The following is a 230,802-nucleotide window of genomic DNA, read 5'->3' as shown; positions in this document are numbered from 1 at the left end:
AATGACCAACTAAACTTACATACAACTATTGGAAGTCTATATTTTGGAATCCATTAAAACTTACATCCAAAATACCTTAAAGACATTCTGTCAGACAAGAATACTAGCTATCCTCATATGGGTTCATATTTACTCCTAGTTAAAGAATAAAAAATTCTAAATTCTTATGGGGAATACATTGCAACAAAAGTCATAAACTGACTATGGCTCTACAAAACTCCGTAGAAAATTCCAATAAAATAAAACAAAATATAAATAATTTAACGGTGTCATTCACGTAAAGTGTCTGCATATTAAAAGACAAAATATCTCGCAAAAATAACGACGACGACATCGATTTTTGAACGTTTCAAGAGACCGATTGATTTATGCCACCGGCATGTTACAAGAGGAGTAGAAAAACCCACATTGATGTCAACGGTTGAATAAACATGGTCACCATACGACGACGACTGACTACTCACTCATTCGCTAAGTCAGTCGTTCGATTGTCGCCCTGTGACATACCGGGTATAGTTTAACTCTCCAAACCCCGGTGGGGTGGACATGATAAATTCATTCATTCATTGACTGTTGTGTGTATTTTTTTACGTTGCTCTGCATGGCGCACATGTGTCCCCACCGCCACACATATTTTTCTGTGTCCAGCATTGATATTTCAATGATCTATAGGTGCACACACAAAGTGGATTCTTATAATATACGAGAGAAAGAAATATTGAGGATTGGTAGGTTGGTGGTTACACATGTCCATAAAATGTGCAATGGGAATTTCATTTGGTATAACATATGAGCCATTGCGAATACAATTGAGCCTGGGAGCTAGCGGTGCCTTTGTGCCAAATTTAGTAGCAAATTTGCCATTTTTTTTTTGAAGCGATAAAACTTTTTAGTTGTGCCATACTTTTTACATTGTTGTGCCACGTTTTAATTAATTCCTTTGTTAGTGTAGTATTTTTTGACCCCGGATCCGGATAAACTGCGAATTTCAACGAAACCATAAAGTATTATCGAACCTCTGAGCAGGTCCCCAATTTAAATTTAAATTCCTCACAAAAATCCCCAATACATTTTTGACAATTTTTTTTAGAAAAAAATAAGAAAGCAAAAGGCGCTGTAGAAAATCAGTAATAATAATGTAGAAAATCAGTAATAATAAGATCAAGGTTTCGAACCACAACACCCAGAGACTGGTGATCGTCTTCCAAATGCTGGAGATATGAAAGTGGGAGTCCTTGTATTTATGAATGAAAAAAAATGTTGAGAAAATTTTCTATATAGAAAAAAATTGACAAAATGTTCTACACACAAAAAAATTTTTTCTGATTCAATCACGAAATTAATTGATCCAATTAATTTTTAATTGAAATGTCTTCAATCACAGAAATGATAGTATCAATTAAAAAATTAATTGAAAGTCAATTAAAAAGTTAATTGATCCAATTAAAAAATTAATTGATACTATTATTTTTGTGATTGATTTTTGTTTCAATTAAAAAAATTGTTGAATCAATTAAATTTTTAATTGAATATTTTTTAAAACTCAATTAAAATTTTAATTGGAAAAATTTTCGTGAAATTTTTTTGTGTGTATATAGAAATACAATTTTGACAAAATTGTCTATATAGAAATAAAATTTTGACAAAACTTTCTATACAGAAATACAATTTTGACAAAATTTTCTATAAAGAAATAACATTTTGACAAAATTTTCTATATAGAAATACAATTTTGACAAAATGTTCTATATAGAAATACAATTTTGACAAAAATTTCTATAGAATACAATTTTAACAAAAAATTTCTATAGAAAAACAAATTTTCTACAGCAATAAAATTTTGACAAGATTTTCTATAGAAACAAAATTTTGACAAAATTTTCTATAGAAATAAAATTTTCACAAAATTTTCTATAGAAAAAAAAATGTAACAAAATTTTCTATTGAAATAAAATTTTGACAAAATTTTCTATTGAAATAAAAATTTTGACAAACTTTTCTATACAAATACAAATTTTGACAAAATTTTCTATAGAAATAAAACTTTGACAAAATTTTCTATAGAAATAAAATTTTGGCAAAACTTGCTATAGAAATAACATTTTGACAAAATTTTCTATAGAAATAAAATTTTGACAAAATTTTCTATAGAAATAAAATTTTGACAAAATTTTCTATAGAAATAAAATTTTGACAACATTTTCTATAGAAATAAAATTTTGACAACATTTTCTATAGAAATAAAATTTTGACAACATTTTCTATAAAGGGTGGTTAAATTGTAAGGGCCGATGTTGAATGTGAACCACACCTAAACGCCAAGTTTTTTTCCGAATTTTATTTGACATTTCTCTATTTCAGACTTACTCAATTTGAACCATGGAGAGATACACTATCCAACAACGTGTTAAAGTTATCCAGACTTATTATGATGTGGATGATCAATTTTCGAAGAAAATCATCTTCAGTGATGAGACACATTTTCACTTCAGTGGATTCGTCAATAAACGGAATTGCCGCATTTGGGCGAATGAGAATCCAAGAGTGATTGTCGAAAAACCAATGCACCCACAAAGAGTGACTGTTTGGTGCGGTTTATGGGCTGGCGGCATCATCGGGCCGTATTTTTTCCAAAATGAGCCCGGTCAGGCAGTTACTGTGAATGGTGTTCGCTATCGTGAGATGATAACGAACTTTTTATGGTCCCAATTGGAAGATATGGATGTGGACGATATGTGGTTTCAGCAGGACAGTGCCACTTGCCACAGAGCTAACGAAACAATGGCTCTTTTGCGCAACAAATTCAATGGCCGTGTTATCTCACGTAATGGCGATGTCAATTGGCCGCCAAGATCATGCGATTTGACACCGTTGGACTTTATTCATTGGGGTTATTTGAAAGAAAAGGTGTACGTCGATAAGCCAGCAAGAGCTAAAGGATGAGATAATTCGGCACATTAACGGCATAGAACCTCCATTATGCCTCAGCGTCATCGAAAATCCGATGATGGTGTACCACCGAGGTCGCGGCGCCCATTTGGCCGATATTTGGTTCCATACATAATTGAGTAATACCAATATATCATAATAAAATAAAATTACAATAATTTCCTAAATAGTTTGTGTTTTATTCAAAATCAACATCGGCCCTTGGAATTTTAACCACCCTTTAGAAATAAAATTTTGACAAAATTTTCTATAGAAATAAAATTTTGACAAAATTTTCTATAGAAATAAAATTTTGACAAAATCTTCTATAGAAATAAAATTTTGACAGAATTTTCTATAGAAATAAAATTTTTGCAAATTTTTCTATAGAAATAAAATTTTGGCAAAATTTCCTTTAGAATTAAAATTTTGGCAAAATTTCTTTTAGAAATAAAATTTTGTTAGATTTATCTGATTTCTCGAAAAAATCCCCAAATTTATGGAAAATCCCCAACTCAAAAATGTCGTCCCCATTCACGAAAAATATCCCCAATTTGTATATTTTTGAGTATTTTTCCCTGGTAATAACTTAGTGTCTTCACATTCCAAATAATAGCTTAGTGTCTTCATTCCCTTCCAAAATCCACTTTATCTAGATTTCAACTGTCATTTGCCCTATAACCAAGGGATTTCAAATCCACTTTTAATATATTTCGAACCTAATAATGTGTATGAGGTATAAAATAAAGGTGAATACCTTAGAAAAGATCCTGGGTGAAACGATTTCTAATATTTTCTGTATTTGAGATCGGCAATATGAACGGGATGTCGACGTGGTGGAATGGTGGGCATGTTCACCTTGAACACAAAAGGTCATGAGTTCAATCTCAGTTCGGACCAAACACCAAAAAGGTTTTCATCGGTGGATTATCCTTTTTCTCTAATCCTGGTATAATGCGAACCTGGATTGTTTTAGCATCAGAGGTTGGAATAGATTGAGTTCTAACTTTAAATGAACAGGTAAGCACCCTTTACCCCATTCTGCCTACGATTCTGAGGTCATTTCATTGTTTCCTTCTCTTTAAACTCTTTCTTTATCCCTGGTAATCGTAACATGGATCCAGTGTTATGCACAGGAGATTAAGCAATATCTGACTGTGGACTTCACACGTCGATCGTGCTTCCAAAAAGGCGAAGATTATTCCATCGGCATGAAAGGTGATGTTTCCTTTCTCTGAATAGATCAATACGGCCCCAATTACCAAAGAAAAGTGTCCTTTCACACATCGGACGGTCGCCTCTCCATTATAAAATTGGTAGAATTAAATTGTTAACCTATCCATTATTTAAAGAATCCTTAACAAGCAATCATCAACGTAAAATGCCCTCAAAAGAGTACTATTTCGAATTATTGATCCGATTAGATACTGAAATGAAAAAAATACTTATAGCCTTAATATAATTAATATCCAGGTTTGACTTCTTTAGTGCCCTGAAGGCTTAGTTTTCATCCGTTCTCCCAGAAATTTATTCCGCATTCATCACTATATTAGGTTAGGTATATTGGTAGCCCGTTATTTGAAGCTCACTTAGATTATTCAGTCAATTGCCATATCACAATGGTGAGCTACTCTCTTATCACTGAGTGCTACCCAATTTCATGTTAAGCTCAATGACGATGGACTTCCTTTCAATAGCCGAGACCGAATAGCATTTCTTATTACGGTGAAACTACACGAAAATACAAACAATGTAGAACAAATTATTCGATTTTATAATTTTGTTTTTAAATTGTACCTTTCGACTGGACGGGGAATCGAACTGCGGACAAGTTTGTAAACCATCGCGTTTTCCACTGGGCTACGTAGCTGTATTTGCCATCAACAGATAATTATTAAGTTAATTAGCCATCAACGCACAAGCAAGCCCATACAGTCAAGCAGTTATATTTATAGGGCATAGTTTTGGGCGCCCACGAGCCGATGCAAAGAAACTTTATTTAGCAGAAACATACCTTTATGTGGCCAATTTCTTAAAAATACAAATTTTGGAAACGGAAATAATGTAATTTTACATGTATCCCAAAAATGTTCGCAAGATTTCCAAAAGATGTCCGACATTACATACTACTATATTAAATTGTTACTATGATACTACAAAATGTGTCTTATTAAAGATTTAAAATCAGGAAAAAACAGTTCTTGGTATACATGGACTGTGATTTTGGAACAAAAGTTATTTTTTCTTTATTGAAAAAATAATTTTTTTTTAACAAAAACAAGGTTTTTGGTGATGATAAAAGTTTGAAATTTTCAAAGAAATACAAAAACCAAATAATAACATTTTCGATACTCGTTTTCCAAACTTTGTTTGCTTTGCAGGTACTCAGAGAGGCTTCAATAGAATAAGATTCAGATGAATAGAATACGATTCGGACGAGTAGACTGCCATCACCTTTATCAAGTGTAGATAGTGCGACATTTTTTCGACTTCAATATCTTTAAGACATTCTCAGCACCGAATCCAACCAACATCAATTCTTATCATATCCTAACCCCAGCAAAATTCCTTTCAATATTCACCACAGAATATCCCCGACAATAATCATTGACAATAACAGCTCCCAATAAATGTTACCTGTTAAATTCTATGCGTAATATCCCATATTTACATATGTCCATGTACTAACTTCCACGTATTGTTCTTTGGCTCTTGGAACACAACCTGGTGGTTATTGCACAAGTATAAATAACATAATGGCCAATTGTGTTCAATCGTTTGCCGCCTTGCTGCACTCTCTGGTTGTGAACTCACAGTAAATTGTGTCATATCCAACAACTTCTTAAATTTCATTTAACACCATCATCTACCAGGTATCGGCACCAGGTCTAGCACAAATCGTAGAACTACTTCCCACCCTGGTTGTTTCCCCCTGCAATGGACACTTTCGTGATTAATAAACATTAAAACTGTTGTAATTTCAATTAATTTCCATTCCAAATCCCAGAGCACTTCAAAAGATTATGCTGCGCATCCTACCAATGATCATGGGGAGACAACGAGTTGTTTAGCGATGGGTAGATGAATCGCACTATGGCATCCATTGTGGTATCGGTCTTCGCAGCTGCGCCCATCTGCATCTGTGTGAAATCTAACACGCACTAATCATTATAATGTTACGATTACGATTGCCAATGGCCAACAGCGAACATGAACGTCTATGGTGGAGTTATTCGCATTGGCACTCGTTCTCTAGCAGTGCCATGGCTGAGCTCTGGACATGTACATGAACATGAACATTCAGCACCTGGCACCCTGCTGCTCTTTAAAGATCAATAAACAATGTTTATGCGAAGTGTAAAAGACATCCTGCAGATGATGATGATTCTTTTGCTGAATTGAATACGAGGGCTGAGTTGGAAAATAAATTGTTAATGAGATTTTGCCAGACAAGTTCGGACTGCCTCGAATTCCGTTATGATTGCGTGAACTGTATGGAACTATATCAATTTTAAAATTTAATAAAGACTGCAATTTCAACACTTCGTAATTTAAAGCGCTGTTCAGAAACAAGACTGGCACCACAAAACGGAGTTATCTGAATATACGACGGCGACAAAGGCATTATCGTTCTTTTTTATACTTCAATATAAGAACCTTCAGTTGGGAGCATTGAACCAATTGAAGTTCGTACGGGTAGTGACAGCTTCAACTCACATTAGTATAGAGCGAGAGGACGAGTGTGTTATTGGAGGTTTAAGCCATCAGCAAATTAGATGTTTCGCAAGAAGAATAATTGAGGATGGCGATGACCAAATCTATGGAAATGCATTTGTGATGGTTCTATCCTATCCTTATCCTATCCCTATCCTATTCCTATCCTATCCCTATCTCTATCCTATCCCATCCCTATCTTATCCCTATCCTATCCCTATCCTATCCCTATCCTATCCCTATCCTATCCCTATCCTATCCCTATCCTATCCCTATCCTATCCCTATCCTATCCCTATCCTATCCCTATCCTATCCCTATCCTATCCCTATCCTATCCCTATCCTATCCCTATCCTATCCCTATCCTATCCCTATCCTATCCCTATCCTATCCCTATCCTATCCCTATCCTATCCCTATCCTATCCCTATCCTATCCCTATCCTATCCCTATCCTATCCCTATCCTATCCCTATCCTATCCCTATCCCTATCCCTATCCCTATCCTATCCCTATCCTATCCCTATCCTATCCCTATCCTATCCCTATCCTATCCCTATCCTATCCCTATCCTATCCCTATCCTATCCTATCCCTATCCTATCCCTATCATATCCCTATCCTATTCCTATCCTATCCTATCCCTATCATATCCCTATCATATCCCTATCCTATCCCTATCCTATCCTATCCCTATCCTATCCCTATCCTATCCCTATCCTATCCCTATCCTATCCCTATCCTATCCCTATCCTATCCCTATCCTATCCCTATCCTATCCCTATCCTACCCCTATCCTATCCCTATCCTATCCCTATCCTATCCCTATCCTATCCCTATCCTATCCCTATCCTATCCCTATCCTATCCTATCCCTATCCTATCATATCCCTATCCTATCCCTATCCTATCCCTATCCTATCCCTATCCTATCCCTATCCTATCCCTATCCTATCCCTATCCTATCCCTATCCTATCCCTATCCTATCCCTATCCTATCCCTATCCTATCCCTATCCTATCCCTATCCTATCCCTATCCTATCCCTATCCTATCCCTATCCGATCCCAATCCTATCCCTATCCTATCCCAATCCTATCCCTATCCTATCCTATCCCTATCCTATCCTATCCCTATCCTATCCCTATCCTATCCCTATCCTATCCCTATCCTATCCCTATCCTATCCCTATCCTATCCCTATCCTATCCCTATCCTATCCCTATCCTATCCCTATGAAATTTGCTAATGAAATCAATTAATTTTTTAATCAAGTATTTTTTATGCCCAGTTAAATCTGTGATAAAACTTTCGTGTTTGATGACGTTTCAGTTAAAAAATTAATAGGATCAATTAAATTCGCGATTGAATCCGAAATAAATTTTTGTGTCTATACTAATCATAATTTGTACCATTGTATACATCTCTGTATTGTTGCTTGTGACGAACACTAACGTCTAGTTCCAGAAGCCCAAATTTTTAATATTCCTTTTCTATGTTTTCTATATAGAACTAATAGTCATTACTTTGTACCTTCCATATTCTATTCTCACCTACACATTTCTAGACTATCCCTTTCAAACGTAACCTCGTAAATCGATACGATTAGTATTTGCCAAGATTATTAGTCCAATTCCCCTGTCCATTGGTCCATCTTTATTTTGCGGACGGACAAGTGCAAATAATTTCACTATAGTTTAGTGTAAATGCTGTCGTCGATTGTCCATTGTAAGACTATATGGTTAAAGGAGGCAGAAAAATCAATTAAAATTACAATAATCTTTCTGCTCCTTGTTTTTCGAAACACGACCTGATTTTTATCACCTACAACGTTCAAGTGAACTCACCTAAATCACAATATACATATCGGGATTTCAAAAACATAAACTACGAAAAATTGGAGAATGAGATTTTCAAGATTGAATGGGATCATATATATACTTTGGCCTCAGTAGATGATCAAGCATTTTTCCTAGAGAATAATATTGAGAAACTATATGAAAGTACTGTGAAGCTAAAAAACCAAAACTATTAAAAACTGCAGAAAACACAATTCAAGGGAACGTGGATGTAAATGAAATTAACAGTAATTTTGTCAATATACCCATGATACAATCCATCCCAAGCCATTACAATTTCCTTTATGACCAGAATATGGATTCTTTTAATAAACTTGAATTTATCCAAATTACAGAGTTGGACTTTCTCGCAACCTGTTCCAAGATAACATCAAACTCTGTTGGGTATGACAACATGCATCCAAGGTTCTTAAAAATTATTTTACCTGTTGTATTACCTTTCATTGTTTATTTCTTTAATTGCATCATTAAAAACAGTAGTTACCCCAATAGCTGGAAACATTCAAAAATAATTCCTATACCAAAACCCAATGGAGAACTACGACCTATAGCAATTCTATCTTTCTTATCAAAGGTTTTCGAAAAATTACTGCATCGCCAGATAAGTTCTTTTATAAATAAACACAAATTACTGACATCAGGACAATCTGGATTTCGAGCTCAACGTAGCTGTACTACAGCGCTATTAAATGTCAGCGAAGATATTCGTTCTGAGATTGAAAATAATAAAATTAATATTCTGGTTTTACTAGATCATTCAAAGGCGTTCGATACTGTAGATCATGACATTTTGATAACAAAACTTAAGTACATGTTTCGCTTCTCGAAATCGGCAATTAAACTAGTCCAATCTTATTTGTCCAACAGATATCAATCAGCTTTTGTAATGAATACCCGATCAGATCCACTTTTAGTTACTCGGGGTGTACCTCAAGGGTCCATACTGGGACCCCTTCTATTCACCTTGTATGCAAATGATTTGCCAAATCAATTACAATTTTGCAAAATACATCTGTATGCCGATGATGCTCAAATGTACTTAGCAGGCGATATAAACAAGTTACAGGAAACTGTTAGAAACATAAATTTGGATTTGCAAAGAGTCCATAAATGGGCATGCGCAAATGGCTTAAGCTTAAATCCATCGAAGTCAAAGTGCATTTTAATAAAGAAAAAATCACTGAAAATCAGTTTGAATGTTGACATAATTCTAAACAACGAAAGAATCGAAATTGTTGAAAATGCCAAAAACCTCGGTATATGTTTCAATTCGTCACTTACATGGTCCACTCATATTGGAAATATAATTGGATCAGCTTACAACAAACTGCGCGTTCTTTGGAATACACAATATTATACACCACAAAAAACTCGAACCTTGATTGTGAAGTCTTATATAATGCCTACCATACTGTATGGATGCGAGCTTTTTTCAAACACTGACGCAAACAGCAAGCAAAAACTCAATCTTCTATTTAATAACATAACAAGGTATGTCTATGGCTTGAGGAAATATGATCACATATCTACTTTCAAAACTAAAATATATGGTGTATCCTTTGAAACTCTTTTAAAAAGTAAAGCCTTGTGTTGTTTGCACAAGATTATACATCACAATGAACCAGATTACCTATACGAAAGATTGATTTTCTGTAGGTCAAACAGAGGGAAGAAGCTGGTACCTTTTCGACACCAAAGTTTAACATCAGAGTGGCAGTTCTTTATTCACGCTGTGCGTCTCTGGAATGCCCTACCATCAACACTACAAACCATCAGCAACACCTATCAATTCAAAACAAAAATATATAACTACTTTTTAAATACTTAGAATTTTACTGTTACGTTTAATTTGTTTGTAATTATATAAATTGTATTAGTTTTACATATTATATACCTAATTTTGCTGAACCATATAACTTAATCAATATATATTCCTATGCTATAATTATAAGATTTATATCTTGTTGTATAGGAAATTCGCATAAATAAAATAAATAAAAATAAATAAATAAAATATGAGTTAATCATTAATTTAGGGCGAACGGCGAAAGGGGAATTTGACAATCATCCCATATTTGTCATTAAGCATTTTCTTGTTATCACTATTTGTTTTTTTTCTATTTCCTAAATTTTACATATGTATGCTTTGTCTTCCTATGGGTAGAAGAAAGTTAATTTCATATGATTCGATATCCATTTAGTGCTAGCCAATTGACATATTAGTCATAGTTTACATTTTACTCATATAGGGAATCAACAACTGGAATTGATTTCATTTTTTTTTTTGAAATGACTAAAACTGAGTGCCTAACAGATAGCAGCGGACATATTAGAGTAACCAGTAGTTATGTGGCGCTAGAATGGCTGTGTATGGTAGTATGACTCATAGCGAGTGACCCACCAAATGGTAGTTCACCGACCATATACAAAGGAAGGGGCAAATAGGGCAAACTGAAGGCAGTTAATCAATCCCTGATTTTGTTTTGGTAAAGACACATAGTTTTTGTTTGGTATTGATTTTGTTGACCATATTAAAAGCTTATATGCTTTTGTGGGTAAGGGTCTACTAAGTGGATTCTGCTATGGCGATATGAATGGACCATGTTTAGTTTTTATTGTATATTAACATAGTAACAGAAACATCCATTTGTAAAATAATCATCAAAGAGACAAATTTGTATTTTGAACTGGCTGGATGATGTATTACACTCAAAAAAATTATCTTTAATTTTTGTAATGGAAATTATTATTAAAATTCCTAAATATAAAGTAATAATAATTGACTTTAATAATTGTTTGTGTACTTTTGTTAAATGAACTGAAAAAGGGAAAAACTATAGATAAATGAAGCCTAAAGATTTACTAAACTCGTATTTTCCACAAAATAGTTCAAAATTTATTATTTGTATATTTTACCACAAATGCTCCCCCATCTTGACCTTCGTATGGCATTAAGGACACTTTTGCAATTTTAACTCCAATTTTTTTCCATCAAACTACGAAATTTTCTTTAATAGGTTAAAATAATTAATTTTTTCTAATAAATTTTCTTGGTGGGTTCACTGTTCAGGGAAATGCAGAAATGATGACCTCAAACCTGTTTCAAGAGAAAAATGCTATTTTTGGACCGGGAACTTGTAACATGTTTGTCGAGAATAGTTTTATTATTATTAGTAAACCTTTATGACACTGGAAAGATGGTTATGGGCTAATGAAACCTCCAAAAAGTTTCCAAATGGAAACAATTGTAACAGATATGGATCAAGAATGCACCCAGAAAAAAGTGAACCCATCATGATAGAAAATGTAAATGTATATTAGAAAATTTTAACTAAAATATTTTAGTAATTGCTCATAATTTTTGTCAAATTGAAGAAAATTTATTAAAAATAATATTTTTCTGTTGTTTAATAAACAGACAATTATCGTTATAGCCGCTATAGACAATTATCGGCGCAGGCGAGGCGATGTAAAGAAACTTTACTTGACAGAAACATACCTTTAGTTGGTCACAGTGCACATTGGGTCAAATGACCAAAATCTCACGCATAAAATCAATTTTTGAACTTGTGAAAATTAAACATTTGGTGCTACAAAAAAGATGACAACACATTACCAAACATAAATCCAAAATGGTAAAACAATATGGCAACCCGTTTGGCCGTTTCAGACCGACGAAGTGGCAACTCTTTGTTATTGTTTTTTTTTTCTTGAATTCATAGTTTAGCAAGGTGCTTTAGAGATTTTGCTGAAAAAAAAAGTTTTTAAAGTTATAAACTAAATTTGAAATGTAAAACTTAAGCCAAGGTATGTACTTTTAGTAAAATTTAACAGCGATTGTAAATATTGTTTGGTTATTTAAGAAAAATGTGTGACAAAAAGAATATTTTTTCTTTGCTTAATTTAATATATGTCCATGTTGTCTGGAGTAGATTTGGTAGAGTTCTTTACTGCGTTAGAAAGGTTGAGATGTTGTCTTTCTTGCAAACATCAATTTGTCTGCTTATAGCAGCTAATGAAGGTACCCCATTATAATTATGGTGTTACAATCGAAACGCAGAAATTATTAAATATTGGATAGAAAACAACTCCCAGTGCTGTAATAATAATGCAAAAGCATTACAAAGAGAGAAATCTACCATGACAACTTGCAGAAAAAAGTAAAATACTTGTGCAGGGAAATAGAATGAAGTAGCATTACTTTGTTTAGTTGAAACGTCTGGACAAAATAATGCTAACGAGTGAGAAATTTGGGTAAATCTACAATATCTACCATATCAACAATAATAGGTACATAAAATAAAATGTCGTCCTGGGTGTCTTACTGTAACTGAGTCGTCGACATAGGCTCCGTTACAAAATTTGCTAAATCATAAGCTAATATTTAAATATAGACTTATATATAGCAGAGTGTCAAGGTGACACGTACAGAAGTAATATGATTACTTCAAACGTGTTTCAAGAACAAAATGTTATTTGTGGACTGGGAACGCAAAAATGTTTTTTTTTTTTTTCTACAAACACATACAGGGTTGGCAAAATCTGGACATTTTTTAACGAATGTGTTCCCATTTCTACATAGCGTTGTTGAAAGTGGGCGTGGCAGTAGGCGGATCGGTCTAAAATTTTTATCATACTTTATTCTCATCCCCAGTGGTACATGTAAAAAATTTCAGAGCTCTAGGCGCTTGCTTTGGATTGAAATACGCCCTTCACTTGAATGTGGGCGTGGCAGTCTAAAATTTAGGTTATACTTTATTCGCATCCTCAGTGGTAAATGTACAAAATTTCAGAGCTCTAGGCGCTTCCGTTTATTTAACCCTCTAATGCCCAATCCCGCCTTAGGCGGGCTTCGTAAAATCAGTAAGCTTTTAGTAAAACACACCGTAAGACAACAAAAATGGGTAAAATAAAAAGAAACCCTGTCATTTATCCCACTGTGCAGTGGAGCCATGGTTAGCATGCCTGCCTTACATACAAAGGGTTTAGTTGGTTGGCATGCCTGCCTCGAATATAAAATGGTGTGGGTTCAGTCCCTGCTTCGACCGAACACCATAAAGTTTTTTGTTTACATATGTTATATTTCGATATATATTCCAAAAACGTTCGAAAGGATGTTCCGAAAAGATGTTCGACATTACATAGTACTCTGTCAGTAGAGCAATGCGCTAATGCGACTGTTAGCGTGTATGGAGCAGGCAATCTAGGTTCGAGTCACGGTTGCGGATTTTTTACTTTTTGTTTTATAAATTCGTAACCATTACGAACTCTGGTTGTTTTTTTGACAATGCATGGTGTCATTATACCCACCACCATAGAACGGTGAAGGGGGTATAATAAGTTTGTCATTTCGTTTGTAACACATCGAAATATCGATTTCCGACTATATAAAGTATATTCTTGATCAGGGAGAAATTCTAAGACGATATAAGCATCTCCGTCTGTCTGTTGTAATGAAGCTGCGGCCTTCAATAATGGCGCTATCGTCCTGAAATTTGGCACAGATTCGTCTTTTGTTTGCAAGTAGGTTAAGTTCGAAGATGGGCTATATCGGTCCAAGTTTTGATATAGTCCCCATATAAACCGACCTCCCGATTTGGGGTCTTGGGCTTATAAAAACTGTAGATTTTATCCAATTTGCCTGAAATTGGAAATCTAGAGGTATTTTAGGACCATCAAAAAGTGTACCGAAAATGGTGACTATCGGTCCATGTTTTGGTATAGCCCCCATATGGACCGATTCCCGATTTTGCTTCTTGGGCGTCTAGAAAGTGTAGTTTTTATCCGATTTGCCTAAAATTGGAAATCTAGAGGTGTTCTAGAATCATAAAGAGGAGTGCCGGAAATGGGGTGTATCGCTACATGTTTTGATATAGCCCCCATATAGACCGATCTCCGGATTTTACTTCTTGGGCTTCTAGAACCCGTAGTTTTAATCCAATTTATTTGAAATTTGAAATCTAGAGGTACTCTAGGACCATAAAGACGTGTGTCGAAAATGATGAGTACCGGTCCATGTTGTGATATAGCGACCATATAAACCGATCTCCCGATTTTACTTTACCCAATTTGCCTCAAATCGGAAATCCAGAGGTATTCTAGGTAAATAAAGAGATGTGCCGAAAATGGTGAGTATCGGTCCATGTTTTCATATATCCCCCATATAGACCGATCTCCCGATTTTAATTCTTGGGCTTATAGAATCCGTAGTTTTTATTCAATTTAACTGAAATTTGGAATCTAGAGGTATTCTAGGTAAATAAAGAGATGTGCCGAAAATGGTGAGTACCGATCCATGTTTTGATATAGCCCCCATATAGACCGCTCTCCCGATTTTACTTCTTGGGCTTCTAGAATCCGTAGTTTTTATCTAATTTGCCTGAAATTGGAAATCTAGAGGTATTTTAGGATTTTACTTCTTGGGCTTCTAGAGTCCGTAGTTTTTACCCAATTTGCCTGAAATTGGAAATCTAGATGTATTCTAGGAAAATAAAGAGATGTGCCGAAAATTGTGATAATCGGACCATGTTTCGATATAGTCAGTTTTTCGCACCTGATATCTTAAGTCTTATTACAATGTGGCTCCATGATCCCTACCATTCGGTCCTATGATTGATAACTAAATATTTCTTAGAATAAGGTGACTTACAGCATGTTTTCTTAAACCTTAATTTGTTGCAAATTCTTAAGAAAATAGGTAATTGAAACCATTTTTGCTCAAACAATCAGGTTAATATACTTAAGGGAGCTTAGTAATCTAACAGAAAGTTATTGCTTTTTGCAGCTTTTCTGTTTGTTCTTAAAAAAAAATTAAAAACAAAAACCCCAAGCTGAGGTGCTGGCATATAAAAACAGTAGCCTTTTTTAACAGTTTTGTTAAACATGCAACATTTATCCTCGGTCAGACATAATGTGAAGACATTTGGATGGAAATATAGGAAGACAGACGTACAGACAGAAGGCAAAGTACCCAGTTAAACTAACAAACATATGAACCATGGAAACTATATGTGGATGATTTTGCAAGAGTTTTGTTTTATTTTAGTTTTTGTGTTGTTGTTGTTTTTAGGATATGGTATTGTATTGTGTTTATTTTATTTCATTTCATTCAGTGACAACTAACAATTGTACAAAACAAAGAAAATTTTCAGAAAAAAAAGAGAAGGAGGTTTGCTTTTTTCGGAACATACACGGGAGCAATAGGAACAGTGGTAGCTACCGAAGAACCCACAAGTCAAGAAAAAAAAAAAAAAAACAACAACAAACGGAAGAGGTGTCTCATTTTATGAGATCAACCAAAGAAATCCTAACAATGCAAACGAAATCTCAATACCATGCAAAGATGCTGCCGCATCAACACTAGTCTAAGTCACCTCAAGTAAAAATACCAACACCACCGTCACAACCATCTTCATAAACACCCAGCACAGCAGACACCACCAGCGACACCATACAATGACACAATGGAGAGATGGTGATGAGAAAAGTAACAATATCGTCCTAGCTAGTATTTTGGGGGACAACATGAACACCTAAATGTTGCTGGTGTGTTAAATGTTGGGCCCAGACAGTTGCCGCCTGGTAGACTTCTTCTCCAGCTTCCAGCCACTGTTACTTGCATTGCTAATTGTGAAAGAGGAAATTAATGTGCTGTTGTAAATAACAAATTATTGCACACTTATTTTGTTTGTTTCCACACAAAACAGAAAATGTTGAACAAGTTTCTCGTTTCCCGAATCAACGGAGCGGGGGTCTTTTTGCTTGGCCTACCATCTCTCACCCAGAACTCACAGATTTCTATACTCTGCTATGGCACGTTGGATGATGAGGTTCCTGTGTGTTACATTCTAAGAATCCTTTTTTATTTTAATTTTTCGTTTTTATTTTCCAATCCACTCATTGCCTCCTCTCACCTTCATGTCTATGTTTAACGGGTGGGGGTGGAGGTTGATCATCGTCGTAGACAACGAGACAATCAGTTTTAATACTGACGCCGTCTCGTCGCCTTGGGATTTGTTACTTTTGGGCATTGTATTCTTTACTATGGTGTTGTTGTTATTATTGCTGTTGTTTTTATTGTTGTGCCTCTGGAGGTGGTTGGTGGCTGGGTGCCGATGGCATTGTCTCCCTCCACCCATTTGAAATGAATCTAAAACTTCCAACCATTCTCAGCTCTATTGTTGTTACTTCAAAGCCTGCCTGCAAAAAAAAAAAAAAAAAAAAAAACGAGAGCAAAAAAATGGAACTCCTAAAACAACAATAAAGAAAATCCCATAATAGTCCCTTTGCTTGGTTTATGTGAAAATCCATAGAAATTAAAATCTAAACTAAATAATGGTAATATTGGATGGGAGAAAAGTTTGCTAAATTTACACATACTCCTTACATTTGGAATAAATTCAATTTGATGAAAAACATACAAGAACCTTAAATCATATGGATGAGAGATGCATAACAAAATTGATTGATTTTTATGTTTCCAAGAATAAAAGTTCAAAATATTCCAAGAATTATATTTTGCAAAATTAAAATGTTTTTGTGTCTTAAGTCTTTCGTTTATCCCTGATTTGCATACCCTACGTCACACTGTGGAACAGAGTATTATAAGATAGTGCATATGTTTGCAACACCCAGGAGGAGATTAGATGGACAAATCGTGTCTATGGCAATAATGCTTAGGGCCGGCCCCTGAGTCGATCCGTCCGCCCATCCGTCTGTGAACACATTTTGATCAATGTCTAGGTCGAAGTTTTAGTCCAATCGACTTTGGCACAAGTATGTGTTTTGAGTCAGAATAGAACCTTATTAATTTGGGAAGAATTCCGTTAAGATTTAGATATAGCTCCCATATATATTTTTCGCCCGATATGTACTTATGGGACTCCAGAAGCCAGAGTTTTTCCTTGATGCCTTTTTAAATTGGGCACTTTAACCTAACCTATAGTTCCCATATAAACCGACCTCCCGATTTTGGGTCTTGGATTTATAGGAACCGTAGCCTGGAATTGGAAATCTAGAGGTATATTACCATAAAGAGGTGTGCCGAAAATGGTGAGTATCGGTCCATGTTTTGGTATAGCCCCCATATAGACCGATCTCCCGATTTTACTTCTTGGGCTTATAGAAACCGTAGTTTTCATTCAATTTGCCTGAAATTTGACATTTTAGAGGTACTTTAGGACCATAAAGAGGTGTGTTAAAAATGGTGAGTATTGGTCCATGTTTTGGTATAGCTCCCATATAGACCGATCTCCCGATTTTGGGCTTATTTAAGTATAGCCCCCATAAGACCGATTACCTGGTTTAACTCCTTGGGTTTCTGGAAACCGTAGTTTTTATCTGATTTGCCTGAAATTGTAAATATACTAGAATTTAGACCCAAAAAACGTGTATCGGATTTAGTTTTTATCGGAACATTTGGTAATGCCTTCATATAGACCGGTTTCACTTCTTGATGGTATAGAAGGCGCACTGATCATAAAAATAGCTTGAAACTGAATGTAAAATTTCCATATTTTACTTATCGTAATCATTTAAATAATTGGGGTAAAAATCTACATATTTTAGATTTCATATCAAGGCGTTATTTCATAATTTTCTTGCACACTTACACGAGATGCTTATGGATCCTCTAAAACTCAAACAAATGGTTTTTATAAATCCAGAATCTGATATAGTCTTTGTAGGTAAAATCTTTAAATGTATCTACTGGTTGAACTGCTCTGCTCGGGAGAATATCTGTCATCAAACCCCACTGAAATTTGAAAGGAAACTATTATATTTGATTAATGACGATTTCGATAGGGAAAAAAGGTGCAACATTCTCGAAATTGATTGCCAAATATGAAGGACACTGCCATAGATTTTGGATCCTGTATCCCTCACAATATTATGAATTAATAATAACTTTGGAATGACACTATCATTTGAGTGAAAATGTATTGAGGGAAAAAGTATTGTAACACCAGGGCAACATATTTTTTGCGAACGGCGGAACTTACTGCTGTATATACTTGTTTTAAATTTCGATAGATTATAATATCCATTAGAGGATTTTAAAACTGAATTTTTAGGATATAAGGAATAATTTCTGTGAAAAGATTTGTGGATTCTTTAAAATGGATCCACCTCAGGACCAGTACAGGCTAGTCTTTGAAGTGTACACTAAAAAAAAGTTTACTTGGATCTCCAAAGATTTTGACCTTCCCTTTAAAATTTTGGTATTGATTTCGAGCCAAAGATGCGAAATCTTTAAAATAAAGACATTTTTTAGTAACCTGATTTTAAATCTAGGATCAATAAAATTAAAAATAAGATACAGATCTCATTTATCAAATTGCCATTCTCTTTTCGCGGTTCATTAATAAAGGTACTCACGTAAAAACAAATGCCAGTTTAAAAATCAAAATTATAACGGATACTTGAAAGTAAAAACTGATATTGTCAAAAAAAAAAAAACTTTAAACCACCCAGCAAAAAATTGGAAGTTCTTCCAAAGCCACAACTTTAAAACCACTTCCAGAAGATGCACTCCCAATGATGTTCTTTATTTTAACTACACAGGAAGTTATTTTAATTCAATTTTTTATAACTTTGTTTTTCATACTTTTAATGGGTAATTCTAATTTGTTTGTTTCAAATAGGTTAAAGACAGAGTAAGAATTCATAAAATGGTACAAATCATTTAAATTTTGTCGAAAAAAATGCTAAATCCAATCTGAAAAAATTGTGAATTTTTGAAAATATTTGAGATCAAACGTTTCCGACAAGTGTTAGAATACATTAAAAATTATAAAACATTATAAAAATTATTTATTTGACAAAATATCACAGAATTTTTTAATTTACATCCAAATCATTGAATTCGGATCACACCTAAAGAAGTGATGCAAATTCAGTGCAATGGCTGTTGAAATGGAGGACAAGCCCTATGACAAGCCCATGTTAAACTCATCGCTTCTGCGTCAATTTTGCATCACTTCCGGATCCAAAAATAACATTTTCATTCCTTTTTTGGCGACGCTTTTTTTGCTGGGAAAAGATGCCAGATCCTCAAAATAAGTCTTAGCTTATATTAGAAGCGTTTTTATCTTAAATCGAAAGATTATCTATATCAGTTAATTTAAGGACGATTTCTTTAAATCGAAAATGTGTTTCTTTACTTTAAGGAAAATTTGCCTTGTTCAAAAACAATGGACTTTAATGAAAAATTTTTGTCCTAAATTTAATGAAAAAAATTTTTGAAGCAAAGATTATAAACTTTATTTTAATTAAAATTTCATTGTTTTAAAGAAATTTGTCCTTAATATTTTGTAAATTGTGCATCTTAAACTTTAGTTAGCGTAATCTTTTATACCATGTAAATATTTTTTTCAGTGTACGTATCAATTCGAGTTCTGGTAAAAAAATTATGGAACGGACCATGGGTTTGGGATTTTAAAGCAAAGATTTTATTACTATACACTCAAAAAAAAAGTTTACTTGGATCCAAAGATTTTGACTTTCCTTTAAGGATTTTGATATTGATTCCGAACCAAAGATGCGGGTTCTTTAAAACAAGGACTTTTTTTGCGACCTATCTGGCTTTAAATCTAGGATCTATAAAATTAAAATTAGGATACAGATCTTATATATCGAATTTTCATTCTATTTTTCCGGTATATTAATAAAGCTATTCCTTCGATAAACTGTCAGTGAATTATTATGAATATAGGCGTAAGACTTTCAATCAGTACCATTGAGAAAAAATAGCGTAGTTTTGGAAAAAATTAGTAATGCTTCACGCAGTCTATTTTGCCCATAGGTCATATGTGTGTGTGTCTTAAGTCTTTTGTTTTTGAACCGACCAAATTTTAACATTTTTGTTTTATTTATTTTATTTTATTTAAATAACTAATTTTACAACCAATCCGGTCTATATGGACGGTTACAGTTATATTCATTGTAGAAAAAAACTACAATAAATTTGCCTTAAAATAAAAGTAATTAAAATTACCAGAAGAAACCGCATAAATTGACATATAACAGGTTGGCTGATAAGTCCCCGGTCTAACAAAGAAAAACACATTTTTTTGTCAAAATTCGTTTTTATTATTCAACATATTTCCCTTCGAGAGCGATACAACGATTATAACGAGCTTCCAATTTTTTGATACCATTTTGTTAGTACTACTTCGGTTTTGCCTCAAAATAGGGCTCAGTTTCGCGATCAACTCTTCATTGCAGCCAAATTTTTCCCTGCGAGCATCCTTTTGAAGTCTGAGAACAAGAAAAAGTCGGAGGGGCCAGATCTGGAGAATACGGTAGGTGGGGAAGCAATTCGAAGCCAAATTCATGATTTTTTGCCATCGTTCTCAATGTGGCACGGTGCGTTGTCTTGGTGGAACAACACTTTTTTCTTCTTCATATGGGGGCCGTTTCCGCGATTTCGACCTTCAAACGCTCCAATAACGCCATATGTTATAATAGTCACTGTTGATGGTTTTTTCCCTTCTCACGATAATCGATAAAAATTATTCCATGCGCATCCCAAAAAAACAGAGGCCATTACTTTGCCAGCGGACTTTTGAGTCTTTCCACGCTTCGGAGACGGTTCACCGGTCGCTGTCCACTCAGCCGACTTTCGATTGGACTCAGGAGTGTAGTGATGGAGCCATGTTTCATCCATTGTCACATATCGACGGAAAAACTCGGGTGTATTACGAGTTAACAGCTGCAAACACCGCTCAGAATCATCAACACGTTGTTGTTTTTGGTCAAATGTGAGCTCGCGCGGCACCCATTTTGCACAGAGCTTCCGCATATCCAAATATTGATGAATGATATGACCAACACGTTCCTTTGATATCTTTATGGCCTCTGCTATCTCGATAAACTTCATTTTACGGTCATTCAAAATCATTTTGTGGATTTTTGTGATGTTTTCGTCGGTAACCACCTCTTTCGGGCATCCACTGCGTTCACCGTCCTCCGTGCTCATTTCACCACGCTTGAATTTTGCATACCAATCAATTATTGTTGATTTCCCTGAGGCAGAGTCCGGAAACTCATTTTCAAGCCAAGTTTTTGCTTCCACCGTATTTTTTCCCTTCAGAAAACAGTATTTTATCAAAACACGAAATTCCTTTTTTTCCATTTTTTTCACAATAACAAAAGTTGCTTCACAAAAGACTCTCTATCTCACAAACTAATTGACTTACAGACGTCAAATTTTGACACGAATCATTTGAAGGTTGGTACTATATAAAAATAATATGAATTTAATACTAGCAACGCCATCTATGTGTCAGACCGGGGACTTATCAGCCAACCTGTTATGTAGAACTTAACACTAATTAATTAGCCTAGATTAAATGAAAGAAATCGAAACTAGCAAATACATTTTTCTTAAATTCTCCATGAGGAAGAAGTTCTATAAAAATATATATCAACTGAAAATTAGGACATGATGCCTATCTTCTTTGTGTTTGTGTCTCAAGTCCTTCGATCATTATAAAACTGAATTCTTACGAGTAGGATATAATGATTACATTTTCAGAATTTATTTATAACTATTTATCTTATAAAAGTTATAAAACAAATTTTCACATTAAGATTGTAAGAAATTTATCTATTTATGTTATAATGATTAATGTTATTGCATTTTATTTGAAAATAAATCATTCCATTTAACTAAGTTCGAGTGATAGAGAATCAAATTTCAGCCATTTGTTTATTGCAAGTTTTATATAATTTATTGTTTGTTCCATTGTAATGGATCACATTATTCAAAATAGAAAATGTAAATATACATTTGGTATTTTAATTAATTCATAATAATGGCTAATCATTAATTGAGGCATGATTAATACGGCGGCGAAGTGATTCAAATTCTCCAATAGTATGGCAAAAAACAACAAATATCATTGGCCGATGATAGCAAGCCATTATAATACTTGAAGATCATACACACTCATCTTTCTTTAAATTGCTCACACATACACTAATACAAAATTAAAGTTAATTATTAATAGGCAATATTTACTACATCATTAAAAAATAAAAAAATTATCAAGCTAATGGTCAAACGAATGATCTCACATCACCGGTTTGTTTCTCTTGATTTCTTTCCAAGTTATCTATACAATAACAACACACTACGAGTAATAATAAAATAACAATTAATTTGTAATAGTTCGCATGCGTTCATCTAAAGCAACAAAAATTCGTCAATGTATTTGTACTCTCATCGACATCAGTTATTGGCATAAAGAGTTCATTACGTCTACAGCCTAAAAAAATGATTCAAAACACACCTATTTATTGCTATAGAGGTAATTATGTACACCGGTACGTACGTTTCTATGTAAACATATATTGATGAAATCTTTGACTGTGATTGGTTACTTTTTGTATATCGATACGCTTGCGTGCACCTTTATTTACTGTGAGTGAGAGCAAAGCAGCGCTCTTTAGGTTGGAGGCAGAGTTGAGTAGATGTTGTATTGTATACTCTCGAAGAGTGATTTTATATTGTAATGGTATGTGTGGGGTACACATTGATCTAATGTTACCATATTAACGATTTTAGTATTATGTTATAAAATTTGGTAATATAAAAAATGTAATAAGAATTGAAATGAGTATAAACGGTCGAATGTTTAATAAATAAACTGAGTCTTAAAAACCCTTAGCTGGGGTCCCGTCCAAAAAAATTCCATGGAGACACCATTTCGCAAAGAATTTCATTAACTTTTGGGACTATGAGGACGACTCTTGATGTGGGAGTAAAATGAAGGAAAATGTATTAATTAAGACTATGCTTTTTACGTACCATCATCACTATATACATAAACTTCAGCTATAGAATAGAGTTGGGTAGTTCCGGAGCGAATTAGTTCTCTGGAACTATTGCGTGGCTGGAACTAAATGAACTGGATCCGATACCCATTGGCGGAGCTAGGAAATTTAAAACGAAAAAATTGGGGTGATAAGTAAAATTATATGTACTTAATTTTTACAAATGATGTGTGAATAATTTAGGGAGAAATTTTCCAAAAATTGTACGTATGTTAGATGAGCAAAGGCATGATATGCAAATAGCATTGTTATTTATACACTCCACAAAATGTGAAGCCATCTCGAAGATTTTTTTATTGTTGTAGAATTAGAATTCTTGATGTTGTAGATTTGGCAAACTATTCCTCTTCCACTACAAGGTAATTTACAAATTTTAATTTGAGAAAATTTAGAAGACAAAAAAAAATAAATAAAATTTTGACAAAATTTTCTATAGAAATAAAATTTTGACAAAATTTTCTATAGAAATAAAGTTTTGACAAAAATTTCTATAGAAATAAAATTTTCTATAGAAATAAAATTTTGACAAAATTTTCTATAGAAATAAAATTTTGACAAAATTTTCTATAGAAATAAAATTTTAACAAAATTTTCTATAGAAATGAAAGTCTGAGAAATTTTTCTATAGAAATAAAGGTATAAGAAAATTTTCAGTACAAATAAAAGTCTGAGAAAATTTTCTATAGAAATAAAATTTTGACAAAATTTTCTATAGAAATAAAACTTTGACAAAATCTCTCTATCTCTATAGAAATAAAATTTTGACAAAATATTCTATGGAATTAAAATTTTGACAAAATTTTGTATAGAAATAAAATTTGACAAAATTTTCTATAGAAATAAAATTTTTAAAAAATTTTCTGTAGAAATTAAATTTTGACAAAATTTCCTATAGAAATTAAATTTTGACAAAATTCTCTGTAGAAATAAAATTTTGACAAAATATTCTATGGAATTAAAATGTTGACAAAATTTTCTATAGAAATACAATTTTGACAAAATTTTCTATAGAAATAAAATTTTGACAAAATTTTCTGTAGAAACAAAACTTTGACAAAATTTTCTATAGAAATAAAATTTTGACAAATTTTCTATAGAAATAAAATTTTGACAAAATGCTATAGAAATAAAATTTTGACAAAATTTTCTATAGAAATAAAATTTTGACAAAATGCTATAGAAATAAAATTTTGACAACATTTTCTATAGAAATAAAATTTTGACACAATTTTCTACAGAAATAAAACTTTGACAAAATTTTCTGTAGAAATAAAATTTTGACAAAATATTCTATGGAATTGAAATGTTGACAAAATTTTATACTGAAATAAAGATTTGATTATAGAAATAAAATTTGACAAATTTTTCTATAGAAATAAAATTTTGACAAAATTGTCTATAGAAATAAAATTTTGACAAAATTTGCTATAGAAATAAAATTTTGACAAAATTTTATATTGAAATAAAGATTTGATTATAGAAATAAAATTTGACAAACTTATCTATAGAAATAAAATTTTGACAAAATTTTCTATAGAAATAAAATTTTGACAAAATTGTCTATAGAATTAAAATTTTGACAAAATTTTCTATAGTAATAAAATGTTGACAAAATTTTCTATAGAAATAAAATGTTGACAAAATAAAAAATAGAAATAAAATTTTGATAAAATTTTCTATAGAAATACAATTTTATTTGTTGTTTTGATCTCAACTTAATAACCATTGCGTTGACTAAACCACAAGAGTAGCTTAACGAACAGAGGAAAGGAATGTTTGTCAAATTTATTTGGGCAAAGCCCTATAGACTGCAAGATGGTTGGATGGACGCACGTTTCGAAACATTTCTCTTTTCCTTTGCGAATTTCAAATCATCGATTTCAGTGCAGTTGGCTGAGTTTATTTTGAGCGTGCTACCTCTTACTTCATTCGTTTTGTTTTATTATTGTTGGTTTGTACTTCAATCATATTTGTTGTTTTGATCTCAGCTTAAAAAGCATCGCGTTGACTAAACTACAATAGTAGCTTAACCAACAGAGGAAAATAATGACAAAATGTTCTATAGAAATAAAATTTTGAATCACATGAATCGTGAACAAAATCTGAAGAAACTCTCGTGAATGGGAGTGAAACGAATGTGTCGTGCGTGAGCATCAAAATCGGTTCGTGAATGTGGGTGAATAAAATTTTTGAAAAATCACGCTCACGAAATAAATCAAGATTTACTCATATGTTAACAGAAATTAATTTAGCTGTCTATATTCTATTCATGAATTTTTTACCTTTGCTGATTCCCGGTTGGAAAATGTCGTGAGTCTCGTGAATTCGACTCAGCAATCGAGCAAATTGGATCCCGAAATTTCAATTACATCCACTAAGTATTATTTGTATGAATTAATAATAGTTAGGTTAGGTTAGGTATAGTGACAGCCCGATATTTCAGGCTCATTTAGATTATTCAGTTCATTGTGATACTACGGTGGTGAACTTCTGTCTTATCACTGAGTGCTGCCCGATTCTATGTTTAGACCAATGACCCCTTTTTTATACTCGAGTCCGCGGTGAAACCCTTTAGAGAAGCTTTGAAACACTCAGAAATGTCACCAGCGTTACTGAGAGGGGATAACCCAACGCTGAAAAAATTTTTTAGTGTTTGACCGAAACTGGGATTGAACCCATGACCCTTTGTATGTAAGGCGGGCATACTAACCATGCCAGCTACTCTTCATTCAAATCCATTGTGGGGGCTATATTACCCAGCAAAAAATACTTTGCAGTAAGAGTTTAGTTGCGCTGTTTGGTATACAATAAAGTAGGCAGTACATCCACACTGCATGAATCGGTGGCAATAACGAAAATGAGTAATTAAACTAGTTTATGATCATTCGTTTACGTTATTGCAACCAATTCATGCAGTATAGATGCATGAAAGGTAGTGCTGTTTTCTTTCACGCCAACAATGCTATACTCAAGATTATATATCACTTCTGAGCAATATTTCTATTAAAATGAGCAATTATGTTATATCAGCGCTATGTAGAAGCTGCTCTAAATCGGGACATCGGCCACAAAAGCAGCGCTGATTCGGTTGTTTTGTAAGCAGTTGATACTGCCTCTCTCCCTTACAATCCTACTGAAATAGTGCTCCATTTTTTGCTGGGAAGCTTCAGTTCGAACGAACTCAGATCCTTTTTTCCAATGTTTTTAGATAAAGTTTTTATTTCTCCAAATGTTCTACAAATACCACTAATTATTTTAATCTGGCATCATAGCTTTTTCTCTTTTAACTTAAAACTAAAAGGGGCGTAGTTAACTCTCGCCACTTGATTAAAACAAGTTTTATGCTCTTCACTTGTAAGACTCCCCTAACATATGGTGGGCTTATACATGACATAGTCATGCAATTGTATTAGTAGTATAGTCCTAAAGGGGGGATTCATCATCAATACTAACATCTCAGCATTCAATTGCTTCGGTGTATGAGTGTTGTTGGCCTAGTCGTTGAAAATTTGAACTTGGGGCCTCTTCTCACCGTCATGGATTGTTTGTTGGCCACAACAGCATTTAGTTTCCATTTGAAACGCTCTTAGATCATACTCTCTACACTCGTCGTGCGAGTTCTTGATCGCTTTTACTGAATAACTCCGTTGAACGATGCATTCTACTGCCAGTTTATAGCCATAGAGATTGTTTTTCTTTTTGGCCGGACTTTTCGTTTCTTCGGTTGCCGTCGGTGTTAGTTATCGTTGTCGTCGTTTCAAATTGCCTTCGTTGTACTTGCCGGTATTTTGGCCCTCGCGAGAGTGTGTAAAGGTGTGTTTGCTTTGCAGTGGCAAGGGTCTGTTTTTCTTGGGCTTAGAACAACACAAGGGTTCTGGCTTCTTGTTTGAATTCTTTAGTTGTGTCTCAGACGCCAACCGAAGAAAATGCCCCAAAACAAGTGTATGGCTCTGATGCGTGAGTGAGTGAATGTAAGATTCGTGATGTGATGCGATAAAAAAGAATACTCTTGTTAATCGTTTTGTTCATGGTCGACAGATTGAACGAGTTTGCAAAAAAATTAGATTAAAAGCTAAAGATAAAGGATCAATTGAATTATGTGATGTTTACTATATTGAAATTTAGTGGAAATGTACTTAATTGAAAGTGTTTGCTAAAAAAAAAATAATTATTTTGTAATCATTAAAAAAAAATAAATAAAGATAAAACCTTTCCGTGAAAATAAATATAATAAAAAAGAAAGAATAATTGGAATAAAAATGGATATCAGTGTGAAATGAAATTTTAATTAACACATAATAAAGGCAATGAAATATTGATGCATTTGTTCTTGGTGAAAAGTGAAATGGATTAGATAAAACTTTATTGGATATTTTAACCTGCTCAATACTACAGGGAAAAGAACTTTGTAAGTCAAAAATACGGAATTTTTTTTAAAAAAGTATCATTTAAGACTAAAATTTGGAAAATAATTTAAAGTTGGCTGGCCTTTAGCAGAGGAGATTGATTATATGAAATTTTCTAAAAACTTTAATGCTGCATAAGCATTTTTTGAAGAAATAATGTAATGATATTTTTTATTTCGAAATATCATTACAAGTTTAAATTATGGCACAGTTAAAAGTATAGTCGTGATGATATGGTTGACACATGGTTTAATATCATAAACCGGAAATTACCAAAACTTTTCTAGTTTTTGTGAGGGACATAAACATTGAATAAAGTCTATATTATGTCCTATATAGACCAATATCGAATTAAATTTTCAGTTCTGAAGCAGCAGGGTCTTCCATGAATGTCACTATTACTCTGAAGATTTGTTTTTATGCGAAAATAAAAGAAAAATGGAAAGTTCTTGTCTTTGGTGGCAGCGAAACATAAGACTTAAGACACAAACGTGAGTAGGGAGATCTAACTAAGACTTGGAAAACTTCTGTAAAAGAGCATTATTTAAAATGGACCTATGTGAAGCAATATTGGTTTCAATTTTATTTTATAAATGAACAAGATGTCACCTGAATAACACTTTCTGTTCTGGATTTCGATTTTGTTATGAAAATATTTTTGGCAATAATTGGAGTTGTGGATATGATTTTGTGTGGTGATAGTGAAACAAAAGATTTAAGATACAAACGTATCTTATTTCCATACGTTTGTGTCTTAAATCTTCAGTCCAAACAGCTGGTAATCTTCTCCGCGAATTTTCATCAAACATATACCAATCAACAACATCGAATATTTCAGCCTTAAAAGAAGGTGACATAAGTGCTTTATTTAAATTTGCCACTATGGACCAATATAGATTTCAATGTTGCTTTTTATAAAACAGTATTCCATGAGTTTGTCTTTATGAAATTGTTTTTACATCCTGGAAAAGAATAAACGTTTATCACAAAAAGTATATACTTTTCTTCCAAATACACTTCCTTACAGCGAAAAGCAAATGAGAAACGAACTTTGTTTGTTTCGTTTCGTTTCGTTTGCGAGGAAAGAAATATTTTTTTGCGTGTAGTTAATCGGAGGATAGACCACTAGTTAGTAAAAGTTTTGAATGTGTGATGAGCTGTTTTATCGACACGATCAATAATAACAGGATTCCTGGCTCAATGTGTGTCGTATACCTCAGAAAGTCACTGTACCTAACCTAACCTATGGATTACAGAAACGATATTTTCTACATTAGAAAATCGATTTCTATTTTTCTTATTGAATATTATTTTCTTTTATATTTATTGCATGTATGTTTTTTGAGGTTGTGAAACAAAAGACTTAAGACACAAACATTAATGAGGAAGTATGGTGCTATGATTGGTTATGCCAAAAATTGAGATGCATATATACCAGGGATGGAAAATACAATTTTTAAGAAAGTACAAAAAAGGTATTTTTTTGGGCGAAAAAGTACTTTTTACTAAATTTCAACACTGGAAGATTATTGTCAAGAGCTCCTTTAGACTAAATTTTTAAGAAAATAAAATTTTAACAAAATGTTCTATAGAAATAAAATGTTGACAAAATTTTCTATAGAAATAAAATTTTGAAAAAAAATCTATAAAAATAAAATTTTGACAAAATTTTCTATATAAATAAGATTTTGACAAAATATTCTATAGAAATAAAATTTTGCAAAAAAATTTTTATAGAAATAAAATTTTGCAATTTTTTTTTTCCAAAAATTTCCTATAGAAATAAAATATTTACAAAATTTCCAATTGAAATAAAATTTTGCAAAAATTTCTTTTAGAAAAAAAAGTTTGCAAAAATTTTATATAGAAATAAAATATTGACAAAATTTTCTACCGAAATAAAAAATCGATAATATAGATTCGCATGCTTTTTTTCGACTAAAACATTCTTGAAATTCAATGAAATCGTATTTTTGACTATGGCTTTTAAAAAATCGAGAATTTCTTCCCGGATGAACTTGTCTGTTTTGCCATATTTGTAAAAGACTATTAGCAAATTAGGTTGATAAAGACTTTCTCACAATATTAAAATATTTTGTCAAAGCTATTGTACCATAAATCTGATATCGACTCAAAAATGTCTACACAAAAAGTACTAAATCATTCGCGGGGGTACTACGGTACTGACCGGGGTGAAAAAGTATTGAAAAAAGTACTATAGTACTGCATTTTCCATCCCTGATATATACTATTTACCATGGATTTGTTCGAATTGCAAACATTTTATGCTCAAATTGCAAAAAGAAAAAATAATTTTTCGACCTATGGTTTTTCAATTCGTTTTTTAATATTTTTTGGAGGTAGGGAAACAAAAAACTTAAGACACAAACACTAATGAGTAGCATGGCGCTAAGATTGGTTATGCCTAAACTTACGATATTTAGACTCTTCACCATGGATTTATATAAATAACAGGTTGGCTGATAAGTCCCCGGTCTGACACATAGATGGCGTCGCTAGTATTAAATGCATAACATATTATTTTTATATAGTACCAACCTTCAAATGATTCGTGTCAAAATTGACGTCTGTAAGTCAATTAGTTTGTGAGATAGAGCGTCTTTTGTGAAGCAACTTTTGTTAACATAAGATGTCCATATTGAAGAAATTGAAATTCTTGTGCCTATCTGTTTGGATATTTAAAAGAATTTCAAAAATTTTAAAATTCCTGCGGAGAGTGTAATAAGAATTAAAAAGTCGATTCTCTGCGTCACACTGTAGAACAGGGTATTGTAAGTTAGTGCTTATATTTTCAACACCCAGAAAGAGATGAGATAGACATTGGCAGTAATGCTCAGGGGAGGTCCTTGAGACGATCTAGCTATGTTCGTCTGTCTGTGAACACATTTTTGTGTTCATATTATAACAAGTAAACTTTAATAATTGTCTCACAAGCAATCAAATGGTTCAGACTAGGTTGGGAATTGTAGATCCATCACCTCGCAAAAAAATTACAATGCATTATACTATACACGTCCACTGCTCCATTTAATAAGGTACACACAAAAAATTAACCGCAAATAAATATTAACAACTTTATTTGTATGTAAAAACTGCTGAAATATGCTGAAAACTGAAAACAAACAGTTTCAGCAAATTGGTTTGTTGAGAATATAGTTGACAGTTATACATATGAAAACAAAAATAACAAGACTGGTGACGCACACATCGCTGAGAATATGTACGAAAGCTAAAAAACTATGCGAAGAATACCGTTAGAACAAAATGAGTATGAGCACGTGATTTATAGCCAGCAAAAAAATCACTCATGAGAGAATACATAAAAGCATGGAAATTGGAAAAAAGTTCCCAGATTTGCTTACAATTTTCAGGAAAGATTGGGGTTGGCAACTAGACGAAGATCCGCCACCATATATTTTCGATATTTTGTCGAGGAGAGAGACTTCCCACTTACCTGACTTATTTTGGGAGCCCCCGTGGTGCAATGGTTAGCATGCCCGCCTTGCATACACAAGGTCGTGGTTTCGATTCCTGCTTCGACCGAACACCAACAAGTTTTTCAGCGGTGGATTATCCCACCTCATTAATGCTGGTGACATTTCTGAGGATTTCAAAGGTTCTCTAAGTGGTTTCACTGCAATGTGGAACGCTATAAAAAGGAGGTCCCTTGTCATTGAGCTTAACATGGAATCGGGCAGCACTCAGTGATAAGAGAGAAGTTCACCAATGTGGTATCACAATGGACTGAATAGTCTATGTTAAGTGAGCCTGATACATCGGGCTGCCACCTAACCTAACCTACCTGACTTTTTTAGGTACAGTGAAAAAACACTCTGGGACCCCCTCTTACCCGACATTTTGAATCTTGGAGAATATTGCCTTGATTTTCTTGAATTATCAGGGAAGTTTAAGGTTGTCTCTGAACGACAAACGCCAATTTTTGGTTTTGTCGATATTTGATCGGGGAAGGGGTTGTCCCTTTTATAAACCAATAGAGCAAAATCTAAACTATCCGATTTATTTGAAATTTACAGGGAGTATTTTTTTCTGTATATATTTTCTCTGGGCTTTCAAGGTCAGTTTTGAATGCGTTTAAAACAAATATTGAATAATTCCATTATTTTCATCTAAAGTTTCGTTGGGATTATTTCCTGCCTCATCAGGGATGATTTTTTCATTTATTGGATCTGGCAACAATATTATATGGAAATACATTAGATCTTAGCATACATTCTATCGTTTTAACATTTTTGTTGAAGACACCAATAAATTTGTTAAGATCATAAATAAACGTTCAACAAACCATATATAAATATTTTCCTTCAAATACCAATTTTGTTGTTGAACGTTGCGTTTAACCCTCAAAAAATATTTTGTAATGTTTGGTGCCGAGCAAATTACTTGCAAATTAGGTTGTTGAGAACACAAATTATCTGTTGCCTTTAGATGGCAAGGACTGCCAACAACTTATTTGTAATAATGGTTATTAAATTTACGAATTAATTTGTTGCAGGGAAATTAACAAATTTTGTAGATTTCTAAAAAAAAGCTATTGGTTCTCAAAGTTATTTTTATCTGTGTATGCTATTAGAACTTTTCAAATAAAAATTCAAATAAAAATATATATTGTTATTCCAAATTTATTAATGGCGCTACTACTAATTTTTAATTGCCTTGAAGAGGCTTGGTAATTCCGGACTTTTCGAACTGTGTTAATCACTAGTAGGGGTTTTTCCTGGGAAATTTTCTTTACAATATTTTATATATATTAGAGGGTTTTATATGGCAAATGACAGTTGAAATCTAGTTAAAGTGGATTTTTGGAAGTGTAATGTGAATGAATATCCCAGCAAAAAAGCGTCGCCAAAAAAGTAATGAAAATGTTCTTTTTGGATCCGGAAGTGGTGCAAAATTGACGCAGAAGCGATGAATTTAACATGGGCTTGTCATAGGACGGAAGTCCTCCCTTTCAACAGCCGTTTCACTGAATTTGCATCACTTCTTTTGGTGTGATCCGAATTCAATGTTTTGGATGTAAATAAAAAAATTCTGTGATATTTTGTCAAATAAATAATTTTTATAATTTTTAATGGATTCTAACGCTTGTCGGAAACGTTTGATCTCAAATATTTTCAAAAATTCACAATTTTTTCAGATTGGATTTAGCATTTTTTTCGACAAAATTTAAATGATTTGTACCATTTTATGAATTCTTACTCTATTTTTAACCTATTTTAAACAAAAAAAGTTAAAATTACCCATTAAAAATATGAAAAACCTAAGTTGTAAAAAACTGAATTAAAAGAACTTCCTGCACGGTTGAAAAAGACTGTTTTTCATATGTTTGGCTATAAACATTATATGTTTGGAACACAAATTTTTAAACACAATATGTTTGAGTGCAAGCATATAATGTTCATAAACTAGCATAACATGTTTGGGACATATATGTTAATATGTTAGAACATATTATGTTTGGGACATAAAATGTTTGTAAATATAATATGCTTGGATGCAAACATATATTAATTTAGAAATAGCCTATAAACATATATGTGTTTAGTAGCTTGGAGCGCTATTTAACAGGGAGCGATATTGAATTAAGTTGGTGGTTGTTGCTTGTTATTACAAAATTAACATTTTATTTTTCCTTGGGCAATTGATCAGCTACTTCTTTGATCCTTACAAACTGTGTGGTCCGCTGTTCGAATCCCCGTCCGACAAAAGGTAAAATTAAAATAAAAAAAATCATAAAATTGAATAGTTTCTTCTACAATGTTTGTATTACAGAAAAAGGTGCTAAGAACTAAAAAATCTCGTGGAAGTGAGAAAGATGTAGGGGAATATACAATTGGGCAAAAACAAAATTTTGAGCATTCAGGTCGAAAACCTATGTTGTTAGCACCTATATTACCTGTTTATTTTCATAATTCATTATGATTGTAAATATATAAATAAATAAATAAAATTTTGAGCACAATATTGTTTGGGAGAATTTTTTTTAAGCATATAATATTTTTGGGTGCAAAATGCTTCCAAACATATTATATGTTCACATAATAACATATTGTTTTTTGGAAGACAACATTATTGAATTTGGATGCAAAAATACAAAATGTTTGGAACTTAGACTACCCAAACATATATTGTTTAGATCAATATGCTTTCAAACATATTATATATTGGAAGAGATCAAACATATAAATGTTTGGGCAATACCCAAAAATATATATGCTTGAAGCAAAATATGTTTGGGAGTATATGTTACAGAAGCGATTTTTTGTGAGCGTGTGGGTTGTTAAAATAAAGAACATCATTGGGAGTGCATCTTCTGGAAGTGTTTCTAAAGTTGTGCCTTTGGAAGAACTTCCAAATTTTTTTGCTGGAATGGTACCAAGTAGTAGTAGTTGCCTTGTGGGACATACATAGTCGTGGGTTCTAGCCCAGATTCTAAAAAAAAGATTGCACATAAAAAGAAGATTGCACTTTCTAATTTATCATTGTCATATTTCTGTAAACTAACATTCCGATAGACTGGTAGACTGAGTAAACCTTTATAAACAACGGGATATTTTACCTTATATTTCTCACGTTTGAAATTGCATAATTTCAAAATTTCATAATTATTGCAAGGATTTTTATGAAATATGAAAATTCCAACCTTTATTGAGATAGTTACTTTAATTTCAAATTTATACCTCGTACACATTAGGCTCGAAATCTATTAAAAGTGGATTTTAAATCCCTTATTTATAAGGCAAATGACGGTTGAAATCTAGTTAAAGTAAATATTTTGGAAGTGTAATGTGAATGAGGTATTACATGCTAATGTTTCCCTTTTGAGAATTTTGTCCGAACATGTGCATGGTGAAATCGAAATAAGTATCTTTCATTTTCACCCAGCTTTTTAACGTTACAATAAATCCCACAATATTAATAGAGTTCTTCCGAAACTATACCGACTATACAGACTGTCTTTTAACCATTGTAATATTTTTTTATTACCAAATATTTCGTATTTTAGTATGATTTATGGCTGATGTAAGAGACCAACATAATATATATTGTGAGTTGTCCAGACAGCGCCTTATAACCTTAGCTTTAGGCGATTTCAAATTTATTCAAATGTCTAGACGTATGCCACACCAAAGCAGGTTTCCCTTTGACCGGGATCCCGGGAAATTCGAAAAAATTCCCGCTTTCCCGGGAATGGAAAAAGTCCGGGAAAAAGAAAACCCTACTCACTAGCTTAATACTCGTTTACCGAAATGCCTTAGTCATGTAGACTGTTACTTTTTATCCCAACCTCGTAATTGCATAAAATTCAATTCAAAATCTAATTGAAGCAAAGAGTAAATTTTGTGTTTTATAAGCAAAGTGATAGATATTTCCAGTAAAAGTAAACAAAGGGAAACTAAGCCAAGGCAGAAGATCAATTACGAGATCATATATAGCCGATCAGAAAAAAATGATTGATGACTTATCATTCTTATAAAGCAATTTTATTCTATAACCATTTATATGTTAAAAAAAAAACAACGCAAAGTAACAAAAGTATTTTTGATAGAAAGAAAAAAAAAATAGATATTATGCACAGACAATAAAAAATCAAAAGAAATAATCCAAAACTGTTAACTGTTCTTTTGGTAAACCCCTTTAAAAATCTTTAATAATGGAAGTACAAAGGCTATTCCCCCTTTTCTAATAAAGACCAATTATTAAAATATTTTTTTTATACATAATTGTGGTTTTCTAAGAATGCACAATCAATATGAATAATCGGAAAGAATATAAATAATTCAAAATTGTTAACAGATTCTTATGAGATTCTCAACAATGGAAGGTGATAACTAGGGGAATAGGGTCTGATAAAGACCTATTATAAAAACAAAGTATTTCGTATTACATCTTGAATATATTGTCATATGAACACAAATGAGGACTAATTATACACCTACTCCAAATATGTAAAGACGATTTTGTTAATTTTGAAGAATTCTTCGATATTGGTAAAGCCAAGTTGGCTGTAGTCCAACAAAATTTTCTTTCATGAAAAAATACCCATTTTGAACACCTTACAAAACGCCATCAATTAAAAGTTGGTCAACTTTTGGTCAAATAAAAAATCTTTATATCAGAGAAATGCGTCTATTATATGGTACGCGAAAATACCATCCGTAATTTAAGGACTTGTTCAGTGTATTGTTATCGTGAATCGAAGACACGTAACTCTACGCAAATTCAACCTGGCAATACAGGCAGGGCTGCCAATAAAATTTCAAGAAAAATCTTTACTTTTTTTTTTATAAAAATCGTCATAATCGGCACTTGCATTTTAAAAATTGTCAAAAAATCGGCAATATAAATAATATTATAATTATACATATTTTTTGGGTAAACACAAAACATATACAAAACAGAAAGTTAATGTACACAACTATGCATTTCAATAAAAAAAATATATAAAGAAATCAGTTTTGTATACAAATAACATTACCATAAAAATTATTTTCTGGTTAAATACAAATATTTCGTAATTTTTGTATAAAAACTCTATTTTTCTAAAATATTGTTTTATTAATTATGTTTTATTATTTATTAAAAATGTTTTATTTAAAAATTAATAATTTTGAAACTAAAGAAAAAGTCTCGTGTTTTCCAAAACAGGTTATTTTTTATGGTGTTTCCGATAGATATGTCTATATGTGGTTATTTTTTATACTGTACTAGAATTTTATCATAACTAGTAAAAGTTTCTATTGCACATTCTGAGTAAATCATTATCAATTTTGCTATTAAAACAACTTGTGTTATTTCATTTTAGGTTATTTTTTGAACAGAATATTCCATTCAATGAATTATTCTCCAGCTATCCTCAAATTTTAGTTTTTTGCTTAAAAATGTATACGTATGCTGTTTTTTTTGTTTCCGAATTTTTTCCCAAAAATTTTCAAATTTATTTTAATATATTAAAAAAATTTCTTCAAAATGTTAAAACTTTAACTCCCTAAACTATGTCTAAAGAACGTAGTTAATATCGTTAAAATCGGAAAAAATCGGAATTGTCCATTTTGTGAGTAAAAAATCGTCAAAATGCCGATAAAATTGGCAGCCCTGAATACAGATTTGAACAGAGATTTGCACTCATGAGATGCTCTGGGTAGATTATGCAAATGTTGCATTCAGTACTAAATGAAATCTGGCTTATTAATGTTCTTATTGTGGTTATAATGAACTTAAAATCCCGGTTTCTGGGACTTCTGGTCTAAAATTGGACGGGGTCGACTGCATTATACCCTGCGCTCTTCTGTATTTAGATTACAATTTTTGATACCATCTGAAGCCCTTCAAATTTATTGGAAGCTATATATAAAGGTTCATATGTCTATATACATGAATACCAGAGGAAAGATATATATGGTAGCTATATCTAAATCTGAACCAATTTCTTCCAAAATTAATAGAGTTCTATACTAACCCAAACACACTTGCGCCAAATTTAAAAAAAAGTGTGTTCACGCACAGACGATAAGCTCAGATGCCGGCCCTGAATATTACTGCCAAAACTCCATGTGTCTATCTGGTCTCCTTTTGGGTGTTTTTTCGTCGATGGGACAATTTTCTCCTGGAACATAGTCGCCGAGTGAAATACACTTCTTCGTCTGTTTCTTGTCTCAAGTTGGTACCAGGTGAAACTTCCTCGAATTACTTTTTAGCACTGCTGAACCATGACAGAATTTGAGAAAATTGTCTCATGTGTTAGCTCGTTTCCATTACCCATCAGACGATGAGATTGTACTTCGAAACAAAATCAATGTTAGGTGCTTAAAAAGCTCTTGGCCCAAGCTCTTCCAATGGGTTAAATCTCAGTTATGAATGAAAAGCAAAAACATTTTCAGAGGTGGTTCATTCCCTGTCAGTAATTCTGGTGGCATTAATAGAGTTCTATACACGGACGAAAAAGAGTGTTTTTCATATGTTTGGGTGTAATGTTTTGAACTCAAATTTTTTAACACAATATTTTTAAGAGCAAGCATATAATGTTCATAAAGTAGCATAACATGTTTGGGACATATATGTTAATATGTTAGAACATATTATGTTTGGCACATAAAATGTTTGTAAATATAATATGCTTAGATGCAAACATATATTAATTTGGAAATAGCCTATAAACATATATGTGTTTCGAAAGAGAGACCTAGGGAGTATGCTGCAAGTAAAATAATGGAAGTAATCAATTGGCGCCTTAAAAAAATATCCACACAAAGAAAATTTCATTAACATTTTTTACTACCAGTGTATGCCCTAAGGTGAAACATTATATGTTTGAACCATACAAACAATATTTTGTTTGGATTAATCCTGAAAATATATATGCTTGAAGCAAAATGTGTTTGGGGTATATGTTACAGAAGCGATTTTTTGAGGGTGTACTGACACAAACACATATACTTGCGCCAAATTTAAAAAAGTGTGTTCACGCACAGACGATAGACTCAGGTGCCGGTCCTGAATATTACTGTCAAAACACCATGTGTTTATATGGTCTCAATTTAGGTGTCTTTTTCCGCCGATGTGATATTCACCGGGTGATATACGCTACATCGAATGTTCCTTTTTTTCAAGTGGGTACCAGGTGAAACTTCCTCGAATTACGCTTTAGCACTGCTGTACCATGACAGAATTGGAGAAAATGGTCTCATGTACGCGCTCCTTATCTGGAGGATGCAAATGCGAGACCCATTACGCATCAGACGATGAGGCTGAACATCGAAACTAAATTAATGTCAGGTGCTTGAAAAGGTTGATGACCCAAGCTCTTCCAAAGGGTTCAATCCCAGTTATGAAAGAAAACCAAAAGCAATTTCAGAGGTGGTTCATCCCCTGCCAGTAATTTTGGTGGCATTTCTGAATTTTTCTCTGTAATGTGAAATGTCCTTCCGACTCCGCTATAAAAAGGACCCTTGCTATTGAATATTTTAACATAGAATTTGAATTGGACAACACTCATTGATCTGAGAGAAGTTCACAATCACAATGGACCTTCAAAGCCACTTTACATTGATCACCCTTGTGGAACAAAGTTAACAAAATCACGTTCTGTTATGCCGACAGATTCCTCATGGTCTAAATGTCATGCAGGATATGACTCACGGGCTGCTATGGAATGATTTTTGTCTCAGCTGTCTAGCGCACGTCCAAGTGGAAGTCTACACAACCAGATCGTGGATTTTTGTTACTTTGTGGTAGGCCATTACGGGTTACCTGGACCAAACTTATCAAAAATCGAAGTGCTACACAGAAAAAAATAGCACCAAAATATTTCCAACTAAATTTTGATCGACATTGAAAATTTTTTCAATTGATAAATTAATTGATACAATTAAATTTTTAATCAAGATAGAAACGTTAAGTTAGTTAAGCCATTAATTGAAATTTTTAAAAGTTTTAATTAAAAATTAATTGATACAACTAACTTTTTATTCAAACCTGAAAGACTATGTCAATTAGAACAAAGTGATGGAAAAATCAGTTAAGAAAGTAATTGATTGTTTTTAATGAAAAAAATTAATTGTGTTTTGCAATCAATATGAATTGAATTTTTAATGAATCAATTAAAACATTAATTGAAATTTGCTAATGTAATCAATTACTTTTTTAATCAATTTTTTTTAATGACCAATTAAAACTTTGATTGATACTATCATTTTCTTGATTGAAAACATTTCAATTAAAAAATTAACTAAATCAATTAATTTCGTGATAGAATCTGAAGTTTTTGTTGTGTAGCAAGTATCAAACGGGCCGGCACTTGTTACACCAAATTCTGATGGTATCCATAGAGAGAGAGAGAGAGAGAGAAAAGAGTTACCATATACAGCATCCAAAAGCTCTTTGATTTTGCAAAGCGGTTTACTTCGCAAAGACACCGCAGAGGATTTTGGATCAATCGATATAAGAATTGTGGGCTGTAGAATCAATATTTCTGGTAAGCACCAAAAATGTACTTTCCAAACCATAATAAATAGAAAGACGGAAAGATAACAGGATGGTTCCTTTTTCTTAGCGCTATTTGCTATTTACATATAAAATCCATCACGGATTTTTGGTCCATCCGTCATAAAACAATTTTATATTAATTTCTTCTAGTGTGGTGTAGAGTGATACAAAATGTTTATTTCAATTCAACGAAAGTTTTATGTCCGTCCTAAGTAATAAAAGACTTAAAATATTTGAATATAATTATGATGCATTCATTAATTGTACTTAAAATGCAAGATCTATCTCCGTGGCTCTTCAATTTGCCCTCACACAGATATAATAAGGCCATGGGATGAGTAGAGGCCAAAAAACTACAATTTGACAATGAGTTGACTTTAAATGATGAATTTTGGGTGGCTGCAATTCAATCTATAGCAAACCTCTTCACATCATAGGCACTTGTCCCCATGGATATGATACATTTGTCCGTCTTTCTGTCTGATTGTTTGACAGGCAGCCACATTTGAAACAATTGGCGCCAATTATTGATCCAGTAGGAAAATGTATTCATTCAATGGACCAACATTTTCAAGAAGTTTTTTTCTCTTTATTTTGGCCGTTGAATGTTGAAACGGCCAACTTACTGGGCCACACAAAAGCCCATGGTTATTCCCATATATTGGTCTGTCTTTTGGCCTTTTTGGTGTTGTTGTCAGTCTGAATTTATCAAGATTTGTGATTGCAAGTTCTATGGAAATATTTCGAATTGGATGTCTGCATCAGAGTAGCGTAAGCAATGAGATGATATCGATTTTATGATGTGTTTCATTTTCAGTAGTAGTATTCGTCATATGAAAAAAAGAAGAGTGTATTAGCAATTTTTGCGGGAAGTTGTCCTATAATTGTCACCAGAACCATTTTATAGGAATTTTGTTATAATAGCAAATATTTGCAGGCAGTTTTACATTTTTCCTTGGGCACAAATTTTGTATTCTTAGAAAATGTAAACAAAATTTAATCGACTATGTGATACATTTTAGATATAAGTCGACTCAGAGGACCATCCCTGAATGTGAGTCAAAATTTTTTTTTTAGATTTTCCAGTATTACACGGTTGCCAAACGAGCCAAAAATAATCTAAAATTTGGAGAAATTTGGAGAAATTCTACCAAAAAAAAAAAAAAAAAACCAAACAAAAAAATTTTCAATATTCTTCGTCTTTTATTCCTATTGAAATTTTTGTCAAAATTTTATTTCTATAACAAATTTTCTATAGAAAATTTTGTAAAAATTTTATTTCTATAGAAAATTTTGTCGAAATTTTATTTCTATAGAAAATTTTGTCAAAATTTTATTTCTATAGAAAATTTTGTCAAAATTTTATTTCTATAGAAAACTTTGTCAAAATTTTTTATTTCTATAGAAAACTTTGTCAAAATTTTTTATTTCTATAGAAAAGTTTGTCAAAATTTTATTTTTATAGAAATTTTTGTCAAAATGTTATTACTATAGAAAATTTTGTTAAAATTTTATTTCTATAGAATTTTTTTTAAATTTTATTTCTGTAGAATTTTTTTTAAATTTTATTTCTATAGAAAATTTTTGCAAAATTTTATTTCTATAGAAAAATTTCTCAAAATTTTATTTCTATAGGAATTTTTTCAAAATTTTATTTCTATAGCAAATGTTTGCAAAATTTTATTTCTATAGTGAATTTTTGCAAAATTTTATTTCTATAGGAAATTTTGTAAAAATTTTATTTCAATAGAAAATTTTGTTAAAATATTATTTCTATAGGAATTTTTTCAAAATTTTATTTCTATAGAAAATTTTTGCAAAATTTTATTTCTATAGAAAATTTCTCAAAATTTTATTTCTATAGAAAAATTTCTCAAAATTTTATTTCTATAGGAATTTTTTCAAAATTTTATTTCTATAGAACATTTTAGCAAAATTTTATTTCTATAGAAAATTTTTGCAAAATTTTATTTCTATAGAAAATGTTTGCAAAATTTTATTTCTATATAAAATTTTTGCAAAATTTTATTTCTATAGAAAAATTTCTCAAAATTTTATTTCTATAGGATTTTTTTCAAAATTTTATTTCTATAGAAAATTTTTGCAAAATTTTATTTTTATAGAAATTTTTGTCAATATTTAATTTCTATAGAAAATTTTGTAAAAATTTTATTTTTATATAAAATTTTGTTAAAATTTTATTTCTATAGAATTTTTTTAAAATTTTATTTCTATAGAAAATTTTTGCAAAATTTTACTTCTATAGAAAAATTTCTCAAAATTTTATTTCTTAGAAAATTTTCTCCAAAATTTATTTCTATAGAAAATTTTCTCCAAATTTTATTTCTATAGAGGAGGGGAATATTTTGCAAAATCTACCAAAACATCAAGAATTCTACCAATCTATAAAAAATCTACAATTTTGGTAGAATTCTACCAACTGTAGCAACCGTGGTCACAAACCCCAACAAGGTTCAATATTAAATTATTCGTTTATTATCTTGAGGAGATTTCAGACATATTTAAAAAGCTTGAACATTTTTAATATTGATATTTTTAAACATTTACTCAAGAATAAAGTTTAAATTGGAAAAGCTCAATTTTATTTCAACTTAAATTTTTTTTTAAATATAAGGACTTTTAATGTCTGTGGAGAATGTTTATTGCAGCATTAAATCTTGAACTTAATAATCGTGAACTTAATAATCTGGATAGGAAAAATTTAACACATTAATTATTATTTTTTCTTAATTTTTTTTAAGGTAAATGAAAGTCATTGAAATTCCAAAAAGTCCAAGAACTCACCGATGCACAAAATAAGTTAGACTGGATAAAGTCAATTAGCTGCTTCGCTTGCAGGAAAGTGACCCGTTACCGAATTGAATTTTCTGGGATGAGAAGCCATTCCAAATTTAGCAGTTCATGAACAAATGGTTAGGTTTACTTGTCAAAGAAGTCAGCAGAAAATTTACATCTTGTCATGGGCCGCAATAATGGCCGATGGTCACTCTGCGCTTCTATTGATCGACCATGGGATCGAAATAAATGCTCAATAATGTCCTATAAACAGTATTGGAGCCCTGGGCAGATAAACATTTCTGCCGCAGACCATGGACAGTTTCCTCCTCTTGCAAGTCTGTGGGTCCCTACTGGATCCAGGGGCTGACATGTAGGCGTTGAAAGTTGGTCACCTCGGGGGTATGAAATTTTGTTTTAGTTGTCAAATCCGAAATTATGAGCCGATTTCGATTTTTGCTGAATAGAACGTATAAAACCCCCTAAAAAAGTTCGTGCGAAGACTTGGATCTTTTATAGTTTTCGAGAAATAGCCCCAAAATACTTTGAACCTAGTAGGTCTGTTTTTAGGCGGATCCTTATTTTCTATCCTTAAATTGTATACCTATGTGCTTTTGATTAAAAGTTTTAGACTCCACAATTTTGAATTTGAAAAATTTTGGCCAATTCTTTCGGAAAAGGCACCTACGTTCATTCTGTAGTAACATTTTTATTCTAGACTTCTCCCAATTTTTTTCTTGTTTCTTATAAAGGGTGATTTGTTAAGAGCTTGATAACTTTTTTTTAAAAAAAAACGCATAAAATTTGCAAAATCTCATCGGTTCTTTATTTGAAACGTTAGATTGGTCCATGACATTTACTTTTTGAAGATAATTTCATTTAAATGTTGACCGCGGCTGCGTCTTAGGTGGTCCATTCGGAAAGTCCAATTTTGTGCAACTTTTTCGAGCATTTCCCACAAAAAATAGTCTAAAGGCGTCAAATCGCATGATCTTGGTGGCCAACTTACCGGTCCATTTCTTGAGATGAATTGTTCTCCGAAGTTTTCCCTCTAAATGGCCATAGAATCGCGAGCTGTGTGGCATGTAGCGCCATCTTGTTGAAACCACATGTCAACCAAGTTCAGTTCTTCCATTTTTGGCAACAAAAAGTTTGTTAGCATCGAACGATAGCGATCGCCATTCACCGTAACGTTGCGTCCAACAGCATCTTTGAAAAAATACGGTCCAATGATTCCACCAGCGTACAAACCACACCAAACAGTGCATTTTTCGGGATGCATGGGCAGTTCTTGAACGGCTTCTGGTTGCTCTTCACTCCAAATGCGGCAATTTTGCTTATTTACGTAGCCATTCAACCAGAAATGAGCCTCATCGCTGAACAAAATTTGTCGATAAAAAAGCGGATTTTCTGCCAACTTTTCTAGGGCCCATTCACTGAAAATTCGACGTTGTGGCAGATCGTTCGGCTTCAGTTCTTGCACGAGCTGTATTTTATACGGTTTTACACCAAGATCTTTGCGTCTTCCATGTGGTCGAATAACACAAACCCAATTGCTGCGAACGGCGACGAATCGACATTTCACGGTCTTCAGCAACACTCTCAGAAACAGACGCAATATTCTCTTATGTACGCACTGTACGCATTCGTGTGGTTGGTTTAATGTCCAATAAAGTAAACTGAGTGCGAAACTTGGTCACAATCGCATTAATTGTTTGCTCACTTGGTCGATTATGTAGACCATAAATCGGACGTAAAGCGCGAAACACATTTCGAACCGAACACTGATTTTGGTAATAAAATTCAATGATTTGCAAGCGTTGCTCGTTAGTAAGTCTATTAATGATGAAATGTCAAAGCATACTGAGCATCTTTCTCTTTGACACCATGTCTGAAATCCCACGTGATCTGTCAAATACTAATGCATGAAAATCCTAACCTCAAAAGAATCACCCTTTAGAACACCAAATAGAGATAAGTATTTTGCTTTTATCGAGTTATTTTCATCACAAAAACGGAAATGTTTGAAAAATAACCAAATTCTCCGGATCTGAATCCGTTTGACTTTTGCGCCTGTGACATTTTGGAGATTAATGTTCGCACGAAAAAATACCAAAGTGTCGATCATCTCAAGACTGCGCTCCGCCGAAAAGAGGTCTAAACACCGTTGAGCCACTTTCGTGCAGCATGTGATGTGGAGTCATCAAAAATGAGGTTGAAGGTCGATTTTTCCGGGTCGAACTATAGTACAAACCCGGTGGAGGTGTTATTTGAAACACCTCCGATTTTCTTAGAAAATTTAATTTTGAAAGGAAAGTCAAATTTTATTATCATTAAATTCGGCGAAAAAAAATTTTCGATATTTTATTAAGAGATCGACAAGATTTTTTTAAATTCATTTGTATGTTGCACCTGGAATCATTTTCATTGTCGTTTATTAAAATACCCAGGTGTAAATGCTTACATTTAACATAGCATTAAATTTGCAATTTTAAACATACAAAACCCAAAAGAAGACTTAAAAACACCGGTTCTACCGATTAACCGAAATAGGGATCTTTCGTTTCACCGGCTTTAATCATTCTACTGTAATGGCTTTGACGGCCTCTCGAAGGCCATAATTTCGAACAAATCTAAATTGATTCGAAAATTTCATTTTTTCGATATTTTTTGGGTTTCAAAAATACAAATAAAAAGAAGTAAATATGGCCGCAAGTTCGGCCAGGCCCAATCTTATGTATCCTCCGCCATGGATAGCGTACAAAGTTCTACTAAAGACGATATAACTGGAGTAATGTTAGGTTAGGTTAGATTAGGTTAGGTGGCAGCCCGATGTATCAGGCTCACTTAGACTATTCAGACCATTGTGATACCACATTGGTGAACTTCTCTCTTATCAATGAGTGCTGCCCGATTCCATGTTAAGCTCAATGACAAGGGACCTCCTTTTTATAGCCGAGTCCGAACGGCGTTCCACATTGCAGTGAAACCACTTAGAGAAGCTTTAAAACCCTCAGAAATGTCACCAGCATTACTGAGGTGGGATAATCCACCGCTGAAAAACTTTTTTGGTGTTCGTTCGAAGCAGGAATGGAACTCACGATCTTGTGTATGCAAGGCGGGCATGCTAACCATTGCACCACGGTGGCTCCCACTGGAGTAATGTTAGAATATTTAGTTCTTGATCGTTTATATAACAGGTTGGCTGATAAGTCCCGGTCTGACACATAGATGGCGTCGCTAGTATTAAATGCACATTATTATACCCACCACCATAGAATGGTGATGGGGTATAATAAGTTTGTCATTCCGTTTGTAACGCATCGAAATATCGATTTCCGACTATATAAAGTATATATATTCTTTATCAGGGAGAAATTCTAAGACGATATAAGCATGTCCGTCTGTCTGTCTGGCTGTCTGTTGTAATCACGCTACAGCATTCAATAATGGAGCTATCGTCCTGAAATTTGGCACAGAATCGTCTTTTGTCTGCGCGCAGGTCAAGTTCGAAGATGGGCTATATCGGGCCATGTTTTGGTATAGCCCCCATATAAACCGACCTCCCGATTTGGGGTCTTTCGCTTATAGAAACCGTAGTTTTCATCCAATTTGCGCGAAATTGAAAATCTAGAGATATTTTGGGACCTTGAAGAGGTGTGCCAAAAATGGTGAGTGTCGGTCCATGTATTGGTATAGCCCCCATATAAACCGACCTCCCGATTTGGCGTCTTTCGCTTATAGAAACCGTAGTTTTCATCCAATTTGCGCGAAATTGAAAATCTAGAGGTATTTTGGGACCTTGAAGAGGTGTGCCAAAAATGGTGAGTGTCGGTCCATGGTTTGGTATAGCCCCCATATAAACCGACCTCCCGATTTGGGGTCTTTCGCTTATAGAAACCGTAGTTTTCATCCAATTTGCGCGAAATTGAAAATCTAGAGGTATTTTGGGACCTTGAAGAGGTGTGCCAAAAATGGTGAGTGTCGGTCCATGGTTTGGTATAGCCCCCATATAAACCGACCTCCCGATTTGGGGTCTTTCGCTTATAGAAACCGTAGTTTTCATCCAATTTGCGCGAAATTGAAAATCTAGAGATATTTTGGGACCTTGAAGAGGTGTGCCAAAAATGGTGAGTGTCGGTCCATGTTTTGGTATAGCCCCCATATAAACCGACCTCCCGATTTGGGGTCTTTCGCTTATAGAAACCGTAGTTTTCATCCAATTTGCGCGAAATTGAAAATCTAGAGGTATTTTGGAACCTTGAAGAGGTGTGCCAAAAATGGTGAGTGTCAGTGCATGTTTTGGTATAGCCCCCATATAGACCGATCTCCCGACTTTACTTCTTGGGCTTATAGAATCCGTAGTTTTTATCCAATTTGCCTCAATTTCAAATTCTAGAGGTATTTTAGAACCATAAAGAGGTGTGCCAAAAATGGTGAGTAGCGGTCCATGTTTTGGTATAGTCCCCATATAAACCGATCTTCCGATTTTTCTTTTTGGGCTTATAGAATTCGTAGTTTTTATCCAATTTGCCTGAAATTTAGAACTGAAATCTTTAAATTTATCATCGGGAAGTGTCCTCAAGTCCTCAAGCCCTCCTGAAATTTCAAAGGAAACCCTAATAATTGGTTCATGGTGGTGGGTATTTAAGATTCGGCCCGGCCGAACTTACTGCTGTATATACTTGTTTTTATATAGTACCAACCTTCAAATGATTCGTGTCAAAATTTGACGTCTGTAAGTCAATTAGTTTGTGAGATAGAACGTCTTTTGTGAAGCAACTATTGTTATTGTGGAAAAGAAGAAATGGAAAAGAAGGAATTTCGTGTTTTGATAAAATACTGTTTTCTGAAGGGAAAAAATACGGTGGAAGCAAAAACTTGGCTGATTCTGAGCGGTGTTTGCAGCTGTTAACTCGGAATACAACCGAGTTTTTCCGTCGATATGTGACAATGGATGAAACATGGCTCCATCACTACACTCCTGAGTCCAATCGACAGTCAGCGGAGTGGACAGCGACCGGTGAACCGTCTCCTAAGAGTGGAAAGACTCAAAAGTCCGCTGACAAAGTAATGGCCTCTGTTTTTTGGGATGCGCATGGAATAATTTTTATCGATTATTTTGAGAAGGGAAAAACCATCAACAGTGACTATTATATGGCGTTATTGCAGTGTTTGAAGGTCGAAATCGCGGCAAAACGGCCCCCTAAGAACAAGCAAAAAGTTTTGTTCCACCAAGACAACGCACCGTGCCACACGTCATTGAGAACGATGGCAAAAATTCATGAATTGGGCTTCGAATTGCTTCCCCACCCACCGTATTCTCCAGATCAGCCCCCAGCGACTTTTTCTTGTTCTCAGACCTCAAAAGGATGCTCGCAGGGGAAAAATTTGGCTGCAATGAAGAGGTGAATGCCGAAACTGAGGCCTATTTTGAGGCAAAATCGAAGGAGTACTACCAAAATGGTATCAAAAAATTGGAAGGTCGTTGTAATCGTTGTATCGCTCTTGAAGGGAACTATGTTGAAAAATAAAAACGAATTTTGAGGTCAAATCTGGGGATCGGTTTATATGGGGGCTACATATAATTATGGACCGATGTGGACCAATTTTTGCATGGTTGTTAGAGACCATATACTAACACCATGTACCAAATCTCAGCCGGATCGGATGAAATTTGCTTCTCTTAGAGGCTCCGCAAGCTAAATCTGGGGATCGGTTTATATGGGGGCTATATATAATTATGGACCGATGTGGACCAATTTTTGCATGGTCGTTAGAGACCATGTACCAACACCATGTACAAAATTTCAGCCGGATCGGATGAAATTCGCTTCTCTTAGAGGATCGGCAAGCCAAATTTGGGGGTCCGTTTATATGGGGGCTATACGTAAAAGTGGACCGATATGGCCCATTTGCAATACCATCCGACCTACATCAATAACAACTACTTGTGCCAAGTTTCAAGTCGATAGCTTGTTTCGTTCGGAAGTTAGCGTGATTTCAACAGACGGACGGACGGACGGACATGCTCAGATCGACTCAGAATTTCACCACGACCCAGAATATATATACTTTATGGGGTCTTAGAGTAATATTTCGATGTGTTACAAACGGAATGACAAAGTTAATATACCCCCATCCTATGGTGGAGGGTATAAAAAATAAGACACTTTTTCAGATATAAATATAATATCGGGAAACAGGGACAACGTAACTAAATTATTCCACGGAGAGAAAAAAAATTAAATAGTTTTTTATCTAAAGTAGTAGAACAACGAAAACATGGTGAACCTCATTAGAAATCCATTGGGCGAACATTTTGTTGAGTAAAACGGATATTTAATGGAAAGTACTTTTTCACTTAAAAAAATACTTTTTTTTGTACTTTTTTAAAAATTGGTTTTTTCGTCCCTGCATTGAATCCTCTCCAGGATGTTCAATAGGAATGAAGTTAAGGTTATTAAACAGAAATATGTTTGACCCTGGTGAGAAGATTCTCCCGCTTTAGCAATGAAAACAGTTATTTCTTCCCTATGTGAGCCACGGGCACAAGTTATCACTGTCAGTTACTGCTTGCATTCCTGCCAGAGTAACTCCTGCAGCTTATTTCGTGTATTGATATAATTTAACTGGATGCAGAGGTCGGTTGAACTTGAACTATGGTATTGTCAACAAATGGTTAAATGGCTGATTTCCATGAGTATATGTCACCTCGAAGTTTGCCTAACTTGTATTTTTAGCTTTGCCGAATTACATAATAAAAATCTATTGCCATTATTCCATTTGACAAAAACAAATCAAAGCAAAATCCAAACAGATCCCCATAAAATTCATAATCCATATAATTTTGCGTAAAATTATGCACATCAGATTTGCAAATTATCAATGGCTTGTCAAGCCATTTTATTTGCTATGGTTGTAATAGCGTTGACCATTTTATAAATTTTTGTTGGCCGTTTATTGGCCATAGCAAATAGGTGGGATAAATAAATGGCCAGCACGCTTATTTGGCATTTCATTTGAGAATTGAAGCAAAGAGCTAGAGACAAGATGATCAATACATTTCTATCAAATTCATACTCAACAACAATGGATTCATACAAAAAAAAAAAAAAAAAACAAAAAAAACGAAAGAAAGAGGAGAATATAGACATGGCGAGATGGATGGCTAAAGAAATGGAGATCAACTATTTGTTGTGTGGCATCAATCAATATGAGAATACAATAGAAAAGAAACAAAAATCCCTATCAGGTGGGAAGACTAGCCACTGAGTGCTCCCCCACAATGATCAAAAACAATAGAAATAAAGTTCAGATGAGTGCTGAACATCCAAAACGAAATCAAAAACAAAATCCAACATTCGTTTCGCTTTGGCTTGGATATGTTATCATGTTGGATATGCTTCAATTTATGAACACTTTTATGCTCGAGTGTAAGCCACTTATCGATACTTGTAATCTTTATTTGATCTCAATTGAACAATGATGAATAGACAGAATAATAATAATTCCAATTGGAATACGAAAGCAAATACCCAAGGAAACAATTGAAAATAGTACAAAAAAAGTTAACAAAGTAATAACAAAGCAAAAGAGTTGATAACAATGCTTAGACAACTACAATGTAATCTTGGCTTACTCTGTTTTGTTTTTTTGTTTTTTTTTTTTTTTTCTAACATTAAGGCTTCTTCTGGTCATGAGTATTCATTTTGTATCATTTTCGCTCAAAATTTTCTTGGGGGGAATTTTATGTTTTTTTGGGTTTCACAGTTAATTTTTCAATTGTTTCAGGTTGTTCTTCACAATTCTTTTGTTTTGGGGGAGTTGCTAAATTAGAATTTTTATATAGCATTGTTACATCATCATATGTTTTTGAGACAAATTTTCTAAATTGATCAAATATAAGTAAATCTTTATGAAATTGAGAGAGAACGAATCTTAGACTTCCTCTATCATGTTGGGTTCACATTCTTGTGAAGATTAAATTTAAAATTCTTGTAAATTTTTTCCGTCTTTTCGCCGGCTCATGTTTTTAATGCGACCTATTCATTAATCGGCCGTAACGAAAATTGGAACAAATAATTTTCTGGTTCCAAGGTGGATCGACTACGACATTCCCAGCGAAAAAATCATGGTCATGCCTCAAAAATGAGGGAAAAGCCAAATTTCAACTGAAAACCCAAAATCTTAGACAAACGAAATTCCCCTTTATTCCAAACTACTTTTTTTATGAGAAAATAAACATCAATTTGTGACATATGATTCAACTATTGTCCCTAATCGTTTTTATTTGCTGTTAATAAAAATTTTTTAGTGTCAAAAAAAAAAACATCGTTTGTCTAAAATTTCGTTCCTTAGAAAAGAAAACTCTTCTTTCAGTGTAAACGAGTGAAACGATCATAGGGCGATTGAATTCAATTGTTGCGTTTGAGCCGAGCATCCATCCAACGTCCACAATATTTGGAAAGGCACGACAAAGTGATTTTGCAACGCGGTAACGCTCAAATGGGAAGTGTTACCCCACCCACCGTATAGCACAGGCATTGCTCCCTCTGAGTTCCTATCGATGACGCATGACCTCGGTGATCAGCATTTACCTTCTTATGAGAAAGCAAAAAAATTGGGTTGATTCGCGGATTGAATTAAAAGACAAGTCTTATCGTCGTGGTATCCATATACTGAAAAAATTTTTACGTGATATTAAAGAAGCGCAATTTACAAAATATTAAGAACACATTTCTTTAAAATAATGACATTTTAATTAAAATAAAGTTTATAATCTTTGCTTCGAAATTTTTTTTACTAAATTTAGGACACAACCCAGCAAAAAGAATTGGAAGTTGTTCCACAGACATTTCTTTTAAAGCCCATCCCAGAATCCCCCATAGTGTATTTTCAACTTCCGATGCAGTCCTTTTGCACAAGTCCACAAACATTTCTTCTAAAGCGCATCTTGGGATCCCCCAATGATTTTTTTCTACTTCCGATGCAGTCCTTGTGAACAAGTATTAGAAAGAACGCAATCAGGCTTTTTTTAAATGCAAATTTTGAACAATTAAATTTGACAAAAAAAAAATAGAAAATTATAAAAAAGCAAAAAAATAATAATAATAAAAAAAATATTTCATCCCCGCTGGGATTTGAACCTGTGCCGTTTGACTTGTTCGCTTCCATGGAAGTTCTTTTGAGAAGGTTTTGCAAATTACGAGAATTTTTTTTGTTTTTTTGATTTTTAATGGAAAAAATATATTTATACGAAAATATATGCCGAAAAAAAAACGATGCATAACATAAAAAAAATAATTTTTTAGACAAATAGTTGATAAAAAAATTGCCGCTGGTGAGATTTGAACCTGCGTTTCTTATTTTTTTCGTTCATACTAATAAAGAACATCTCGAGAAGCAATTAGAATGTTATTCCTTGGTGTCGTATTACGATCATATCACAAACATTTGAATTGTCCTTTCGACGCTTCATGTTCATTGGCGTTTGTGGCTGAGTGTGCTAAGGTGTTCTGTTATGGTGCCATCAAACCCAGGTTCAACCCCTGGCCGTAGCGAAAAAGTTTTTCAAATTGTAAAAAATTAGATAATAGGAAAATAATTGTATAATAAAAAATATGGTTGAAAAAAAAATGAAATTGGTTGAAAATTTTTTTTTTCGCTTTTTAAATTTCTTCATTCAAATTAACTTCCAGGGCACAACTTCTAAAGCACAGGATCCAAAAAGGGAGTACTTCCGTCCTATGGACGCCATGCAAAATTCATTGGAGATGATCAAAGTTTGCACTACTTCCGGATCACAGATTGGGCATACAAACTACTTTTTTCGAAGCTCTTTTTTTGCTGGGAAGTTTTGGAAAATTGCGTCTCTCTTATGTCTTTGAACTAAGGAGAATTTTTCTTAGAGTAAAAAAACACATTTTTGATGTAAAGAAATCGTCCTTAAATTGACTGAAATATATAAGGAATATAAAATAATAGAAAACAAGTAAGGAAAGTCTAAAGTCGGACGGGGCCGACTATATTATACCCAGCACCACTTTGCAGATCTAAATTTGCAATACCATATCACATCCGTCAAATGTGTTGGGGGCGATATATAAAGGTTTGTCCCAAATACATACATTTAAATATCACTCGATCTGGACAGAATTTGATAGACTTCTACAAAATCTATACACTCAAAATTTAAGTCGGCTAATGCACTAGGGTGGAACACAATGTTAGTAGAAAAAAATATGGGAAACATTTAAATCTGAAACAATTTTAAGGAAACTTCGCAAAAATTTATTTATGATTTATCGCTCGATATATATGTATTAGAAGTTTAGGAAAATTAGAGTCATTTTTACAACTTTTCGACTAAGCAGTGGCGATTTTACAAGGAAAATGTTGGTATTTTGACCATTTTTATCGAAATCAGAAAAACATATATATGGGAGCTATATCTAAATCTGAACCGATTTCAACCAAATTTGGTACACATAGCTACAATGCCTATTCTATTCCCTGTGCAAAATTTCAACTAAATCGGAGTTAAAAATTGGCCTCTGTGGTCTTATGAGTGTAAATCGGGCGAAAGCTATATATGGGAGATATATCTAAATCTGAACCGATTTCAACCAAATTTGGCACGCATAGCTACAATGCTAATTCTACTCCCTGTGCAAAATTTCAATTAAATCGGAACAAAAAATCGGCCTCTGAGGGTAAATCGGGCGAAAGCTATATATAGGAGCTATTTCTAAATCTGAACTGATATCAACCAAATTTGGCACGCATAGCTACAATGCTAATTCTACTCCCTGTGCAAAATTTCAATTAAATCGGAGTAAAAGATTGGCCACTGTGGTCATATGAGTGTAAATCGGGCGAACGATATATATGGGAGCTATATCTAAATCCGAACCGATTTCAATAAAATTTGGCACACTTGACTACACTACTAATTGTACTCCTAGTGCAAAATTTCAACCAAATTGTGTTAAAACTCTGGCTTCTGGGACCGTATTAGTCCATATCGGGCGAAAGATATATATGGGAGCTATATCTAAATCTGAATTGATTTCAATAAAATTTGGCACACTTGACTATAGTACTAATTGTTCTTCTTGTGCAAAATTTTTAGCAAATTAGGGTAAAACTCTGGATTCTGGGGCCATATAAGTCCATATCGGGCGAAATATATATGGGAGCTATATCTAAATCTGAACCGATTTCTTCCAAAATCAATAGGGTTCTATTCTGAGCCAAAACACATACTTGTGTCAAATTTGAAGTCGATTGGACTAAAACTGCGACCTAGACTTTGATTACAAAAATGTGTTCACGGACAGACGACTCAGGATCCCACCCTGAGCATTTTTGCCAAAGACAACATGTGTCTATCTCGTCTTCTTCTGGGTGTTGCAAACATATGCACTAACTCAAAATAATACCCTGTCCCACAGTGTGGCGCAGGGTATAATTATGTTCTTTACCTACTGGGTTTTAATGCGGTTTTTAATAAATCCATTATTCAAGAATTAGGGGAAAAATTCAAAAGAAAAGTTACATTTATTGCATGATCTTTTTAATATATATTATGTAAAAGTACATATTTTGCAATGTCGAAAAATATGTATATTTCATTTATAATATTAAAAATTTCATTAATATTATGTATACGATCGTAGTCAATGAAAACCGGTATTTTGTAATTTATGAAGTTTTTTCATACAATTTATGAATTCCGTGTTTGGAAAATTTTTGTGAACACTATTCATAAAATAAATGTATTAGTTTTTTGTGTGTAATTTGGATTTATAAATTGGCATTTTTTTGTATGTGAATAGCTTTCATAATTCGAGTATACCGCGAAAAAAAGAATAAAAAATCAATAAATCAGATCTGTATCCAAATTTTAATTTTATCGGTCCTAGATTTTTAGCCAGAAAGTTTGCAAAATAATGTCTTTATTTTAAAGAAGCCGCATAGAAGGTCAAAATCTATATGGTATGTGGCTAGAAAGATTGGAAAACTAGCGGCTAGCGATTGATAGTACTTTGATTGATCAGTTACAATTTCTTCAGAATAAATTCTCAAATATTTGAAAAGTTACCGTATTTTTAACCCTTTCACTACCGAAATAAACCTAATGTTAAAAGCTTTAATTTTTCTTCTTTACTTGTACTAACAGCATGTAGAACAAAAATTGTCATTTTGAAAACCTACCTCAATTACTTCAAGAGATATATGAGCTTGTTCTGAAACCTTGATTCTTGAATTGTGACCAAATGGCCTTACAAAAATAAGCGCTATTTGGCCTATAATATCCTTCAAAGTGTGAGAAAAAATACAAAAAAGAACCCGAAAAAGTATCAGCTATAGTTTTTGTATGAATGTCTATTTACTAGAAACATACAGTAGACAAATTTTCTCAAATGAGGGCGAAAATAAATTTTTATAAAGAAGTTTATAAAAATTTATTTTCGACCTCACCAATATGGAAAATATTTGTAGCTTATTTGGATTAAAGCCTCTACTTTAAAATAACATCGAGAAATAAATCGAAACTAAGTGGGAAAATAGAATTTGGTGTCTTTTTCGAATGTCCTTCTAAGTGGACATCGGTAGTGAAAGGGTTAATTTGCTCTCCCAGTAGTAAAATATCATAAAATAAAATGAACGAAAATCGTCTTTAAAAGAACAAAATACGTTCATTTTTTATAATCAAAGAAATTTTTCATAAAAGTGATGAAATATTACGATTTCTTAACGAAATTTTTCTTCATAATTGTTATGAAATATTATCGTAGGTTTTATGAAATATGTTCGTCCGTTTTATGAAAAATATTCATTATTGTCAGTTTCGTACGTTTTAGAAAAATTTTTGTACTTTTTATAAAAATTTTAGCAATTTTTTTCCAATCAATTACATAATGTATTCCACATATGTCCCAGGGAATTAATGGGTAAAATTGCTTGCATGCTTGGGATTCATATCTTTCTGGCATTTTTGAAGAATGTTATCTGTTCAAAATGCCCTAATGCAGTAGATGCACGCAGAGAAGGAATATGATCATGAGCAACTTAAAAGATTCATCCCAACGAATTAGATGAAGCTCCGTCAAGGACCAGTGTTTATCGATGGTATGGTGAATTAAACCGAAGTTAATCCTCGTAAAAGGGTTTCCTTTAACCTTTAAATTTTACGAGAGAAGTTTGTTTGCTACCTCATTACTATCACAATGAAATTGGTCCCTAGAGGTCAGCAATATGAGGTTAGCTTATTTAAATTGTTTTAATTTCGATGTGTGATCTTTTTTTATTGATTGAAAATCGTCAAAAAACTATTCATATTGGTTATTATTATATGATATTTTGTCCTATATGTAATCTATATTTATTTGTTTTGATATTTTATATAATTAATATAGAAAATTCTTTATATAATTATTTTATAATTTTTTAATTTTCTTTTATTTTTAGATATTGGAATTGCATTTCTCGAACACATTAAAATTTCATTATTACTATAGTACAAAATTGAAAAAACAAAATCCAATAACAATAATTACTGTAATTGAATTTACCCCCACTTGCCTCCCTTGACACTTTATGTGTGTGAATGAATTTCCATCGTCTATTTCATCCTATAACGAATTTATGATGATGTATCCCGATAAATGTTTGGAAAAGACGAGCCTGCATAATCCAACGCCACACCTAGCAGCAGTGCCCCTAAATGAGATGCATCATCACCATGCGGCAGTGCAATTAGTTCAAACCGATGCCACCAACAATCATCATTTACAAATTCATCCACATCATGCACTGCATGCAGCCGCCGCTGCTGCTGCTGCTTCTGCGGTAATAATGCAAAACAACACGATATTGGCAACATGTTGCCATTAAAGGGATTTGTAAGATGATGATCAGTGATGCCATATTGTTAGTTAAAATAGTTTATGTGTAAAATATATCGATTAAATAGCTTAGAAGAAATGGGGGATTGTGGTTGTTGGGGACTTGGAAAAAGAAGAAGATTTTTTTCTATAAACCAATAAACCCTAAGATAAAAATTGTCGAAAAAATATATAATTTTTTTAATGCTAATGTGTTGGAAAAATTTAGACAACTTGTAGACTGGTAGACTGGTAGATAACGCATAATTTTCACAAATTACACATGTGAAATCTGGAGATTGGTTTATATGGGGCGTATATCAAATTATGGTCCAATATTAACCAGTTTTGATTTTGTGGATGATTTTGTCCAAACTCTCGTGATTAGAAAACCAGAAGATTTGATTTAAAAATGAAATCTGGCCCATTTACAATAATAACTTCATGCATAATTTCAATAAACGGATGGACGGTAAATCGGTTCAAAATGTTGTAACGGTCTGTGACCCAGCAAAAACTCTCATTACCCGGTAATCTTGTAGGTAAGCCTATTTAAAATTAATAACCACTTATTAATTGGCATCGCTTCGGATTACATTTACATACGCATGTCCTAGGAGGGAAGTACTTCTTCCCAGGCATACTTTCGGCCATAAAATAAGTAGTGCATTTAAAGCATATAATGACCCTAATATGTAATAACTTATTCGTAGATACACCAAAACTTGCAAAATAGCCACTTATTGTCTCAGCAACCAAATCTCGAAAATATTGATTTCTATCGCCGATTACAATGGATCAAAATATGGCGAGTGGTGCTGTAATAGGAGAACTACTTGAATAGAAACGAATATTGGAAAAATTAAAAAAAATTCTAATAAATAATCTAAATAAGATTACACTCAAATTAATTTCACACTTAAAATAGAAATAAATGTAGGTTGTTTAAGGTAGTTGCATTCGTGAATTACGATACAATATATCCAATAGCCAATTCACATAAGGTTCGAAATCTACTAAAAGTGGATTTTAAGTCTCTTTTTTATAAGGCAAATGGCATTTGAAATTTAGTTTAAACGCATTTTGGAAGTGTAATGTGAATGAGGTATAAGAAAGCATTTATTTAAAACATAACATGATAATGTCATTAAACACAATTATTATGAAATATTTGTGATAAAAAATTCCTAACGGAAAAATTTTCAGAATTACCGTTACATTACATATTCTTTTTGATTTTTTATGTAAGTGCTCGATTATGTGTAGTTAATAAACTGCCTAAAAATTTGAGAATAACAATTCGAAAATTACCGAGAAGTATTTATTTTTGTCATTACAAGTTAGTCATTATAACTCGCCGCAATGTAATGCAACGTGTAATGACAGCTTTACTCCTGGTAATGTCAATTGTAATGAGATGTGGTTACCTAGTGTTTGCTGGGGATATACACGTTACGGGGTCTTTAATACCTTTCCACTACATCAATACCTTAGCAACAGAGTGATTATAGGTTGGGAACTATTAAGGATTGTTTGTAATGGGAATCGGAAAGTCGATTATTCGACTTTAAATTAAAATTGGGAAGTAAATATAAACTTTTAAACTTTTTAATTTTTCTAAAAATTTGACATAGTCGATTTTCGTTTTTGGAAAAGTAGAGTTTTGCGATTATTGTAACAAGAGTTACATCCACGGTTGCCACAGTTGGTAGAATTCTACCAAAAATGATAGATTTTTTACTGTTTGGTAGATTGGTAGAATTCTTGATGTTTTTGTTAAATTTTGCTATGTGGAAAAAAAATTTTGAAAAAATTTTTTATAGAAATACGATGTTGACAAAATTTTCTATAAAAATAAACTTTTGACCATTTTTTTGTAGAAATAAAATTTTGACAAAATTTTCCAAAGAAATAAAATTTTGAGAAAATTTTCTATAGAAATAAAATTTTGAGAAACTTTTCTATAGAAATACAATTTTGAGAAAATTTTCTATAGAAATAAATTTTTCACAAGATTTTCTATAGAAATACAATTTTGACAAGATTTTCTATAGAAATAAAATTTTGAGAAAAATTTTCCAAACAAATAAAATTTTGAGAATATTTTCTTTAGAAATAAAATTTTGAGAAATTTTTCTATAGAAATAACATTTTGAGAAAATGTTCTATAGATATAAAATTTTGAGAACATTTTCTATAGAAATAACATTTTGAGAATATTTTCTTTAGAAATAAAATTTTGACAAAATTTTGTATAGAAATAAAATCTTGAGAAAATTTTTTATAGAAATAAAATTGTGAGAAAATTTTTCAAAGGAATAAAATTTTGAGAAAATTTTCCATAGAAATAAAATTTTGAGAAAATTTTCGATAGAAATAAAATTGTGAGAAAAATTTCTACAGAAATAACATTTTGAGAAAATTTTCCAAAGAAATAACATTTTCACAAGATTTTCTATAGAAAAAAAATTTTGACAAGATTCTATAGAATATAGAAATAAAATGTTGAGAAAATTTTCTATAGAAATAAAATTTTGACAAAATTTTATAAAGAAATAAAATTTTGTCAAAATTTTCTTTAGAAATAAAATTTTGAGAAAATTTTCTATAGAAATAAAATTGTGAGAAAATTTTTCAAAGAAATAAAATTTTGAGAAAATTTTCCATAGAAATAAAATTTTGAGAAAATTTTCTATAGAAATAAAATTTTGAGAAAATTTTCTATAGAAATAAAATTTTCACAAGATTTTCTATAGAAAAAAAATTTTGACAAGATTTTCTATAGAAATAAAATTTTGAGAAAAATTGTCTATAGTAATAAAATTTTGAGAAAATTTTCCAAAGAAATAAAATTTTGAGAATATTTTCTTTAGAAATAAAATTTTGACAAAATTGTCTATAGAAATAAAATTTTGAGAAAATTTTCTATAGAAATAAAATTGTGAGAAAATTTTCTATAGAAATAAAATTTTGACAAAATTTTCTATAGAAATAAAATTTGGCAAAATTTTCTATAGAAATAAAATTTTGAGAAAATTTTCGATAGAAATAAAATTGTGAGAAAAATTTCTACAGAAATAACATTTTGAGAAAATTTTCCAAAGAAATATAATTTTGAGAAAATTTTCCAGAAATAAAATCGTGAGAAAACTTTCTATAGAAATAAAATTTTGAGAAAATTTTCTATAGAAATAAAATTTTGAAAACATTTTCTATAGAAATAAAAATTTGAGGAAATTTTCTATAGAAATAAAAGAAAATTGAGAAAAGTTTCCAAAGAAATAAAATTTAGAGAAAATTTTCTATAGAAATAAAATTTGGAGAAAATTTTCTATCCAAAAAAATTTTGAGAAAATTTTCCATAGAAATAAAATTTTGAGAAAATTTTCCATAGAAATAAAAATTTGAGAAAATTTTCCATAGAAATAAAATTTTGAGAAAATTTTCAATAGAAATGAAATTTTGAGAAAATTTTCCATAGAAATACAATGTTGATAAAATTTTCTATAGAATAAAAAATTGACAAAATTTTCTATAGAAATAAAATTTTGACAAAATTTTCTATAGTAATAAAATTTTGAGAAAATTTTCCACAGAAAAACAATTTGAGAAAATTTTCCAGAAATAAAATTGTGAGAAAATTTTCTATACAAATAAAATTTTGAGAAAATTTTCCAAAGAAATAAAATTTTCAGAATATTTTCTTTAAAAATAAAATTTTGAGAAAATTTTCCATAGAAATACAATTTTGAGAAAATTTTCTATAGAAATAAAATTTTGAGAACATTTTCTATAGAAATAAAAATTTGGGAAAATTTTCTATAGAAATAAAATTTTGAGAAAAATTTTCTATGGTAATAAAATTTTGAGAAAATTTTCCAAAGAAATAAAATTTTGAGAAAATTTTCTATAGAAATAAAATTTTGAGAAAATCTATATCTGTCCAAAAAGCTCGAAAAATAATTGTATAATTAGATATAATGCATTTGGACGTCAATTGCCTGTTTCGGTATCAGGCTAACATGTAATATAATAAGCAACGATGAGCCCGTCGTAAAACTAGGAAAAACACGACTAATGTACGCGTTAGAATTGTTGTGGTATCCTGGAAACCAGTTTCTGTTAATTGTCATATGTTGTAGTTGACTGTAGAAACAATAAGCATTGTTCGACTGTTCACCACTTAGGTGAATTCTAACAAATTAGCTTTCTAAAAATAAATTTCGTGTTGTTGCATTACTATGTAACAAAACGAAATAAAAATAAGATTAAGGGACTTGTAAGTTATATGAAAAGATGATGTACAGTGGGAGAAAAGATGATTCAATTTGTAAGAGGAAATTTCCCAAATGTTTTCTTAATAAGGAGTTAGCATAAAGGGCCCAAAATTGAGTTATCTCTCCCAGCCAGATCTATACTAAAGGCTGTGGAAAGGTTCATTCGCCCGAACCGAAACATGTACAGTCCAGGCGTGTATAGATTGGTATCTGGCGTTTTCTTTTCAATGGCTCTATTAACCATGTTCCTTAATCTATATCTGTCCATAAAGCTCGAAAAATAATTGTATAATTAGATATAATGCATTTGGACGTCAATTGCCTGTTTCGGTATCAGGCTAACATGTAATATAATAAGCAACGATGAGCCCGTCGTAAAACTAGGAAAAACACGACTAATGTACGCGTTAGAATTGTTGTTGTATCCTGGAAACCAGTTTCTGTTAATTGTCATATGTTGTAGTTGACTGTAGAAACAATAAGCATTGTTCGACTGTTCACCACTTAGGTGAATTCTAACAAATTAGCTTTCTAAAAATAAATTTCGTGTTGTTGCATTACTATGTAACAAAACGAAATAAAAATAAGATTAAGGGACTTGTAAGTTATATGAAAAGATGATGTACAGTGGGAGAAAAGATGATTCAATTTGTAAGAGGAAATTTCCCAAATGTTTTCTCCATAAGGAGTTAGCATAAAGGGCCCAAAATTGAGTTATCTCTCCCAGCCAGATCTATACTAAAGGCTGTGGAAAGGTTCATTCGCCCGAACCGAAACATGTACAGTCCAGGCGTGTATAGATTGGTATCTGGCGTTTTCTTTTCAATGGCTCTATTAACCATGTTCCTTAATCTATATCTGTCCATAAAGCTCGAAAAATAATTGTATAATTAGAAAATTTTCTATACAAATAAATTTTGAGAAAATTTTCTATAGAAATAAAATTTTGAGAAAATTTTCCATAGAAATAAAAATTTGAGAAAATTTTCCACAGAAAAACAATTTAAAAAATTTTCCAGAAATAAAATTGTGAGAAAATTTTCTATACAAATAAAATTTTGAGAAAATTTTCCATAAACAAAATTTTTGAGAAAATTTTCTATGGAAATAAAATTTTGACAAAATTTTCCATAGAAATAAAATTTTGAGAAAATTTTCTATAGAAATAAAATTTTGAGAAAATTTTCTATAGAAATAAAATTTTCCAAAGAAAAAAAATTTTTTGAGAAAATTTTCCAGAAATAAAATTTTAAGAAAATTTTCCATAGAAATAAAATTTTGAGAAAATTTTCCATAGAAATAAAAGTTTGAGAAAAATTTCTATGGAAATAAAATTTTGACAAAATTTTCTAAAGAAATAAAATTTTGAGAATATTTTCTTTAGAAATAAAATTTTGGGAACATTTTCCATAGAAATAAAATTTTGAGAAAATTTTCTGTAGAAATGAAATTTTGAGAAAATTTTCCATAGAAATAAAATTTTGAGAAAATTTCTATAGAAATAAAATTTTGATAAATTTTCTATAGAAATAAAATTTTGAGAAAATTTTCTATAGAAAATTTTCATAGCTCTGTCCTCTGATAGATTTATGAAAATATGGCATTGCTGAACGGGCAACATGTTGCAAATGATATATGTTACGTCATATATCGATTCGAAACATGTATTTTCAAATTTCATTTTGTGCTATTCGTTACAGCAACAGCAACATCAGCATCAACATCATCATCAACAGCAACACCATCAACAACAGCAGCAGCATCCACACCAGCCACCACAACAATTTCAACAACAAATCCAGCAGCAACATCAACAACAACAGCAGTCACAACAGTCACAGTCTCATGGACAACAGCAACAGCAGCAACAACATTCGGCCATGTTCACAAGGTAAGCCAGATTGACAATATTGTTGGAGAAAATGTTTAGCTTGTGGTGGTTGCGGGTTGTTTTAGGTTTCGTGGGAATATTTTGAGATATTTGAGATTCTTTAAAAGAGATTTTTGTTGGAATGAAAATTAGAATGAATAAGAACTGGGTGTGTTTCTGGCAAGTCCCTCACATTTATCAGATTGGGCTTTTAGAGCAAATAATTTTAGGCATTGAATAAAATTTGGATCTATATTGAATTTTTCGAACCTGAATGGAAGAGAAAAAAATGACCCCATTTGGGAAAGAAAAAGTACGCTTTCATCATGTTAATTAACTGACTCATATCTCCCGCCTCGTCCTCGTCAGACCATATATCCTTACATGGCCAAGTGCCAAGACCAACATAAAGAAATTAAAGTTCTGTGATGGCACAGTGAAATCCGTCCGTCTATTGCGATGCAGCCTTAAGATATTGTACGGAAAACAGAAAATACTTCGCAGAGTCCAGAAGGAGTATTTCATCATGCCGATTTGTCTGAACTTTACAATCTTCTCTCATTGTGGCCCCCGAATATATGCACTAAATTCTGTGATAAATTTCATTTATTTGTGATTGAAATTTGTAGCCTTTAAGGTCATATGTATGGGAGTTGAATTTTTTCTTACATGTTTTATCCATTACAGCATCAACATCATTTCAGTTGTGGGTGTAGAAAAGTGTGCTGTTGAAAAGCATAGCCGGTTATGGGAGAAGGTCAAAAATATATAACAACAAATTTGAAAACCATTTATGAAACTAAACAAAATGGTGTCTTTGATTAACTTGAGTAATTAAAAGTAAATTTTTATTGCATTGTCTAAAATGTTGAAGGCTTTTTTTTTATATATGAATGATATTCATATTGCAAATTTTATTATTGTTTTTAGCAAAAAAAAAAAAAAACCAACAGAATTTGCAAACTTTAACCTTCAATTGCAATTGAATGAATTAAAAACCATGTTTGTTGCTTAAGTCTTTTGTTTTGCACACTCTCGTATTCAACAACATTTTTCAAATGAAAAAGAAACACATACATATACAAATAAAAACAATACTACAATAACAAGCTAAGTAATGTAAAACAACATTTTCTCTTAACAGTTTTCCAAAATGCTTAAAAGTAGCTGATTTTTTTGGGGGGGGGGATTTTCTTATTGGTCGTAGTTTTAACTTCTCAAAAGTTTTTCTTCAAAACCTGGTTATTTACTCACTAAGCACCTTATATCTATTTAGTTTCGATTGTTGGTTGGTTTATTTTAAACGCTGAGGATTCAATGTGGAAAATGTGTTGAATTTACTGACAATATTTGCACCAAACTGCAAGGCTCACTTGAAGAAATATCTGATAGTGTTTCTGGACGGTTGTTATGTTCTTGGTGTTTTTTTTTTGTCTTTTTTGTAGCTCAAATAACTTTTTTTGTTTCGTCTCAAGCTCTGGCTTGCTGGTTAAGGCTGTTTGTGTGGCTTGTGTGGAGGGATTTTTACTAATGCTTATCAAGATTTGAGCTAAGTTGAAAGCTGAAGAGAGATAGAGAGCAAACAAAAAAAAATCAAGGAAAACAGCACAGCCTAAGCACAACGGCAAGAGAAAAAAACCCACTTCAAAATAAACTTTTCAATGCAATGCAATGAAAAAAAAGTGCAAACGCCACAATAATGGGTTCAATTTGCAGAAATACAGAGGCCATGTTTCCATCATGTGTTTGTGTTGGAGTTTTCAACCTAACCGCCAGCTCTTTGGAACTTGGCATCTTAGTCGTTGCTGCGTTGGCAAGCGGAATTCTGCGAAAAGGTCTCGTTTAAATAAGAAAAATGGGTTTTAACGTAGATCAAGGTTCGAACTAATTACAAGTTCTTCAATTATTTAATTTTGTCCATGGAGTCGTAAGCAACTACGAATGTCAAGGTTTACCTTGAAGCATCCTCAAAAGAAAAATAAAACGAAAAAATCTCTAAAATATTCGTTTTTGAAAAATTCCCCCCAAATCAATTTGCCATTTAAATTATCCAAATCCAATTAATTGAATTTTAATTTCAAACCAAAATTTGGCAAAGTGCCATTTACTTTGGCAGCATTTATTTATGATATGGTCTAAAGTTTGCAACTAAACACTTTTGATATGAATCTAACGCCTGCTGCCGTTGTGAATACAAATAACCAAAAACAAAAGACTTAAGCGACAAACATGATTAAGAGACCATTCATTTTTCAGCAAATTTATTTTATTTAAGAGTGCCATTAAGCGTGCAAATCTGATATGGTATAAGTCATACCAATGCTTTTGATTTATTTTATCTTGAATAAACGCATATTAATTTTATTCATATGCAAAACTATCGTCGAGATTTTAGATTAAACAAATTAAGATATTTTCTTATTTGATTATTTAATATTTCAAGAAAAATTGCATTGCCAATTTCAAGATAAAATCAATTTATAATAAAATGTTACTATTTTGAAATTTGTTTTCTATAGCCAATGAATAAATACTAATGAAAATACAACTCACTTAAATAAAATACAAAGTGAGCTTAAATCAGTTGGAGCTTGCCATGCTAAACTTTCTGATTTCTGATATAAAATTTTAATTCTTAAAATCCTCTTTACTAATCGCCGGTACGAATTTTATCTCAACATGGGTAGAATTCTTGAGATGTGTTGTTTCGTTGCTCCCTCTGTTATATTTAAATGCTTAAACCAATTTTAATTGCTTCGACGATAATAAATGCTTATTTTCACACCTCTCACAATATATGTGCTAGAAGTTGAAGAAAAAAAAACACGACTCACAAAACAACAAAGTAGCTTAAACCAATATAAGCTAGACTACAGAAAGCATACAATGTGCAAAAAAAAACATTAGGATGGGTGAAATGTATGACAACATTGGTTTATTGTATTCCATAGATTCCAATCTATAACGGTCAAGAAGTTTTAAGCTCTTCCCGATTGCTTTAACCCATATATTTTGTGAATGTGTCCTTAAAAACATGATCCATAACTGTTGTCTATCATTTGGTTTATTTGTCAATGTGAAAGTTCTAGCGATCAGTTTCTATGGGGCAATACAAAACGTATAAAGAATAAGTCTTCAACACGCTGCAGAATACAAATCTGGGATCAGTCTATATATTAAAGCTATTATTATATATTTGACTACATGTATAATCATAGCTTTCATATATAGACCGATCCCAGATTTGAATTCTGAATATGGCTCAATTGATTGCCAAATCGTAAAATATAATTTTTTTGTATCATGTTTCAAGCGGTTCCAAAAATAACTTGAACTAAGCAGACGAACGGCAGATCGTCAGATTCCCTTGTAAATGTATTGAACTTTATAACCCACTCTATTGTTCATAGATAAAACATCATAGTATGCATATACAAAGTCTGCGTATTATGATTATTTTAAAACAGCAACTAAAAAACCTAGAGTGAAGGCAACGCATTACCTTCAACACTTCTGAATTCGTTGGTGTTGTTTTTACTTTAGCCTTTATATTTCCGGGAGATTTATTTTTTTTAGAAGCCACCACCAGCAAAGACTTGTACTCTTTTTTTCGGAAAACTACTATACAAAAATATTGTAAGAGGAGATCTTTTCTTCTTCCTCGGCAATTGTAACACAGTGGGTTCACAACGAAGTGAAATTATACTGCGTTTCGAATAAGTATTCTAAGTTAAACTTTGAAGACGTATGCTATAGATTTGGGCAATAAAAAGTAGGAAGCTTAGGCGGCATCCAATGATAAAAGTGAAGTTCCTCATTCCCACATGGGAAATATATATGTATGTAACGATCAATTGAAAGATCCTTGGTCGGTTCATAGCAAAATTCGATTTTTGTTTATTCAAAATAATGCCATAAGGTGTGACTGATATGTATACCAAGTGCAGGTTTCTATCATTTCTAAACATCTCGTCTGATAGTTGACAGATTTATTCCAGTGACAGTTCACTTTATTGTTTACAATAGCTTTTTGATCTATTAATTTCAGAAATAAAATTATTCGTCATGGAATTCAAGAGTGATAGTTTGATTGCTTTATTTTTTGCCTTAAAATACGACTCCTACGATTTGCTTTAAAATACGACTCCAGTCCGATCCGGCTGAAATTTGGTACGTGGTGTTAGTATATGGTCTAACAACCATGCAAAAATTGATCCACATCGGTCCATAATTATATATAGCCGCCATATAAACCGATCCCCATATTTGGCTTGCGGAGCCTCATGGATGAGCAAAATTCATCCGATTCGGTTGAAATTTGGTACGTGGTATTAGTATATGGTCTCTAACAACCATGCAAAAATTGGTCCATACCGGTCTTAATTATATATAACCCGCATTTAAACCCATCCTCAGATTTGACCTCCGGAGCACTTGGAGGAGCAAAATTCATCCGATCCGGTTGAAATGTGGTACGTGGTGAAATTTAGTACATTGCGCTAGTATATGGCCGTTAACAAACATGTCAAAATTGGTCTATATCGGTCTATAGTTATATATAGCCGATCCCCAAAAATAATCTACTAAAATTTAATTTCTATAGAAAATTTTGTCAAAATTTTATTATTATATTACATTTTGGCAAAATTTTATTACTATACAAAATTTTGTCAAGATTTTATTTCAATAGAAAATTTTGTCAAAATTTTATTTCTATAGAAAATTTTGCCAAACTGAATTATAAACGTATTTAATCGGCCTATCTTTTGCTTATGGACTAGGTGAGCCACCGTGGTATAATGGTTAGCATGCCCGCCTTGCATACATAAGGTCATGGGTTCGATTCCTGCTTCGACCGAACACCAAAGCGTTTTTTAGCGGTGGATTATCCCACCTCAGTAATGCTGGTGACATTTCTGAGGGTTTCAAAGCTTCTCTAAGTGGTTTCACTCGGCTATAAAAAGGAGGTCCCTTGTCATCGAGCTTAACATGGAATCGGGCAGCACTTAGTGATAAGAGAGAAGTTCACCAATGTGGTATTACAATGGACTGAATAGTCTAAGTGAGCCTGATACATCGGGCTGCCACCTAACTTAACCTAACCTACCCCGTATGGACTAACTTACAATTGAGAAAACAACGGTGTTAAGACGTTGCCATCGGCAAGTATTACAGCAACCCAAGTAATTCGATTGTGGATGACAGTCTTTAGTACAAGTTTCTATGCAATCCATGCAGAGTTGTCGATCCCTTTGGCCAAAAATAAAAAATTAAAGTCAGAAATTTTCAAAAAGTGTAGCATCACTGTTTCTTATGCAAACAAGGTTTTACAATGTGTATTTGTTTTTGTTTTATTCCATCTGTACTCTTTAAGAACGGCTTCAAAAGAGAGAGCAAGTAAGCAGTTGGTTTTTGAAGAGTGAAAAAGTATAAAATTAAGTTCACTTTTAAATAAATAAAACAAAAGAAAGAAAAATTATATCGAAATAAATCGAAATGAATATTGAACTAAATGGTATTAACTATATTTTAAAATAAAAAAAATGTATAAAACTTGTTTTAAATTTGTTATAAAATCAATTTTTGTCAGTCTCATTGTTTCGTGTTCGTTCGTTCTTATATGTAAATTTTATGTAGAGTTTTAGTTGTGTTCCCCTCTGAAGTCTCCAATGGGATTTGTTGTGGTTTATTAGTTAATATTTCAAGATTGCAAAATGATAAAAATCAGCTGCTTTCTTTATATACCAACACAAGAACCTATAACCATAATTTTCTTCACACCTATTTGTGGTCCTAAAATACCTCTGTATTTAAAGTTTAAGGCAAATCGGATAGAAAATATGTTACTAGAAGCCCAAGAAGTAAAATCGGGATATCGGTCTATATGGGGACTATATAAATACATGGACCGATACACGCACAGAATAAACATGTTTGGACATGGTTGCCGCATCCATTTAATGCTTATTTAGAGTATGTAATGGTCGCGAAAACCATGTATTTTGTCTTTGTAAAAATAATTTTCGAGCGGAGAAAAATATATGTTGGCAATAAGCATTTAAATGGTTCTCAAATGCCGCAAACATGTTCTATTATTTAAATGATAGAATTTGAGACCATTATATAGTCAGGAAAATCATGTACCTGACCATTCAATTTTTTTACTTTTTTGCAGAGAAAAAAGTATTTTTATAGTTTACGTATAGACATGTCTACAACCATTACATGGCCATAAAGACCATGTACATTGTTTTCGTGACCATTTAATTTTTTTGCAGCGACAAGAATTTTATAAAAACATTGAGCAGGTACCCACGATTTTCATTTTGCGCGTCAGTCGTGTGTTGATTGTTTCTTGGAATGGACGGAGAATACGGATTTACTGTGTTTTGTGTTAATTTATTTATTCAAAAGTGGCACGTGGTTTTATGTGAACACAAAAAAGGAAAGTGTAATTGAAAAAATGTACCTGTTTTTTGTTCTGCATTTTGCTATATGGTATCATTTATTTTTATTTGCAGTTACATGATGTCTGCGTTTGTACATTTGATGCGCACGATGTAAATATGGAATAATTACTTATTGTTGAAATTGAAATAAAATAGAGTGTGTAAAAATATATGATGCTTGCTTGAACGGCATTATAAATACAAATAAACAATGAATTAGTTTATAAATAAATAAAAACAAACAAATAAAGTTAATTTTGTGTTTTCTTTTTTCAAGTGGCGTCCTTTTTTCGACTATGAAAAAAGTTTTTTCATAAAGATCAAAACATTTTAGGTTGTGACCATGTTCTTTTAACTAAGAAAAAAACATTTTTAATGAATACAATAACATTTTAAATCGTTACCATTGTCTTTTCATTCAAACAAAATTCTTTTTATCAATATAATAACATTTTAGATGAGGACAATTACATTTTTCTTAGAACCATGTTCACTGAGCCAACATGGTTGCAGGTTAAAATGTTACATGGTCGCCGCAAAAATAGCTCCTATCATATTATTTGGCTCTTCGAATATGATTGTGACAATCATGTTTCTTCTCTGCGTGTAGAAGCCCAAGAAGTAAAATCGGGAGATCGGTCTATATGGGGGGCTATACCAAAACGTCATCAATCAATCCTTGACATAATTATAAAGCCGTGATCGAAGTTTCACGATGGTACCTATACTGGAAATATTTTTTGCCGCTAACTCTATATAGCATCGACCACTGTGCCATGGTGCAGGGTACATAAGATTCGGCCTGGCCGAACTTACGGCCGTATATACTTGTTAAACTTCCATTTGTTGGTACGTGTATAGCTTTATTAATATACCCCGAAAAGAGAATGAAAAATCGATAAATTATATCTGTATCCTAAAGCCAGATAGGTCTCTAAAAATGTCTTTATGTTAAAGAATCTTTAGCTCGGAATCAATACCAAAATCCTTAAGGGAACGTCAAAATCTTTGGATCCAAGTAAACTTTTTTTTGAGTGTAGGACATTTTTCCAACACTTGGTTTTAAAGACTTTTTTACTTGAAACAAAACATAACTTCCATTTTAAAAGACTCTGATAGTACATGAAGACAAAAGCAGAAAAAAAACGAATAAATTAAACGTAGTTTCCTAGAAGCGAGTACGCAAAACTTAATATAAAATAGAATTGTGTCTTACATTTGGAACCGGGCATACTTTTTTAGTACAGATTTGATCGAAATCCACGACGCAGTGGTAGAAAACTTTCTCGTAAGCTTGGTTGCACGCCAGTTACCGAATTTGGTTTTCTTCGATGAGAAGTCATTGTAAATGGAGCATTTGTGAACAAGCAAAATGGGCGGGTTTAATTGCCAAAGATGTCAGAAGATGAAAACAGCATGCACCCTTCGACTTTTTACAAAATGTAGTTATTAACTGAAGCTTAGCTTAAATACTAATTAATATTTCTGAAAAAATAATAAAAATTTTAATTAATTCAGTTTTATATATTAATTGAATTTTGATTTTTAATTCGGTCAATTAAAAAAATAACTGATTTAGGTGTAATAAAATTAAAATTTTAATAAATTGAATTTGAACTAATAAAAATTAAACAAATACATTTTGCATCAAATTTTGTTATTTTAAATTCGATTTTTCCAAATAAAATTGGTGTATTGACACTATTAATCAATATCTGTGACATGCATTGATTAAACTATTTAATGTTTTTATACCCTCCATCATAGGATGGGGGTATATTAACTTTGTCATTCCGTTTGTAACACATCGAAATATTGCTCTAAGACCCCATAAAGTATATATATTCTGGGTCGTGGTGAAATTCTGAGTCGATCTAAGCATGTCCGTCCGTCCGTCCGTCCGTCCGTCTGTTGAAATCTAACTTCCGAACGAAATTTGCTCCTCCAAGAGGCTCCGGAGGTCAAGTCTGGAGAACGTTTTATATGGGGGCTATATAGAATTATGGACCGATATGAACCAATTCTGGCACGGTTGTTAAAGATCATATAATAACACCATGTTCCAAATATCAACCGGATCGGATGAATTTAGCTCCTCCAAGAGGCTCCGGAGGACAAATCTGCGGATTGATTTATATGGGGGCTATATATAATTGTAGACCGATATGGACCAATTTTGGCATGGTTGTTAGAGACAATATACTAACATCACGTACCAAATTTCAGTCGGATCGGATGGCTTTTGCTCCTCTAAGAGGCTCCAGAGTTAAAATCTGGGGATCGGTTTATATGGGGGCTATATATAATTATGGGCCGATGTGGACCAATTTTTGCATGGTCATTAGATACCAACACCACGTACCAAATTTCAGCCGGATCGGATGAAATTTGGTTCTCTTAGAGGCTCCGCAAGCCAAATCGGGGGATCGGTTTATATGGGGGCTATATGTAATTATGGATCGATATGGACCAATTTTTGCATGATTGTTAGGGACCATATACTAACACCATGTACCAAATTTCAGCCAGATCGTTTATATGGGGGCTATACGTAAAAGTGGACCGATATGGCCCATTTGCAATACCATCCGACCTACATCAATAACAACTACTTGTGACAAGTTTCAAGTCGTTAGCTTGTTTCGTTCGGAAGTTAGCGTGATTTCAACAGACGGACGGACGGACGGACATGCTCAGATCGACTCAGAATTTCACCACGACCCAGATATGGGGTACTTTATGGGGTCTTAGAGCAATATTTCGATGTGTTACAGACGGAATGACAAAGTTAATATACCTCCATCCTATGGTGGAGGGTATAAAAATCGCCCACTGTTTTAGCGTTCTATAGATAGTGTGGGACTTTTGTGAAATTTGGTGTAAAATTTGCTAACATAGCAACGTCATCAACAACATCATCCTACTCCTCATCATTATCCTCATTGGTCCAACAACTGGCCCATTATCCAAATCAATATCAGAGGAAAAGAAGAAAACATACAACAGTTTTAGCCTGGAAATAGAATTTTGAATGTTTCACCGGGTAGGCTAACTATCCAGTCAGCCTTCAAAATTGCTATTTTGCTCTCTTTGCTTTTTGGTTAAGTCTTCCTTAATTTTAGAAACAAAATGCTTCAAAGAATTGCTTTGCATTGGGTAAAGAGTAGTGTTTGTTTTTTTTTTTCATTGATTCTTTTAGATTTTAGTTTGTGTTGCTTTTGCATTTGCGGCAGTTTGGCGAAACTTAACTTATTGGATTGCATTAAAAGCACTAATTAATTGGAACAAAATAAAATGGCTTAAAACGTTTTATTTTCGCAGCATCGCCAATGACCACGCAGCCGTTTTTGGCTGACCATTGCAGGCGATACCAATGGTGACGATGACGACGCTTTGTCTTAGTCCATTTCATCCTCTTCACAGGAGATTAAAAAGTTTAGATAAATTTTAACTTACAAGCTGCTGCTGCTGTTCCCCAAAGGTCATTTAATGAAGCAAAAACCACAGAGGAGCAAAGCAGTCTTTTTTTAGGGCCACAAAAAGAAAACCGTAAAAGAATCAGCTTTCGAAAAGAATACCAAGGGAAAATTGAATTAGATTCTTGTCATTTTATCCCACACGCCCTAAGATGTTGCTTGCTCCCCTACCACACACACACACACACAGAAGTTGTGGCCATAATCACACAAAGAAAAGATTGCTCTGGCAGAAATATAATTCAAGATTTTTCCATATCCAAATGATATATATGGTAAGATTTTTGAAGCGTATGATCAAAAGACGGTGGGAATTCGTCTCAGTTGGATTTCGCTTTATAATATTGTATAACATGGGGCAACATGGGAAAAGGATATAATAGGTCTGATTTTCATGGAAGGCGACAACCATAACCATAACCTATCGCTGCCAGGATCCATATTAAATATGCCGATTGACTTCACCTTCTGAGATGATGGGAACATCCGTCCGTTGAACTGCGGTAATTTTTTGGAATGAGAACAAAATCTGCTGAATATGGGAAAATCGGACCAACTTTATATATAGGTTAATTAACACGAATCGGTTTCAGGACCAATATTAAATATTGCCGATTGACTCAGAATCACATCTTGAGATGACGTACATGCCCGTCTGTCAGACGTCGACATTTTCTTACATTTGATAATGAAGTAGATTTTTGATACGGAAACAAATGCTGCTGAATTTGGAAAAAGCAGACAAAATTAATATATAGCATAGAAAACACGAAGTGTAACCAATTCAAATGAATCACATAAATGAGTGAAATTCAATTCAATCTTGCTCGATATGAACACCATTGATTTCGAGGGTTGGATTTTATGGATTAGAGAACAAAAACAAATATTAGTCACCCAAAATCGCTTTATTGTTGACCTCTCATTTTATATTTTTTTACTACGGGAACAGTAAGAAGTCAAAAAATATAATTCGTTGATACGATGTGAGAGAGCTCGCATTGTTGTGGTGAAGAATGATTCGTCCTCGGCGATTGGTTTTCCAAATTTTTTGAAAGACAACTGGCAAACAAATGGTTGTGTACCACACAGAATTGACTGTTCTGTTCTAGTAGTACGATTGTTCAGTTTTTCCGAATACGGACGATCATTTGCTTAGACGTTCTTCGTGCGCGTGCAACTTTTGTTGGATTTGGCTCATTTTCGAACACCCATACACTCCACTGCTATTTACTTTCGACCTCACATGTTTAAATCCACACAGAAAAAAATCCATAATTAAACTAACGTTAAATTTAACTTATTTTTATTGCAAAAAAAAAAATTTTTTGTAGTTAAACTCTACTATTTTTTTTTTCGAAATTTTCCATAGTTTACTGAAATTTTACTTTCTGTAAGTATGTCTCAATAATTTTATGAACTAAACGTGGCCATAAAGTTCAATGACCTTATACATAAGTTCAATATGAACTGAAGCAAAAGAACATTTTCGTATGATTCCTAAAAAAATAATGTTAAAAAATTAATTGAAATTTGCTAATGAAATCAATTAATTTTTAATCAAGAATTTTTTCTATGCCCAATTAAAACTGTGATTGATACTATCATTTTCGTGATTGAAGACATTTCAATTAAAAATTAATTGGATCAATTAATTTCGTAATTGAATCAGAATTTTTGTTTGTGTGGTCAGGATTTGGCGCCAAAGATTTTATTCCTTACTTTCAGTTCATTTTTATACCCACCACCATAGAATGGTGACGAGGGTGTAATAAGTTTGTCATGCCGTTTGTAACACATCGAAATAACGATTTCCGACTATATAAAGTATATATATTCTTGATCAGGGAGAATTTCTAAGACGATATAAGCATGTCCGTCTGTCTGTCTGTTGTAATGGCGCTATCGTCCTGAAATTTGGCACAGATTTGTGTTTTGTTTGCAAGCAGTTCAAGTTCGAAAATGGCCTATATCGGTCCAAGTTTTGATATAGTCCCCATATAAACCGACCTACCGATTTGGGATCTGGGCTTTGAAAACCCGCAGTTTGTTCCAATTTGCCTGAAATTGGAAATCTTGAGGTGTTTAAGGATCATCAAAGAGTGTGCCGAAAATTGTGCCTTTCGGTCCATGTTTCGGTATAGCCCCTATATAGACCGATTTCCGGATTTTGCTTCTAGGGCGTCCAAAAACTGTATTTTTTATCCAATTTGCCAGAAATTAGAAATCTAGAGGTATTTTAGGACCATAAAGAGGTATGCCAATAATGGTGAGTATCGGTCCAAGTTTTGGTATAGCCTCCTTATAGACTGATATCCCGATGTGGGGTCTTGGGCTTATAGAAACCGTAGTTTTTATCCAATTTGCCTGAAATTGGAAATCTAGAGGCATTTTAGGACCATAAAGAGGTGTGCCGAAAATGGCGAGTATCGGGCCATGCTTTGGTATAGCCCCCATATAGCCGATTGTACTTCTTGAGCTTATAGAAACCGTAGTTTTTATCCAATTTGCCTGAAATTGGATATCTAGAGGTATTCTAGGATCATAAAGAGGTGTGTCGAAAATTCTGAGTAGCGGTCCATGTTTTGATATAGGCCCCATATAGACCGATCTCCCGATTTTACTTCTTAGGCTTCTAGAATCCAGTTTTTACCCAATTTGCTTGACATTAGATATCTAGAGGTATTCTAGGACCATAAAAAGGTGTGCCGAATATATTGTGTATCGGTACAGTTTTCGATATAGCCCCCTTATAAACCAGCCCTCCGATTTGGGGTCTAGATTCTAGAACTACAATTAGATGTGCTGAATATTGTGTGTATCCCTCCATGTTTTTGGCATAACCCGCATTAGACCGATCTCCCGATTTAACTCCTAGGGTTTCTACAAATTGTAGTTTTTATCCGATTTGCCACAAATTGAAAATATATTGGTATTTTAAACCCACAAAAAAAGTGTATATGATTTACTTTTTATCGGTCCGTTTGGTAAGGCCTCCATATAGACCGATTTCACTTCTTGAGGGTATAGAAGGTGCAGATATCATGAAAATTGCTTGAAACTGAATGTAAAATTTCCAGATTTTACTTCTTTTATCATTTAAATAATGGGGGTGAAAATCTACAGATTTTAGATTTCAAATCGAGGCGTTATTTCATAATTTTTTTGCACACTTACAAGAGATGTTTGTGATTCCTCTAAAACTCAAACAAAAAATGGTTCTTATAAATGCACAATCTGATCTAGTCTTCATAGGTAAAATTTTTATATTTATCTTCGGGAAGCGTTCTGGTTGAACTGATCTGCTTGAGAAAATATCTGTCATCAAACCACCCTGAAATTTTCAAAGGAAACTATTATATTTGATTCATGGTGCTGGGTATTTAAGATTCGGCCCGGCCGAACTTACTGCTGTATATACTTGTTTCTTCTATGAGAGGGTTTAATTTCATGGACAGCAGTTTAAAAGTACAACATTGCACTATATTTTCTTGGTTTTAAAAATGCTTTGTGCAAATCTGAAAATGTGGAGTACAATTTAGTTTAATTTTCGAGTTAGTTAATTCTTCCTATAAAATAGATTACTTTTTTTTCGGCGTGAGATGACGGACAAGTCCGTCCGCTGGAGGTCGAAATTGTATCGCTTTTGTTGAATTTGGGTAAATCAGACAAAAATAATATACGGGACAATTGTTACAAAATGTAACCAATTCATAAGAATAAAGGTTTGCATGAATCTCTTTCTTATTATTCAAATGACACAAATTTTTTAATATAATCAAAATTTCAGAATACTTTCTCTATATGACTACCTTTTACTATTGCTTTGAATCGGTCAAAAACTAGCCAGAAGCTGTAGGAATGTGATCTGCAATGTCCTGCAATGGCTTTCTTCAACGCATCCATTTTCCTCCTCCATCCCATCTAAAATGGCCCTTTATAGAAAAGTCCATAGGATTAGAATCTGTCAAATTATACCGCTGCCGTGTGGACAAAATTAAAGTGCGGATTTTGATTTTTAGACATTTTTTTTGGTGTCCAAAATTATTCTAAAGTCTTTATAAAATCAATCTCTTTCTCACCCATAATTTTATTAAAATCTATTTTCATAGAAAACGTGAGCATCACTCTATCCCCCGATTTGGGATGGTGTCATAATTCACTAATCACATAATACCCAATTTCCCAGAAAAGCTAGATGGCGCTTAACTCAGCATAACCAATCCAAAGCCAAATAAATCCTTTTATCAACTCTTCTTAGAGGTATTAACATTATGTTCATATCAAGCAAAGAACAAAATTATGGATGAATGATTTTTAAATGTTTTCTGCTTTCAATTACCAAGAGGCATTGGCTTTTCAAAAGAGATACATCGTAGATTAAACTTGTCACCAGGTTGGCTCTGTCTGTCCGTCCTCGTCATTCCATTGTTCACTGTCTTTCATTCAATACGTTTCGGTGTAAGACAAGTGATAAGTAGCAGACATTTTACCATTACAAAGCAATAGCAACAGCAGTCATAGCAATAAAACAAGGAGTTGCGCATGTGCATGCACACAATGTCATAATACAAATCAAAACCAACGTATATCAACTAGCCAAGATTTGTTTTTTTTTCGTTTCGTTGTGTTCTTTCTAAATTGTTGACGCACCTAAATTATTGAATACAAAATTTGTTGTACGTCTTGTCATTGTCAAGAAGCCAACAACACCCCCCTTCTAGGCTAACACATTGGGTGTGTCGATGTGTGAGTGAACACATATAATATGGTACATCTATTTCATCGGATGAATTGAAAAAAAAACACTATCTGGTGGATGCCAGTCTATCCATTTGTGGAACTGTCATAGTCCACTCCCTTCCCCATGGCTGATGACATAAAATCTTGAGATTTTCCTTGGTTGGCTTTTTGTTGTTCTTTTCGTTCGTCTGTCCTTCTGTTTGTCTGTCTTTCGGCATTTATTGCCGACAAATGATAAGTTGTGACAGTAGCAATTTGTCAACTATGAAGATGATAATGATGATCATAGGGTACTTGTTAAAAACTCACACTTGAATAATTCTATGGAATATTTCAGAGGTTAGAGGGAGTGATCTATTTTAAACAAAAAGTGTGAATATGCTAAAATCTGGCAACTGTATGATACCCTAATAAACATTACACGCAAAAAAGTTTTTTTTTTTCGAATCCAAAGCACGGTTGCCACTCGAGCCAAAAAAATCTACCAAAATTTGGAGAAATTTTTACCAAACAACTATCAAACAAAAAACCTTATTTTGCAAAATTTTATATCTACAGAAAATGTTGTCAAAAATTTATTTCTATAGAAAATTTTGTCAAAATTTTATTTCTATAGAAAATTTTGTGAAAAATTTTTTCTATAGAAAATTTTGTCAAAATTTTATTTCTATAGAAAATTTTGTCAAAATTTTATTTCTTAGAAAATGTTGTCAACATTTTATTTTTATAGAAAATTTTATTTCTATAGAAAATTTTGTCAAAATTTTATTTCTATAGAAAATTTTGTGAAAATTTTATTTCTATAAAAAATTTTGTGAAAATTGTATTTCTATAGAAAATTGTCAAAATTTTATTTCTATATAAAATTTTGTCAAAATTTTATTTCTATAGAAAATTTTGTCAAAATTTTATTTCTATAGAAAATTTTCTCAAAATTTTATTTCTATAGAAAATTTTGTCAAAATATAGAAAATTTTGTGAAAATTTTTTTCTGTAGAAAATTTTCTGAAAATTTGTTTCTATAGAAAATTTTGTTAACATTTTTTCTCTATAGAAAATGTCAAAATTTTATTTCTGTAGAAAATTTTGTCAAAATTTTATTTCTATAGAAAATTTTGTCAAAATTGAATTTCTATAGAAAATTTTGTCAAAATTTTAATTCTGTAGAAAATTTTGTCCAAATTTTATTTCTATAGAAAATGTCAAAATGTTATATCTGTAGACAATTTTGTCAAAATTGTATTTCTATAGAAAATTTTGTCAAAATTTTATTTCTATAGAAAATTTTGTGAACATTTTTTTCTATAGAAAATGTCAACATTTTATTTCTTTAGAAAATTTTGTCATAATTGTATTTCTATAGAAAATTTTGTCAACATTGTATTTCTATAGAAAATTTTGTCAAAATTTTATTTCTATAGAAAATTTTTTCCAAATGTTAATTTTTATAGAAAAGTTTATCAAAATTTTGTGAACATTTTTTTCTATAGAAAATGTCAAAATTTTATTTCTGTAGAAAATTTCGTCATAATTGTATTTCTATAGAAAATTTTGTCAAAATTTTAGTTCTGTAGAAAATTTTGTCATAATTGTATTTCTATAGAAAATTGTGTCCAAATTTTAATTTTTATAGAAAAGTTAGTCAAAATTTTATTTCTATAGAAAATTTTGTCCAAATTTTAATTTTTATAGAAAAGTTTGTAAAAATTTTATTTCTGTAGAAAATTTTGTCATAATTGTATTTCTATAGAAAATTTTGTCAAAATTGTATTTCTATAAAAAATATTGTCAATATTTTATTTCTGTTGAAAAATTTGTCAAAGTTTTCATTTTTGTACAAAAGTTTGTCCAAATTTTCTTTCTATAGAAAATTTTGTTCAAATTCTAATTTTTATAGAAAATTTTGTCAACATTTTATTTCTATAGAAAATTTTCTCAAAATTTTATTTCTATAGAAAATTTTGTCAAAATTATATTTCTTTAGAAAATTGTCAAAATTTTATTTCTATATAAAATTTTGTCAAAATTTTATTTCTATAGAAAATTTTGTCAAACATTTATTTCTATAGAAAATTTTCTCAAAATTTTATTTCTATAGAAAATTTTGTCAAAATATAGAAAATTTTGTGAAAATTTTTTTCTGTAGAAAATTTTCTGAAAATTTTTTTCTATAGAAAATTTTGTTAACATTTTTTCTCTATAGAAAATGTCAAAATTTTATTTCTGTAGAAAATTTTGTCAAAATTTTATTTCTATAGAAAATTTTGTCAAAATTGAATTTCTATAGAAAATTTTGTCAAAATTTTAATTCTGTAGAAAATTTTGTCCAAATTTTATTTCTATAGAAAATGTCAAAATGTTATATCTGTAGACAATTTTGTCAAAATTGTATTTCTATAGAAAATTTTGTCAAAATTTTATTTCTATAGAAAATTTTGTGAACATTTTTTTCTATAGAAAATGTCAACATTTTATTTCTTTAGAAAATTTTGTCATAATTGTATTTCTATAGAAAATTTTGTCAACATTGTATTTCTATAGAAAATTTTGTCAAAATTTTATTTCTATAGAAAATTTTTTCCAAATGTTAATTTTTATAGAAAAGTTTATCAAAATTTTGTGAACATTTTTTTCTATAGAAAATGTCAAAATTTTATTTCTGTAGAAAATTTCGTCATAATTGTATTTCTATAGAAAATTTTGTCAAAATTTTATTTCTGTAGAAAATTTTGTCATAATTGTATTTCTATAGAAAATTTTGTCCAAATTTTAATTTTTATAGAAAAGTTTGTCAAAATTTTATTTCTATAGAAAATTTTGTCCAAATTTTAATTTTTATAGAAAAGTTTGTAAAAATTTTATTTCTGTAGAAAATTTTGTCATAATTGTATTTCTATAGAAAATTTTGTCAAAATTGTATTTCTATAAAAAATATTGTCAATATTTTATTTCTGTTGAAAAATTTGTCAAAGTTTTCATTTTTGTACAAAAGTTTGTCCAAATTTTCTTTCTATAGAAAATTTTGTTCAAATTCTAATTTTTATAGAAAATTTTGTCAAAATTTTATTTCTATAGAAAATAAAATTGGGAAGTACCTCTTCATTGGAGAGGAATATTTTGCAAAATCTACCCAACATTAACATGTATATACAGCCCTAAGATCCAGGCCGAATCTTATGTACCCTCCACCATGGTAGAAAGTTCTACTGAAGACGTCCTTATACAATCGAATAACGTGGGTTGTCTTAAGCCATATGGAGGCATATTAATTACCTACATAAAACAATGAAGTTCTTGATCGATTTATATTCGAGGAGACTATAAATAATTATGAAACTATATGAACTAATTTTCGTGCGGTTATTAAAGGGCTAAATTTAAACCGGATCGGATGAAATTTCCCCCCTACAGGAAGCGCTGGAAATCAAATCTGGGGATCGGTTTATATAAGGACTATATATAATTATACACGACTTGGACTAATTTTTGCATGGTTGTTATTATATTAACACCACATATCCAATTTAAAACGGATCGTATGAAATTTGCACCTCCAAACCTGGGGATCGGTTTACATGGGGGCTGTATATAATTATTGGCGGATATGGAGAAATTATTGCATGGTTTTTAGAGACCATATATGAACATCAGATACCAAAATTTCAACCAGATCGGATGAAATTTGCTCCTACAAGAGCCAAAACTAATCTACCAAAATTTGGAGAAAATTTAATCAAAAAACTACCAAACAAAAAATCTGATTTTGCAAAACTGTATTTTCTATAGAAAATGTTGTCCAAATTTTATTTCTATAGAAAATGTTGTCAACTTTTTTTCTATAGAAAATGTTGTCAACATTTTATTTCTATAGAAAAATTTTGTCAACATTTTATTGCGTGATTTCAACAGACGGACGGACGGTCAGCGCTAGATCGACTCAGAATTTCACCAGGACCCAGAATATGTCTGTGGTCTGAGACTAAAATTTTAATGTGTTACAAACGGAATGACAAAATTACCATTAAAGGTAAATTAATAAAGGTATTCATGTACAAACAAATTCCAGTTTCAAAATCCAAATTATGCCAAATTACTTCAAAGTAAAAACTGTTTTCTTAATGCTAAAAAAAAAAACTTTAAACCAAAGATGCAAATCCTTAAAATAAGTCTTAGCCTATATTTGAAGCATTTTTATCTTCAATTTAAAAATTCAATATGACAGTTGAGTTAAAGACGATTTCTATAAATTAAAAATGTTTTCTTTATTTTAAGGAACATTTGCCTTACTTCAAAGATCTACAACTTCTACAGAGGGACGCAAAATTTCAAGATTTGTATCTTAAATTTAATAAAAAAATTGAAGCAAGGATTATAAACTTTCTTGTAATTCAAATGTCATTATTTAAAAGAATTTTGTCCTTGGCACTGCGTAAATTTCGAGTCCTAAAATTTAAGTTGCATAATCTTCCATATTAGGTCAATATTTTTTTCAGTGTAGGGAGCGCCAATTTTGGCATGGTTCTTAGTGACAATATATGAACACCACATACAAAATTTAAACCAGATTGGATGAAATTTGACATCGAGGAAGGTTTATAAGGGGGCGATATATTATTATAGACCGATATGAACCAATTTTTGCATGGTTGTTAGAGACCATATACTAACACCACGTACCAAATTTCAACCGGATCGGATGAATTTTGCTTCTCCAATAGGCTCAGGAAGTCAAATCTGGGGATCGGACAAGGTTAAGTTAGGTGGCAACCCGATGTATCAGGCTCACTTAGACACCAATGTGATACCACATTGGTGAACTTCTCTCGGACTATATGGGGACTCTATATAATTATGGACCGATATGGATAACTGTTTGCATGTTTATCCATATAGGCTCTGGAGGTCAAATCTGAGGATCGGTTTATATGGGGGCTATATATAATTATGGACCGATATGTCTTTTTTAATTAAGAAAAATTTCACTTTTTCTTTATAATCGGAACAAAATTAAATTCCGGTTTTGTTTTGATTTTTCTTAGTTTTATTATTAACAACATTTAATAGCCATGAAAATATTTGTATGTTACATTTCCACTTGATTTGTTATTTTATCCAATGATATGGAGATATTTTGATATTTTGAAAATATTTTAAATGCCAATGAACAGAAGATAAAGATGTTAACTTTTAATGGAAGAAGTTAATTAATTTATAATTAGCAGTGACATTTTAACACATCTACCCAAATTGAATACGCCGAAGTATAGGAGACGACTATGATAAACTAAAAAAAAAAAACTAATCCAAACATAAAAGCGCATTGGTATGAAGTAGGAGCATCATTCATAGATGATCCTACTTCATTTAAGTTTGTTTTTTATTTTATTATATTTTTGTAAATAAACTTTAGCATATTTGTTTTTTTTCTTTGTTTTGTAAGCAATATAACTGTAAGCGCTCTAAATATTTAATAATACTAATTAAATGGAGAAAATGTAACACATACAGAGTGAAGATGCCCATATCCATGTGTAAAATATACCAGATCAACCTGAACCTATAACAAATCCATAGACAGTGCACATCAGACGAGACCCAGAGTTTGCTTTGTAGATCGAAGTGTCGTATGGCCAGCAGGTCTCGAGTGTAGATCAACCGTTGCCATTAAACAAATAGAAATTTCAAAGTGCGAATGCACTGTGAATTCTGGCAATTAACACCCTAAAACAGTGTTAGTTATTTACACTGGGATATTGTAGATGGACTCTCGCTCTGAATGTTCGTTTGAGCATAGAAGGGAACATTTACCACGAAAGATATTCACTCTGAAATTAATCACTGCTTTCTTTCCGGGTACTTTTTTTATTTAGAATTATATAGATGTACACATATCTATATGAGGATGCTGATGTTGGTGGTGTTATAGTATGAAACCATGTGCAGCATAAAGAGCCAACAGAAGGGTTGCTAATTTCATTAACACCATAGTGTTTTATTTGTATGGAGAAAATATGGAAGACTCGAATGCAGACATTAGGACGGCTAACAAGTTGGAGCGGTTTTATTATACCCACAGTATTAGACATCCACACATCGAAACATCGATTCCCGACCCTATAACAACGATATTCTCGACCAAGGAGAAATTCTAAGACGATATAATAATGTCCGTTTTTCTGTCCGATGTAATCACTCTACAACCTTGAATCGTTTTTTTTTTTTGGAAGCTGGTTAAGTTCGAAAATAGGACCAGTTTTTATATAATCCGCATATATTTTATTAAATCAGAGAGTCGGATTGTATATAATCCCACTCTCTGATTTAATTTTTTTTTTGGAATCTAGACCAGAGAAAGAAGCCGATCCATTTTTGAAAATACAATACTTATACATAATTTTGTTAATAAATATTTTTGATTATTTTGCTGCTAAATTTGAGTCGAGATGAGTCGACATATTCGGCGGCGGCGTGGACTAGAAAAAAAGGTAGACGGCGAATAAAATCAGCGGCTCGAATCGGCGTCCTCATTCTCTGATCTAGACCCGCCAAATTTAATATACATATATACTTATTATACCCTCCACCATCGGATGGGGGTATATTAACTTTTACATTCCGTTTGTAACACATCGAAATATTGCTCTAAGACCCCATAAAGTATATAATATTCTGGGTCGTGGTGAAATTCTGAGTCGATCTGAGCATGTCCGTCCGTCCGTCTGTTGAAATCACGCTAACTTCCGAACGAAACAAGTTATTGACTTGAAACTTGGCACAAGTAGTTGTTATTGATGTAGGTCGGATGGTATTGCAAATGGGCCATATCGGTCCACTTTTACGTATAGCCCCCATATTAACGGTCCCTCAAATTTGGCTTGCGGATCCCCTAAGAGAAGCAAATTTGGTCCACATCGGTCCATAATTATATATAGCCCCCCATATAAACCGATCCCCCGATTTGGCTTGCGGAGCCTCTAAGAGAGACAAATTTCATCCGATTCGGCTGAAATTTGGTACATGGTGTTAGTATATGATCTCTAACAACCATGCAAATATTGGTCCATATCGGTCCATAATTATATATAGCCCCCATATAAACCGATCCCCAGATTTGGCTTGCGGAGCCACTAAGAGAAGCAAATTTCATCCGATTCGGCTGAAACTTGGTACATGTTGTTAGTATATGGTCTCTAACAACCATGCAAAAATTGGTCCACATCGGTCCATAATTACATATAGCCCCCATATAAACCGATCCCCCGATTTGGCTTGCGGATCCTCTGAGAGAAACAATTTTCATCCGATCCGGCTGAAATTTAGTACATGGTGTAAGTATATGGTCTCTAACAACTATGCAAAAATTGGTCCACATCGGTCCATAATTATATATAGCCCCCATATAAACCGATCCCCCGATTTGGCTTGCGGATCCTCTGAGAGAAACAATTTTCATCCGATCCGGCTGAAATTTAGTACATGGTGTAAGTATATGGTCTCTAACAACTATGCAAAAATTGGTCCACATCGGTCCATAATTATATATAGCCCCCATATAAACCGATCCCCCGATTTGGCTTGCGGAGCCTTTAAGAGAAGCAGATTTCATCCGATCCGGCTGAAATGTGGTACATGGTGTTAGTATATCGTCTTTAATGACCATGCAAAAATTGGTCCACATCGGGCCATAATTATATATAGCCCCCATATAAACCGATCACCAGATTTGATCTCCGGAGCCCATTGGAAGAGCAAAATTCATCCAATTCGGTTGAAATTTGGTACGTGGTGTTAGTATATCGTCTTTGATGACCATGCAAAAATTGGTCCACATCGGTCCATAATTATATATAGCCCCCATATAAACCGATCACCAGATATGACCTCCGGAGCCCCTTGGAAGAGCAAAATTCATCCAATTCGGTTGAAATTTGCAGGAATTGGTTCATATCAGTCCATAATTATATATAGCCCCCATATAAACCGATCCACAGTTTTGACCTCCGTTGCCTTTTGGAAAAGCAAAATTCATCCGATCTGGTTGACATTTGGTACGTGGTGGTAGTATATGATATTTAACAACCATGCCAAAAGTGGTCCATATCAGTCCATAATCATATATAGCCCCCATATAAACCGATCCCAAGATTTGGTTTTGGAGCCTCTTGGAGGAGCAAATTTCATCCGAGTGAGTTGAAATTTGGTACATTGTGCTAGTATATGACCGTTAACAACCATGCCTAACTAGGTACATATCGGTCTATAGTTATATATAGCCCTCAGATAAATCGATCCCCAATCACACAAAAATTGGTCCATATCAAATTCATAATTGTATATGGTTAGGTTAGGTGGCAGCCCGATGTATCAGGCTCACTTAGACTATTCAGTCCATTTTGATACCACATTGGTGAACTTCTCTCTTATGACTGAGTGCTGCCCGATTCCATGTTAAGCTCTATGACAATAAATGTATATAGCCCCCATATTTCAATTCTGGCTCTCTACGCACCGCGCAAAAGTCCATATCGATTCGTACTTATTTGTAGACGTATACGTATACACGTATACATACCTTATTTGTCTAATATATACCACGTATGGACTAACTCACAATTTAAGAAAACAATGTTAAGAAGTTTTAAGATACCACAACCCAAGTAATTCGATTGTGGATGACAGTCTTTCGTAGAAGTTTCTATGGAGGGTACATAAGAGGCCTGGCCGAATTTACGGCCGTATATACTTGTTTTTATTTTAGAAAACTAATCTGAAAGAGCTAACGTGTTATAGATTTTACTTCATAATGTTTAATTTAAATTATAAAATTAATTGTGATTTTAAATTAATTTTAGTTTTAATTTTATTTACATAAAAAATCCCGTCTTATGTATCTAATTAGTAAATACAGTATCTTAAATATGTGAGGCGGTCTATTATTGATCCACAATTATGTTCCTAACTGCAATTCCATTGTAAATACATATTGACTCTGGACTAATTTCCTTATGTCTTCCTGGTCATCATTGCCCTTGGTGTCTGGCATAGGCCCTCAGTTATACTCTGCTGCTGAAGTTCATCGATTTCAACGAGTACTTTGCCTTCCTTACGATTCTGGTCTAGTTTTGTTGTTGTTCAAATAAACAAAACAAACCAAAGTCGAGAAATAAGAAGAGAGTCAATATTGTTTGGTGTGAATTATAAAAGTAAACAAATTTGATTTCATTTAATAATTTAGTCTATTTTTTTTTTGTAATTTTATTGTTTGTTCTCTAGGGTACAATGTGGTCGTTGGCATATTTAGAATATGTTAGGCAGACAGCCAGCAAGTTTGTATTTGAACTAGAGTGCCCCAGAAATTGAAAAACATATATTAATTAGTTTAGAGTTTTGTTATTATTGTTGTTGGTATTTTGATGGTATATCTTTAGCACGATTGTGTTAGTTTTTCTGGTTGTTGGTTGTTGCGATAAACAAAGAGTGGTCAGATACTTCCGTTATTATGTAGAGTTGGTGTATGGTGTTCGTGTCTTAAGTCTTTAGTTTTTCATTGTAAGGGTTATAACCGGTGCTAGTATGGAATACATTTTTGCAACACGAATGGTAATTTATACTAAACTTTTCAAAATTAATACATGATTAAACTTAGTGATGTTCCTTGTTTTATTCATCCATTTGTTTGTCCGTTGTCTGGCTATCTAATAAGCTTTCCAATAAGAGGTTTTATTTTAGTATTCAAGGAAAAATGAATTATTTTAGGATTATGCCATTCATACAATGAAAAAAAATATTTACGTGATATTAAAGATTATGCAATTTACAAACTATTAAGGACAAATTTCTTTAAAATAATGACATTTCAATAAAAACCAAGTTTATAATCTTTACTTAAAAAAAATTTTTTTCATTAAATTTAGCACATGAATTTTGTAAATTTGCGTCCATCCGTTAAAGTAGCATGTCTTTGAACTAAGGAAAATTTTCCCTAAAATAAAAAAAATACATTTTTGATTTAAAGAAATCGTTCTTAAATTAACTGAAATATTGAATTTTTAGATTTAAGATTAAAAAGCTTCAAATATAGGCTAAGACTTATTTTGGGGATTTAGCATCTTTGGTTTAAAGTATTTTGTGATTTGATTTTTAAACTGGCATTTGTTTGTACGTGAATAGCTTTATTAATATACCGTGAACAGAAAATGAAAATTCGATAAATGAGATCTGAATCCTAATTTTAATTTTATTGATCCTAGATTTAAGGCCAGGTAGGTCGCTAAAAATGTCTTTATTTAAAATAAAAAAATGTCTTTATTTTTGGCTCTGAATCAATATCAAAATCCTTAAGAGAAGGTTAAAATCCTTGGGTCCAAGTAAACTTTTTTTGAGTGTAGTATTAAGCAATATTAGTAATATATTAGCCTCAACAAGGCTTATGGGACCATATCAATTTCATTGAAATTTGCACAACCGGAAGTGGCTGCCCTATGTTCTACGAGAAATCAATCAAAAATTACTCTTAGGATTTTCGAGCCCCTGATGCGATAATTTTGCTTTTTGATGCAACGAGAGAGGTGACAATTGGCGTCGTCAGTTAAGATGATTTTTCGATGAAATGGATTTTCACCATTTTTGTAGTGAATTTTGTTGAAGATTATCATCACTCTCTGACAACGGGTTTTATAAGTTAGAGCTTAATTTTTTTTTAGTTTTTATTTTCCATTTGTATGAGCAATTCAAATCCGTTAAAAGGCCTATTTAGCGAATTAAAATAAACTACTTTTTGCAACATCCAGACGTAGTATTGCAAAAGCCATATTGTATTTTTGGCAAATATGTTCAGGACCACTTCCGGATTTGATTTAGTATGTACGTCTGTAGACATATTTTTGTGATCAGCGGCTAGGTATCTGTGCTAGTCAAAAAGACATGAAATTTGGTTTGGTTAATTGGTTGGTACCCCAATTGTTTTTGGGGTAAATCGGTTGAAATTTAGATATAGCTCCCATATAAAGGGTGATACGGTCAAAATTTGGTCAAGGGAAATCGCGTGTAAATCGGTGAAATCGTTTATTTAAAAAATCAAATTAAATTTCTTTTTCAAGTTCAATTAGTATAAAATTCAGGGAAAATATTCAGTTAGGCTTTCGCTTTTCCAAATCCGAATTGCCGGGCCTCACACTTGACACCTGCCATCAGATTTTGTACAGCCACCTTGTCCACCTTCTTCGCCGCAGAAAGCCAGTTTGCCTTGAACTGCTGCTCGTCCTTAGCAGTTTTTTGGTCTTCTTTAGGTTCCGCTTGACAATAGCCCAGTATTTCTCAATTGGTCGGATTTCTGGCGTGTTGGGAGGGTTCTTGTCCTTGGGAACCACCTGCAAGTTTTTGGCGGCGTACCACTCCATGGCCTTTTTACCGTAATGGCAAGATGCAAAATCCGGCCAGAACAGTACGGAACAACCGTGTTTCTTCAGGAAAGGCAGCAGACGTTTATTCAAACACTCTTTCACGTAAATTTCTTGGTTGACAGTCCCGGAAGCTATGAAAATGCTGCTTTTCAAGCCACAGGTACAGATGGCTTGCCAAACCAGATATTTCTTTGCGAACTTTGACAGTTTTATGTGCTTGAAAATATCTGCTACCTTTCCCCTTCCTTTTGCCGTATAAAACTCCTGTCCCGGAAGCTGCTTGTAGTCGGCTTTGACGTAGGTTTCGTCGTCCATTACCACGCAGTCAAACTTCGTCAGCATCGTCGTGTACAGCCTCCGGGATCGCGCTTTGGCCGTCGTATTTTGTTTATCATCGCGTTGGAGTCACTTCTTGTAAGTCGATAGTCCGGCTCGTTTTTTGGCTCGATGCACGGTTGTAGACGATACACCCAGCTTATTTGCGGCATCTCGGAGAGAGAGGTTAGGGTTTCGCTTGAAACTACCGGCAACTCTCTTTGTCGTCTCAGCGACTTCCGGTTTTCGATTTCCCCCCGATCCAGACTTCCTGGCTGTCGACAAACGTTCCCCAAACACTTTAATTACATTTGTAACGGTTGATTTGGCAACTTTTAGCGATTTTGCCAGCTTTGCGTGCGAGTAGCTCGGATTTTCGCGATGCGCGAGCAAAATTTTGATACGCTGCTCTTCTTGCTTGGACAGCATTTTGACAACTGAAGAGTGAATTCCAAAATCAAAATAGGAGCAACATTCTACACACACACACACACCTTCAGGTTTTTTAAATGCAAAATTGAAAGAAATACGTCAAGTTTATATTGACCAAATTTTGACCGTATCACCCTTTATATTTTTCGATCGATATGTACGTACTGAAATATCACTTCGGTGTGTGTGTGTGTGTGTGTGTAGGATGTTGCTCAAAATAGGAGCAACATTCTACACACACACACACCTTCAAAATGAGGGGTGTTCAGGTTTTTTAAATGCAAAATTGAAAGAAATACGTCAAGTTTATATTGACCAAATTTTGACCGTATCACCCTTTATATTTTTCGATCGATATGTACGTACTGAAATATCACTCCGATTTAGCTAAAATTTAGCAAAATGAGCAGAATTTATATTGTCGTAAAGTGCAACAAATTTGGTTCAAATCGGTTGAAATTTATATATAGGACTCATATACAACTTTCGCCCGATGCAAAATTTTCGTACCGATTTACTTGAAAGCTTTTTATATATGTTAAAAATATCGATTTTCATATTTTAGGAAAAGCCTAATATGTAATACAATAAAGTAAAGCCTATACTCGTATTTTTTTATTTCTTTTTTAATTTGATTGTTCAAATTTACTACCATTGGTACGAGTTATAGCCTTCAAAGATGAAAAAAAAACATCACACACTGCTCGAAAGTGGTTCTGCGGTATTATGGTCAATTTCCGGCGAAGAACCTTGAGATGATCGGTATTTTTTAGTGTCAACCTTACTCTGCAAAATGCCCCAGGCGCAAAAGTCCCACGGATTGAGATCCGGAAATTTTTATAACCTTCACCACTACAGGGTATAATAAGTTTGTGCATTTGTATGTAACGCCGAGAAGGAATAGTCATAGACCCATCTTTTAGTATACCGATCGGCTTAGAATTAAATTCTGAGTCGATTTAGCAATGTCCGTCTGTTGATGTATTTTTGTGTGCAAAGTCCAGCTAGCAGTTTAAGTTCCATCGTCCTCAAATTTGGCATAGGGTCGTTTTTTGGAACAAAGACAATTGCTATTGATTTTGGAAAAAATCGGTTCAGATTTAGATATAGCTGTCATATATATTTATGCCCGATCTGGTCATAATTGGCGTGTTTATCAACTGATGTTCTTCAAATTCCGTATATCCGAATATTTTATGAGTCTCGAAAAACTTGCAAAATATCTGCCAAATCGGTTCAGATTTAGATATAGCTCCCATATATATCTTCCGTTCGATTTAGATATAGCTCCCATATATATCTTTCGTCCGATTTGCACTTATATGGCCTCAAAAGCCAGAGTTTTGCCATGACTTGCTTCAAATTTTGTACGAGAGGTACATTTAACGGTGTCGTTATGAGTGTCAAATTTGGGTACAATTGACATTCTACTAATGCTTGGCAAATTTGATTGATATCGTTTCAGATTTAGATATAGCTCCCATTTATATCTTTCGTCCGATTTGGGCTTATATGGCCTCAAAAGCCAGAAATTTGCCCTGACTTGCTTCAAATTTTGCACATGGAGTACGTTTAATAGTATCGGTAAGTGTGCCAAATTTGGTTGAAATCGGTTCAGATTTAGATATATCTCCCATATATATCTTTCGCCCGATTTACACTCATAAGACCACGGGGGCCAAAGTTATACTCCCATTTACGTGAAATTTTGCAGAGATTGCAGAATTATTATTCTAACTATGCATGTCAAATTTAGTCAAAATCGGTTCAGATTATATATAGCTCCCATGGGATTTTCCTCCAATTGACTGGATAGTTTCCACAGAGAATATATATAATATGATATTTAATTGTGTCAAGTTTGATCTAATTTGGTTCAGATTTAGATAAAGCCTTTCAGACTTTACACAAAATTCTGTGATGATTTCCCCATATCTTACACACTGTAATGCTAGAATTTCCAAAGAACGGTTGAGTTTTAAATAAATATATCGCAACCCACACTTGACCACATATCGTGGCGAGATCTAACCAATATCCTTGTAAAATCGCCACTGATGAGTAGCAAAAATTGTAAATATTACTAAAATTGTCCTATATCTCGAATACATACACCCAAAAAAAAGTGAACCCACCGTGGAAGAAAATGTAGGTTTATTTTAGAAAATTTTAACTAACATAGTTTTCTAATTGCAACATGTTACAAATAAGTTAATACTATTTTTTCAAATTAAAGAAAAATTATTATAAATAATTAATTTTTGTAGATATACAAAAAATTGTGTCCATTAAAAGTATTTGTACCTGGAAATGCAAACCTTTATATAGCTCCCAGCAAATTTGAAGTAGTTGAGATGGTAACACAAATGTTTGTCTACTTGTTCAAAACTCAATTAAGTCTTTAATTGGAAAAATTTTCGTGAAATGTTTTTGCTGAAATGTGCTCCGATTTGGTATCGATATAAGTTCTGCTTGTCAAATGTTCCTTAAGCTTCAAAAGTAACAGCTAGCGAAATACCATGTGAAATAACACCTCTTATTGGAACAAAACTATATAGAAATGATAATGATATTAATACTTCTTTATGTCCTTTTAACAACAACGTCATACTCTTCACCATTCCCATCACAATCCCATCTTTGGCAGTGTTGACAACGATTGTCTTCGTCATCATTATCTTTGCTATGGTCATGGCATATTGGCATAGCATGGCATGACAACCAACACACGCGTCTGCAATTTATCAAGTAAACATACATAAAATCCAACTAATTGGTTGAAGTCGCACATTTTCTCTTTTAAGAAGGCAATGAGAAGCCAACCACATGTGAGCATAAAATAGGCTATTGCTCTGTTTTTTTCGTGTATGAAAAAAAATCACTAACATTTACAGTGAAGAGAAGCAATAACTAACCATAGCCTCATATGGTAACAACGAATATCAGCAAAATCACAAATGGACAAATACAGAGATATAAACACATACATATGTATCGTTTAATGTTGCTATATATGTCCACAGTTAAGGAGCCAGCCACTTGTGTTAAGAAAACAAAACTGAACCTACTCGTCACCATATGGGGCCATTGGCATTAACATTTTTTTTTGATCTTATGCTTAAAAAAAGGAGAAACTGAGAAACAGTGAATAAGCTTATGTCCGCCTATTTGTCTGTCTTTTGTATTTCTATATACAGACATACTACATACATATATATAGTAATGTGTGACAAGGAGTGAACAAAACATTCGTTAAGTGTCACACGCATCATTGATTTTTACGCGTATCTGTCCAATAAACATTAATACTCGTAAAACACACACACACATATAAGGTGAGCACACATACAAAACAATATTAAAAAACAACAACAACAAATTTTAACTCGAATAAATGTGTGCGTTTATGGTTTGTTTTTGCTTCGTTATGATAGTGATGCGAAACGTACCAATGAAATTTTGATATAAATGATGGATGAATATTTTAATGGGCTTTTTTATTTGCCATCGAAATGGAGAGCATCTGGAAGCAAAACTGATTTACATATGATTTGTGGTTTTATATTTTGCAGTTGTTGTTGTTGTTGGAACTTTTTTTTATGATTCGCTTAAATTGAGTTGATATCAAGTGGTTTTGTGAGTTAATTTTTTGATTCACTGTTGCTATGTTTGTGTCTTAAGTTTTTTTTTTTCGTTTTTATTATTGTTGTACATAGATGAGTTTGTTTCTTAAGCCTTTTGAATACTAAGATAATATTATTTTACAAAACAAGTTTCTTTTGTTTCTCTTGGTTAGTGATATTTAAACAAAAATTATTAATTATCTTTATTAAAATTATTTGAAATGCTTTGAAGAAATTATAATAATTTTTAAATCGTAAATAAATATAAATGGCGATATTTTGTTTTATTTAGAGGTACAAATTTAATGCGCTGATTAGTAACTTTGATGACTTATCTTTATTACAATAAAATGCTCACTGTTTGAAAATTATTTGGAACTTCTTCGATGGACTTAAATCTACTGGTCCATCGAAATTATGGTATGCTCAAATCACGGCAATTAGTCAAAGGGATATACCTTCCTTAAAAAAAAAATTCCTTTATAAATAGTGATCATTGTTAGGTAACATAACATACACAGAAGAAAATATCACCAAAATGTTTCCAATTACAAAGTTAATTGAAGTTGAAAACTTTTTCAATTAAAAAATTAATTGATACTATTAACCTTTTAACCAAACTGAAAACATTGAGTCAATTAAGTCAATGATTGAAATTTTTTAAATTTTCAATTAAAAAATTTATTGGTACAGTCAACTTTTTAATCAAACTCGGAAGAGTATGACTGTTAAAAAATTATGGAATTTTGTTTTCTTAATTAAATTTTTTTTGAAACTATGAATTTTTGAATCAAACTCAAAAGGATTAAAAATAGTAATAGCAAGTGATTGAAATATAGTATATCTATTAAAAAGTGTGTCTTTTTTAACTAAAAATTAAAAAATTTTGCAATCAACATCAATTAAAAATTTAATTGAATCAATTAAAAAATTAATTTAAATCTGATAATGAAGTCAATTAATTTTTAATCAGGTATTTTTTGGATGCCCAATTAAAACTGTGATTGATACTATCGTTTTCGTGATTGAAGATATTTCAATTAAACAATTAATTGGGTCAATTAATTTTGTGATTGAATCAGAAATTTTGTTTTTGTGTGTACGTTTGCATGTTAATTTTTTCAATATATTTTTTATCATTTTTATACCCACCACCATAAAATGGTGACGGGGTATAATAAGTTTGTCATTCCGTTTGTAACACATCGAAATATCGATTTCCGACTATATAAAGTATATATATTCTTGATCAGGGAGAAATTCTAAGACGATATAAACATGTCCGTCTGTCCGTCTGTCTGTCTGTCTGTTGTAATCACGCTACAGCCTTCAATAACGGCGCTATCGTCCCGAAATTTTGACTGCACGCAGGCCAAGTTCGAAGATGGACTATATCGGTCCAGGTTTTGACATAGCTCCCATATAAACCGATCGCCCGATTTGGGGTCTTGGGCTTATAAAAACCATAGTTTTTATTTAATTAGCCTTAAATTGGAAATCTAGAGGTATTATGGGACCATAAAGAGATGTGCCGAAAATGGTGATTATCGGAATATGGTTTGATATAGCCCCCATATAGACCGATCTCCCGATTTTGCTTCTTGGGCGTCTAGAAACTGTATTTTCTATCCGATTTGCCTGAAATTGAAAATCTAAAGGTATTTTAGGACCATAAAAAGGTATGTCGAAAATGGTCCGTATCGGTCTATGTTTTGGTATAGCCGCCATATAGACCGATCTCCCGGTTTTTATTCTTGGGCTTCTATAAACAGTATTTAATACCCGATTTGCCTGAAATTGAAAATCTAGAGGTATTTTAAGATCACAAATAGGTGTGCCGAAATTGAGGTGTATCGGTCCATTTTTTGGTATAGCCCCTATATAGACCGATCTCCCGATTTTACTTCTTTGGCGTCTAGAGACTATATTTTCTAGACGATGTGCTTGAATTGAAAATCTAGAGGTGTGTCGCAAATGATGCCTATCGGTCCATGTTTTGATATAGCCCCCATCTATACCGATCTCCCAATTTTACTTCTTGGGATTCTAGAATCCGTAGTTTTTACCCAATTCGCCTGAAATTGAAAATCTAGTAGTATTCTAGGACCATAAAGAGATGTGCCGAAAATGGTGATTATCGGAAGGTATTTGACATACATTTACGACGTATTTTACCATACGTCAAAAACGTCATAAACCTTCGTAAAATACTTAGTTTTTGACAATATACGAATTTCTATTGAATACTTTTTTTAGAACCGTTTATTTCGTACTTTTTTTTTAATTTTTGTATTTATGAATGACTTTTCATTATAAAAAAGAAAATGCTAACCTTCGTAAAATACTTACTTTTTGGCAAAAATATATTTTTTTGTACAGTACGTTTATTAGAACCATTTATGTCTTACTTGATTTGAGAATGATTATTAATAAAATTAAATATGCGTGGTTGGTATTTTGCATGCCCACATGTTGTACCTAAATCCGATTTGTGCACAACAATGAAAACGAGTTGCATTCAAATGTTTATGCCAGCGAATCGTGCAAATTTCGTTTGAATAAAAATTTTAAAATATTATTATAAAAAATCTAAAATACTTCAATATGACGTTTTCATGGCTTAGGATACTAAAAATAGTTTTTGAAATCAAATCTAAGGGTCCTGTAGGAGTTTTTGACATTTACTACGTTTTTTACCTTTTATACAGGTATATGACGTTTTCGACGTTTACAACTTTTTGACAGTAGAAAACACAAAAAATTGCTACTTGGACCATCTCTGTTTGATATAGACCGATCTCCCGATTTTTCTTCTTGGGCTTCTAAATCCTTAGTTTTTATCCAATTTGCCTGAAATTGGAAATCTAGATGTATTCTAGGACCATAAAGAGGTGTGCCGAATATATTGTGTATGGGTACAGTTTTAGATATAGCTCCCTTATAAACCGGCCCTCCGATTCGGGGTCTAGATTCTAGAACTACAATTAGATGTGCTGAATACTGTGTGTATCGCTCCATGTTTTCGGCATAGCCCCATTAGACCGATTTCCCGATATAACTCCTAGAGTTTCTAGAAATTGTAGTTTTTAACCGATTTGCCTCAAATTGCGGGCATTTTAAACCCACAAAAAAGTGTATATGATTTAGTTTTTATCGGTCCATTTGGTAAGGTCTCCATATGACCGATTTCAAAGTGCACTGATTATGAAAATAGCTTGAAATTGAATGTAAAATTTCCAGATTTTACTTCTCGTAATCATTTAAATAATTGGGGTAAAAATCTACAGATTTTAGATTTCATATCAAGGCGTTATTTCATCATTTTCTTGCACACTTACATGAGATGTTTATGATTCCTCTAAAACTCAAACAAAAAATGGTTCTTATAAATCTAGAATATGACCTAGTCTTCATAGGTAAAATCCTTGCATTTATATTCGCCAAGCGTACTGGTTTAACTGATCTGATTGGGAGAATATCTGTCAGCAAACACCCTGAAATTTTCAAAGGAAACTATTTGATTCATGGTGGTGGGTCCCGAACTTACTACGGTATATACTTGTTTAATTTAATTTTTGACCTAGATGATTGCGCAGATCGTTAGGAAAACTCTTAACCCTATGTTAGATGAGACTGTCCCAAAACTTTGTAAGAATTTTCTCTATTACAAAATATTTCGTCTAAATTTGGATTATTTATTCACATCTAAACGTTTTTGGTTGGTATTTTGGATTTTATAGGTGGTTCAAATGAAATATATGGTTAATCTTCATTATAGTGACTTAGATCCTAGGTCTTAGGCTTTTTTTAATTTGTTCAAGTGTCTAAAATTTATATCATATTTTTCTTTGAGCGGGATCCCGGGAAATTTGAAAAAAATCCCCATTTCCCGGGAATGAAAAAAGTCGGAGAAAAATAAAACCTTAACTTTTACACAAATGAAGTTACACAAAATAATTCATAATTTTGTGTGTTCATTCATCCAATTTAGTCGGCGTGTAGGAATAGAGATTATGGACCTTGTGGTTTATGATTTTTCTCTAAGCTTGTGAAGTCACATCACGTTTCATTTATCTTTACCCTTTATGGTCCAGGAACGCATAACATTTGATGAAATAAATTCCATAATTATCTACCAACACCGATGAAATTTAGCTACTGTTTTTCTTGCCCTCTCCCTTACGTTTAGGGGTTTAACTCTCCTAAGACCTAACACATGTGGAACGTCATTTCATCGAAAAGTCTTATAACTAAACTTCCACAATTTCATTCTTAATTATACGTCCTAAATTCGTCAAAATTTCATGATCATCCGAATATGAACTACCTTCAATTATAAAGTGGAAAGACCAAACTGTTTGTTGCTCACTCTCGAGGGTGGTTCGATAGTCTGAATGGTGGATAAGCATTTCATAATTTATTTACTATCTTGTGGTTCATTCTCGTTAAATTGTTATTTTATTATTAAAATTTCCGTCAGATCGACTATGTACTTTTATTGCGTGTGGAATCCGAAGTGTTAGAAAAATGGCAAAAAGCCATATCGGTTGGAGATTCGGTTGTTTCTTTTCGAAATCGTATTGTAAAATCAAGGAGCAATTTTTAAGGTGACTATTTTTTCCTCGGTTGCTACTATCAAGAATAGCTTGAAGTGCTTATATCATCAAAAACTGAATTCAAACAACGAAGGTTTATTTCACAAGCCCCGAAATAACATAGTTTTTAAAAATATCCAGTTAATAAATCACTACTTTTCCAAAATATTTGTTCTCTTCTTGTAGGATAAGTGCTTAGCAGACCATCTTTATGAAAGCATGGTAAACAGAATGACAAAATTAATTTGTGGCCATATTAATATAAGAGAGGCTACACAAATATGGAGCTTAGTTCTCAAGCTATAATTTCCATAAAATGTTTCCAAAGTAGCAGTAAATAAAAAACTAACTTAAATCCCAAAATTAGCCACTATGGCATGAGTAATGCAAAAATTTTAGCGCCTATGGCGTTTTATTTACAAACGCAAACCTGATCTGATGGGATGAAGAAGATTGATACTAGCTGCTGCAACAAATAAGCTAAACATAAAGTAGCAAACTATCGATTCTTGCACCCAAGCAAGCTGCAATCATACATAAGACCTACACTTTTCTCTGGGAAGATCTTTTGGTCTCCCTCAAAGAAATGTTCCCAATACTGCATAATGAGTTTTATGTTCACTTTTCCCACGCTACAAATTCTTAAGACTCCACCACCACCACCACCGCCATCACACACATTCGACTAAATTGGATTGATGAACAAGTTCTTGAGCAAATGATGATTTTGCTTTCATTTGCAAAGGAGCCAAGTACTTTTTGGCTGGGGGAAAATTACTAGAAGATTATGTGTTTGGTGATTGTTGAACTATGTAGACAGTCAGTAGTTGTTGGTTGGCAACCAACATTCCATTGAAATCTATGCAAGATTTGGGATTAAAGATAATGTTAAAAAAAATATAGATCATATTGAAAAGGTTTTGTGCGGATTTTGTAACTCACACATACAAAACCTAAACATGTATGGTGCCACAAAACTTCATTGATTACGTTTTACTACTTCTGTGCCATAAGATAGTAATTCGAAGAATTCCCAATAATTCCCAAGAAACCCTCTAACGAATACTATGTGGTTAGGGTCATCCACCACATGAGCACTCTTCACTGACCACAATATAAATTCATTTCAAAAATAATTGAATTAGTCGTAAGTTTCATAACAGTCCTCTTCTTAAATACATGGTGGAGAATAGCAAGAAACAAGCACTAAAGTTAAAGCTAATCGTCTGTTATTTTGAGGAAATAATATTATCGATGAGCTCAGGAGTGGGCAATGTTGTTGATGTTAAGTGTTTTTTTTTTATTCTAAGGCAGTGATATTTTTTGTATACACATTAAATGAACGATATTCCTACTGTCCCTATCTACTATTGAAGGCAAATTACCTTATTCATCCATTAACTCCATTTATTTTGTTTTCTGTGGTAAAATATTTACGGCAAGTGTAATCGAAATTAAACGAGCAATGTGTCGTGTGTTAATAAAATATTAAATAAAATTTTGAAAAAAAAAAAAATTTATTGAAATAAAAATTTGGTAGATTAGTTTTGGCATGACTGTTAGCGGCCATATACTAGCGCAATGTACCAAATTTCAACCGAATCGGATGAATTTAGCTAAAAAAAAAAAATCTATAGAAATAAAATTTTGGTAAATTAGTTTTGGCGATATGGACCAATTTTTGCGTGGTTGGCGATCGGCTATTTATAACTATAGACCGATATGGACCAATTTTTGTATGACTGTTAGCGGCCATATACTAGCGCAATGTACCAAATTTCAACCGAATCGGATAAATTTTGCTCCTCCAAGAGGTTCCGGAGGTCAAATCTGGGTATAGATTTATATGGGGGCTATATATAATTATAGACCGATATGGACCAATTTTTGCATGGTTGTTAGGGACCATATACTAACACCACGTACAAATTTCAACCGGATCGGATGAATTTTGTTCCTCCAAGAGGCTTCGGAGTTCAAATCTGGGGATCGGTTTATATGGGGGCTATATAAAATTATGGACCGGTATAGACCAATTTTTGCATGGTTGTTAGAGACCATATACTAACACTACGTACCGAATTTCAACCGGATCGGAAGAAATTTGCTCCTCTAAGAGGCTCCGAAGGTCAAATCTGGGGATCGGTTTATATGGGGGCTATATATAATTATGAACCGATATGGACCAATTTTTGCATGGTTGTTAGAGATCATATACTAACACTACGTACCAAATTTCAACCGGATCGGATGAATTTTGCTCCTCCAAGAGGCACCGAAAGCCAAATCTAGGGGTCGGCTTATATGGGGGCGGGCTATACGTAAAAGTGGTCCGATATGGCCCATTTGCTATACAATCCGACCTACATCAATACCAACTACTTGTGCCAAGTTTCAAGTCGATAGCTTGTTTCGTTCGGAAGTTAGCGTGATTTCAACATACGGACGAACGGAGATGCTTAGATCGACTCAGGATTTCACCACGACCCAGAATATATATACTTTATGGGGTCTTAGAGCATTATTTCGATGTGTTACAAACGAAATGACGAAGTTAATATACCCCCCATCCTATGGTGGAGGGTATAAAAATAATTAAAATAAAATAAAAGAATTAAACTAAATTAAATTTGCATAAATTAAGTTAAATGTAATGAAGTTAAAGTAAATTAAACTTTGCCTAGTTAAAATACCTTAATTAAAGTAAAACTTGAATTCAAACACAAGTTGGCCTCAGCACTCAAGTTTGTCTCTTAAGTCTTTTGTTTTGTATAACTCAAAATCCTTTTCGTTTGAGTGCCTTATGTTGCCCACATTTTAGATTGTGCAATATTTGCCATTATAACTTGCGCGTAACACTGGTAGCCAGGCTAACAGCAGACCACATCTCCTTCATCATCTTATGACCATCCATAGCCTTCAATACATTCACAACTCCAAACATATTTCCTTGTGAATTTTGTTGAAAAATATGTTCAATGTTTTTTTTTGGGACTTTTTATGCCACATCGAGATGTATCACTCATCCATAGTGGATGCTGATGAGACGAGGACGACGATGACGATGATGCTGGTTATAGAAGGCGCGATATGCAAAAGGTGCCCCTGAACTATAGTGGTAGACTGCTGCTGCTTTTACACGAACTATACTACGTCAATTGTATGTGTGGTTGTTGTTGTTGTTATTGTGGCGAAAATGTCGATGTTATGGGCACAGTTGGTAACAATAACAAAAAGTTAGTATTTAGAAGATCAACAGTCTTAAGGATTGATATGGCGAACGAGGGAAGGAAGAGGGGAAAAAGTCCATGCTGGTATTGTCGTTGTTGTTTTAGTTGCATGGCCTTAAAAATGCATAAAGGAACTCTCACACTTTTTCCACCAAACACCATCGCTACTGGTGGCTAAATCCAAGCAATGTTGTAGTTGTTGCTGGTTTTTGTTTTTTTTTTTCAGCAATAACCATGGTGGTCAATTATCCTGACTTTAGCCTTAGCTACCGGTATTGAATATTAACCAAGTTGTTGGTGGTTTGGTATTTTGTGTATGCCAAGGTTTATGGATTTATGAGAGAAAAAGGCGAAACAGCTTGGTTATACGTAAAATACTTGATAGGTAGTGGGGTGTTTGGATTCCTCTCATTTAGCCTTAAACAAAAATCAAAGTAGCCAACAAAGGAGAGAAAAAAACAAAAGCAATAATAAAGCATAGGCTATGGAAAGCGGTAGGACCGACGGACAGGCAGGGAATGAAGCCTAACGCTTATGCGTGATATTGATCGGCGCTTCTCAACACACACACACACACACACTAATCTGTAATGCTCCTCACCATTTCTGAACTTAGCCTGTAATTCTTGACTCTTATGTCCAGGCTTAGTTTTTGTGCCTACCTTATTTGTGGTCCACAACACATTCTTAATAACGGATTGTTGGAATCTTACGCTGTGGTTTTTTACATAGTTATTTCATCATATTTTTGATTCCTTCGAATTTTTTGTGGGATTTTTTTTGTGAGTGAGTGAGTTTTTCCGCTACTGGGCAATATTTGTGAATATCTTAACTTGATATAGCATATTTTGTATGTAGAAGTTTAATGCTTAAGGCTACTACTATCAGATTCTTATTCTGAGTCAGATGCTGGTTGGGAGACTGCTAACATCTTGGAAGCTGTAATCTATTCTCTCCGCTTTGTACCCCATGATTGGTTTAATTTGCGTGCGAAAAGTTTTTTTTTTTTGTTATAAATATTCGGAGATTAAGTTTTTCTCGAGATTTTTTTTTCCATTTCCCATGACCACATTCTTTAGGTTTGCCGAAGATGATATTAATGTTTTTTTTTTCACTCATCTTTGTATAAATAGGCTAATAAATTGAATTAATAAAAACTCTAAGCTGTCTTTTGAAAAGATTCATTATTAGTAAAAAAAAAAATATATGTGACCAATTATTTGATTATCTTTCGTGGGAAGCAAAGTGTATTCTCAATAATTGATTAATAAGTGGGATTAGCTTTTATACGGTGCTTCATTATGTGGTATGGTATATTACCAGAAAACATTTTCAATATAATTTTTATTTCTTAACCCATTGGCGTTCAAGACTGTAAAATGTACACGCAAAAAGTAAAATCTTTGGAAAATTGGTATTGCAAACGTCATTCGTTTCTTACACTTTTTTGAGGCAGAATTATAAAATTTTGAGATGTTCGAAATTAATTAAAATAAAATAATAAAATGTCTACTTTTTATAGAATATCAATATTCACAGAAAAAACTCTACTCTCTTTTGAACTTGATACACTTGGGATATTGATGTTACACTTTTCCAGACCAAATACCTTTTTTCGCTCCTTCCATTAATGTTTGTTCCCATTGGGTTAGTTTTTTTTTTTTTTAAATTTGGAAAGAGAAAAAGTCATAAGGAACCAAATCATGAGATTACACCCAGTGAATAAATATGATCACCTCAAACATGTTTCAAGAGCAAAATGTTATTTTTGCATAGTGACTATGCAACATGTTCGCTACAATCATGTTATTTTCTCGGAAATTATGTATCTGTTTTCGTGAAATCATGTTATATTTGGCAAGAAAACAAAAGTTTTGCGATAAACATGTTACATGGTCACCATCCACAAATAACATTTTGCTCTTGAAACAGGATTGAGGTGATAATATTCCTCCTCTGGGTGTACGGTGAATGGATCCCTGTGATTCTTTTACATTTCTCCAGGTGGTCAATGTGACTCACACCTTGTTAAAGCCTGGAAATGGTGTTCATCAGTTTTCCGGTTGATGGGACAGACTTCGTTTTTTTCAGAGTATGTGCTGCAGATGCAGTTTACTGTTAAAACAGTTTTCCATATCGAAAATTTCGAGCCAGATATAACCCATGCTATCGTTTAAAATGCCTACAGTCTGAACTAAATTGAAATCAGAGTTTTTCTGTGAAAGACTAATCCTTCGTGGTATCCGTTTTCGTAGCCTTGGACGTGACTCATCCATAAACCAAAAATTTTGAAATTTTTTACATCAATTTCTAGATGTAAGATATCGAAGAAGAAAATCCGCTGTATGCAACATCAAATGGCTATTTGATTTCGCTTTGCAAGCACCTTAAAAAATAAGAATCGAATCACCAACCGATATTGCCGTGTTGCCTTTTTTATCTTCACCAGTGATGGGGATATACTCGTAATAAGTCTGTCATTCCGTTTGTAACAGATCAAAATATCGATTTCCGACTATACAAAGTATATATGTATGCTTGATAAGGGAAAAATTCTAAGACAATATAACTATGTCCGTATGTCTGTCTGTTGTAATCACGCTACAGCATTTAATAATTTTGCACAAACTTATCTTTTGTCTACAGACAGGCCATGTTCTAAGATGGGCTATATCATTCCAGGTTTTGATATAGCTCGCATATAAACCGAAATACCGATTATAGGTCTTCAACATCTAGACTAGAGGGGTGCGCGTGAATGAAATTTCACTCACGAACATTCACGAAAAAAAATATTTATTCACGCACGCACGCTCACGCACGATACGTGTAGTAACCAATCCCGCTCACGCACATTAACGGAATGAAATCCATTACTCACGCACGAACTACTTTCAAAGACTCACGTTCACGCACGATTCACGAGACTCACGACATTTTTCAAACGGTAAAGGTAACAAAATCAGCAAAGGTAACAAAATTCAAAAATAGAATATAACAGGTTGACTGATAAGTCCCCGGTCTAACAAGGAAAAACACATTTTTTTTGTCAAAATTCGTTTTTATTATTCAACATAGTTCCCTTCAAGAGCGATACAACGATTATAACGACCTTCAAATTTTTTGATTCCTTCGATTTTGCCTCAAAATAGGCCTCAATTTCGGCGATCACCTCTTCATTGCAGCCAAATTTTTCTCTGCGAGCATCCTTTTGAGGTCTGAGAACAAGAAAAAGTCGCTGGGGGCCAGATCTTGTGAATACGGTGGGTGGGGAAGCACGGTGCGTTGTCTTGGTGGAACAACACTTTTTTCTTCTTCATATGGGGCCGTTTTGCCGCGATTTCGACCTTCAAACGCTCCAATAACGCCATATAATAGTCACTGTTGATGGTTTTTCCCTTCTCAAGATAATCGATAAAAATTATTCCATGCGCATCCTAAAAAACAGAGGCCATTACTTTGCCAGCAGACTTTTGAGTCTTTCCACGCTTCGGAGACGGTTCACCGGTCGTTGTCCACTCAGCCGGTTGTCGATTGGACTCAGGAGTGTAGTGATGGAGCCATGTTTCATCCATTGTCACATATCGACGGAAAAACTCGGGTGTATTACGAGTTAACAGCTGCAAACACCACTAGAATCATCAACACATTGTTGTTTTTGGTCAAATGTGAGCTCGCACGGCACCCATTTTGCACAGAGCTTCCGCATATCCAAATATTGATGAATGATATGACCAACACGTTCCTTTGATATCTTTATGGCCTCTGCTATCTCGATCAACTTCATTTTACGGTCATTCAAAATCATTTTGTGGATTTTTTTGATGTTTTCGTCAGTAACCACCTCTTTCGGGCGTCCACTGCGTTCACCGTCCTCCGTGCTCATTTCACCACGATTGAATTTTGCATACCAATCAATTATTGTTGATTTCCCTGGGGCAGAGTCCGGAAACTCATTATCAAGCCAAGTGTTTGCTTCCACCGTATTTTTTCCCTTCAGAAAACAGTATTTTATCAAAACACGAAATTCCTTTTTTTTCAATTTTTTTCACAATAAGAAAAGTTGCAAAAGACGCTCTATCTCACAAACTAATTGACTTACAGACGTCAAATTTTTACACGAATCATTTAAAGGTTGGTACTATATAAAAATAATATGCATTTAATACTAGCGACGCCATCTATGTGCCAGACCGGGGACTTATCAGCGAACCTGTTAGTTCAAGTGCTAAATTAATTTCAGTTAACATACGGGTATGAATTAAATCTTGATTTTTTGTGAGCGTGATTTTGCCGAAATTTTATTTACGTACATTCACGAACCGATCTTATTTGTTGCTTCTAGAAATCGTTTTTACGGAATTTGGTTGAAATTGGAATTTTTGAGGTATTTGAGGTCCTCAAATTGGTGTTCCGAATATTGTGTGAATCGCGCCATGTTTTGCTATAGCTCGATATAGTCCCGATTTGATTCGTGGACTTCTAGAAATCACAATCAAGTTACAATCTTCAATAATGAACCTATCGTGCTGGCATTTCAGGCTCACTTATACTTTAGTGATATAGCTCACATATAAACCTACTTCCCTATTCGGGGTCTTGAGCACCTAGTCTAGACTCATCTTTTGTCCGCAGGCTTGTCAAATTTGAAGATAGGCTATATCGGTCCAGGTTTTGATATAGCACCCATATAAATCGACCTCCCGATACAGGATCTTGGGCATCTAGATATTAGCATGAAATTTAAAAAGTGGAGGTACTGTAGGTTCACGAGTATATATGCTGAATATGGTGTGAATCCGTCCATGTTTTGGTATAACACCCATATAGACCGATCTACCGATTTAACTCGTTTGGCCTCCAGAAATCACAATTTTTATCTGAGCTGTCGTGCTCATTTAATTAATGCGGGTAAAAATCTATAGAATTTAGATTTCAAGTCATATGAACAGCATTCTTTTTTAAATTTTTCTTTGCGCTTAGAAGATAAGTTTAACCCTTAAATGCGCACTGTATATTTTAAGATACAACCAGAAAAAAATTCATACGTCTTAAAATTCTATGAAATCAAGTTTGTTGCATTTAAAACATCATAACGCTATTTTTTAAAATATGTTTTTCCGGAAATGACCAAAAAATTTAAATAATATTTACCAGATTTGAAGGCAATGTTGGTAAAAAACTGTCAATTGTAAAAATACATCTATTCCCTCTTTTCTACTTAAATCAAATTGTTTGTTTGTAAATAAAAACGAAATTTACACTGTATTTTTTAAGATACAACCAATATTTTTTTCAATAAAACACATATTGTTTTTAAATGTCGTATGCAGATGTTTTTTTTTACCATTTTGCACATTATATATTTTTTTCGGAATCTTGGGCATTTAAGGGTTAAGATTCCTCTAAAACTCTAACAAAAATGTTTCTTATAAATCCCAAATCTAATGCAGTCTCCATATGTAGAAACTTTAAAATTAACTTCGGGTAGCGTACTAGTTGAACCGATTTGTTGGGGAGAATATCTGTCATCAATTTCCTTAAAATTCGATATATTTTCAAGTAATGCTATGTGTATTTAGGATTCAGCCCGGCCGAACTTAAGTCCGTATAGACTTGTTGTTGAAAAAGTAGTTTCACTAAGGCCAGAAAAAACTCCCTATTGATAAATATGGCAACGGATACTAACATTTTATTCGATTTGGATTAACACTTTTCTCTTTCACTTTGCTTTGTCCTAGTGATTGCAAACAATTTTGTTTTATTTTGGCCACTGTATTGATTATACCATACAATCAATATACACAAAACCAAGGATTCCACCAATACAGGCTAAAAGTTTTTTTTTGTTTTCAAAAAAATAAAGCGTAAAAAGTAGCCCTAACCCCCAAAGCCTTCAAATTAGTACTTTCAGCACAAAAATTCATAAGAACTAACATTTGTCGTTTATTTAAGACATCATGGCCTTTTAACGAGGCATAAAAGTTCCTCCAATCATAAAGCAACTAAAGCAAAAATCGATAGTTTTCTGGTGTATATTTTTTACGATGACTTTCGTACGATCTTTTATTACCCAAAAGGTTTATAATGTGTGTGTGTGTTTGTGGTTTTTTATTATAGGTTCGATGCCAACAAATCAACAAAAGGTGCTTCCAAATTACGTCGAGATTTAATTAATGCCGAAATTGCTAACCTGCGAGATCTATTGCCATTGCCGCAATCAACGCGGCAGCGTTTATCACAGCTTCAACTTATGGCGCTAGTCTGTGTTTATGTAAGGAAGGCAAATTATTTTCAACAAGGTGAGTAATTAGCGAATATTTAAATAACAAAATTTTATTTTTATTTAAAGGCTAATTCCTTGGAACGATAACCTATTGATTAAAAAAAAATAAATTTTAAGTATCATAAATTATATAGCGGGAATTATAGTTTTTCTTCTTCTTGAGCATAGGATACATATCACCCTTTTCCTTTAATCATTAAAGATAGGGCCTAATAGAAATCTCACATCCAAAATTGAGGATTACCAAAAATGATTTGGTCGGAAGACAGAAGAAAACAGGATATACAAAAAAATTATGATTCAATCACGAAATTAATTGATTCAATTATTTTTTTAATTTATTCATCACGAAATTGATAGCATCAATCACACACAGAAACAAATATCGCGAAATTTTTCCAATTAATATTTTAATTTAATTTTAAAAAATACTCAATTAAATATTTAATTGGTTCAAAAATTTTTTAATTGAAATAAAAATCAGTCACACAAATTAATAGTATCAACTAATTTTTTAATTGAGTGTCAATTAGTTTTTTAATTGATACTATAATTTCTGTGATTGAAGACATTGCAATTAAAAATTAATAGGATCAATGAATTTCGTGATTAAATAAAAAAAAAAATAAATATTTTTTTGTGTGCAGAAACAAATATCGCGAAAATTTGTCCAATTATTATTTTAATTGAATTTTAAAAAATATTCAGTTAAAAATTTAATTGGTTCAACAAATTTTTTAATTGAAACAAAAATCTTTTAATTGACGTTGGTGATTGATACTATCATTTCTGTGATTGAAGACATTCCAATTAAAAATTAATTGGATCAATTAATTTCGTGATTGAAGGCAAAAATTATTTTTTTCTGTTCAGAATTTAGAAATAAAAAATATACTTGATTAAAAATTTAATTAATTTCTTCCTGTATTTTCAATTAATTTTTTAATTTGTTCAATTAAAAATGTAATCGATTCTGGTCGAATATCTCAATTAATTTTTCAATTGAAGCAATCAATTACTTATTTATTATTGTTTATTTATTTATAATTATTTTTACTTTAGATAAAATCATTTTACCAAAGTTTATACTTGCTTATGAATTTTCCGGTTATAATTATGGTTGGATTTTTTTTTCTAAATTTAATGAACCAATGAATAGTATGAAACTTATTATTTTCGTATAAAATTTTCAATTATTTTTCCCTTTGGAAATATTTTTTTTTTTATTTAAATGTCAATTGGGATAATCAATATTTTAATTAAAAATTTAAAAAATCTTCAATAATTTTTTTAAAAGGTGGCACATTTTAAAATAGTGGCACACTTTTTTATAGAAAATGTAACTTTGAAATGCATTTTTATCAGTATCTTCTGTAGAATTGTGAAACATTTTTTTTTAAATTTTGATCCTCACTAACCTAACAATCATTTTATTTCCATTTCGTTTAAAACCATTCCTTGAAATTTAATATTAATTCGGTTTATCTACTACAGAAAAAATCATTTGTATATTTTTGAGCGGATCACTTGCCCATATCTGCACAGAAAAAAAACACGAAAATTTTTCCAATTAAAATCTTAATTGAGTTTAAAAAAAAAATCAATTAGAAATTTAATTGATACAACAATTTTTTAATTGAAACAAAAATCAATCACAAAAATTAATAGAATCAATTAACCTGTGCCTTTTTAACTTCCATGGAAGTTCTTTTGAGTAGGTTTTGCAAATTACGAGAATTTGTATTTTTTTTGTTGATTTTTTAATGGAACAAATATATTTATACAAAAATTTATACCGAACATAAAAAAATAATCGTTCATACTAATAATGAACACCTCGAGAAGCAGTTAGAATGATCGTATTACGATCATATCACAAACATGTTCGCTTTGTGCTCAATGGCGTTTGTGGCTGAGTGTGCTAAGGAGTTCTGTTATGGTGCCAAATAAAAATCCAGGTTCAACACCTGGTCGGAGCGAAAGTTTTTTAAATTGTAAAAATTAGATAATAGGAAAATACCAATGTAATAAAAAATATAGATGAAAAAAGTGAAACTAGTTGAAAAAAATTATTTTTCGCTTTTTAAATTTCTTCATTCAAACGAATTATCAAGGCACAACTTCTAAAGCAATGCAAAAAATACAAAAAGGGAGTACTTCCGTCCTATGACAAGCCCATGTAAAATTCATTGGAAATTATCCAAGTTTGCACTACTTCCGGATCACAGATTGGGGATCCAAACTACTTTTTTGGAAGCTCTTTCTTTACTGGGTTTTTAATTGACTTTCAATTAATATTTTAATTGATACTATCATTTCTGTGATTGACGACATTTCAATTAAAAATTAATTGGATCAATTAATTTTCAATTGAAGACAACAAATATATTTTTTGTGTGCGTAATCTTAACGGTATTTAGGGCACAATGTATAAAACATCTAACAGTATAACTAAATGTTATTGAAAAGTGGCAGAGTATGATATTAAGGTGGCACAAAAATGTAAAAAGTGTCACATTTAGTGGAACAAGACAAAATGGCATAAAAGTGTCACCGCTTGAAAAAAATCCAGCTAATATTTTATTGAAACTGCTTCAATCACAAAAACTATAGTATAAATTAACAACGCCAGTTCAAAAATTAGATGGTCCAATAAATGTCGGTGATTGATTTTAGATTTGATTAAAAAATTAATTGAAGCTATTAAAATTTTAAATGATTGTTTTTAATTGCAAAATGTTTAGTGATAATTTTTTGTCATCAATCATGAAATTGATTGATCTAACAGGTTAGCTGATAAGTCCCCGGTCTAACAAAGAAAAACACATTTTTTGTCAAAATTAGTTTTTATTATTCAACATAGTTCCCTTCAAGAGCGATACAACGATTATAACGACCTTCCAATTTTTTGATACCATTTTGGTAGTACTCCTTCGGTTTTGCCTCAAAATAGGCCTCAGTTTCGGCGATCACCTCTTCATTGCAGCCAAATTTTTTCCCTGCGAGCATCCTTTTGAGGCCTGAGAACAAGAAAAAATCGCTGGGGGCCAGATCTGGAGAATACGGTGGGTGGGGAAGCAATTCGAAGCCCAATTCATGAATTTTTGCCATCGTTCTCAATGACTTGTGGCACGGTGCGTTGTCTTGGTGGAACAAAACTTTTTGCTTGTTCTTAGGGGGCCGTTTTGCCGCGATTTCGACCTTCAAACGCTCCAATAACGCCATATAATAGTCACTGTTGATGGTTTTTTCCCTTCTCAAGGTAATCGATAAAAATTATTCCATGCGCATCCCAAAAAACAGATGCCATTACTTTGCCAGCGGACTTTTGAGTCTTTCCACGCTTCGGAGACGGTTCACCGGTCGCTGTCCACTCAGCCGACTGTCGTTTGGACTCAGGAGTGTAGTGATGGAGCCATGTTTATCCATTGTCACATATCGACGGCAAAACTCGGGTGTATTACAGTTAACAGCTGCAAACACCGCTCAGAATCATCAACACGTTGTTGTTTTTGGTCAAATGTGAGCTCGCGCGGCACCCATTTTGCACAGAGCTTCCGCATATCCAAATATTGATGAATGCTATGACCAACACGTTCCTTTGATATATTTAAGGCCTCTGCCAGCCATCTCGATCAACTTCATTTTAGGTCATTTAAAATCATTTTGTGGATTTTTTTGATGTTTTCGTCGGTAACCACCTCTTTCGGGCGTCCACTGCGTTCACCGTCCTCCGTGCTCATTTCACCACGCTTGAATTTTGCATACCAATCAATTATTGTTGATTTCCTTGGGACAGAGTCCGGAAACTCATTATCAAGCCAAGTTTTTGCTTCCGCCGTAGTTTTTCCCTTCAGAAAACAGTATTTTATCAAAACATGAAATTCCTTTGTTTCAATTTTTTTCACAATAACAAAAGTTGCTTCACAAAAGACGCTCTATCTCACAAACTAATTGATTTACAGACGTCAACCTTCAAATGACACGAATCATTTGAAGGTTGGTACTATATAAAAATAATATGCATTAAATACTAGCGACGCCATCTATGTGTCAGACCGAAGGCTTATCAGCCAACCTGTTAGGACGGAAATCCTCCATTTCAACAGCCGTTGCACTGAATTTGCATCACTTCTTTAGGTGTGATCCAAATTCAATGTTTTGGATGTAAATTAAAAAAATTCTGTGATATTTTGTCAAATAAATAATTTTTATAATTTCTTATAATTTTTAATGGATTCTAACGCTTGTCGGAAACGTTTGACCTCAAACATTTTCAAAAATTGACAATTTTTTCAGATTGGATTTAGCATTTTTTTCGACAAAATTTAAATGATTTGTGCCATTTTATGAATTCTTACTCTGTTTTTAACCTATTTGAAGCAAAAAAAGTCAAAATTACCCATTTTATGAATTCTTACTCTGTTTTTAACCTATTTGAAACAAAAAAAGTTAAAATTACCCATTAAAAGTATGAAAAAAAAACAAGTTATAAATAATTGAATTAAAAAAACTTCCTGGGTAGTTAAAATAAAGAACATCATTGGGAGTGCATCTTCTGGAAGTGCTTTTAAAGTTGTGCCTTTGGAAGAACTTTCAAATTTTTTTTCCTAGGAAGGTAATATATTTTATTACCACAATTTAATATAGCCTAGAAAAAGTTGAATGTACTTACAAGCTTATGGAATTTCCGTAAATTCCTTTGATTTGCTTTTTTCCCTATGATTCATTAAGTTTTTTTTGCAATTTCGAGTGTAGGCTAAATTACAGGTAATTTTTGTATCTGCACTTTAAATCGCAACATTAAATTCTCCTGCCTCTCATCCCTCTGGTATTTTACAGATAATTTCGAAAATTGTTCTTCAAATTAATGTATGTGTGTGTGTGGGATAAACCAAAACTCACTGGCTATTCCAACAATCCTAAACTCACAAAACGGAACACAACTAGGGAAATGGATGAACGCAATGGACATGGACGCAAGATGAATGGTCAGAAGAGAGTAGACGGATATGGACTATTGGATAGATAGATAGTCTATTAGGCTGGCAGACAGGCGGACATTTTTCTATATAAATTAAAGTTGTAATCAACTTGAGTTTTGTCTTATCTGTTGTTTTTGTTTTTTTTTTTGTTTTTTGGGTCTCAGTATTCATGTAATGGGGAAAATTCTCATCGGTATTATAAGATGTATTGTTAAAGTGAATTCACTGGGAGATTGTGGATGTTTTTTCCCCCGTCTACATGATTAGTGATTTCACAAATTGAACCATCTAAATTGGCTGCAAAATAGTAAGGTGGAAGAGAAAAAAATGCATTTTTTATTATTATAATTATATGGAATTAAAACAAATTTTAGCACATTAACACTATCAACAAAAAAAAAAAAAAAACAAAAAACGGAAAATTGATTTTAGTTGTTACATTGATCATTTATTAGGATTTTTTGTTTCTCTCTAGTTGTAGTTTTTTTTAACAAAAGTGTTAAACAAGTGTGAAACAATTGTGTGTCTTGTAACCATCAAACTTATTTTAGAACATCATAATGATATGCATCATATTTTGTATAGCACTTGATGGCACTCCTCTAGGCAATTTGTCTTACAAAATACAAAACGTCATATCTATTCGAAAGATTATCATCAAAAGCAATTAGTTCAAGTTTATGTTGTTATTAGGTTTTTGTTTGTTGTAGATGTGCGATTTATATCAACAAATCTAGATTTTTTTTTTAACAAACCATTTTCTCATTCTCATGATATGAATAGAAGAGACAAACCAACAGTGCTTAGCATGAAGTTAAAAATATAATAAATTTGTTTACCGATTGTAATATCTTCCACATATTTATATTTTGCTGGCAAATATATCAAAGCAAGACTCTTGTTATAATTAAAATAATGAGCGAAGAACGACCTTAAACTTGGTATGAATAACCTATGCAGCGAGATCTGTAGCATTGGTTAGGTTAGGTTATGGAGGATGACACGAATCCGAACTAGCGGATAGTTGGTCCATTGCGGTTCCTCAAACTTCTTTCCATCTTCCTCTTCGTGTCTGTCTTGCTCCGGCCGGAATGAGTCCATTCTATGATAATGTGTCCTTCGGATACGCCTAGGCCCTCCACCCCTAATCCCTGATGAAGGCGAGAATACTCCTCAGGCTGCATTCTCGCAAGTCGGTCATAGTCTGAAAGAAATAAGAGCCCAGTATCTTGTTTCTTCTGAAAGATAGTGCTGCACACTGGCACAGGAAGTGAAATGAACTTTCCGTAGCCTCGGCGTCCAGACACCATCTACACATATCATCATTCGCTAGACCGATCCTCACCATGTGTTTTCCCAGAATGTTGTGTCCTGTTATTGACCTCACATCCCCTCTGTGCCTGTTATTGACCTCACATCCCCTCTGTGCACTGACATCAGGATTTCAGAGTTCCTAATATTATACTTGTCCCATATCAGTTTCGTTTGTTTACAGCCTGTAGAAGAAGCCCATCGCCTCTTCCCTAAATCTTCATATTTGCTATTGATCCTACAAATAAACAAAGAAAGCGGAGGAAAAACGTTATCCGTGCCACCTGCGCCTTCCTTTGCCAGTACATCTGCCTCTTCATTCCCAGTTATGCCATAATGTCCAGGTACCCAGCACAGACTTACATTATACTGTTGAGTGAGAACCGTAAGCTCACAACGACAGCGGCTGACTACCTTCGATCTTATGTTCGTATTGCCCAGGGCCTTTATAGCAGCGTTACCGTTGGGAATTTTCAAAAAGTGGCACAAAAAGTGGCAAACGTCGAAAAAAGGGGCACAATTATTTTTGAAAAGTGGCACAAAAAGTGGCACATTCTTTTTATTAACTTATACAAAAAACTTAAGAAATAAATACTGCTATGAGGTCAAGTTAAAATATATTTTGCGAATTCATACAAATTGGTGAACAAATCCTATTTAAAATTATTTTTTAAGCGTCTATAAAATAATCAGGCCTTTCAATTATATCTTTAAATTTATTTACGGTATCAAAATAATTTATATCATCATTGGTTTTTAAGTAATGCGGAACCCCCTTTTCTTCAGTTTTTTGTCATTTATGTCAATTCATGGTAAAATTTGTCCACAACTTTCGGATTGTGATGTCGTTTTGTGACCTATCTATATTGTTTTAATGTTTTTAATATACAAAGAATTTTTATAGTCGATATCTGCTAAATCACGTTTTTACAAACTTTCTTACAAAATTTATGTATATTTGTAATAGAATATTTTTGTTAAATATAATTAATAAACAATTTAAGGTAAGCACTATGTTCGATTTTCGAGTTGAAATTTTCGCGGTTACTTTACTAAAACAGTTCAATATAAAGCAGATAAATTAAACTCAATCATTTATAATTTTGATTATTTCAGGAAAAGTAATCGCGAAAATAAAGTGATTTTCAACTCGAAAACCGAACATAGTACTCACGTTTAGGAGGATTCGCTTTGGAATGTTTTGTTAACGGTATTCATACTTTTGATAATATAAACTAAAAATTTAAGATAAATCTTTGGTATTTGAAAGTGCATTTTGGATCTTTAACATATACTTTCTCTAATTTCTTAGGACATTTCTTCCAATTTTTCTCTAATGAGGTAATGCTTCAATACTGTCCACTGTTCCAGCATTCATTTTGAGGAATATAGTAGAATTGGAACAATATGTCCAAAGGCGATTGCAATTTTTTCTAACTGGGTCCTTATGGGATCCATCATCAATTATTTCCTGCGGTCGTAATACAAACCTTAAACATTTTCATATTTATCCTGATATTTCATGCCACAATAAATTTGGCATATTTAAAGTACGGTTTACCAAATAAGTTGAATCGTAACTGTTCACGTAATAAGAATTAATGAGCGAAGGCTGTTGGTGCACAATATTAAATTTTCTTAATAACACATCTATTGTGATAACTACCCATAATATTTAAACTTTTGAAAAAGTGGCACAAATTATTGGAAAAGTGGCACAAAATCGTAAAAAGTATCACATTTAGTGGCACAAACAAAAAGTGGCGCAAAAGTGGCAAATTTGCCACTAAAGTGGCACAACGGTAACGCTGCTTTATAGCTGCCTGACTATCGATGAAAATGCTGATGTCGCATCTAAATAACGGCCTCATCGATAGAAGTTCCGCAGCTTTTTCAATAGCAAATATCTCAGCCTGAAAAATGCTGCATTTATCGTCCAACTTAAAGGACTCCTTAAGTTCCAACTCCTTGCAGTAACATCCGCTGTCTGTACCCTCTGCCATTTTCAAGCCGTCCGTATAGATGTTGAGATTTCCAAAGTGTATCCTATTTTCGTCCCAGTCTTCTATGCTCGGGATAATTGATTCCAGGTTATTCTCATACATATGTCGTGTCGCCATATAGTCAGTTCTCATATGTCGTCCGGCATAGACTATAAGTTCAGTGTGTCTGCAGCCCGTGCTCTCCAATGAGTCCAGGCCCCTCAGTCTGATCAGTATAACCTCCGCGGTTCTCCTAATATGCAGGGTCAGGGGACATATCCCCATCAATACCTCCAGTGCTGCGGTGGCCATTGTCCTCATCGCCCCAGTCATTTAGATGAGGGCCGTTCTATTTATTCTGCCCAATCTCAGTATATGATTGTGGTGGTTTGTGATGGGCCACCATACATGACATCCATACACAGCTACTGGCCTTATAAAGCCAGTTGAAAAGGGACGGTTTCATTACCCACCGCTCCCCGACAAGTTTCTGACATGCGTATAATGCCGCATAGGATCATACGATCCGCTAAATTCTCGAGCCAATTCAGTTTGGAGTCCAGGACAATCCCCTGGTAACGTGCCGATTTCGAGAGTGTCAATTTCGTCCCCTGAAATTGGTTACTTCATTTCATTTAGAAAATTAAGAAGCAACTCATAAAGAAAAACAAAAAATGTCCTTAATATTTGATTTATACCTCTGATTTATAATCAAAAACGATTTACTCTCACATATTTCATCCGAAATTCTTCGTCTGCCAAGAAGGCAAACTTTTTAAACAACTTTTCTTAATATAAAGTATTTTTCCTCATGGGGTATTGCTGCAAATTGCCACTGACAGTACTGGTAGCTACTTTCCTCATTCCTTCTAAAGACTCTGGAGAGGTTGATAGATACAGTCTAAGCTCGATTTTACGAACGATACATTATCACGCCCTTTTGTTATTTAGAAAAATTCGTTAAATCGAACGGAAATTTTAAAAAAGTTCATCTTTTATTGAAAACCGTAGATTTTGCCATATGAGAAGAAATTCATTAGTATTTAACAAAATTTAAGTATGTTATTAAAACTAGAGTTACTTAAATACTCCTGTAAAAAAATTAATGACTTATATTGCTATTATTTTTCACTACATTGAATACAGGTCATGGTGAAATGAGTTCCAAGTGTCTCCTATTTATGACGGTCGCTATACACCTATGTTAACCCTCTAATGCCCCAATTTTTTTGCCAGCTGATTAAATATTCAATGTTAACGACACAAAAGCAAGAAAACTAAACAAGAAGAAATAATACGGTAAAATTCAGTATATGCTGCAAAGCCTCTTGAACAGTTTTAACAAAGTTTTCTTTTTATTTTATCCATTTTTGTTGTCTTAAGGTGTGTTTTACTAAAAGCTTCATAATTTAACGAAGCCCACATAAAGGCGGGATTGGGCATTAGAGGGTTAATATTCGTCTTGCTGTCCGCTCTAACTTTTTTCAATCGTTCACTTTTTATTCCAGGAATAAAATTCGCCAACATATCGGCGAATTTTTTCACCGATATATTGGTATCTATATCTTTACGACATAGATAGTGTTCCACAGTATCTTCATAGTCAAAATACGCCTTACATAGTTTGCTAAAAAAAAAACTACCAAACAAAATAATCTTATTTTGCAAAATTCAGTTTCTATAAAAAATTTTGTAAAAGTTGTATTTCTATAGAAAAATTTCTCAAAGTTTTATTTTTTTTTTAGTTGGAGAGGAACATTTTACAAAATCTACCAAAACATAAAGAATTATACCAATCTACCCAACAGTTAAAAATCAACCAATTGTGGCAACCGTGGTTAGGACTCTGCTATAAAGGTTGAATTACACACCATGCGTCAATCCGTGCGTTGATGGAAGTGTTGATTTTTTTCTGTTTGCGGCAAACTATTCGAGCTTTCGATTTCAAAGAGAAATTTCAACTCTTGAATCATCGGACGCATTGTACACATGGTATGTAATTCTACCTTAAGAATGAGGTCCCTTGTCATTGAACTACACATACACACATAAAAAATATTTTGTATTCAATCACGAAATTAATTGATCCAATTAATTTTTAATTGAAATGTCTTCAATCACAGAAATGATAGTATCAATTAAAAAATTATTTGATCCAATTAAAAAATCAATTGATACTATTAATTTTTGTTTCAATTAAAAAAATTGTTGAAGAAGCATTTATTTAAAAAAATAGTTCGCTTTAAAAATACATCGAGTGCGGACAACTAATCCAAACTTTTATATTTCTTCATACAAACGTGCTTCTTCTTCAACTTGCTTGTGAAAGAGAGTCAACAGTTGAATTATTGAGTTTATTAAAAACAAAAATAAAAAAAATAAAAACAAAAAAATGGAACGAAGGAACGATATCAGGACTAAATATTCTAGTTCCTCTCATTGCAGTAGACGACAGTGATGGCAAACAAATTATTAGAACAAGATGGAACGAATGAACGATTTAAAGGAACTAGTTCCTTTATACACTACGGTGGACGATTTTGCCCAAAACTATTTTGTAGAAATCGAAGGGTCATTCAATAACATCCATCCGAGTTCAATAATAAATGCATTGCCAACTCTGAATGTTAATCAAGGGATACTAAGGCTGATAGATGATCTTCTAATGCAGAGACGTATTTCAGACATATTTCGTTGAGCAAACGTTCAACGGTATGTGAACAGTGACACACCTCAAGGTGTGTCACTGGGTTAGACTCTAGCGTTAGACTCTAGCGAAATCTGTTTTCGACAGAAATGTGAAACATTAATTCCAAATCTTATGTAAATGTCTATACCAATGGCTCTCTCTTGTGGAAGTACCTTGATTTTTGTGTGAGGCGTAAGCGTAGTTTCAAAAATGTTTTCTTAATTTCAAAAATGACTTTAAACTAATGATGTCAAATCCCTGAAACAAGTCTTAGCCTATATTTTTATCTAGACTCCAAACATTCAAGATCTCATTTAACTGAAAGATAATTTTTTTAACCAAAAACGTTATTTTTTACTTTAAGGAAGATTATCTTATTCCATAGACATGCAGCTTTAATGAAGGGACCCACATTTCAAAAATTCTTATTCTATATTTAATAAAATAAATATATAAAATAAATGTAAAGTAAAAGTTATGAAATATCTTTTAATTGATTTTTCCTTATTTTAAAGAAATTTTGTTTATAATTTTGAGTAAATTGCGTATCCAAAAATTGTGGTTCCATAGTAACTCCTATTAGGTCAATACTTTCTTCAGAGTATCTGTATGCAAAGACTATAACTTATTTCATTCGAAATTCCCGAATCACAATTTGTAAATTTTCTTATATACACAGAAAAAATATCCATAAAATTTTTCTAATTAATGTAATTTTTCTGAGTTTTAAAAAATATTCAATTAAAAATTTAATTGAGTCAACAAATTTTTTAATTGATACAACAATTAGATGTATGAATTAATTTTTTAATTGAATAAATTAATTTTTTAATTGACTTTGGTGATTGATTCTGTCATTTCTGTGATTGAAGACATTTCAATTAAAAATTAAGTGGATCAAATAATTTCGTGATTTTTTATTTTTACACTCATAGAAAAAAGTCTGCTAAAAATAGAAGTCAATGCCTCATTCATTTTATTATTATTAATTACATTCATAATAAATTCATATATAATTCAAGAATTAAATGTGAAGACAAAAAATATATTTTTTGTGTGTACTATTGGGATCGATTTTTGTTTGTTTTGTTAATTTCAGGAATTTACTTCAAAAATTTCTGGTATTTAATTTAATTTTTTAATTTAAACTGAATTCATTGCACTGTGCAGTTCTGCTTTATATAGCCGCATCATTAGATTATTCATAAACACTCACTTTTTTTGGTACACTCTACTCCTACGACATTATTCAAATTGCGATGACAATGTAAATATCTACAGGGTTACTAAAGGGCTTTGAAAAATAAATAATTTCCGATTATCTTTGCTTATGGTTTTGTTGTTCTACAGAAAGGTGTGCCCTATAATCTTTTTACACAAAACTAGGTGATCCATTAGTAAAGAATTGTAATTTAATTTACTCATTCTTCGAATGCAATTCTTTCTCAAGATGAAAAAAAAAACAGTTTTCTTGTGGAATTAGAGAGAAAAAGACGTGTATTTGTGTATAAAACTTCATCCATTCAGGGTCATAAAAGGAAACTGAAGAGATTGTGCTGGATTTCGAGTGGACAAGTCAATAAATGACATTTGAAAATTGAATATATACGTACATATGAACAAAATTGTATGCTCTGGTGGTCGGTACTTTAGTAACATATGTACATATGAACAAAATTGTATGCTCTGGTGGTCGGTACTTTAGTAATAACCCGTATCGGGAGATTTACGGCACCCCATACCATTACCACACTGAAAAAACCATGCCCGGTCCAAAAATTCCATTTAAAAAAAGTCCTTTAAAAATGCATAAACGAAAATTTATAATTCCAAATTCAGACTCGACTTCAAGTAGAAATTATGCTATGTTTCAAGTAAAAATTGTCTTTAAAATAAAGAGTTGAAAGGCATATCCTATTTTTGAACTCTCTTTTGCTTTGTAGTCAAGATGCAAAAAGACAACAAATTTAAATAAAAGTTCATTAATTTTGAAGAATTTTTCAGAATTATTAAAGCCAAGTTGACCATAGTCAAAGAAAAATTTCTTTCATGTAAAGATACCCATTTTTAGAACGAACCACTTAATAATATGAACAAAACGACTTCATTAACAAGTTTATAGACTGTTGACAAAATTTTCTATAGAAATAAAATTTTTTGACAAATTTTTTTATAGAAATAAAATTTTGGCAACATGTTTTATAGAAATAAAATTTTGACAAAATTTTCTATAGAAATAAAATTTTGACAAAAATTTTTATAGAAATGAATATTTGACCAAATTTTTACAGAAATAAAATTTTTGCAATATTTTCTATAGAAATAAAATTTTGTCAAATTTTCTATAGAAATAAAATTTTGTCAAATTTTCTATAGAAATAAAATTTTAACAAAATTTTCTATAGAAATAAAATTTTGACCTAATCTCAAAAATTGGGATTAGGTAATCATACTGTTGCAAACTTGATCGGAATGGACCTAGCAGGCAAAAAAAAATGGAGAAATTGCATCGGCGACAATCCGACATCGCAATACGATTAGCAATTTAAAAAAAATCCACAGACTATGCTTGTGCTAAACGCAGTGGGCGCATTTCAACCATTGACCAAAGGACAAAGCGACATGTTCGACAACTTGCTGCCAATGAAAATATGAGCTGCAGAGAAATAAAAGTAAAATTGGTTCTGAATGTGACTAGACAACGAATTCAGCAAATTATCAAGCACGATATAGGACTAAAATACGAAAATAATATTCCTAAACCGAGGTTAACACTACACCATAAAAATGATCGTATTTCTTTTGCTGAAAAATACAAGTTTTGGGACGAAGAGTTCGAAACGGTTATATTTAGCGACGAAAAGAAATTAAATTTGGATGGTCCTGATGACCATCACAAATATTGGCGAGATTTTCGGTACCCTCGTCAAACTTGCTATAAACGCACCCACGGGGGTGGATCTCTTATGGTCTGGGCACCTTTTGGAGCACGAGGAAAATCTAAAATATGTTTTGTCCCCACTAAAATTAATGCAGAGATATATGTCAATTTATTGGAGAACAATGTAATAGATTTTCCAGATGAGTTATATGGTGAAGTTTGGACTTTTCAACAAGATCATGCTCCCCATCCATGTTGTACGCCTCACAAAAAAAAAAACTTTTTTAAGTCTCGTGATATACCTTCCCTGGACTGGCCAGCGCTAAGTCCCGATCTAAATCCTATAGAAGATCTCTGGGGCATATTATCCGCTAAGGTATTTGCCAAGTCCAAGCAATATACAACACCCAATGAACAGCAATTACGGCAGAATGGAAAAAAATCGATATGGCATCTCAGAAAAACTTGGTATGTTCTATGCCTCACCGATTACAGCAAGTTTTAATAAACAAGGGCAATACTATATCGTATTAGTTAAGCAAACTATCTTAATTTTATTTTGACATATAGAAAAAATATAATTTTGCACATATAAATATTTTTTATGACTAAAAATTTAAGTATGGATTTTCTATAAAAGCAAACGTTAAGTAAAGATTTAATTTATGTATTTTAATAACGTACAAAAGTGTAAATAAAATAAGAAAAAAACTGTTTTCAATAAAAGTTCTTTATAAGACTATAACATAAATTTACACGTTGCACATATAACTTTTTTAAGGGGGTATGCTAAGCAAAATTCGCACGGACATAAAATCTTTGGCCTCACCACAATATTTGCATCGCAAATTTTAAGCTGGCAACTAAACCCAATCTTTTTGTTTATTCACAAATTTCTCGATAGGAGAAAACCGAATTCGGTTAGGCGTTATTCAATAAATTTTTATTCAAATAACAAATAATTTTTTATTCGTTATTTTTTATTTGGAATTTTTTGAAATCAAATTTCAACTGTTATCTGTTTATTTGTGTCACAAATAATTATTCGTCATTCGTTAGTTGTTATTTGTCATACAAATAATAATTTTTTGAATCGAAAAAAAATAAATAAATTGAATTTATTGAATTCTTCTGATAAAATAATCTTTTTTTGAGGAGCGATAATTGTCTTTATAACTAGGAATGGAACCCGAAGGTACAACATCCAAAAATAGTGATTCAAGTGAATCTGGTTTTTCCATTTTTGATGGAAAATTGTACAGAATTTTAGAAGACGGAGTAAAGAATATCAGTGCTGTGTGCGTGAAATGTGAGCCTGATTTTGTTAAGATAAAAGGAGAGAAAAATTCAACATTAAACTTCATATCTCACCTTAAGAGGCTACATGGTAAGGATGCGTTTGAAGAGTACCAAAGCTATAAACGCCTAAAACGTTCTCAAGCGAAGGAGGCAATGAGAAAATTTTTTTTTCACATACGTGTATTATTTGAAATTTTATTTGAAACTTTCGAATAACAAATAAAAAGATAACAAATAAATTGAAGTTATTTGTTTTCACAAATAAACGAATAAAAAAATTATTTGTTATTCCAAATAAAAACTAAATCGAATTTATTCGTTATCTTTTTATTCGTTATTTAGAATAAATTTTGCCCAACACTGGGCATGTGCAACCCAGCAAAAAGCGTCGCCAAAAATATAGTGAAAATGTTCTTTTTGTGGTGCAAAATTAGAGCATACGCGATGGATTTTACATGGACTTGTCATAGGTCGGTGTCCACCGTTTCAAGAGCCGTTACAATGAATATACATCGCATCTTAAAGTGTGGTGTAAATTCCATGTTTTGCATGTAAATTAATAAATTTTGTGATATCTTGACAAATAAATAATTTTTAAATTGTTTATTTGATCTAACGGTTGTCTGGAACGTTTGACATCAAATAGTTAAAAAAAATTGCAAATTTTCTGGAATCGATTTAGCATTTTTTTATGCACAATGTAAATAATTTGTACCATTTTATTAATTCTATTTGAAACAAAACAAGTATATACAGCAGTAAGTTCGGCCGTGCCGAATCTTAAATACCCACCACCATGAATCAAATATAATAGTTTACTTTGAAAACTCTCCCGCTACGGGTTACTAGATAATATATAAGATTTCAGGGGGTTTGATGACAAATATATCTTAAATCTGTAGATTTTTACCGCCATTATTTAAATGATAACGAGTAGTACAATCTGGAAATTTTAGACAAGCAAAGTTTCCTTTTAACACAAATTTTAGAGACAATCGTTGAATCGCTTATCAAAAATTCTGATTAATTTGCTCTAAACTAAAATACTTTATACGAAAGGGGAATTTCGTTTGTCTAAAATTTAATTCCGGAGGAAAATATTTTTTCTTTGGGTGTACCCTCAAGAAAAGAAATCGGTATATATCGATGCCTTACCAAATGGATCGGTGAAAATAAATGCGATACAGATTTTTAGGGTCTACAATACTATACCAAAACATGGACAAATACTCACCATTTTCGACACATCTTTTAATGGTCCTCAAATACCTCTAGAATTCCAATTTTAGACAAATTGGGTAAAAACCACGAATTCTAGAAGCCCAAGAAGTATAGTCGGGAGATCAGTATATATGGGGGCTAAACCAAAACATCGACCGATACACCCCATTTGCGACACATTTATTTGTGATTTTAAATTACCTCTAGATTTCAAATTTCAGGTAAATCGGATAGTAAATACAGTTTCTAGAAGCCCAAGAAGTAAAATCGGGAGATCGCTCTATATGGGGGCTATACCAAAACATGGACCGGTACACCCCATTTCCGACACACCTTTTTGTGCTTCTAAAATACCTCTAGATTTTCAATTTCAGGCCAATCGGATAGTAAATGCAGTTTCTAGAAGCCCAATAAGTAAAATCGGGAGATCGGTCTATATGGGAGCTTTACCAAAAGATGGGCCGATACGCCTCATTTTCACCACACCTATTTGTAGTCCTAGAATACCTCTAGATTTCAAATTTCATACAAATCGGATAGAAAATACAGTTTCTAGACGCGCAAGAAGCAAAATCGTTAGATCGGTCTATATGGGGGCTATATCAGAACATCAGACCGATAAACAACATTTTCGGCACACCTTTTTACGGTCCTAAAATACCTCTAGATTTCCAATTTCAGTCAAATTGGATAAAAACTACGGTTTTTATAAGCCCAAGACCCCAAATCGGGAGGTCGGTTTATATGGGACTATATGAAAACTTGGACCGACATAGCCCATCTACGTACTTGACCTGTCTGCAAACAAAAAACGAATCTGTGCCAAATTTCAGCACGATAGCGCCATTATTGAAGGCTGTAGCGTGATTACAACAGACAGATAGACAGACGGACAAGCATATTTCGTCTTAGAATTTCTCACTGATCAAGTATATATATACTTTATATAGTCGGAAATCGATATTTCGATGTGTTACAAACGGAATGAGAAACTTATTATACCCCCATCACCATTCTATGGTGGTGGGTATACAAATTAAATTTCTCATTAACAATATGCGAGTTATAAAAAAAATCCAACTTCCTATGCAGTTAAAATAAAGAACATCGTTGGGATGACACTTTTGGAAGTGCTTTTAAAGTTTTGCCTTTAGAAGAACTTCCATTTTTTTTTTGTTGGGAAACGTTGCAAACGTCTTTCCACCCTTAATTGCATCGGTGAGCTATTGCATTTTTTTGGGAACTTCAATGACTTTAGTCCAAGCTCATTTTTCAATATGTTGTGCATCCGTTCTTGCTATATGTTTAGGTCACGATCACGTTTTCTTTCACTGCGGCTTGGATTTCGATGAAATCTGGCGTGTACTATTCGGATCAAACTAATTTTCCGTGGTATTGACATGCTCTATTCTACACCCAGATTTGCATGTCAATAATCAAAATATGTATCATTCATTTGTCTAGAAATAATTTTCACAATCACCTGCTTGAAAATAATTTTAATTTAAATTATTTATATCCGTTTTCGTCATAGCACAGCATTTGCTATTCAATTCGGTATCCTATTGAAATGTATGAGTGAAGTTTGTGTCTTAAGTCTATTGATATGAATCCAAAGATAAGCCGCTGTTTAGTAATAAACACAGCTGTAAGGAAATATTTATAAAGTTAACTAACATTTTTGCTAAAGTACATAAGCTGCGTGGGAAATTTGCATGAAAAATTCTACTTAGCTATGATTAAATTAAAACTAAAATTGTCCCCAACTGAATGGAAGCATATGCGGATGTAACAAAAATTGTATTTTGCTTAAGTAGCTTGGAGATATGCATGCATACATAGACGTAAACAATAATAGATTAGAAAATCCAAATAGGTAAGTCAATGCAAATGGTAAAACATTGGCTAGTTGTTTTGAAGGTAATGATTATCCACGTCAAATGTGGTGACCTACCGGACAATTGGGTTTTCAGACATCTCCCCAAACAAATCACCCGTTTTTTTTTTGTTTTGCTTTTCAATTGTTGCTGACTGTTGCCAATATATTTTGTTTTTGTTTTGGTTTTTTGTTTTCATAGAAGAAAAAAATACAAACACCAGTAACTATTGGTGATGGTGATAATGAGTGGAATATTTTAATAAGTTTTTCTACTCAGCTGCACCTTTAGATGTTTAACTAAAATCTATGGAGAAACCATACAGAACAGCAATAAAACATTCAACATTTTTTATTCATTCACCGTCACCATCACCACCATAGTCATATTGAAAGTTAGAGTCATGGTGGCGACTATTGTAGCCGAAGCTGATCTCTAGCTGATGTTGTACAACTGTTGTTACTGCCGTTTGTGATGCTTGCCCATTACCTTTGCAATTGTTGGCAAACTGCTCGCCTCGAATTGTTTTTATGACTTGCTTTCGTACTGAGAGGGTGCTAAATTGGCTTAGCCGGTGTTGTATTTGAACTTCAATTCAAGAAAACCCCTTCCAAATAGTATAATTATAAGTTTTATTTTTTTATTTGATTGTTTGTTATTTTAGCTGTAATCGATTGCAGAAATTACAGCTAATTCAAGTTCAATGTAATTCTCTTTGGACGTTTTTTTTGTTGTGTATAATTTTTCAAAAGAATTTTTTGATTTGTTTATAGGTGTTGGTATTTTCTAAGAGGGGATTCTATTGAGGCATCGTTATATTTTTCTGGGAGTGTTTTTCTTGACTCGATAAAATTCTAATGAGTCTTAGAAGGTAATGTTGCTGTGGTATTTACTTTAGGCTTGTAAATGTACCCCCGTAAAAAAATTATATGTGCAACGTGTTTTAGTCTTACAAAGAACTTTAATTGAAAATATTTTTTCTTATTTTATTAACACTTTTGTACGTTACTAAAATACATAAACTAAATCTTTACTTAACGTTTGCTTTGACAGAAAATACATACTTAAATTTTTAGTCATAGAAAATATTTATATGTGCAAAATTATATTTTAGCTATATGTCAAAATAAAACAAGTATATACGGCCAGGTCGAATCTTATGTACCCTCCACCATGGATTGCGTAGAAATTTCTACGAAAGACTGTCATCCACAATCGAATTACTTGGGTTGTGGTATCTTAAAACTTCTTAACATCGTTTTCTAAATTGTGAGTTAGTCCATACCTGGTATATATTAGACAAAAAAGGTATGTATAGGTAAGTCTACAAATAATTACGAATCGATATGGACTTTTGCACGGTACGTAAGAGAGCCAGAATTGAAATATGGGGGTTGCTTATATGGGGGCTATATACAATTATAAACTTGATATTGACCAATTTTTGTGTGATTGTGGATCGATTTATCTGAGGGCTATATATAACTATAGACCGATGTGGACCAATTTTTGCATGGTTGTTAACGGCCATATACTAGCTCAATGTACCAAATTTCAACTCGGATGAAATTTGCTCCTCCAAGAGGCTCCAAAACTAAATCTCCGGATCGGTTTATATGTGGGCTATATATGATTATGGACTGATATGGACCACTTTTGGCATGGTTGTTAAATATAATATACTACCACCACGTACCAAATTTCAACCAGATCGGATGAATTTTGCTTCTCCAAAAGGCACCAGAGGTCAAATCTGGGGATCGGTTTATATGGGGGCTATATATAATTATGGACTGATATGAACCAATTCCTGCATGGATGTTGGATACCATATACTAACATCACATACAAAATTTCAACCGAATCGGATGGATTTTGCTCTTCCAAGAGGCTCTGGAGGTCAAATCTGGGGATTGGTTTATATAGGGGTTATATATAATTATAGACCGACCATATACTAACACCATGTACTAAATTTCAGCTGGATTGGATGAAATTTGATTCTCTTAGAGGCTCCGCAAGCCAAATCGAGGGATCGGTTGATATGGGGGCTATATATAATTATGGACCGATGCGGACCAATTTTCGCATGGTCATTAGAGACCATATACTAACACCATGTACAAAATTTCAGCCGGATTGGATGAAATTTGCTTCTCTAAGAGGCTCCGCAAGCCAAATCGGGGAATCGGTTTATATGGGGGCTATATATAATTATGAACCGATGTGGACCAATTTTTGCATGGTTGTTAGAGATCATATGCTGACACTATGTACCAAATTTCAGCCGGATCGGACGAAATTTGCTTCTCTTAGAGGATTCGCAAGCCAAATTTGGGGGTCCGTTTATATGGGGGCTATACGTAAAAGTGGACCGATATGGCCCATTTGCAATACCATCCGACCTACATCAATAACAACTACTTGTGCCAAATTTCAAGTCGATAGCTTGTTTCGTTCGGAAGTTAGCGTGATTTCAACAGACGGACATGCTCAGATCGACTCAGAATTTCACCACGACCCAGAATATATATACTTTATGGGGTCTTAGAGCAATATTTCGATGTGTTACAAACGGAATGACAAAGTTAATATACCCCCATCCTATGGTGGAGGGTATAATTAAGAATGTTTGATTAACTAATACGATATAGTATTGCCCATCTTTATTAGAATTTGCTGTAATCGGTGAGGCATAGCACATACCAACAGAAAGAATAAAAACACAAGAGAACGAAACTATTAGACGAAACTGCAGCCATGAGGAAAATTTCTCTATTATCATGCATTTTTTGTCGGCGCTTCTCTCAAATATCATACAATTTGCGTTGGCGTCACCCAGTTCAGTTCTCTGCTGACTTTACGAAACGTAAAGAAAATAGAATTTAAAACCTCTTTCTTCTTTGTAGTAACAAACGTCGGTACTACCAAAGCTGCAGGCATTGTGCGATATCTGTACGGTTGACATTTGTTGTTTTTGTAGGAGAGAAATTTTCGTCCTCTTGCGCTTTTATTCGCTCTGATACCATTCTGCCGTTATTGCAGACTTCAGTTCTTTGGGTGTTGTATATTGCTTGATCTTCGCAAATACCTTAGCGGATAATATGCCCCAGAGATCTTCTATAGAATTTAGATCGGGACTTAGCGCTGGCCAGTCCAGTAAAGGTATATCACGAGACTAAAACAAGTTTTTTGTGAGGCATGCACACTGAAAAAAATATTGTCGTGAGGACAAAGATTTCATGTCTTTAAAATAAGAATACAAAATTTGCTTAGCATAGAAGACGCATTTCTCTAAAATAAAGTTATTTCCCTTGTCCAAAAGTCGATAAACTTTTCAATGAAGTCGTATTGTCCTTATAATTAAGTGATTTGACTTTAAAATGGGTATCTTAACATGAAAGAAAAAATTTATAGGCTAAGGTCAACTTGACTTTAATAATTCAGAAAAATTCTTTAAATTTAATGAAATTGTCTTTAAATTTGTTGTCTTTTTGCATCTTGACTACAAAGCAAAAAATCGTTCAAATATAGGACATGTTTTTCAAAACTTTATTTTAAGGAAGTTTTTTACTTCAAACATAGCATAATTTCTACTGGAAGTCGAGTCTTAATTTAGAAAATAAAGTTGCCGTTAACTGGTTTTTAAAGGACTTTGATAGCATATGAAGAAGAAAGCTGAGAAAGCGAAAAATTAAAATCTGCTTCCTAGAAGCAAGTACACAAAACCTAAATTTAAAAGAGAATTGTGTCTTAAAAGTATCCTTACTTGTATTCTCCGCTTCTTTGGCTCGGAATCAATACCAAATTTTTTAAAGTAGAGGCAAAATCTTTGGAACCGAGTATGCTTTTTTTCAGTGCAACATGGATGGGAGTATTATCTTGTTGAAAAGTCCAAACTTCACCATATAACTCATCTGTAAAATCTATTGAATTGTTCTCCCATAAATCGACATATATCTCTGCGTTCATTTTAGTGGGGACAAAACATATTTTAGATTTCCCTCGTGCTCCAAAAGCTGCACGCAGAGAAGGAATATGATCACCCCAACCATGTTTCAAGAGCATAATGTTACATTTTCACGGAAAACATGTAACATGTTTGTCGAAACCGTGTTATTTTCTCGGAAATCATATATCTGATTTCGGAAAGCATGTTATGTGTAACGAGAAAAGAATATTTTTGCGACCAAAATATCACATGGTCGCCGTGAAAAAGTAACATGGTGCTCTTGAAACATGTTTGAGGTGATCATATTCCTTCTCTGAGTGTGACCATACCATAAGAGATCTACCCCCGTGGGTGCGTTTATAGCAAGTTTGACGAGGGTACCGAGAATCTCGCCAATATTTGTGATGGCCATTAGGACCATCCAAATTGAATTTCTTTTCGTCGCTAAATATAACCGTTTCGGACTCTTCGTCCCAAAACTTGTATTTTTCAGCTAAAGGAATAAGAGCATTTTTATGGTGTTGTGTTAACCACGGTTTAGGAATTTTATTTTCGTATTTTAGTCCTATATCGTGCTTGATAATTTGATGAATTCGTTGTCTAGTCACATTCAGACCCAATTCTACTTTTATTTCTCTACAGGTCATATTTTCATTGGCAGCAAGTTGGCGAATATGTCGCTTTGTCCTTTGGTCAATGGTTGAAATGCGCCCACTGCGTTTAGCACAACCATGGTCTGTGGGATTTTTAAAAAAATCGTATTGCGGTGTCGATTTGTCGCCGATGCAATTTTTCAAATTTTTTTTGCCAGCTAGGTCCACTCCGATAATTTTTCCGCGTTCTTCCTCTGAAAGTTCACTTCCTCGAGACATTTTATCACTAAAGATTAAAAGTTTGCACTAATACATAAAAAGAACATAAATGTAACTCATCTACAATCTATATTTATTATTCACAACGAAACTGTGAATAATAAATCCACTCTTCAGCGAAAAAAATGTAAATAATGTACAATGCACATATAAATATTTGCTATTGAACTTCCAACTTTCATTACAATTTTCATATAACGGAAACTGTAATGAGCCTGTCCAAAATGTAAATGATGTACAATGCACATATAAATATGTGCTATTGAACTTCTAACTTTCATTACAAATTTCATATAACGGTACATCGAATTGGTGTCTAGCGACAAAATCGCTAATGATAATCATAGCATAGAGGGTGAAACATCGTTGAAAAGTAAAAATGTTAGTACCGTTATTTTCGTCCTAAAGAGAAATGAAATAATTTTTGCACATATATTTATTTTACAGAGGTACATAGTTTTGATCTGCATAAATGGGATGTGTGTGATGTATGAGATTTTATTATTATTTTTTTTTAACGAGAAATAAACTCGTTGTTTTAATATTTTTAATAGGTAATTTTAACTTTTTTGTTTCAAATAGGCTAAAAACAGAGTAAGAATACTAAAATGGTACAAATTATTATTATTATTATTATTTTTTTTTTTTTTGGAAAAATGCTAAATCTATTTAAAACAATTTCGAATTTTGAAAAAATTTGAATTCAAACGTTTCAGATCAGCGTTTGAATGCATTAAAAATCATAAAAAATTATACAAATTATTTACTTGGCAAAATACCATGAATTTTTTTTAATTCACATCCAAAACACTCAATTAGGATCACGCCTTAAGAAGTGATGCAAATTCTGTGCCAATTTTCCACCACTTCCGGAAAATTTGAACTACCATTTTGGCAATACTTTTTTTTTGCTGGGAAAGTATTTAAACTGAGATCAACATCTTTGGAACATTTCATTCAAATTACTTCAATTGCAGGTGATTTAATTTTGTGGTCACCACCTATTGAGAACGACTGGATATCTTATGGAAATTCTATACCTTTGTAACATAGTATTGTATTCGAGTTCTTTAGTGTTTACGATATTTATGACATTTAATTTAGTGCCAATTATAACAAGCCTATTATTATTGTCATTACGAGTATTGCATTTAACTATAGAATCTGGCTTGTATTTATCTTATGGCAATGACACATTTTCAATGATTCATTTGTTTATTAGAAAATGTGTTGTTTAATTTATAGTTGTTATCTTTTCGTTGGCATCGCATCTGCTTTAGAAAATCACAATACAATGTGGCCGACAGTCTGTCTATTAGCCAATGAGTTGCAATACTCGTATTCGAATCTAAGACGTCAATAAAAGTTTTTGTTTTTTTTGAATGTCATTTCATGTGACCATATGGTTTTATATTTTAATATTTTTATAATTTTAACGCAAAAAAAAAGTTGAGTTTGGGTAAAAAACAATTGTTGTAATTTTCTGATGATTTCTTAAAAAAAACGTTTTATACCGAAAAATATAGAAAAAATATAATACAAAATTATTTGGCAAAATAAAATAGTCAAGGTCCGTATTTCCAATTTACAGATCTGGAAAGGAATATTTATGTCATTGAAACGCAAGAAAATAAATGTTATATAGTATAAGTAAAAAAATTTGATATTATTATATTATGTAACAATAATATGCACTCAAAAATAACAAATACTTTGCTCCGAAACGAAATTTTAGAAAAAATGAAGTAATACAAAGACATTTCGTTTCTGAAGGGTGGTTAAATTGTAAGGGCCGATGTTGAATGTGAACCACACTAAACGCCAAGTTTTTTCCGAATTTTATTTGACATTTCTCTATTTCAGACTTACTCAATTTGAATCATGGAGAGATACACAATCCAATAACGTGTTAAATGGTTCCAAGAAATGGCAACAGTGGATGATCAATTTTCGAAGAAAATCATCTTCAGTGATGAGGCACATTTTCACCTCAGTGGATTCGTCAATAAACAGAATTGCCGCATTTGGGCGAATGAGAATCCAAGAGTGATTGTCGAAAAACCAATGCACCCACAAAGAGTGACTGTTTGGTGCGGTTTATGGGCTGGCGGCATCATCGGGCCGTATTTTTTCCAAAATGAGGCCGACCAGGCAGGCAGTTACTGTGAATGGTGTTCGCTATCGTGAGATGATAACGAACTTTTTATGGCCCGAATTGGAAGATATGGATGTGGACGATATGTGGTTTCAGCAGGACGGCGCCACTTGCCACAGAGCTAACGAAACAATGGCTCTTTTGCGCAACAAATTCAATGGCCGTGTTATCTCACGTAATGGCGATGTCAATTGGCCGCAAGATCATGTGATTTGACACCGTTGGACTTTTTACTTTGGGGTTATTTGAAAGAAAAGGTGTACGTCGATAAGCCATCAACAATTCAAGAGCTAAAGGATGATCTAATTCGGCACATTAACGGCATAGAACCTCCATTATGCCTCAGCGTCATCGAAAATTTGGACCATCGGATGAAGGTGTGCCACCGAGGTCGGGGCGCCCATTTGGCCGATATTTTGTTCCATACATAATTGAGTAATACCAGTATGTCATAATAAAATATAATTACAATAATTTCCTAAATAGTTTGTGTTTTATTCAAAATCAACATCGGTCCTGGAAATTTTAACCACCCTTTATTAAAGCTTTTAGAGAAAAAATTTAGCGTTAAAACTTCGGAAGAAAGTTATTCTCTCAATGCAGAATGGTGGATTATTTTGATATCTAGCAGTGTTGCCAGTATTGGGGAATTTTTCCCAAATTGGGGATATTTTTCGTCGATGGGACGAACATTTTGAGTTGGCGACTTGTTGGGGATTTGTTGGGGAATTTCCATAAATTTATGGATTTTTGTGGGGATTTTTTTCGAAATCCGTTCAGTGTAATAAGTCAAGTGTGCAGTAAAAATTTTCGTGAAAGTCTATTTATTTCTACCTTATTAAAATAGATACAAAAGGCGGAAATGAAGAATTTGGACTGGAAACGGACACAGTATTTTATGTTAGGGGCGCTAATTTACAATTTTACTTAGCTAGGTTAAAACATTTTGCTACAATTGTTAAATCATTTCGTGAGGACTCGGGCCCAAAATGTTGCCCTCTCATCCGTGTTCTTCACTGCTTTGGACAATATATGCCATAAATATAGAAATGATGAAGATGTTTTACCTTCATATTTATCTACCACCCACCCAATTTTATTACTTGAGTATTTAGAAATAAATTTTCGTCCATAAATACATGGAGACCCAACTCCCATATTCACATTTGAAAGACAATCTCCAGTTTCTTAAAGTTGTGTTTCGAAATTTTGATCTAATATTTTTTCAATTTTTATTTTTTTCACATTTCAAATTTTTACCGATATTCTACCCCAGAACCTATTTCTTTATTTTGTTTTTTCATAACAACTTGTCAAAAAATTATTGGAGATTTTTGTGATTTAAATTTTGATTTATATTGGGGAATGTCGGGGACGAAAGCGTCCTAATTTGGGGAGAAGAGCCAGAAAAATACCTCAAAAAAGACACTAGTCGACAGTATTGACTAGTGTCTTTTTTGAGTCCCATTTCCATTAAGCTCTGATTTTTTTAGTGTCCAAAGGAACTTCGCTTATTTAAAATTTCATTCATCGGAAAGGAAAATTCTTATTTCAGTTCATTTATTGGTGGATTATTTTAATGATATCTGTGCCTTTTCCAATTTTTATTAAGCTCTGATAGATCACAGTTAGCTAACCAATTTATAAAGCATACAATCCAGGAGAATGTAACTCAGCCTACGCTCATACGTCAGTTAGGAACAAACATTTCAGATTTTTTAACTGACATTTAAAGCCCAATGGAGCTTCATTTGGATGACCGTAAGAAAATAATTTTTAGAAAATTCCTATAATATTGAGTATTTTAAAAGTCATAACGAAAATATTTTACATAGTACGTAATTAATAGTACTCATACGCACCGATGTTCCAAATTATCAAAATTTAATTTCAAACAAGATAAGCGCAAAAAACTTGCAGCATTATGGAAATTTTACAACATTTTTGTATTTCTGAGTAAATTCACAATAAGAAATGGATTTTTTTGTGCAAAATTTAGCCAGACGGCAACCCAAAAAAGCGTTGCCAAAAAAGTAGTGAAATGTTCTTTTTGGATCCTGAAGTAGTGCAAATTTAGCGCAGAAGCGATGAAATTAACATGGGCTTGTCATAAGATGGATGTCCACCATTTCAACAGCCGTTGCACTGAATTTGCATCACTTCTTACGGTGTGATCAGAATTCGGTGTTTTGGATGTAAATTACAAAATGTCATACTTTGTCAAATAAAAACGTTTTCTAATTTTGTTTTTATGATTTTTAATACATTCTAACGCTTGCCTGAAACGTTTGACCTAAAATATTTTGCAAATTCGAAATATTTTTTGATTGTATTTAGCTTTTTTTTCGTCAAAATTTAAATAATTTGTACAATTTTATTAATTCTTTCTCCGTTTTTAACCCTTTTGAAATAAAAAAGTTAAAATTACCCATTAAAAATAAGAAAAAAAACGAGTTATAAAAAATCTTTCTATACCAGAAGTTGTTGTTTCGTTAAGTAATTCATTTGCAACAAAAAATTCCACGATACCCCAACTCAAATATCTTGAAAAGAAACTCTCTTTGATGTTAGAACTTGACTTGCCTTCAGACTCAATAAGAACTGTCCGTAATTTCAGCACTCATTATTGAAGGATATAGTATGATTACAATAGACAAATATACATGCAGTGAGACAAATGGGTGGATTTCCCTAGCCTGTTTGGCTTAGTTATTTGTTACAACACCATTCCCTATGTAAATTTTATTGGAAATTCCAATCTTGAACAGTTGGAAACTTCATACATCTCTTTGCTAAGAATCATGACAATATTGGCACATATTCAATATAGCAAAAAACACAAAGCATATATCAAAGATAAGAAATTTTCTCATAATAAACATCAACATAGCATTGCATGAGAGTTCGCTAATCCAATGAATAAAAAAAAAAAAAACAACAAGCATTAATTGTTGTAATCCAACCTACCCTGCTGGGTTGAACGATTATCGCTTTAAGGCTTTAACGCGCTGTTATGGCAAACAAGTAAACCAATAAAGGAATAGTGGCGATAGTTAAAAATCTACTCTATGGACCACAGGCCTCCCACTTATGTTTCACCTGTGACACGTTTGTTTCTTAAGTCTTTTGTTATCACATTGGCCTTTGGTACATTGAGCGCACTAAGCCTGCACAGTGAATGGACCGAATGGTCATACTTATAGTTATCACGTTCGTGTCTTAAGTCTTTTGATATCAAATGCAAAAATTAACTTAACTTTGAATTCTATTTTGTGGCAAAATCATCTCATATTTATAAGAAAAAAAAAATAAAAATACATTTTAAATGTTAATGAACACCTTGGTGGCGGTAAGGGTCGAGGCGATAGCCTTATATAAAAACTTCATATACATTTCAAATAGTATATAAATTTACTTTTGTTTTGTGTAGTCATTTAATTCAATTTGATTATTTTCAATGCCATTTAATTGTAAGCAAAATTATTATAACCTCCACCATAGGATTGGGAACACAATTAGTTTATCAATTTGTTTGTACTAGAAATTGTAATAAATAAAACAAGTGGGATTTGCAAATTTTAAGAAAGTCGCCTTTTAAGTGGTGACTTTCGTCATTTGTAAACGAACTGATTCTATTCAAAGTTTTTGAACGGAGCTAATATCGTCATTTTTGGGACAAAAATCGGAAAATCGGCATTTGCTATTTTTTGAATAATGCCGATAAATCGGCAGAATTGACATCCCTGGCCCAGGAGGCTCACGAAATTTAATCTGTTTAAGCCGATAGCTTTTAGTTGCTAGTGCTTAATTGTTTTAAATATTTAAATAGGTATTAGTGATCTACCTACTCATTTGCCCATTTGAAATACTCTCCGAGCTACATTAATAGAAATTACTTGAGTAAAGTTTCAAACCGATATCTTGTTTCGTCATTTCAACAATATTTCTATGAATTTCAAATGGCAAGAAAAAGTTATGGTGTTTTCTTTTCTGAAAAAAGGGCTTTGCCTTCATTTTGTCTGTACAGAATGCGCATTTTTTAAATGTTACCAGCAACCTAAAAAAATGCTATCATTTCAGCGGGCAGAAAAGAATTCAAAGAAGGAAACGGGGCAATCGCAGCACTCCCGTTTGTTGGCAGTGCTGAAAATGCCCGTAATTTGCCTCTATGTGTGGCGCTATTTTCACAACAGAATTCGAAGCCTTTTCGCACTTTTGCCTGTTTGTTTTTAGAAAAGAACCTAAAAAGTACATTTTTCCGGGCAAAAAGCAAAAAAAGTGCGCATTTTTTATAAGAAAAGAAAACGCCATTAGTGTACTCCCGATTACATGGTGGGTGGTAAAATTAAACTGTTATTATTTTTCCATGGACTTATTAATTTTTCGCATACAATATTTCACTTTTTTGTTCATTTTCATAGCTTGTAGTGTACAATGAAGATGACTTATATCCTCAGAAAATATTTTAAAATTTCGATATCAGTTTCTTCACTATTTAACATGTTTATAACAATTTCTGTTATTCAAGTATAAAAATACCTCATTTCAACTTGACCATTTTAAAGACAAAATAAATAAACACTTGTTCCAGCTACACACAAATGCAGTAATATCACTTTGCAAAAAATTAAAATAAAAACAACCCCTTCAGGTATGAGGTAGATGTCAGAGACACAGCTAATATTTACGAATTCTAAGCCTGTGATAGTTGTTGAAATTTTGTATAGAGAATATTAGCAATGGAGTATGATACATTCAAAAACAATTTATGTCTTTTCAGGGAAACGAAATTTTATACCAACGAAATTTTTGTTAAAGTTGTTTCTTTCCAGCCAAATAACATAAGGTACAAACTTTGTTAGTGTAAAATTATCACAATGGACTGGAAAATAAATCGGGCTGTCATTTGAACCTTTAACCACCGCTACTTCCACTGCAAAAAAAGAACCTTACATGCTATAAATATTGCAAGTTTATTCTATTATTATGGTTTTTGTTACAAACATGCCTATATGTTGTACTATATCATATAATTTTGGGACTTTGACATTTTACCAATTGATATAGTCTATAAGGTCTATTTGTAACTAGCGTTAGTGTTCGCTTGTTGTTTTTTTTCTTATGCTATGACTCCAAACAAGCCCTCATCTAGATGTGAACATTAGTTGGTAGAAAATTTTATGTTTTTTTTCTTGGCTCACAAGTTTTTGTTGTCGATTTTGGACACTTGACAGTTTTGTTATATTGAAGTTTTCTTATTGCAACAAAAAATATATATTGATAATGACAACAATAAAACGAAAAACTGTTCTCCCACAATGACAATAAGGCCAAACTATAGATGGAAAGAAAAATTATTGAAACAAATATTCGAATGCAACCGCTATGTGTGATCACACATACATTTAAGAAAACATCAACATACTCGTATTTATTAATAGTAGATTAGGGTGCTTTAGAAGTTGTAATATAAAATCAGATTTTACTTTTACTTGTAGCACATTTGAAACAAAGAGGATGTTTAACATTATTCTTGTACTTTTTAGGGTAGGTAGCAGGGCCGTGGAGTCGGAGCCGGAGTCTTGGAGTCGGAGTTTGAAGATTTTGCTGGAGTCGGAGTTGTAGAAATTTTGGTCGACTCCGACTCCGGCGAAACAAACTATTTATATAGAAGATTTTCTCAAAATTTTATTTATATAGAAAATTTTGTCAAAAATTTATTTCTATACAAAATTTTGTAAAACTTTTATTTCTATACAAAATTTTGTAAAAATTTTATTTCTATAGGAAATTGTGTCAACATTTTATTTCTATAGAAAATTTTCTCAAAATTTTATTTCTATAGAAAATGTTTGCAAAAATTTTATTTCTATAGGAAATTGTGTCAACATTTTATTTCTATAGAAAATTTTCTCAAAATTTTATTTATATAGAACATTTTGTCAAAATTTTATTTCTATAGGAAGTTTTGTAAAAAATTTATTTTTATAGGAAATTGTGTCAACATTTTATTTCTATAGAAAATTTTCTCAAAATTTTATTTATATAGAACGTTTTTGCAAAATTTTATTTCTATAGAAAATTTTGGAAAAATTGTTGTTTCTCTAGGAAATTGTGGCAAATTTTATTTGTATAGAAAATTGTAAAAATTTTATTTCTATAGGAAATTGTGTCAACATTTTATTTCTATAGAAAATTGTGTCAATATTTTATTTCTATAGAAAATTTTGTCAAAATTTTATTTCTGTAGGAAATTTTCTCAAAATTTTATTTATATAGAAAATTTTTGCAAAATTTTATTTCTATAGGAAATTTTGTAAAAATTTTATTTCTATAGGAAATTGTGTCAATATTTTATTTCTATAGAAAATTTTCTCAAAATTTTATTTATAGCATTTTCACTTCAAATGAAACCTTTTACATTTCAAATGAAACCCTTTTCAAATCAAATGAAACCTTTTTCAAATCAAATGAAACCTTTATCAAATCAAATGAAACATTTTACAAATCAAATGAAACCTTTTTCATTTCAAATGAAACTTTTTTCAAATCAAATGAATCTTGAATTTGTAATGAAATTTTGATCCAGATTTTTATTCGAATTCATATTTAGATCATTGATGGTTGGGGTTAAATTACTGTGTACATCAAGGACACAAATGTCATGACAAAACAATTTTTACTTTAAGACTGAAAAAAGAAGACCAGCGAAAAAAAACATAACCAAAAACGCAATGATAATGTTCTTTTATATGTCAGTATTTTAAATTGCATTAAAAAAACTAATAAGGAAAATCATAAAAAAATATTAACGTTTTCTAATTGTATCTTTACGTAAAGGAGTTTTAGATGACGCTGGCAAATAGTTGATCGCACATTCCACGTCTGCATTTTTTGAAAATTTACCATACCTATATTCAATTAAAAACGAGGTTAGGTTAGGTGGCAGCCCGATGTATCAGGCTCACTTAGACTTTTCAGTCCATTGTGATACCACATTGGTGAACTTCTCTCTTAACACTGAGTGCCGCCCGATTCCGTGTTAAGCTCAATGATAAGGGACCTCCTTTTTATTGCCGAGTCCGAACGGCGGGACGGGTAATAAACTTTTGACAAAATTTTCTATAGAAATGAATTTTTAACAAAATTTTCTAAAGAAATAAAATTTTAACAAAATTTTCTATAACAATTAAATTTTGGTAGATTATTTTTGGCTCGAGTGGCAACCATGATTATGAACCGGTATGGACCAATTTTGGTATGGTTGTTAGCGGCCATGTACTAACACCACGTTCCAAATTTCAACCGGATCGGATGAATTTTGCTCCTCCAAGAGGCGACGGAGGTCAAATCTGGAGAACGGTTTATATGGAGGCTAAATATAATTATGGACCGATATGGACCAATTCTGGCACGGTTGTTAGAGATCATATACTGACACCATGTTCAAAATTTCAACCGGATCGGATGAAATTTGTTTCTCTTAGAGGCTCCGCAAGCCAAATCTGCGGATCGGTTTATATGGGGGCTATATATATTGTTATGAACCAATGTGGACCAATTTTTGCATGTTTGTTAGAGACCATATACCAACATCATGTACCAAATTTCAGCCGGATCGAATGAAATTTGCTTCTCTTTGAGGCTCCGCGAGCCAAATCTGCGGATCGGTTTATATGGGGGCTATATATAGTTATGAACCGGTGTGGACCAACTTTTGCATGGTTGTTAGATACCATATACCAACATCATGTACCAAATTTCAGCCGAATCGGATGAAATTTGGTTCTCTTTGAGGCTCCGCAAGTCAAATCTGCGGATCGGTTTATGTGGGGGCTATACGTAAAAGTGGACCGATATGGGCCATTTGCAATACCATCCGACCTACATCAATAACAATTACTTATGCCAAGTTTCAAGTCGATAGCTTGTTTCGTTCGGAAGTTAGCGTGATTTCAACAGACGGACGGACGGACATGCTCAAATCGACTCAGAATTTCACCACGACCCAGAATATATATATTTTATGGAGTCTTAGAGCAATATTTCGATGTGTTACAAACGGAATGAGGGTATAATAAGAAAGTAACACATAATTCTTCAACGAAATAATTCGTCAACGAAATAATTCCTCTTCAAAGTGAGTGTACAAATAAGAAAGTAACACATAATTCTTCAAAAAAGTGTATTTTTGCTTTTAGTGATATAGCAATTCCTTCGAAAATATTTTTGCGGGCTAATTATAAATTCATTCATTAAAAAGAATTCCTTTGATTTTAGAAATTCATTTGATTTGAAAAAAGTTTCATTTGAAATGAAAAAATTTCATTTGATTTGAAAAAGGTTTCATTTGGCTTGAAGAAGGTTTCACTTGATTTGTAAAAGGTGTGATTTGATTTGAAAAAAGTTTCATTTTATTAGAAAAAAGTTTCATTTGATTTGAAAAAGGATTCATTTGAAGTGCAAAAGGTTTCATTTGAGGTGAAAATGCTATATATAGAACATTTTTGCAAAATTTTATTTCTATAAAAAATTTTGGAAAAATTGTTATTGCTCTAGGAAATTGTGTCAAATTTTATTTGTATAGAAAAGTGTGTCAACATTTTATTTCTATAGAAAATTTTGTCAAAATTTTATTTATATAGAAAATTTTCTCAAAATTTTATTTATATAGAAAATTTTCTCAAAATTTTATTTATATAGAAAATTTTCTCAAAATTTTATTTCTATCGAAAATTTTGTAAAAATTTTATTTCTATAGGAAATTGTGTCAACATTTTATTTCTGTAGAAAATTTTGTCAACATTTTCTTTTCTGTAGAAAATTTTTTCAAAATTTTATTTCTGTAGAAAATTTTGTCAAAATTTTATTTTTATAGAAAATTTTGTACCAATTTTATTTCTATAGGAAATTGTGTCAACATTTTATTTCTATAGAAAATTTTCTCAAAATTTTATTTATATAGAAAATTGTGTCAACATTTTATACCTATAGAAAATTTTCTCAAAATTTTATTTATATAGAAAATTTTGTCAAAATTTTATTTCTAAAAAAATGTGTGCCAAAATGTATTTTTCTATAGAAAATGTTTTCAAAATTTTATTTCTGTAGAAAATTCTATCCTATCGAACAACGAACAACGAAGTAATGTATTTCAGGCCATTCAAAGTGTATTTATATGGGTGAAATTTCACGGTGATATAAAAATTAGGTTTTACTAGAATATGGGCTGAATTGATCAATTGTATTATCCATTTTTAACATATTAAAATATCGATTTTTGACCCTATATATACTCTTGATAAAGGTACAATTTTAAGGCAATATAACTGTAGATCCTAACGTTCTAAATTTTTTGGCAGGCATGTCGAGTTCGAAGATGGGTCATACCGGACATTTTTGTGATATAGCACCTACATATAAACCCATCTTCCGATTTGTTTTAAGACGTTTTTCCCAGTCTAAAATTTTCATAAGATTTGTCAGAAATTTTGAATTTAGAATTATATGAGATCCATAAATAAATGCCGAAATTTCCCGTCGGCACAGATTTTGTATATGGAGATAATTATTTGAGAAATCTCCATATACACCCGATGTCCTTGGAAGCTGTAATTTTAATTGTTAAAACCTCTGCCAAGGTGCCATCTTTTGGGAGAATGTTTGTTTCATCAAAGTCACTCGAAATTCTTTACATTAAATTAATGGCCTCTAATGTCCATAACTGATAGACCATTTATAAATCGATGTTTCACCATTTTACTTCTATAGAAACAATATTCGTAACTATCCAGCTATTCCTGTCATCTGTTGTCTGATAGTGGTTATTTAAAATACCTCCCGCAGTTAATGTTTTTTTCTATAACCGACTCATTACATTTTTTAACATCTAAACTTTCTGTCTGAGTAGCCCGACATTTTGATTTTTGTGTATTTTTTCTTTTTTATATAGATTCATTTCTTATAAAAAAATGCCTATATAGACCAATACCAGGATTTTACTTCTAAAACTTATGGAAGCCTAGTTGTTTTTTGAAATTTTGTGTTTTTATAAAAAAAAAACACAAAATAAAAAAAAAGCACAAAAAAAGAGCTTCCAAAAAAGTAGTTTGGATACCCAATTTGTGATCCGGAAGTAGTGCAAACTTGGATCATCTCCTATGAATTTTACATGTGCTTGTCCTAGGAGGGGAGTACTACCTTTTTGGATCCTTTGCATTGCTTTGGAAGTTGCTGGGTATGAGATGAGGGAACAGGTCACAGACGAATTTTTAAAATTTTGAAAAAGTTGACTTTGTTTTATTCTCATTTCAATACCTAATAGGACACATTGAAAAGACACTCTAATATATCAACTGTCTTATTTATTATGTTCGAATAACTAAACATGGTTAAATGTATGTCGTTCTAACTCAATTTACAAAGTTGACTTAAAAAAGCAAAAAAAAAAACAAATATGACGACATTGCTAATGTCCAAAGAGCCACCAAAAACAACAATAGCAAAACTATAGGATAGAAAAAACCAAACAACATTACAATGTGAAGTTTTTTTTACTGTTGATAGTTTTTTCTCTTGATCGCATACAGTCGATATATACTCCGTAGTAATTGCATATTAAAAAAGCATTGTTTTAATATAAGTTATGGTATTGTTAATATTTTTTTCTCTCTCAAAATAGCAACAGCAACTTCTAAAAAAATTAACATGTGTTAATAGTGTAGTGTATGTTGTTAATATTAATAATAATAATAATAATCATATACGAGAAATAAAAACAACAAAAAATATTTATTGACATATTTCCTTTTTTTCTTTTATTACATTTTCTTGCAGTATTTAAACGTCATGACATTTCCATGCACCAAGCACCAACACCAAATATAGGATTTTCAAAGGTGAGTCATCATACAAAACAAAAAAAGTAAAAGAATTTAAAGAAACCCAATAAAAAAAGGAATCGGACAAGAAACCTATCATTGAAACTGAAAACAAAACAGTTGTAATTGAAATTCTAACAAATTTGCCGCTTTTCGTACACAGTGGGTCCTGTCATTGCATCGATATTTATTAATGATGCCGTAAAAATATGGTTATCAATTATCTTAATTCAAAAATTCCCATATGTGCATAAGTCTCATATGTATGAATTATTGTTTTGATGTTTGTGTCTTAAGTCTTTTGTTTTTGAGGAAAAACCCATACAAGTTTATGTGTAAATGACATTTATATGATATGTTTTGACGTTTATGTCATAAATCTCTTTTTTGTTTTCTCAAGACATTTAACTGTTAATTGACATATCTATATGTTATACATCACATACATGCAATGGTTTATATAAGGCTTTATCTCAAGAATATTCTATGGCAATTAGTTACTGATTGATTTTGCGATTAATGTTTTGAAAAAAAAAAATGACTTTTGAATTAATCTAATTCTATATTAGGCAAATTGAAAAAGCCGAAGAGTAATTATAGGGATTTTCAAAAAAATGGAACAATACAAGCTTCTCTAACGCGTTCAAATTATAAAAATTCACTATAAACATGGTCTAAATCAATTCCATTGAAGAACCATATTGCATGAAAAGTCCCATTTCGATGGCTACACGCAAAAAAATAAAACGTTTGGAAAACAGGTGTTGAACGTTTTTTGTGTGCTGATGACAATCTATAGAAATAAAATTTTGACAAAATTTTCTATAGAAATAAAATTTGGACAAAATTTTCTATAGAAATAAAATTTTGACAACATTTTCTATAGAAATAAAATGTTGACAAAATTTTCTATAGAAATAAAATTTTGAAAAAATTTTCTATAGGAATAAAATTTTGAAAAAATTTTCTATGGAAATACATTTTGGCAAAATTTTCTATAGAAATAAAATTTTGAAAACATATTCTATAGAAATACAATTTTGCAAAATTTTCTATAGAAATAAAATTTTGACAAAATTTTCTATAGAAATAAAATTTTGACAAAATTTTCTATAGGTATAATATTTGAATAAAAATTTAACAAATTTTACTATAGAAATACAATTTTAAGAAAATTTTCTATAGAAATAAAATTTTGACAAAATTTTCTATAGAAATAAAATTTTGACAAAATTTTCTATAGAAATAAAATTTTGAAAAAATTTTCTATAGAAATAAAATGTTGACATAAATTTTTATAGAAATAAAATTTTGACGAAATTTTCTATAGAAATAAAATTTTGACAAAATTTTCTATAGAAATAAAATTTTGACAAAATTTTCTATAGAAATAAAATTTTGACAAAATTTTTTCTAGATATAAAATTTTGACAAAATTTTCTATAGAAATAAAATTTTGACAAAATTTTCTATAGAAATAAAATTTTGACAAAATTTTCTATAGAAATAAAATTTTGACAAATTTTCTAAAGAAATATAATTTTGACAAAATTTTCCATAGAAATAAAATGTTGACATAAATTTTTATAGAAATAAAATTTTGACGAAATTTTCTATAGAAATAAAATTTTGACAAAATTTTCTATAGAAATACAATTATAACAAAATTTTCCATAGAAATAAAATTTTACAAAATTTTCTATAGAAATAAAATTTTGACAAAATTTTCTATAGAAATAAAATTTTTAACAAAATTTTCCATAAAAATAAAATTTTGACAAAATTTTCTATAGAATTAAAATATTGACAAAATTATCTATAGAAATAACATTTTGACAAAATTTTCTATAGAAATAAAATTTGACAAAATTTTCTATAGAAATAAAATTTTGACAAAATTTTCTATAGAAATAAAATTTTGACAAAATTTTTTCTAGATATAAAATTTTGACAAAATTTTCTATAGAAATAAAATTTTGAAAAAAAATTTCTATAGAATTCAATTTTGGCAAAATTTTCTATAGAAAAAAATTGTTGACAAAATTTTCTATAGAAATAAAATTTTGACAAAATGTTCTATAGAAATAAAGTGTTGACAAAATTTTCTATAGAAATAAAATTTTGACAAAATTTTCTATAGAAATAAAATTTTGACAAAATTTTCTATAGAAATAAAATTTTGACAAAATTTTCTATAGAAATAAAATTTTGACAAAATTTTCTATAGAAATAAATTTTTGACAAAATTTTTTTATAGAAATAAAATGTTGACATTTTTTTTTAGAAATAAAATTTTGACAAAATTTCCTATAGAAATAAAATTTTGACAAAATTTTCTATAGAAATAAAATTTTGACAAAATTTTCTATAGAAATAAAATGTTGACAAAATTTTCTATAGAAATAAATTTTTGACAAAATTTTTTTTATAGAAATAAAATGTTGACATTTTTTTTTAGAAATAAAATTTTGACAAAATTTCCTATAGAAATAAAATTTTGACAAAATTTTTTATTGAAATTAATATTTGACAAAACTTTTAACAGAAATACAATTTTTGCAATATTTTCTATAGAAATAAAATTTTGTCAAATTGTCTATAGAAATAAAATGTTGTAAAATTTTCTATAGAAATAAAATTGTGACAAAATTTTCTATAGAAATAAAATTGTAACAAAATTTTCTATAGAAATAAAATTGTAACAAAATTTTCTATAGAAATACAATTTTGACCTAATCCCAAAAATGGTTTGGGATTAGATAACCCTACAGTTGCAAACTTGATAGGCTTGACATTTTTGAGGTTGAGACAACCTTAGGTATTAGTGCAACCAGCATACATATTGTATGAACATCTGATCGTCAAAATAATTTGTTCACGTTGGATCTCCCCAATTTTTCGATACCTCAAAAAAAAAAGACACTTGTCGATTGGCACAAACAAATGGTGTAATAATATGATAGCAATGCTTCGAAACACGTCTACGATATCGTTACAAATGATAAATCGCTTATTTAGGCATATGAGGTCCATACACCCAGAGAAGGAATGTGATCACCTCAAACATGTTTTAAGACAAAATGTTATTTTTGGGTGGTGACCATGTAACATGGTTTTCGCAACCATCATCTGAAATCATGTATCTGATTCCGGCAAGCAGGTTATATTTGACGAGAAAATAACATTTTAGTGAAAAACATGTTACATGGTCACCATACAAAAATAACATTTTGCTCTTGAAACATGTTTGAGGTTATCATATTCCTTCTTTGCGTGTACGCAGCAGTAGGTGTTTCAATTAGAACCAAATCTAACAAAAATTGCTCGCGGAAGAAGCACTTCCAGCCAAATGTTCGACTGCCGCCGAAGTTGAAGCTTTCTTCAACACGACAATACGGTCTCTCACACATGGGCTCAAACACTGAAAAACATCGATTTGATGGGTCATCCGCCGTACAGTCCTGACTTGGCACCAAGTGACCAAGATTCAACATTGAAACTAACTTAGGACATAGGAAAGCATCTTTGCGATGTGATTACGCAAAAGTTCATGAATAGGAAAACGTTTTCTTTTCCAAGGAAGGAAATTTAAGGCAATTGAAGATTTTTTGACATTAACATTTTTAAAATGCTTTTAAAAACAAATAAAAAAGTTCAGAAAGAATCGTTGAATTATTTGTCCTAAATTGGGGTTTAATTGCTCCCAATGAGAATAATTCATAAGAAAGAGGAATTTCGTGTGGAAAGTATTTTTTATTTAGGGTAAGCGTGGAAAGTTTTTGGTTTCAACAGTATCTGGGATTGAACCTAAGATGTTTTGTATGGATCTATACATTGATCAAATTATAAATAGTAGTGACATATGGTCACCTTACCAACCAACATTGGTTACATGCAAAATAATAGCTCTTGTGTCTTAAGTCTTTTGTTTTCTTAAATTAATTTCCAAATAATTGGCCTTGTACAATACATTTGTAAACTTTCTCAAAGAAAATCTTCTTTAATCATAAAACATTCCACCCATTGTGCATTCCAGCATCTTGTTTTACTGGACATTGCAACCCAATTTTCAATGAACTCCCAATAGTTGTTTGAATTGTTGTTGATTACCCACTACTACTCAGCCATATGGTAAAGTCAACAAAACAATTTGAACTTTGTATGTTTTATTTCTGTTTTGTTTTTTTTTGCTATTTGGTATATACCTTCATCAAGAAATTATTACCAGAATAAGTGATTTTATAGCATTTACCATAGCAACCTCCCGCAATTTGAAATAAACTTTAACCATTTTGAAAAGAGCAGGAAAATAACATAGGGAATTTCTTGGAAAATTCTTTAAAACAAATAAAGACTCAACAGTTGTTTGGTTTTTCATTTTCTCAGATTACACCTTACTTGTGCTAGTAGTGGTGGTGGTGGATGGCCATACAATTGACTTAAAAAAATGGAATTTCATCCTTTTGACCAGATGTTTTAAGTTTAAAGTTTTTTTCTCTAATAATGATGATGATGCACCATCACCGATTTTAGCTAAACGTTATAGTGCAGGTATCCCAATGCATATAAGTTGGTGGAAGGTGGTTTGTCTAAGGTTTCCTTTATCAAACATTACAACCAATACATTGGCTTTCATTAAAACAATGCCAGAATTGAACCTTCACTTTAGCAATGTTGGTTTTTGTTTTGTGGCATATTTTGAGTTGTATCTTTAATGGTTGGTGTTACTTGTCTCTTAGGTGGCTCCGTTTACCACAATGCTTGTTTGGCTAAATTCAAAACTGATTAGAATGGTTTAGAATTTTAGTTGGAATTGGCCTTCAAAAGCTATGGAGAACATTGTTGAATGCCTGCTATTGAGGTGCAACTTCCAATGACAAAAACAAAAAAAAAAAAGAATCGAAGGAATAAAAACAAAATGACAAAGAAATCCAATTTACTCACTTGCACCCAAGACAATTGAGGGTCTGTTGATATTTATTTGTATCCAGTTAAAATACCCTCACTTATGGATCTGAATAACCATATCCATCTGTCAGGCAGTCAGTCAGTCAGTCAGTCAACCACTTAGCCTGTCCTCATGTCTGTCCGCAAACATTCACTCACCAGCTTCTGTATAAATTTACCCATATATTTACCATATAAATGGCAATCATTCTTTGGAAACAACTCTATTAAGTCACCAGAAATTTTTGCGTTGACATTTACATATCATAGCTCAAAGAGTTCCAAGGAAGTCTTTGGAACAAACAAAGTAAACAACAACAACAAAAATAAGAGATATCCACCCTCGAAAACCGACAAAAAAAGTGAAATACATTCAGCATTTTAGGTAAATTGAAGAAACTCATAGTTGCTGTCAGGGCCGTGGGGACTAAGGGAGGTGTTTGCCTTTTCTTTTTGTTTCAATATTAGAAAACATTGGGTTGGTATTTACATCAAAACAAGGGCCTTTAAATTCTCAGGAAATTGCCTCCAAAACTTTGCTAGTGTAGATAATCTTCCGAATGTCTACGAGCATGTGTGTAGGACCTCCAAAGTTCACATATTATGCAAATTGAATAGTAGGTCTTCTATTATATTCTAAAACCACTGAGTATTGTAAATAATCTGTTTACACAGTTACTTCATATGTGCCTAAAAAACTCGTTGAATTTTTTTCACTACTGTGGAATAATATACCCTATGGGGTATAGGGTATACAGTGCTGTTGCTGTGTAAGCTTTTTAAACTGAATCCAGATCGAAATTCTCTAAAACTATGATGGGATGTGTCCACAGTAATCTGCTTTTATACGTACGCAAAGTTCCTCAGAAGCGACGTGTATACGGAAATAAGTCCGTTGCTAAAATGATCCAAAAAAACCCATTTATTTTGTAAAAAATATATATTTTAATTATTTTTTTAAATTTTTAAGATCATTTCCTCAGCTTACAAATTTTCTTTATTCCAAGTATATCTGAAGAATTGTATAAGCCAAACGTGGATATAAATTTCATTGACCATAACAAATAAGTTCAGTAGTTCATTTTTCCTATTAAACTGATTACATTTTTCTGCGGTTCTACATTTTTGATACAGTATCCATATGAATCCTTATCATACACCTACGTTACGATGCCAACTATAGTAGATTTTTCTTGTAAAATTGAACATCATACACTAGAAAGTGAAGATCGGCTCTGTCTTTCTTGCAAAACGCTTATTCACAAAATGTTGTTTTGAATGGTTACAACAAAAAAGTAATTTTTGTAGGGGGACGATGCAAAGGATTATCCTGAGTTACTGCGGAAGCACCACGTTGGAGCATTAAGGCAGAGTTTTGACGTTTGAGAATAATATTCCGTTGCACTTCGTTCGTCAGACTGGTACTGTCCATTCGATTGCCTTATAATTTGTCGATATGGTTTTTAAACTGTACCTCAATAACAAGAATAGATTTTATGAATTATATACTCGAATGTGATAATTGTATGAATTTCTGCTAAAGAGAGTTGTTTGAATAAATGATACGCCGAGGTTAATGTATCCCAAAGATATCTCTCCGGCCTGGATAACTCATTTTCTTTTTCAAAGTGATTTCAACATCTTATCTACAAAATACAAATACGACTGGCACCAACACATATAATTCATGGTCCAATGTTTTGTCCACGGGAGCCGCATGAGTTTACCATGGCTTTTTGGAGGCCTTCTGGCAGTGTATTACGGCTCTAACTTCGGATGAGGTTACAGTTGACTTGAGATGCATGACAAATTACGCACGCAGAGAAGAAATGATTGCCGAAATCAGATACATAATTTTTGAGAAAATAACATGGTTGCCCCAAACATGTTAGATGCTCTCCATCCAAAAATAAAATTTTGCTCTTGAAAGATGGTTGAGATGATCATATTCCTTCTCTGGGTGCGTGTTGAAAATCGGCCATCTCACAGTCACAAATGATCCCTCCGAACGGCCTATGTTATAATGTTGCAGGCACCTGGACTATTCCACGCGTTCTGCTTGTTTCCGTCAGTAGGAGATTTCAAGATTCAATTCCCTTATTTTGACATCTCATTATGGTAATGTGCGAGCCCCACTATTTCGATAGAAAACTGGACCTTATCTGAACATTAACACCCACAATTGTGAAGCAAGTGGCTACTGCGTCGAATGCCCTTGGTAAGCCGTTTTTCACTCTTGGCTTCAGGGAGAATTGTGATTAGTTTCCTTCATAGCCGTGATCTTTTTGCATAAATTCTTTGACGTTCATTCTTAAACTTTAAAAATAAGACAATAGTGGGGCAATAGTACCACGTTCGCCTTCCATATACAAAACAAATATTTTTTATCTTTAGTCACGAAATTAATTGATTAATTTTTAATTGAAATGACAGTATCAATGATCAAAGTAAATTAAAAAATTAATTGTTGCGATTGGTAATTGATTTTTGTAATTGATTTTTGTTCCAATTAAAAATTTCGTTGAACCAATTAAATTTTAATTGAATATTTTTTAAAAAACCTATTAAAATTTTAATTGGAAAATTTTGGTGATATTCTTTTCTGAGTATAAAAGATAATTTACTTACAAAATATTATCGTGAGGCCAAAAATGTCTTGTCCTTAAAAAACGAATGCGTTTTTTGCTATCATCAAAAAAAGTTTTTAAAGATCCAAAGATTTTGGCCTTCCTTTGGCGATTTTGGTATTGATTTTGAGCCAAAGATGTGACGTCTTTTAAATAAAGGCATTTTTTAGTAATCTATCATTTATCGAATTTTTATTCTCTTTTCGCGGTATATTAATAAAGCTATTCACGTACAAACAGATGACAAAATCCAAATTATTACGCTAATAGCAAGTATCCCCTATTACTTTAAAATAAAAAAATGTTTTCTTAATTCCAAAAAAAAAAAAACAATAATTAACCAAAGATGTTAAATGTTCAAAATAAGTCCAAGCGTATATTTTAAGCGTTTTTATCTTAAATCTAAAGATTCAATATCTCAGTTAATTTTCGGACGATTTCTTTAAATCAAAAATGTGTTTCTTTACTTTAAGGGAAATTTGCCTTGGTTCAAAGTCGAACGACTTTAACAGAGGGACGCAAATTTCCAAAAATTTGTGTCCTAAATTTAATAAAATTTAATTTTTAAGCAAAGACTTTATTTTAATTAAAATGCTTTAATTATTTTAAAGAAATTTGTCCTTCATATTTTGTAAGGGACGTAAATTTCCAAAATTTAAATTTACTAAACATTTTCTAAGCAATGATTATAAACTTTATTATAATTAAAATTTCATTATTAAAAACAAGTATATGCAGTAGTAAGTTCGGCCGGGCCGAATATTAAATACCCACCACCATGAATCAAATATTAGGGTTTCCTTTGAAATTTCAGGGAGGTTTGAGAACAGATCAAGCAGAGCAGTTCAGTTCACTTCACGAAGATAAATTTAAAGATTTTACCTATGAAGACTATATCCGATTCTGGATTTATAAGAACCATTTTTGTTTGAGTTTTAGAGGAATCATTAACATCTCTTGTAAGTGTGTAAAAAATAATGTCTTGATTTGAAATCTTAAATATGTTATGTAGATTTTCCCCCGAGAATTAAAATCTGGAAATTTTACAGTGAATTTCAAGCAATTTTCATGATCAGTGCGCCTTCTATAGAAGTGAAATCGGTCTATATGGAGGCTTTACCAAATGGATCGATAAAAACTTACTCCGATACACGTTTTTGTGAGCCTTAAATACCAGAATATTTACAATTTCAGGCAAATCGGATAAAAACTACGTTTTCTACAAACCTAAGGAGTTAAATCGGGAGATCGTTCTTATGGGGGCTATACTAAAATATGGACCGATACTCACCGTTTTCGGCACACCCTTTATGCCCCGAAAATACCACTAGATTTTCAATTTCAGGCAAATTAGATAAAAACTACGGTTTCTATAAGCCCAAGACCCCAAATCGGGAGGTCGGTTTATACGGGGACCATAAAGGGTGATACAGTCAAAATTTGGTCAATATAAACTTGACGTATTTCTTTCAATTTTGCATTTAAAAACCTGAACACCCCTCATTTTGAAGGTGTGTGTGTGTAGAATGTTGCTCCTATTTTGATTTTGGAATTCACTCTTCAGTTGTCAAAATGCCGTCCAAGCAAGAAGAGCAGCGTATCAAAATTTTGCTCGCGCATCGCGAAAATCCGAGCTACTCGCACGCAAAGCTGGAAAAATCGCTAAAAGTTGCCAAATCAACCGTTACAAATGTAATTAAAGTGTTTGGGGAACGTTTGTCGACAGCCAGGAAGTCTGGATCGGGGGAAAATCGAAAACCGGAAGCCGCTGAGACGACAAAGAGAGTTGCCGGTAGTTTCCAGCGAAACCCTAACCTCTCTCTCCGAGACGCCGCAAATAAGCTGGGTGTATCGTCTACAACCGTGCATCGAGCCAACAAACGAGCCGGACTATCGACTTACAAGAAGGTAGTGACTCCAAATCGCGATGATAAACAGAATACGACGGCCAAAGCGCGATCCCGGAGGCTGTACACGACGATGCTGACGAAGTTTGATTGCATGGTAATGGACGACGAAACCTACGTCAAAGCCGACTACAAGCAGCTTCCGGGACAGGAGTTTTATACGGCAAAAGGAAGGGGAAAGGTAGCAGATATTTTCAAGCACATAAAACTGTCAAAGTTCGCAAAGAAATATCTGGTTTGGCAATCCATCTGTACCTGTGGCTTGAAAAGCAGCATTTTCATAGCTTCCGGGACTGTCAACCAAGAAATTTACGTGAAAGAGTGTTTGAATAAACGTCTGCTGCCTTTCCTGAAGAAACACGGTTGTTCCGTACTGCTTTGGCCGGATTTGGCATCTTGCCATTACGGTAAAAAGGCCATGGAGTGGTACGCCGCCAACAACGTGCAGGTGGTTCCCAAGGACAAGAACCCTCCCAACACGCCAGAGCTCCGCCCAATTGAGAAATACTGGGCTATTGTCAAGCGGAACCTAAAGAAGACCAAAAAATCTGCTAAGGACGAGCAGCAGTTCAAGGCAAACTGGCTTTCTGCGGCGAAGAAGGTGGACAAGGTGGCTGTAAAAAATCTGATGGCAGGTGTGAGGCCCTGCAATTCGGATTTGGAAAAGCGAAAGCCTAACTGAATATTTGTCCTGAATTTTATACTAATTGAACTTGAAAAAGAAATTTAATTTTATTTTTTAAATAAACGATTTCACCGATTTACACGCGTTTTCCCTTGACCAAATTTTGACCGTATCACCCTTTTCCAAAATATGGACCGATGCTCACCATTTTTGGCACACCTCTTTATGGTTCTAAAATACCTCTAGATTTCCAATTTCAGGTAAATTGAATAAAAACTTCGGATTCTAGAAGCCCAAGAAGTAAAATCGGGAAATCGGTCTATATGGGGGCTATACCAAAACATGGATCAATACTCAACATTTTCTGCACACCTCTTTATGGTCACAAAATACCTTTACATTTACAATTTCAGGCAAATTGGATAAAAACTACGGTTTCTATAAGCCCAAAACCCCAAATCGGGAGGTCGGTTTATACGGGGACCATACCAAAACATGGTATGGTCCCCGTATGGTTCTAAATTACTAAGCCCAAGAAGATCGGGAGATCGGTCTATATGGGGGCTATACCAAACCATGGGCCGATACTCACAATTTTTGGCACACCTCGTTATGGTCCGAAAATACCTCTAGATTTCCAATTTCAGGCAAATTGGATAAAAACTACAGTTTTTATAAGCCCAAGACCCCAAATCGGGAGGTCGGTTTATATGGGGATCATACCATGGACCGATACTCACCATTTTTCGCACACCTATTTATGGTCATAAAATACCTCTAAATGTTAAATTTCAGGCAAATTAGTAAAAACTACGATTTCTATAAGCCCAAAACCAAAAATCGGGAATTCGGTTTATATGGGGACTATATTAAAACCTGGACCGATATAGCCCATCTTCGAACTTGGCCTGTCTGCAGACAAAAGACGAGTTTGTGCAAAATTTCAGCACGCTTGCTTCATTATTGAAGACTGTAGCGTGATTACAACAGACAGACAAACAGACAGACAGACGGACATGCTTATATAGTCTTAGAATTTCTCCCTGATCAAGAATATAATATATATACTTTATATAGTCGGAAATCGATATTTCAATGTGTTACAAACGGAATGACAAACTTACACCCATGGTGGGTATAAAAATGTCAATTTTGTTGGCAATACCTAGGAAAAGAACAGCGCCAGAGTAGTTATATACAACACAGAAGCAGTACCCATTTCCCGAACATTGTAAATTACACTGTGGCTCTCACGGTAGTTTATTCTCTAACTAATACCGGCCAAAAATTTTAAATATTGCAATGTCATAATCATACACAGAAAAAACGTTCACGAAAATGTTTCCCATTAAAATTTTAATTGAGTTTTAAACAATATTCAATTAAAAATTTTATTGATTCAACAAATTTTTTAATTGAATGAAAAATCAATCACAAAAACTAATAATATCAAACAATTTCTTAATTGGATCAATTAATTTTTTAATTGACTTTCAATTAATTTTTCAATCATTTCTGTGATTGAAGACATTTCAATAAAAAAAATTAATCGGATTAATTAATTTCATTATTGAATCAGAAAAAAAATTTTGGGTGTAATACAACAAAGGTCTCGCTTAATATTGGGATTAATAAAGAAAACTCTATCTACGCCCCTGATATCAAATGACTGAAGCCAATGTAACATTATATGTAACTCTTGGGAGCAGTTTGTAATGTTTTCAGTTGTCCTATACGATTTACTCCTTTTTTCCTCTTTCCAATTGTGTAGGTGAGACTGAGAGTGAATGGTGTATGGTGTATGGTACTGCTAGTGTTTATGATGGGCTGGATAGGTGACTGGCAGGCTGGTCACCATTTAGGCTACCTAAGTTGCCTTCGAAAAAAAAAACGAAATTGTTTATTAGCAGACCTTGACTATGTGAGGCAAAAAAAACCAAAACAAAAAACGTCAAGATTGATCACAAATCGATACCAGGGTAGTCAGCTAGTTTCGTGACCATAGTAAATATGTAAATTGAATATCCTAAGCCATTCGAAAACCCATAGCTATGGATTACAATACAAGGATGCTTGAACAGCTGAGTGAAAAAAGGCAGTCCATTTAAATTGTCACCTTGTCTGTATGTCTCGTATCTAATGGCACATTGTGTATAAGATACGATTAAATTGTTTAGGGCCACCCCCTTTACTAGATCATGAACATAATTTAACGCTTTTTCGATATCACCTTTCAAAAGCTTTTGGAAATTTATTACTCGTATATATTGAAAATTGTTTCGTATTTCTTTTTTAAACCATTAATTGATTGATTTGTTTATTTAATGTTGTATTTTATTTGTGTTCGTTGTTTTTTGCAGGCTTTATCGGGTTTCCTCATGATGTTGACACAAAATGGTAAACTGTTGTATATTTCGGATAATGCAGCTGAATATTTAGGACATTCAATGGTAAGTTTTGTATATAAAACATGTCATTTAAATGGCGATAACATTTAGGCAACAAAGCCTACATAGGAAATTTGAAATGAGAGTAAATGAGTAAATCACGTTGCTGTCTTAAGTCTTTTGTTTCGCACACTGATAACGAGCAATTCAAATTCGTACTAAATCAATTCTCTAACATCTCATTTGAAGAGTTATATAAAGAATAAATTTAAATTTAATGGGAATGTTAGCTGATTTAAAAATGCTATTATTTATGACCGGTATTATAAAATTTATTTTGACTCAAAAAAAAGTAAACCTACCAGAAAAAGAGAATGTAGGTTAAATTTAGAAATTTTCAACTAAAGTTTATTACAACCGCCGATATTATAAAAGTATGTAAATATTTTGCGACAAAATTAAGAAGATGCCGTCGAGAAGTCAAATCGGGAGGCGGCTATATTTAAACATGATTCGATATATAGTCAATAAAGCACCGAGTTATATACATTTAAAATATCTTCAGATTTTAATTATAAAAAAACATGAAAATTCCTATGTCTGTGCTTTCAAGATGTCAGGACATCGGTCTATATATATTAACATATCTCAAGATTCATTATTTTAACTACAACAAAATATATAAATTTCTATGAACTAAAATAAATTTAGTGTCTCCTTTTTTTGAGCGTAACATTCAATATTAAATATTTTATTTTTGCCAAACATTTGGTGAGCTTAAATTATAGAAAAGCCTAATAAATCAAATTTATTACAATAAAACTCTTATGGCCAAATTATTATACCAAATTAATCCAAATTTTTAGCTTAAATGTAGATAATTTTACAGAATTTATTATTTTTTTCTCTATTACGATATAAAATGTAAAAACCACCAGTATAATAAATGATCTGTCTATCTTAGATCTTAAGTTGTACATTTAGATAAGATGAGTTGAAATTTATTTCAATTTTTCTTCCATTATTAGATAAACAATTGTGACTCACACAAACAAGAACCTGTCCGTTGCCATTTTTTGCGGCAGGTGGATATTTGTATAAGTGGTAGTGGTGGTGGTGGCGGCGGTAACACCCAGTTATCGCAAACGAGTAGCCATATCAAACCTCATGTTATTATGTGTTATTAAATCAATGTGTTTTCGCACTGTTCGTTAATGACTATGAATAATGAAATTTTAAAACCTTAATCTTAAAGGGGGTTAGGTTAGGTAGAGGGTAATGTAGCATTAAAGTGACGAAATTGAAGACCCATAAATTTAAAATGAACTGGAAGTAGTGATGAGTGGAAATGGGCGTTTCTTACAAATCGGCGTTTCATACGGAAATTTTTGCAATCACAAATGCTGCTGTACCGGCGAAGGAAAATACCGTTAAAATAAAATTTAGACAAAATTTTCTATAGATATAAAATTTTGACAAAATTTTCTATAGAAATAAAATTTTGACAAAATTTTCCATAGAAATAAAATTTTGACAAAATTTTCTATAGAAATAAAATTTTTAACAAAATTTTCTATAGAAATAAAATTTTGAAAAATTTTTTTACAGAAATAAAATTTTGACAAAATTTTGTACAGAAATAAAATTTTAGCAAAATTTTCTATAGAAATGAAATTTTGACAAAATTTTCTATAGAAATAAAATTTTGACAAAATTTTCTATAGAAATAAAATTTTGACAAAATTTTCAATAGAAATAACATTTTGACAAAATTTTCTATAGAAATAAAATTTTGACAAACTTTTCTATAGAAATAAAATTTTGACAAAATTTTCAATAGAAATAACATTTTGACAAAATTTTCTATAGAAAATCTTGACAAAATTGTCTATAGAAATAAAATTTTGACAAAATTTTCTATAGAAATAAAATTTTGACAAAATTTTCTATAGAAATAAAATTTTGACAACATTTTCTATAGAAATAAAATTTTGACAAAATTTTCTATAGAAATAAAATTTTGACAAAATTTTCTATAGAAATAAAATTTTGACAAAATTTTCTATAGAAATAAAGTCTTGGGAAAATTTTCTATAGAAATAAAATTTTGACTAAATTTTGTATAGAAATAAAATTTTGACAAAATTTTCTATATAAATAAAATTTTGACAAAATGTTCTATAGAAATAAAATTTTGACAAAATTTTCTATAGAAATAAAAATTTGTCGGAATTTTCTATAGAAATAAATTTTTGCAAAATAAGATTTTTTTGTTTAATAGTTAAAGGCTGGTTCCATTCCTATGTCAGAGTCCAGCATTATCCTTTGGGAGAAAAAAGATACTGGGCTCATAAGATAATCACCTTCGTCAGGGTTGGGTGTTTTAAGCAACTTTAAAGAAGACAGATAAATGGATGATCTTGAGGAACTTTAAAGGAGACCACTTCAGGAAGAAAACGTTGATAAAATTACCTTGAGGAATTACAGTGGTCTATCACAATGGACTTATAGTGGTCTAAATTCATTCATTAAAAATAATTCATTTGGTTTTAGAGATTCATTTGATTTGAAAAAAGTTTCATTTGAAATGGAAAAATTTTCATTTGAAAAAGGTTTCATTTGGTTTGAAAAAGGTTTCATTTGATTTGAAAAAGGTTTCATTTGAAGTGAAAATGCTATATACCTTTCGTCCGATTTACACTCGTATGACCACCTGATGTCAAAATTTCACTCCGATTGTCTTGCATTTTTTTCACAGCAGGTACAGTTAACATTTTAGCAATGTGTACCAAATTTGGTCATATAGGCTTAGATTTGGGTCGTTATATTTGTGTTCCTTCAATTTGGGAAAATATGGCCAAAATATCCACATTTTCCTTGTAAAATTGTAATTGTAAAATTGTAGTTGGCCCCTTCCGACTTTCCACTTTATTTACTTGTTATGTATGCTTTTTATAGACTGATCTCCAAGTTTTAGAATTATTCCTTGATTAGGGATATCAGGCTTTGACCGAAGTTTGCCATATCTCAACTGTTATACGATTCTGAAAAAACACATTGAATATAATGACCAATATATGAACCATTGCGTGATGGTGATGCACTTGTATCATATTTTTTAACTTTTCTCTGTGTAAATGGAAGATAGATTTTTGTATGCTTACACACTGTAAGTGAGGCAAACGAAAATTCAATTCCAATTCAAATCGCGTGTGTGTGTGCGTTAATGGTACTTACTTTTTGTAATGACCCATTTTACATTTCAGTTACCTTTTTAGGGGAGCGGGGGGATGTGTTCGATAGTAGTGTCAATAGTTCAAATTCAATTTTACCAGATCATAATTAATTCGCAGTTATTGAAAAAAAAACTCAACTCAACCTGAAGTACTGCATATGTCTGTATAGCATATGAAAGGAAAAAAAGAATGGAGAAACACCCTTTCAAACTTTTATAACTAATCAATAAATCTTGGATATGTAGCTTTTGGCAATGGCCTGACCGTATTCATAGACATAAAGTACTGCATATAACGACACACCCTGCACAACACTCGTTGGTTACAGAGTTTTTGGTTATTTCAATGAATATCCCCTCAACAATGTATAGCTTTGCCAATGGTGGCTAAGCATTTCTACCACACATAGGCTATAAAGGCCCAGCAGTCTAGTATTAAGCGATTGAGTTTAAATTACTAAAGTCAAAGTGTTTCCCTATTTGGTTGGGGTAAAAAAAAAACAAAACAAAGGCAGAATAACAAAAATATTATAACTCCACTAGCTTTTGTGGCATATTGGTCAAATGTGTATATATGCATCTTTTCTATAGTTTCTCTCACCTCATGTATGGCTATTCAAATGTTAGGACTTTACCGGCAATTTGCCGCTTTAAACATTTTGACATTCATTTCCATATTAGTTAACGATTTTTGTTTTTTTATTTTCTGTGGAAAATTTTAATTTCAAAATAATTGAAGTGGTTAGCTGGGCTTTTAAGTTTTTTTACTGCAGCTACTGCATTGCTTTAGAAGCTGTTACTTTATTCTTAAATTTATGACTTGTCTGTTTTTCGACTTGACCAAAGGTTTTTTTCACTATATCCAAGCAATTTTATGCGGCATCCATTCATCTGGAGTTAGTAATTCTTGTTTAAATTTATCATAACTATGACATAATGGTACAGTTTAATTAAATGGTGTCTTGAGGCGTGTCGTCAATGTCTTAGCATGGACACCCATTGATGGCTATTGGTTTCCCATCCTCATGTGAATGCGAAAGGCGTTATTTGTATGAACATATGAGCCGGTTGTCATATGTTCAGTAGTTTTTAAATACCATTTAGCAATGAATATATGACATTTTATTATAGAGAAGTCTTAAGATATGCTAAAGGCCCTGATATTGTTGTTTTTGTCTGATTCGAACTTTTTTCTTTCAAAGGGTTTTGAAAGGATATAGAGGATAACTTTATTTTAGTTCTTGACTATTATTATAGTTATATTATAGTTATGTTAAAATGAAAAAGATTTTCTCATTTTAATAAAATTAAATGTAATATTTATATACACTTAAAAAATCCGTGACGCTAATTTTAACTTATTTTTATTACCAAAAAAATTGCCAAATTTTTTTTTTTCGAAAATTTCCATTTATTAAGTATGCCTCAAACATAAATTTTCCATTCTTTTTGTAAGTAAGTATTTTTGACATTTACTTCGTTTTTTACCTTTTATACACACAGAAAAAATTCACAAAAATTTTTCCAATTAATGTCTTAATTGAGTTTTAAAAAATATTCAATTAAAAATACTATCGATTAATGTTTTAATTGGACCAATTAGTTTTTTAATTGATACTATCATTTCTGTCATTGAAGACATTTCAATTAAAAAATTGGATCCATTAATTTCGTGATTGAATCAAAAAAAAATTTGTGCTGGTATATGATGTTATCGACATTTAGAACTTTTTGACAAAAAACAAAAATTGCTACTCGGACCATCTTTGTTTGAGATATCTCAAAATTGCTGAGTTTTTAGACAATGCGATTGGCCTGAAAAATTGATGTGCAGATGGGGGGTATATTAATAGGATGGGGGGTATATTAACTTTGTCATTCCGTTTGTAACACATCGAAATATTGCTGTAAGACCCCATAAAGTATATATATTCTGGGTCGTGGCGAAATTCTGAGTCGATCTAAGCATGTCCGTTCGCCCGTCTGTTGAAAACACGCTAACAAGCTATCGACTTGAAACTTGGCAAAAGTAGTCGTTATTGATGTAGATCGGATGGCCCCCATAATTATATATAGCCCCCATATAAACCGACCCCCAGATTTGGCTTACGGACCCTCTTAGAGAAGCAAATTATATCCGATCCGGTTGAAATTTGGTACGTGGTGTTAGTATGTGGTCTCTAACAACCATGCAAAAATTAGTCTATATCGGTCTATAATTATATATAACCCCCATATAAACCGATCCCCAGATTTGGCTTGCGGAGCCTTTAAGAGAAACAAATTTCATCCGATCCGGCTGAAATTTGGTACATGGTGTTGGTATATGGTTTCTACCAACCATGCAAAAATTGGTCCACATCGGTCAATAATTATATATAGCCCCCATATAAACCGATCCCCAGATTTAGCTTGCGGAGCCTCTAAGAGAAGCAAATTTCATCCAATCCGGCTGAAAATTGGTACATGCTGTTAGTATATGGTCTCTAACAACCATGCCAGAATTGGTCCATATCGGTCCATAATTATATATAGTCCCCATATAAACTGATCCCCAGATTTGGCTTGCGGAGCCTCTAAGAGAAGCAAATTTCATCCGATCCGGTTGAAATTTGGTACATTTCGCTAGTGCATGGCCTATAACAACCATGCCAAAATTGGTCCGTATCGATCTATATTCCATATAGCCCCCTAAATAAACCGATCCCCAATCATAGAAAAAAACGATTACCACTCGAGCCAAAAATAATCTACAAAAATTTTATTGCCATAGAAAATGTTGTCAAAATTTTATATTTCCATAGAAAAAGTTCAAAATTTTATATTTCTATAGAAAATTATGTCAAAATTTTATTTCCAATGAAAGTTTTGTCAACATTTTATGTCTTTACGAAATTTTGTCAAAAGTTTTATTTCTATAGAAAATTTATGAAGCATTTCATAGTTGGAGAGGAATATTTTGCAAAATCTTCCAAAATATCAAGAATTCTACCAATCTACCAATTAGTAAAAAATCTGCAATTTTTGGTAGACTCGTATATAGCCCCCATATAAAGCGACCCCCATATTTCAATTCTGGCTCTATAATTACAGCACAAAAGTTCATATCGGTTCGTAATTATTTCTTCCCTATATATATACCGGTCAAGAATTGAATATGTACGTATTTAATCGACCTTTCTTTTGTCTACTCTATATTTTGTCTACTATGATGTTAACCCTCTCGACCCTAAAGTTGCCTGTGGGCAACTTTTTGTGTTTTGAGACTCACTGTCAGCGTTGTTTTTGTTTTTGTTCATAAAACTGTAACGGTATCGAAAGCTACAAGTGTTTTCTTCAAATTGAATGAAAAATCAGCTAATTTGGTTGTCAATTAGCAAAAAATTTTTCATTAATACACACGTACCTCAAGAAAAAAATATTTGCGAATTTGAAAAGAGGTTTTTATACATGTGACTTTTTTCAAAAATTACAACAAAAATGTTGAAAGTTTTTATTAAATCTATTGTCAAATAAAATATTTCTGGAAGTCAAATCTTAGAATTACAAAAAAACAACAGATGGGAAATTTTTAAAATTGAAAAGTTGCCTGTGGGCAATTGTGGTAGTAAAATTACATATTTTTGAACATAAGACCTGGAGAAAAAAGGTTTGAAAAACAATGATTTTGAAAAAAAATGTGAACTTCAATTGGGATGTCCCAGTGACGAGAAATGCGGCGATGATGTGGAAAACATATCTGCAGTGCAGTGGGGAATTTGGAAGGAATCGTAAAAAGGAAGGAATCTTGGCAACATACTAGTGGATTAGCACGAATATTGACGCTTTATAATACTTTGGTTTTTTACACCGCCAGTTAAATTGACATGGGTTAAAAACAAAAAAAAAAACAAAACATTTACGTGAGTCACGCGTGATACACGCGAAGCCGTGAATGAAATTTAAACGAAATCTCGTGAATGAAATTTAAACAAAACCTCGTGAATGTGCGTGAACGGGATTAAAGCAAAATGTGTGGCGCGTGAGCGTGAGTAAAAATCAAATTGCGTTCGTGATTGTGAGTGAGTAAACTTTCTCCGAAATCACGCTCCCGATAAAAATTTACTTTCACGATCCAAACCACGCTCACGATCCAACTCACGCTCAAGATAAAATTCACGTTAACAATAAAATTCATATTCACGATAAAATTCGCACTCACGGTAAAACAGTCACAATCACGAACAAATTCACGTTCACGATTAAATTCAAGCTCATCGATTTTAATCACCTTTACATATTTAATCACGCTTAAGATTTCAATAGCGTGAGTCACTAGAAATTTCGTTAATTACCAGAATTTTATTGAGCCACGAAAATTGTAGTGTTCCGAAAATATTCGTGACTTACGAGATTTGTCGTGAATTACGAAAATTGTCGTGAAACGTGCGAAAGCGTGAGACATAAACATTGTTCATGTGTGAGCGTGTGCGAGTATGACTTTTCATTTCGTAACCGTGAATTCCTACCCACATGGCATGCGTGAGTACAAATATTTCTTCGTGAATGTGTTTGAGCGTGATTGAAATTCCACTCATGCGCACATCTAAGTATATATATTTACTGTAAAATAACAAAAAACTTAACAAAAATCCAATAAAACGTAATACGTCTATCATTACAAAACAAAATAGTTTGTAGTCACAATTGCCCAAAGTTGCCCACAGGCAACATTCTCTACCGCCTAAACGAATGGGCGTGGCGACCCGAAATTTTGGCTAGACGCTTCTTAAATGACTTCAACATGATTAAAAGTAAAAAAAAAATTTTAGCGATACCTATAAAAATTCGGGGTCGAAAGGGTTAAGAAGTTTTAAAATGCCAACCCATTTAATTGTGGATGACCGTCTTTAGTAGAAGTTTCTACGCAATCCATGGTGGAGGGTACATAAGATTCGGCCTGGTCGAACTTACGGCCGTATATACTTGTTTTTGTTTTTTGTTTTATTATTTATAGAGTTTTGTGTTTATAATAACGCAGCAATTTGTTGGATACCAACAAATCATTGAGTTTCGAATATCCTATATTAAACTGCGCACTATTTCACCTCTTCCCAAATGTTTGTGTTGTCAACAACAAAAATCGCCACTTAAAATTCCATTTTCAAATGTCTCAATTTCTAATTTATTTCCATTCATTTTCATTCCGCCCATTTTTTATTTGCAGGAGGATCTTCTCATTCATGGCGATTCAGTCTATGATATCATCGACAAACAAGATCACTCAGCCATTCAGGCTGAACTTAATCGCAATGTGCCACCGCAACCGGGACAACATATCAATTCAGCTGCAGCGGCTGCTGCTGCCATATCCAATTTAGAGGGTGAACATCGCATGTTTCTGTGTCGCATGAATGTTAGTCGCAATGCTCGCAGACAAATGCGTTTTGGAGATCAAAAGGTAAGCTATAGAGTTTCCAAATGTGGCATGTGCGCCAAAAGCTCGATTCAAGAGATAAAATCTCTATGAAGAAAATAAATCTTTATTAATATCGTTATCTATTTAGTTTGCTAAAAAAAATAAATAAATAATACAGAATGCTATTGAATTAATCATGATGCGATAGATGATGATAAAATATTTTTGCAAAACTCATACATATGTATGTAAAAGGCGATATATATTGCACATGCATCTTTATATTTACTTCAAAACGAAACAACGAAAAAAAAAACAATATAATAAACGGCATATTTATTATTTAGTTGTTAGTGAATCTATTGCGTGTTTATTGAGAGAATGATGTGCTGGCATATATTTTTAATAAATGATTGTCACTTTTGTCTTACTGACTGACGAGTATTTTATTTCAATTTTTCTTCTTTTGATAATTAATTATATTGTAGTTTCTTTGCTTTAATTAAAGTCTTTATAGTGATTTTTTTTGTTAAGTTTGTTTATGTCAGTCTATTACCAAAGGCACTCCTTTCCTATGGACTAATCTTGAGGAAACAACTCATTAAATTCTTTGAATATGCCTTCTTTGTTCTTTTTAAACAGAAAATATATTTGGAAATGAAATAAGAATAGATGAACACAAGCCATAGTTCCTAACACTAAATGGAAATGTAGTTTATGTCTTAAGTCTTTTGTTTTAGGAAGCTATGGGAAGTCACGACGTTTGTAATGATCCGAAATGCTCAAAAAGTCAAAATAGGGATCGTTTTATATGAGGATTATACCTAATTATTAACCTACTTTTTTATGTTTTTACCCGATTGGGAAAAAAAAAACTTTGACTCCAGGACGATCAAGACTAACTTTGTCATTCCCCAGATTTGTCTTGCGGAGGCTCTAGGAGGAGCTAATTTTTCTTGTTTTCAACTAAGATTTTATTTGAATTTTAAAATATATTCAAGTAGAATTTTAATTTCGAATTGAAGACAAAACAAATATTTTCTTCTATATATTCTTAAGAGGGCTCTATCTTAGATAAACATCTATTTTCTTATAGCACTAGCGAACAGTCGTTTTGTGAATTGGTTCTAGCATAATTTTTCTCATTGATTTTGACCTACTAAATACGAAAATGAGTTTTAAAAAATTTTATGTCGATTAGTTTTCGAGATACAAATTTTTGAACTTTTTTTTTTTAATTTTTGGAGGTACACTTACAAGTTTGAGCATATCTTTCGTCTTCTTTGACCTATTTGATCAAATCGGGTAAGTAGTTTGGATGTTGGCGGCTTAAAAAGGTTAAAAACCGGCGTTTTTTTAGTAAAAATGTGGCAGAAAAAAAACATATAAAAATTCATATAAAATATAAAACACGATTTTGGTTTTTTTACGTATAGCTGAAAATTTTCCAAAGAAAATAAGCCCTTACTTAACAAAATCTTACAACAAATAGCGGACTTATAATTCAAATCAACGCATCAACGCTGTTTTCCACATGGCCTAAAATGTACAGTTATATCTTTGTTTCTACTCTTTTTTAGGGCGTTGATTTGGTCTTTTCAGTCTTTTACTAAAATTAGAAGTACGCTATTTGTTGTTAGATTTTGTTAAGTGAGGGCTTATTTTCTTTGTAAAATTTTCAGCTATACGCAAAAAACCAAAATTGCTGTTAGCATCGTGTTTTATATTTTATATGAATTTTTATATGGTTTCTTCTGACACATTTTTACTAAAAAACGTCGTTTTTTAACTTTTTTAAGCCGCCAACATCCAAACTACTTACCCGATGTGAAAATTTTCTGAGAATGAGTTGTAGACGGCTCAATTTTCTTTAATTTGAGTAGCACTAGGATCAAATAGGTCAAAATTGTAAGTGTACCTCCAAAAATTAAAAAAAAGTTCAAAAATTTGTATCTCGAAAACCAATCGACAGACAATTTTTTAAAACTCATTTTCGTGTTTAGTAGGTCAAAATCAATGGGAAAAAGTATGCTAGAAACAAATAACAGAGAAAATTTTCTTATTTGTGACCTAGTGTAGTTAAGCGATTCGATTTAAAGCTGAGTGCCTTCACATGGAAGAAAATTTTATTGTAAAATGTAAAATTTTTATTAAACATTAATTTCAAATTGAAGACCAAAAATATTTTCTTCTATAAAGTCTTAAGTGGGCTCCATCTTAGACAAATATCTTATTCTCTTATAAGTAAGCGATTCGGCTTAAAGCTGAGCGCCTTTACATGGAAGAAAATTTTATTGGACTAAGGTCAACTTGGCTTAAATAATTCTGAAATATTCTTCAAAATTGATGAAATCGTCTTTGAACTTCTTGACTTTTTGCATCTCGACTACAAAGAAAAAAAGCGTTCAATAATAGGATGTTTTGGAAAATTTCAATTTGAAGTCGTTTTTTTACTTGAAACAGGGTTGTTTCTATCTCACGATAGGTCACATGGCGATGTTGTAACAGGTTGGCTGATAAGTCCCCGGTCTAACAAAGAAAAACTCATTTTTTTTCTCAAAATTCGTTTTTATTCTTCAACATAGTTCCCTTCAAGAGTGATACAACGATTATAACGACCTTCCAATTTTTTGATACCATTGTGGTAGTAATCCTTCGGTTTTGCCTCAAAATAGGCCTCAGTTTAGGCGATCACCTCCTCATTGCAGCCAATTTTTTTCCCTGCGAGCATCCTTTTGAGGTCTTAGAACAAGAAAAAGTAGCTGGGGGCCAGATCTGGAGAATACGGTGGGTGGGGAAGCAATTCGAATCCCAATTCATGAATTTTTGCCGTCGTTCTCAATGACTTGTGGCACGGTGCGTTGTCTTCACAGAAAAAAATTTTAAAAAATATTCAATTAAAACTTTAATTGAATCAACAAATTTTTTAATTGAAACAAAAATCAATCACAAAAATTAATAGTATCAATTAATTTTTTAATTGGATCAATTAATTTTTTAATTGGCCTTCAATTAATTTTTTAATTGATACTATCATTTCTGTGATTGAAGACATTTCAATTAAAAAATTAATTGGATCAATTAATTTCGTGATTGAATCAGAAAAAAAAATTTTTGTGTGTTGGTGGAACAACACTTTTTTCTTCTTCATATGGGGCCGTTTTGCCGCGATTTCGACCTTCAAACGCACCAATAACGCCATATAATAGTCACTGTTGATGGTATTTCCCTTCCCAAGATAATCGATAAAAATTATTCCATGCGCATCCCAAAAAAAACAGAGGTCATTACTTCGTCAGCGGACTTTTGAGTCTTTCCACGCTTCGGAGACGGTTCACCGGTCGCTGTCCACTCAGCCGACTGTCGATTGGACTCAGGAGTGTAGTGATGGAGCCATGTTTCATCCATTGTCACATATCGACGGAAAATCTCGGGTGTATTACGAGTTAACAGCTGCAAACACCGCTCAGAATCATCAACACGTTGTTGTTTTTGGTCAAATGTGAGCTCGCGCGGCACCCATTTTGCACAGAGCTTCCGCATATCCAAATATTGATGAATGATATGACCAACACGTTCCTTTGATATCTTTAAGGTCTCTGCTGTCTCGATCAACTTCATTTGACGGTCATTCAAAATCATTTTGTGGATTTTTTGATGTTTTCGTCGATAACCACCTCTATCGGGCGTCCACTGCGTTCACCGTCCTCCGTGCTCGTTTCACCACGCTTGAATTTTGCATACCAATCAAATATTGTTGATTTCCTTGGGACAAAGACCGGAAACTCATTATCAAGTGCTTCCACCGTATTTTTTCTTTTCAGAAAACAGTATTTTATCAAAACACGAAATTCCTTTTTTCCTTTTTTCCATTTTTTCACAATAACAAAAGTTGCTTCACAAAAGACGCTCTATCTCACAAAATAATTGACTTACAGACGTCAAATTTTGACACGAATCATTTGAAGGTTGGTACTATATAAAAATAGTATGCATTTAATACTAGCGACGCCATCTACGTGTCAGACAGCAACCTGTTAATATCAGTTGGGGCACAGCATCAATGGTTTCTGGGACAACAACTGATTTGGCATGACGTTCACAAAATTCGTCTTGGAGTGATTGCGACCTTGGTTGAATTCACAATAAACAGTAGTCCCCATCGCCAAAAATTTAATTAAATTCCTCGGTGCACTGCTGTTTACTTAATGCACGTCGAAAGTTGTAAACAATAATAATAATCACACGTATTTGTGGTCCTACAATACCTCTAGATTTCAAATTTCACGCAAATTGGATAAAAACTACGATTTCTATAAGCCCAAGACCCCAAATCGGGAGGTCGATTTATATGGGGACTATACCAAAACCTGGACCGATATAGCCCATCTTCGAGCTTGATCTGCCTTCAGACAAAAGACGAGTTTGGGCAAAATTTCAGCACGATTGCTTCATTATTGAAGACTGTAGCGTGATTACAACAGGCAGACAGACAGACAGATGGACAGACGGACATCGTTATATGGTCTTAGAATTTCTCCCTGATCAAGAATATATATACTTTATATAGTCGGAAATCGATATTTCGATGTGTTACAAACGGAATGACAAACATATTATATCCCCGTCACCATTCTATGGTGGTGGTTATAAAAGAAATGTAAATTTTGCTTTAAATAAACGTTCTTTAGTTTAAAGTAATGTGTACTCGTTGTTGTCTAAATTAAGTGGCCTATAATTAAGGATTCCAAATCTTTCGTATTGGGCCTAACTCTTGGTCATTGCCCAAATTTATAACTTCAGTCGATACCCGTCCGCTGGGCCCTGAAGTTAGCAACTCAGTGGATGACTTTGAATTTCGCTGCGTGGTGGCTTAATTTCCCATCACACTTGAAATTCGTAATAAGTACTTATTACGATGAGAAAATTCGCTATTAAAAAAACACGTCCGTTTAGTAGGATTCGGTCTATAGTTTGACCATCGTAGAAAATTATACTATTGCATTCCTTTGGTTTGAACTTAGAACTGAGTCGTTAGTTGTATATGCAATAAAAATCGAATTTAAGCTGAAATTCGTATATGTATATTTCTAATTATTTTAGTTATTTCCTGCACAAAAAAAAAAAAATTTACTTTGGTCTCTTCATAAATAATGACCACAATTGCCATGACTACATGGTCTGAAGGTGGTGTCAAGCCATTTTTTTTATTTGTATTTGCTTGCTTCAATGGAAGTAGATGTGGGTGTCGAAATAATTGGTTCGCCAATGTTTCCATTTTTGTATGGGTTGGCGCTTTGGCAAGAAGGATGCATTGCTATCTGTTAAGGCCTATTTTCTCCATTGAAATATAAAGTCGATGCGGATACAATTATTCAATTGTTGGAAAATATTCGAAATAATAATTATTATAAATAAATGTCGATGCGAATAATGAAAAATTAAATCAAATTTATTTTAAGCCTGCCTTATGTTAAATTACTTATTATCGGCCTGCCAAATGCATAGAAAAAACTCAAAAAGACGTAGAAAAAACTCACAAAGCTTCTGATAAAAAGATGACGCCCACATGCTGTCAACAAACATTGCACTTACTCTACAATGTGGCACACATTGTTAAGTTGAGTCTATACACACAAGTGTCCATATGCCGTTTTGCAATGGAGATATAGTGAAGAAACGGTTGCTAAAACTCCAAATTGGTAAAGGAGCTAAATCACAAAACTGTGGACGGAAAAAAAACAAACACACACACACAGAAGACCTAAAGCCTTTAGAGCAACCGCATATCTAAACACCATGCTATTCATAGAATGGTGGGACACACAACTTCATTGCGTTGTGACATTATCTCTTTTGGGAGATCATGGCAATTTTTGACGTTTGTAACTCATAATGTGACGACTGTGACGACTACTGGCATCGAAACAAAACTACTGCTGTGCAATCCTGCTGGTGCGCATGCGCACAATGATGTATGGTTTAAAGAGTGTATATCGTTATAAATTGTCAGAGCGTAGACCCAAGAATCCAACAAAGGGAGATTCTGAAATTCCCCTTGCAGTTTCGTACACTATTTTGAGAGTTTCTCTCCAAAACATCTTTAAACTCCCACCCCCATTTTAAGAGACGCTTATCCATTTAAAAGTAGCATATGTAGGCTTGTCACTTCAAACCCAAGAAAAGTAAACAAAAAACGAACAGCTAAAATAAAAACGAACGCCAACATCACAAGTAACAACTGTCATCGTTTGTCAGTTTATAAATCACTTGGATATCCCTCAAAGACAAGCAACACAGCAAAAAAAATCACAAAACTTAAACCTTACCGAAAAACAAACTAAGCTCAATCTCTCATCCTTATCCCGCTATCATCATCATTCATAGGGGCCTCGGCCAAAATTTAAACAAAATACCATTAAAAGAAGGACAGACAGATGAACATACCTAAGCTAACCGAAACAATACAGATGAACACTGATGAATAATTTAGCATAACATTTAACATGCAAAGTGTGGTTCAAGCATTGCTTGAATATCTTAAATTGTTGGCTTTGATTTCATTTCGAAAAAAGGGATTTTGAGCCATGACTTCTTCTTCATATAGTGAAGTTAATGATGATAAATTATTGGAATTTTTTTGCGATGAATTCTCGCTAATCCTTTAAGATTTTTTTTTTTTTTGAAGAACACCTGTTTTGTACCGAAAATGACTTTATTAAGTGCTCTAAATGTAAGCAAAATGTATATTGAAAAGCACTTTGAGGCTGCCTGAAGAAATTAGTATTAAATATTTAAAGTTATTACATTGACTCAGCTGGTGATGAAAAATATTCTGAAATATTTTTCAGAGACTTTCTTTCGAATGCACTATGGCTGAAATCCCGATTTTAGCGGCAAAATGTCATATTTTCAACTTTAGATTTTTCATATTTTCTAGATGGGGTTTACTAACGAACATATTGATAGTAAAAAATCAAAATAAATTGTTACTGTTGGCAACCCTGTTTATACACAAAGAGCCGTTAATATTGACAAAACTTGTAATAGGTGGTAACAAGAGTAAAGCAGCGCAATTTTTGTAAAATTAAAAACTGTTTTTTAAATAAATCTTTTTATAAAAAAAAAAAACAAGTATATACAGTAGTAAGTTCGGCCGGGCCGAATCTTAAATACCCACCACCATGAACCAAATATTAGGGGTTTCTTTGAAATTTCAGGAGAGCTTGAGGACACTTCCCGACGATCAATTTAAAGATTTCACCTATGAGGACTATATCAGATTCTGGATTTATAAGAACCATTTTTGTTTGAATTTTAGAGGAATCATTAACACCTCTTCTAAGTGTGCAAGAAAATTATAAAATAACGTCTTGATTTGAAATCTTAAATCTGTAGATTTTCACCCGAGAATTAAAATCTGGACATTTTACATTGAGTTTCAAGCAATTTTCATGATCAGTGCGCCTTCTATACCCTCAAGAAGTGAAGTCGGTCTTTATGGAGGCATTACCAAAAGGACCGATAAAAACTTAATCCGATACAGGTTTTTGTGAGCCTAAAATACCAGAATATTTACAATTTCAGGCAAATCGGATAAAACTACGGTTTCTAGAAACCCAAGGAGTTAAATAGGGAGATCGTTCTTATGGGGGCTATACTAAAATATGGACCCATACTCACCGTTTTCGGCACACCACTTTATGGCCCGAAAATACCTCTAGATTTCCAATTTCAGGTAAATTGGATAAAAACTTCGGATTTTAGAAGCCCAAGAAGTAAAATCGGGATATCGGTCTATATGGGGGCTATACCAAAACATGGATTTCCAATTTTAGACAAATTGTATATAAACTACGGATTCTATAAACCCAAGATGTAAAATCGGGATATCGGTCTATATGGGGGCTATACCAAAACATGGAACGGTACGGACCATTTTCGGCACACTTTTGATGGTCCTCAAGTACCTCTAGATTTTCAATTTCAGGCAAATTGGATAAAAACTACGGTTTCTATAAGCCCAAGTCCCCAAATCGGGAGGTCGGTTTATATGGGGGACCATACCAAAACATGGACCGACGCTCACCATTTTTGGCACACCTCTTTACGGTTCTAAAGTACCTCTCGATTTCCAATTTCAGGTAAATTGGATAAAAACTGCGGTTTCTATAAGCCCAAGAAGTAAAATCGGGAGATCGGGGGGCTGTACCAAAATATGGACCGATACTCACAATTTTTGGCACACGTATTTGTGGTCCTACAATACCTTTAGATTTCCAATTTCAGGTAAATTGAGTAAAAACTGTGGTTTCTATAAGCCTAAGAAGTAAAATCGGGAGATCGGTCTATATGGGGGCTATACCAAAACATGGACCCATACTCACCATTTTTGGCACACCTCTTTATGGTCATAAAATACCTCTAGATCTAAAATTTCAGGCAAATTGGATAAAAACTACGATTTCTATAAGCCCAAGACCCCAAATCGGGAGGTCGATTTATATGGGGACCATATCAAAACCTGGACCGATATAGCCCATCTTCGAACTTGACCTGCCTGCAGACAAAAGACGAGCTTGTGCAAAATTTCAACACGATTGCTTCATTATTGAAGACTGTAGCGTGATTACAACAGACAGACAGACAGACGGACATCGTTATATCGTCTTAGAATTTCTCCCTGATCAAGAATATATATACTTTATATAGTCGGAAATCGATATTTCGATGTGTTACATTTCTCCATTCTATGGTGGTGGGTATAAAAATATGTAAATATTAATTCTAATACTCAAGGTGAGTAGTTTAAATATATACAAATAGAATTTGCTAAATGTTTCTATTTCGTAGTTATTTTGATGGTTTTTTTTGTGTGTATTTTTTTTTGTGAAATTTTGAAGAGTTTTATCGTTTTTCGTGGAGTAAAAATGTTTTGAAGTGCCATTGGAAATTTTGAATGAATGAATTAATGATATTTTAAACATTTTGAAATCTTTGAGTTTTTGCTGGCAATTAAGAGAAATGATTTGAATTATATTATATGAATTACATATTGAAGTCTGACGGTTTGAGATATGAATAAGTCCTTTGCATGCGTAGTCTTGGCAGCAAATAAAAAAATTCATGTTGAAAAACCGAAATCAAATGGCAGTGGAAACGGTGATGAAAAGCATTTTTCGCACGAAAGAGAAAAACGCATTTTCTCGAAAGGACCTTTTAGCATCTTTTACTGGTATTAATATTGGTTTTTAAATCATTTACACCCAATCTTAACTGCTTTCTCCTCGGAATTTGAAAATGGTACTCAAAAGTCTCGTCGTCATTGCATTAAAGCTAGTGAAATATTTTTCACAACATATGAATGGTCCCCGATGTCTGCCACAATATACAAAATATTAGTATATTTATCTCAAAGAAACAAGGTTTCAGTAGTTACTATAGATTTCGTTACAGAAAATTAATCTGAGGCCCGATAAAAGTGTTGAAAAAAAGATCAGGCAGATACCGCTCGTAAGGATTCAAGAGTGCACAATACTCGTATACTTCACATGCATCTCAGAGGTATGGATAGCTCTGGCTCATATATTTCTTGTTTACAAGAACTTACACATACCATAATTTAAAAAAAATAATAATAAAAGCAATTTACACGGAAAGTCACTAAACGTTGTAAAAGGCTTGGATTAGAAAAAAACAACTAAATTGCAAAAAAAAATTTAAAGTGTAATCCTATGATCTTTGTGTGGACTAGAAAGTTGTTCATAAATATATAGGCTACATTTCTTACCTTGATTGTTTGGTAAAATTTTCTGTAGTTCATGAGCTGTAGTAGGAAAACCGAAAAAATCGGTGAAAAATTGTCATTTTTTTCGACATTTTTGGCATTTTGAGCATGAAAATGAAATTTTTCCGATTTAATATATTCAGCATTTATGTTTGCCTAGTCAAGTGCTACAACTTTGCTGAAGGATGCAAAAACAAATAACACGATTTTCAAGGTATTTATAGCTATTACTCTAAAAAGGGGGCGTGGCCCGCCCATTTTTTCTAAAATCCATTTTTTTATAACTACAAATCTACTCACCAAATATCGTGAAGCTAACTTGGTGGGAAGAATTTTTTGCCGCTACAATCATGCTTTCGCCCATAGTGGAATGGTGCGTTTTAGTCGATTTACAAGGCTGAGAAATGTTCACTTGTATCCCTTTTAGCAAAAGCTTTACCTGAAACAAAAACAAAAGACTTAAGACACAAGTATTACATGAGCGCTTTCTTCTTCTATTGCACTACTATGATTTCTAATTTATTTGTCAAATTTTAAAAAGGCCGTGAAAAATCAATACTGTTACAATCTTGTTATCCATGGCAGGGACCACCATTGTGCAATGGTTAGCATGCCCGCCTTGCATGCAAAGGGTCATGAGCTCAATGCCAGTAATGACCAAACACCCAGTTATGACAATGACCAAACAGTTTTTCAGAAGATAAAAATATCCTCTCTCAGTATTGGTGGTGATATTTCTTAGTGCTTCAAAGCTTCTGTAAATGGAATCGGGCAGGACTCATTGATAAGAGAGGAGTTCACACCGTGTGGTACCACAATATACTGAATAGTCTAAGTGAGCCTTAAATAATGGGCTAATGGACTATATCTCACCTATCCTTTGTTAGTTTTTTACTTTAGCTGAAACTAAAGACTTAAGACACAAACACTACATGAAAGTATTCTAATTTATTTTTTAAGCTTTAAAAGGCCGTGAAAAGTGTACATTTTTACGCACTTGTTATTCATGCTCATCTCTTGAAATTATGCTAGCCAAGGTTACACAGAAAAATTATTATAAAAAAAATATTTTGCATTTAATCACGAAATTTATTAATCCAATTAAAATTGTGTTAATCACAGAGTCTGATTTTGATTTGATTAATATTGCTTAAATTATTTTGCTTAAAATTGGATAAATTAATTTGTGTTTTTATGAAAAAATTAATTCAATAAATTTTTAAGATTGATTGATTGATTTTTAATTTAATAGTTTATTAATTAAAAAATTTTTGGTGACACTTTTTCTGTCTATTTAAATTTCCACAACCGAATCTCCGCTATGCAAATTTTAATTGAATTTAAAAACACTAAATTATATTAAATAAATTTAATTTAAGCGATACTAAATAAAATGGAACAAACGCCCAATGAACTTTCTTAACAGAGCACACATTTTTAAAATACACTCAAAAAAAGTTTACTTGGATTCAATTCAATTTTGACCTTCCCTTAAGGATTTTGGTATTTATTCCGAGCAAAAGATGCGGCTTCTTTAAACTAAAAAAAATTTTTAGCGACCCATCAGGCTTTAAATCTAGGACCAATAAAATTTAAATTAGGATACAGATCTCATTTATCAAATTTTCATTCTCTTTTCGCGGTTTACTAATAAAGCTATTCATGTACATACAAATGCCAGTTTAAAAATCCAAATTATAACGGATACTTCAAAGAAAAAATGTTTTCTTAATTCCAAAAAAACAAAAACTTTAAACCAAAGACGCTAAATCCTAAAAATAAGTTTTAGCCTATATTTGAAGCGTTTTTATCTTAAATCTAAGGTTTCAATATTTCACTTAATTTAATGACAATTTCTTTAAATCAAAAATTTGTTTCTTTACTTTAAAGAAAATTGCCCTTAGTTCGAAGACACGCTATTTTAATGGAGGGACGCAAATTTACAAAATTTTTGTCCTAAATTTAGGGAAAAACATTTTGAATCAAAGATTATAAACTTTATTTTAATTAAAATTTCATTATTTTAAAGAAATTTGTCTTTATTTCCTAAATTTCGCATCCTAAAATTTAGGTTGCGTTATCTTTAATATCACGTAAATATTTTTTTCAGTGTAAAATTCAATAATTTGCAAACGATGTTCGTTTGTAAGACAGTGAAACAAAACACGAAACGTCCGCCAACTGTTTAAACCAGTGTTGCCAAAAATTGATTGATTGAGAACTGCAGTCAAAACAAAGTTTACTTGGATCCAAAGATTTTGACATTCCCTTTGGGATTTCGGTATTGATTCCGAGCCAATGATGTGGCTTCTTTAAAATAAAGAAATTTTTTAGTGTCATATCTGGCTTTATCTGGGACGCAAAATTTCAAAATTGGTGTCCTAAATATAATATAATAAAAAATTTGTTTGAAGCAAATATTTCAAACTTGTTATACCCTCCACTTTGTCATTCCGTTTGTAACTCATTGAAATATTGCTCTAAGACCCCAAAAAGTTTATATATTCTGGGTCGTGGTGAAATTCTGAGTCGATCTAAGCATGTCCGTCCGTTCATCTGTTGAAATCACGCTAACTTCCGAACGAAATAAGCTATCGATTTGAATCTTGGCACAAGTAGTTGTTATTGATGTAGGTCGGATGGTATTGCAAATGGGCCATAGCGGTTCACTTTTACGTATAGCCTCCATATAAACGGACCCCCCAGATTTGGCTTGCGGAGCCTCTAAGAGAAGCATATTTCATCCGATCTGGCTGAAATTTGGTACATGGTGTTAGTATATGGTCTCTGACAACCATGTCAAAAGTGGTCCATATCGGCCCATAATTATATATAGCCCCCATATAAACCGATCCTCAGATTTGGCTTGCGGATCCTCTTAAAAGACGCAAAATTCATCCGATCCGGTTGAAATTTGCTACGTGGTGGTAGTATATGGCCGCTAACAAAATTGGTTCATATCGGAGTATAGTTATATGTAGCCGATCCCAAATCATCCAAAAATTGGTCCATTTCAGTTCATAATCATGGTTGCCACTCGAGCCAAAAATAATCTACCAAAATTTTATTTCTATAGAAAATTTTGTCAAAATTTTTGTCCTATAGAAAATTTTCTCAAGCTTTTACTTCTATAGAAAATTTTGTCAAAATTTTATTTCTATAGAAAATTTTGTCAAAATTTTATTTCTATAGAATATATTTTCAAAATTTTATTTATATAGAAAATTTTGTAAAAATTTTATTTCTACAGAAAAGTTTGTCAAAATTTTATTTCCATAGAAAATTTTGTCGAAAGTTTATTCCTATAGAAAATTTTGTCAAAATTTTATTTCTATATAAAATTTTGTCAAAATTTTATTTCTATATAAAATTTTGTCAAAATTTTATTTCTATGCAAAATTTTGTCAAAATTTTATTTCTATACAAAATTTTGTCAAAATTTTGTTTCTATAGAAAATTTATGAAGTACGACCCCAAACAGCAAAAATCTGCCATTTGTGGCAGAATTCTATCAACTGTTGTAACCGTGTTCATAATTGTGTATAGAGTGTCAGAATATTTCAATTCTGACTCTCTAATTACGGCGCAAAAATTCATATCGGTTTGTAATTATTTGTCGACTTACCTATATAAATCGGATTTTTTTGTTTAATATATACCCCTATGGACTACCTTACAATTAAGAAGACGGTGTTAAGAAGTTTTAAGATTCCCTGCCATCGGCAAGTGTTACCGCAACCCAAGTAACCCAAGTTTCCACGCAATCTATGGTGGAGGGTACATATGGCCGTATATACTTGTTTTAATTGAAACTTAATTATTTTAAAGAAATTTTTCCTTAATATTTTGTAAAGTGCGCATCCTAAAATTTAGGTTGCGTAATCTTTAATATCATGTAAATATCTTTTCAGTGTGGGGAGCACCATACAAAAAAAAATAAAAATTTTAGACAAACGAAATTTCCTTACACAAAAAAAAATTCACGAAAATTTTTCCAATTAAAGTATTCTTTGAGTTTTAAAAAATATTCAATTAAAAATTTCATTGATTCAGCAAATTTTTAATTGAAACAAAAATCAATCACAAAAATCATATGTATAGTATCAATTAATATTTTAATTGGATCAACTATTTTGTTTTTGCCTTTCAATTAATTTTTAAATTGATACTATCATTTCTGTGAGTCTCTACACTCAAAAAAACTTTACTTGGATCCAAAGATTTTGACCTTCCTTTAAGGATTTTGGTATTGACTCCGTGCCAAAGATGCGACTTCTTTAAAATAAAGACATTTTTTAGCGACGTATCCTGCTTTAAATTTAGGACCAATAAAATTGAAAACAGATCTCATTCGTCAAATTTTCATTCTCTTTTCGCGGTTTATTAATAAAGGTACTTACGTACAAACAAATGTCAGTTTAAAAATCTAAATTATAATGGATACTTCAAAGTAAAAAAACGTTTTCTTAATTCCAAAAGAAAAAACTTTAAACTAAAGACGCTAAATCCTCAAAATAAGTCTTAGCCTATATTTGAAGCTTTTCTTTTTCTTAAATCTAAAGTTTCAATATTGCAGTTAAGTTAAGGACAATTTCTTGAAATCAAAAATGTGTGTTTACTTTAGCCTTAGTTCAAAGACATGCGACTTTAACGGAGGGACGCAAATTTACAAAATTTGTGTCCTAAATTTAATGAAAAAAATTTGAAGCAAAGATTATAAACTTTATTTTAATTAAAATTTTATTATTTTAAAGAAATTTGTCCTTAATATTTTGTAAATTTCGCATCCTAAAATTTAGGTTGCGACATCTTTAATATCACGTAAATATTTTTTTTTTTAGTGTATGTTCATCTAAATAACATAATTATTTATGACAAAAACCTTTTTTTTTGATAAAATTATTTCACTATAGGCTTATTTAGATTTAGAATTTCAATTGAAAAGAAGGAACTAGATACGGTCAAGTCTTTCATACCCTTCACCATGTATCACATGAAAAGATGTCTCCTTGCAACTTAATAACTTGTATCGAAGTTAGGGTCACAGATGATAGCTTAGCCTTAAGCTGCTTAAGATTGTTTTCTATACTGGAATATAATTAAAAGGAAATCGTTGTTGTGGTGTTTGTCCCAAGTTTCAATCGAATATCAATATCGAATTCGATGGAAAGTCTACATGATTCCAACAGTCGGTCAGAAGGACAGTTTTAGAACAGTGGGATACCTTTAAATAGCTCTCAAAAATTATGTAAAACATATACAAATATTAGAAACTATATTTCAAAATCAATAAATCACTATACCTTATCTTAACGTATAATCCCCTTTGAAGCAAAAGAAAAACAAGGAGACACTCTTAGGTCCCCTTCTAAAGAAAAACGTTGTTACAAATGTTTGTACTAAACTATAACAAAGCCTATTATAATATTTATTACCTACCTACCTACCTATCTGAATGTAATATAAATTTTAGTACATCGATATTACAAGAGAATTAGAATGTAATGACTCAGTTGGAGACATAAAGTTGTAAAAAATTTAAAATACAATCACTTTTTTTCTTGTAGCGGTAAAGAAAAACAAAATTATTTACATGGATAAAAAAATAAAATAAAATAAAAAAAATATCACACACACACATTGGCTTTTAATTTATCTCTGATATATTAGCAAAAACAATTCAATTGGACATATGAAGACAAAAAAAAAAAACAAAACAAACAAAAATATCTTATACTCACTCTCAAATTTAAATATATATAAAATTTTTTGTTTTCCTATTTTTTTGGGTTTCAATTCTAGGTTGTACTGGTTCAGGGTCATTATTTGTCATTTCTGCCACTTTGCAGCCGCAATGAACCCGTATTCTTGGCCACATGCACACCAATTGCCATGCCCGAGACCAGAGAGTGTGTGGTGCAGGGTGCCACCAATGTTTTTACCACGATACACTCCATGGATATGAAAATAGCGCACATTGACAAAAAGTAAGTTTGAACTAGATTCGATTTCATTTCAATATTTTTGCTGTTTTTTTCGCTTCTTTTTTTTTATTTTAACTTTTAACAGAGTCAACAGTTTTTACCTGTACTGCATGCCAACCATAGTTTTTTTTTCCATTGCTGCAAGCCTTGATTTTATAGCGTTTTGTTACATTTATATGCTGTAATTGAATTGGCTACTTTTGTTGGGGCGGCAGTGATGGTGGAACTATGTTGTGTATGAGCTCCTCCATTGAAGGTCAATTATTTATGACAGTTTTCGTTGTTGTGCTTTTGTAATTTCAGTGGCGAATTTCATTTAGGCTATTCCAGAGGAGATATACAAGGTTTATCCTGGTATGGCCTAATCCATTCGGATAATTTGCGAGAAGCCCAAAGCAAACATAGACTTAGTAAGTATTAAAATAATTAATTTAAATATGATCGTATGAATTTTGAAAACTTGCGAACAAGAAACTGATGTTATCGGGCGACTGACTGTGTATATTTAATAGAGACGATATGGCACAGGTTTATGAGTTTACTAGAGGACGTATACTAACAAGGGATGGAAAATACAATTTTTAAGAAAGTACATAAAAGGTATTTTTTTGAGCGAAAACGTACTTTTCACTAAATTTCAACAAAAATCCATTGGAAGATTATTGTCAAGAGCTCCTTTAGACTGAATTTTAAAGAAAATAAAATGTTGTTTGTCCTCAATTTTAAACACTTGTTCTTGCTTAGTTTCATATGCGCTTACAAATTTTCTGTAGATAAATGAAAATAAATTTTTGACAAAATTTTCTATAGATATAAAATTTTTATAGATATTGTCTAGAGAAATAAAATTTTGACAAAATTTTCTGTAGAAATAAAATTTTGACAAAATTTTCTGCAGAAATAAAATTTTGACAAAATTTTCTATAGAAATAAAATGTTCACAAAATTTTCTACAGAAATAAAATTTTCACAATATTTTCTACAGAAATAAAATTTTGACAATATTTTTTACCGAAATAAAATTTTGACAAAATTTTCTATAGAAATAAAATTTTAGCAAAATTTTTTACAGAAATAAAAAATACGAAATTTTTTTATAGTAAACAAAAAATAAAATAAGATTTTGACAATTTTTTTTTTCTGTTGAAATAAAATTTTGAGAAAACTTTCTGAAGAAACAAATTTTTGTAAAATATTTTGTCAAAACTAAATGGTGATACGGTCAAAATTTGGTCAAGGGCAAACGCGTGTAAATCGGTGAAATCGTTTATTTAAAAAATCAAATTAAATTTCTTTTTCAAGTTCAATTAGTATAAAATTCAGGAAAAATATTCAGTTAGGCTTTCGCTTTTCCAAATCCGAATTGCCGGGCCTCACGCTTGACACCTGCCATCAGATTTTGTACAGCCACCTTGTCCACCTTCTTCGCCGCAGAAAGCCAGTTTGCCTTAGCAGTTTTTTTTGTCTTCTTTAGCTTCCGCTTGACAATAGCCTAGTATTTCTCAATTGGGCGGAGCTCTGGCGTGTTGGGAGGGTTCTTGTCCTTGGGAACCACCTGCACGTTGTTGGCGGCGTACCACTCCATGGCCTTTTTACCGTAATGGCAAAATGCAAAATCCGGCCAAAACAGTACGGAACAACCGTGTTTCTTCAGGAAAGGCGGCAGACGTTTATTCAAACACTCTTTCACGTAAATTTATTGGCTGGCAGTCCCGGAAGCTATGAAAATGCTGCTTTTCAAGCCACAGGTACAGATGGCTTGCCAAACCAGATATTTCTTTGCGAACTTTGACAGTTTTATGTGCTTGAAAATAACTTAGCCCTTCCTTTTGCCATATAAAACTCCTGTCCCGGAAGCTGCTTGTAGTCGGCTTTGACGTAGGTTTCGTCGTCCATTACCACCATTGGCGTAGCTAGGGGGGTGCTGGGGGGGGCTATGCCCCCCCCAGAATAGTTCTTGCCCCCCCCAGAATAATCAAAGCTACAGTTGTTTTATATTTTAATTCAAGCTTTGCGATGTGTTTAATCCAATTAAGATTGTGGCAGAGAGAGTATGTTAAGCATATTTTTTAGTATTGATATTTACATTACAACTAAAAACACGTAATAAAAACACTAAAAGGAAACTTGAGACGCACATTTTCAAAAATAGTCAATTTATAACTACGTTGATTAAAATCATAAATCGTCACATGCCCAATTTACCATCTAAAATCGTCAAAATCACGAAAAATCCACAGAGTTGGTACCGCTGCTCTCGACAGTTGCTTCCTTGTATTCTGTTCTCAGAGAATTTTTAAAAACTAATCGAAGATAGACGTTTTATAATATTCAATTTATTTTTTGCCTTTTATTTAATTTTTTATTCTTAGTATTTTTTATACACGATGAATATGTTAAGTTTATGTTGTGCTTTATGAATTCTAGTCCTGTTTTAAAACACACATTTTAAATAAAATTTAAAATTCATATTTTTTGTTGTCTTGAATTAAAAATAAATTACAAACAATATTTTTCAAACACATACTTAAAGCAATGCTTTTATTTTTTGTTATATTAAATAATGGTAAGTTGCTATTTGATTATTTATAGCGGTGTCGTGGAACCGGCTCCCACACACAATAAAATATTTTTTGTCTTCAACCATGAAATTAATTGATCTAATTAATTATACCCTTTACCACTACTATGGTACAGGGTATAATAAGTTTGTGCATTTGTATATAACGCCAAGAAATAGTGGTTATAGACCCATCTTTTAGTATACCGATCGGGTAAGAATTAAAATCTGAGTCGATTTAGCGATGTCCGTCTGTCCGTCCGTCTGTATATGTAATTTTGTGCACAAAGTACAGCTCGCAATTTAAGTCCGATCGTCCTCAAATTTGGCATAGGGCCGTTTCTTGAGACAGAGACAATTGCTATTGGTTTTGGAAAAAATCGGTTCAGATTTAGATATAGCTGCCATATATAATTATCTACGATGTGGTCATAGTTAGCGTGTTTATCAACCGATTTTCTTGAAATACCGTACATCCAAATATTTAATGAATCTCGCAAATCTTCCAAAATATCACCCAAATCGGTTCAGATTTAGATATAGCTACCATATAGCCCAAAGTTTACTACCGATCTTCATGAAATTTTGCACAGAGGGTAGAATTGGCATTCTACCAATGCTTGGTACACTTGATTAAAATCGGTTCAAATTTAGATATAGCTCCCATATATATCTTTCGTCCGATTTGAACTTATATGGCCACAAAAGCCAGAGATTTGCCGTGATTTGCCGTGATTTGCTTCAAATTTTGCACAAGGGGTACGTTTAATAGTATCGTTAAGTGTGTCAAATTTTGTTAAAATCGGTTCAGACTTAGATATAGCTCCCATATATATCTCCCGTCCGATTTGCACTCATATGACCAGGGGGCCAAAGTTATACTCCCATTTACCTGAAATTTCGCATAGATAGCAGAATTATTATTCTAACTATACATGTCAAATTTAGTCAAAATCGGTTCAGATTGTATATAGCTCCCATATATACGTACTCCAGAGTTGGGGAAATATGGTCGACTGTTTCATATTTTAGACCCATTTTCAATGGGATTTTCCTCCAATTGACTGGATAGTTTCCACAGAGAATACAAATATGGCCAAAATTCTCACAGTTTACACAAAATTCTGTGATGATTTCCCCATATCTTAGCCATATCCTACACACTGCAATGCCAAAATTTCCATAGAACGGATGAGTTTTAAATAAGGGTCCAAGTCGCCCGACACATATCTTGGCGAGATCTAACCAATATCCTTGTAAAATCGCCACTGCTTAGTAGCAAAAATTGTAAATATTACTCTAATTGTCCTATATCTCGAATACATATGTATCGCCTGAAAAATCATAAATCTCTTTTGTACAATTGCATTAAAATTTCTCTCGCTTCATATTTCCCATATTTTTTACTAACATTGTGTATCATCCCAGGGCGTTAGCCGATTTAAATTTTAATTCTAGAGTTTTTGCAGAAGTACAAAAAATTGTTTCCATTAAAAGTATTTGTATCTGAAAATGCAAACCTTTATATAGCTCCCACCAAATTTTTAAGTAGTTAAGATGGTAACACAAATGTGTGTCTGGATAGTGGTGAAGGGTATAATATAGTCGGCTCCGCCCGACTTTAGACTTTACTTACTTGTTTTTAATTGAAATGTATTCAATCAAAAAAAATGATAGTATCAATCCAATTAAAGCCAATTAAAAAATTAATTGATACAACTAATTTTTGTGATTGAGTTTTTTTGTTTTTGATTGATTTTGCTGCCTTTAACACCGCAATAAAATTGAGGATGTATAGTTTTATCAATAGGGGTAATTTATCGCTTCGGAAATTTCGACAAAATTTTGAAGGATGTCTGGGGGGGCATGGCCCCCCCCAGAGAAAATTTCTAGCTCCGCCAATGATTACCACGCAGTCAAACTTCGTCAGCATCGTCGTGTACAGCCTCCGGGATCGCGCTTTGGCCGTCGTATTTTGTTTATCATCGCGATTTGGAGTCACTACCTTCTTGTAAGTCGATAGTCCGGCTCGTTTTTTGGCTAGATGCACGGTTGTAGACGATACACCCAGCTTATTTGCGGCATCTCGGAGAGAGAGGTTAGGGTTTCGCTTGAAACTACCGGCAACTCTCTTTGTCGTCTAAGCGGCTTCCGGTTTTCGATTTCCCCCCGATCCAGACTTCTTGGCTGTCAACAAACGTTCCCCAAACACTTTAATTACATTTGTAACGGTTGATTTGGCAACTTTTAGCGATTTTGCCAGCTTTGCGTGCGAGTAGCTCGGATTTTCGCGATGCGCGAGCAAAATTTTGATACGCTGCTCTTCTTGCTTGGACGGCATTTTGACAACTGAAGAGTGAATTCCAAAATCAAAATAGGAGCAACATTCTACACACACACACCTGATATCGGCTCAAAAATGTACACAAAAGGTACTAAATCATTCGCGGGGGTACTACGGTACTGACCAGAGTGAAAAAGTATTGAAACAGTACTATAGTACTGCATTTTCCATCCCTGCTGTATATACTTGTTTTTTTACTAATATAGTGTTTCGTTCTAGGACGTTAGCCGATTTAAATTTTAAGTCTAGATATTTTGCAGAAGTTGTCCAAATTGGTTCAATTTTAAATATATGTGTACGGGAATATAAACTTTTACACAGCACAAATTTGGAATGATTTGAGTTGGTATTAAAAAAATTTTTTATTTTCGTTACTTTCTATTTCTTTACAGTAACTCAGTCAGAACAAGATCGTTCATGCATTCTACTCGTACGCATGCAACGACGTCAGGGAGATTTCATTTGGGTCCATGTAGTGTTGCAGGTACGTGATGCTCAGGACACCAATCAACAACCAGTCATAGTATGCACGAATCAAGTGTTAAAGTAAGTACACTAAATTAAAAAAAAATCTCTTTAAAATTAAACTTAAAACTGCACACAGTGAAATATGTGATATATTTTCTACAATGAAATTTTATTACAATTTTAATTTCCACTAAATTTTATTTGTTTTTTGTTTTCCCAAATAAAATTTTGGTTGAGTTTTGGAATTGATTCAATTATTTTTAATATCGAAATAAAAATCCGTAACTTAATATTATAATTTAAAAAAAAAATAATTAATAAACTAAAATAATTGTTTAATCAATCCAAACATCAATTTCATTGATTAAAGAAAATTAATCGTGGACCGTAATATTTTATTTTCGAATTTCAACTAAAAATTGGACCAATAAATTTCGTAACTAAAGAAAAAATATTTTTTTAAATTTATAATTTTATAAATTTTTATAATTTTAATTTTTATCGAAATTCAATTTAGATAAAATCGATTGAAGGAATCTAAAATAATTAATACACCAAATTAAATGTTTAATCAAGCCAAACATCAATCTTCACAATTTTATTGAATCAAAAAAGTTAATCGAAGACCGTAATATTTTGTTTTCGTAATCAAATCGATTTCAATTAAAAATTAATAGGTTAGGTTAGGTTAGGTTAAAGTGGCAGCCCGATTAAGATTCAGACTCACTTAGACTATTCAGTCCATTGTGATACCACATTAACTAAAAGTACCTATTACATATGGGCACTTCTAGTTTTAACCGCTGAACCTTCTTGATTATTTTTCTTTGTTGAACCAACCAGATTGTTCCAAAAATATTAGCAGACTGCTTAAGTTAACGTTTTCCAGATACGCCAGTAATCTGAAGCTATATGCTCCTCAAAGTTGCTTGCGCTTTACACAAAATGCAGGACACTCACACAAGAGGTGTTTAATTGATTGTTTTTCCTCCGCATCATGACAGCTCATACAATAGTCATTATACTTCGCGCCAATAGTTTTTGCAAAATCGCCTATCAGGCAGCGACCCGTTATAGCAGATATCAGGAGTGATATCTGACGTCTCGAGAACATTAGCATATCTAGTGTGCGGTTTAAGTTGAAATGGGGCCATATTTGCTTGGTGTCGTTACAAACCTTGCAATTCTCCCATCGAACATTTGCCATCATAACAGCCTTCTCACGCAGCATGAGCTTGCAGGTAGCTAGGGGCATACCAACAAATTCTAGTTCCCCTGGAATATGTAAGGTAGTCCCTAGCCTTGCCAACTCATCCGCTTCGCAGTTCCCCGGTATGTTCCCATGGCCAGGCACCCATATTAGGTGAATATTGTACTGCTCAGCCATCTCATTGAGAGATTTGCGGCAGTCGATGGCCGTTTTCGAGTTGAGGAACACAGAATCCAAGGATTTTATTGCAGGTTGACTGTCTGAGTATATATTAATGCCCACATTTTTTGGAACATTACTTCTCAGCCAATTCGCCACCTCTCTTATTGCTAATATTTCAGCCTGAAAAACACTACAGTGATTAGGTAATCTTTTCGCTATTCGAAGTTCCAGATCATTAGAATATACTCCGAACCCCACTTGTCCATCCAATTTGGAGCCATCAGTGTAGAAATCTATATATTCTTTATTCCCCGGGGTCTGTGTGCACTACGCCTCACTGTTGGGGATTAGAGTCTCAAACTTTTTGTCGAAAAGTGGACTCGCCAAAGTGTAATCCACTACGTTAGGCACATCTGGCATTATTTTGAGGACAGAACTGTGACCGTTACCTTTTTCCGACCACAGCGATAGCTCGCGCAACCGCACAGCCGTTGTTGCAGCTGTTTGGCCAAAATGTCTAAAGGCAATAGATGCAGCATGACATTAAGGGAATTTGTTCCTGTCTTGCTGAATGCGCCTGAAATACACAAACACGCCATACGCTGAACTTTATCTAAACAAGTCGGTTTCTGAAGTGCCGGCCACCAGACTACAACACAATGTAGCATCATAGGTCTAACCACTGCCGTGTATAGCCAATGCACAATTTTTGGTTTTAGTCCCCACTTTTTTCCTATTGCCTTTTTGCACGAGTACAAAGCTACAGTTGCCTTTCTCGCCCTTTCTTCAATATTAAGCTTAAAGTTCAGCTTCCTGTCCAAAATAACGCCAAGGTATTTTGCACAATCACCAAAGGGAATTTCAATACCCCCTAAGGAAATAGGCCTAACCGTGGGAGTTTTGCGATCTTTGCAGTACATGACTAATTCTGTCTTTGAAGGATTTACCCCAAGACCATTGTCTTTCGCCCATTTCTCAGTCATCCGGGGGACCCTCTGAATAATATCTCTGATTGTGGATGGGAATTTTCCCCTGACTGCCATCATCTGCGTATGCCACCACTTTTATCCTTTCTTTTTCTAGAGTAACCAGAAGGCTATTTATAGCAACATTCCAAAGAAGAGAAAGAAAAATTAATAGGATCAATAAATTTCGCGATTAAAAAAAAAATATTTTCTAAAAATTATAATTTTATAATTTTAAGGAATCTAAGGAAGGAATCTAAAATAATTAATAAACAAAATTAAATGTTTAATCAATCCAAGCATCAATCGCACAATTTTATCGAAATTCAATTCCGCGATTAAATGAACCTCAATTAAAAATTAATTAGATATTTTTGTGAATGAAGAAAAAAAAAAATTTTCTTACTAACTACGACAATTATCAATTTGGAATACATTTTTTTATGTGTACTAGGTTTAATAAATTTCTACCATTCAAATGTCAAAAGCTAAAGCCACATTATAACCCAATATTTTCACTTTTTATTCTCCATCCCTGCCGCAGTGAACGTGAAGCTTCAGTCATGCTGTTAAATTCATGGCTCTATCACTACTACACAGTACAATCGAAAATTCAATTTGGTTTACCCTATGATGGTGGCACTCGAGTACCAGCCACAGCTCCAGCTCCTGGAAATCCAACCTCTGTATATTATCACCACCATCATATACACCATCATACACCCACCTCAGCATTTTCACCAACGTCGGTGGTGGGTTCACCCTATCCCAGTCTACATCATCCAACAAATCATCATCAATATCATCATCATATGCCACCCTATGGAACATTTCATGGATCCAATGGTGGAGAAGTTTTAAATGCAACAACAATGCTAAGGGCCAATGGTGAAGCTATGATGGATAACAGAAATCCGGTTACAGATGAAACGATTACGGGGATTAATCATCACAATGGTATTGTATTGGAACCCGTAGACTATAGTCAGCTGGGTGGTATAGCCCATCAATCTATATCACCAGCCCGCTCTCCATCATCACCGAAAACAAATGGAGCAGATTTACGTTGTGAAAGTGCAAATAGTTCCATTTCCAGTCAGGTATCTGCGGCCACCAGTTATACCTTGTCGTGTACCAGTCATAGTCGTGTAACACCTCCTCCAACCAAGCGAAGAGCTTTGGGAAAATTGGAGCCCATCTATGTACCGGATAACTCTCAAGAGGGTACTCATTATGAAATTTGTGAATTGGATCCAGTGTATCATCGTACCTCCGAATCGTCGGCACATTCTTCAGTGATATTTGCCACTGTGGTGCCCACAAGACCTAGGCTATTGAATAAATTATTACCACCAGATCCTGCAGATTTTATGGATCAATGGAATCCCAGTCCTCCTTGGTCGGAAAGTGCACAAAAATTGGATAATTCATCATCGTCACAACAAGAATTAAGTCCCTGCATAACAACAACACCACCAACACCCACAAGTGCTCCACCATCAGTAGGCCCTGGAGGCGGTAGTGGCTGTACCAGTAGTATGGGTACCTTAGGATCGGCGTTCTCTTTTGAATGGATGCCTGATCAATTGGTGCCTGTGGTCGATTCATGTGTAACCTGTCTAAATTCCGAAGGCTTGCCCATGGTGATGGGTCATGCGAATCACCATTCCCATCATCATACACATCCAGCACATTCACACCATGCACACCCGCATCACCATCATCCGCATCACCACCACCCACATTGCCCACCACCTCCGTGGCCAACACATATGATCAATACGGATCATTACAATCATTTGATGACAACACAGGGTCAACATCGCATTCTAAGTCTTCCGGAATCTAGCCACCATGAGACACATCAACAGATTGATACAGGCGTTTTAAAATGTGAACGCTCCGAGGAGTTGGTTAAGGCAAATGGTGAGTTTAGTTGTTTTTTTCTCGAAAATTAGATTGTGGGGGATCTCTTTCTAATTCTACCTACTTTACTTACAGATTCTGAAAATCTTCATCCCAAACATGAAACTCACTAGAATTGAATTTCTCTGGGATGTACTATTAAGCGGTGACAGTAAAGTCATTGGAATGCTGAACCGTTTCATATATCCCCGTTTTTTCATTCTCAAAACTAAATCTAAGATTTAGTTCGCTTCCAAGTAAACAATTAGAAATTGTAATTTATTTTCATTAAAACTATATTTAAATTTATATTATCATAATATACTTTTCATAGTTTCTAAATTAGCTTTTAAATGGAAAAATAGTGCAATTTTTTCTTAAGGTATTAACATTTGTAAAAGTGCCTAACTTTAGAGCACTGCACAAGTACTAAAATTAACATAAAAAACAAATCCATTTCAGATAAGACACCAACAGCCAAGAGTACAATATTCGATATACGATAATTGTTTTAGTCTAAAACTCAAATCATTTAGTTGTAAATTTTTAATGTCCAACACTGGCGCCTTAAAATCTGGAGGTACTTGGTACACCAGATTCGAATATGTAAGATATGTAGGTATTTCTCTTTTTCGTTTCTATTTCTTAGGTTTTAATTTAAATTTTTTGTATATATATTTTTTGTAGTTAAGTACTTTTTACCATATGAAAATGCAATAAAATTTAAAATTTTTTATTTATAATGAAAAAAATTGTTTCGTTATCATTTATGGGAGGATGGGTGAAAAAAGGATTGGTGAGTATAAAATTTTGCATCAAAAATTTCTTTTTTTTTCAAACTAAATTTGAATTATCCTAAATATCATTTTATCTTGATTTCATCGACAGTTCATGGGGAGTAACCACGGTTGCCACTCGTACCAAAAATAATCTACCAAAATTTGAAGAAAATTCTACCAAAAATCTACTAAATTAAAAAAAAAACTCTTTTTTTATCAAAATTTTATTGTTCTAAGATAGGAAATTTGACACAATTTTATTTCTCCACAAAATTTTGTAAAAATTTTATTTCTCTAGAAAATTTTAGCAAAATGTTATTTCTCCACAAAATTTTGTAAAAAATTTATTTCTCTAGAAAATTTTGATCAAAATTTATTTCTATGGAAAATTTTGACAAAATTTTATTTCTATAGAAAATTTTGAGTAATTTTATTTCTATAGAAAATTTTGACAAAATTTTATTTCTATAGAAATGTTTGCCAAAATTTTATTTCTATAGATTTTTTTTTTTCAAAATTTTATTTCTATAGAAAATTTTGTCCAAAATTTTATTTCTATAGAAAACTTTTGCCAAATTTTTATTTCCATAGAACATTTTGTCAAAACTTTATTTCTCTAGAAAATTTTGCTCAAAATTTTATTTCTATAGAAAATTTTGCCCAAAATTTTATTTTTATAGAAAACTTTGCCAAAAATAAAAAAATTCATTTTTATAGAAAATTTTGCCAAGATTTTATTTCTATAGAAAATTTTGTCAAAATTTTATATCTATAGAAATGTTTGCCAAAATTTTATTTCTATAGAAATTTTTGCCAAAATGTTATTCCTATAAAAAAAATTGTAAAAAATTTATTTCTATAGAAAATTTTATTTTTTGTAGAATATTTTCTAAAAGGTTTATTTTTATAGAAAATTTTGCCAAAATTGTAGAAAATTTTGGTCATAATTTATTTCTATGGAAAATTTTGACAAAATTTTATTTCTATAGAAAATTTTGAGAAAATTTTATTTCTAAAGAAAATATTGACAAAATTTTATTTCTGTAGAAATTTTTGCCAAAATTTGTCAAAATTTTATTTAAATAATTTTTTTTTTTCAAAATTTTATTTCTATAGAAAATTTTGTCCAAAATTTTATTTCTATAGAAAATTTTGCCAAAATTTTATTTCCATAGAACATTTTGTCAAAACTTTATTTCTCTAGAAAATTTTGCTCAAAATTTTATTTCTATAGAAAATTTTGCCCAAAATTTTATTTTTATAAAAAATTTTGCCAAAAATAAAAAATTTTATTTTTATAGAAAATTTTGTCAAAATTTTATATCTATAGAAATGTTTGCCAAAATTTTATTTCTATAGAAATTTTGCCAAAATGTTATTCCTATAAAAAAAATTGTAAAAAATTTATTTCTATAGAAAATTTTATTTTTTGTAGAATATTTTCTAAAAGGTTTATTTTTATAGAAAATTTTGCCAAAATTGTAGAAAATTTTGGTCAAAATTTATTTCTATGGAAAATTTTGACAAAATTTTATTTCTATAGAAAATTTTGAGAAAATTTTATTTCTAAAGAAAATATTGACAAAATTTTATTTCTGTAGAAATTTTTGCCAAAATTTTGTCAAAATTTTATTTAAATAAATTTTTTTTTTCAAAATTTTATTTCTATAGAAAATTTTGTCCAAAATTTTATTTCTATAGAAAATTTTGCCAAAATTTTATTTCCATAGAACATTTTGTCAAAATTTTATTTCTCTAGAAAATTTTGCTCAAAATTTTATTTCTATAGAAAATTTTGCCCAAAATTTTATTTTTATAAAAAATTTTGCCAAAAATAAAAAATTTTATTTTTGTAGAAAATTTTGTCAAAATTTTATATCTATAGAAATGTTTGCCAAAATTTTATTTCTATAGAAATTTTTGCCAAAATGTTATTCCTATAAAAAAAATTTATAAAAAATTTATTTCTATAGAAAATTTAGCTAAAATTTTATTTTTTGTAGAATATTTTCTAAAAGTTTTATTTTTATAGAAAATTTTGCCAAAATTGTAGAAATATAAAAAAACATTGTAAAAATTTAATTTCTATAGAAATCTTTCTCAAAATTTTATTTCTATACAAAATTGAAGTATCTCTTAGTTGAAGAGGAAAACCTACCAAAACATTAGAATTCTACCAATTTACCAAACAGTAAAAAATCTATCTATTTTGGCAGAATTTTATGAACTGTGGCAACTGTGCGAGTAGCACGATCAGAGAGAACAAAAACACAAGAGAACGAAAAGCGCTCTTCCACAAAAACAACAAATGTATAGATGTCGCACAATGCCTGCAGCTTTGGTATTACCGACGTTACGGTCGAAGCGCTGTTTTGATAAATTCTTTATAAAAGCCAGTTATTTATTTATTTATTTATAGTTGATACTAAATTTATAGTAAATATAATATTAGTGTAAAGATATAAAAAGCATTGACAACTGAGGCCATCAGCTAAAAAAAAAGCCAGTTATAATTACAAATTGTCTGCCAAAAAAATTTAATAGAATGAAAAGATTAATATAAAAGAACATTTGTTTTTACAAAGTGGGTTCTAAATCCTATTTTCCTTACGTTTCGTAAAGCCGGCAGAGAACTGAACTGGGCAACGCCGACGCAAACTGTATCACGAGAAGCGCCGACTGCAACCTACTGACTCAGTTTCGCTTCACCGTTTCGTCCTCTTGTCTTTTTATTCTCTCGGACACGATATATCTACTATAGATTGCATACTTTTAGGCAATAGATGTGTGCGCTTGAAAACATTATGATATGCCAAGGATCACAAATATATTTTTACTTATTTGTCAAGCAAGCGATCACATCCGAATTCTTAACAGGATTTGGGATCGAAATGTATTGTAGTATAAAAGGCTTTAATTAAAAGGTTTCACAACGTGTCAAAAAGGTGGCGCGAAAATATAAAACGTATGGCATTTGTTATTGTTGTTTTTGATCTCAGCTTAAAGCCATGCATTGACTAAACTGCAAGTGTAGCTTAACCAAAAGAGGACAAGTATGCTTGTGAAATTTATTTCGGCAAAGCCCTATAGACTGCAAGATGGTTGGATGTACAGCTGTTTCGGAATTACCACATTCCTCATCAGCATCCTCTACTTGCAGCAAAACTATCAACCAATTATCAGAATAAATTCGGGTAATTCACTCAACCCAAAGTGAATTACACTTGAACCTTCCGAAAAATGGTTTGTAATCGGCTACTACCCAAACAAATTTTGCAAGCATATCTTTTTTCCTTTGTCAAACTCAAATCATCGATTTGAATATAGTTGACTGGGTTTGTTTTTGAGCGTGCTTCCTCTATCTTCATTCGTTTTGTTTGTTATTGTTGGCTTCTCTTCAATCGTTATTGTTGTTTTTGATCTCAGCTTAAAGCCATGCATTGACTAAACTACAAGTGTAGCTTAACCAAAAGAGGAAAAGTACACAAAAGCATCATCGCTTGTCAAGCAAGCGATTAGATCCCTATTCTTAACACGATTTGGGATCGAAATGAATTGTAGTATAAAAGGAATTAATTAAAATGTGCCACAACTTGTCAAAAAGGTGGCGCGAAAATATCATCGCTTAAAAACGTAAAGGGTGATACGGTCAAAATTTGGTCAATATAAACTTGGCGTATTTCTTTCAATTTTGCATTTAAAAAACCTGAACACCCCTCATTTTGAAAGTGTGTGTGTGTAGAATGTTGATCCTATTTTCATTTTGGAATTCACTCTTCAGTTGTCAAAATGCCGTCCAAGCAAGAAAAGCAGCGTATCAAAATTTTGCTCGCGCATCGCGAAAATCCGAGCTACTCGCACGCAAAGCTGGCAAATCGCTAAAAGTTGCCAAATCAACCGTTACAAATGTAATTAAAGTGTTTGGGGAACGCTTGTCGACAGCCACGAAGTCTGGATCGGGGGGAAATCGAAAACCGGAAGCCGCTGAGACGACAAAGAGAGTTGCCGGTAGTTTCAAGCGAAACCCTAACCTCTCTCTCCGAGATGCCGCAAATAAGCTGGGTGTATCGTCTACAACCGTGCATCGAACCAAAAAACGAGCCGGACTATCGACTTACAAGAAGGTAGTGACTCCAAATCGCGATGATAAACAAAATACGACGGCCAAAGCGCGATCCCGGAGGCTGTACACGACGATGCTGACGAAGTTTGACTGCGTGGTAATGGACGACGAAACCTACGTCAAAGCCGACTACGAGCAGCTTCCGGGACAGGAGTTTTATACGGCAAAAGGAAGGGGAAAGGTAGCAGATATTTTCAAGCACATAAAACTGTCAAAGTTCGCAAAGAAATATCTGGTTTGGCAAGCCATCTGTACCTGTGGCTTGAAAAGCAGCAATTTCATAGCTTCCGGGACTGTCAACCAAGAAATTTACGTGAAAGAGTGTTTGAATAAACGTCTGCTGCCTTTCCTGAAGAAACACGGTTGTTCCGTACTGTTTTGGCCGGATTTGACATCTTGCCATTGCGGTAAAAAGGCCATGGAGTGGTACGCCGCCAACAACGTGCAGGTGGTTCCCAAGGACAAGAACCCTCCCAACACGCCAGAGCTCCGCTCAATTGAGAAATACTGGGCTATTGTCAAGCGGAACCTAAAGAAGACCAAAAAAACTGCTAAGGACGAGCAGCAGTTCAAGGCAAACTGGCTTTCTGCGGCGAAGAAGGTGGACAAGGTGGCTGTACAAAATCTGATGGCAGGTGTCAAGCGTGAGGCCCGGCAATTCGGATTTGGAAAAGCGAAAGCCTAACTGAATATTTTTCCTGAATTTTATACTAATTGAACTTGAAAAAGAAATTTAATTTTATTTTTTAAATAAACGATTTCACCGATTTACACGCTTTTTCCCTTGACCAAATTTTGACTGTATCACCCTTTAACACCACGTACCAAGTTTCAACCGAATCGGATGAATTTTGCTCTTCCAAGAAGCTACAGAGTTCAAATCTGTTGATCGATTTCAAGTCGATAGCTTGTTTCGTTCGGAAGTTAGCGTGATTTCAACAGACGGACGGACGGACATGCTTAGATCGACTCAGAATTTCACCACGACCCAGAATATGGGGTTTATGGGGTCTTAGACCAATATTTCGATGTGTTACAAACGGAATGACAAAGTTAATATACCCTCATCCTTTAGTTGAGGGTATAAAAATTATATAGTTACCCCGGTATTGCCTCAACATCGAAGTAAAAGCCGAGTATCCATGGAAAGAAGGAACCAGTTAGGTGTGGCTTACTATGAGCTGCTGCCACCGAGCGAAACGATCGCAGGAGATTTTGTAGCACGTTAATGGTCACTCCGTAAAAATATTATTTGGAAACACTCAAAACGGAAGTCGTACACCACCCGCCGTAAAGCCCAGATATTGTTCCTTCAGATTACCACATGTTCCGATCGATGACGTAATATGAAGCGCCGTTTGAACTCGGCTTTAATGAGAGAGTCCCTTGTCAAAAAGTTTAACATAGAATTGGGCAGCACTCATTTATACACTGAAAAAAAGGCATGTTCGGTTCCAAAGTTTTTGTCTTTGCTTTAACAATTTTGGTATTGATTCCGAGCCAAAGAAGCGGAGAATACAAGTAAGGCTACATTTAAGACACAATTATCTTTTAAATTTGGGTTTTGTGTACTTCTTCTAGGAGGGAAATTTTAGTTTTTCGCATTTTCAGCCTTTTTTCTTCATATGCTATCAGAGTCCTTTAAAAACGAGTTAACGACAACGTTATTTTCCAAATTAAGACTCGACTTCCAGTAGAAATTATGCTATGTTTCAAGTAAAAAACGTCTTTAAAATAAAATTTTGAAAAACATGTCCTATATTTGAACGTTTTTTTGCTTTATAGTCAAGATGCAAAAAGACAACAAATTTAAAGACGATTTCATTAAATTTAAAGAATTTTTTGTCAATTATTAAAGTCAAGTTGACTTTAGCCCAAAAAATTTTTCTTTATTGTTATGATACCCATTTTTAAGTCAAATCACTTAATTATAAGGATAGCACGACTTCATTGAGATGTTTATCGACTTTTGGATAAGAAAAAAAACTTTATATTAGAGAAAGCGTCTTCTATGTTAAGCAAAATTTGCATTCGTACATGAAATCTTTGACCTCACGACAATATCTTTTTCAGTGTAAGAGAGAAGTTCACTAATTATGATGTCACAATGGACTGAATAGTTTAAGTGAGCCTAAAATGTCGGGCTGCTGCTATACCCAACCGAATCTATGAGGAATTCAATTAAAATATTTGGGAAATCAGATAAAAATTATGACCTCTAGATTATAATAGAGAGCCATATGGCTGTCAGATTATCATAGAATTTCTCCTCAAGAATAATGTGCGTACTTTATATGACAAAAAAATTGATATTTTAATATGATATGTTCGAAATTTGCGAAATTATAGACCAACGTATGGAGGAGAATTAAAAATGTATACTTTACAAATCTTCGTGAATCACAATATAATAGCCACATATTTATTTGGTGATCATATTATGACAGACACTGGAATGTGGAACGCCGTTCGGACTCGGCTATAAAAAGGAGGTCCCTTGTCATTGAGCTTAACATGGAATCGGGCAGCACTCAGTTATAAGAGAGAAGTTCACCACTGTGGTATCACAATGGACTGAATTAGAGGTGTGCGCGTGACACGAAATTATCGTGACACGCGTGATTCACGCGTGAATCACGTGAGTCGTGAATAAAATCTGAAGCAACTCTCGTGAATGTGCGTGAATGGGACTAAAACAAATATGTCGTGCGTGAGTGTGCGTGAGTAATAAAATCGGTTCGTGAATGTGCGTGAATAAAATTTCTGCGAAATCACGCTCACGAAAAAAAATCAAGATTTAATTCTTACTCGTATGTTAACTGAAATTGATTTAGTTGTCGAACTATATTTTATTTATGAATTTGATTATCCTTGCTCATTCCCGATGGGAAAATGTCATGAGTCTCGTGAATTTGTCGTGGATCACGTGAATTGTCGTGAATCGTGCGTGAGCCACGAAGTCTGGATCGGGGGGAAATCGAAAACCGGAAGCCGCTGAGACGACAAAGAGAGTTGCCGGTAGTTTCAAGCGAAACCCTAACCTCTCTCTCCGAGATGCCGCAAATAAGCTGGGTGTATCGTCTACAACCGTGCATCGAACCAAAAAACGAGCCGGACTATCGACTTACAAGAAGGTAGTGACTCCAAATCGCGATGATAAACAAAATACGACGGCCAAAGCGCGATCCCGGAGGCTGTACACGACGATGCTGACGAAGTTTGACTGCGTGGTAATGGACGACGAAACCTACGTCAAAGCCGACTACGAGCAGCTTCCGGGACAGGAGTTTTATACGGCAAAAGGAAGGGGAAAGGTAGCAGATATTTTCAAGCACATAAAACTGTCAAAGTTCGCAAAGAAATATCTGGTTTGGCAAGCCATCTGTACCTGTGGCTTGAAAAGCAGCAATTTCATAGCTTCCGGGACTGTCAACCAAGAAATTTACGTGAAAGAGTGTTTGAATAAACGTCTGCTGCCTTTCCTGAAGAAACACGGATGTTCCGTACTGTTTTGGCCGGATTTGACATCTTGCCATTGCGGTAAAAAGGCCATGGAGTGGTACGCCGCCAACAACGTGCAGGTGGTTCCCAAGGACAAGAACCCTCCCAACACGCCAGAGCTCCGCTCAATTGAGAAATACTGGGCTATTGTCAAGCGGAACCTAAAGAAGACCAAAAAAACTGCTAAGGACGAGCAGCAGTTCAAGGCAAACTGGCTTTCTGCGGCGAAGAAGGTGGACAAGGTGGCTGTACAAAATCTGATGGCAGGTGTCAAGCGTGAGGCCCGGCAATTCGGATTTGGAAAAGCGAAAGCCTAACTGAATATTTTTCCTGAATTTTATACTAATTGAACTTGAAAAAGAAATTTAATTTTATTTTTTAAATAAACGATTTCACCGATTTACACGCTTTTTCCCTTGACCAAATTTTGACTGTATCACCCTTTAACACCACGTACCAAGTTTCAACCGAATCGGATGAATTTTGCTCTTCCAAGAAGCTACAGAGTTCAAATCTGTTGATCGATTTCAAGTCGATAGCTTGTTTCGTTCGGAAGTTAGCGTGATTTCAACAGACGGACGGACGGACATGCTTAGATCGACTCAGAATTTCACCACGACCCAGAATATGGGGTTTATGGGGTCTTAGACCAATATTTCGATGTGTTACAAACGGAATGACAAAGTTAATATACCCTCATCCTTTAGTTGAGGGTATAAAAATTATATAGTTACCCCGGTATTGCCTCAACATCGAAGTAAAAGCCGAGTATCCATGGAAAGAAGGAACCAGTTAGGTGTGGCTTACTATGAGCTGCTGCCACCGAGCGAAACGATCGCAGGAGATTTTGTAGCACGTTAATGGTCACTCCGTAAAAATATTATTTGGAAACACTCAAAACGGAAGTCGTACACCACCCGCCGTAAAGCCCAGATATTGTTCCTTCAGATTACCACATGTTCCGATCGATGACGTAATATGAAGCGCCGTTTGAACTCGGCTTTAATGAGAGAGTCCCTTGTCAAAAAGTTTAACATAGAATTGGGCAGCACTCATTTATACACTGAAAAAAAGGCATGTTCGGTTCCAAAGTTTTTGTCTTTGCTTTAACAATTTTGGTATTGATTCCGAGCCAAAGAAGCGGAGAATACAAGTAAGGCTACATTTAAGACACAATTCTCTTTTAAATTTGGGTTTTGTGTACTTCTTCTAGGAGGGAAATTTTAGTTTTTCGCATTTTCAGCCTTTTTTCTTCATATGCTATCAGAGTCCTTTAAAAACGAGTTAACGACAACGTTATTTTCCAAATTAAGACTCGACTTCCAGTAGAAATTATGCTATGTTTCAAGTAAAAAACGTCTTTAAAATAAAATTTTGAAAAACATGTCCTATATTTGAACGTTTTTTTGCTTTATAGTCAAGATGCAAAAAGACAACAAATTTAAAGACGATTTCATTAAATTTAAAGAATTTTTTGTCAATTATTAAAGTCAAGTTGACTTTAGCCCAAAAAATTTTTCTTTATTGTTATGATACCCATTTTTAAGTCAAATCACTTAATTATAAGGATAGCACGACTTCATTGAGATGTTTATCGACTTTTGGATAAGAAAAAAAACTTTATATTAGAGAAAGCGTCTTCTATGTTAAGCAAAATTTGCATTCGTACATGAAATCTTTGACCTCACGACAATATCTTTTTCAGTGTAAGAGAGAAGTTCACTAATTATGATGTCACAATGGACTGAATAGTTTAAGTGAGCCTAAAATGTCGGGCTGCTGCTATACCCAACCGAATCTATGAGGAATTCAATTAAAATATTTGGGAAATCAGATAAAAATTATGACCTCTAGATTATAATAGAGAGCCATATGGCTGTCAGATTATCATAGAATTTCTCCTCAAGAATAATGTGCGTACTTTATATGACAAAAAAATTGATATTTTAATATGATATGTTCGAAATTTGCGAAATTATAGACCAACGTATGGAGGAGAATTAAAAATGTATACTTTACAAATCTTCGTGAATCACAATATAATAGCCACATATTTATTTGGTGATCATATTATGACAGACACTGGAATGTGGAACGCCGTTCGGACTCGGCTATAAAAAGGAGGTCCCTTGTCATTGAGCTTAACATGGAATCGGGCAGCACTCAGTTATAAGAGAGAAGTTCACCACTGTGGTATCACAATGGACTGAATTAGAGGTGTGCGCGTGACACGAAATTATCGTGACACGCGTGATTCACGCGTGAATCACGTGAGTCGTGAATAAAATCTGAAGCAACTCTCGTGAATGTGCGTGAATGGGACTAAAACAAATATGTCGTGCGTGAGTGTGCGTGAGTAATAAAATCGGTTCGTGAATGTGCGTGAATAAAATTTCTGCGAAATCACGCTCACGAAAAAAAATCAAGATTTAATTCTTACTCGTATGTTAACTGAAATTGATTTAGTTGTCGAACTATATTTTATTTATGAATTTGATTATCCTTGCTCATTCCCGATGGGAAAATGTCATGAGTCTCGTGAATTTGTCGTGGATCACGTGAATTGTCGTGAATCGTGCGTGAGCGTGAATCTGTAAAAGTACTTCGTGCGTAAGCGTGCGTGATTACTGCTTTTCATTTCGTGAATGTGCGTGACTGGGAGTGGCTACGACACTTATCGTGCGTGAGCGTGCGTGAATAAAAATTTGACTTCGTGAATGTGCGTGAGTGTGAGTGAAATTTCTAGACTGAATGGTCTAAGTGAGCCTGATACATCGGGCTGCCACATAACCTAACCTAACCTAACCTATGACAGACATAAAATCTATCCTTTTCATGTTAACGCATGATAAGCTTTAGGACTTTACTTTAGCATTATTGATATAAAGAAGAGATATTTCCCATCCTTGAAAATATTCCAAGTGAAATGAAAATGTTTTAGTCCACGAAAAATGTAATTTTCCAGAAAGTGAGGAAAACGTGTAAGTACAACTGGCAAATATTCGTGTTAGAAATATTCAAATCACATATCAATGCTACCACTTGGATACTAGGTGCTGCTGCTGTATATCTCCCTCTTGCTCACCATGCAAATGCCAGGCAATGGGTAAAGGTAGCTCCCAAAACATATTTGTGGCATTTGCTTGTTGTCAGTCAGAGGCCAATCGTCCTGCTACTACTTCAGCAAACAGCCATCATCAGTACTTTTACTTACTTCTTCAACCAGGCCTCTAGAAGACAGACATTGAAAGCTCAAATAAAAAATACAACAAACAAACAAACAAACAGACAGACAGACGGACTTGGAGACAGAAATGCATTCAAATAATAAACCCTGGAAGACAACCAAAAACCAAAGCCAAGCGAAAAAAACTGCTTAACAAAAACAGAGACAAAACTCACCCTCACACCCAATATTAAAATCATTCAGAACAAAAGGAATGTCGTGACCCCAACGTGAATGCGTTTTTATGCGATTTAAATGTTGCCAAATAGTCGCGAACTCTTTATTATTATCGGTGTTGTTATTGTTGGGGTGAGGATGGCGGTGGTGGTGCTAGTGTTATTGTTGATCCTGCTCCCACTATTGCTGTTGCAGAGCTATGGAACTATAAGCTTGTGTCCCTGGCTCGCTGACTCTTTTTGTCATTGTTAAACGGTGGCTGAATGACTTGCCTGCAAGAGCTAAATGAAAAAAATAACGAAGAAAACCTCCAAAAAATCATCCAGCCAGCCAAAGGATTCGAAACATTCAAACAGATTTAGCATAGTTTTATGTAGAATGTTTTCTTGTAAAAGCCACAAGAAAAAAATACCAGGGAACCACAAACAGAGCATTCAGCAGCTTCATAGTCCCAGCCTCCCAAGCCAAATACAAAGCCGTAAAAAATAACACAAAATCTTAGCCAGCTTACGAAACCATCATCTCAAAGAAAAAAAAGCAAATCAACAAATGAAACTACAGATTACGGTGTAACAAAATTCACAATACTTTTCTAGAGATTTTGGTATTTCATTTAGATGGAATCACTCGAACTTAATACACTTGGGTCCAGGAGATCGTTTTAGGAATCAGTGATTTTGAAAATATTTAATTTTTCAGCTAAAGGTAAGTACTATGTTCGCTTTTCGAGTTGAAATTTTTGGGGTTACTTTATTAAAACAGTTCAATATAAAGCAGATAAATCAACTCAATTGATGTGCGGTTCCTCTAAATTTCGGCAAGACAATTTGGGAATATGTTTGTTTTGATTTATAATTTGATTATTTCAGGAAAAGTAATCGCGAAAATAAAGTGATTTTCAACTCGAAAACCGAACATAGTAGCCACCTTAAAGCAATGGTGCAATCACTATATCAATATTCTGGCTAGATACCATTGACTATATTCATAAAACGCATTACTCGGACTATTTTAATAATTTTACATTTATCGTAATAGGTACCAATTACAAATATCCGTTGTGCCAGTAATTGGTGATTTTGGAAAGATTTAATTTTTCAACTAAGGCAAAGCTTAAATATTATGTCAGTATTTTGGCTAGAAACCATTGACGATATTCATAAAACTCATTACTTCGAATATTTAAAAATTTTTTAGATTTATCGTTATAGGTACAAATTAACAGGCTGGCTGATAAGTCCCCGGTCTGACACATAGATGGCGACGCTAGTATTAAATGCATATTATTTTTATATAGTACCAACCTTCAAATGATTCGTGTCAAAATTTGACGTCTGTAAGTCAATTAGTTTGTGAGATTGAGCGTCTTTTGTGAAGCAACTTTTGTTATTGTGAAAAAAATGAATTTCGTGTTTTGATAAAATACTGTTTGTCTGAAGGGGAAAAAAATACGGTGGAAGCAAAAACTTGGCTTGATAATGAGTTTCCGGACTCTGCCCCAGGGAAATCAACAATAATTGATTGGTATGCAAAATTCAAGCGTGGTGAAATGAGCACGGAGGACGGTGAACGCAGTGGACGCCCGAAAGAGGCTGTTACCGACGAAAACATCAAAAAAATCCACAAAATTTTGAATGACCGTATAATGAAGTTGATCGAGATAGCAGAGGCCTTAAAGATATCAAAGGAACGTGTTGGTCATATCATTCATCAATATTAGGATATGCGGAAGCTCTGTGCTAAATGGGTGCCGCGCGAGCTCACATTTGACCAAAAACAACAACGTCTTGATGATTCTGAGCGGTGTTTGCAGCTGTTAACTCGTAATACACCCGAGTTTTTCCGTCGATATGTGACAATGGATGAAACATGGCTCCATCACTACACTCCTGAGTCCAATTGACAGTCGGCTGAGTGGACAGCGACCGGTGAACCGTCCGCTGGCAAAGTAATGGCCTCTGTTTTTTGGGATGCGCATGGAATAATTTTTATCGATTATCTTGAGAAGGGAAAAACCATCAACAGTGACTATTATATGGCGTTATTGGAGCGTTTGAAGGTCGAAATCGCGGCAAAACGGCGCCATATGAAGAAGAAAAACGTGTTGTTCCACCAAGACAACGCACCGTGGCACAAGTCATTGAGAACGATGGCAAAAATTCATGAATTGGGCTTCGAATTACTTCCCCACCCACCGTATTCTCCAAATCTGGCCCCCAGCGATTTTTTTCTTGTTCTCAGACCTCAAAAGGATGCTCGCAGAGAACAAATTTGGCTGCAATGAAGAGGTGATCGCCAAAACTGAGGCCTTTTTTTGAGGTAAAACCGAAGGAGTACTACCAAAATGGTATCAAAAAATTGGAAGGTCGTTATAATCGTTGTATCACTCTTCAAGGGAACTATGTTGAATAATAAAAACGAATTTTGACAAAAAAAAAACGTGTTTTCCTTTGTTAGACCGGGGACTTATCAGCCAACCTGTTACAAAGGCAACAGGCTTGCCAGGCTCTGAGTGAATATGTTTCGGGGCTAGGCGTCGAACTGCAAAAGAGTCGCGAAGTGTGATATCTGTTTTGAAAATCTAAACCATCGGCAATAGAAGGAGGTAATGCATCAGAAAAAAGGGTTAAGGATCACCACAATACTTTGGCTATTCTCAAGAATTATCGACTCATACAATACGTGGTCGATTCAAATACATTGTGAGTCGAACAAAGCAACACCTAGGGGAGCTACCGTGGTGCAATGGTTAGCATGCCCGCCTTGCATACACAAGGTTGTGGGTTCGATTCCTGCTTCGACCGAACACCAAAAAGTTTTTCAGCGGTGGATTATCCCACCTCAGTGATGCTGGTGACATTTCTGAGTGATTCAAAGCTTCTCTAAGTGGTTTCACTGCAATGTAGAACGCCGTTGGGACTCGGCTATAAAAAGGTGGTCCCTTGTCATTGAGCTTCACATGGAATCGGGCAGCACTCAGTGATAAGAGAGAAGTTCACCACAGTGGTATCACAATGGACTGAATAGTCTAAGTGAGTCTGATACATCGGGCTGCCACCTAACCAAACCTAACACTTAGAAATTGGCATTAAAAATTGATGAGAATCAGCCTAAGGTATTCCTATCCTTTATCTGAGTCCGAATTTGAGTACTTTACTTGCAAAGCCGAAAGGATAACAAAGAATCGGACACGAAACCTTTCATTCTTTATATTGGTTCTATATCCATATGATGAAGTAATTGTAGTTTCGACAGCTTCAAAGACTTGAGAATATAAAATGGCCTCAAACGATATCTCTGAGGACAATTCCTAGATCACTGAATCAGTTTGCCCTAATTTAAGCAGTTTGTTAATGTTTTTGGAGCAATCTGATTGGTTCCACAAAAGTAAATAATAGAGAAGGTTCAGTGGTTAAGATTAGAAGTGCCCATATGTAATAGGTACTTTTAGTTAAATGTGGTATCACAATGGACTGAATAGTCTAAGTGAGCCTGAAATTTAATTGGGCTGCCACTTTAACCTAACCTAACCTAACCTATCCTAGATCACTGAATCAGTGTGAATGTGTTTGAGAAAAGTTTTGGCTTTACAACCAACAGACCATTCAATATCACTAAAGAACGAAATCCTTTCTTATCATTGAATACTGCCCGTGTTTAGCTCAATAATAAGGGACCTCCATTTTATGGTCGAACGGCGACAGACAATGAGGTATTCAAACGGACGGACAGACTGCGATATCTCATTTTCTAATCCGAATACGAGTAAATATTTTTATGAAACGGTGGAATGTTCCATCCAGTGTTGCCAGTATTGGAAATTTCCCCCCAAATTGGGGATATTTTTTATGGATGAGACCGACATTTTTGAGATGAGGATATGTTGGGGAATTTTAATAAATTTGATTTTTGTGGGGTCTTGTTTTTCGAAATCGGTCCATTATAATAAATCAGGTATACAATAATAGTGTACATGAAATTCTTTTTATACCCTCCATGGGGGCATGGGGGGTGGGGGTATATTAAATTTGTCATTCCGTTTGTAACACATCGAAATATTGCTCTAAGACCCCATAAAGTATATATATTCTGGGTCGTGGTGAAATTCTGACTCGATCTAATCATGTCCGTCCGTCTGTTGAAATCACGCTAACTTCCGAACGAAACAAGCTATAGACAAGTAGTTGTTATTGATGTAGGTCGGATGGTATTGAAAATGGGCCATATCGGACCACTTTTACGTATAGCCCCCATATAAACCGACGCTCAGATTTGGCTTGCGGAGCCTCTTGGAGGAGCAAAATTCATCCGATCCAGTTGCAATTTGATACATGGTGTTAGTGTATGGTCTCTAACAATCATGCAAAAATTGGTCCATGTCGGTCCATAATTATATACAGCCCCCATATAAACCGATCCCCAGATTTGGCTTGCGGAGCCTCTAAGAGAAGCAAATTTCATCCGATCCGGCTGAAAATTGGTACATGGTGTAAGTATATTGTCTCTAACAACTACGCAAAAATTGGTCCACATCGGTCTATAATTATATATAGCCCCCATATAAACCGATCTCCAGATTTGACCTCCGGAGCCTCATGGATGAGCAAAATTCATCCTATTCGGTTGAAATTTGGTACGTAGTGTTAGTATATGGTCTCTAGCAACCATGGAGGAATTGGTCCATATCGGTCCATAATTATATGTAGCCCCCATACAAACCGATCCCTAGATTTGACCTCCGGAGCCCCTTGAATTTGAAATTTGGTACGTGGTGTTAGTATATGGTCTCTAACTACCATGCAAAAATTGATCCATACCGGTCTTAATTATATATAACCCCCATTTAAACCGATCCCCAGATTTGACCTCCGGAGCTCTTGGAGGACCAAAATTCATCGGATCCGGTTAAAATTTGGTACGTGGTGAAATTTGGTACATTGTGCTAGTATAAGGCCGCTAACAACCATTCCAAAATTGGTCCATATCGGTCTATAGTTATATATAGCCGATCCCCAAAAATAATCTACCAAAATTTTATTTCTATAGAAAATCTTGTCAAAAATTTATTACTATAGAAAATTTTGTTAAAATTTTATTACTGTAGAAAATTTTGTCAAAATTTTATTACTACAGAAAATTTTGTCAAAATTTTATTACTACAGAAAATTTTATCAAGATTTTATTGCTATAGAAAATTTTGGCAAAATTTTATTTCTATAGAAAATTTTGTCAAAAATTTATTTCTATAGAAAATTTTGGCAAAAATTTATTTCTATAGAAAATTTTGTCAACATTTTATTTCTATAGAAAATGTTATATACCCCGTATGGACTAACTTACAATTGAGAAGACGGTGTTAAGAAGTTTTATGATACCTTGCCATCGGCAAGTGTTACCGCAACCCAAGTAAGTCGATTGTGGATGACAGTTTTTAGTACAAGTTTCTATGCAATCCATGGTGGAGGGTACATACGGCCGTTTATACTTTTTATTTCTACATTATTAAAAAGGAAACACTACGAGTTTTCAAAATTTAAAATACAAAACTGTGCTCCTTCTTATTCGACGATATACACTAAAGTGCAAATGGAGTATTTCGACTAGAAACGGGCATAGGGTTTTTTTTTGTGGGAGCCCAAGCACTGATTTTTAATTTCACTTGTCTTTGCTAAAATATTTTTGAGGAGGAGATGGGCCCTAAATTTTGCCCTTTCATCAGAGTTCTGCACTGATTTAAACAATATATCTCATATCGATCTATCATATTCATCTACCACCTTGAGTAAATTTTCGTTCATAATACATGGTGACCAAAGTCCCATTTTCATTTCTCGAACATTTTGTAACAATCTGGTTAGTTCAACAGAAGAAAATAATCGAGAAGGTTCAGCGGTTAAAACTAGAAGCGCCTATATGTAATAGGCACTGTTAGTTAATGTGGTATCACAATCAGGGCTGTGGAGACGGAGTCGGAGTCTGAAGATTTTGCGGGAGTCGGAGTCGTATAAATTTTGCTCGACTCCGACTCCGGCGAAACAAAATTTGAAAAACCCTTCATATCTTCGTAACAAATGAAATATTTCGACAAATTAGATTCGATTGGGGTTTTTAATCGAACAACGAAAAACGAAGTACTGGATTTCAGGTCATTCAAAGTGTATTTATATGGATGAAATTTTCTCGGTAACATAAAGAGTAGGCTTTACTAGAATATGGGCTGAATTGATCAATTGTATAGTCCATTTCTACACATTAAAATTACAATTAGAATACTGTTAAAATGACATTTAGGTACACCACCTGGAGTCAGAGTCGAGGCTAATAAGTTATGCTGGAGTCGGTGTCGGAGCCGGAGTCGAGCAAAATTGACTCGACTCCACAGTCCTGACCACAAAGGACTGAATAGTCTAAGTGAGCCTGAAACTTAATCGGGCTGCCCCTAGAGCATTCGAAAGATGATCACCGGTCTCCTGGTTATATATTTCGAAATCTTGATCTTATTGCAGCTAGTATGACACACATTATTATATATATAATTTTTTTTAAATTCTTAAATTATTACCGATTTTCTATAACAGAGTATATTTCATTAGTTATTTATTTTTCATAACTTATCAAAAATTTATTGGGAATTTTTGTGAGGAATTTTAATATAAATTGGGGCTTTTTGAGGACTAAAGCACACCAATTTGGGGACAAGAACCAGAAAAATACTTGCAACATTGGTTCCATCACTGGTTCGGAGACAATGATTATTGCTTATCGTTAGATCGGATTTCTCGTTCTATCATCAACTGGTCTGACAATTATAGGGCCCAGTGAACTGGTTTCCACGGTGTCCATGAGTTAGGCCTTCAAACGGGACGACAGACTACGATACATCTTTGGAATGCCGAGTTTTTCTAAGCCAAATACATCAAATACCAAAGAAAAATGTTTAAAGAATGACGCAATGCTTCGTCCCTGAAATGCTGGATACACACAAAAAAATTTCACGAAAATTTTTCCAATTAAAATTTTAATTGAGTTTTGAAAAATATTCAATTAAAAATTTAATTGATTCAACAAATTTGTATACCCTCCATCATAGGATGGGGGTATATTAACTTTGTCATTCCGTTTGTAACACATCGAAATATTGCTCTAAGACCCCATAAAGTATATATATTCTGGGTCGTGGTGAAATTCTGAGTCGATCTAAGCATGTCCGTCCGTCCGTCCGTCCGTCCGTCCGTCCGTCTGTTGAAATCACGCTAACTTCCGAACGAAACAAGCTATCGACTTGAAACTTGGCACAAGTAGTTGTTATCGATGTAGGTCGGATGGTATTGAAAATGGGCCATATCGGTCCACTTTTACGTATAGCCCCCATATAAAGGGACCCTCAGATTTGGCTTGTGGAGCCTCTAACGGAAGCATATTTCATCCGATCCGGCTGAAATTTGGTATATGGTGTTGGTATATGGTCTCTAACAACCATGCAAAAATTGGTCCACATCGGTCCATAATTATATATAGTCCCCATATAAACCGATCCCCAGATTTGGCTTGCGGAGCCTCAAAGAGATGCAAATTTCATCCGATCCGGCGGAAATTTGGTACATGGTGTTGGTATATGGTCTCTAACAACCATGCAAAAATTGGTCCATATCGGTCCATAATTATATATAGCCCCCATATAAACCGATCCCCAGATTTGGCTTGTGGAGCCTCTAAGAGAAGCATATTTCATCCGATCCGGCTGAAATTTGGTACATGGTGTTGGTATATGGTCTCTAACAACCATGCAAAAATAGGTCCACATCGGTTCATAATTATATATAGCCCCCTTATAAACCGATCCCCAGATTTGGCTTACGAAGTCTCCAAGAGAACCGTGGCAGAATTGGTCCATATCGGTCCATAATTATATATAGCCCCCATATAAAACGTTCTCCAGATTTGACCTCCGGAGCCTCTTGGAGGAGCAACATTCATCCGATCCGGTTCAAATTAGGAACGTGGTGTTAGTATATGGTCGCTAACAACCATACCAAAATTGGTCCAATCACACAAAAATTGGTCCATATCGGTTCATAATCATGGTTGCCACTAGTGCCAAAAATAATCTACCAAAATTTTATTTCTATAGAAAATTTTGTCAACATTTTATTTCTAGAGAAAATTTTGTTAAAATTTTATACGGTTCATAATAAAATTTTCATCATTGTCAAAATGTTATTTCTATAGAAAATTTTGTCAAAATTGTATTTCTATAGAAGATTTTGTTCAAATTTTATTCGGTTCATAATCATGGTTGCCACTCGAGCCAAAAATAACCTACCAAGATTTTATTTCTATAGAAAATTTTGTCAAAAGTTTATTTCTATAGAAAATTTTGTTAAAATTTTATTTCTGTAGAAATTTTTGTCAAAATTTTCGTTCTATAGAAAATTTTGTCAAAAGTTTATTTCTATAGAAAATTTTGTGAAAATATTATTTCTGTAGAAAATTTTGTCAAAATTTTATGTCTACTTTGTCAAACTGAATTATATACGTATTGGATCGATCTTTTTTGATTTGATATATACCACGTATGGACTTACATACAATTTAGAAGATGGTGTTAGGAGGTTTTAAAATACCTTGCCATCGGTAGCGTTACCGCAACTTAAGTAATTCGATTCTGGATGGCAGTGTTTAGAAGAAGTTTTTACGCAATCCATGATGGAGGGTACATAAGCTTCGGCCTGGCCGAACTTACGGCCGTATATACTTGTTTTAATTAAAAATTTTTTAATTGGATCAATTAACTTTTTAATTGACCTTCAATTAATTTTTTAATTTATACTATCATTTCTGTGATTGAAGACATTTCAATTAAAAATTAATTGGATCAATTAATTTCGTGATTGAATCAGAAAAAATTTTTTTGTGTGTAGTTTTTATAGTGCCTTAAGAAGTGATGCAAATTCAGTGCAACGGTTGTTGAAACGGTGGGCATCCGTCCTGTGACAAGCCCGTGCTAAATTCATCGCTTCTGCGCCAATTGTGCACAACTTCCGGATCCAAAAAGAATATTTTCACTACCTTTTTGGCGACGCTTTTTTGGGGATGGGGTGTTAATGAGATATCAAAATGGTTTGGTTGTCAAAATTAGTTCAAAACTACCAGTCTATCATTAGTTAAATTATATCATACCGGCCTAAAGCTTTTCAAAAGGCAATATTAATAATTTTTTTTTTTTTTTGAAAATGTATGTCCTTCTTTGTCCCATATAGGTTTTGTCCAATCCTTTGAATTCCATAGTAAGACATATTACACACATGCATATTTTCCCTACATATGTTTCATACAGCGATGACGCTGCTACTTTGTGAGTGAACATTTAAGCCAAAACAAATCCACAAATTCAACAAAACTTCCATAATGCACATCCCGACCTATGCATTCAGCTAAAAAACATTAAAGTTTTGGAACGCCATATACAATAAGAATATCAATAGCAACAGCAACAGCAAAGCAGCGTGGTAGGCAAACCAGACTCGTATTCCAACATACAGAGCGATGGACACACATTGCTGACTGTTGATGGTATGTTTCACTTTTGGTGCTCCTTTAACCGAAATGCTCGCAAAAAAACTGTATAATAGAAACCCTTTTCAGCAGTTCCATCATACAGTGAGTGCCACCACACAAAGTCATCATCATCAGCCATAGCATCAACCAAAGACAAACGAGGAATGGCAATGGAAAACGCATACCGGGATGACTGCTATGACTACGACAACAACTGTAAACCTGAGTTGAGCTCAATGCACAGTGTGGTAAGTCAATAATAAGGGACATCTTCTTTCTATCCAGGTCAAAACGGGGAGAAATTGTTTGTAGAAGTTTTCAAGCGTTCACCAATATTACTGAGAGGTGACCATCTCTGAAAATAAGCTTGTTATTCAGCCGAACTACCACTTTGAATGGGCTCAATCCCGGTTTCGGCCGAACACCATAAAGTTTGACGTCCTTTCATCCATATCCGATCGATGAGTGCATTTCATTCTTATATCTGTTCTGGTGTCCCAAACACCTGGGATGGTTTTCTGAATTCACATTGAAAAACAAATTGAGAATAAATTTCTTTAAAATAAAGAAATTTGAATGTCTCTAATTTGAATGTCTCTACAGTCTTAAAAATATCGCAAATATTCCATAAAGTCAAGAAAGACATTTTTGATATAAAGAAACCCAGTAAATCGTAGCCAAAAAATCAATGAAAATGTTCTGTTTGGATCCGAAAGTGGTGCCAAATTGGATCAGAAGTGATGAACTTTACACGGGCTTGTCATAGCACAGATAAAAATAAGTTTGAGAACCAATAACTTTTGTTGGAAAACCAATAACAAAATTTGTTAATTTTCCTGCAACAAACTAATTTGTACTTTTAATAACCATTATTACAAAAAAGTTGTTACCAATCGTTACCATCAGAAGGCAACAAATAATTTGTGTTCTCAATAACATAATTTGTAAGTTATTTGTTGAGATCCAACAGTACAAAATATTTGTTGTTGAACGTTACGTTTAATCCTCAACAAATATTTTTGAATTTGAACGAAAAAAATTGTATGTGGTTTGTTGGAGTTTATCAATGACCTGCAACAAATTTATTGGTGTATTGACAAAAAATTAAATTGAAATTAAAATTGACAGAATTATGCTATGAATTGCACCCAAATTGCAAAAATGCCGTAAATAATTTGGAGATATTTTGTTAAGTACACACAGAGAAGGAATATGACCAAAATGTTATTTTTGGACGGGGAACATGTAACATTTTTGTGTCGAAAATCCTATACTCAGTTTTGTAAATGTATGACGATTTTAAATTTGTGTAGTCCAGGATCTAGCAAGCATTTTGACAACTATTTGCCCAGTGCTATATATTCTAGTTAATTAGAATTGTACTAACTCTAATCCGGATATTAATATGGTTTTATTAATTATCTCATACAACAAACACATTTAAGAAACTACCAGATTGAAAAATATAAATTTTTTGCAAACATTTATACATGCTTCTCTGTATTCTCTGATGAGTGAGCTCTTTGCTTGCTATCATGCACGTGCATGTGATCGTACTCATTTTGTTCTATCGGTATTCTTCGCATACTTCTTTTAGCTTTCGTACATATTTCAGGCGATGGGCGCGTAACCAGTCTTGTATTTTTGTTTTTGTTTTCATATCGATAGCAGTCAACTAATTTCGCAACAAACCAATTTGTTGAAAATTCAGAATATTTCTGTTATTTCCTCTGTCAAGCATCTACAAACACATTTCAACAACAAATGCCTCATATTCAATAGACAAATTTGTTGAGCATCAGCAGATTTTACATACAAATAAAGTTGTTAATATTTATTTGCAGTTATTTTTTTGTGTGAGGGTGGAAGTCATGTTTCTAAGCGTCACTTCATTCATTTTATATCAGTTTTTTTATATTTCACCTCAAATGAAATGAAGTGAAAATAAAGTCCATCTGTAGTAGAGCTTTTTTGGATGCACTTTAAAAGTAATGAAATAGGAAGAACTATCATTTTTTTACTATGAATTAAGATGCAAAATCTTGGAAATAGACTATATTTAAAGCTTTTTATACCCTCCACCATAGGATGGGGGGCTATTAACTTTGTCATTCCATTTGTAACACATCGAAATATTGCTCTAAGACCCCATAAAGTAGAGTCGATCTAAGCATGTACGACCGTACGTCTGTTGAAATCACGCTAACTTCCGAACGAAACAAGCTTTCGACTTGAAACTGGGCACAAGTATGTTAGTTGTTGTTGATGTAGGTCGGATGGTATTGCAAATGGGCCATATCGGTTCTCTTTTACCTATAGCCCCCATATAAACCGATCCCCAGATTTGGCTTGCGGAGCCTCTAAGAGAAGCAAATTAAATCCGATCCGGTTGAAATTTGGTACGTGGTGTTACTATATGGTCTCTAACAACCATGCCAGAATTGGTCCATATCGGTCCATAATTATGTATAGCCCTTATAAAAACCGATCCCCAGATTTTACCTCCGGATCGGGGGGAAATCGAAAACCGGAAGCCGCTGAGACGACAAAGAGAGTTGCCGGTAGTTTCAAGCGAAACCCTAACCTCTCTCTCCGAGATGCCGCAAATAGGCTGGGTGTATTGTCTACAACCGTGCATCGAGCCAAAAAACGAGCCGGACTATCGACTTACAAGAAGGTAGTGACTCCAAATCGCGATGATAAACAAAATACGACGGCCAAAGCGCGATCCCGGAGGCTGTACACGACGATGCTGACGAAGTTTGACTGCGTGGTAATGGACGAAGAAACCTACGTCAAAGCCGACTACAAGCAGCTTCCGGGACAGGAGTTTTATACGGCAAAAGGAAGGGGAAAGGTAGCAGATATTTTCACATAAAAAAGCACATAAAACTGTCAAAGTTCGCAAAGAAATATCTGGTTTGGCAAAGCAGCATTTTCATAGCTTCCGGGAGCCACCGTGGTGCAATGGTTAGCATGCCCGCCTTGCATACACAAGGTCGTGGGTTCGATTCCTGCTACGACCGAACACCAAAAAGTTTTTCAGCGGTGGATTATCCCACCTCAGTAATGCTGGTGACATTTCTGAGGGTTTCAAAGCTTCTCTAAGTGGTTTCACTGGAATGTGGAACGCCGTTCGGACTCGGCTATAAAAAGGAGGTCCCTTGTCATTGAGCTTAACATGGAATCGGGCAGCACTCAGTGATAAGAGAGAAGTTCACCAATGTGGTATCACAATGGACTGAATAGTCTAAGTGAGCCTGATACGTCGGGCTGCCACATAACCTAACCTAACCTAACCATAGCTTCCGGGACTGTCAACCAAGAAATTTACGTGAAAGAGTGTTTGAATAAACGACTGCTGCCTTTCCTGAAGAAACACGGTTGTTCCGTACTGTTTTGGCCGGATTTGGCATCTTGCCATTACGGTAAAAAGGCCATGGAGTGGTACGCCGCCACCAACGTGCAGGTGGTTCCCAAGGACAAAAACCCTCCCAACACGCCAGAGCTCCGCCCAATTGAGAAATACTGGGCTATTGTCAAGCGGAACCTAAAGAAGATAAAAAAAAACTGTTAAGGACGAGCAGCAGTTCAAGGCAAACTGGCTTTCTGCGGCGAAGAAGGTGGACAAGGTGGCTGTACAAAATCTGATGGCAGGTGTCAAGCGTGAGGCCCGGCAATTCGGATTTGGAAAAGCGAAAGCCTAACTGAATATTTTTCCTGAATTTTATACTAATTGAACTTGAAAAAGAAATTTAATGATTTTTTAAATAAACGATTTCACCGATTTACACGCTTTTTCCCTTGACCAAATTTTGACCGTATCACCTTTTACACCCTGGCAAAACCACTTTTCGACAAAAAGTTTGAAACTCTAATTCCCAACAGTGAGGCGTGGTGTACACAGACCCCGTGGAATAAAAGATATATAGATTTCTATACTGATTGAATGGACAAGTGGGGTTCGGAGTAGATTCTAAAGATCTGGAAATTCGAATAGCGAAAAGATTACCTAATCACTGTAGTGTTTTTCAGGCTGAAATATTGGCAATAAGAGAGGTGGTGAATTGGCTGAGAAGTAATGTTCCAACAAATATTGGCATTAATATATACTCAGACAGTCAACCTGCAATAAAATCCTTGGACTCTGTGTTCCTTAACTCGAAAACGGTCATAGACTGCCGCAAATCTCTCAAAAATGGCTGAGCAGTACAATATTCACCTAATATGGGTGCCTGGCCATAGGAACATACCGGGGAACTGCGAAGCGGATTAGTTGGCAAGGCTAGGGACTACCTTTCATATTCCAGGGGAACTAGAATCTGTTGGTGTGCCCCTGGCTACCTGCAAGCTCATGCTGCGTGAGAAGGCTGTTATGATGGCAAATGTTCGATGGGAGAATTGCAAGGGCTGTAACGACACCAAGCAAATATGGCCCCATTTAAACTTAAACCGCACACTAGATATGCTAGTGTCTCGAGACGTCAGATATAGCTCCTGATATCTGCTATAACAGGTCGCTGCCTGATAGGCAATTTGGCAAAAACTATAGGCGCGACTATTGTATGAGCTGTCAAAAGGAATCAATTAAAACCCTCTTGTGTGAGTGCCCTGCATTTTGTGTAAAGCGCAAGCAACTTTTAAGAGCATATAGCTTCAGATTACTGGCGGATCTGGAAAACGTTAACTTAAGCAGTCTGCTAATGTTTTTGGAACAATCTGGTTGGTTCAACAAAGAAAAATAATCAAGAAGGTTCAGCGGTTAAAACTAGAAGTGCCCATATGTAATAGGTACTAATGTGGTATCACAATGGACTGAATAGTCTAAGTGAGCCTGAATCTTAATCGGACTGCCACTTTAACCTAACCTAACCTAACCTCTTGGATGAGCAAAATTCATCCGATCCGGTTGAAACTTAATACGTGGTGTTAGTATATGGTCTCTAACAACCATGCAAAAATTGGTCCATATCGGTTCATAATTATATATAGCCCCGATATTAACAGATCCCCAGATTTGATCTCCGGAGCCTCTTGAAGAAGCAAAATTCATCCGATCTGGTTGAAATTTGTTAGGTTTCACTAGTGTATGACCGATAACAACCAGGCCAAAATTGGTCCGTATCGATCTGTATTATATATAGCCCCCAAATAAACCGATCCCCAATTTTATTGCCATAGAAAATTTTGTCAACATTTTATTTCTATAGAAAATTTTGTCAACATTTTAGGTCTTTAGGAAATTTGGTCAAAATATAGACATTATATTTTACAACATTTTGTCAAAAATTTATTTCTATAGAAAATTTTGTCAAAATTTTATTTCTATAGAAAATTTTGTCAAAAATTTTTTTCTATAGAATATTTTGTCAGAATTTTATTTCTATAGAAAATTTATGAAGCATTTCATAGTTGGAGAGGAATATTTTGCGAAATCTTCCAAAACATCAAGAATTCTACCTATCTACCACACAGTAAAAAATCTGCCATTTTTGGTAAACTCGTGATCATAATTTTATATTGTCCCCATATAAAGCGAACCCCATATCGGTTCGTAATTATTTCTTCCCTATATATACTGGTCAAAAACTGAATATATACGTATTTAATCGACCTTTCTTTTGTCTACTATACATCCCGCATGGACTAACTTACAATTTAGAAGATGATGTTAAGAAGTTTTAAGATGACTTGCTATCGGCCGCAACTCAAGTAATTTAATTGTGGATGACCGCCTTTAGTAGAAGTTTCTACGCAATCCATGGTGGAGGGTACATAAGATTCAGCCTGGCCGAACTTACGGCCGTATATTCTTGTTATTTCTAATTAATTCTGTTATTGATACTATCATTTCGTGTTTGAAGCAATTTCAATTAAAATATCTGTATCAATTAATTTTGTGATTGCATCAGAAGACAAATTTTCAGTGTACATGCTATGCTAAGTTCACTATTTTAATTAATTTTTAATTTATATAAAACAATTCACAACCAAACCCAATCAAAGACTGCAATACTCAAAAAATATTTTACTAAATAGCTTCGATTCATTTCACACCACTGTGCATATATGCCCAAATAAAAGGAACTACATTCAATGGCACAGAAGGCTTAAGAAACAGATTCACATAAATGTATGGACCCGTTGTACTAAGTCCCGGTACTTAATATTGGCTTGCTGCTATAACCCAAAATATTTAGTTTTTAGATTTCAAAAACAAAAACAACAAAATCGTCCTCAACTTTTGGTGGGTTCTCATTTTTGTTTTAGGAGATTTTCTTTTCGTTTTTATTTTTTAGGCGCGATTTTCTGTTTTTGTTTTTTAGTTTTATTTTATTTTGTTTGCGCCATGGTTTTGGCTTACGTTGAGGTTTTTTGTGTATTTCTGGGCATTTGCATACAATAAGCTACACAGCATGTTATCTTTCTATGACCTACACCAATATTTCTCAGAATGATGGTGTCTGTCCAGTATCGGTTTCGATTTGGAAAACGTCCATCGGTTAAAGCACAACAACTTTGGCACTTTAATATCACCGTATCACACATTTGCCACAAATGTAGAGGAATCAACAGATAGACGGACAGACAGACAGACAAGCGTTCATAAGGAGGCACCACCACTATAACCTATTGGAATATATGTATGCATAGCACCCGCTGATGGTGAAATGTCCCTATGCTAATGTGGATGAGGTGGGAATAATAAAAAGGCCTTTTAGAGTCCTCTGAAATTGACATTCTCAAAAGACAACGAGATTTTAAGGATTGTGGTTAAGGGAGTTTTGACACATAGGTAAGCCATTAAATGACAGGTGAATCAGTAAATGACAGTAATCATAAAAGTCCGTAAGTAAAACCATTTAATAAACGCTAATAACACTCTCATAAATGTACTTACGCTCTCGATATTGCTAACGAATAAAATACTGGGAAAATTCTCGCTCGTGCTCGCTATTATTCCAAGGCACCCTTCAACCTCTCGAGCTAATCGGAAAATTGTCCACTTTTTCAAATCGAAATTTTTTCATGAATTTTCCGCATAAAATAGTGTTCTTCCGAATTTGACTTTTTGATAAATTTTTAAAAAGTTGCTCTTACATTTTCACTTTTCATTCATCAAATTCTGCTTTTCGATTTTTTTAAGTTCTATGAGTAAATTTTGGTCACTATAAAAAGACGAATAGTCGATTTAATTTAATGAAAATTTTTAAAAACATATTAGTCAATTTTTAAGGTTATACACGCAAAAAAAAATAATTCTTTCCTCCCAAACGAAATTTTAGACAAACAAAGTTCGTTTCTCATTTGCTTTTCGCTGTAAGGAAGTGTAGTTGGAAGAAAAGTATATACTTTTTGTGATAAACGTTTATTCTTTTCCAGGATGTAAAAACAATTTCATAAGGACTAACTCAAAAAAATAAAAAAAATAAAAACATTATTTTCCTGCTAATTGCATTTTCCCTCGCATCTTTCTCACATCCACGAGGTATTTTAGTTCTTAACACCTTTTCCTGTAATACCAACAATGTAGAAGAAATTATACGATTTTATAAATTTTTAAAATTTTTTTACCTTTCGCCTTGACAGAGAATCGAACCGCGGACCATGCACTTTGTAAGCCAACACACTAACCACTGAGCTATGTACCTGTTATGGTCATCAATAGATAATTATCCATATAAGTTATATTTATATAACATAGCTTGTGGCGCCCACGAAACGAATAAACAAAGTTTATTTAACTACGTCCGACTTGCATGCCAAGGGTCGTAGGTTCGATCCCTGCTTCGACCAAAGTTTTTTTTTGTTTTTTTTTTTTGTTTACATATATTCCAGATATGTTCGGAAGATTCCGAAAAATGTTCAACATTACATTGTACTATATTAAATTTTGAACTGTAAAATTTGTCTTATTAAAGACCTAAAGTCAGAAAAGAACAGTGTTTGATATAAACGAAATGGGCTATGTTGTTGTTTCAAAAATAACTTTTTTTTATTGAAAAAATAAAAATTTTGTAACAAACGAATTTTTTTGGTGATAAAAGTTTAAAATTTTCGAAGCAATTTAAAAAACTCTAACAAAAGAAACACGTTTTCGGTACACGTTTTCCAAACGTTTTTTTTTCTTTGCGTGTAAGTAACCGATTTCGATGAACCACTATTATGACGTTTTAACACTAAGTATTATAATCACAAAAGCAACATTTTTAAAAATTGGAAAAATCTACTTTTTTGATTTTTTAGCGTGCTCTTTGGAATTTCGACTTTTTGATGAACTTTCAGTATAAAACGGTGTGTTGTCAAAATTTTATTTCTACAGAAAATTATGTCAAAATTTTATTTCTATAGAAAATTTTGTCAAAAATTTATTTCAATAGAACATTTTGTCACTATTTTATTTGTATAGAAAATGCTGTTAAAATTCTATTCCTATAGAAAATTTTGTCAAAATCTTATTTCTTACAAATACTTTTATTTCTATAGAAATTTTTGTCAAAACTTTTATTTCTACAGAAAATTTGCTCAAAATTTTTATTTCTATTGAAATTTTTGTCACACTTTTATATTTATACAAAATTTTGTCAAAATTTTATCTGTATAGAAAATTTTGTCAAAATTTTATTTCTATAGATTTTCTTTAGAAAATTTATTATTTCTATAGAAAATTTTGTCAAAATGTTATTTATACACAATTTTTTCAAAATTTTATTTCTATAGAAAACTTTGTCAAAATGTTATTTCAATAGAAAACTTTCTCACAATTTTATGTCTATATAAAATTGTGTCAAAATGTTATTTCTATAGAAAAATTTGTCGAAATTTTATTTCTATTGAAAATTTTATCAAAATTCTATAAATAATTTTGTCAAAATTGTATTTCTATAGAACATTTTCTCAAAATTTTTATTTCTTTAGAAAAATTCGTCACAATTTTATTTCTATAGAAAAATTCGTCACAATTTTGTTTCTATAGAAAATTTGTAAAAATTTTATTTCTATAGAAAATTTTATTTCTGTAGATAATTTTGTCAATATTTTATTTCTATAGAACATTTTGTCAAAATTTTATTTATATAGAACATTTTGTTTCAATTTTATGTCTATAGAAAATTTTGTACATTTTTTATTTTTATAGAATTTTTTTCAAATTTTTATTTCTATAGAAAATTTTGTAGATTTTTTATTTGTATCGAACATTTTCTCAAATTTTTATTTCTATAGAACATTTTCTCAAAAATTGTATTTCTATAGAAAATTTTCTCAAAAATTGTATTTCTATTGAAAATTTTATCAAAATTATTATTTCTATAGAAAATGTTGTCAAAATTTTATCTCTCTAGAAAATTTTAGCAAAATTTTAATTCCATAGAAAATGTTGTCAAAATTTTATTTCTACAGAAAATTTTATCAAATTTTATTTGAAAAGAATTTTTTCTCAAAATTTTTATTTCTACAGACCATTTTCTCAAAAATTTTATTTGTATAGAAAATTTTCTCAAAATTTTATTTCTATCGAAAAATTTCTCAAACTTTTTATTTCTATAGAAAATTTTATCAAAATTATATATCAAAATAATACAAAATTCTGTCAAAATTTTATTTCTGTAAAAAATTTTGTCAAATTTTTATTTCTATAGAAATTTTTTTCAAAATTTTATTTTTATAGAAAATTTTGAAAATATTTTTTTTATAGATTTTTTTTTTTTAATTTTTATAGAAAATTTTGTAAAATTTTTATTTCTATAGAACATTTTCTCAAAAATTGTATTTCTATAGAAAATTTTCTCAAAATTTTATTTCTATAGAAAATTTTCTCACAAGTATTATTTCTATAGAAAATTTTGTCAAAATTTTATTTCTATTGAAAATTTTGTCAAAACTTTTATTTCTACAGAAAATTTTCCCAAAATTGTTATTTGTATTGAAATTTTTGTCAAACTTTTATTTTTATACAAAATTTTGTGAAAATTTTATTTGTATAGAAAATTTTGTCAAAATTTTATTTTTATTGTCAAAATATTGTTTATAGACAATTTTTTCAAAATTGTATTTCTATATTTATTATTTCTATAGAAAATTTTGTCAAAATGTTATTTATGAACAATTTTTTCAAAATTTTATTTCTATAGCTAATTTTGTCAAAATATTATTTCTATAGCAAATTTTCTCAAAATGTTATCTCTATAGAAAATCTTGTCAAAATGTTATTTCTATAGAAAACTTTGTCACAATTTTATGTCTATAAAAAATTGTGTCAAAAATTTTTTTTCTATAGAAAATTTTGTCGAAATTTTATTTCTATAGAAAATTTTATCAAAATTTTATTTCTATAAATAATTTTGTCAAAATTTTATTTCTATAGAACATTTTCTCAGAATTTTTATTTCTTTAGAAAATTTTATCACAATTTTATTTCTATAGAAAACTTCGTCACAATTTTGTTTCTATAGAAAAATTGCCAAAATTTTATTTCTATATAAAACGTTGTCAAAATTTTATTTCTAAAAAAAATTTTGTCAAAATTTTATTACTACAGAAAATTTTGTCAAAATTTTATTTTTATAGAAAATTTTGTACATTTTTTTTATTTTTATAGATTTTTTTTTTTTAATTTTATTTCTACAGAAAATTTTGTAAAATTTTTATTTCTATAGAACATTTTCTCAAAAATTGTATATCTATTTCTCAAACTTTTTATTTCTATCAAAAATTTTCTCAAAAGTATTATTTCTATAGAAAATTCGGTCAAAATTTTATTTCTATTGAAAATTTTGTCAAAATTTTATTTCTAACAAAATTTTCTCAAAATTTTTATTTCTATAGAACATTTTCTCAAAAATTGTATTTCTATAGAAAATCTTGTCAACATTTTATTTCCATAGAAAATTTTGTCAAACTTATATTTCTATAGAAAATTTTGTCAAAATTTTATTTCTATAGAAAATTTTGTCAAAATTTTATTTCTATAGAAATTTTTTTCGAATTTTTTATTTTTATAAAAAATTTTGTCAAATTTTTATTTCTATGGAAAATTTTGTCAAACTTTTATTTTTATAGAAAAAATTTTCAAACTTTTATTTCTATAGAAAGTGTTGTCAAAATTTTATTTCTATAGAAAGTTTTGTCAAAATTTTTATTTCTATAGAAAATTTTGTCAAAATTTTATTTATAAGAAATTTTTTTTCAAAATTTTACTGCTTACTGTAGTATCATTTTTTTTTACAAGGCCTTCCTTTATTAAAAATCCACTCCTCCCCTGTATTATTGGAATGAGTACATTAAAAAAGGACACTTATTGTTACGGGGTATTTGTTTATTGTCTTTTAACTCTTTCTAATGACTAACCACCCCTCACCATCCCACTTTTCCAACAAACAGAAATGTACAAAAGGGTGAATGAGCTGTAAAAACTATAAAATATCCCTCTCCCCACAAAAAAAAAAACACAACATTGGCCAATTAATATGATTAAAATAAACACAATTTGATTGTGCTGTATTGGTTTGGCTTAAGATGATACTGTTCCTTGAATACTCCTACTATTTCTGCTTCAGAATACAATTGACCATAATCAGACCAGATAGTTAATGGTCATGCATTGGACAACGACAAACGAATGTCCAGGGAGTTTTAAACAGAAATGTTTTGGAGGCAAAGGATTATTATTGCAAATGAAATTGGGTCGTCGCCATAGTCTTTTGTGGAATTCAGCCCTCTCCTCTACTTACTTACTTTGTTACCCAATAATAATAGTAGAGGACCCTAAGAGAAAAAACTACAGATCAGCCTGGTAATAAAAAACAAAAAACAACAACCATCACCAAATAACCGCCACCAATATTCACCGCCCAAGAATTTCCCACGCTCAGTATTGATCGTGCTTAAATTGATATTTTATAGATTTAAGGAAAATGCTGCCTGTAGCGACAGCTTTTTGCATAGACGGAAAGATCGCCCAACTGCAGTGTACTGGAACCAACTATGAATAATTTTCATATTCTGCGACTAAATGCTAGATTGGAAGGAGGTCTATAGAATGTGTAAAGAGGGGAGATATGGAACTAAAAGCTAGAATAAACATGCACACACACACATACACACCCCAAAAACAATCATCTTCCATCCAACCAAAGACTTTATTCAGATCTAAAGTTGGAAAATAACCTCCATACTTCTCTGTTTATCATGCTATTATTTGTAGTTGTAGTGTATTTCCTATATACATCTGTGTGTGTGTGTTTGAAATTTGAAAGAAAGAATTTTTTTCCATAGCTCCAGGATAGATTTTTATGTCAGACATAGACCTAAAACAATATGTTCTTCTATGTAGTAACTCGTCCAGAGCGATAGTGAACGAATGAACAAAGTTAAGATCTTTCTGCATCAGCAACATCAATAGCTACAAATCTTAGACTGTTACATTTTTTCCTCTATTACACACCTCCTTCTCGTCCTCCTCCTCCTTCTCCTGTTCCTTGTAAGGCATTTTATTTAGCTGGAAAAAAAACAACAAGAGAAAGAGGAGCCTCTATGCTTATGATAACCATCGTCACTCCACAACTTCATAGCAAACAACAAAAATATCAACAGAAACCCATTGTATCTCATGATCATGATCTAGAACGACGTTGATGATGTCTCCGCTACTATGGGGCCGAAAATATTAAGTTTTGTTAATACGACTGTATAAATTCATCTTCATGCTCGAGGCAGTACATCATTGCAAGACAAAACGACACTTACTCCCTTTTTTTCTTTCCTATGTGGATTATTTTGTGTTTATTCCTTTGCTAAGCTTTTGGAAGATCATTCCACATCAATGTGAATGTTTTATTGGAATTTTCCGATTCCGTTAGACTCTATTTGGAGATGTTAGACATTTTGAAATATTTTAGTTTTATATTCTCCATCATAAGGCAGGGCTGGGTTATGGTGATATTGAAGCTTTGTAATTATGCTTACTGTGAACAGAAAAATTGACAGGGGAATCTACAAACTCCCGATCCAGTCATGTCCTTTCGAATATTTTTTATACATTGGGTCAGGAAAACATCGGACCCTATTTTGATTTGCTTCCTATATCCGTCCGTCTGTTGAAATTACACTAGCTTAAAAATTAATACAAATATCAAATATTTTTTAGTGAGGTCAGAGGGATTACAAGTGTAATCTATATTCGACTTCCTTATCTGTCTGACTTTTCATATCACGCCAGATTAAGGACGAAGGTTAGGATAGGTTAGGTATTGGTAGAATATTTTCAGGCTCACTTAGATTTATTCAGTCCGTTGTGATTAGGGCTGTCATCCGGGATAAATCCCGTCCCGAAATCCCGGGATTTTTCGGGACGGGATTAATCCCAAATTCCGGGATTTTTTATTTTTAATCCCGGAATTTTTCGGGATCCCGAAAAACTAATTCCAATTTGATAAATTTGTGGCTTTTTATCATTATTTATTAATAAATTGGAGTTTTCATTCAGTGCAAACGGCCGTTAGATTTCATACCCGACAAATTGAGTTAATAAACATTTATGCTACACCTTGATTTGGCTTGCGGAGCCTCTAAGAGAAGAAAATTTCATTCAATCCGGTTGAAATTTGGTACATGGTGTATGTATATGGTATCTAACAACTATGCAAAAATTGGTCCACATCGGTGCATAATTATATATAGTCCCCATATAAACCGATCACCAGATTTGACGTCCGGAGCCTCTTGGAAGACCAAAATTGATCTGATTCAGTTGATATTTGGTACGTGGTGTTAATATATGGCCTCAAACACCCATGCAAAAATTGGTCGAAATCGGTCTATAATTATATATAGCCTCCATATAAACCGATCCCCAGATTTGACCCCCGGAGCCCCTTGGAAGAGCAAAATTCATCCGATTAGGTTGAAATTTGGTACGTGATGTTAGTATATGGTATCCAACAACCATGCAGGAATTGGTTCATATCAGTCCGTAATTATATATAGTACCCACATAAACCGATCCCCAGATTTGACCTCCGGTGCCTTTTGGAGAAGCAAAATTCATCCGATCTGGTTGAAATTTGGTACGTGGTGGTAGTATATGATATTTAACAACCATGCCAAAAGTGGTCCATATCAGTCCATAATCATATATAGCCCCCATATAAACCGATCCCCAGATTTGGTGTTGGAGCCTCTTGGAGGAGCAAATTTCACCCGAGTCAGTTGAAATTTAGTACATTGTGCTAGTATATGGCCGTTAACAACCATGCATAACTAGGTTCATATCGGTCTATAGTTATATATTGCCCTCAGATAAATCGATCCCCAATCACACAAAAATTGGTCCATATCAAGTTCATAATTGTGTATAGCCCCCATATTTAACCCCCATATTCAATTCTGGTTCACTACGTACCGTGCAAAAGTCCACATCGATTCGTAATTATTTGTAGACTTACCTACACTTTTTTGTCTAATATATACCACGTATGGACTAACTCACAATTTAGAAAACGATTTAAGATACCACAACCCAAGTAATTCGATTGTGGATGGCAGTCTTTCGTAGAAGTTTCTACGAAATCCATGGTGGAGGGTACATAAGATTCGGTCTGGCCGAACTTACGGCCATATATACTTGTTAATTTATGTTTTCTTATCAATTTTTTGTTATTACTTAAAATATTTTAAATCCCGAAAAAACCCCGGGATACCTGCATTCTACATTTTGAAGTCCCGAATCCCGGGATTTATAAAAATCGATCCCGAATGTCAGCCCTAATTGTGATACTATAGTGGTGAACTTATCACTGAATGCTGCCCGATTCTTTGTTTAGCTCAATGACAAGGGACCTACTTTTTATAGCGGTGAAACCACTTAGAGAAGCTTTGAAATACTCTGAAATGTTACCAGCATTACTGAAAGGGGATAATCCACCGCTGAAAAACTTTTTGGTGTTCGGTCGAAACTGCGGCTGAACCCACGACCCCATGTATGCAAGGTGGTCATGCTAGCTAACCATTTCCCTACGGTAGCTCCCTGACGAAGGGACGAATAATGTTGTCAAATAGTTTTGTTGCAGTAAATTTGGCAACTGTGGCAACCGTTTGCCTGTCGAAATCACCGTCTTGAGATGATCGACACTTTGGTATTTTTAATAGCTGGCTTTACCCTTCAAAATGCTACAGGCGCAAAAGTCCAACGGATTGAGATCCGCAGATTTTTGTGACCATTTTTCGGAAGAAATTAAGCGATGAACCTTTTTTCTAAGCCATTCTTGGTTGACGCTAGTTAAGTGAGATAATGCTGGGAATGTTCATGGTCTGCTGGCGAAATGTGTGTCTGTCCAGGGCTTCAATGTTGTCTTTAAAAATTTTCACGATATTATTCGGCATTTATTTTGACCCTGATTATCCTACCTCAGTAATGCTGGTGACATTTCTGAGGGTTTCAAAGCTTCTCTAAGTGGTTTCACTGCAATGTGGAACGCCGTTCGGACTCGGCTATAAAAAGGAGGTCCCTTGTCATTGAGCTTAACATGGAATCGTGCAGCACTCAGTGATAAGAGAGAAGTTCACCAATGTGGTATCACAATGGAGCCTGATACATCGGGCTGCCACCTAACCTAACCTAACCTTGACCCTGATCGATGAATACGAGTAGGTAGCGACCATCGGTCGTTACGGCAACACAAACCATTACCCTCGGTGGCGCTTAAGTTCTGGTGGCCAAACAGTTCAGTTGACCTCTTTAGCAAGTAAACCTGATTGGTTTTTTTTGTTCGCAAACTGCTTAATTTGGGATGGCGTCTTTCGAAGAACACCAAATTCGATAGGTGTGCACTTTCATACAAACGAAGCAACTCGTTAGTCTATCTTGTATTTGGTGCGCATTTTGTGAGCATTTGCACTTTTTAGAACTTCAATGGTTTTAGTTCAGTTTCATTTTTCAATATGTATTGCATCCGTTCTAGCGATATGTACTGCTCCCAACCAAGTTTTCTACTACTGCATAATGCGTTTTTAAAATAACGAAATTTTTCCTTCTTATAAAAGCAAAAATGAACTGAATAATAATCGACTATGTTCTTTAGTGTACCATAATTTTGAATTAATCAATTTAATTGTGGCTGACCACCATAAGAAATTTGTTTTTTGACCAATGATAGCCCCACACTAATCTTAAGGATATGAGGAGGCGTCTGATAGGCAAGCGTTAAAAATATGGGTTTTTATGACTACATATACTTAACCCATTTTCTAGTACAAAGTTGACAATTCTGCGTGATATTCCTTTAGTCCATTTAATATGGGCTAAGCGGATTCAGGAGGAAGTACAAGAATGCATAACTACCCAGCAAAAAAATGTGGAAGTTCTTCCAAAGGCACAACTTTAAAAGCACTTCCAGAAGATGCACTCCCATTGATGTTCTTTATTTTAACTACCCAGGAAGTTCTTTTAATTCAATTTTTTTATAACTTGATTTGTTCATTCTTTTAATGGATAATTTCAACTTTTTTTGTTTCAAATAGGTTAAAAACAGAGTAAGTATTCATAAAATGGTACAAATCATTTAAATTTTGTCGAAAAAAATGCTAAATTCAATCTGAAAAAATTTTACATTTTTGAAAATATTTGAGGTCAAACGTTTCCAACAAGCGTTAGAATCCATTAAAAATTATAAAAAAATATAAAAATTATTTATTTGACAAAATATCACAGAATTTTTTAATTTACACCCAAAACATTGAATTCGGATCACACCTAAAGAAGTGATGCAAATTCAGTGCAACGGCTGTTGAAATGGAGGACTTCCGTCCTATGACAAGCCCATGTTAAATTCATCGCTTCTGCGTCAATTATGCACCACTTCCGGATCCAAAAAGAACATTTTCATTACTTTTTTTGGCGACGCTTTTTTTGCTGGGTAGTGTTTAGTCAGTATATCATAACTATATTTTATATAGTCAGTATATCCTCCCGCTTATGCTTTGGATTCATACCATGCACTCCATCCCTTTATATACCAGGTATACCGGTATGAAGTGAGCAAACAGATACAAATGTCTCGATAGCGAACATTTGTTGTGAACGAGCGCTTATTTTTTTTTTTTTTTTTTTTGTTATGACATCTGTGAAAAATATTTATTATACATAAAGTCATTGAACAGACAACATCATATTTTTTCACCGTGTCGAATGTCGAATTTTGTACCAGAAAGTGATGATTTGCGGAAAGAATTATTTTTTGTTTTCATTTCAAGAAAAGTGCTGCAGAGCCGCAAATCAGAAGCAACATGCAATAGATTGTTTCAACGGTTCAGAAATAATGATTTTGAAGTGTGAAATGAAGAACGTGGAAGACCACCAAAAAAGTTTGAAGACGCGGAATTAGATGGAGATGACACTTTGAGTTAAAAGCAAATGGCAGCTATGTTAAATGCTGCAAAATAAACAATTTCTGATCGTTTAAAAGCTATGAGAAAGATCCAAAAGTGTGGAAAATTGGAGCCACATGAAAAATTTCATACCGGTATACCCGGTAAACACAAGGGAGCCACCGTGGTATTATGGTTAACATCCCAGTTTCGACCAACCGAATGCTGATGAAAGTTCTGAGTGTTTACCAGCTTCTTCAAGTGGTTTCACCACAATGTTAAACGCCATTCAAACTCGGCTATAAAAAGCAATTCCTTGTCATTGAGTCTAAATAAAAATCGGGCAGCACTCACTGATAAGTAAGGAATTCACCACTGTGGTATCACAAAGACAGTCCATTAGTGTTAGCGTAATAACGGACTGCCGATTTAGTGACCTAAGCTAACATACAGCACAAGGATATTTTTTTGTAGCAGTGGAAAAGCATCTTTGATTACTTTGCATCCCAGCAAAAAAAGCATCGCCCAAAAAGTAATGAAAATGTTCTTTTTGGATCCGGAAGTGGTGCAAAATGGACGCAGAAGCGATGAATTTAACATGGGCGTGTCATAGGACGGAAGTCCTCCATTTCAACAGCCGTTTCACTGAATTCGCATCACTTCTTTAGGTGTGATCCGAATTCAATGTTTTGGATGTAAATTACAAAATGTGATATTTTGTGATATTTTGTCAAATAAATAATTTTTATAATTTTTAATGGATTCTAACGCTTGTCGGAAACGTTTGACCTCAAACATTTTCAAAAATTCACAATTTTTCAAGATTGGATTTAGCATTTTTTTCGACAAAATTTAAATGATTTGTACCATTTTATGAGTTCTTACTCTGTTTTAACCTATTTGAAGCAAAAAAGTTAAAATTACCCTTAAAAGTATGAAAAAAACAAGTTATAAAAAATTGAATTAAAATGACTTCCTGGGTAGGTAAAATAAAGAACATCATTGGGAGTGCATCTTCTGGAAGTGCATCTTCTGGGATGTTCATCAGTCGCTCGCTTCTTTATCAATAGTCATTATGTATATCTCATGGCAAATTCCTCTGAAAAGCAACGACCATGTCAAGAGATAACGTTTTGAAAATATCAGCCAGTTTCTTTTATGGATCATTCACCATCCTAATATCCTTCCCCTCAGTGTGGAATTGTGTCCTTTTAAAACAATACATGAAAGTAAAAGTGATGGAATCCCTCTTTGGAAAATGACCTTGTTTGCTTAGTTTATAGAGGCATCCTAGTACTACAGGCTCATTTAAAAACTATATAAGGAAGTTTCTACACGGATGAAAAAGACTGTTTTTCATATGTTTGGATATAAACATTATATGTTTGGAACACAAATTTTTAAACACGATATTTTTGAGTGCAAGCATATAATGTTCATAAACTAGCATAACATGTTTGGGACATATATGTTAATATGTTAGAACATATTATGTTTGGGACATAAAATGTTTGTAAATATAATATGCTTGGATGCAAACATATATTAATTTAGAAATAGCCTATAAACATATATGTGTTTAGTAGCTTGGAGCGCTATTTAACAGGGAGCGATATTGAATTAAGTTGGTGGTTGTTGCTTGTTATTACAAAATTAACATTTTATTTTTCCTTGGGCAATTGATCAGCTACTTCTTTGATCCTTACAAACTGTGTGGTCCGCTGTTCGAATCAAATTTCATCCGATCCGGCTGAAATTTGGTACATGGTGTTAGTATATTGTCTCTAACAACCATGCCAAAATTGGTCCATATCGGTCCATAATTATATATAGCCCCCATATAAGCCGATCCCCTGATTTGACCTTCAGAGCCTCTTAGAGGAGCAAAATTCATCCGATCCGGTTGAAATTTGGTACGTGGTGTTAGTATATGGTCTCTAACAACCACGCAAGAATTGGTCCATATCGGTCCATAATTATATATAGCCGATCCCCAATCACACAAAAATTGGTCCATATCGGTTCATAATCATGGTTGTCACTCGAGCCAAAAATAATCTACCAAAATTTTTTTATAGAAAACATTGTCAAAATGTTATTTCTATAGAAAATTTTGTCAAAATTTTATTTCTATAGAAATTTTTTTCCAAATTTTACTTCTATAGAAAATGTTGTCAAAATTTTATTTTCAATTAAAATTTTAATTGGAATTAACATTTTAATTGGAAAAATTTTCGTGAGTTTTTTTTCTGTGTATATTCAGTGCAGAGATTTGAATTTGGGGGGCCTATTAACCAGTCGAAATTTATT

The 230,802-nt window shown here is 32.9% G+C and overlaps 1 protein-coding gene across 1 annotated transcript; it reads left to right on the top strand.

The window, feature by feature from the left end:
* Nucleotides 1-26,921: 26,921 nt before the first annotated feature.
* dysf (neuronal PAS domain protein dysfusion) lies at nt 26,922-190,516 on the top strand. The gene is made up of 12 exons (XM_075290300.1): nt 26,922-27,741; nt 56,036-56,416; nt 62,429-62,619; nt 106,984-107,165; nt 143,210-143,271; nt 155,720-155,809; nt 164,188-164,421; nt 179,969-180,153; nt 180,454-180,560; nt 185,447-185,600; nt 188,404-189,785; nt 189,861-190,516. The coding sequence occupies exons 2-12, from the start codon at nt 56,165-56,167 to the stop codon at nt 189,896-189,898; spliced, it is 2,877 nt and encodes a 958-aa protein (XP_075146415.1). The 5' UTR covers nt 26,922-27,741; nt 56,036-56,164; the 3' UTR covers nt 189,899-190,516.
* The last annotated feature ends 40,286 nt before the right edge of the window (nt 190,517-230,802 follow it).

The sequence above is a fragment of the Haematobia irritans genome, chromosome 1 (genome assembly GCF_050003625.1).
Source record: "Haematobia irritans isolate KBUSLIRL chromosome 1, ASM5000362v1, whole genome shotgun sequence".
Classification (NCBI taxonomy): domain Eukaryota; kingdom Metazoa; phylum Arthropoda; class Insecta; order Diptera; family Muscidae; genus Haematobia; species Haematobia irritans.
This window is presented reverse-complemented; position numbering and strand designations above follow the sequence as displayed.

Coding starts and splice junctions, on each gene's coding strand:
- dysf (XM_075290300.1), top strand. CDS start 56,165: ATGTGTGTGAATGAATTTCCATCGTCTATTTCATCCTATAACGAATTT. Junction 56,417..62,428: donor CTGCTGCTGCTGCTTCTGCG/GTAATAATGCAA, acceptor TATTCGTTACAG/CAACAGCAACATCAGCATCA. Junction 185,601..188,403: donor TGCACGAATCAAGTGTTAAA/GTAAGTACACTA, acceptor TCCCTGCCGCAG/TGAACGTGAAGCTTCAGTCA.